Consider the following 288,358-nt stretch of genomic DNA (forward strand, 5'->3'; position numbering starts at 1 on the left):
ATGTGGCTATAAAAGGGCAACAGGAGGGATCTTTGTGGTGATGGAAATGGTCTCCATCTTGACCGAATCAGTGTCAATATCCTAGATGTGATACTGTACTATCGTTTTGCAAGATGTTACCACTGAGAGAAACTGGGTAAAGGATACTGAATTATTTCATAGAATCGCGTGTGAATCTACAGTGATCACAAAATACAAAGATTAAAATTAAAAAATTACATTGATGGTGGTTATTAGTATTCACTATTCTGTTCTGTAATATGGGATAAAGCACGAGTTATTAATTATAGGATCTTCTAACTCTATGCCCCCTGTATCCTTGAGAGCCATGATTCTCCAAGTGACAAAGATTGTAACACAGGAAATGTTACAAAAACCCTGTAATCCTGAATTTGAGTATGAACTTATGAGCTACTTTTTTTCCTCCGCTCTCCCTAGAAACCAGGACCAACCCAATAAGTAGCAACAAGGATTCCTAGCACACAAATTATGGTTTTGGAATACTATTTTCCACTAAAATAAACCAGGGAATCTTAGAGGAACTTGATCGCAGGTCTCGGGGAAAGAAATGCACTGGATGAGCCTGGGACATCTATTCGTGCCAGATAAGGAGGAAGTTACCAAATTATTACCAGGGTTGCAGCAAAAGGACTCGGAAGCCAACTTCAAAGCACTTCCACCAGACAAATGATGGGACAGTTTTAAGTTTCAAAAAATGATAATTTCATTGATGGTTTTTAGTGTTGGAAAATGGAAGTGAAAGATTTCACCATGACTTTCAATGGTGAAATAAATCCTCAGCTTTGATGGACACAAGTTTTACCTTCTCCTTTTATGGCTTTCAGGGTTAAGGGTCACCATTAGAAAAGTCAGTTCAAATAATGGGAAGACTCAAGCATTTATTCTCCCTTTCCTCTATGAATTCTACTGCTAGATGAAAGGAAATAAGTATTCCAACTAACAAGTTAAAACAATGTATCCAGAGGGAAATATCATAGGACCCTCATATACAACCAAATCTAAAGTGCTGAAAACTTGGTGACAAGATAACAATGTATCCATCACCCAGTCTGATACTCAACTTGGTCAACTGTAGATGCCATGGGTTGTAAGACACATCCTCACTCTAAGTACCCCCAAGAAAACACAACACTGAGGTGCCACCAATTGAAGATGCATTCCAACTTCAGATGTTCAGCTGTGATGCAAGTGGCCTTTAATCAAGAATGCCCATTTCATATCCTGACAGTCTTACTTCACTGCTTCTCACTTTTCAGATGTATAGAGGCCAGTATTATCACCCACCCTGTATCACTCAAAATTAAAGGAAAATAGCACATCATAGCAGTAAATGAGCACAATCCTCAAATAGTGTAGGATTTTAAAAAATCCATTATTTGCCTGACAGGACTAACGCTCGTGATCCTCTATGGCCTGTAACTTCTGCAAGTGCAAAAGTCTCGTTTAGGGTTTTCTAACCCCGTCTGCTGCCATTGGGTCCTGGTGACCCCCACAAACCAGCCTTCTGCTGCTTTCCCTCCTACTGCCCATCATCTTCTACCTCAGGCCTCAGTGGATCCTCAGCACGCACACCAAACCCAGGCTTCACAGTCTGGGGTTGGTGACTCTCCGGACTTCTGGGCAAAATGCCCCGGGAATGTATGTTTTATGGGATTTTGGCATTGCTGGTTATTTGAGCGTGGCCTGCCTGGCTTTGTCAAAAGCAGGGCGTAATCAATGATTATTTCCCAAGATGCTTTTTTTTTTTTTTTTTTTTTTTAACATTTTGGTCACAGGTTCATGTGCTGAGAATTGAACAAGTTGATTCCAATCCTGAGTAAAGGGCAAGGGAGTGTCACGGTGAGATAAATAACCTTGGGTACATGTGCAAGGCGGGGGAGGAGATGGTGAGGTCTCAGATCACTAAGAGGCCACAGAAAGCTCCAGTGCCAGTCAGCTGTGGAGCCCAGGACTCACGTCACATTAGGCAGAGCCTCTGCAGATGATTTACTGAAAATCGGTAACATTAGCATCCCTTGCTGCTTCACATAAGAAAATATGCAGGCGATACGGAGTCAACAGGACAGATAAAATGGGACAAGAATAGCACCCCTATGCAGCATGACCCTATGCAGCATGAACCAACTTGGCTCATGGGCCAAATCTGGCCTGTCGTTTGTTTTTGTATGATCTGTGTGGAACAGATTTCACATTTTGAAGTTTAAAAAAAAAAATCAAAAGCACAATATTGTGTGGCATGTAAAAATTTTACTAAATCCAAGTTTGTGTCCACAAAGTTTTACTGGCACACAGCCACACCTAGTCACACCTATTGTCAATGGCTGCCTCTGTATTACACAACAGCAGAGTTTCAACAGAATATGGCCCGCAAAACCTAAAATACTTAACTCTCTCTGGCTTTTTACTTTACAGAAAAAAATTTGCCAACCCCTGCCTCAGAAGCTTTCTGATAACTTCTTTATAAATAAAAGCTAAAACCTGGATGTGTAGCTGTGAAACATTCTATACACATTATTCTGGTCACTGCAGTTTTCAAGGCTGGTACACCATTCATGCACAAGAGCACAAAACAGGAACCCAGAGAGACTCACGTTTCCCATTGCTATTTCTTGCTTTGCAATTTCTCTACACAGCGTGCACGCAGGAGAGGAAAAACAACAATTACCCACCGTGCTAGATTTAAAAGCATTTAATGACATAGCATATATTTAACAGATAGGGCAAAAGGTGAGAGGTACAGGTCCTACGACTGAGCACCAGGCCGGAGTGACCACGTCCTGCTCAGGCCCAGCCTCTGGAGTTCATTCCTATCAATGCCATTGTGATTGTGCAGTAAGATGAAAATTTGTCATTACAATTCGTTACAGTGACAGAGAAAATGCACACTATGTATCAAATAGCAAGGTAATGAAGCAAATTATAACACAGTGTGGCAACGCAAGAGCGAGTAACCATTAGAGTAACATTACTTTGTCCAGTAAATGCTTCAGTTCCACTTGTACACTTACCAATGATTTAAAGGGTTTATTATACATCTAGTTTTATTATACTTTGTACTAGAATTATCTCAAACATACAATATAATGTATTTCAGCAAAAAAAAAAAATTGAAATTACAGATTTAAAACAGTATCAGTTTTCTATTCTTTCTTGTATACTGACATTCTTGACCATCGTCGCAGTTGATGCAGAAAAGCCGCATGTTGTGTGTTAGTAAGTGCTGCCAGATACAAACGGTTTGGTCTGTAGAGTTAACATGGGGCTGCGCTATGGCTGCAGCAAGATCCTAATACAAGATCTGTTTAATCAGGGTTAGTCCCATCGTGGGCACTTCTGATACTCAAGACTCAAGGTAACCACTGGAAGTAAATGGAAGAGAATGGTGTCTGGAAATTGGTACATTTTGTCTCAGGGGAGCACAGGAAGTATTGTTTAAGCACCGCTGCCTTGCATTACCAACAGCACTAGAGGCGAGTTATTTCCAACACAGCCTCACAAAATTGAGGAACAGTTTAAATATTGAGATCTAATCTATATAACTTCATTTAAAAAAAAATCTGGTCTTCCCTCTGCACCTCAAACTTTTGTAGCTTGGAGATAAAGTGTTTAGGTGTATTTTCCCCACCCTACCCCCAGAAATGCTCTATAAATTAAAAAAAAAAAAAACCACATTGAGGAACATTAGGCACAGAGAGTAATGTGTTGGTTCTGAGCTTGCATGCTGGAATTTCACTGTAAAGGTAAGAGAAGGACAGGAGGTGAAGGAAAAGGAGTCACTTCTTTTTGCCAAAAAGGCTAAACCGCTTCTCTTTGTCTTTCTCTTTGTCCTTCTCCCGCTTGCCGGGACTGGACTCGCTGGTGATGGTGACGACGCTGGTGGGCAAGGTCTGTGCCCGACTGGACGCTGGGGTGCTCTGCGTGCTGGCGGACACCTCGTGTTTATCAGAGATGGCAGAGGAGATGGCCTGGATCCACGTGTTCATTTCATCCTGGACAAAGGAGGAGGCACGACTGAGACTCAGCTAAGAGGACGGGCACGAAATGCGCTCACTGCAACTGCACGACCACCTGAGCCTCTGTCGGTCGGAAGGCTTGGGAACAGTGCTAACTCAGGTACACAGTTCCTAGACAAACCTCTGCTTTATCAGGATCGGGAACATATTTCAACTCTCATGAGAATTCAGTTTTACGGCACCTGAAGGTCATCACTTTAGTATATAGTCCTACAAACTTAGAAGTGCTGGAGGACTGGTCTCCATCTGTGGGGTATCAGGTCCGACCCTAGAAGCTGCTTTTTCCTTTTCCTTTTTAGATTGAAATAGACTTGCCATATAACACTGTAAAATTTAACAGAAGTCTTTTCGAATATAAAGCACTACACGTGCTGTTCCCTCCAGGTGCAGCACAACCAGGAAATGGGAGGTTACAGGCAGTGGGGTGCAGCGGGGAGGCTCCTGACTGGGCACATCAAGATCCACGTCCAGTCCTGGGACCACCTCACTGTGCCTTATCCACTGCGAGGGGTGGGCAGGTTCTCCTCCCTGGACTTCAGAGGACTCTGTGCTAGCTCTCCTGCCATGGCAAGGTGACAGCGAGATGACACTCACTGCCCCCTACAGACAGAAGGAAAACCGAACACCTGCTAGTGTCAGTGATGGAGCCCAGGTGACAGAAGCCATCACTGATTATCAGTTATATGAAGTACATTACATGAAAAGCTTATCACGCACAGACACTTGCAAACTCTTAAGGATTTGAGAAAAAAAAAATCTTAGAAACTTACATCGTCTTTGGCTTGGAAGAGGTACTCATTTCCATCATTTAGTCTGTAATGTGAAGGAAGACGTCAGTCACAAAATAAGAAAGAAAAAACAAAATCCCCCAACTCCCGTATTCTACGTGGGATACAAGTGGGCCATGGGAATCACACCAGAAACGCCCATCAGAGCTCTGCATACGTCCCGTGTCTGGGACCTGCACAGGACTGGCTGGCAGTGGGCCCCTGGACATCGAAAAGCTACGTAGCTGGATCAATATACACAGGCAACCTGTTATTTTAAGCCATTGGAAGGATAAAATAAAATCCCAAATGAAGCAATATACGGCTTTGTTGTTGCAAAGACCACTTGGATGCCTGACCACTGCTCTACATTGAATTCAAGAGAAAGCTCTTTAAAATTTATGAGCCCTTTTGAAATTGTTACTGAGCTTGCAATCCCCCACATTTACAAACACCACTTTCTGAACAGACATGCAGGAACGGTCTCTTAGATTTTCTCTTCTTATGTATGTCTTGGAACGAAAGAAACTGACACCGAGAGCCCCTGGCTTGGAGGACTCACTCATTCACTCCGCTGCTGTCAGGAGGAAGGGGACGCTGCCGGTGGGGAGGAGGGCAGGCGCCTTCGGCCAGTACCTTGACCCTCTGAAGCTGCATCGGGAGTACAAAGAGGGAGGGAGCCAGGGAGCCACGCTGTCTGCACCTTGTCTGACAATGACCGTGTTCCCAGTCCCGAAAGGCCCTCCGTGCTCGACAAAGCTCGACACCATTTGAAACTCGTGCATGTGCATTCCTTGGCCTCGTCCAACCGGCGCGCAACACGTAACCGAAGACCGATGCTTTTCGGATCCCAGAGCAACGGATCAAAGCATCATTAAACTGAGTAACGTCCTACCCACCAGCACATACATTTTAAAAAGTTGATATGGTTATTCTGACCATTTCCAAGCATAAGCAGAAATCCTGAGCTTGGCTCCACTCTGTGGGGAGGTGTCCGTGTTCTACAGGGTGGAGACATTTGGTACTGGATGGTTCTAGAGGCGGCTGGGCGAGTCAGAGGAGCACAGGGCTCCAGGACCCACACACGCCCTCCCTACTGGTCTCCATCCAGCTCCAGGGTAACTCCCTTGACCCATCACCAGATAGCTCACGAGCAATGAACAGCATCTCCTGAGTCCGGATAAGCTGAAAAGACGGGGAAACTATTTTTCTAAACTTACCCTTAAATTGTGAAATGTAAATAGCTCACCTTCTCTTAGGGAACAGTAAGCGCCAGCTTATAAAAAATGGAAGCTCCTTTTCTTCAGTGTTCAGCTGCTCCCTTAACCACAGGGAAGCTGGGGACTGGCCAGTTCTCAAAGACCCTAACCAAGAGGTGTGCCAAACCGGCCAGTCACTTTCTTGGTGATTTGTTTTTTAAATGGCAGAGGCGTAGAACCAACTGATGACAGTACCTAAGAAAACCAACCTTCCGGGCGACGATAAACACACACCCACTCTGCCACAAACACGAAGCACCGGCCCCTCTCACCTTAGCTTGAACACGTGTTTCTTCTTTTTGTAATCAAGGGCCACTTCGCAGATGGCTTCTTTCAAACTCACAGGGACCTCGCTGTGGTAGGGAATTCCGGAAGCAGCGGTCTTTGCATCTTTGTAGAAACCCATTTCTTGGTTATTTATGACACAGTAAACATTGTGCCAGGACCTGAGCAGTAAAGACAGGGAACGTCAAGCTTCTATACCACACTCCCTGAGAGAATCAAGACTTTATTCAAGACAGAAGTGATCCGCACACAAAGCGCTGTGACTTATTAAAAGCCCTTCCTAAAAATCTGCTACAACTAAATGAACGGAACAAAACGCCTCTGTGGACTCCTGGGTTACGGCACAGGGTGCTGCAGTGGCAGGTTTCTGAGGGTGATTTCTTTCTCTGGATTTGGGGGAAAACACGGTGCCCTCTGGTAGTCAATAAAGTAACTCTTGGCTCTGATGGGAAAAGGTTTCTGGGTATTCCTTGCTATAGTACTCTCCTGTGGCAAGGGGGCACAGCCCAGGCTCATCTGAAACATGCCCGGCCTTGAGCAGCTCTTCCACCTCAGCTTCATTCTTTACATGGTTGGCAGATCCAGGGACGTTACTACTTATGGTACCTTTGGATGAACTAGACAAAGGTAGCCTTTCCCCCATAAGGCAAACTGTCCTAATACAGTGATTTTATTAGAAGATACGTTACAGCCATCTGCGTGTATTAAATAAATCTACTATGTTGTCCTCAATGAGGATGGCAGCTCAGACTGGATTTCCTTGTTTAAAGCACAATCTGTACAAATGTACATGGGGGTCCCGGGCAGTCTGGTTTACTGGTTAAGCACACAGGCTGTTGAGTGAGCCCTGAGTTTCACCCCAGCTATGCCATTTACTAGGTGTCTACAGAGAGTGAGCTTTACTCTCTCAGGGCCTCAGTTTTCTCGTCTCTAAAACAGAGATGATAGGAGTAGAGCTATGGGGAGATAGTGAATATAAAGACTGATATGGAAACAAGGCAGGAGAAATGGTGAATGTCTTACAAAAATCCCACAAAGAGGAAAACTACCATGAAATCATTTCACTGTAGGGAAGAGGCAACCTCAATCTAGCAGCACCCCTTTTTGCTGTTTCTATCCACACTTAACTCTTCCTCCTCTCAGTGAGAAAGCAGCACACGACTCCCACTTTCCAAGGTCAGTCCTAAGAATGTAATGCCCAGGAAGCTATGAACAAATCCACTAACTACATAGATGCACTATACTACTGTACATACTACGCTCCCCTTCCAACTCAAGATCGGCTTGCCTTGACCTTGAACGGGTGGATTTCCCATCTCACTGCCTCAGCCTTTGCTGCTGTTACCTGCTCGAGGCTTTCTTATTGTGGGCCTCCCACTCGTGCTTCCGATTCAGGAAGCCTTCCATCTGGGCCGAAGGCGTCTCCTGGGTTCTGGCCGGCAAGGTGGCGGCACTCTGGGCTGGGAGGGCAGTCTTGGCTTTGCGATCAGAGGTAGGGGAGGGGATGGGACTGGACTCTTTTGAACTTGTCCTCTGTTCTGCGGCACCGTTGACCATTTCGCCTGTGTCCACTGTTTCTGCCATCTAGGGACAGCGGAGAGGCTAGTCAGCTAACCCCGTGGTTCAGGGAGTGACCACATACGCTCTGACTCGCACACGTGGCTGTGTATAAATGCCTGGCACCGATCGAGGCAGTACAGTAAAACCATCACACACCCCACAAAGCCAGCTGGACACCAAGGACATTAGAAGGTGGGAAGGGATTAATGCCCGCCCGTTTACGGGGAAATGAGAAAAGCGAAATGCCAGTATGAGTTTTACTGCACTCTGCTCCTCTGATCAATCCATTTTCTCTAATGTAACTCAGATCATTTCCTCATGGTTACTTTAAAACAAAAGGACAACGGTAACAATCACACATATTAAATATGAGAGAGTGGACGTTATACAGCAGCCACCTTACAATCAAGGACACCACCAGAAGGGCTAGAAGTGTAAGCGAAAGGGCATTCACAAACAGATGGATAGACAATTCTATCAGAACTACACAGCATTCCCCCAAAGTAAGACAAGGAAAGACCTTTGGTTTCTGAAAATGCTCTCTGGCTTTCCCCCCCTCCCCTCAACATATCGTCATAAACACATGCAAAAATTAGGACGACAATCATGCATTTCACATCTACCATCCCAGTTAGACTTTGGAACTTAAGAGCTGGAAGGAAATGAGGCAAGTCAACAAACATCAATTTAACCACATCTGCCGAAGTTGTATCGTGAGTGGGTTGTAGTTTGTGTTAAAGGAGCTGGAAAAGCCAATCACAGTCACTCAACACCACACAGCTATTTACCCCCAAACAAAGACAGAACCAGGGCCTTCCCCATCACGTGTTGTTGATCACGGTGCCTTGCTGCACTGAGACGAGAAAGCCCAGAGACAGCCAGGCTTCCAGTGGCTCTGACCCTTCAGGCTGGAGACGTCTTCGGGAGCTGTTCCTTCCCCAGCTCATTTATATTGTAACCCTCATGGCTTTGCGGCTTGGGAAATGCAGTAGGGTCTCCATTCATTATCGTTTTCAGCCTGTGTACCATCAACTGTGTACCATTAACTGTAGCAGCCGCTGGCTGATACACCCAGGGTGTGGGATTAGCGAGTTACTAAAGCTGGGGGTGGCTGACGCTTTAGTGGATTACAGACAACCTGCTCCCCTCATACACGGACAAACATGGAGGTGTCAATGGCAACGCTCATTAGATATGTCCCCCACCACTGCTGCCCAGAACCAAAATGACACCAAATTAGCAGCAACAACCTCAACAGGATAAACGGCAGACTGGCCACCACTACGTGAACACTCAGATATGTCAACTCTCAGGAACTGGATCTCTCATTCATTTCGCTCTTATCTAAGTGGCTGGGCAGGAGTCCAAAGTTCATAGTCCGTCTATACAAACTATCACCATTGGCATCCAGGTTTAGGATGAGACTAGAGGTTATTCGCTTTAAGGGTATTTTTGATTAGAACCCTTTATCTGCAGAGCAATGTGGAAAATGGATTCTTAGGGCTGAAAGGCATGGGGGAGGGGAAATGCATGGTGATTATCCTGGCCTTGCAAGGGACAGCCTGTAGGAGCAATAGGCTATGTGAATATTTCTCTTTTTCCTTTTTAAAGGAGAAATGCAGGAGGGAAAATAACAAAAAACAAAAACCCCGAGTCAAAAGAGATTGAATGGATTTTAAAGTTGACAAATCTGTTCTAGTGTAAAGATTTCAGGAAACTTCTGGTGGGGAGGAAGTATGAGTTTGGTCTGGAAGGCCTGTGCCAGGCGTGAGTCCAGGGAGACATGGGGTTAGTGTGTACAGAAGTCAGGTTAAAAAAAATTAGTGCTGCAGGTGTGACTCGAAAACTTCTAGTGACAGCAATGACCTGGATAGAGGGCTGTTTACTTAAAAAAGGCTAAAATTTATCGTACTTGGTCAGACTTCAAGGCAGGTGAAGGCCGGGGAAGCCTCTTCTGGGGTAAATTCTGCAGCAAAAATTTTTTTCTTTGGAGTTAGAAGGAAAGAGAAAACCCCAAACCAGTATGCAGAGACAATTAATGTTTATGCAAATGAACCACTAACCAAGAAAACAAGGAAAATAAAAGGAACAAAATGAATTTTAATGGACATGTGCTTAAGCATGCCAACAGACAACACACCACTAGAGACAAACATCAAAAGCAAATCATAGCTATGACCAAACAGTGGGTACACATGAATACACCCCTTTCCCCCCACCCCATGTTGCTTCTCTTTAGCGATTAGTTCAGAGTGCTTTAGTGGCTGGGTACACCTGAGATATTTAAATCAAGAGGTGAACACAAATGCAACGTGACAACTAGTAGCACAAGAAACACCTGATTGGTTTTCTAAGTGCATGAAGCAACACTATTTTCAAGTTCATTAACTTGAGTCTCTGCACCATAAGTCAAAAGAATAAAAAGGCTTTTCTTCTTCCAATACAATCCAATTGTAATTAAAAATTTGTTCTGGCAAGCTACAATTAAAAAATCTAGATAAAAATAAGCATGAGAACAAATGCCAAAAACATCAGAGCACTCCTTGTGTGCTTTTTTTTTTGATCTTCTGAATACAAAAAGCATAAAACTGGGTATTAATCCTGATGATACAAAATATTTAAACATATATATGGAAACATCACATATACATATAGATCAATGACACATGTAATTTGAAGCCAGAAACACGTCAGGGCTCCTTAAGGACCGAAGATATAGCAGTGTTTTGTTTTCTAAAATGGAATTTAGTGTGTTTTAAGGCAGAGACCCAATAATGGTGCACACTACCCCCAGAATTTAAGAAGCTTGGCATCTATCTATATACCCATCTACAATCACAAGTAGATAGATATGTACATAGAAATAAGGAAACACAAACAAGATGCTATATGATGTTATCCTGACAAAAGGAAAAAAAAAAAAAGACATGCATCATGAAATGAAAAGACAAATTGGACTTAACTCATGGAGAACACATATCAAAACAGGTTTCTGATTCCACGAACATCTAAATATGGCAAATGAGCAAGTGAATGTCTCACAGGCTTTGATGTAATATGGATTTGGTTTTGTCTTTATCAGTACCAGGAAATCACCTCCTTCATTAGCTTTTATTCCTGAGGAACAGAATTCCTATTAAAATATTTTCAATCCCTGCCTGGTGGTCTGATAAATGCCATCCTAAAAGATTCCTTAGTAGAGAATTCTGCAAAAGAACTTCATTTTCACAAGAAAATGAAAAACGAATCAGAAGATCCGTATGAGACATACAACGGAGTTTCTGTCTACAGAGACACTGAAAGTCCTTCTGAAGCCAGGAGGCCGGGAAGCGTCCAACTGCTCCTAGGGATGGTCCACCACGTGCATCCTTCACGTAACCAGGGTGAACCGAAATGGCTTCTGCTCCATTTGTTTGAAAAACTTAAAACAGTTTGACACCCTGAAGTCATCGACTGAATGGACAGGCCTGGAAGTCCGGGAGGCAGGCTTCCGAAACATGCTGAGAATCGCTGTCACCTGCCGCAGGCACCCCGGCAGTGCCGGCAGTGACCAAGGCACAGGTGGCAGCAGCAGTCAGAGGGCATTTTACTCCCGAGGCTGGCTGCATTCTCTGAGGCAAGTAAGCCTAGAATTCTCCATTCAGGACTTGGCAGAAAAAAATGAGAGAGGAACTGGTTTGTCAAAAGTAACCAATGATCGGAGCGTCTCAAAACGTTTGAGATTCTGCACCTAAAAGTTAAATTAGCTTCCCAGGTAGATCCAACATCCTTTTTTGTCCTTGTTGTTCTCAATAAATGAATACATATCCTTCATAGAATGTCACACAGCTGACTTTAGGTACTCAGTACTGAAAACCTCCTTCCTCACACATCCGTCTTCCTAGTTACTAGTAAACTATTGTAGGTTAATAACATCTGTAAAGGGGGCTACACGTAGCGCAGTAGTGCACCCTGTTAGTATAACTGGATACGTCATACCTGTCAGATTCTAGTTTTCTTCATTTTGCTGTAATCTCATTAAATTTCAATTACTCATGTAAGGCTTTTGCTGCAAAATCTCAATAAAGTAAAAAGCTCACATAAATAAACAAAAGATAAGTATGCTGCTATAAGGCAACTGAGCATCCATCAGTTAAAAGACTCAAATAAACATGAATTAAACGCAAACAAATATGAAACCAAGGAAGGCTATGAATTAAGTAAAATTGTAACACTGTGGGTGAAATGGAAGCCAAAAGGTCAAACCAACAGGATTTGGAAAGAGTGGTTCTTGACAAATGGTAGTGAACTTCACAGTCCGGACCATGGCTGGTCACTGGCTGTCCGTCTGCTATTAAAGTTTTTGTAGTTTTGGTAGGTTTGAGAGCGGTAACTAACCCGTGGAGATCCCTGTTCGGCCGGCAAACCATTCTGGGAAACTTGCTCTCCTTTTGAAGTATCCCTGTTAGGTAAAGGGGGAAAAGAGGACAGCGGAGGGAAAGGGAAGGAAGGGAGGGGAGCGAAGAAAAGGAAGAGAAAGAGAAGGAGTGAAGAAAAACAATAAGAGAGGATGGGAAGAACAACATCAGTCAATCTTATTATAGGCTTTTCTCTCAGAGAAACACATGCAACCCTCTTTTATATAATACAATCTAATTTTTTAAAAGAAAACCTTTCCAAATGTTTCAAACCGACTCTAGACAGAGCACAAGACTGCAGGCACACCCCCTCACTCTGAAGGCAGCATTAGGCATTGTCACGTCATGGAGCTCTTACAAGAGCAAAGCATGCAGCCTTTCAGAAATAGAGAATAATTTCTGTCCCTCATGTGAAGTCACCCAGAACTTTCAAAAGCATCACCACAAAAATCAATGACCTGAACTTAGGTAGTTCACTGCATCCATTTAATCACATGGACAGTCTGAGTGTGTGTGCACACGTGTGTGTGTGTGTGTGTGTGTGTGTGTGTGTGTATACACACACGTGTGCAGCAGAGAGGGTGCCATCTACATCCCACTTCTGCAATGTGACTGTGGACAAGTCAGCGTTCTCAAATGTTATTCAGAAGCTGACTATACAGATTCTAAAAATTCTACAGAAGTAATCGATAGGAAGGATATGTGGTTAGGCCTAGCATAGCACAGGTTTGGAAAACCTGCTCCCTACACCTCACTGGCCACTAAAGCTAAGACGCTGGTGGCAGTACCGTGACTCACCACTGCTGCTGGGACTCAGTCTCCTCAGAAACCTTCGTGCTCGGCTCGGGCGAAGGCGGCCGCCTCTTCCTCTCCTCTTCCTCTTGCTGTCTGCGCACTTCCAGTAACTCCAACTGAAGGAGGACATGGTGACATTCAGCAGAGCCCCAAACTCTGCCTCTTTTAAGGAAAGCATTCTAGATGAACCCAGGAAGTCCTGCAGCCTGAGGTTTCTACACTGGCCAACAGAAGCGCTAACATCCTACACAAAACAGTTTTAGGGTCAGAAGAACTGCAGCAACGACTCAAAACTACAGGAAACAGAGGTCTGAGTGACGAAACAGGTCTGTTTTATGGGCTGGCAGAATTCTTGTGACTTGTCTGTGTGCCTCCTGGGAGACGCGGGGTTTAATTTTCTAAATGAAATATGCAGCTCTCAACTTTGCTTAGGAAGAAAGTTACCTGAGCATGCTGGACTTCCCATCGGAGCTCAGACACACACCACTGAGACAGAGCTGCAATAATTCTCAAGAGGCTTCTTGTGTTGTGGTAGGGATTTGTGTTCAGCCAAGCCCAAACACCACATTAAAAGGCCACAGAATAGTCTAATTGAAACTAAGCCATTTCTTGAGCAAAATGCGTGCACGAAAAGTATTCCATTTTAGCACAAGAGTACTCAGGTACATTTTAAGTCCCCAGAACTGCAGAAATCAGAAAGAACACCATTATATAAACTACAAAGAATCAGCTTTCTACCAGGAGTGCAAGTGTCTGAGAAGAGGAAACACCAGTGAACAAATCCCTATTCTGAGGCCTTGTGTTGGCAGAAGAGATTATCAGGAATGGTGAGATTTTCGGTGGTCTAGGATTAAGCTAGGATGATGGGAATTCTAATTCTGAAGTTCTGAAAAAAAATTATAAGGCTATGTTCCCTAGAAACCAAAGCTTCTATGCGATACAGGAGGAAAAACAGATCAAAGGAGAAAAGCAAACCCCAATCAATCAACTCCCAGGCAGCTACTATAAATCTAGGTGCCCAGGAAACGACTGGGGATGGGTGGGGGGGTGGGGGTAGCCATGGATTGTCTCCCCAGGCCCAGTACCAGGAAAGCCAGCAGTTTCAGTAAGCTTTTAAAAACAGTAATTACATGAATTCCCCAGTCTAGCAGGTAGGGAGGAAGAAGAGACTTCCCATGAAAACCAAAAGACCAAGGACCTCAGCATCCAGCAGCCTCTTACCGTAGTCAGCCTTTCCAGGGCGGAGAACCTCTCGTCCCAGGTTGCTGCAGACTTTTCAAAAGCCTCATGGCGTTTGATGAGCTTCTCCACCTCGTCCACGCTCTGGCCTATTTCTCGGCTGGATAGATATGGCTCCTGTCCGAGCAGCCAGGCCTCGGCCACACTGGCGTCCCTTGAGAACTGATGGACCTCCAAAACTGCGCGGGGTACCAAGAGTGAGCGCTGGTGAGCAGGGTGACTTGGGAGTCAGAGATGGCATTGCCCCCTGGTGGCAGCTGCCTGCACAACCAGTTTATAGTCTAGATCAGCGCTACAAGTGTAACGTGAACTTCATATGCGACCCTAACTTTTCTAGCAGCCACATTGAAAAGAAAAAGGTAAAATTAATTTCGAAAGCATATTTTAGACAAGCTGATATATCAAACCGCTATCATTTCCAACATGTAACCAGTATGAAAAATGGGGGAGATGCGTTTCACTTTTGTTCTTCTGTCTTTGAAATCTGATGTGTATTTTTAGAGTACATCCAGGGACCAGTCACGTTTCAGGTTCTCAAGGGCCACACTGGACAGCGCAGGCCCAGAGGGTATATACTCTGCTCCCTCAGCCGTACTTGAGTGAGATAAGCCTCAGGGCCCGGCAAGAATTCACAATCTACACACAACCAACCAGATTATGCTGATGGAGCAGGCATTCATAAATCATCCTTTTTGGGGTTGCTCTGTTTTTTTGGGGGGAGAGTAAGAGGGAGAGAAGGTTATGGGGAGCACTATATAAAGTGGGGATGATATGGGCTAAGGCTTTCGTTGTATTCATTCTGTTCCTTCACGTGTGAGGAAACAGAGCCCGACTTCCACTGCAGCTACGAGAAGGCAGGTTAGAACTCGGGGCGTTATGCTGTGGCTAACATTCATTCTCCTACATCTCCAGCAGCAAAGCTTGGGACCATTCGGGTAAGAAATGGACTGTCCCCAGAAGCTGCCGGCTGTTTCCTTTCGGCACCCTGTTAGTCCCCAACACAGCCACAAGGAGAAGATGCCACGCCACTAGGGACTTGTCACCTCACCATGTATGCCCAGCATACAAGCTGGTGACAAGTTCACAGTGGGGTGAACAGGCATTTTGTTGAACTGAAGTGAACCTACCCTGGGAATTCTCAAAATTTACAGACCAAATCCTTATCCAAAGAATGGTCAAAAGTGGGATTTCTTTTTCAAAAGAGGGTTTTGGGCCCAACAGGGTGAAGTGCCTTCACTAGATCTTTTATACACCTTTTAGAAAAAGTCTCTTGGATTCTGTTTCTAGTAAGCACCCTTGGTGTCTGCGAATGGACAGAGCCCAGAGCCCCAAATGCAGAATGGCAAAGGAGGGCAAATAATGCTTGAGTTGGGCTAGTTTCAGTGTTCATACCAATTTTTAAACGTTATTCCCAATATTATAAACTCTGTGTTAGCTCATCTATTCCTTTATAACAGGAGATTAAAAGTAGAATCTACCCCAGAGTAGGAGTAAATACAGAAACATATATATAAAACACTTAGAATAATGCCCAGTTCACTGCAAAACCTTCATAGTTATTAGCTTTTACTTTCTATTCATCCTTCTGCTGAAAACCAAATGTAAGACCTAATCAGGCCAACTTCCCACGTTCTCAGCTCTGCGGTACTAATTCTTGTTTAAGATAGAGTAGGAGGGTGCTTCTGTGCTCTCCCCGAGGGATACCAAGTTCTGTCACCCCAATGCTGTTCCTAAAGAACACTCAAACCCCATTTACAACACTGACATGACTTTAAGATGAAAAATAAAAAACAATAAACATGCCACAGGGAACTACTTAAAAATACTTAGCATGGAATGGTGAAATGGGGCATTGAAAAAAAGAAGCATTTAGAACTCCAAACATCATTAGGTGATAACACCACATCAAATCAACTAAAGCAGGAAAATTAACTTGTATGCTTTCAACGGACACCCAGAAGAAGCAGAGAGAAAAACCAAATATGTCCTTACTCAGTCTTAACCACTCCCATCGGTCTTCCCACTTGTCAATCATTTCTTTTCTCTTTTCCGTCAACTGAAGTAACTTTTCCTTGATCTGTGAGAAAAGAAGGATCCCAGGGACATCTTAATAGAATGTAGCACCTCCTCCTAGTTTTCCCCTTGATAGGCCACTCATATAAGAAAATTACATTTTCTGTAGAGACCACCACTAAGCCAGGCAGTATCTAAGGACTGCTGAGTGTGCCTGCGTCCTGGGAGAGGAGAGAAATGCAGGGGAAGCTGGGAGGAAGACGGGGCTCCACCCAAAGCTGCTTGGTTATAAGGAGACTAACAATGCACTGAGCCCCCTCCAAACCTAGGGGCTCCCTATGGCAAACCCTCAGGCAGAGGGACAGTGAGAGGGGCAAAGCCCTGACCTCTGAGAGAACGTCCAATCCTTTGAAGGGGGCCACACACTGACTAACCATTACCACTTTATCACCATCGTACTAAGTGGAGGTAGCAACACCCGCTAAAGAACAAACAGATCCAGGGCACATGTGACAGAGAAGAGGGTGTATCACCCAGGAAGAGTACTGATGAAGGCGACAGAGGACGAAACCTCAGCTCAGGGTCTTCAAAAATTGTCTGCTGTACCACACATTTACTGGCTCTGTGCCCAGAGTCTAAGAACTTATCTTTTCTTATACACACAGGAAAAAAAGCAAGAAGTTTTGAAATATATATGTAAGTATGTGCATAGGTATATATGAATGCAAATATATATTTCTGTGTATGTGTGTGTCTACATACACACACACATATATATACCCACAACATATAGTCATTTAACATCTTAACACAGCTACCTTCACCCCGTGGCCCCAAAGCCAAGTGGCATCCTACCTCCTCAGATGCATAGTGCTTTCTCGCCAACAGGGATTTCCCAAGTTCAATGCAGGTTGTGAAACTGTCGTTACGAGCATCAATTTCTGCTTTGATACCTTGATGATTATTCATTAGAAGTTCAACAGATGATACATCTCTAAAATGAGACAAATGATATCACCTTTAGGAGCGCAAGCTTTTCAAATAAATGTGTAGGTTTCAAAACACGTCATTTATTTGAAGGAAACCATTTGCCTTTAAATTCTGATTCACAGTCTGAGCTCAGGCTGAGTCACTGGAGCTAGAGCATGACGACAGTATAATTCAGGACCAGCTATGCAACCTAATGTACAGAATAAGGCTATTCTCGTGTGTGTGCACACACAAGCATGCACCATAATAATTCAAAGTACAGATGCTGGAAAAACCACTGGATTTCTGTCCAGACTTTTACTTTGAAATGCAGTTCAGATTCTCTTTAAGAAGGTTCAGAGGCAACAACAGGCACCCCTAATCATACCCCAGTTAGCTGCCAAAGGTTCAAGACACATGTGTTCAAAACAGCAGCTGATAACCCCTCCTTATTCAGACATGAAGAGAGAGAACAGGAACCAGCTTAGGAACCAATGACTGCTAATGCCGAGAGAGCTTCTCGTGAATCACAACCTACGACTGGAAAATCCTGATCTAGGAAAGAGTTGCTTTATAAATTATATATATATTTTCTCTTGGGACACAGTTCACTTCTCCATTACAGTGGGCGCTGGGCTGGCAGGGATGAACTGGAAATTGTGCATGAACCTGCTTGTTCATCCATTAGCTTCCCTTCACTTCTATGCATGAAACACAGCCAGAGGACACAGAACAAATATTAAGTAATCATCTTACAACACCACTAAAGCGGATGCTGAGGCTTAAGAGACACCTTTAGAAATGTCTGTGAAAAGGGACACAGTGGTCTTTAATCAAACATAGAAAAAGAACTCAGCAAAGCCATCTCATCCAGATGATGAGGTAGAGCTAGTCACGCCCAAGAAATTGGCTGCATGAGGTCCGCAGACGAGGGCAGGGGGGCCTGGGGGAGTGTGGAACACAGGGCGGGGTGGGGGAGAAACAGGGAGGGCCCGACAACACGGGACCCCTCATTCCCTGGCAAGTGCATGCAGGAGACAACTGAAGTGGCTCCCTGCAAACTCCTCCCTATTCTGCTCTGGCCTCCAAGCTCTCAGGGATGACCCACGGTTCTCCCTGGAAGATCCCATCTGTGAATCACCCGGGGTCAGTCAGCTGGATTTCCTCCTGCCCAGGATGCCGGGAGGATTACCTTGGCTTCTCCTGGGCTTCGATCTGCCGGATGACATCCTCCATCCACAGCATGAGGTCACGCACCATGCTGAAGAAGCGGAACTTGTCCCCCGTGTCCACCAGCCTCACCCTGCGGCCCTCGCAGGCATCCAGCAGGGCCTTCCAGGCTTCCAGTACCTCGTTCTCCCGCTTCTGGATGTCGTCAGCCTTGTCACCTGCATAGGCTGCCTGGAGGCGGGCCGCATCCTCCTGTAGCTGCCTCACCTGCAAAGCCCGGGGGAGACAGCCAGGTCAGACAGGTGGGCCTTCCCTCTATATTCCCCCCACTGCCTTCACACATGTCATATACTGTTCTGCTTACACATTAAAGGGGAGCACCGTGACCCCTGGGCAGCTCACAATTTCATCAGGGAGATCCAAGTCACAAAATCCCAACGCTACTATAAACGTCTTGAACTACATTATTAAGTTCTGCATGGACAGTAACAGATGAAACGCTGTGAGAAGGCAGACAGGAAACTGGTCGGGAAAGCTACCCTGGAGGTGGCTAGGGGTATGAGGATAATAGCGAAAACACATGGTACATAGCCAGATATAGTAAAAAACTAAACACAGAATCTGCTCCTTCAGGGTAAAGACGATGTTCTTATCATGAATGAGAAACTGCCATGAGGAACACATTCTGAAAACACCTTTGCCATTGCTATGTGATGTTGTTGCTGCAAACAACATACCTACCACCTGTAAGAGCTCTCACAGTGGGACGTTCCAACTTGAAACACATAACAATGCAGCGTTTAATAGAGTTGGGGGAAAAAAAAATGGAATGAAGTCAAAGAAGGTAAAATTTTAACTAGGCAAATTTCAAAATTTAAATTTCAAAAACTGTGGAATAGGAAATGCAAATGGATCTCATGAAAAGATGCTACACAGAGATACTGCAATTTGTCATCTACTAGATAGCAACAATTCAAGTTGGATGCTTTATGTGCTGGTGGGATGATTCACTGTTGATAGGACAACAGACCACACAGCTCCTACAGAAGGCAGATGGGTAGCATCCATCAGAATTCCACATGTACGTGCTTTTGGTTTTATGATCTCACTTCGGAGAACTTATCCTACATATATTCTTATACATTCAGGAAATGAAATGCACATAAGGCTATTTCTTACAGCATTGTCTAAAAGCACAAAGGGTGAAACTAAACTAAATGTCCCCTCTGAGGGACTGGTTAAATTAACGAAGGCACATCCATACAAGAGGCACCTATGCAGTTATGAGAAAGAAAGGGGTGGGATCACTTCGTGAGTTACGTAACTGTCTAATCACAATGTGCTGTATTCCTGAAACTAACATAATAGTCAGTGTCAACTATAATTGAAAAATAATTTTAATTTAAAAATTTTTAAGAGAGAAAATGAGGGAGGGCTCTCTATGCTCATGTACAAAGTGGTCTAAGATAATGGCAAAGTGAAAAAAAGCAAAGTGCAGACAGTGTGCATAATACATACTTTCGGTGTAAAAAGGGGGAAAAAATCAAGAATAGGCTTTACTTTTTTTTGAGAGATAGAAGAGAGACATGTCTTTACAAGAGAAACTATTAGGTTGGTGCAAAAGTATTGCGGTTTAAAAGGTTAAAAATAATTGCAAAAACTGCAATTACTTTTGCAACAACCTAAGAATAACTGTGGCTATTTTATATTTTAAAATTTTCTCCTGCCTTATGTAAAGTACATATTACCAGTGCCCTGTATAAAATGTCTAATTAAAAATGTACACATATGGGGGAATCTTCATTTACTGATAAGCTGTATGATCCAAGTCCACAGACAATACTCGTTGGGGATGACAGGAGCCTTTAGCTGTCTGTGAGGGAACATCTGGGAAGATACCATATGGGGGGTGCAGGTGGGGTGAAAGGGGATGAGGGAAGATGCCACTGCGGCCTGAGGGAGGTGGATTACTGACCACGAATACACAGAAGGATTTTAGGTAGTGGTAGGTATGGAAAAGAAGTTTCTGCAAAAGACGCAAAGAAGAATCAAAGGGGTTTGTTTCCCATGGTAACTGAATTTCCACATTCTAAGCGACTTTTGGAAATATTCTTTAATTATGACTCAGGTATGACTCAAATTACAAAGAGCAAGTTCCTAGGGAATTATTTAAAAAGCTAATTTCCTATACAACCAACCAAACAAGTAAAAGAAAAAAACCCTTGTCTGTGCCTCTGGTTGTTTTTAATTTGCTCTTACAACAAAAAGCAAGGTGGAGAAGGATAGCAAAAGTGAAAATTCCCACAAGAGTTAACTACTGATCTGGGAAGTTACTGAAGACCATCACTGGGTGCAAATATTGTATTGTGTCCTCATGTTCCACTGCCCCCATACAGAATGGAGAACGACGGGGGCAGGTCAGGATGGCACCACGCATAAACCAGCCAAGGAGGAAACGCCACCGGCTTCTGGGAACCTGCCCCTGAGGCTTCCCTTGTGCTCTAATTCTGTTATAATAAACCTGGACTGGGTCAATAATTGCAAAGTGGCAGGGGAGGCACGCACTTTCATAGCTCTAAGGCCTAGCCCAGCAGGTACAGTGAGATGGATGGAGACTGTCAGGCTTGAGGGAATAGATTCCTGCCGTGGATGCTACTGGACCGTAGATGGGCTCCCTCATCTCTGCAGTCTCTTGAAGTTCTAGAACTAAATAATTTGACAGGTGTAGAGGAAAGACCTGCTGACGGTAAGGTGTGTTCTAGCTCAGTCTCTAGACATTCCGAAAGTTCCCCTAAGCTTTTGTTACATCACAATGGTTAGAGAACATCAGTAGAGCTCCTGCTGTGGCAAATGTGTTGCAAGCATCACCTCAATCCTCAATCCACTAGGGGACTAAAGCTGAGAGAGGTGAATTTAAGTCACAGCAACAACACACAGCGGCAGGCCCTAATCCACAGCAGGTCTGCCCTTGCTCTCACCACACATCAGACTGCATCGTCTGGAGCCGCACGCACTCGTACGGTGCTCCAGGACCTTATGTGCAATGAAAACCTCTGAACGGGAAGCTGACAAGCTTTTCAATGGCAAGTCTTCACAGAGCTGGTCTGAAGGAAAGACTGGAAACCCTTACAATGCATGGTGGGCTCTATTACAATACATTCTGGGTACTGCAGCCCTCAGCCGCTCCACGTAGCTCTTTCAAACAATCTCTCGACACCTTCTGCCTCCTTGGTGGAAGAGCTGCAGCACTCAATCTGAACGGAGCCCCAACTGTGATCTCCCTCTGCTTCTGGAAGGGGCAAATCGAGGGGAACTGAGAAGACAATGGTAGTGATGGTGGTCCCTCCACAAAACAAAATCGAAGCACACCGAAGAATGGAAAGGCAGATGCGGCAGATCAGGGGTCAGCCCCTAGCTGCTGAATCTGGGTGCCTGTTTTTATAAAGAAGTATTTACTGGTATACAGCCATGCACCCGTATTTTCATATTGTCTGTGGCTGCTTTATGCTACAATGGCGCAGATGAGTAGTTGCAACAGGGCCTACTATGCCCCACGATGCTGAAAATAGTTATCTGGGATTCTACAGAAGACCCCTGCACTAGATTATCAATGTGCTCTTACCAGACAAGAACAAAACCCCCGATATACGAAGGGCTGTTATCTTCAATAAACTGACTTCTCCTCTAGAACCATGAAATTTAGAGGGAAAGAGAGTCAATTTGGTTTTCCCCCAAAAAACATAAAACTAAACAAGAACAGTGCAGAGATTAGAGAGCAAACTAGAGAGTGATTACACTACAGGTTCTTACTGTTACATTGTCATCACTTTGTCAAACATCTTTTAAACAAAGTTTGAATGTTAGCTGTTTCACACTGGTGGAAAACAGGCCAGGCGTATTAAAATCTCAGAATCTCGTTTTCCCTCTGGCCGGATATGTAACTCAGACCCTGGTTGATGGGAAATAATAAGGCCTTATTTTGCAAGTTATTCTAGATGCTGGGTCTTACACCATGTTTTCCTCAAAACAAGACCTGGTCTTATATTAATTTTTGCTCCAAAAGACCCATGAGGATGCATTTTCAGGGGATGTCTTATTTGTTCATGTACAACAATCTATATTTATTCAAACACAGTCATGTCATCTTCTTCTGGAACATCGTCATAACGTACTAAATGCGTCCGTCTGGCTGGCGATCTTAACTGGGGCTTATTTTCGGGGTAGGTCTTATTTTCGGGGAAACATGGTAACATAATACAAATTCTTGTTTGTTTGTTGTTTGTTGTTTTAAGTCTATAACTTACAAGTTCTTGTTGATGAGTTGATGAGAAGGCCTATAACTTACAAATTTTGTGTGCGTGTGCATTTGGTTTCTTTATGTGAATCACGAGGACGTTCATCTAACAAGGTCTGCAAAGGAGGCAAACTTAGAACTTTATGGACTGATACGTTCTCTCAAATGGAGCCTTTTAAACGTGTACATGTACACACATGCACTTAATTTAGGCCATTCACTGAGACCTGTTTTGAGGAGCCAAGGGACGGAGAGAGATGCTCAGAGATGCACAAAGACTGTATGGAATGAAAACCTCCCACCACCCCCGGGCAGCTCCCCCACCCACCTGAGTGCCCAGAGCCTGGATGTCGTGCTCGAACGTGGTATGCATTCTCTGTAAGGTCTCCACGGTGTTCTGATCTCTCCCCAGCTCCTCAGGGAGTTTCTTGTGTTTGTCCTGTATGCGCCCAAAGATCTCCTTGGCATCGTGGTAAAACTTATGCAGTTCGTAGGAGGCGGCGAGAATCTGTGTTCTCGTGTCAATGAGCTCGAGCAGGTCAGCCCAGGCTTCGTTGAGCCCATCCTTCCACTCAGCGATGGTGGCGGCATCTGAATGTCCAGAGTTGATGAGTTCATCTGCCATGTGATTGACCGTGTCCACGCGCTCCTGCCCAATGTTCCCTGTGTCTCGAGCAAACTCTCGGAATCGTTCTTGCAACATCTGAAACGGAGATGAGTGCAAAGAAATCAGTGAGACTATTATGAATGTTTTATTTCTTGATCACATGAACCTCTCTGAAAACAAATGCGTGGTATGCATGACTTAACAACAGATCTCAGCTCTAAAACCTCCTATCCGTCAGGCTTCCTTCTTCTTCACTGCAGCTGAGTAAGGCACTCATCTCTTTTTACTACCGAAGAAGGGAGTGTAGAGGGATTAAACTACCTAAGTCAATGTCGCTCACTGATAAACAGAGTTGAAACTACATCCCGTGACCTTTGGTTTGAGTTCAAGGTGTTTTATCTGCTCACAAAGAATGCAAACAGCTTACCAGGCCCATCACTCACTGCACCACTACTCACGCCCTCCCCAGAGTACTTGCCGTGACATGCTCGTAGTCCTGCCCCAATTCGTGCGACCCCGCGACCACCTCCCTCTCAGCGATCCACTGCTCCAGGTCGTCCACCTCCCGGTTGAGCTGGAACAGCCTGTGCCTCTCATCCAGTTTGCCTCTCCTCTCTTCGGCAAGGTCTTTCAGACCTGCGTACAGCTTATCCACTTTGGACTGCCGCATGCTAATGCGCTCACTGAAAGGAGGGGAGGGCAGTGGGGGGGAAAAGGACCTTAAATGTCAAATTTCCTTCAGGGAGGAAACAAAACGAGGTGGAAATGCCAAGAGAGCATATTATATAAAATTTCAGGAAGGAAACTTCCGGTTAACTTATTTAGCCTAAAAAATAAAACTCAAAAGTTTGACTTCAAGTGATGATGAGCCAACATGTAAACAAAACACAGTAATCATGGCCGAAGGCCATCCTGAGTAATGATGGAGGGAGGGGAGAGAAATGTACTCTGCACTGCTGGCTCTGTAAGTCAGGGTTTCCTCTGACGTTAAACGTGAATGCCAAACCCAGGAGCCGCCTTCCCTTCTCAGGTACCATGCTGCCAAGGGACACAGGTATGCCCGTCTGGCACACACCTCTACCTGCTGCGGGCTGTATGCTCTTGCCCGCCAGGAGGGCAGGCCCTGCTGTTCCCATGTGGTGGGTCCTGGGTGTGTTGCATCCCCTTCCCTGCCTCCAACTTCTCCCCAAGATGACTGTCTTGTAGCAGGAAAGCAGAGACAGGACTTGTTGGAGCCTGTCCCTGTCGACAAGGAAAGCCACCTTCCTGGGAATCCTAATCACAGACACCTGAAGGGGCCTCCCACACCAACACAGCCATTATCCCATCTCCAATGTGCCTGGATAACACATCGAGTCGATTCCTTTCCTTTCTGAGTCATAGAAGGCAGTTACATACACAGAGAGGCTAAAATGACTGCCACTGAAGTGTATCCAGGAACCTGGTACACTGGACTACCACACACTCACCTTTTCTTTTTTAATTCCGAAGGCGTTCTAAGGACTTGATGTATAAAATTAGGAGGGGGGATCCTTTTGTTCTCCCTGGCGGTCCTTGTATTTAGGTCTATGTATTCTTGTCTCCCGTTCCTCTTAAAACTAGTAATTACTTTCCTAAACTGGATGACTTTTTCGACCGACAGGTAGGTGCTTTAATAACCCATATCTGTGCGAATCAATCTGTACTTCTGACTAATGACACCAATAATCTTTCAACAGGGCCTTGACCAGAGGAGACATTTCACTGACAAGAGCAATTTCCTATATAGTGGTTCTCCCTACCCATTCAGCATAGGCCTACTGGGTTTATTTTAAACGTGTTTCCCAAAGATCTGTTACCAGTTACTCAAGATGAATGCTACCATTTCTTTTTGCACAGGTTGAAGTAAGAGGCCCTTACTGGGAGGAACTGATAGCCTGGCCTCATCTTTACAAAACAGCAGTCACCTCTCCGGATGGCTGTCGGCCACCAGGGCCCGGCTGGTCTTGGAGAGCTGATGCACCGTCTCTGCATAGTCTTCCACGGCTTGTTCCAAAATCTGGTGCTTCTTCAACATGGAGACGGCACTCTGCTCATCCTGCAAAGAGGGGGGACTGTCACAACCACAGCCCTCCCCTCTGGCCTGATGTCACCTTAAAGGGAGACAGGTTAAGTGCATGCGGGGACAGAGGGACGGTGGGGTGGGGGGTGGGGGGCGGGAAGGGGCAGGAGGCAGGACCATCAGAAAGAAAAAAGCCAGAAGTGTGACATGGGTGCTGGAACACAGAAGCATTTCAAAAGCATCAGTGTGGCCTGGATTGTGGAAGGACTCTGTGAAAGGCAACACGAAGATAACGCAGCATGACTAAGACCCCTGAGGCAAGCCCAGGCACACCAAGTGTATGCTGGCTGGCTAGACTCCTCGTCCACTAACAGGTACGCAGATGACAGCATTCTGGAACCTGAAAATACTTGCAAACGGTCTCTGAAGCATCTTGTATGCTGTAAGTAAAATTTAGGTAACCCCATCACTAGAGATAGCAAGAAGGACTCTGGCAAATTTCCATTAAAAAAAAAAAAAGCCAGGAAGACCCACTGTCAATGGCATATCAGGATTCAGACAAGAAAATTCTGCCCAGGGGAAAGAGCAGGCAGAGTTGTTCACCTTTATGCACCCTGGTGCAGCGCCATGCTACGCGAAGGAAATAATGAAATGGTTCACAAAGACCCAGCGGCCAGCAGCAAACGAGCGCGGGGCTCTTCCCGTCCGGGGCTCTCTCACCTTGGCCTTCTCCTCGGACATCATGTACAGCTCCTGTTCGCTCATCCAGGCCTCGGCCTCGGCGGCATCGAAGTAGTACTGCTGGGCCCTGTGCGCCTCCTCCAGCCGCCTGTGGCGCTTCTCCGTCTCCTCAATGAGGAGGCCCCACAGCTGCTTCAGATCGGCCAGCCTCTGCCGGATCGCCTCGGCGTTCAGGCTACTGCCGTCGGCGATGATGTTTTGGCTCCTCTCAAAGATGTCATCGATGCGAGGCTGGTGCCCCTGGATCTCTTTCTGGAGGGTCTGTGGGAGCAGGGAACACACATAGAACGTTTGCTAAACCACAGCAGCACATGGTGAGGGCCAGGGAGAAACCGTGAGCCTCCAGGGCTCCCTCATGTGCTCTACCTTGGAAATCAGAGCAGTTACCTGTCAGACGGAGCCCCCCCGAGCAGAAATGCTTACCTGATTTTTCTTTATTAACAGCTGCACAGTCTGCAGGTTGTGGCCATGATCCGTGGAAGTCGCCAAAGGCATCCTCTCTCCAACCCAAAGCTGGAGAGAATTGTAAGTAAATGGTCAGGAACGTTCAGAAGGAAGAAGCATCTGACGCAAACAAGTACAGCAGGGAGGCCAGCTCATTCTGTCTCCCCGGGAGGGGCTGCCAAGGACCCAGCCCTTCTCCGACCCAGGGCAACAGCTCCTCTCCTAGACCTTACCCCATCCTCGATGTAGGACTCACTGCGAGTCCTCGTTTTTTATTTATTTTTGAAATTAGTGTTCTAGGGGGATTAAAACACCAGAACATCTTTAGAAAACCAGAGAGAAAAGCGGAGTTGCGTTTTGTGTAAGAGAGGAAAGAACCCCCAGCATCCACACAGCATGGGCTTGGACAGCTCAGCTCACCAACGTGGCCTACGGTGAGTCTGGCAGAGCAGTGAGAACATGGCTCCAGGAGAGGAGGTTTACGGAAAAGCCACTCGTGCCGAGAGGGTCTACTCACAATCTCGTCCTCCACATCCCTGTTGAACTGATGGATCTCTTTGGAGGCCAGCAGGTTGTGCTTCCTTTCATTCAGGGGCTCCAGCAGCTCCATGAACTTGGTCTGCACGGTGAGGCGCTTGCTGTCCACCTCGTCGGTGCTTTTCCCCTCCTGACTCAGGGCCTGGGCCTGGCTCTGGAGCTCTTCGATCTCCTTCTTCCGTACCTCCATCTGATTCTCCAGCATCTGAGGGCAGAAAACAGACCAACCTTCACACCAGAGACAAAGGGAAACACAGACAGTCCTATAAAATGTTTGTTTTTTTGGCATTGGCAAAAATGGAAGATTCAAGAATACAAATTTATCCAGTGGAGAGCCTTAAGAAATGGTTCCTAACACCTATCAAACTATCAATTAGCATCCCACTCCATCAGCTGATTTTTTTTTTAAACTTTTGTTTATTTAGGTGTGTTTTTCCAGAACCCATCAGCTCCAAGTCAAGTAGTTGTTTCAACCTAGTTGTGGAGGGTGCAGCTCAGTGGCCCATGTGGGATCGAACTAGCAACCTTGTTGTTAAGAGCACTGCGCTCTAACCGAGCTAACCGGCCACCCCCTCGGCTGAGTTTTTAAAAATCCCTTTCTAGGATTTTTAAATTTGGGGATAACACTCAAGTTTACCCAGGAACGTAGGAGGGAAAGAACAGGGGAAACAAGACTTAACCATGGGGAAAGGAGTCTCTATCTGCCTGCTCAGAAGCCCTAACAATGCTGGGAACCAGGTCAGCGATCAGGAAGCAGTCAAGTCTTGAGGTTCTAGTTCTTTTAGGCAAGAAGGACATCTTTCCTCAATTTCTTCAGTCAGAAAGCTGATTCTTCTTTGTCTACATACTTGGATAATCAGCTGAAAACATGTTCATTGTTTATTTACATGAGGAAAAGGGCCAAAAGCAAAAGCGGAGGTGTCTCCCTTAGCACACATCACACCGGGAAGACCGTATACTCTGACAGCTTAGAGACAAGGGGACCACATCTGGAAACAAACTGACTCCCTTTGTAGGTAGGGGAGGTAAACAGCTATGACGAAAAACGACCCATGAAAAAAACTCCTTAATACCTAATGACTTAAAGAGCAGAGTAATCAAAGCATCTAGCAAAGTAAGGGTAGGTGTCACTCTGGATGAAGAAACAAGCCTCGGCCTCAGCAACGGCGCTTTTGTTGGTTCTAAGCAGAACTGCCGGGCCTGGGACTCAGCCAGACACACCTGCAAACCCAGCCAAGGGAGCCACCAGAAGTTTCTGCCACCGAGTTGCTTTCTCAAACTCACTGGAGCTACTTTCTTATAAATAGGAAGTAACTTATAAACTACAATTTCTCATAAATTCATTTGCCCTCAGAGTGCTGTATCATGATATAAAAAATAAAATTTCTTTCATTACTTACAAAAATGCACCATGAACAACTCTAATAACTCACATATCTAGATGTTATATAGCAAAGTATGTGAACATGATTACTTTCCTTCATGTAAGTTACAGAACTGAATGAATGAACATTTACTCAACTGTTAGATGATGGTACTATCCATAAATTAAAATGATGATAATAAAAAGCACCCAATACTCCTAATAGTTTCTTTCCAGTTGATTCTGGGAATGTCCCATGATGCTATTGGAGCAAACACTTTGCTGGGCTAAATCCCTTTGTAGAGAAGGTGGATGGTTAAGAACACAGTGGATGAGTTAAGACTATGGCAGTAAAACAGAAGCAGGCTGGAGGTGGTGGTCACCTCTCCCACTTGCCTGTTGCTTTTTCAGCAGGATGTTGACGCTGGTAAGGTCTTTGCCGTAGTCATCAGATTGAATCTGACTCTCCAGGCCGTGCAGCCATTTGTCCAGATCCGCACAGCTCTGGGTGAAGAGTTCAGCCTTGTTTGCATCAAAGAGCCGCTGGGCCTTGGTCTGGGTGGTGGATTCAAGGACTTCCCACATTTTATGTAAACCAGTGAGTTTCTCCTTTACCACTGCTTCTGTCTCAGGCTTTTCTGAAATGAGCTGCATTCCTTCCTAGAAAATACAAACCACTGTGGTTATAGTTTGCTAGAGAACAAATGTCATTGTGAACAACAAACCTAAGATTATTTGATCTGCAATTTACCCATTCATTCAAAACTAACTCTCTCTCTCTCTCTTTCTCTCTCTCTCTCTCTCTGCACATGAAGTTACTGCTCAATAAAATTGACAATGGCCTAGTCTATACACGCTATACGGCTTTCATGGGAGTCAAGCAAGGAGTGATTTCTGCACACTGAAATAGTTTCAACTGGGTCAACAGGGCATTTAATGCTAATAACCGAACACTTTATCCCCTCAACTCCACCCTTAAAAAACCACAACACATTATTCTAAGGATAAACAATATAAAAAGCATCACATTCACATCAGTTATGCTGCATAGAATCTTCCCTATGCTGCGATACATTTTAAATTATTGTAGTGCCTATTATACAGCAGTCCCACAAGAAAAATAAGGAAATCTAAAAATACATAGTATTTTCTAAATTCTGTAGATTTTAGATCTACAGCTGGATCTGAACAGTGTCTGTCACAGTCCTACACACGTACCATGATCAAGATAGTGGGGACCCTGCCCAGGGGCTCACGGTCCATTCAGGTGCAGCAGGTGGGATGAACAACAGAAAGTGAACACCTAGTACTCATGAAAAGATAAATCAAGTGCTTTGTACCAACGGTTGGTTTTCTGCTTTTCTCTTTTGCTAGGCTGAAGTCAGAAATTGGTTAAGTGGAAGTGGGACTGCTACTGACTATGTAACTTTTGTACATTATCAGAGATGACTGAAATGTGTTGGAAAGTGTGCTAAATAAAAAGGAGCTCATTCCCACCCAGTTCGTTTTCTTACCAAGGCCACACTGCAGAAGTGGGAGACTCAGCACACATTTTAACTCACCTTCTCAATTTTGTCAAGCCATTCTTTGTTGGATGCAAGTTCTGCCATAAATGCTTGATGTTTTAACCATTTACTGTGCAGATTTCTGGCTTCATCGTATGACATGTCCTGGGCTGTAAGCATCTTTTCGTTGATCCACAGAGACAGCTAGGAAGGAAAAAAACGGGGGGAAAAAAAACAACCCAGGAAGGTTTCAGAGATTGTGATCAGAGACATCAGCCCTTTTTCTGCCTGGAAAGAGTTGCGTTATGTCATACTCTGCATACTGCACAGGTTTCTATGTCAACAGACAACCAAATATTTACTTTACAACCCTGACCCGTCACGACAGGTATCTCCACTGCAGGGAGGCTGGCCTCAGCCTTGCTCCAAACCAGATACCTAACATTAAATCCAGAAGCACAAAAGCTCTCGGAGCCAGCTTTCAAACTGTTTGGCACACACTTAACCAGCTTTCCCCCACAAAGCCTTGTGTTTAAAATTCTGCCCTAACCCGTCCAAGTAACATTCTTTCTCTTCTAAATACCTGTGCCAGCTATACTATGTTAATCATGATTAACTGGCTTTCACTCCACTCAGTAATCTTTTTACTTTTAGTTATATCATAAAACCACCCAAATTCCTACTCTTCCATCCCTCCCTCCCCTTCGCAGGTGTATCTGCAGGAATGCCAAAAAGCATAAAAATAACTCCCTCACGGCAGGGATAAGACAGCAATGAGGCCTTCTCAATGTTTCCTTCATGTTGGAATCACCTTCACCCATTTTTCTAGAGCCACTATTTCTCTACAGGGCCTTCTATTCAGACCAAGAACACTCCACAGGACTTGATTCTGAGATCCAACATGTCTACTTGGATCTGAACTCTGGAAAGCCTCACCAGGCCTGCCAGCCGCTGACAGGTCTGAGAAGGGAGTTCTCTCGTGAGGCTCAGGCTGGGAGCCGGCCCAAACCCGGGCCCTGGACACACTTCTCAAGCTGGCTCTCATCCCGATTCACCCGGCTCCTTACTGCCTGCCTATAGTTGGCCAGGCCAGGTCCTAATTCCTACCCCATTCACAGAGCTAACCCAGAAAAAGTGTTTTGTTTGCCCAGGAGGAAGACACAAAATGGAACAGAGCTGGCCTGGAGCCAAAAGGAAACATCTTCAGTGACCATGTCCCTTCTGCGTTACCACTTTTACACAAGTCGCCGCCACAACAAATCTGTATCTGAACTCCTTTACGGTGCTATCTCCAAAGATTTAGAAATGGCAGATAAAGCCAGTAGAAACCCTTCACAGAGTATTTCCAAGGCCATTCACTTGGACTCTGGGCTGCTGGCGGGAAAGGTTTCCCCATAAATTTGCTTAAACAATAGAAAGCGCGTTCTTTGCAAATGATGTCAAGGAGGGTGATATGTGTCACGGGAAGGCCCCTGGCTCTGAACGTGGGTGAACTCCCGGCACCGTCTTCACCTGTCTCAGGCTATTCACTCACCATGTGGGAGGGGGTGGGGGTGGAAAGCAAAAGGTAGCAAGATCTTTGAGGTCACTCTTTATTGAGGGGAAAACCCAGTAAATCTCATAAAGCCCTTTGTAAGCAAGGACCATAGATTTGTTACACAACAGCAGAGGCACTAAATTTTCTACTTTAAAACAATTACCGATTTCCCAGTTATCTGAGTAGCCAAAATCTGAAATACTATGGCCATTCATTCAATCAAAGGGGAAAAGAGATTAAAAGGAAACCAAATGGTAAAAATTTCCCGTATTTTACACATGCACACACACACACACAAAAGGCGTTTATCCAAAGTGCCAAGTACATTCACATATTTTCACTATTCATAATCACCTACCCAAGAGATTTAAAAATAAACAAAAAGCTACATACGAATCAGAGGCTTATAAACAAATCTGCTCTCTGCTGAACACATCATCCTTCAGACAAAGCATCATGCGATGCAGGACAATGAAACTGATGTATGGAACTCACTAGTTCATCAGCCCTTCATGAGCATTCTGGAATCAGAGCTATAGTTATTACCTGTGGGCATTTACAAAGGTCATTTAAGAATATACTCATACTCTGCAGAAAAGAACACTGTGCAGGTTGGGAAAGGACAGGAAAAATGCTTTGATCACTGAATTAAGCTAAAAGCAAAGCACTGAACTCGCTACCCTGACCCACACATGTCCAGTTACACTGCCCTCCTTAAAAAAAAAAAAAAAGCATCCGTTTCAGAAACAGGAATAAAAGAGAAAAGCGTAAGTACCTTTTAAATCATTCATTTTTCAGGATATCAGATTAAAACAACACCACTAAAATGACACTCTTTGTACCCACCATCTGTAACAGGGACTAGGTGGACCCCAGCTCATTCCCACCATGTTGCTGCTGCAATCACTTCCCCATCTAGGCAGTATTTATGTGGGGGCGGAGGGTGGCAACAACGGCAGATTTCACAACCCATGCCTCCTCCAGCTAAGGCCCCCGCGAGAAAGGGAGTGCGACAGAGAGAAAATTTGGAGTCCGTAGACCTTAAACAATACTGACAGCCAGCAATGGTATTAAGTCTGACGTCTGGGTGCTCTGTAAACATCTACCAGCATCATAGGTAGATTTTCAAATGTAGGTCTGGTATATACACAAACTCCATTCTCAGAATATCTGGCTTTGTTAAAAGAGGAGTATTTTAATAAGGATGAATGATAGAAAGTTTATATCCAAAAAATAATACATATCACCCCTTTGCTTATACTTTTACTCCAAGGGTTTTGAAACCCCCAAACCTGACCTAAATTCCATCACTTTGAGGAAACCGGATATGCTGTGACACCCTCCACCTCTCTGCGCCCTGCCCCCAGCCGATACTATGGTTGTACTAACTTCATGAGGCTCAAGGAAAAGAAAAAAGAAAAAACAAAACCAGGAGACGTGGCAGAGCAGTCACAGGAGACCAACAAATCATCTCCAGGACATAAAAGCCCAGCCGAAACCTGTCTGCATGCTTTCAGGGGAAATCGTGCAGGACTGAGCCCCGCGGGCAAGCCTAACAGTCACTGGGGTGCAAGAGGTGCACTCCTCGTAACCACGGATGCCAATCTGGAACAAGTGTTAATAAAGATCTAAAGGCTTAACTGAGACTATGTGCTGTGATTCCACTGGGAAGGACTATCATTTTATCGAATCCACACTTACGTAAATGGAAAATAGGGGCAGGAAATTTCAGCTAGGTTTCTCCCAAGGGTTCTTTTTGGCCCCTCAACCTCCTGCTCATTTCCCTGCATTTTTTTTCTCAAATTTAGCCCAGGTTTCACCATGGTCAGGTCAATGCATTTCTTTTCATTAACTTGCCCTTTAGGCAAGAGCATGTAATTCCACTGATCCCCCACCCTCCCCAAGTACAGCCTGAGGTTAAAACAAGTCATCATGTGTTTCAGGGGAACCTTCAAGGTAATACAGGGCCCTCCAATCTGTGGAGCGCATGGCCCTGACCCCTTTCCGCCTCCAATGCTCCAGGGCCACTTGGTATTCACTACAACACAACACGCAACGCCATACAGCTATGTTACATCCCATGACTCTCCTCTGTGCCCTGACTTGGGACAGGGATACCTCGTTAAGTGAGCATCCTATTCAAATGGATTATTAATGCTTGGATGTCACTTGAAGAGGCAGGCACTCCTGTCTTCAACCTGTCTGGCTCCAGGCAAATTCCCCAGAGACCTAGATTCATCTCTGTGGTGCTGAAAACTGAGAGACAATAAACTACAGAGCTTAGGGGCTTTCCTTCTTTTCTTAAGGTTTAGTTGCTGGAGCATATTATAAGATTCACAGTTAAGACAGCAGTTTAATGGACATGAAAGATTGCTTCTGTTTCTGTCACAGATGATCTAACGTGACAACTGTTATTAGAGCTGTATTTCTTTTAACACACAGCCACACGTTTGCATGCAAGGTGTTTTGTGCTGATATGAGTCACTTTCTCAGCACACAACCTGATCCCTTCTCCACACCCGCTACCCTCCTCTGCACCCACGGTCCCCTGCAGCTTCACTTGGATATTCTTCATCCCATGTTTGCCTCTGAGGGAATTTAAGGTAAAAAACTAGAGAGGACTGAGTCGCAATGTGCTCATGAACTCACACCTGTGAAGTCAGCTACAGGCTTTTCTCCAACTAGCTCGCAGAGAACCGCATTTGCTGGCTAACTTTACTTTTCCAAGTTTGTTTATGCAGGTATCAGGGGCACATGAAGTAGTATGAAAACCATCAGATCAACAGCACACGTTAACACTCAGAGCTTGAAATCAGGATTACTGCTCTTGGCATATTAGACACAAATCTAAAGAGCCTGAAAGATGGGCACTTTAAGGTCTTCGGTTAAGAAACTCCGTACGCATTATTTAAATCTCTGCTTCCTCTCTGGGTGGTCAGTTCCAGTTCCTTTTAGTTGTTTCTTTCCATTCCACTGGAAAGAATGTACGTGGCTTTAAACAGTTAAAATATTAAATGCTCTTAGGGTACAGAACATTCTAGGATATCAGTGTATAACTTCCTTGGATGATGGTAACATATGACGTCTGGATGTCCGATATGGCAGCCGCGAATCCCAGTGGGCTACTGGGCACTTCAAATACAGCTAGTAAGAGGGAAGAACTACCCTCTTCATTTTATTTCCTTTTAAAATGAAATAGCCACATGTGGCTAATGTCTACTATAATGGATAGTCTAGTTCTAAACTGTAATATTCCAGATTACAATAACCCAGCTCCTCTAGGCGTTAATCAGTAGTTTGGAGAACTGACAAAGCACCACACTGCCTCACCTGAAACTTATGTGGTATGAATTTCTGCCCTCAGTTAATTTTGTAATTCCAGGGGCTCTTCTGCCAAATGCTGGCTCTTGCTGGAAATCGGGAAGGGAGAGGTTAAAGGGAGACATACCTCCTGACAATCTTGCAGGAATTTCTGAAGATCCCTGTTGTCCTTCAGTCTCATCAGCAGCTCACTGGCTGCCTCACGATTCTTCCTATGTCTGTGATAATAACAAGAATCATTTTTTAAAAAGGAAGTAGAGAATCCTGAACCACACATTTCACAGCTGAGTCTCTTTCCTGGGTTTCTAATATATGCTGAAAACAGTTTGCTTACAGTTCTCAATTATGTCAAGGAGGTAAGATAAACAAGAGTTCAGCATTCTCCCAATGAGTAAGCCATGGTACAAAGGAGAGCGAAACACCTGTCCAAGCCACACAACATGCCAAGGATGCAGTCAAATGAGCCATATAAATTCCGGTGCTCCCTAATCTGGCGCTAGGAAAAAGAAAATCTCAGCTCACACTGTGTACCAGCCCCCATTTTAGGCTCTGGGGGAGAAGCTGAAATATATTTTCAAGAAACTCATAACTGGGTGACAAGACATGTATATATATGGCTAAGAAAAAAATAAAATCATGTAAATGGCTTTAAATGAACATTTCCTGATAAACAGATCCCCATCCTGAGAAAAACTCACCAAAAATAATAAACCAGGAATGAAAATTTTTAGCCCTGTAAGATTAGCTACTAAATCAATTCCTCTCTTTGTTAATGGATAAGGGTAACCAAGGTTTAAAGAAGTTAAAGCACAACACCTTAAAACATTGTGAGAATTGGAAGGAGCTGCTGGACTTGGTGAACAAAGGAAATGGGGTGCTTGCTCCCCAGCTGGAACACTGTACATAGGGCTTCCTCGCACACATCATGGAGGCACCAGAACTCACCGGCAGACTTCCTCCATGCACACAGGGGCTTCGGTTCTCCCCCGAGACTGAACAGCTGTGAGAATGCCGTGGGCACTGTGAAAAGGACTGCCTTTACACAGTTCCCCTGCGACAGGGAGAGCTACCCCACGCTGAGCACCACACAGCGCTGCCGTAACACAGCTCCCCGGATATTCTGGGGTGACCTGAACAAACCAGCCTAAGTGCAGGGTATTGAGAGAGGCAAAGGAAGAATGCTCATGAGGAGTCTGAGTTTTTCATTCTGGTTCTCAAAGCAGTTTCTTCCTCAGGAGCCTGGGCAAGGTCTCTCATCCGACGCCCCCAGGCCGCACAGCGGAGATGAGAACATAAACTCGGGTTCTCCCGAGTGTAAGAAAGAGCAGCTCAATGAGCACTTGGCTCCTAACTGACTTTCAAAGGCCCTCAGGAGCATGAAAGATCTGGCAGCAACACGCAGTGTCACCCGGGTCCTCAGTGAGCGCGGGCAGAACAAGGGGCAGCACTGGGGGTGTCCTGTGCCTGGGCCAAAGGGAAACGCCCTCCGCTCCTACGGGCACCGGTGCTCACGGAACAGGACTGACATGAGTGGAAATAATACTGTCACGCTAGATACATAAGATGCCTTTTACTTTTTTTTTTTTTTAAGTTGAAAGGGGTTCCATAGCTTCAGAAAAAGGAACCTTAATATACTTATACCACGTAGGCGAAATGAGAAAATAGAAAAATACTTTTTATATAATGCTAAATGAAAAGAGTTTATGCATAATTCAAGGATATAAAACTCTAAGGCACAGATTAGAAAGGAAAAACTAAAATGGCATGTGCTAGGAATGAAATTAAAGGTTGTAGTCGCCCCCCCCAAATTCAGGTATTCTATTGCTTTTATAACAACAATAAATAAAAGTCAGAACCCTTTAATTTACTGTTATCCTTTCTCAGAGACCAAAAATTAAAAATTTTTAAAAATTGCTAGCAAATTTGGGCTAAAGGAATGAGTCATCTAAAAAGGTGGGTGGGGAAGGAATGTCAAAAAAAGTTCCTCAGTGCCCTACACCCTACCCTCAAATTCCAGTCACTATATTTGTAGGAGGTTTTATAACAATAAAGCAAATCTTCTGGAGGGAGGTCATTTGAGTTGGAGTGAGTGACAAAATGCAAGAGTCCTGCCTTCAGTCAAAGGCCTTGAATAAAAGATCCCATTTCCTTTCCATAGAATCCCAGGAAAGCACTACGACAAACAAGGAAAACTCACAGATACTGGCAGTTACAATAGGACATGGAAATAACAGAAATCAAAACAGTTTCAGACACTGAGATGCTTCACTAAGGAAGAAATACAACCAGACAGAAATTTGAATGCATTTCTTAGATAATCGAGCCTCACATGTGCTCAACAGATACCTGCCCGGGCAATTTTTCTCTTATAGTGAAACCATGAAAAAGGAAAAAGCCAAATGGTGACTTAGGGCCCCATGTCCAAATGACACACATCTATACGGAAGGCATAATGATGGTCGTTGAGTGATATGCTCTGTGGAGTGAGAAACAGCTATGCAGGCAGCAGAGCCTGATGCTGACTCAGAAAACCCTCGAGAGAAGCGAGTGTGGCTTAACTGTTTACTAGCAGCAACCGAAATGGTTCATGGGAAGTGAAACTCAGGAGAGTCTTTCAAAGCTGGCTCGTGGATTTAATTATAGGGAAGGACCGTCTATAAAACTTGGCCATAGTTTCCCACAGTCCTAAGAGAGCTCTTTGTGTGGGGCAAGGTTAAATCCCTGGCTTTATTTCCACCTCTCACCTCCTATCCCTATCACAAGACTCAAAAGCTCCCTCATCACATGAGGCAGATGCTGGGTTTAACTCTAGTTCTTGTGAAAAGTACAGAACCACAGGTACCTGAGTAACATGGGCTGGTAATTTGTAAGCTTTTTTCCCCATGTGACACTTCCTTGCTCTCGCAGGATTTCCCCATGGCTGGAATTTTCCTGAGCCAGGAAGCTCAGCTGGGGACAGACTTGGACAGCAGGCTCCTTGCTACCCAGTCACAAGCACGTTCAAGGCCCCTCACGACCCACCCACATCTGCTAAGAGTCAGTGTCTTTGTTCTAGTACTTTTTCATTTCAACAAACTGCGGTAATCGACAAGATTTCCGGAACGTAAGCACATTATAATGATTTTGCATTCTATGAGAACAGCTTCACAAGAGCGTCAGAATGTGCACAAAGGGATTAAGATCTGAAGGCTGAGATATTTACTTAGCTTGTGTCCCTACAACACCTGGAACTCAGAGATTTGTATATTTTTACAACAGAAAGTATCCTCTGGGGTCAGTTTCAGATCTTAAGGCCTCGGGGGAAATTAAAGTGAAACCAGAATTCAGTTAATACCCACTGAGGAAAATAAGAAAAAGTAGCCCTCCTTCGAGAAGACCAATGGAAAGCCCCCTCCTCCTCCATTTTTGGTATGTTTATGGATAGTACAGGATCCTCTTTCCAGTTCTTTTTAAAATCAGAAATCCTAAGGAAGCTCTGGAACTCCAGGAGCCCCGGCTCTCTCAGTCAAGGGCAAAAGGAAGGTCAAGCCACAACTGAGGGCTGCTGAAGTGCTTTCTCATATCCAGAAGTCTCCAGTCTTGACAACATCACCTGCTTCCAACAACCCCTCACAGCTGCGGCACCAGGGGACGTATAAATACACCGAGGAAGCTGCAAGGCAGCCGCACGCAGGGTGAACACGTGTGTCCCTAATGGCCAAGCCCACCTTCAGTAAACCAGCTGTGTGCATCGAACACGGAGGGACATGGGGTATCACATGTACAACGCAATGAGAGATTTAACATCAGGAAAAAAGGAAATTCTTTTTCTCCAGGTTAAGAATGCCTTGTCCAATCCTTGTTTCTCACACTCATTTAAGAAGGCTCTGGTGGAGGGAATTTTTTTTTTCCTTTTTTTGTAGCTGTTATAAAAGCAACAGACACAAACTGTAATTAATCTGTTATACCCTATTCCATCAAATCACCCTTAGAACATACATTTTAGGCTCAGAAGCAGTGCAAAAGACAGCCTGGAAGGGCTAAAGCCAGGAAAGCTCAATCTTTATGGGGGAAGAGTCATTAATTCCCCTTTCTACACCGTATCATAAAAAGTTAATCTGGCCCAGGACCCTAAGGACCCAGGAGACCCTCTCAGATATGGTAAGCAAGGAACCACTCTCAGCAATAAGTTCTTCCTGTTCACTGCACTTGGGAGACAGAGAAGCCTTGTGGAAGAGCTTCATTCTCGATGACATCAATCTCATCATAATAAGCCCTTAAAATCCAGCCGAAACTGGGACCAGAGAAAATCGGTTGGAATAGAGGTTAGTGACTGACCCGGAGGGGCCAGACCAGGACAGGTGGGGCCAGTCCAGAGCCAGCCCCCACCAGTGCACCCAAAGCTTGATCTGTCCAGACTTCCCACTTGAGTAAAAACAAGGGCAAGGAGAAACTTAGGGGGGGAAGGTCAAACAAAGTACACTGGCCTTCAGTCACAGAAAGAACCTTTTAGAACTGCAAATAAATAAATAAATAAAAATAAAACAAAAGCATCCAATCTTAGAGACACCTTGGCAAAAGAGGAAAAGGGCCTTTTCCCTCATCATGAAAAAGATCTTATTACAGCATTATCCAAGCCAATTTTCTAAGAAAGGCCTGATAATGTTCCTTTGTGGCTTTGCCAGGTACTCAGGACAAGCAAACCTCGCCCGCCCTCCCTACTCCCTCCTGATGGGCTTCGGCAGATCTTGTGTGGATGAAGGTGAACATGGGCTCAGCTGGGGAAGTATCTGGCTCTCACGGTCCCATCGGGTGACAGGCTTGTGTCAATTCTGGAAGGGCATGGCTTATACCCAAATGCTATTCAGCATTACCGCTCTCAAGTCTTTGGTTAAGGATTAACTTGGCATTTCAGGCTTTCTTTACTTTTGTGGACACTTGTGCATGTCTTGCAATGAGAACCACAGTCTCAGGCTGCCATTGGCTGCTCACTGATGTTCTCTGACAGGCAGATTAAATTTTGCTAGGTGTCCATCCTGCCCATTTGGAAATTTATACCCAGAGTCCCTAGGACTTCCAGCCACTGATTCAGATGCCTGCGCGTCTCACGGTGCAGGACTCCCTTTAGGAACCTCAAAACACTGTACCTGTCATCGATCGAGTCCACCTTCTCCTGGATGCGATCCGAGTTGATGTTGCCGTCGCTCACCAGCCTCCGGCCGGTCTCCACAACAGCATTGATCTTCTCCTCATTGGCGTCCATGGTGGTCATGAAGTCCTCTTGTTTTTTAATGGCCGCTTCTGCTCCTTCCAGGGTGGTGGGCATTTCAGTATGGGCCAAAACATATTCCTTATTTAAAAAGAGGGGAAGAAAAGAAAATCACAGCAGAATGAGACATCGTGAAACGTGGCTAACTTTCCGCATAACGAAAGCACTCTCTACCATATTTGTTTCATTACTCGTTACACGGAAAGGAAATAATCTATTGAACGTGGTAAAATAAAAAGGTGGGAGGGGGAAGACACCCAGAGGGACACCACAAGTGACTACATTTTCTTCAGCGGTTAATTCTAAGTTTTCTCCCACAGTGAGTGAGGAAAGCAAGCACAGCTCTGCGCATCAGCCTCAAGAGTCCTCTTGTGTGTCCACGAAGGCAACAGCGACGTACCCTCCAAAACTCTTTTAAGAGAAACTACCAACCAGTGTCAGCTGTTTTTCTTTTTCTAATCTCTGCCTTGTGTCATCAGGTGAAGTTCCTGACTCTTCTAGAACAAGAGAGCTGTTCAGTAAAAAAAAAAAAATCCTCACTGTACCTTTTAAATTGGATTTCTAGCCCACTGAATATGGCCAATTTCATGAGCTACTATGAGGACATACTATGAACATAAAGGGTCCTCAGTCATAGTTGACACAGAATCACACTTTGCAAGGCGAGACAGCTCCCATGGAAATCCTCAATTCTTGTCCTCTATATCGTGATGGGTTTCAATGCCTTAGGAGCCAGGAGAGGGAAAAAGTCGCTAGGTCATCCCTCCGCCTTCACACAGGTGTGGGTTAAAGCAGCAGCCCTGGCCAAAAATGTTTCAGGAGGCAACCAGGACCTGCCCGAAGAGGCAGGAAGCAAAGTCAACGGCAAACGCTCTCACCTGGTTGTTAAGGAAGGCTTCGGCTTGCTTCGTGTCCCTGAGGAACTGCTGGTAGGCATGGGACTGGGACAGGAGGTTTTGCCTGTTCTCCCACATTTTGTGGAGCTCGTTCCACCCAGTGTCCAAAGCCTGCAGCCGCTGCCGCAGAAACATGTACTGGGCATCGGTCTGCCCCTGGGTGACCATCTCGCCCATGTCCCTCATCTTCTGGTAGTCCTCCTCGTAGTTGTCAATCTCGTTTTTGATGTTCTCATGCTGCGTGAGAAGCTTCTCTGCCTCAGTCAGGGTGTTGGGCATGTCTTCCGACGCGATAGCCGTCTGGGTCCTGGAGAGCCAGGACTGGAAGTCGTCCAGGTCCCGCAGGAACTGCTGCAGCTTGCTGGCCTCGCCCAGGGAGGCCTCGCGGTTTCTCAGCGTGGTCTTCATCTCCTCCCACACGTCGCTGATCTCGGCCAGCCGAGACAGGATGGCCTGAGCTTGGTCGGGGTGCTCCGACTCCAGCTTCTCCGCCTCCTTCTGCAGGTCACTCAGCTTCGCCTCGATGGCCACCAAGTCCCGCTCCATGCCGGTCAGCTTGCGCTGCAGGGCCATGACGCCTGCCAGGTCGTTGCCCAGGTCCTGGGTGGATTCGATAACCTTGGTCTTTTCCCGAATCCAGGATTTGGTTTCATTGCACTCGAGGTGGTAGTTCTGTATGCTCAGGGCAGAGAGAAGTGCGTCCTTCTTCCTGTCAACCAGCTCTCGGAACTGACTCCACCTGTGGGGACAGGGGCGGTAGAGAGAGCAGTGTGAAGAGAGGCTGACAGTTCACGGCTCGATAATGAAATTAACAGTGATGAGTGATGATCAAAGCTGCAATTTCCTCCCCCTCCACCTTTGCTCTGACTACATGTTTTTTGGAAAATCATCTCACTTCGTATGTGGACATCAAATATTATTGAAACAGCTCAGGGATGCAATGTAATTGGAAAAAGCCTGACATGAAGAGACTTCTTCAAGAGCTCCAACATGAGCCGTGACAAGACAATGTGTCCCTCAAAGAATCAACTGATCCATGTGTGCCACACACATCTTACTCATCTCTGAGCTGTACCTAATGATCATTTTCCAAACGTAATACCTGACAGTTACCTTCCACACCGAGGCCATCGTGTTACCACAACCTATTCAAATGTGGTTTACTCAAGAGAAAGATTAGACCTGGACAAAGGTCTACCTTGATAATCAGGACTTTCGCTGGCCACTTAGCATCTCAAACGTCGAAATCCTGCTCCAGCAATCACCTTAAAAAGGACAGCACAGGAGCCACCCTAATGCCGTGATATCTCCCCACGGCCCTAACTTCTGATGTGGGGAGGGGGCAGATGCTGGCCTGCCCTGAATGACGTCGTCCCGAAAGATAGTTCTTGCAAAATTAGGCTATGTCGAAGGGCAGATGCCAATGCCATGACATCAGTGTCACAGTGCCAGTGACCCCGTGCAGGAAATTCCTGACAGCAGGGCTCAACAAGTGACCTCACCGTCCCCACACACGGCTGGCCTCGCGCTCACCTCGTGTTGAGTTTGTCCTGCTGGGCTTTGATTTCCTTCTCACTCGGGTGGCCGCTGTGCATCAGCTGTCGTGCAATCTGGTTCACTACTGCGACCCGGGAAGCCTGGTTATTCATTTCCGGTTCCAGGCTCTCAAATCTGAAAAGGCAGTTCAACAGGGGAGTCGCCTCCTTGGTCACTGGCAGCGACGAGGGGCCGGCCGGAGCCCCACCCCCCCAGCAGCACCCTCCCCCACGCTCACCTGTGCTGGATGACCTCCAGGTCCTCCAGCTTCTCTGGGATCTGCATGTTGTTGAGCCACTGCTCCTTCTCGTCGATCCAGAGCTCACAGGCGTCAGCCTCGCTGAACATCTTGTACAGGGCCAGGGTGTCCTGCAGCGCCTGCTTCCTCAGCCGCGTCAGCTCAGCCACCTCCTTGTACCGCTCCTCGATGCCCGACAGCCGGCCCCTGACCTCCGGGGACTCTGCGTGCTCCCGCGGAAGGGCGCCAGCCTGCTCGTGCAGCGTGTCGATGGTGGGCCTGTAGTTGGCGATCTCCTCCGCCACATCCTTGTGTTTCTTGACCAGGGACTGGGTGGAGTACTCGTCGTGGCCCACGTCGCTGCTGGACACGATCTTCAGGAGGTCCAGCATCCAGGCATCGATATCATCGGCATCCGCCTGGAACTGGTGCAGCAGCGAGGCCTCCTCCAGGCGCGCCTTCCGAATGGCCGAGAGCTGCTCCAGGTTGGCCCACTGCTCCCGGATGTACACGATCCTCTCTCGGATCTTCTCTGATCCGAAGTGCTCCTCCGCGATCATGTCTTCACCTTCTTTGATGGCCTGCTCGAAGTGGCCGCTGCGGCCGCTCATCTCATCCTCGAAGGCCCGGTGCTTGCTGAGCAGGCGCATGACACTGGTCAGGTCCTTCCCGTAATCATCGGAGGACAGGATCTTTTCCTTCTCCCGTATCCAGCCTTCCTCCTCTGCCATCTCCCAGAAGAACTTCCAGAGGCGACGGGACTCTTCCAGGCGGGCCCGGCGCTCAGCTGCCAGCTGGCAAAGCTCTTGATAACAGAACTCCATGTGGGCCACGCGGTCTCGGATCACCTGGGGGTCGCAGGGCTTGTAACCTGTTTAACGCCAAAGAAGGAAGGTGGGTGTGTGACGGGGTTTAGCATAGACGCCTGCTCGTTTGGGGGCAGTAAACGACACCTCACGTTCTTACTATCAGTCCAATTCTAAGTGCAGGGCCATCTTGTGAGGCAATAGAGCACCTTCTAGGAGCTTGATTGAAAGAGGAGAGAGGGGCAATGATGAGCATTTTTTGTTGTTGTGCCTCCAGGGCTACTGTTTTGTATCACTTATAAATCAAAAAAGCACACACATCTAAGAAAGAAGGCAGCTGCATTTCACTGTTTCTAAAATATAAGAAACAAAACCCAATCCTTGCAAACATCCTTTAAATACAGATATGCACAGCCAGCTGGGAGAGCCATGAGACGCCTCAGCAGGCACATCAGGTTGTTGGTATGCACCGGGTATGGAATGGCAAAGTCTCACTGCCCAACACCAAGCCACTCAAACCCAGGCAGCACTTGAGTACTTAAAGAAAAGGCAGGTCCATGTCAGAAAAGCTGGAAAGAGCTGAAGTGTCTGGAAGGCGACCCCATCGCATCTCATGTACCCACCACATGGAGTCAGATAAACCTGCTGGGAACTTCCAACGACACAGTAACTTCAAAGGCCCCATTGCCACACACAATTTAGTTACTTCTATAAAGATGGATCTCTGGTAACCAGGAAGTAATATCTGGAATGGTCCATCCTTACCTTCCCCATCCATTGCAAACTTCTGGGCGGAGGCATTGACACCTCTCACCCGCTCTGCCTGGATGCTAATGTCCGCTTCAACCAGGGCGTGCTTCTGTAACAGGTCTTCCACACCAAGCAAGTGTTTGCCATAGTCTTGAGATAGTAATAGCACCTGTGCGTAACAAGAGGCAACAGAAAGGGACCTATGAATACAATGCTGACTTCAGCATCTTATAATCTTTGGATAAGCTGAGAGTCAACAACCAAGCTACACCCTCCCTCTAGCCAGCCATCCTCCCCGTATCTTTAAGGGAAGAGGATGACAAGTGAACCAGAGCAAAGCAATGCAAACCTGCATCGGGAGAGACACAATAAACTAAGTATCACCTCCCTTAGAATAAGCAAGTCAAATATCCACTAAAAAGTACAGAATAGGAAAAGAGGGAGAGGAGAACCAGTATGAAATATAAATTGGGGCTCCAAGAGGACATTGCTGCAGCAACAACTATTCGTGAAGATAAAGATAACAGAACTGTTATACTTCAAAGTTTAAAGAAATCTCTTAGAAGTTGCTCACCCCTTAAATGGAAACTTTCCTCAGTTAAGAGCTTATTGGTATGCCTCTGAGATATGTGTACAGTCAATGGGAGAAGAATCTAGTTGAAAAGCTTATTGGCCATAATTTAACCAAACAAGAACAGGGGCGGGTAGCTGTGCAGACCCTGACCAGCTTCGTTGGTTTAAGTCTGAATTCACTAACACAGTGTGCAGTTTTCCTGGTATGACCTGAAAACCGCCCTGGTCTGTCCCAGCTAAGTGACTTCCAGCTGGGGAACTGCTTGACATGGGTGAGCTTTCCATGGCTTGCAGGAGAGGACACAAACAGGCACGGGCTTTGGAAGGACAGGTCTCTTTCTGGATGTCCTTCCAGGGGAAAGCCTAGCACTCTATGCTCGGGGCTGCCAGTAATGGAAGGGGAAGCACACACTGGCATTGGCAGCCATTTCTAAGCAGCCCCATCCCAGGATCTGGGCACCGCAGCACCACATGAATCCTCTCTGCTCTAACAGGGTGAAGTAGACAGTGAATACAATTTCCACTTAAAGGTGAAGAAAGGAGGCTCAAGGAGAGTAGGCAGCTCTGGGACTCCATCTGAGCCCTGGCTGCCTGAATCCCATCTGGCACTGTGTCCACACCACCTACTTGGAACCCCTCCCCAGACCAGAACCACTCAACATAGATCAACGAGATGGAAAGCTAGTTCAACTCTAAACAATTAAAAACACAGAAAACCCCCCATTCAATGGATTCCCTACCGTGGAATGTATCTAAAATTAGATCTAAATCACAGTAGCAGACCTCAAGGTATGGAAGTGGTCTTACAACTTCTTCATACTTCACATCTCGTTGCACTCACAAGCTAACCTAACAATCTTCCCATGGGTAACATGGCCCTTTTCTGGCTTTGCAGAGCGGGCCGTCAGACAAGGTATTTTGGGGAGTTAGTGGGTAGGTCCCAGAAAACAGAGGCCTCATTGGATCCACTCTGGCCTTTCAGTGCAGTTTTACCTTCATTTCGTCCATCCAGTCCATAATGTAGAGCATTTCCTGGAATATCTTCTGCAGGCCTAGGTTCATCTCGAGACGCTGCCTCCGGGCCCTGAGCAGCTCCAGCAGGTATTCCCAGAGCCGGATGACATTGTCTTTCCTCGCCGTGATGCGCTTGATGTCATGGTAGTTCTCCGCCTCGAGTTCCCTGGCCACGGCTACCACAGCCTGCACACGTTCCTCGTACGCGGCAATGTCTGTCTCAATGGCCTCATGCTTTTTTGTGGCAGCCTCTACTGCAGGAAGGTCAAATCCAAAGTTGTCCTACAGAGAAACAGAATGAAAACAAAAAGCCATCCAATTGGAACAAAGAAACAGAACGGAGGTAGAATCCTGAGCACACCTTAGTATTTGGTGGTCCTAAAGCCAAACACCGCCCCTGATCACTAACCCCCCACCTGCACCTTCGTCCCCAGGACCCTTAAAACACCATGCTTGAGTTCAGAGGCCTACCCACAGCCAAAGCAAATCAGCAACTTCTCACTTTACAGAAGGGTCCAACTCATATCTAGCACCTGACCTGTGAGACTGGAGCAGGTGACCTCTTATGCCAAGCCAAGGAGAAAAGAAAGCCATTTTTATTTATTTCGTGGCCAGTCTAACTGCCTCAAAAGATTGGTTCGTCAAAGATTGAAAGAGGAAATTTTTAAAAATTATGTAAATGTGAATGGTTCACACACATTCACTGGATCTAAACAAAACTCTGCTTGAGCTGCTTCCAAGTCTATAAAACATTAGATAAACAGAAAAGTATATTAGAAATTATAAACATCCTCTTCATGGGAAGTGGGCAAGATGACTTGACAGTCACTTCAGAATACAGGATGTAGCTGTCCTGTGGCCCTTTGGGTAAGGTCTTCATTTCTAGAGTATCCCGGCAACAGTTTCTGGAGTAATGCACAGAGCAGAACCTGAGACACCAGACGCTGGTTTTCGCTCAGCCACGTCTCTCTCATAGCTGCCTTGCGATCGAATCTGCGGGCGAGCTGTTCCAGTTTCTCCTGTCTTATGAGTTCATTCCTCAGAGCCAGTTCTCTCTCGTGTTCCGCTTTTTCCAGTCTTTCCCAGGCCTACAGAAGTGAAAAAGAACAGTTTCCTGCAATGTTCAAGGAACTTTCCTTGGCTACAGTCAACAGCTAGTATTTCTCAAAAAGACCTGAGAACTTACAAGGGAAAGTACTATTCCCACCCTCACTGACTCGTAAGCCTTGAGTTAAAAAATATTTTTCTCAGGTTTTAGCCTCATGGTAACACCCTCCCCTACCTAAACCTAAAGATCCTGTGTTGTACTTGGAAAACAAAACAGTGAAGATAAGGAGCAACATAACTAAATTATAAATCTTTTACTTTAACACAGAGGAAACAAAGTAATTATCTCCAACAGCTCTGATCACATAAAAAAATTATTTTTCATGGAAAAAAATTTTATTATGAATCTCTCATTCACCCCACCCACAGCCACTTGTTTTTTATTCACACAGATCTGAGTTATTTTCCCCCCAAATCCTTACTGATTGTCCAAATTAAATTCATGTCTATAAAATACGTCTCACTTCACATTAAAAAAAAAATTCCACTTAAAAGAATCTTACTGGGAACAACTAATCACAGTTCTAGATTTTTCAAATTTCTACTTGGAAATAATGCCCACTGTGAAATTCTATAACTGCAGACAGACATAACAGGCATGATAATGAAAATTATTTGACAGCGTCTCTGATGAAAGGAGCCAAAATCCCAAACCGCAACCCCTAGAGATTCCAGACACATGAAATAAAGTTTTGCGTTCTCCCTTCTGCAATTTAAAGGTATTTGAGTCATCTGCCTTGGACAGATGAGAGTAAAAAGGTAAACAGACGGAACCCAGGCTGGTCTGGTAAAATCTAACATGCTCCCCCAAACCTCCAACAGACCAGCCTACCACTATTCACTTGAGCCTCTGCAGTACCCAAGCAACAGGTGCCTGTTATCAAGTCAGCAGGCAGCAAGGATGCTTTCAGTCGCCTGCCGTCTTAGCAGTCGGGACCCAATGACAGAACCAGAAGCCTGCAGGAAGTCGGGGCCCAGGCAGGACCGGACGGGTCGATTTTACCTTGTTAATATCAGAGATGAGCTTCCCCTCCCGGGGCATGTAGACCTTCTGGTTGTTGGCCCTCATCTTGCTCTGAATAGTGAAAAGCAGCACTTCCAGGTTCCCCTTCTCAGTAAATCTATGCACAGAAAAAACAGCCATAAACATTATTTATTATATTTTGTTCCTTCAAGAAGAAATATTAATTTGCCTCTGGGGGAAAAAAATTTTACACAGCCACACAATTTTAAAAGCCATTTATCTCTGGTCTGACTTGTGTGAAATGCATGTTAGAGAAATCACAGTGGGTTAGTTTTGGGTTATTAGACCTCAAAATGTGCCCAACTGTGAAATTTTTTGTGGTTGGTTGGTTGTTGTTACTGAGATTTGTATTTGGGGGCATACCATTCTTTTATTAATCACCTCATTCAAGGTTTAGACCATAAGTCCTGGGTGATGGGCTTACTTCATTCAGAGAGCATAACTGAATGTGTTCAGTAAGAATTATTTCCAATGACGACTTAATGTCACTTTCAATGGGTATCAGAGACCTTAGGAAGGAATTCAACACTGAGTGGAATTTCTGAAAGAGGACTGACTTTTGAACTATAATAAGAGAGAAGGTCCACAAACCTTATTCCATATTATGAATTTTAAAACGATATGAGGGGGCAAAACGTGACCTGAATTGATATAAACTATTTGTTGTCTGTTTCTCTCCAACACAATGTGAATATTTACACGTTTTGCTACAGGTATATTAGTGGGCCTGATTATGGCTTACTGCCCCAAACCTACCCAGACTCTTCTAATATACAACATGCTACTTCTCTAAAATCCAAACAATAGGGCATTCTGAAACACATTAGGGACAAGAGTTTTGGATGAGGGATTAGGGACCGGCACCATTACTTTGGATTCTCGTGTATCAGTGGCACAATCAACTGGAAAGGGCTCACAGAGAGCATGATTTGTAATAAATCCCAGCGACCCAGGATCAGGTAACTAGCAGTGAGATAGGCCACTGGTGAGAGGCATTCATGAAGACATGAGATCACACAGGTCAGAAACAGGGGTCTGTGACTACAGTGACTCTCTTCCCACATTAATGGTAATGCATCCAATGTGCCTCTTACTTGGGTGGCTTCTCCACAGTGCGGTAAGTGTTGAATGCCTGGAGCTGTTGCTGAACCCCAACCAGTGAATTGGCAAATTTGCGATTGTTCAAAATAATGATGGTTTGTTCAATCCACTCCAGAAGGTCGGAGGCAAGTGATTCATACTTTTCAATCATTTTTTCTGTTTCAATAGCATTGTCAAGCACCTGTAAACCAGAGTTAGAATAATGGAAAAGTAAGATCATATCACGATGCAAAGAAAACATGACCGCAACCCACGAGCACATGCACACTAAGTGATGGTTCTATGCTCCTTGGGCACGAGCGTTTTCAACTTGAGGAGCCCTTTGTTAATAGGTACTCAGACTGTGGCCATTATTTGTGAGCAATGACAGCTTAACGTAACTATAATTGGTTCTGTAACCTCCCAACCCCCAGGCAAAGGTTTAAAGAGTCTGAAGGACTCCTACTGCACAAGCTCCAAAATTCCTAGAGAAACGAAAAGGGCTCTATTTTGCTTGGTCCTGTCCCATGAATGCCCAGGAACTTTCCGTTCCTATTGCATTGAGAAGACGATGTCATCTGGTCTGAGGTGTTCTGAAATATACAGCAGGTGAACATGAGCCCAGTGAGAAACAGAGAGCGTGATACTGAGGCCTTTCCAGCTGTGGGAAGTAGGATTTGAGGCCCATGACATTAGGAAGCTCAATCAGATTTCCAGTACCCAATTTTCTGGTAAGGTTGAGGGGAGGGGTGTTTCAGGCTCTGAGATCCCCCTCAAATCCCTTCCTAAGTATTTCAGCCACCACTCCTACCTCCCATCACTCCTTGGGATGAAGAGGCTTCTGCCTGCTTCGCTGTCATTTGCAGACCCCACTCCAAACTGGTACTGGCTAAATGTAGGACTGCATGGGACAGCACGGTGCTCAGTGGCCGTGCCTCAAGATGTGAACTTCAATTATGTCTCAACTTACAAAATTAGTGTGAGCCTACCTTTCCAATTCGTTTTCCTTCAACAGCCAAGGCCTTCATCTTAGAGAAGTAATGGTAGTATGTTACCACGTAAGTGATAATGGACTTCTCATCAGGATGGTCCACACTGATATCTGTAACCCAGACAAGATGTCCTTCAGTACTCTGCTCACGGTGCTGCCACCCAGGCAGCAGGAACAACCCGGAACCAGTGTTCAGCACTGAACAGGTCAGTGTCTTCATTTTCTGTACCCGAGTTATGCCATCAGGGCATCAATTATAAGGCTACCCAGGACGAAACCATCTTCCCAACTCTTTCATTATATACTTATTCATAAATGCCTCCTACAATGAGGACATGAAGTCTTAAGAGACATGAACCTTTCTCTAGAGGATCCCAGACCATCGAGAAGACAAAATATATGCAAAACCACTACAGAGAAATGAAAAGCACAGTAAGAATTCAGTCAGAATTGTCACTAATGTGGCTACCACCTCAACACACTATGTTCCTCTCACTCCACCCCCAAACTGGGTTTGTGCTTCTTAGGTCCTCACTTCTGCCAACGGCAGAAGTTCTCCCAGTCACTGTCTTTGGACAGACATCTTTATCACCTTATTTCCCATATGCAGCTAGTCACTGAGTCTGAGTGCGGATGATTCCATTTATGGAATTCTTATTGTCACTGTGGTTCAGACTCTTGTGGTCACATAACGAGACGTGGGGCGACGTTTTCCTCACTGGGTTTCCCTACTACCCAGTTCACTTGATACAGAAGCACAGCTGTGAACGTACTTCCTCCTAGCTCAAAATTACTTGAAAGTACCCTGCAGTCTCAAAAATAAAGTATAAGTCCCTTAGTCCTCTAGAATTTGACATAACATTCCTTCCCTTCATTCCGTTCATCCATCTACTGAATATTTATCAGGCTTCCTCTAACTGCCAAGCACTGTTCTAGACATTTCTAATTCTATAGAGCCTACTAATTCTCAGGCACTATATACGTACCTAAACCAAACTGGACAATTTATGACACACAGCCCCAAATTCCTCCCCTTTACACAACTTCCCTTCGCGTGAACTAGCTGCCACTTCAATGTTTTTCATCTCTACCGCGGGAATTACTGTCTCTCCCCTGTTCCCTTAAGGACTTCATTCGTATGGACATACAGTCTACTCTCTGCCAGATACTATAACTATGCACATTTTATGTGTCTTGCAAGACTAGGTCCCCGTGGAACCTTGCCTTGGTAATAAGCCCTGTGCTGCTCCACCTCCCACATTTCTACTGTGTTGTCTTAAACAGAGTGGGTAGTCAATAAGCATTTATTGCAGGAGGGAGCAAATAGGTGAACATGGCAATGAGTGAAGAAGTCTTCAAGGTTTGGCATTATTAAGTGAAGTACTCAACTCAGGACGGATCAAGAAGAGAATACACAGGACGACTCCTAATTATCGGGCTCTCTTGCATTATGCATTCACACATGCGCCATCACTTCTAACCTCCTGGCAGCCCTGTGTGACGCAGGATTGTTTCTCTTATTTTAAGGATGAGAACGCTGGGTCCCATGGCCGGAAAGTCCCTGCTCAGTCTCACTGAGGCAGCCAATGGCATGGAGGCCAGAATCTTAGCTACTGTACCCACCCCAAAGCCCCCATGGCCAACTCCTACATCTGCTCAGCCTGGTCAAAGTGTGCCCCAAAGAGAGAGAACTGAAAGAAGGCCACAAAAAAATGCTGGGCTCGTACACAATTCAATAAACACAAAATGTCAACTGGGAAGGAGTGAGCAGGGAAAACTTTTTCTTTAAACGTGTCTACAACTGTATTGTAACTAATGGCTGGCTCTGTGGGGCCACTGGACAACTAATAATAGCAAGGACAACTAATAATCAAGATGAAACCCATAGGGTGAGTGACATCAACTGCCTTTTTTAGCTCCTTGTCTTGTGATCTGGGGAAAATCAATCCCCTTTTCATACTGGGTAGTGATTAGAAAGATTAACGAATGAGCAAGTTAAAAACTTTTTTATCAGTGATTGAAAAAATAAAAAGTTCCTTATCAAAGCACAAAGAGCTAGGGCTAAGGAAGAATGCCTTCCCATAATAAGGTAGGGGTTAAGTACGAAGATTTATCACAGCCCAAGGAATTTTAGTTTTCTGTTTATACTGAGAAATCATTTAATGGGTTAGCACAGGATAATTTTATCTCAGCTTCCTGTAGTGAACATATCAGTGACTCTGATGCACTGGAAAACAGTAAGAAGCCTGCTTGGCAGCCTCATGACCTCAATCTGCCCTTGGGGAGTTAAACTTCCTGTTCTATATTTATAAGAACTTTAAACTTTCACTCACATACAGTTTTCTCTGATATTTGCTCGCAGTTGGGAGTATCTAAAAAGAGCAGTACAAAAACATCCTCTTATGTTTAAATGTTTCTCAAAATTAGAAAAAGTGTCCACGTTTTTCAGCTCACGCTAAAAAGAAGCTTAGAATTAGGATTTTTGTTAAGTAAGAGAGCTACAAGCTGGAGGGACAGGACTGCCGCCACACAGGTAAACGCCATGTCACCTGAGTTAGTCTTTGGGGCCCTGCTGCAGGGACTCAGAGCAGAGACAACAATTCCATGCAGAGAACGTGATTCTGTGCCTCCCAGCAGCCAGCCATAAGGGACTGTGTTATTCCTTCTCCCACCCACACGCTCCCCTTTCCCGATGCACCTTCCTCATTTTGGCGCTTCTTGCTCATAAGCAAACACTGCACAGCCTCCTGTAACACGGCCCCTGCCCCAGTCTCCACCCACTCCAACAAGCCATGCTGCGTGCCTCCTTGGGGTGAAAGCCAGTCGCCAACAAGCATTCACCGAGAGCCTACGGCAGGTGCTCTTCCTCGAGCGCAGCTGCTACGAACTTTCAGTGACTCCCCAGTGCCTGAATAACCTCTAAAAACGTGAACCTGTTGGGTCCCTACCCACTTTCCCCTGACACATCCTATTAACACTCTAAACACCATTCCCAGTGAACTGCGGGTCCCCAAAAGCACCTTCCTCACCTATGCTCGCACAAGCCCCTCTGCCTAACACGCCCTCTCCTTCAGCACATGTTTCAATCATACTCATCTTTCAAAGCCTTTTGAAATAGAATCCTTTGCACAAATCCTCAAGTAATTCCCACACCAAAATTAAGGTCGTCCTCCCCTGCAAAATTCCCAAAGCACATTGTACAAAAAAAAACAAACGGATACAAAGCAGATCTTTTATTAACCCCTCAGTGCTAGAGATGCTCAAGGTCCCACCTTTCACCCTTGAGTCCTTACCTTCGGGGTCCAACAGCTTGGTGAGGCCAAGGTGCTGCTCTGCCAGGTTAAACGCATTCTGCAGATTGTAGTGTGCATTGGATTTCTTTAGTTTGTCAAAATCTATCAGGTCGGGCCTATGGAGAACAATGGAAAACAACGAAAACCATAGCTTGAAAATGTATGTGACCAACGAGACATGATTATGACTCTAAAAGTGTTAAAGTCAACACTTTAGCGGAGTAAAACTCTACACTATTATTTAATTATCAAAGAATGAAACCTGTGAATAAACACTTGAAAGTTTATTAAGAGAACGGAAGATCATGGGAGAACTTGTGGAGTTTGACTGGGAGAATTTACGTATGCGCTCATGTTCTCCTCACATGCAATGCAGGAATTTGCACAGTGGTACAACATCTAAGGCGATGGGTCTGGGGACCAAAAGTTGCTCCCATCTGCTACAGAGGAATAAGAACATTTAGCCCAGAGCTGCTGCTTACCGGTGTTTGTGTATCAGTGCATTGAAGGCCATGCCGTCCCTCCAGCTAGTGGTGAAGTTGTGAATGTTGACGTTGGGGTAACTGGCAAAGAAAAAGCGCAAGGGGAGAAAAGCAACAACAGAATTACCACATGTAGGTTTACACTTTTGCCAAATGCAGTGTTTAAAACAGACGTAAACTATGCCCCGAACACCAACTTTCCGAGGAAAAAGTGCCTACAACCTAGAAACCTCTGAGGCCTGCCTCCACTGGCTTCCTACTGTCAGCCACACAGGTATCAGGATCCTGCAGTCACCGAGAGCCGAACTCACGGGTTACTTGTGACACTCCGCTAGTTTTCTTACTTATGTCACTGAACTGGATGAAGTTCTGTAAATCAAGTACCTCCCTGAAAAACATCCCTATGTTTGAAACTTACCCCTGATCAATCAGGTATTCTACAGCATATTGATTATCAATGACTTTGTGTTTGTGGTGAATGCAAGGTTCCTACCTAACTTGATCCCGTTTTTGTTTTCCATATTTATCACCGACTGATCATGTCCATTACAGTCACACCTATCCTCCAAGTAGTTCTCACAGAACCTCTCCAACTAACCTGGTACAAAATCAGTTCTCAGTTAAGTACCTTAAGCCCCGGCAATTTCAGTGAGCAACAAAAAAGATGCATTTCTCTAAAAAATATCTCCACCGAAATTTCAATGAAAGAACTAAAAGGAAAACTGAGACAGATAATATATAAAGATTACTTTCATGTTTACTGCACAAAGCTCCCCCAAAGCAGCAGAAATCAAAGGGAGGAGAAAACCCAGAACTGTTTTTTAAAACGTTATGGGTATGATTCCTAAACATGGTCTCAGGGTATTAAAATCCAAGATATATTGCTCTCTGGAGCTTCCTTAATAAAGACAGGGAAACCGACTGTGGCGATGAGAGGTCCGGAATATAAATCAGAACTCCTTCTATTCTGAGAGCGAGCTGAAAGGTCAGCGTATCAAATGCTTACGAGTGAACAAGACTTCTCAATGGAAGCAGTGGAAGAGACACTTGTCAACACCTTGGAAGTGATGACTACACTGGAACTTGGCCTTGGGGGAAGCGGCCCCTGATCCTCTCTGAGTTCATACTCACCCAGCTGTCTTCATCTGGCACCACAGCAGCAATGCATCCTTAGCAGATTTCTTCTCTTTGTTGTCTTCAGTTTCCACACTGATGTCCTGGATCTAAGATTTACAAAGACATGTTAGACGAACAGATGGGTCAGCTGCTTAACGACAACCACAGAACAGCTCAGATCTGCAGACTTTCCTCCAAGTGTGTCAACGAAACCTGCTTTCTGAAGCCAGGCTTTGCCTCAAAGAAACACCGGCCAGAACCTCGGCAAGTTTTCCACTTTACAGAGATAAGATGGAAGCGAAGACGAGTTACCTGCATGACTTCCCAGAACTTACTAGGTGTCATTTCTGCCCTCAGGCTAGCCCATCTTTCCAAGTACAAGCTAGCACGGTGGTCCACATGGTACACCCTGAACCTCATCAGACTCCAGAAAAACATTCAGTTCAGTTTTTCAAAACCAAACATTTTTCACACCAGGGTGTGTCCTTCATAGAGGAGGACAGTGTGTACACCACGGCCTGCGGGCTGATCCCAAGGCTCAGAGAAAGAGTGCACTTAAATGCTGTGCTTCTTCCATGATCTGCGCTAGGTATGGTCTGAATGTCTGTATCCCCTCCAAATTCTTATGTTGAAATCCTCATCCTGAAAGGGGATGGTGTTATTAGTAGGTAGGGCCTTCGGGAGGTGCCTAAGTCATGAGGGTAGAACCCTCTCGGGCAGGATTAGTGCCCTATGAAAAAGAGGCTCCAGAGAGCCTTAGCACCTTCAACCATGTGCAGACACAGCAAATAGTTTGCAATCTGGAATGGGGCCCTCATCCAACCGGGCTGGCACTTTGATCTCAGACTTACAGTCTCCAGAACTGTGAGAAATAAATCTATATTGTTTGTAATCTGCCCAGTCGATGGTGTTGTTACAGAAGCCCCAATGGCCTAAGACAGTCTGCATTCGTAAGCCACTCACAGGCAGCACACTTTGAACATAATATTACACATAGAGCTGGTCTACTGGCACCGAAGTCAGATTGTCTGGGTCTGGATCCAGGCTCCACCACCTACTGTGTGTCCTTGGGTGAGTTCCTCAGCTTCCTGTCTGAAGAACGGCAACAATGACACTGCCTATCTCACAGCGCTGCTGTGCACTCACGTGCTGCGCTCATCACAAGGAGCCGGTCAACGTTAGCTCTTTGGATTCAGGGCTGCCTACCAATTATGTCATTTTAGACAAATGCTCTTAATACCCTTTCGTCTTTAGTTTCTTACCTGTAATAATAAAATGTGGGGCGGGGGATGAGGGGGAATGGTGCTTGGCCTAGGAGGCAATCCAGTATCTCTGAGCTCTAACCATTCCAAGGAGGATAAAATACTGTATAAATGCGAGATTAAAAGGAAACTTTCCACACGAAAAACAAGTAAAAATTGAAATAATTATATTTCTAAAAACATTCTCCAGTTTTAATTGTGGTTAAGTATGTGAAGTCTGAGTTTGCATAAACTCCCAACTCTATTATTAGGATCACGTGCATAAAGTAAATGTGAAAGAGCAGCCCACACAAAGGGTAACACACAGACTCACCAGGAAAAGCAGGTGGAATTCTACACATTAACGCCTGTCAACCGTGTTATGCTTCTGTGTGAAGAGGATCTATCTCTAGCCTTGTTCGTTTAGAAACACAGTCTATCCTTCTGAAATGAAGGCAGCTCCCTATTTAGACTAGGCAAACAAAAGACTTTCATTCCAGTTTCCCAGACCATCTTTTATTCTCTTTAAAGGGACATCAGCATTACACCTATGTGTCAATCATCAGTATTTAATGGATACCTGCTACGTACAGAGATGGCAGGGCACATCTGGGAGCTCTGGGGATGGAAGCATGGACATGCATATACACGCATGCCGGGAACCTTAAGACAAGGCTGTATATTCAGGAGCTGAGGGGAAAGAGAGATTTTTGCAGATCCATGGGGAAGCTACACAGAGGAGGCAGAATGTGAGCTGATGCAGAATCAATTCACATTTGTGGAACGGGTGACGGTTTAATAAAGCTGCTGGGCCATGTGAGACACCAACAGTGCAGGCCATGCAGTGATAGCAGCAGCCTGTGTTTCATGCTTCACAGGAAAAAGAGAAAGTATATATCAGCATTTACAAGTTCAAGTACAGAAAAAGGCAAGCTGTCAGGAAGCTAATTAGTGAATGACTCAACCCAGTTCATGCTGAGAATCCTGGAAAGGGCTGTGCTTGCCAGCTCACCAACGTGGGCCCTGACCAGATGTGCGAAGAGGCCACATCACGATGCCCCTCCACACTCTGTTACTACCGGTCAAAAGCAACATAAACAGAACTTTTTACTCTTACAAAATTGAGGTGAGTGTCCTGCTCATTTCACCTCTGTTGGCCTAAAACTGTGCAATAATTACTGAACTTAATAACATTCACTGCTTTTTAAAATCATTCAGGAACTAAATGACTGAAATCTACGTAAGAGTTCTGCTTGCAAATAAAGTCGCTGATTGTTGTAATTAACTCCATTAATGATGTCATCTTCAACAGGGGCTCCCTCCGTAGACCAGGGCTGGGACAGGGAATCTGAATTAGTAAGAAGCTTCCTCCTAGGGACTCAGATGATCAGCGGGCTGGGGAACCACCCCTGCAGGGAGTTTCTTTGTAGCTGTTTCAGCCCCTACCCCCGCCTCCCTGCCCCCACCACCCTCCAACACACCCTGATCACTGTTAACTCAAACCAAATCCCAGGAGAAACATGAAGGAAAAGGACTGGTTACAGGCTGATCTCAGAGTTTTAATAAGAATACAAAGAGAGCTATAATTTGGTTTCTGTTTTTGCCCTTTTTGGTGAGATTTTCATTTACCCAGAAAAATCAATCAGACTTTATCAAAGGGGCAGAGCAGGAAGGAAAGGCACAAACAACAGCCACTGAGGACACAGGCCTCTTAGGACATCTGTTTGCAGAGTAACCTGACGCTATGGTAAGAAGCGTTTCCTGCATTTCAGTTTTTAACTGAAAAGCATGAGCATGAAGTATTCGCCTGGAGAAAGAACCAGTAGTAATCAGGCTGGAGGTGCTTCCCAGTCCTGAAATGCTGAGCTCTCTGCTAAGGGGTCAGAAGCGTGCCCTGCAGTCCTGCCTGAATGGCTGGGCGATCCTGGGCAAGGCCCCTCCCTTTCCTCATAGAGTGAAGGCAATGGACAAGATGACCTTGAGAGGACCTTCTGGCTTAGAGTACTATACTTAGAGACCCCCCCCCCCCCCCCCGCGACTGTAACAAATCCTCCGTAGCATCCGTCATCAATTCAAACAACGTAAGGCTTTTTTGCACATGCCCCTGAGGACTGCTTCCTCACATCCAAAGGAGAATGAGCAGGTGTCATAATCCTAAACGACTTCTCCTAAAAACAGTCTCTGACACATGCTGCAAGCTGGTGACGTTCAGACTGCCTAGTGCTATACCTGAGTATCAACCACATCCTATAGCTTTGCTCCTGAAAGCTGAGCAGCTGACACCTGACATTTCGAGTAGGTACCAGTGGAGTGGTGGGCTGGGATGCAGCCTAGAAACCTCCTCGTCTAGCAGGAGAGCCAAGACTTTCAGGGGCCAGCACATCTGAGGGAGGATGTAGTCACTGTGCCTACAGGGCAACTAGGCGTGACACACAGCCGCACACCTGACTGAGATGCCGTTTCAACCTGGTCTTCCTGGTCCCTCTGCAATGGGGAGGCCAGCTTCACAAGGATTCTCAGACCTGGGAGGAAGGTGGAATACCCGGGTCGAGTCCCTCACCTGGAAGCGCAGGATGATGGTCCAGATGAGACCGAGGGTCAGCCGGTGGTTCCCGTCCACGATGTCATGGGACCCCATGTTCTCAAGATGGACTCTCTGCTCCTTTAGGAACTGGAGGGCCTTGTCCACGTTCTCCAGACAGTGGATACGCATCCGTCCCTTGGTGGGTTTAGGCTAGAAATGGGTGAGCAGAAGGTGGAAATAAATCATCTACTGAGGCAGAAACAGGCCCAGAGCTACTGCCCAGAGAATTCACACGTGCCCGTGCATGCAGCACGCTCCTACCCAAACTGAAACGTTAAAAACCATGTGTGCTCATTCAGTCCAGGGACAGTATATATCTAACGGTCTTAGAAAAGTTTACTTAAGGGATGGTGACCAATCACTTTTTAGAGGGTTGTTTTTGCTTTGTTTTTCAAATCATAGAAGCTACACAATTTACAAATGCACATAGAAACTGGAAGTTTAGAGAAAAGGGACCCAACTGTCACAAAGAATTTCAGAGCTACTGCTGCCATCCATACAATCTTTTGCAGACGCACGGCAAAACACTTCTGAGGAGGTGTTTTCTGGCTGCTTTACACTAAAAATAGGTTTGCCACCTGCTGGGTTGTTTCCTAAGGGCAGCTCAAACAAAATGAAAAGGGGGGACACACCACCAAATCAGGTGGTTCTGTGAAGTGATGGGAGGCAATTGAGTAAAGGGGTGTGACTTACTCAAAAGAAAGGATAAAGGGAAAAAATATGAGAGGAGGCTTATTTGAATACCACAAATATCTCTTCCTTTTATCCAGTTATATCAAAATCCAAAAGTGGTCGTTTGAATGTGAACATTTTAAATAAAGCAAAACGTAAAGATACATACACACACACGGAATTTTCAGTGGGTCTCTTCCACTTACTGCGTTCACAGCAAGCTCATGCCCTCCCTGCCTGTCTCCATCCTCCCCACCTCCCCACCTCCCGACTTCCCACCACTCCCCCTGAGCGGAGGCTGCACCTCAGGCTGATGTCACCATTTCACGAAGACAACGCGAGGTTGTGCACACGCCCCTAGCCAGAAGAGTGTACTTGGCCTGGCTGACTCGGCGGCTGCCATCCTACCTCCCCAGTGACTTCTCAGCCATCTCACCATACCCCACCCACCTTTCAAGGCTCAGGTCAAGGCACATCTTCCTTCTAGGAGACATTTCCAACCATTCCAGTTCTTACAGGTCACCCTTTTCGCACAACTCTATACACTGATGGTCTGGACCACAGAGTTCAGGAAATAATTATAATGTATCTTATATTTTTGCCGTTTCATGTATTGCTCTTCCTATTCCGAACTAGACCACTGGCTTCTTGAGAGCAGGAATGATGCTTTACAATATTCGGCTATATACTCAGTGGCCTCTAGTTTGGTTCAGAGCACAAGGCCCACGTGTGGTGAAGTGAATGAAGATGGACTGGGCACGGTGTGGGCTATATGAGCTGGCTTCACAGGAAAGGTGGCCAAGTGTGCAACAACCTGGCACACCAAGGACAGTGCACCAGCCAGTCGTCTGGTAATTATGTCTTGCCTGTTCCCACTTTGTCTCTGTAGTTTGAGATCTTAGTTATTAGCTACATGGAAGACATCCGAAGACAAGCCGACTCGTGTTAACAAGTGTCCACTTTAAGTACCCAGTCTCAGATTATGTCATTTTTCTCTTGACTTTCTCTTCCACAAAAGAGAACTAGTGAGCACAGACAGAAGACCGTGCTTTGCCCCTGAGGAAATAAGATTACAAGCGCAGGCCTTACCACAAGTGGCAGATTCTATTTTCAACTAACAGCAACAGGAAAAGAAATTCTCTACAAGTCAGGCTTTTCACACTATTTTGATAGCTTTCCTTACAAACCACCCATTCCCCCCAAAAGGTGTTTCTCTGAAACTTCACAACTAATTTATTGCAGGCATGTGGTTGAAATGCTAGGATTTGCTACTATGTTAGGTCAAGTGATAACATTACAACAAAATCAAGCACTCTAACCAGGTAGGAAAAAGGTTAGATTTCCAAGGGAAAGGGGTGGGCTCACTCTCAAATCCTGTGACCAGGTCTGCAGCTGACATTGGCACCCTCTCTTTCCGAGGATGACCCACGACCTCTCCATGTCAGCCACGTGACCAGGCATTGTCATGCTCCTCTCCAAAGATGGACAGACGTGCGTGGAGTCAGTGATGTCCCTGATGAGGTGGGCGGCCCTATTGGCCCTGGGGTAAGAAGTCGCCCAACTCTGCATGTGGTTGTCCTGTGTGTACTTTAGTTCCTCTGATCTTCTCTGATCAGTGCTGATTTCTCATGGCTGACGAAGAAACTGTTGACGCAGCCGCTTGGTAAAACACTGTTCTAAGCTGAGGGATCGGGGATTAACTGCCTCTAAGACTGTGTGTGAGTTCTGACACAGGGGCTCTGACATTTTCTGTTTGCTGTCCTGAAGCCTTTTTCCTCTCATCTCTTTTGCACACCTGACTAGTGTCTACCGTCCATGTGCTGTTTCAGTGCCAAAGAAAGTTTCTTCGCACTAATCTTATTTCCAGAGCAATGAAGACAGAGGCATTCTCCTAACTACAACAGACATTCTCCCAAGTCTACCTCTATGAGGCCAGAAAAGGATATTTCCCAACTGAGGGTAGGAGGAATCGTGTGGATGGAACTATAGAAGGAGCTTGGGAGGAGGAGAACAAAGAATACATGGGGGGCTGTCAGCATCTTCTCAGGCTCCCTCCCTCACGCATAACCCCTGCTCCTGCAGACTTTTTCTTGAAACGCTCAATCTCAAACGCACATGAGACGATCAAGCCTCTACTCTCTCTCCAAAATCTCAGTGGAAAGTGTGTATGTTCCCACATGAATACGGGTGCTGGGGTGCGGTGGGGGTGTGTGATGGGGTCTGAACACTTTCCTGCGGGTTGGGGAAGTCTAATGCCACATCACAGGGACCTCAGACTGACGTTGACTGGCCATGCCAGGTGAGCTAAGGGTGCTTCACTCCAGACCTAGACACAACCCCAAGTTCCCAGCAAGCCCCAGCCATCAGAATCACTAGCATGAGACAATGCACGGAACTGACACACACACGGCAGACAAACCTCTGCGGTCAATTATCAGATTCCTTCAGTTGGTAAAAAAACAAACAAAACTCACCAATTTCCAAAAGTCAGAGGAAATTGAAAACTTTCAGGAGACTCGTCCTCCTTTTGGGGGCAACTGGCCCCAAATCAAACCCCAAGATTTGGGGGGAAAAAGAGGATAATGCTCTGCCTTTCACTCCCAACATTTGTTTTTTAATTTTCCTACTGCTCCTGGCCTTTACATCTTGTAAAACATAGAACATGAATAAACCAGATCTACTCAATATGCTTTTGTCGAGCAATTTGGTGTCAAGGATAATGATTCTGATGTTAAAATGCCCATGTTCAAGTTATAACTTCCCCACTTTCTAGCAAATCAGTGCCTTACTTCTCAACTGTTTAGCCATAAAATGGGGGTATACAAATAATTATCTCAAAGGTCTGCTATACAAGTGAAATAGTAAACTAACCATTATGGTGTTCTAAAACCCACTGAGTATTGACCAACAAAGGGCACCTCAAGTATTTTCCTCTCAACAATTAATTCTACTTAAAAGAGGGGATTCGCCCCTCTCCCTATGCCACCGGGGCTTCAAAGTGTTTGGGAATAGCACACTTTTTGATGGAAAATGTTTAGGGTCTAGGAAGAATTCTCCCACAAAGAGCCAGAAAAGTTGACATACATCAACTGAAAGACAGATCGAAAACCTGAAGCCAATGTGCTCCCAAATAGTAAGGATACTATTACTCTTCTAATCCTGACACCCCCAAATTCAATTCTGTACCGGAACGAAAAGAAAAGGTGGTAGAGAAGAGTAAGGCTGGTTGGTGTCCTGAGGGAAGACGAGGGGATGAGGGAAGGGAGAGGATGTGAAAATACCTAAACCTCGATATTTGTGGCTTCTATTCATAGTAAGAACTCTATACATTCACAGCTGATTAGGAAACAAGTCTGAAAAGAATGATTTACAGAGAAATTTCAAATATTATTACTGTTCTGTAGCTAGTAACTCAAACTAGGCGAACCACTGTGCAGTAAAAGTTATTAGATTTGCTGTATCACCCCACTCTACCACCTTTATGTTTTTCAAGCACTCTACCCACATTTCATCTCAATTGAAGCTCACTCATCCTCAGCGGTATCTTAACTCCTTTTAAACCAAAATAATAAGCTAGACATGGTGAGGTTAGACGGTGTACTGGCAGCACGGTATGAGAATAAAAATCAACAGTACAACTTAAGTGTAACAACTCCCCAGTCCTGTGTTCTAGTTGCTTCGGAGAGGGCTTCTAGAACATTTTAAGGCACAGTACCTGGGTAAGTCTAGGGAACAATAATTATAGGAAATTAATTTTAGGCAGGATTAATGATCTCGCAGAGGGATACACTGAAACACACTGGTCACGCAGGCTGCATAACTCACAAGATCTAAAAATTCTTAGCTGCCGTTTACTGAGCAACTAACTGTTAACCTCTGTTAAGTGGTTTATATCTGTTATCACGTTTAATCCTCTTAATAACACCATATAATAATAATATATAATTAATAATAATAATTATTATTATTACTATTATCATTTTACAGATGAGACTACACTGGTTCAGAGAGATGACACAATCCGTGCAGCCAGTTAGTATGTGGTGGGCCAGGATTCCAAAGCTCGTTCTCTTTATGCTACACCCAGAACCAAGAGTGGTACACACTTCCCCATGAAAGGAAATAAAGAGACTCAGTTCCCATCTGGCAGGTAGTTTTCATTTTTTTTAAAGAGCTATTTTTATATCACTAAACTTTTATCTTCTCAAAAGGAAAGAGTGTTAACAATGGAGAAAACTCAACACAATGGAACTAGGGGGAGAGGTTCATCTCTCCGTAATAAACACTTTTCTTAAGCCTTTCCCCAACCAAGAGTGACTAATTCTGCCAAGAAAAGAAGGGTTCCCTGTCTTTCCTCCATTAATTATTACCAAATTCCCAGTGTGCCACAGGTTCATTCTCACGGCAGCATGTGCACTTCTGTGTTGTGTGTCCTTTCTGATGGGGCATTTTGAAATGCCATTAATGTGGGGACCAGGATCAATACTAGACTCATACGTGACTCAGGAACAAGGGGGGCTCTCTCTGCAGGCAGGGAGGTGGTTCCTCTGAGGAAATGCCTATTTTTACTGATCTTTCTTTAAATAATTTTAACAAGCTTCCCTGCTCTTCCCACACCATGGCCCATGGCCCTGCGTTCTGTGGGAGCTCTTCCTGTATCCCCTCCCCAAGGTACCTTTTAGTTCCAAATCTTTACCAACCACACGTCCGCCACGGCCTTGATCCAGACCCATCTTCTTTCTGACCCCTCTATAGGACTAAACCACCTCTAGCATCTGCCAACGTCATCCTAATTGCTCATTAGAGCACTTCGTCCAAGCCCTACCTCCGAAAAGTGGTACGCCCTGGTCAAATTCACCCAAGTGGACCCAATGCCCTTAGGAAGGCACGAGGGAACCAGAGGGCCCCTTGCTGGTCCACGGGTCTGTCACCGCTGCCCATCCAGCCTTGAGTTTGAGTCAGTTATACCCTGTGGGGTGTCAGGATTTGCAGAACTATAGTATAATCACAATGCAGGGTTTTTGTCAGAGCCCAGTGATGGAAAAGAAAAAACAAATGTTTCCTGGAGCCAATCTGGCTCCCTGAATAGAACAGGAAGACAAAAGGGAGGATTCCTGGCAGGTTGTTTTGGGAGGCCGCTGGCGAGCTGGGCCACACTGTTTTACCCTGGTAACCCCCGCTCTCTCAGGATTTTCTCCATGGGTGTCCAAGGCCACCTTGAAGCCACCTGAAGCAACAAGGGGTGCAGGGTGAACAGGGCACCAGCCTGGGAACTGGGAGAGGCCGGTCCTAGGCCTAGACGTGCCACACACCAGTTGAATGGCCCTGCATGCTGCTTACTCTCTGAGTTCCAGTACCTATGAAACGAAGAGATCTAATCTACTTAGTGGCCACTAAAGTCACTTCCAGCTATAAAATACAATCTGTGTACTGGATGGTGGACGACTTACTAGCATGGAAGGTGAATTCTGAAGTGCCTGCTGACCTTATTTTTCAGGTAAAGAGGAAACAGAGAAAAGAAACTATTTGGTCTCAGTATACCAGGTGTGACAGACACTTGTTTATGCTTTTGTCTTTTAATCAAAAATAGACTTTCACAACACACACCCATACACAAAGGCCTCTACGTAATACAGAAGGTAGGATGGGAAACACTAATTTCCAGACTCACTACTAATACAACATACAGCCGAACTCATTTCATATTACATCGCCAAACGCCTCCCGACACATCAGACTTTGAGCTTTAAGAAGAATGCAAACGATTCTTGCCCTATGAAATTAATCAGGGAACAACAAACTGTGCCGTTAATTCCTGCCTGTCTTCTCACTGGTTGGGACCCACTCCTGAGAGGCATTTTCTCCTTCAGCAGGGCTCAGTGGGAAAGGAGGGGACCAACAGACAAGAGACGGGGCTGGAGCCCAAGTGACACATTCACTAGTGAAACTGGCCTTGGGCAAGACCCTGGTCACTCTGCCTGTTTCTTCTACAAAGCATCAATCGTCCACTTCATTAGACTGTGAACCAAATGAGATATACGAATGTGTGACAGCAAATACTAAAAGCGACACATACTCCAGTCTGTCCGGCTGCTCTCCCTACACCAGTTCCTCCCTGGTGTCCGTCCTCTAACACTCTCTTCACTCGGCCTCACAGATGCCACTCGACCCCTCTACGCTGTCTAGCCACACCTGCACCTCTCCTCCCAGATCCAGCTGGAACCCCGCACACTTACTGAGGTTTCCTGACACCCCTTCCAGAAGGCCTGTTTCCCCTTCTGAAATTCTAGGGCTCTGGAACCATTAATTCAGTACTTTACCATACGGTACCCATTGCTACTAATTCACTTTTTGCATTTGTGCAATTAATTGGGCTGCAATTTAACAGGGGCATTTTTTTCTGCGGCTGTTGTTTAGAACAAAAGGAAATTCTCCCACACAAATGATACTATAAACAGGTAGGATCTGTGGCCAGTCCACAAAACCCTGTTTCAACAACAACAGCCAGTATGGTTCTCCTAACAAAGGCTTTATGAAAAACTCAGAGCAGTTCAACATGGGATTTAAGGCTTAACAACTCTCATGGTAAATCTATCTTTTCCACCTAGCTCAGCCTGTTTTGGAATTAACGGTGTTTTTCTCTCCTTTGAGACTGACGAACAGAGTAACAAGACAGAATATCAGGAAAACAAAAACCAGTGCCACCTGTAACTTGGAAATGGCAAGGGGCTGAGAAGAGGGCAGAGGTGTTCAGAAAAACCCTGTCCACTTTCTGTCAGCAGCCAGGACCCAGTCAGGCAGGAGAGAGGCAACAACTGGCATCTTATAACCATCCTTCACTGCCGAGGCCCCTGGAAGGAAGAGGCAGGCACAGGCAAGCTTCAAGCCTGGCTTATGACCTGGCGGCTCCACTTCGCCACCCAAGTCAGGCCTGACAGGTATTACGCCCGAGGCCCTACTCCCTCTAAATGTCAATACTGCCATGGGACAAACCTTCCCCCCTCAAGTCCTGCTCTCATCTGGCCCTGGGAACCTGGGACCAATGACAAAGTGAGCGGCACAGGTTCTGTGCTTTCCACTTTTACCTGCTCAGCCCAGTGAGTGCTAAAAATTAAGGGCATTTGGGGGAATTTTAAAGTGAGGTCTTGATGAAGAGATACAGCCCATAGTAACTTCAATGTAAGATATTGGAATGGGATGGTTTTCTTTGTCATCAACCCAATCCCAATTAGCAGCAGCTTCCTGGCTCAGCCTCAGTTTCCTCACTGCTTCATAAACTGACATACCTGAGGCCAAGAGGACATTTCTGGACACGGATCCTGCCCAAGCCAGGACCAGAGACGGGGATCTCAGCCCTCTAATGTTCCCCAGCAAATGCTCTGATAACCCAAAGGCCTCCCCAAAGCCTGTTCACATTTAACTCAAATGATTTTAAGCCAAAACGCAGGGTGGGGTTAGGGTGGAACTGTCTGGATTATTAAGCTAATGTTTCTGTAAATTTCACTCAGTAAAAATCAGACAAATTTCCTCCTCTGTAAAGAAGGATGAACTGGCTCCAAGAATCTATTAATAAAGTAAATTCAGATACTCTAGGCCCTCAAACATTTATCTACTACCTACTGCCAAGCTGGTGGTAAGTGCTGGGGCCAAAACTGACTGACACAGCTCCAGATGGAGTGCAAATGTTTGTGTTACCCAGGGTTTTGGATCACCGGTGCAGAAAGCCCAGTGCTGACTGAATGTTATCTGATCATACACGCTGAGCTGTGGACATTAATTTACCCAGGCCTGGAAGCTGTAACCACCTCATTGGTTTTGGAATCCGAATATGCAAGGAACCTTTGGAGCAAGCCCTCGTGGAGGTCCTCTCCTACAGGGAGGGTCTCTAACTTAGGTTCCTGGCAGCCTCTGTAGCCAACAGCAGAGAGTGGTTTGTGTCCCTTCCAGAAAGTTCCATAAACCATATGAACCATGGAGCCAAACCAGCTGAAAATCTCCAGTCCCAATGAACCAGAGCTTTAGCTCACTCTTTCTATGATATCCGTATTTTTAGAATAAGAAGATTATCAGACTGCCCAACCTATAATCAGGGTTGGCTGTGAGAAAAGGGTAATAAAAGAAGTCAAGACACGGGGTTTTTACCAAGTAGTATGTCTTTGCTAAACACAATTTCTGGCACTGACTACACGAGAGGTTGGAGATGGGGGCCAGCTCATGTTCTTCCCCATCCCTAATCTCCTAAGTCTCTGGATGATCCAAAAAAAAAAAAATCATTGCCAGCAGCAAATAAAGAGAGAGTGGGCAGTATCCACACACAAATAAGAATTATGCTTTGCTGGTTGCTTTTTCTCTCCCTATGAATATTTTTGGTGCCTTGTTCAGAAGAAAAGGGCAATGGGCCTGATCCCATTTATTAAGTCGCCGTTATCAAGGACACAATCTTCTTGGTACAAGAGAATTATGGACCTTCAGAAGTGAACAATTTACTCCTACAGCTAGGAAGACTGGACCCTGTCAGAACAAAAATGAATGTTCAAACTAATTTCTATTCACATGACATTTAGTGATTTTTGGTGCTATTTTCACGTTTCTTTGAAACATCATTCAAAAAAAAAAATCAATAAACAATCACACTAGGTCAAACATTAAGAGGTGGGGGAAAGGTTAAGAGATGGAGGGCCAGTCCAGTTACAAAAATTATATTTAAAGATGCATATCACAATAATTCTAGCCTAGGCTCTCAAACAAGACTCACTTCAAGAAACAAATCAAAATACAATCAATAACCAGCCTCCACCCTCCGAGTGTGGGGACCTGCTCTCCCCACAGTCTCCCTACAAACCACTTTCGAGGCAGCCATTATGGTCACAGGTAGAAGCCTCCTTTATTTATCTAGTTGGTATAGCCTGACCCACAAACTCCCAAAGAAAATGAAGCAACACCTGCATGCACAGGGAACAAAAAGCACGGACAAAACTTGCTACAGATGAGATGGGGCTTCACTATCTTTTAGAGGACCCTATTCTGGAACGAAGGGGCAGGGAGAAAGCTCTGACTCTGTTTTTACCCAGGCAATTCTGTCTGTGGGCTAATAATAGGGCCGGGTACAACCTTTGGCTCTTGCCTGTGGTCAGAGGTGTGTGGGTTGGTCTGCACACAGAGCCATGTGGCTGTCAAGTTACAGGGTGGAGATCAAGTTAAAAATAAGGCTTTCTGGCAGTCCTGCCAACCACCAGCATACTTTCCTGGTGATGTCACTACAGATGTGGGGCTCTATCCCTGGGCGTCAGCTCTTGGCTCAGTCCCACCACCACCTATGGAACTGCATGTGGTCTGGTAGAATATAGCATCCATTTTCAAACCAAGGCGAGACAAAACCTGTTGGGCCAGTTAGAGACTGGTTTAAGCTTTCTTGGCTTATGGTTTATAAAAATCACATCAGAGATAGCCTCAGTAGCTCTGGGAAACAAAATGGGGATAAAATTTTCACTGTAGGCTAAAAACTCTCCTGTACCAAAGGGCAGGAGAATTCATCAGAAGCTCTGAGTTTCCAAGGAGATGACAAAACACCAGCCTCTCCCTCCACCCCAGAAATAAAAAGTGTGCAGGGAAGAAAGCAAACAATGTCAGAAACCACTGAATTCAATTCTTGCCACTTTAAAACAGCAGGTCAGATTTTCCAGAGAATTAATAAGACACAAATTTAAAATTATTCCATGATCTCGTGGAATACAGATGCACCTTGGAGCCGGCGTCCCAGACTGACCCTTCAGTTACCAGCACTGTGCCCTGATCTGACCCAAGGCAGTAAGTAACCTCGCATCAAAAAAAGAAAAAAGGAAAAAGAAAAATAGAATGTGGTCGATTTATTACCAGTTCAAGAACACCACCCAGACTCAGAATGTTACGTGGGAGCTGTCCCCAACGTGCTCATCGTCCTTATCGAGGTTCTCCTCCTCGAAAATATCAACCATTAATTGCAGAATTCAGCAGGAGGCCAGTGCACACTAGATTTTCAAAACCATTTTCCCACCCACGGTGCAACAACCCTTCACAACATTCCCACTTACCAGCCTCTCTCCGGAGAGAACCTCCAGCAGCTTGATGAGCATCCGTCCATCTCGAAGGTCAGCGTACAGGTCTGTGATCCGGCAGGACACACGAGCGAGGTGGGAATTGACCCACTTGGTGAAGGTCTTCTTTTGCACAGCTTCACGCTCATCTGCAAGCAGAGGAGAACTCGCTTTACCACCAACCACAGCTTGGGCAGCAGAGCCTCTGTGCCAGCAGTCATGGGACTCCAGCCAAAGGAAGAACAGCAAAACTAGACTCTAATGAAACCTCTACTTCACTTCTCTCAAGCATGATCAACTCCTTAGGAACACAGGAGTCACTCAGTCCTTGAATGTTTGCACCCCTAAGCATGCCACCAGCAGAGTATCCTTAGCTCGCAGTCATTTATTTCACTTCTCCCATGTTTGCTGAAGAGGCATCAGGGTATAGATTTCAGTGGGGTCCTTTGCAGTCCTGCCCAACACTGTAACATTTGACTGCTCAAGTTTCTCACGCATGTCATAGCTGTCGTTCCTCCAAAAGGTGAAAGTGGGAAGCACACAGTGCATGGAAGGATGTGGGGTAGAAAAGCTCAGAAGACAAAGAAACCGCTTCCCTGTACAAAGGAGCAGGCATCACCTAGTAAGATACATTCACTCGTGACCTGGATCTGTGATGACCCTTTTAACCTGCTGCGTACTAAGTCCTGTGAACAACACAGAAAACAGCAGGCAACGTGGTAGAGTACAGAGGGATCTGGCTGGGCATTGGGAGATGACGGCCTGGGCACAAGGCTTCACTGAAAACGCGCTGAGACGCTAGATTCAGTGTCCCCTTCGGTAAGATGAGTGGACAACTATCATCTCCAAACTTCGACCATTCACGTAAAAGGCAATTGCCAGTTTATGCTCTCAAGTGTGGTAGCTGCTCATCTACGTCACCCAGGAAACAGCAAGCTTTTCAAGCCTCAGTGGTCAAGCTCTGCCCAATTCAAAGCATGAAACTCGCGACATGTGTGGCCAGAACTGGCCCTTCGTCCACACAAACAGGCGTCCAACCTTCTCGCCGCTGCACAATGTTCTAAACGCAGGCTGCTGAAGACTTTCAATGGGATCCATAGACTGTGCCCTGAACCTACCCACTTGGACTTCCTCTTTTCTAGTTACCCTTCTATCAGTTAGTCGCCCTACTTCTGGTTTCACCAGCATGAATTTGCACCCAAAGGACCCAAGAGCTACCCCTTCCAGTGCAAGCCCGAACACACCAAGATGTTTATGCATTAATCTACAAAAAAGTGAGCAGACCCTAACAATTTTTTATGGCTTTCAACACCATTGGGTGACAACTAAAAAGCCCCCTTTGCTGATGGGGCGCGTGTACCAGGTGGCCCGGGGAGACTGGGTTTCCAGGCTGCTCACTGCATCCTGGGAGGGTCTGCCTGGAAGGCTTTGCTGAGGCCTCCATCCTCCCCACCACAGGCAGGGAGGAAGGCACAGACAACGTGGGATGAGCCTTGACTGCTGCCAACCTGGCAGGTGAAGCAGCCAGGGGCCCCTGCCAAGCCAGCCAGCCAGCCACCTGCTGCAGCCAGCAGCCAGCAGCTCCTCCTGGGTCCAGCCTTTCCCTAAACGAACAGCCCTTCCAGAGGTAAAGGGGGCCTTTCCCCAGGAACACAGGCCGACCAAAAATAGACAAAGGATTGGAAAGGGCAGGATTGGGGGGGCGGGGGGGAGGACGAGAGAAAGGCAGTGAGGGGCACGCTACAGACTGAAAACGGAGCTGCACCAGTAACATCAGGGGAGGCCACACAGAAAAGATCACATCCATTATTCATCCTGCAATCATCCTGATGGATGGTAACTCTATGACAGTGACAAGAGGAGCTGTTTTTTCTGTTTTGTTTTGTTTTTTTTGCTTTAGGTTGGCTGTTCTGAAAGAGCAGGTCAAGAGCGGACGCTCCTAGGTACAGTTCAGATGTATTTAGGGTCAACTAATTTTTTTATAGTATCTTTTATGTGCTACACTGGAGTTGGAAATGTCTTTCATAAAGCCCTTGATAGTTATCCTAGGCTATTATTAAAGGGTTTGGGGTTCAAAGTCACTACCACACCCAGCCTATCAAGGGAACAAGATCAAAATGAAAACCTGCTTGGATTAAGGTATTACTAAATAAACAAGCACACAATGTGTTCCCTCAGCCAATTGTCACTCCTCTGGGTGAATCTCACATTACAGAAACACCGCAGGCTTCTTTCAGGTTCTGAATTAACAGATTCCTTTAGGAGAGTCAGGATTTGCTTCAAAAGACAGTAAATACGCTCCCACAGCACCGTCCTGAAGAGTTATAGCCCTGCCCCACCCCTCCTCCCCGTGAGGAGACACACACAGAGGTCATGAGTGAACAGACCGAACTGAGCAGAAACACAACAGGCTGAGGATCTGTGCAAGGAGCGCTCCCCAGGGCTGCTGAGGTCCCTAAGAACTCCAGGAAGAAAGGAAGAAAGAGGAGGAAGAGAAGTTTAAAAATGAAAATAAGAACGAGGGCTTGCTTTCTTGCCCTCTCTCCTGCTCCCCACTTCTCTACTCTCCTCGCTTCAGTAACAGGCTCCAGGTAGCATAAGCATGCTAGAAAAATCACACTGGGTCCAAGTTCCTCGGGCTCACGCCACCACACTGGAAAGGCATGGAAGATTCCATCCAGGGACTGGACCAGAACCAACACCCTATGACTGGGGCGGGGCGGGGGGCAGTGGGGGGGGGCAGGAAGCGGGCCCCACTGGAGACACAAAGCCCGGCCAGCTTGATGTGACCTTACAATGGATCATTGGGTGAGCAGCAAACACTTCTTAGGCAGGAAGGAGAGAAAGGAAGGGGAAAAAATCTACCCAGCGGCTTAGATGAGGATGAGGCTGCGTGCCCTTGGGGACTCCATCCTTTGTTCCACCCTTCCTGGGAAGGCACAATGACATCACCCCTGCAATCCCAACCCAGCGAGACCAGGGCAAATCAGGCCAGACGCCTGCCTGAGGAGGAGCAGGAGGCCCTTGGCACAGACAATGGAAGACAGTCCAGTCCAGAGGCACGTTTCCAAGCTCAAGCTGCTGTCACTGTGCCTGAGCTGTGTTGAGGAGGTGGAGGGGGTAGCAGAGGGAAGAGAAACCCGTGCTAGCCCTACAAATATGAGTTCATCTGCTGATGTGAAAAGGTAGCCTTTACAAGCTCCATGTTCATTTGGTTATTTACATCAGTGGTTCTCAATGGAGGAAAATTTTGTTCCCCAGGGGACATCTGGCAATGACTGGAGCCATTTTTGATTGTCCCGACCAGGGGGTAGGTGTTACTGACACATAATAGGTAGAAGCTAGGGATGCTGTGAAACACATCCTACAGCACCCCCACAACAAAGGATTATCCAGCCCCAAATGTCAGCAGTGCAGAGTTGGGTTAAGAAACCCTGGTCTAAGAACTGCTGCCCTTACACCGAGTGGAGCTGGCATTCAGTGTCTCAGACAGGACTCTGCAGAGAGGGGCAGCTGAGCTGGGGTGCTGCTCGTTCATTATTCTCTTTACCCCCATCAAAGGCTTTCGGGTCCTGATGGTTTGCTTGTGGGCTGATGGCAGCAGAAACACGCTGCCCTCAGGCCCATCCATTGCACAAAGGGCTTGTGGCTTCCCTGCAAGGCAGAGGACCAGCAGCAGCGAGAGCAGACTGGGTTGGCATTTCTGGCCCCCATGCCATTTCCATTCTCCTTTTCCCTTTTCAGGCTCTCGTATTGCTGTTAATCAAGCCAAACCATGCCTACATCTCCTCCTAAAAAGATGACATGGCTGAGCCTGACATGAGCAGGTTCCCACCCAGCCCTGCCCCAAACTTGGTAGGGGTGCCTCCAAGGAACAGGCACCTGTTAGGCCTGCTCCCTGTGAGTCTCTCTCCGCTGTGGCGGCCTCCCATCCCCACCCCATCCCACACACACTGTACTAATGGAGAGGGACTCACCTCAAGGTTGCGCTAGCATTAAGTGGGAGGAGGTGAAGTGTACATCAAAGTGCCCGGCTTGTTGTAAATGCTCATTCAATTAGTTCCTTCTCCTTTACCCAGCAAGGTAGCTCTCTCATCAGTTCAAACCACTTGTGAAATTTATCAGGGATCATGGAATCACAAAATCTCAGAGTGGAACAAGCCTTTAGATGGCCTCTGAATCAAACTTCTTTCAAAAGCAAAACCTAAATCCCTTCCTCAGCACCTGGGCGGCCAGCTATTTAAACATCGCAGAGCTGGGGGTGGGGGTGGGGGTGGGGGCCAGGAGGCTGTTAACAGTGGCAGGAAAGAAACAACCTGTTCTTTATTTTATTAAAATAACACTAGCATTCACTGAGCACTTACTATGTCCCAGGTACTGATCTATGTGTTTCACAATCCTCATAACTACTCCATGAGGCAGGAACTAGTAACTCTTCAGGGAGACTGGCTCCAAAGCCTGGTTCTCAATATCACTATGCAATAATGTGTCTAGCACACCATTAAGAAAAAAAAAGGTTTCAATGATACAAGATATAGACTCGCCCATAATCTCACCATCCTAACCCAAGTCCTTATTTTGCCAAGTGTCTGCTCCAGCACCGGGTAACTCGGTTGCTGGGATGGTGTCTCCATCAAGACTAGATCTGAGTCTGTGGGCCCAGAGGCTCCCTCTACCTTTGAAGGTACAGAGAGCAGATCTCCTCACTCCTCCATAGGAAGGCCTTCAGGGTGAAACATGGCTCACCAACCCCTCTTTGCCATGACTGTCACGGTGTGTTGGGCCCGTGGAACCTCCACAGTACCTGAGGACACTGCTGCCTCCCGCAGCCTGGATATCATCGCATACCTGCCCATTCACGCCGGACCTGAGGTGGCTGCAGTACCAGTAGTCCAGAGATGGAAAAGTGGTCATCCAAGAGAAGGGGCAAAAAGAGCCAGCAGCCCTTCACAGGAGGGAGCCCGGTGAGGCAGTCTAATGCAGGAGTGGGAATCAGGAAGGACCCCTAAAGTTCTCTCAAGACCACTTTCCCACAACCACAAATCCTACCAACATGTCCTTGGCACCGTGAGAGTATGGGAACCAGAAGTGGTTCTAAGTGTGAAGATTCAGCCAGCTAAGTCTTTAGCTCCACAAACTCAGAGATGATTTAGCCACCTGGAAAATGAGGACTGTGGAGAAGCAGGTGAGAAAACCCAACCTCAAGGGAGTGGCAACATCTACTCCGCCAGCTCTGATCCCTGGAAGGAGTGAATTAGAAGTGAAATTCTATTATGGTGGTTTTTGTCCTGAAAACAGAATTTTTTATAACGTGGTATGCCTACAATAACACCATCACACACCTGAAGAGCAATTTATACTTCCTCAAAGCTCACTAGATTCTCACAGCAACTCTGTCAGGGAGGTGAACACAAGAGCTCCCTCCACCAAAGCCCAAAGCTCGGGGAGGTTAAGGGCCACTCAGCGTCACCAGGCAGTAGTGGCAGAGCTGCATATGCTGGGTGTCCTTGGGTGTTGCTCTGTCTCTTCCACTGTTCAGTCAGGATAAGAGGGATTTGGATGCATGGCTGCGTCTTCTCCTCTAAGATCTAGATTCGCTGTCTTTTGTTTCTGATAAATAACATGAAATTTCCAGAGGGCATCTTAGAGAAAGAGGATGAGATATTTAGAACAGAGAAACATATTTGCTTCATTTTAACCAAAGGGCTCTGAATATCCTCTCCACCACCATTCCCTTTTAGAAGTACACAATCGATTCCTTCTCTTTTTAGGGAATGACTGTTATCAATATTGGAAGACTGGGATGCTTTAATATTTATTTACTCTGCAGAATTTGCTGTGATTGGGAAAATGAATACTGCATTAGCATGAGCTAAGCTACAGGATATAGAAACGGCTTTGATGAACAGGAGGACACTGAGTTATGAAAATGACTGTACAGCATCTTTCTGCAACACTCTCCACAGAGTGCTAAACACAACCACATTCACGTGCGCCACGCTTCTGGCTATGGAAAGGATGGGTGCCAGGGACAAAAGGAGGTCTGAAGGTATGGAACGTGTCTGGATGGAAAATAAGGGAAATACGGAAATATTCATTACTCCCCCCAAAACTGAATTTATACCTTGCTTGAGAGAGCAAATCTTTTTTCTACTTTTCAAATAGTCTGAACCTATTCGTGTAACCCAGGAATATTTTCTATCAGAATCTTCTTCTTTTTTCCTTTTTTTAAAGTTTCTTTTATTGGAGGGCAGTGTGTTTCTCCAGGGCCCATCAGCTCCAAGTCGTGTGTGTTTCTCCAGCTCCCATCAGCTTCAATCTAGTTGTGGAGGGCGCAGCTCAGCTCCAAGTCTAGGTGCCGTTTTCAATCTTTAGTTGCAAAGGGCACAGCCTACCATCCCATGCGGGAATTGAACCGGCAACCTTGTTGTTAAGAGCTCGCGCTCTAACCAACTGAACCATCTGGCTACTCCTCTGGAAGCTCAGCAGCAGCTTGTTGTCTTCAATCTAGTTGCAGAGGGCGCAGCTCACTGGCCCATGTGGGAATCGAACCGGCAACCCTGTTGTTCAGAGCTCATGCGCTAACCAACTGAGCCATCTGGCTACCCCTATCAGGATCTTCTTTACTTGTGCTAAGATAATGGCCTACTTTAAGTAAGAGTTGGTAACCGTGTGCAATTTTTCTTTGTAAAAATACAGCTACGGTAGTTACAGACTTGGGTTCATAGTAGGAAAGGAGGTATAAGGATGGAAGCAGAGAAGAAATCAAAAGGAGACAAAGCAATCATCCCATGAATACATCCCACGGCTGGCTATTTAAACTGACAATACTATGTGGCTAGCTGAGTAAGGGTTTGAGCGTATGCATAAGCTCCAATATTTACAAAGTGCATACTGTACGCAGAATTATGTCTAAGACAGGGTCTCTTGCCCAGAATGAACCAGAAGTCTAGCTGGGAAAACAAAATGGAAAATTAAAAAAATAACAAAACACATTACAAAGTAGTACAGGATCAGTTGCCAAGAGAATGATTTCAACAGTGTATTTTTGGGTATTTAGAAGAGAAAGCTCACTACAATAGGATGGTTTTGGGCCCCACCCTCCAACAATTACTGGAGTCTGCTGCCTTGTGCTTTTCCCTTTCTTACGCACCTTAAACATCACTGCCATACTCATCTTCCCCAAAGAGGGTTTTTTAAGAGTTACACCACTGTACCAGAACCTTCAACAGCCGCCATCCAGTCCAACAGACAGTCCAAATCTCTGAGCCTGGCATTCAAGGGTCTCGAGAAGCCTTTCCTGGAGCACCTGCTTCCTCTGGAATCTTCCCTGACACACCATTTTTGTGTTCCAACCCAACAGGTCTTCTTAGTCATAATGTTCTGAACTCTCACCTTACACGTTCCTTTTTCTTTCCCACATTTGCTTACACCAACACCTAATCTGGAAGGTACTTTCTCCTCTCTTACCCTTCCTTGAAGACACAGGCCAAGATTAGCACTGCCAACAGGCTTTCAGTTGATGGGATGTGGTCTCTTACCTTTTTATTATGTATCCTGTGTCCTATCTCCTCAACTAGCCTGTACCTGCCTCCAAGACAAGGATCCAACTCTGTTTAGAGCCCTAGCATATGCCTGGCAGAGTAGGCGCACAATAAACATTTGTTGAATCAATCAGCAAACCTCCAGTGTCCCCAAAAAATACGCTTTCGATTAATCCTGCTGCTGCTGGTTGTCATACTGAAATTGAGGAGGAAGGAAATTCCAAATCACATAGACAGGCCCTAAGTAGTTAAATGTTATCAGTGTGAGGCTCTAAAAATCTTTCACAATTAAATTGTTTCTTGCAACTGTTCCTCAATGTCTGATAAATGATAAAACTGAAATTTTATGGTAGTGGCTTTCAGATTCAAGGGGCCCAAAGCGAACCTAAAAGTAAGAAAATTGTGTTTTTTTGTTTTGTTTCTGGGTAATTGCCACCTTACCCGTACAGTAAGGTGAGTGAAGCTGTGCAACACATAACGGTGTAATTATAACATTATTTTAACATGACCCAAACAGGCCAATAGTCAAAAGACTTAATTTATACTAATTTTAACAATGTATGCATTAAAGCTCAATGATTGAGTTGTTTAAAAGAAAGAATAGTTTAAAATAAAAGAACACAGTAGGGTGGAGTCCTATATGCCTTTGCTTGAAAAAAATAATAAATCATTTCCCATGAGCAACATGTAAAATACACAGAGCAGGAAACCGGAAACAGGCAACTGGCTGCATTGATAATGGAGAACCAAACTTATCTCAAGGCAGCAAAAGGAAGGAAGCTAATCTTTTGACTGAAGGCCTCCCTGTGACGGATTAGTCTGGGGGCCTTTAATTCATGTTTGCGGATTTGTATATAAATAGAACTTGAGTTAAAATGTTTTTCCTAATAGTTTAACCCATTTCATGGACAAAACACATGTAAACATCTGTGCTAAATTCGTGTAGCAGCAAATATCCAACTCCCTGCTAATATTCAACAGTCTGATATGCAAACTAGAGAACTATAATGAGCTATACAACCTTGCACCTATGCTGTACATCAGCAGAACATGCCCTGCTTGCAGTTCATAGAAGGGCTTTCTTTTGAGCAGCACACTGTTCTGCCAACGTGGAAACCAGAGCACTACAGGGAGAACCTCTGAGAGGAGCCCTACAACAGTAAACTGAGAAGTCAGGCCAATTTCCAGGGGTCCTGCCTGCCTGTCATGGTTAGCACTTCAAGGTGAGTGAGCCCCTTACAATCATAACTCACAAAACAGCCAAGACTGGAGGAGGCTGAGGTTATGGTTAGAGATGACCTCCGAAAGCAAACAGGCACAGTAACACCACTAACTCTTCTGAGATGAGAGCTAAGGTGAGAACTGGGCGAATTAACAGTAAAGTGCCAGCACCAGGAAGGGAAAGTAAGTGCCTTCAAAAAACAGAAAAGGGACCTTATGCAGAAACAGTCAGAAACTGTTCACAAAATCTGTCTGAAAATGCGTGGCACACTTCAAACCTGCCTTCATCTACAGGAAGCCGTACCATGAGTCTGCTAATCTGCCACTCTCTGTCTTTACGGGCTGGTCCAGCAGGAAACAGCGTGACAGCACTACCAGGGAGAATCAAATGAGTAGGACGAAGGATGAAGTACGCCCTACTCTGCTCCTACACACCGGTGATGTTGTTAGATCTTTGCTGACCTGCCCTGTTATTGCTAACTAGAGAAGGCACACACAGGTTTTGGTGATCTGCCTGAGGGTACACTAGGGCTGGCAAAGGCTACCACTCACTCATCCCACCATCCCACGCTGCCTGAGGAACACGAGATATTACCTCCTCCAAACAACAGGGGGAAAAATCACAGCCATCCATTTCAGGTCAGTCCCTTCCTAACTGAAAAGATCAACTTAAAATAGGCAACAGCAATCTTCATGTGTAGCCTGCTTGGGTACAGCCTAGGAGCTGTGGGTGGGGCGGGGGGACATTGGAGGAAGATGAGGAGATATAACTGAGCCCCTATGTGGCCTGTGAAGCCTAATGTAGTTACTATCTGGCCCTTCACAGAAAAAGTTTGTCAATTCCTGGATTAAACATTTTTATAATGTCACTGGTCCCGCATCTCATTTGTTAGGTTCCATTTTCAAATCAAAATCAGCTTATCAAACATGCACTGAGTGGTTGCTATGAACAAAGTACCATACTGGGGGCCTCTTTAAATTTCATTATTAAACATGCAGCCAGGCAGATGTGCAGTAGCCATAGGCATTACTTTTTTTTTTTTTCAGTTATGTTATAGGACTGCCCACATGCCAGGTCACTCAGAGGGTAAACTCAGGGCCCTCTTCCCCACCCCCAGTTAAGGGGTATTTATCTGGTTACCCGACATAACAGGATTACCAGTGCACTACCCCAGCTGTCAGGAGGGACAAAGCATGGCTGGAAATCAAGGCTACACCCTGATGGTCAAAGAATGAGGAAGAGCCTGGTGGCTGAGGCCTGGTTTCCCAATTTCACACCACCGCTCTTCCCAAGCTGCGGGTCCTCAGTTCTCACTCTGATGGACACTTCATTCACTGTCGTTTCTCCTCCCCCAATCCTCTCTGGAAGGAGGCAAAAAAACAGGAACTCAACAGTGGACTGAGGGGTAACTTGTAATATCCCCAAAAGATAGAAGAAGCCTGGAACTAAACAGGTAACATATCCTTACTTATTAAACTTATATGGTAGAATTCATACAGACTAACTAGAAGAACCTCTTTTAAAGGGCAACAACCATACTGGGTACACTAGAGATAAAACTTTATAAACGTAATTTAATTGCAATATACTGCGGTTGTGTCTGTAAACTACTTTTTCTAAGAGACAACTAAAGCAGCGGTGCGTATTATATTCTAAGCCAATCTATCATGTGGCACACAAATTCACTCATAACAATAAAATCCTGTACTTCATTCTCAAGGGCTAAAGGTAGGTTTCTGTTACAGGAGCCTTGGGATGCAGTGGAGGTGGTGTGAGCAAATTTAAATTTACTACATTTGTTTTTTCATGTAGCGCACATAAAAAAGGTAGCTGTTCTGTCCTGTGGACCATGCAGCTGGTCTAAGCTGGCATACTAAAAATCAAAGAGTGTGCACGCTGGCCCTTGCTTATCGTATTTCTATCTTCTCCAGTTTTCCAGAATTCTTAGGGTCAACAGTGCAGGTTGGAAAACAGAACTCTTTCACATACTAGAGTCACATTATTGTCAGACACTCAAGACACAAGAGGATATACTCCTGAATGTTTTCAGAGAGGCTGATGCTGTCACAAGACAACTGCACCAATCCGGCCATTCGGCACAGTTCCTGACAGCTTTCCTATGAAATGAGGATGTCCAAATTCACTGCATGCATTCACGGAGTCCAAAAAGCCAAGATCCAAAGGCCTCCTTTTTTAAACCACAGACACACAGAGACAAGAAAGAGGGAGCAAAGACTTAAACGTCACCATAAAGCTGTATGCTTTTCATGGATAGCACAGCGTTTACTCAAGTTATCATTTCCTGAATGAATTATGGAAGTGAGCATGTAAGATAACATATAACATAAGGTATCATGGAAGTTGTCTAAATAGGGTTACACATGCAAATTTAATCTGCAAAGGACTAGCATTTTGGAACAAAGAAAGCCACAGTGATGCCAAGGGATCTCTTGGAACTACAGAATTATGATAAGGTTCCACTTAATGAGAAGAGCAATTATGTTTAAAAACAAATGAAACAAAAGGATTTAAAAACTGGCTTCTGTCCTAAAAAACATTACCAATTAGTCACCTAAACCCCTTCTGGCCAGTGACCATGACCCACTGTAAAAACTATCAGGGCTGAATTGGCAGATTGATAAATTAAACTGTCTCCACTTCAATGGCAAAACTCCCAAATTACAGTTGTACGTATATGTAACCAAGCCCAAGCCTTCATGTGTGTTTGGGGAGAAAGCGTCCAAACTACATTAGGATTTCAGAAATAATGGCTGTGACAAGAATCAAAAATAAAATGCATGTTATAAAGATGACCTTCTCCCTGAAATGAATTAAGGATTATAGAGTTTAGCATTATTTTCTAAATGATATCCCAGTGCATCAAACCAAAATTTCACTTCTCATGGGGCTTTCTTCATTCAGGAAGTAATTTATTGAATAAGCTCTGACCCAATCCTCAATTCTATTTTTAACTTAGCTAACCATTTCATTGCCTGAAAAATTATCCCACGTAGAACAGCAAACGTTATACACACTAGTACCCAACAGTCAGCCATACAGGCCTGCGATCCTTTTCTTCATCTTGGGTCAATCAATCAAGGAGCCACCATTTACCGAGTAACTAAGAATGAAGGTGCTGGGAAGAGCAGCTGCAAGTGTCAAGAGTGCTCTCCTTTTCAAAAGTCAGCACACAATTTTCAATCCCTTGATAATTCACACTAGATAAATGAAACCCATATTCAACTACCATTTGGTTATCTTAAAACTAAAAAGAGAAAGTTATCACTCACAGAGGTCAAGCACTAAAAAACAATTCTGCTGACTTCCTTTGTGGCTTTCTTCAACCTCACCCTTACGATAGACGGTTACATAAGATTTCTTTCATAGCCAAACAGCACAGAGTTTTGGCGGGCATTTCCCATAAGTACACAATGAACATCGCCTTGTGTTAGGAAAGGAGGACAGAAGAACTGGAGGAGGAAATGACCTCACATTCAACCCCTATGAAGACCCACTCGATGGGTTGGGTGGCACCAAAGGATCCTCACACTGATCAAAGGTGAGCAGGACAGTTTATACTAGTTTTATTTTTTTAATAAAAACCGATTTTTCATTAATAGGTTCACTAACCAAACCTTTGAGTGCAGTTTTATAGAAGAAAATGCACAAGGTGTGACCTGGATCGTAACAAATCCTCTTATCTACTTTAAAGTACAATTAAAATTATCTACTTTAATTTTTTCAAGTGAAAAAAGGGAGCAACAAAAGGGGGACATAAAGAGGGAGATCGGTTTTTCTGTTGTTCTATTTGTTTTGGAAACTTAAATCTGTTGTCTGGCGTAACCGACATGCAAATTTCTTCCCACAAAACAGAATGCTGATCTTTATATAAGATCCCAGAATATGAACGCACAGGTAGGCCCCCCACCCCAATTCCCTACCATCCCCAACAAGCAAGGCTTTATCTCCCACCCTACAAAGTGAGGTACTCACAACAGGTGTGGGGACCTGGCTGTTTGTAGTTTTGCCAGTTTGTCGGGGAGCAGGGAGAGAATAAACCAAGCTGGTCATAGAAGTATTACTGCTAGCTACCTCGATGAGCGTGGAAGCGTACCGCTACAGCTAATTTGTTCTTCAGGGGTGTTTTATTGCATTGATGTCAACTGTGGCTGTTTTTCCTCACAAGCCTCTATAAAGATGATAATCTCGGAACTGGGTGGGAAGGGCTGGAGGCCCACAGGGGTTCTGCTGGGGTGGCAGAGAGAAGTTCCTCTTTCAGGACTACGTCAAAGTAAGTGAAAATAAACTAACACTATTCCTTCCTTGGACTTGAAAAAAACCGAATCCTTTCCCTTACTGAAGACATGGAGAAATGGGCACTTGTATGCGGTTGCTGGGAGGGTAAATGGGCAATATGGAAGTGGAAAGACGCATTACCTCCATCTACCATCACACCTGTCCGTATTCACTTTCTAGGAATACCTGTGCAAGAGTACAAAGCTGTGCCGGATATGGGCTGCAGATTTTTAAAATAATGTAAAAAATGGACAGCAACAATGTTAACAGGAGACCAGAAACAACAGATCCGAACAGGTTGATAAATTAAAATGTGATGCATCCATATAAAAGAATAGTGTGAATGCACTAAAAAGAGTAAGGGAAATCTGCAGTATACAGGCTTAGGAAGATGGTCATGAATGAACAGCCACTTATAGAACAGCGTGTAATATGTACTTTGATCCTATTTCTGAAATATTTAAAGGGCATTTCCATTTGAGGGGAAAACACACAATTCATTTTTACTTGGTGAAAGAACTGAGGCTCACCTATGGGTCTGAAATGGATGGGTAGGAAATAAAGGGGCCCTTGCTGGAGGAAAAAGAATTCTCCCAGGGCACCACCAAAGGTCATATGTGAAATGCCATCTTTAATGAGTATTCTAAAATAAAATGCCACCCTGTATTTTCTCTTTCTTCTGGGGAATACTCTATCAGTATTTAACCTTACACAACATTTATAAACAAAACAGGGTAAACAAATATTAATACTTCCTTTTAATAGCTGGGGATATTGAGGATATTAATACAAAAATAGGTGCCACTCACTGAAGGAACACTGAGGTCTATAGGATGGTAGGGGAGCACGTTTTCAAACCAAGTTCCCAGCAAGGGATGCCAAAGGAATAAATGAGAAGCCTAGCGGTCAGGCCTCAAGCACCTTCTCACACTTTGGTCAGAAGAGCTCTGGTTTTTTATACCCTTCATTTACTAGGGTTCCGCCACAGATCTCATTTACAGGAAAAAAAAAATTCCAGTGTTTAAAATTTTGTAAATTGCTTGACTAAGCAATGGAAAGTAAGGCTAGATGCTGGAGGGGTTTCCAGTTTAATGACACACCAGCCTGGCTGACCGGTAATTACACTGCCCAGTAACAGGTGACAAGAGAGGAACAAGCAAAGCACTGTGGGAGCCACTGACCAGAGGTGAGTCCAGGGGTCAAAGCTCCAGCCTTGAGATTTGAGTCCAGATGACATCTCCCATGAGCAGCAGGGGGATAGGATCAGAGCCCCTACCACACGCAGGTGATCTAGCAGTGCTTTAGCTACACAAGTGGGAAGCTCCATGGACACGATCCGAAACGCTGAGGGAATTCAATTGTCAGCTCCCACATCCACCCCCATACTTAGGTTTACCACGTACTGTGAGGGCTAGGCACTCCTCTAAGCACGTCACCAAAACCCGTTTCATTCTCAAAACCACCACGTGACATACTCTTATCATCAAATTTTGCGTAAGAGCAAACTACGGCTCACGGAGGTTCCATGACTTGCCCACAGTCACAAATCAAGTAGAGCCCCAGGAGTTTAAAGCAAAGTCTGCCTCCACAGCTCTCATTGCTCGAAACAGAATTCTACACTAGCAAGGACCTTACGCTGCAACTGAGATAAAACAGGGTTCAAGCCTGATGCTGAATAAGGATTTTCCCCACCTAAAGGGAGCACACAGGAGTGAATCTTGTAAGGTCACCTTAATCCCTGACACTGCTCACACCAGGAGTTTTGCTTACACAGAAGCCGTCATCAGAACGAATCCTCCATATTTTCAATTTCGATCTCTCTTCCAAGTCCTATCAAGGGAAGTGTGCTCCTCTCCCTTGCCCGCCACCTTGCACCACCCAGGAGTCCTCGCTTTCCATCACCACCAACCCACCACAAATCCAAAGATCAACACTTTCCCTTTCAAAGGTTGCCTCGAGCCACTGCACAGGAACTTCCATCACTATCCCAGCCCAACCCCCACTGCAATTCCTCCTTTGGAACTAGGGAGTCAAGAAAACTAGCTTAGTAGTTGTTTTGCCATTATGTATGTTAACAAACAGATGAGGTAATTTGAGATTGCATGTTTTTTATAAAAGCATCGGTATCAATTGAAGGCTGTGAGCAAGCCAAGGTTACATACAACCAGACATCCAGGAGTTTTTCCTTTACCGGTTTCCAGAGCCCCCCTATTCTTGGCACTGATAATTACAGATATCCCATGCACCAAACCACAGAACAGAGAATCTGCAGCCAAGAGAGTGAAACACCCGCTGCCTGGCATGGGGTAAGGTCCTCATTCAGATTTGGAAGGAAGCAGAACAATTAATTAATCAAAAGTAGAGCTTGGGGTAATTAGCAGCAGCAACAAAAATGTTTAGCTAAGTTTCCTCTTTTTGTCTTGAGGCAGTTCCTATAGACAGATGCTCAGGATTAATGAGGTTTAATGAGACCTGCAGCAGCTGGCTAATGAATGAGTACGGAGGAAGCAGTACTGAGAAGGGAAAAGGGGTTTTACTCGTGGTACGAGCTCAGGGCCTTAGACAGATTATTATTTTTTTTAATTGTGGGGGATGGACATCCACCCTCCAACCCCCAGGAAAATCCCTGGAAAGACTTCGAAATGGTCCCAGGGCAAATAAAGGGTTTTAAACAAAAGGCAAAGAAACCAAAACGTGAATGCTAGTGAATACTGGGCTTCCCGGGGGTTGGCTCGCCCGCCCCCCGAGGAGGAGGGGGACCCTCAGAGCCCAGAGGCGGTGGCCGCTCTGTGCCAGCCATGCACGATTCCCTGGAAAGCGAGACCAACTTCTGTCAACACCGAAGGATGCCCGTGTCCTGAGCAAGCTGGACAGTCACCAGCTGGTGTCTCACTGGAGCCCTTACTGGGAATTCTCAATTCAGAGCATCCCTTCCTCCCCAACACTAAAAATATTAGAAGGTTTATTAATCACGAAGAAGCAGCATTTAATGATGATGGACAACTTCTTTGCTCTCAATGCTACACGTGTATTATCATTAAATTTGCTACACATTTATCTCATCTTGGCTACTTCCAGGCCTGAAAGTGCATGATAGGAACCCAGACCTTTTCAGAATTAACTAGTTACTGGCAAGAAGCTATGACAGAAAGAAGTATTTTGTTGTTGTTAAAAGAGTGACAATCTGACGATACTGTAATTATAATCCCCCTCCCCCCCCACACACACAAATAAACAGATGATGATAAAACTATTATTGATCCTTCCAATTCACAAGGCCTGTGCTTCAAACTACTTTCCAAATAATGCAGGTAAATCTGCCTTTTATGTAGTCAAGAAATAGGCTCTGAAGAGCCAGTGTGGGTATTAAAATGAAAAGTGCCCAGTAAGTGGGCCAAAAGCGTCTAAATGTTGCTGGTTTCCCAAAAGTTTCAGATGCTTTTTAGTTCCACATATTTTTACTGCATTTCACTTTGTTTTGCTTCACAGAAGTTGGGTCTTTTACAGATCGAAGCCAAGGCCCTCCACCAGCAAAAAGATGACGACTCACTTTGTGATACTCGCTTTATTGTGGTGGTCTCGAACCGAACCCACGTTATCTCCACGATATGCCCGTGTAGTTCTACCTTTAAACCCCACGGCCCAGCGCACAGCAAGCAACAAAACTCTACTCCTTACATAACAATAAAAACCCCACAGCAACCTTCACAGGGGGGTTTACTTCAAAGAAAAACAGGCCTGCAGCCATGGCTGTCATGAAGAGGATATTCTGGGGTTCCACCTGCCCATTTGGAAGCTTGAATTTTTTTCAGTATTAGCTTCCTTCCCCACAGGGGCCAGAGGTTGTCAGAACCAGCCCAGAAACCTCTTTCATATATGGCTTTGACGTAAATGAAAATATTCTCCTGTTAATTATTTACATAACGAAGGTCGTACGTGTTCATCCCAGCACCACCAGAGAGCAGTTCTCATCAGCAGCTTTTACCCCAGAAAGAAACATTCAAGTTCAGCAAGACAGATATAGGTTTACAACCTGTTTCCAAAGTAAATATCGCTAACCGCTGTAGGCTATTTACTTTTACAGTTTTTAGGATCTGTCACTTTGTACTTTCTTGCAAGACCTGACAAACAATACAGCCATTGTGGTCTTAATGCATTGGCTGGTTCCGGTTCCTACATTCTCATCAATTCTCTAAGACTTACTTTATACCTGAACCCAAACGTCGACAGTCAGGAGTTACTGGGACTCACAAAGGTACTTTTCAAAACTCCACACAGCAGATGTGTTTTCCAATTCAAAAGCAGACCGAACAGCAACGCTCAACGGCCCAATCTTCAGCTAAGGGAGGCTCCGGTCTGCCCACGGTGTTGGTAGTAACAGCCTGGGAGACTCCTGCTGACTGTAACGTTCCTCCTACAAAGAGTTCATGAAGCGAGCCTCGCTGGGTGCTATGGTCCCTACATGCCAATGTGAACGATGGGGAGTTGAGGGGTTTTCAGAAACGTCTGGTTTGTGGTATTACCTGGTTTCCCCAGGTAATGGCCATGCACTGGCTATTAGCGCCACAGCATCAATCTCAAAATGTTCACCTCGTGGTACTGTATTCTCTCTCACTGGGTGACACTCTTACACCTGGAGGGTACCCCATGATGAATGCAAACGGTTATAATTAATTCTGACTGCATGCTTGTCATAGCTCCTTGTAAGTATAGTGCATTTCAAAGAAAAAAGAGATCACTTGATGTATATAAACCCATAAGATAAACTTTATTCTCAAGAGATTGAAACGGGAGTTTACAACGTACGCACTCATGTAAGAGGGTCGTTCTACAGCACTTTCAAAAGAAAAATTTGGGGGGAAAACAGACATATAGCAGTGATGTGGCACCCTTCAGTCCAGCCTTCCTAAGAAAGATATTCACATTTTTCTGGATAGAGAGGCCAAAAAAGGGAACAAAGCTGGTGTTCACCAACCAGCAATCCTATGATGAGTCTTGTGATTCCAGAGTTTCCAGGCAGCAGAACGATCATCACACACACATAAAAAAATGATCATCAGGAGACACTTACCAAGGCCAAATTAAATCATTTCTGGAACGATCAGAAATCGTGGGGTATAAACAATAAATACAAATTACTTGCTTCTCTTATGCCAAATTTACAACACAATGGACGGCAAACAAAACCAAGTCTGTGGTTTTAGGGTATGACAAGTAAGGTGCCTCTCTTAAACACTACTTTTATATCCGCTGCAGGGAAACTCAAGAGGTGGCCTGAGAACAAAACGCGAAGAGCAGCTGGGAGTCTTCACTTATGCTTGGCAGCAGCAGTGGAACCAGAAACAGGGATTAATCTCCTTTATTCACACACGGTCATCATAGAACAAAAAGGCAACTCAGCCTAAATACACTAACAAATGTTCCAGCAGCTGAAAATGTTTAAAGTCAAGAAAGGTCAGCAAACTGTTAAGAATCTGAACTTAAAACGTGGGTTTTGGGCCCAACTACTCCGTGTTCCTAGGTAAGGCGGCCACCACTGCCAACACCGTCTGTGTAGCCCAGGCCTCGCGGGTGAACCTCATACTTTTAACGCCAAAGTTCTATTTCAGTACTAGAGTCCTTCATTCCAGGTTGTTCAAGTTTCTTTACAAATAATCTTACCTATTGGCAAAATACCAGGCAAAAACAAAAAAACAAAAAACACAATTACCAAAACCAAACACAACTAAAACCAATACTGCTAGAATAGAAATGGTGAGTTTGTGATATGGTGACAAGTAACTCATAACATTGGGGGTGGGGAGTGGGGGAAATGGCGTCTGCACTCTCAGCTGAGTCCCTCTCATTCTGCCAGTATCACCAAAGCAATCTACCACCCCAAAAGGAATAGTCCTCTGAGAATAGGCAAGGCGTGAATGTTACACTGCATTTACCATGATTAAGAGTGAAAGTCTCAGCAAATCCTCTACAGTTGGAATGGGATCAGGAATTTCTGCTTCTCAGTAATTGCTCTCATCAAATCCAGGTTGCCAAGTCCTAACAAAATGCTAATCTGAGAATTACAAAAGCACAGGCCTCGTGCATCATAGGGGCAATAGTCCTGAGAGATTCAGAAGCCAGAAAACAGACTGCTTACTGCTGGGTTGGCATCCCGACTCTACCACTTACTAGCTAAATGTCCTTGGGCAAAGCTTTCTTTGCACCTCCATTTCCTCACCTCCAAATCGGAGATAATTCTTACCTCTCACGGATGCTGTGAGGAGCACAGGAATCAACACACGCAGAGCACTTACAACCGTGCTTGCAAGTATCAGGAGGTCTCAGCTGTATTACTATCACCACTGCTGGGACCCACTGCCTTCCTTCTCTGTGCGTGAGGCTATACCTCTTGCTTTTGCTTCCCCTCTCCTCAGTATCCATCCTATTAGTTTCCCTCCAAGACTGATTCTGTGAGCCCAGAGAACACAGCAGCCTACATTTTTCTTAGCAGTGAGCATCTACCCAGCAGAGCCTTGGAGAGAAGCATTCAGTGAAATGAAAGTTACCACTGGTTACTGGTACTACCAGTAGTACCACTAATTTATTTGCAGGGGCCTTCAAACCTGTATCAGATGGTGATTTAACAACCCTTTCTAACATGTGAGAGAAATCAGATGCCAGTCACTTGTGCAAGGTCATTTCATCGACACCACCCACTGGGCACCTGATTCCCTGTACTGGTGCCAGTATGAGCTGGATGCTGGCTAACAAAAGGAGGCAAAAATCCCAACTAACAATAACAAACATTAATAACTGAAATGGAAGGAACACATATATATCATATCCTAAGCAGATGTCTAGCCAGTCCCCCAACATGCCTCACGGTTTCCCGGCTCCCTCGGTCATATCCCATCCCCAGCCCCAAAAAGAAATAGAAGCAACTAGAGCCAACAGCTCTCTTCCTGGGCCTAGGCACACCTCCCATCAATGTTCTAGCTTAAAGTCATTAATGGAGCAAGGCGGCAGCAGAAGAAAGAGCAGCATGTCTAGGTAACAGGAATAAAACACAGACCCTCACCCACCTTTCCCTCTAACTCTGCTGCCATAACCTAAACTGAACCAGATTCTGGAAGCTGCTCTATATGTACACCCACCCAAACATGTTTCTTTTGTGCTACAGGTTAATTCCTGTCTCACCCAGGAGAAAGGAAGAAAGACAAGGTTTTCATGACTGCCTAGGCAGAGGCATGTTGGGACCCAGCTGTCCAAATGTATGTAAACACATTTTCCCTCTCCTTTTGTTTGAGAGGTTTGCGCACAGATTCACAGGAATCCTTGATATCTCTAGGGGGAGTCGTCAAGCAGTCTGGGTGCCACTAAGTCACCATCTTTGCATCATGAGAGATCTCTGGCTGCAGGTGTTTCATCTCTAACAACTCAAAATCCAGTGCTCTCCCAGTACCAGCTGTGGGTCTACCTATTTGCATGTCTACAGGTACAGTAGTACCTCGGTTTTCCAACGTCTCCGTTGACGAACATTTTGGTTTACGAACGCCGTAAACCTGGCAGTAAATGCTTCGGTTTTCGAACACGCCTCAGAAGTCGGACATGTCACATGGCTTCCACTGAGTGCAAGATCCTGAGGCCTAGCTGTTGGCTGTTTCCGAACATTTCAGAACTCGAATGGTCCTTCCAAAACGGATTACGTTTGAAAACCGAGGTACCACTGTATATTCAAAGGGATCCTGATACACCAACACTCAGTATCACCTGAATTTAGACCATTACCAGTTCACCGTCCCCCTACCCAATACCCTAACTGCATTTACCAAACACTGTATCCACGTGCAGATGGATGTCAGCTCTGTCCGACAAGAAATGTAGAAGCATTACTCACCCCAGAGATGGTACACCCCCTACAGTACCAATGATAAGCACATTTGTAGACTATTGTTTATAATGGAATGATTTACTCATCAACAGCAAGTTTAATCACAAGGGGATATCTGAGAAACCTGACAGGTGAGCCTTCCGTTTTTAAGCTGTGCATTCAATTTGTTGCTAGGTTAAGTGCAACACTTAAACACCTGTGAATTTGGCTGAATTCCCTCATAAGAATGATTAAATATGTGTTTTAAGCAAAATTTAAAATGAAATTAAAATCCATACAATCTACCCATGTGCAGATAGACAAGTATACTATGCCTTGCTATTTGCTTCTACTTATATAGAAAAAGCACACACTTTTAAGTTCAAACAAATGATGACAACGGCCCCCTTGGTGCAGAATTTCTCAGTCACCCAGTTTGTCACTTGCTGTCTAAAGCCACCTCAGTTCACCTTTCTGATCCTCAGGTTCTTCGATCCACAGAGCAGGTATGACACCACCTACCTCACAGAGCTACTGAAAGGATAAATAATATGTTTGTGAAGGCACCTGATGCATACCTGCTTCCTGCCAGAAGGCCCACAAAAACTTTTTTTTAAGTCACATTCAGTGCAGGAGAAAGCAGCTTGTGCTTGAACTTCTACATCACAGGCAACAGCGGACTCATGAGCAGTGTGTGCAAAGGGCACGAACTCCGATTCCAAACCAGACCGCACAGATCAGGCCTTCTCAGCACCACTGGTTCACCTTGGGCGACATAAGCATGCCCCATCCTGGACACAGGGAGAGTACCAGGTGACTCCAGCACACAGATTCCCAACCACCAATGGGCTTTCTGACCCTGGGGGAGAAGAGCTGACCTCCAGAGGCAGGAGGAAGGAAATCACATCATAAATCCTAAGCCCAGAGGGGAGGATGCTTTCTGAGAAGCTAGGGCTGAGGAAGCTACTTCAAAGCAGACTCAAGAAACTGCGTAGGGTGCTGTTAGTACATGGTCCAACCGCTCCCTCCACACCCATCCCCACCTAGGTCCTCCCGGGAAGATAACCGTCTCTGATAAAGACAGCCTGGAGTAGGGCTGTGTGAACACACAGCTGGGCGTGACTGCCAGCCCACCACTTACTAGCTGTATATTGAGCAAGTCACTTACTTCATCTCTCCAAGCCTTGGTTTCCTCATCTGTAAACAGAGATAATGTCTGTGCCTATCTCTAGCCTTCTGAGCAGGCAATGAGGTAATGCATAGAATGAATGGCACAGAGCCCAGTACACAAGCATTCAATAAATGTCGGCCATTGTTACTGAAAAAGGTCTACGTTCCCTTTACAGTGTGGACACCAGACTAGCCGAGGGGACCTGAGAATAAAGACAGCCTCACCATTTATTTTCCCCCACAAAAATTTCTTAGATTTGATTATGAATTTGTATTTTTCATAGGAGAAATTCACACACATTGTAACTGATTCTCACAGCAACACCTGAAGAGTAGGGAAGGCAGGTATATAAAGCACCCCCCTTTCTTAAGAGTCACCCATTCAAATTTTATTACAGAAACCGTGTGCGTTTTCCTGTCTCTTGACTTGTTTGTGAGCTTCTTCAGGACAGGGATAAACTGTACTCCAGTGCTTGGAAAGGCGCTGTACACAGAGGCACCCTTAAGGCAGAACACTCAACGGGAGTTCACTAATTCCACGCACTACTCTAACGATCAGGTCTCCAGCTCCAACCGAAATTGTTTGTTGGTTTTCAATGCAGGTTGGAATCTTAGCAAACAGACTGCACTGTGAATTCCCAACGGGGAAGGAGGAACAAAGAGAGAAGACCCCAAGTCAAGGGCTGAATCACTGAGTGACCTGTGCCTCACTTTCCTCTTCTAAAAACCACGGAGCAGAAGAGCTGCTCCTTATCAAACAAAGAGGGAGCAAGGAGCCGTGACAAAATTTATGTCTGCAGATGAACTCAGAGGAAAATGAGGTACGAAAGGCCATTCAGAATCGCCGATGACAACAATGGCTGAACTGTGAATCTGGGCCCACGCCCCCATCCGACTCCCAGCCCACTGGTGGCACAGACACACACAGGCAGCTGGCTCCAGAGCCCCTGCCCAGCAGGTCACTGCTCTCGTGCCCCTGCCTCCCTCCAGCCCTCTCTACCTTCCCAAAAAGCCATCTGAATTTACAACCCTGATAAAGATAGTAGCCTGTGGTTCTACGGCCAGGAACTCCCAGCCAAGCTGGGCTACAGTAAAACCCACTATTCAACGAGTATCCCTTTTAAAAATTGCTTCCTTGTGTTTCAAGTAAAAAATAACCTCCCATCTGAAAATTGAAGTCACATATATTTACAGAGGAAAAAGATTTGTCTTTTCTTTTTATTTAAGGTGGGTTGGGGATTGGGAAGCACTGAGAGCTGGGAAGTAGTTCTTGGACCAAAATTACTTTTCGCGTAAAATTTCTTCAGTTTAGAAGGCCAAGCTTGCACATTAATCTGGTATGTAAATTTCTGAGGCCCTGCCTCTATTTGCTCAGAGAATTATTAACTGCCTGGCTTCTAGAAAAGCATTACTCACATGGTATCACTGTGAGCAAAGGCCTACTCGCAGTTAAAAAGTCACATTCATTTTACAGCCACACAGGATAAACTTTGGCTACCACACCTGGAAGAATGGACCTGTTTCATGGGGTTGCTATGTAGCTAGATTACATTAGTGTAACCCTTAAACTTTGTCCTGGTCCAAGTACTCTTTGCCTTACCCCACTCAAAGGAAAAAGAGAAAACCCAAAAAAACAGAAGAGACAACCTGATGCCTAATTAATTTCCAGGGAAATGTTTCTGTCGCTCCAAGTACTTTAGTCCCCTGTAGGCTTCCCTCTCCCCGCTTCCCCACCGAAAAGTCAATTCCCCAGCACCCTGCAGAGTACAGGGGCTATATAAGGGAGGTCAGTCCCTAGTGTCCTATTCAAATTTCATTTTATCAAAAAAGTAGACACACCCAGTTAAGCCCTTCCTGAAGTTACAGTTTAGCCACATCATACAGCCAAATTCATTACCATGTGATTCATTCTTTCAGTCAACACATCATTTATTATGTGGCTGCTGAGGCCACCTCTTTTCTCAGGAGAGAAGAGGCAACAGGGAGGAAGATCAACTAACTCACTTTAAAACAAATACATATGCGTTACTGCCTACATTATTTTACTCATTCGTTCATTCCTTTATTTATGAAACATTTATTTATGCACCAAGCACTCGGAAGGAATACAGGGATGAACAAACACACACATACTGTCCTCCATACACAGTAATAGTAATAGGCATTTGCATATATAACTAGGGTGACCCACCGTCCAGCCTGTCTGGGACCCAGGGAGATTCCCCGGACATGGACCATCCAATGCTAAAACTGGGAAAGTCTCTGGCAAACCAGGATTAGCTGGTCACCCTAGTAAAACAATATACTAAATTATACTACTCGACCACCCCAAGGACTACTAATTCTTCCCAGTTTTAAACAGATGAAGACATGGGGCTTATGTGAATCCACCGCCCATGCATTTCTGAAGTCAGATAAAAATGTCCCAGCACTGAACATGCTCTCCAACAGCCCTCAGCAGCCCTCCTCACCACCATCACCACTGCTGCCACCAGGTTCTGAGCACTTCCCCCCACGGCTCCCCACCCACCTGGCTCCGGCTACCCCACCCACTTGCTACCACAGACTGTGCAGCTGGGATTTCATCTGCTTGACAGTTGTTAGCAGATAATGCGTATCTCCCTCTACCACTGCAAGGCTGAATTTTTTTATAGCAAGTCGTTTAAACCTCTGTAGGAATAAATGTCTCCTTCAATAGAAATCAGAGCACTGTTTTCAAGCACCAGAAACCCACTTTGCACTAGACTTGTATTCACTTCTCAACTACTACACATTCAAGCTAACCATCTATAGAAACTTACTGGCATTTAACGGTTCAAAAAGACAAAGCTGACTTTCAAAGACTCCATATAGCTTTACACTTTAAAATAAACTTCCACAGTTTCCCTTAAAGAAAAAAAAACTAATACAAAATGCTAACGCCACGTTCCAAGATATAACCACCATTTGCATGTCAGTATTACCAAAATAATATCTATGGTTTATATAAGGATTTCATCTCTCTCTCTCTCTCTCTCTCTCTCTCTCTCTCTCTCTCCCCCCCCCTCCCTCCCCCCCCCCCTCGTGCAGCTAGTCAGTGTTTAAAGAGATATCTCTCACTCCAAAATTCCATCACAACTGCACTCTCAGTGGAGGGGTGGGGGGTAAAATTCACCCAAATAATGACACAGTCGGGTCATTTCCTTGCCACCAGAGAAGAACAGAGCCTCCAAACTTTCTGTTTTGTTCATTCCTCATGAATAAAGTATGCCTCAGTGATCCTCAAATTAACTTTCTACTTACATCATTTCAGCGTTAAAAAGGGACTTTAAGGCCAGATCTTTCACAAGGCCTTTGTGAAACCAAATATACGCCAGCCTGTGTCTCCGTTCCACTGTGATTACTGGATTTGCTACTTAGATGTCCTGTGCCTCTCCAAAACAAGGTTGGGAGAGAGAGCAAGGCTAAGAAAGGCCTTTCAAAAGCAAACACAGTAGAGGCATTCAACAATCCATGGGGGCGCCGTTAATATTAGTTTGCCTGCATAGTTCTGACCAAGTGCTGGGTGCTCTGGCTTCAGCAGTCACTGCTCCAGAGGCTTTTTATGAACTTGGGAGAGGCACCACCGTTGTGACCTTCAGTCTACATCAAACACCACCCTACTCAAGTGACTGCAGTCAACCTGGTATACTTTCTAAAAGAGAACACAAAAGGGGGTGTGTTTCAGTTGGGTGCATTTTCAGGCAAACTAACCACACTTCTAACATACTGAAGGAAACCACACCCAGACAGGTTTCAGGGGTGGAGGTGGGGGTTGAGACACTCAACTCAAGTTCAAAAGACTCACCCCTGCTGGGCCTTGCTTTGTCATTTAACCAAGACCTGTAATGTACCAGGTACCGTGTACCACTATGTACCAGGTACCATGCCAAACACAGTTTACATGAAGAGTCTCACTTATTCATACAACAATCTTACTGCATAGAACTTGTATTCCCCTCATCCCATAGATGAGGAAAAACGTTCCGATGAGTAATAAATTGCCCTGATTTTGAAAGCAATTTGGCAATACCATGTTTCTCCCCCACCCCTTTTCTTTCTTCTTCTAAGGGGCAAAAACTTTCAGCCAGTAAGTTTCAGCAGGTGCTTTCCCCCTACCTCATCAATACCCAGTAATTTTAAAGCTTCACCTGCAGACTCACAGGATATGAGCACTTACTAAATAACAGATATGTAATGTATTTCAAATCCACCTTTAACATCAAAGCTTGAAGGCGCTGCTCGCTGAATTTGATATATGTGAAACTGAAGTCTAACCCACTGCAAGAACAGCAACATTCATTTAACACAGCATCATTTTACTAAGATGGAAAGGGGGGGGGGTACTTTTGCTTTAAAAAAAATAGCTTAAATGTATGTAAAAGGTTGAAATCATAAAGGAGGTACGGACTTAACAATCCTCTACTTCCCAGGACACCATGGTGAAATTCTGAAACAATTTAGAAAAAAATTGGTTCAGAGTATTCCTGTAATTCTCCATTAATGCCAAATAGGCAAAAGAAAAGAAACTGTGTTTTTTTAACCTCACAAATTTCTAGAACTGCAGGATTAGCAAGTAGGAAAATCCCAGCCAAATTCTACAAAGACTTACAAAGCTAGGAATTAACCAACCATGATTTAAAGCCTTGTAATCTCCAAGGGCAATACTAAACTTTCTTTAATTAACTACTATACATTTGGACACAAGATTATTTTTATAGTTAGTTAAAATGACCCAGTTTACTTAAAAGAAAATAAAAACCCACAAAACTCCTACCTTTAATACAGACTTTAGATAAAACATAAATTTAAACCTCAGAAAGGTCGTAACCTTTCTGGGACTATTTCCCTCTCTCTGCTCACAGGGGTAGGGGAGGCAAGTAGAGATAGTTTCCAAGGCAGCACTTCTTAAACTTGAATGTGCATACAAACCACTTGGGGATCTGGTGGAAATGAGGTTCTGACTCAGTAGGTCTGGAGTGGACCTGAGATTCTGCATATCTAACAAACTCCCAGGTCGTCTACAAACCGCACTGAGGAACAAGCTTCTGCGGTAAGTACCTTGCAGTTAGTTCAAAATTCCAGGACGCTGCCTCGTTGTTTCTAAGTGTCTCACTCTGCAAATGCAACAAGCCTCCTAATTGGTCTCCTGCCTCCTCTCTTGGTCACTACTCTCCAAAACAAGCATCCAACTCAGGAGTCAGACCACCTATTCTTTTTTTAAAAAAACAGTCAGAACAAGGCACTCTCCTATATAAAATCCTTCAGTAGCTTCCCACTACCTGACTTACTTCCAAATTCCTAAACCTGATTATTCTTCAGCACTTGTCAGTTATCCTCCTACCAGCCCTTGCTTGCTCTGCATTCTAAACTCAGGCCACCCCGAATATGCTCGATTTCCCAAATCCCTCGCCTCCTGGTCGCCTAGCTTGAGTCCCTCACAGGGAACAAGTTTATTTCTGTACTTTCTTCTCATCATCAGTCAACTCAGCCAAAATCTCCAACATAGATGAAACACATTTCCTAGCCAGAAGACAGTTGCTCATCAAAAAGCAGGTAATCAATACATAGCTGTTAATAAACAAATAGAATAAACATTTAAAAAGCAAGCCCCCCCCCTCTCTTCTTCTTCTTTTTTTAACCCAACACACACACCAGAAGTTCACAGCATGGTGTAAGCAGTGTCTTGAGCCCCACGCAATCAGTCACCAAACAAGATGAGGAGACATGGCGGTGGGGCCTTGCCCTGAAGCCCTAGAGGAGTGGGATCAGTGAAGCTAGGGCAGTGCCAAGAGGGCAAGCCCTCTCTTTTTAAAAATCAGTTTTATTATTTTATTTCTTAGGATTCTTCTTGCTCTAAAGCAGCCTAGATTAGTGACCAACTACTGAGCTTTAAATGGCAAGCCCTTTGCACCCATGAAATGGTTTAACTGTCAAATTTGTAATTAAGTCAATCCAGCAAAGAATACTAAAGTTAAAAAAAAAAAAAGTTTGCAATGTCCCTAACATTTATTGCCCATCATTAGTTTTTCACAGCTACGACCTGAGAGTTAATAACTTGTCAGGCTAGAGGGGAAAATGGCACTGAGATCTAAAAATGGCTGTGATCTACCTGGCTTATTCTGATAACGAGCACAAGAGTCATTCCCGTACAAACAAGCGTATGGCTGGTGCACCTGTCATCAAATTGAACACCTGAAGCACTGTCACTATTCATGTCATTTGCCAAGAGAGGGAAACAAACCCTGAAGTCCATATTTGAACTGTTGTGCAAATACTGGAGTTCTCAAAGTTCATCTATAGGTTGAAGTTTTCTTTAAAAGAAATGATTATGGAAACAATAACCATACTTTATATTTTTAATAGCACGTGGACATTTTCAAGGAAACTTCACATAGATTCTGGCATTTGCTGTTCCATACAACCCTAGAAGGTAAATCTGACAGGTATTCAGATAAGGAAAGCAGCCCAGAGCTTCAGATATCCAGGAGAGGGCCAAAGCCAGGCGCCACCTGCCTCCCTTCCAGAGGCCAAGTGGCTGGGATTTTTGTTTTTAAGGTTAAATCCAACAGAATTTGTATTAAGAATCGAAATGGAATTAAACCAGCGCCTTGCTGAACTGTCCTCTGAACATATACATACTATTATCTTTATCTTTCCAAAACTTACACCTCTTTCTAGATCGGTCTTCACACCAACTCGGTGGGGGAACTGGGACACATAACTGACCCCATCTGGCAGACGAGAGCTTCCCTGCTTTAGCAAGATGGAGTCCATTCCTGACTGCTTCCATGCCTTTTCCACTATTAGACAGTTTTGTTCTAAAATACCCTTTTTTACAACTCTTCATTCCTCAGTAAGAAATCAGATATAGTGCTTGCTCCTACGTGGGAGCAATTCAGGCATTCTGTTCCTCCCCAGCCCCCCGCCACAACCATCAATTGCAAAGACTGTACAAATGATCCAATTAGGGAATAATTCTCAAACTTTAGTGTGTATCAGAGACACCAGGCAGGCTAGTTAGAAACACCTATTGCTGGGCCCTCCCTACCCCCCGTTTCTGATTCAGTAGGTCGGAAGTAGGGCCTGAGAATCTAGATTTCTAGCAAGTTCCCAGGCCATGCTGATACGGCTGGTCTGGAGACCTCATCTGGAGAACCACTGCAGTCAAGCAGTCCATAATATTCGCTTTGTTTATTTACTCTTTAACAAAGACTTAGTGACTGCTATGCTATCCGTAAGATCAGTTATGTCATACTTTTGTCTTTATGCTCCCAGACTTTGTTGAATGTAGGGAAACAGAGGCAAAAACTCCAACTATCACCAAAACCAGTTAGTGAAAATCACAGAATGACCAAGTGCTTAAATCTTAAAGGAAGGGAATCCACGCAGGGCTTCGGACCTCCCCTCCTTCTGGGAATACTCAGAATGAAATGGCATCTGAACTAAACCTCAAAAGAATGATCCTGACACAAGAAATAGTTCCTGGTGGAAGAAACCAGAACAGTGTCTCAAGGCCGGAAAAAGGCAGGTAGGTTTAGGGAATCACAAGTACTGTCAATTAGGGAGTAGCAGCAGCTGGAGATGGGAAGGCTGGCTGGAGTCAAATCCCAAAACTTTTGGCAGGGAGGAGAGCTCTTATCAGGGCCTGGCTTTGGGGAGGCTGGGCAGCTGGCATGGGGAGGCTTTAGAAAATCACGGAACGAGACTGAAACAAGGAACAGACCCCTTCCCAGGCCCAAGGCAGGGAACACAGTTATCCAGAAAGCTTCCTCAGCAGTCAGCAAGTTTATAGCCCCAGTATTTCACGACCCTCTAAAATGTGCTATCTTTTCCTCAGAGGGAGTTACTGATCACCCTCCTCTTCTTCCTAGCTGGTCTCCAAGAGTCCTTCTAACAATTAATTGTCCCAGTCAAACACTGGATTTAAGCTGAAAGAATCGGTGTTCCGTGGCTGTCAGTGGTCCTAGCCCACCAAAAACTGAGAGCACCACATGTGCGGAAATCTGAGCGGTTCTGAGTTCATTAATTTTCCATGCCACCAGAATGAACTCATGATCTAGGTAAGGGGTGTCGTGGCTCATATTTAACTCACGCTCTGTGGTCCTACAGGAAGATCATCAACTTTAGAGTCAGAAAACGTAGATTCTGCAGAAGTAGCTTCATACTGGTAGCTCATAATCCAATGATCTCTTTATCTATAAAAAGTTTAAGAGAATATCTACCCAACAGGATTATTATTAGTGCTAAGGAAATGTACATTTATTTAGAACCTACTAAGTACTATTAGGTTGGTTGGTGCAAAAGTAATTGCAGTTTTTGCAATTATCAACCTTTTAAACCCCAATTACTTTTGCACCAACCTAATAGATCCCATGGCTGGGCACTTTAAATAATCTTATTTAGTTAATTAAGCAAAATGATACATACTAAATGCTATACACATTAATAATAATTACTATTATTACCTCATTCAAAAAGGATTCTGTTCACAAATCTGTTAGGAATTTCTAAATTTTGAGCTGAAACTCTGGTAAAGTGGTAAAAGGAGGGTTTGGTTTTTTGTTTTTAAATTGGTGACTTCGCCTTATCTCATAAGGTTATCTGGGCTTAGAAAAACTATGGTACCACAGGACTGGCAGGTATCCAGACCAAAAAGCCAACCTTTAATGCTTTCATTAAACCCAAAAATGTTCTTATAAATCTTGTTCCCTCCAAACAAAAACAGGAATATCACTTGTCACCAACAATTTTCACTGTCTTAACTGGAAAAATCTGAAGGATATTACTTTATATTTAAGAACTTAAGTTTTCTTCATGACAAACAGAAGTAAACCCAGGTTTCAGAAATGAAGCAAGACAAACATGTAGGTGACTTAACTGGAAAGTTCTTAAAAACGGAAGAATAAATGTTCTTCATGATCTGCAGGTATAGTATAAACCCAGCAATATTCTTTCCCTAACAGTTAAGAAATAGGGTGAGGAGGAGGAGGGAGAGGAGGAGAGGAGAAACTCAACAAGGCAACTCTGAGATGGCACGTCACAAATTTGAGAGCGCTTACACATTCCCATGACCCAAAACCCTTCAGTTTCCCTGTGTCCCAATGAAGACAGACTATTCCATAACTCTTCCTGGATAGTGGGATAAATTCATTGAGTCAGAACAAAGATAAAGCACATTCTCCATAAATACCAGGTTCTGGATGTCGGTGTTAGGCTGCAAAGAAGGCAGTACAAGTTCATTTTGATGCTTTTCAACTAACTCAATTAGTTCCTGTCTTCATTACAACCCCACTGCCAGAGCCAATAGAATCAGTGCTGGGGCAGAGGGTGGGGGTGAGGGGGGAAGCAGGTAGGCAGGAAAAGCAAATCAGGTTAACCTGAGCATTTCACAATGTTACCCTGTCGTTTTCTTTTTTTTTGCAGAAATATTAGTATTAATATCTAGAAGTCGGGGTAGAGAAAGTTATAGAACAACAATGTGCAGCCTGAGCCCATCAATGCCTGTGACCCTGCACAAGTTACTTGATTCTGTCTTCTCATCTTTAAAATCTCAGAGGTATGTTCTGAAAACCGGGTAAGATACCATACATAAAGCTCCTACTAACACGTCTGGTACGTGGTAAGCACTCAGTGAGATCTTTTTTCCCCACCAACCCCAACGGAAGAGACAAGGAGATTTATGGAGTAAGTAGAATGTGAACATAGTCTTAAAAAGTCGTAGGAAGGATTTCTATATGTGAAATGGAATGGTGGGACATTTGAGGCAGGAGGTAGATTATCCAGGGCTGGGTTTTATGAAGAGCTGCAGGCCTGCCTACCTGGACGATTTGATCGGAATGTAAGAGCTGGAATAGGAAGTATGTGGGGTGGGACCATTTGGGGGAGGGTCCTGAATGTCAAGCTAAGGAGTCTGGAATTTAATTTACACAACAGGCACAAGTAATCGTTTCTCAGTAGCAGAGTGGCAGGAATATTTTCTTATAAGGAGTGAAACTGGAGAACAGGTATTATGAACCTCTCTGTTTCTACAAACACATTCTTCTAAATATGTGAGGCAGAGTTTTGCTGTGTTTCACTATTCCTCTTTTACTTAAAAAAGAAAAACAAAACAACTACTCCAACCCTTTAAGATACGTGAACAGGATGAGGAAGGTGGTAACTTAATTTTGCAGGTGAAATTTTTCAGAGAGAGAGAGCAAGCACTGGGTGTGTCTGCGAGGTGTGTGTGCTGGGTGTTGGTGGTTCATGTTTGAAGCCATCAAAAGTAGAAGGTCCTGTCTCTTCTCTTAGGCTTGGAGCATTAGTGCGATAAACATCACTCTACATCTCAGTCCCTTAAATCACCAATGTTTTGTTTCTAATCACACTTACTTACCCATAAATCTCTAGAAACTACTTCATCTAAAGAGACGCGACTCATTTTAGTATCTTAGTTTAGTTCCCTTAGCTAGAACATCAAATCTCATCCCATGGTCCCGCCTGAAATTTTTAGGATCCAGTGTGAAAATATTTGAAACCAGCAAAAATGCAGAAATATCTCCCACGAAATCACAGTACTCTCAGACATAGGGTAGATAGATGCTAAATAAGTTCATATAAGAGGTATTTTAAAAAATTAATAGACTCAGAGAAGCAGTTTGCCAATATTGGGTTACAAGTGCTAGGAAGGAGAATACCTGGAAGAGAAAAAAGGCAGCTTTGTAGGCATGTACAAAATTAAATCAGCAGATAAGACTTTGTATGTTATCAAAGATGTGGATGATTGGAAGAAGTACAAATACTAAACAAAATACCAAAGCGGGAATGGAAAGTGGGGAAGGGAAACGGTTTTATCAAAAATTCTCCTAAAATTGCTTAAAATGCAATCAGCTCCATTTGTTACTAAGGTCGAACCCAAATGTTTGTAATTCTCCTGGGATTCACCCTACTTTGAAAGTTAATCCACTCTTTCTCAGTTCCTCAACATGGGTGGTTTTCTGTTATAGAAATACCAACACGAAACTTGTGCAACTTCTAAACCACAATATTTAGAAATAAGAAAGTTATTTGGAACTAAATTAGAAGACACACCAAAAAAAAGGTCACCACACAAAAATGTGAAGCCCACCCCTTTTGAAGGGATTTCCTTGAGAAACAGTTATGAGGTAAAAATATCAGGAGCACATGGTGATTTTTTTTTTTAATTTAAATTTTACTTTGTCCAGGGAGGACAGTTTAAGACATTTCCTGTGTGTAAGCTCCACCCTTTTCAGTGAGCAGTTTTACAACCATCCTCAAACCTTTCAGAATAACAGCCTTTTGTTATGGATGGGCCTATGGGTACACTCCTCCCCACACCTTCTTATATTTTCTCCCTGGTTTTCCATTTCTTCTGACTCCCCCATGGGTGCTTTCTCCTTGGTATATGACACAATGAAATAGGGAGCCTGGGCCATGCGAAGAAGAGGTGCATCCTGAATTCTCAGAACCTGAAACTGTGGGGCTTTTAACATAAGACCCAAAAGATAAGGAACACGCTCCCCTTCCTCTATTTCTCACTTGCATATTTCCCCCACCAGCTCTGGCCGGTCAAGTTTCCAAAGAAGCAAATTCCACCTTCGTAGAACTCAAGAGGAATGAACCAAAGACACAAAATCATTCCCTGGAGGGGATGGAGCTTCCTCTTAGCTAACTGCCCAAGGAATGCAGCTCAGCCTAGCAAATGTTTAAAATCACGTCCTGGTCTGTCTCTTGTTTTCCAGAAAAGTGTCATTACTGTCAGCTATTTCACAAGATAAATAAACCTATGAATGAAAAATATCCTCCCCCCTTCCCAATGAAAACATTCTAGGACTGAGCTGCTTCCTTCCTTCCTCCTCCTCCACGCAGGAACCACATTTGTGGCACCAAGAAGAGTTAAAATAAGAAACATACACAGTCTGAGAAGGCTACTTTTTCACAGCACTAGAGTCATTCCCAGCCTACTACTTGATTCTACGGGCTTTTAATCGGAAGTTCTGTTTTCAGTTATGAGTCCTTTTTCATATAGCTCTGAGACACCGCGGGCCAGGCCTGCTGGCTGGGCAGGGGCAGCCAAGGGCTTCAGGGGCCAACCCAGCTGCAGGCTTCAGGCCCATCACCTCACACACTGCTGTGCACAGCACCCTGCTCTTCATAAAATATGTGCACTAAAATACTGCATTCATTCAATTATTTGAGACTAATATAGACTCCAAGAGACCTGTAATTGATCCAACTAATCCAACCCACATTATTGAAATGACAATAACTGGTTTTCATTATAAATTACATAGCCCACTAAAATGCTGCGGAGGCTCTCCCCCAACACAATACATCAAAAGAGTTAAAATTAACCTTTAGAATCAAAACTGTAATTTACTCAAGGCTTAGGAACAAAAAGACCACTCCCTCCTCCCCTCTGCCATTGTTCCACAGAACTGGGTGTAGAGCAGTGCACTTTACACCTTTAGGCTTCCCCAGGAGGTGAGAGGCTGGGGGCGGGGAGGCACAGGTCACGGGGAATCAAACACTCGCATACTAATAGGTCCACGAACATTGATCTACTGAGATGCAAAGATACCTAAAAGGACAGAAAATGTGTATGTGGTGGGTAGCAGCAGACAACCAAAAGAGCCAAAAGGATACTGGAGAGCCAGAGGGACTCCAAATGGTGGCTTTTCTTAAGTAGAGTAACAAACTGTCTCTAAGCAGTGAATGGGGTGCTCCCAGCCAACCAGAGGCTGTGAGGCCAGGCTTGCGGCCGCCCGTCTTTATTAGGGTCACCTACCGTATGGCCCGAATAGAGCCTCAGAACCCCCGTTGGGACTGCCCCAGGGCAGGCCTAGCCTTTAGGAGAGGGACTTACCTTGTAGCTGCTTGAATCTCCCTTCCAGCTGGTTGTAGTTGTAAGGCACCTGCCCCGTGTAAGCCGGCGACAGCGGCCCGGAGATGCTAGACGTCCTCTGCAATTCCATTATGCCCGGCGTAACGCCCTGGCGGGCTGCACGGTGGAAATCCCGCTCCGGCCCCCTCCTACCCCCATCCAACACGCAGCAGCTTCCGCACGGCTTGGCTCCCGGCCCCTGAGAGAAGGGCTGGACCTTAGGCGAGCCCCATTCCGGTCTGAAAGTCCAGCAGGGTGATCAGATAGGAAGTTGGCTGCAGGACAGTCCACCTCAGCCCGGCCAGGAGTTACCACTTAAGCACCTAATTCCTTGTTGCTTTCCTTCCTTTTGTGGCCCTTGGCTAGAAGCTTGAAATAAATTACCAAGGAAGGGCGCGGGAGGATCGAGGGAAGGAGGCGCAATTCCAACTTAAAATTTTTTTTAAATATAGCCAATCTTAAGCATGGCAGGGTCGCCGAGCCTGGGAGCTCGCGGGAGCAGCGCACACACCTCCTCCCGGCCGCCGGTTTGTAATTTAATCAGGAGCCACTCGCCGTGAGCTGGGCGGTGATGTCACCTGATTAGCATAACAGCATTGTAGAGGAAACGCAGGCTGTACCACAAGGAGGGGCGCGGGGGAGGCCGCAGGCCAGCGGCCCCCCACCCACCAGCCGCCCCTCCGCCCGGAGCCTCCGACCTGGCCGGGCCCAGGACACGCCCGCCGCTGCGGTGGTACCTTCCCAAACAAAGCTGCTGGAATTACAATCTTTTGTTAAGAGCCTCACGTAACGGAAAAGTCTCCGATTACTATCACTTGAAAAGGAGGCGGCCGGGAGGGTAAGGAGTCCCGCAGGTCCCAGGCCCGGGGCGGCTCATCCACTATTTAGCGTCTGCGGAGATAATGCGACCACGCGGACCACGCACCTGGACGCGCAGGGCGTCCCTACTGCGCGGGCGCCAACCACCACGCGGCGGCAGCCCGAGCAGGCCACCGAGTAAAAGTAAAACAAAGTCACTCTGGACACTGCAGGGCCACAACGAGGGGAGGTGTGAGTTCAGGATCATGGAAGACTCTTCTCAACAGACTCCTGCTGCCATCACAAGATATTAAACTAGAGATTTTTCTGGGACAGCACTGGCTGGCCCTATGGTAGTAATTCGATGCAAGATTTATGGGAGCACCGATTGTGGAAGAAAAGTACACAGGTAAATACCTCAAGGATCCCTTACATGCGGGACTTTATGAACCAATGAGGAGATAAGAGGACAGAAATTACCCTCAAATATTACTTTGATTTGTAAAAAGAGACCTCTAAGCTTTTGGCTTCTTCAAATTTTTAAAACTCTCCTTCCTAGCTGCTTCTCCCACCAAGCTCAACCAAAAATAAAATCCTCTACACAGAAAATAAGAGTGATCAAATGTGTTCTTGGAAAATAATCGACCCTAGTTTATCCCCCACCCCCTTCCTCACTAACTACAGGCAGACAACTAATTACTAATTTGGTGTTTCCAGCATGGAGCCCTGCAGCTATACTCACTGAAGAAGGCAGTCGTTTCTGAGGGATTCCAATCTGCACGAAAAAGGTGGGCCTCCACCCCAGCTTTACTTTAGTCCTGGGGGCACTGGTAATTCAAGCAACTGCATCCTGTCCAGGGCTAGAGATAAAACAAACCTAGAGTCTAGCTAACTGCTCAACTCTGAACCCCCACTCCTTCTATCCACACCACTGGGTTTTTAATACATCCAAGTGTCAACCATTTAACTTTCTAAAGCCAGGCCCAGAATTCTAAGACATTTTTCATCACCCAAGATGTACAGCATTTTCTAAAGTCCTTTAATCACTGGTGCAATTCAGGAGGGCAGCAAAATGTGGGGTACTGGAAGAAAGCACTTAACTTGGATTCCCAAGACCTGAGTTTCTAGTGCTGGCCAAGCCCCTTAATCACCTACGACCTTAGAAGAAACCCTGGATTCTTTCTCAACCTCCACTGTCAGACAGGGATAATTAATACCTACCTCCTCAAGGTCACTGAGGGAATGATGTGAAAATGCCTTAATAATGCCTTACTATTCAAAATTAGTATATTTTTCAAAATGCACCCCTTCTTGCATTCTTTCCCCCTCACATATCACATCAAGGCTACAAAGACTAGAATGGAGAATTTTCTCAGTTACGATCTTCTTACCAGGCCCCCCTTCACTCTTAAATATACTGGTGAAGTGATAAGTCTCCGTATGTCCAGCTGTACGCACAGACAATGAGATCGCAAAGTGCTTGCTAATTTACCACGCTTTATTTCTAATCTTTAAGCCACTTAGTGAATAGAGGAGGGGTCGCCACTCTTAGAGGCTCCCTTTCAGCTTCCTCTGGTATGGAGAAGTAGGTGAAATAAGCTTTCTTATTAGCCAGGTTATATACAGTGTGATGGAGGTAGAGGCTGGGACTACTGTAGCCAAACTCAATCCTAAAGAGCATTCTCAGAACAAGCCAGGCGGAGTGAACACTTGCAAGTATTGGAAAGATAGGTTCTGAGGCTGTGTAAGGGTTTATAACCCTGCAGGAGCAGAAGGTGAGAAGAGGGAATCCATTTGGTGTGACAACACCAGGAAGAAAAGGACACAAGCCTCATGGGTCATGTGACCACCTCCCACTCAGCAGGGGAGAGGTGGTGAAGGAAGACTAGAGGCACTCGTTCTTTTATTCCATTCACTATTTACTGGACACCCACTGTGTGCAAGGCACACTGCCCAGTCCTTTGGAGGATTCCAAGATGATTGGAAGAGTTGCTGGCCAAAGGAAATGGGGCAAATATGCAAACAGTCCAATCCTAAAAGAGAATAAGGACTGGGGTGGGGGGGGGGAGTTCAGAGGACAAGGAGGTCACCTCTGCCTAGGAAGGCAGGCAGGATCAGCTCCAAGAGGGATGGCATTGGGCCAGACCTGAGATTCAGGTAGACTATCAACAGGCTGGAAGGAGGCAAAGTCGCCTCTCTGTGGGGGGCAAGCCGCACAGTAAAGGCACCAACCGGTCTGTCCCAGGAACAGCTCCAGCGAGTGCCACTGCTTGTCTGCAGCTTAAGGGACTGTCAGCCCTGAGAGGCAGGCTTGCAACTAAGCCTGCGGGAGCTGGGGACCTTCGCAGACTTTTGAGCCAGAGGAGGATGAGGGATGGGCTGGGCTCTAGGGATGATTAGCCTAGCAGTGGTAGGTTAGAATGGGTAGAAAGGAAAGAGCCTGAAGGCAGTAAGGTCACTTAGGGAGTTACTGCAATTGTCTAGTTCAAAAGGATGGGTCAGGGTGTGACAATATGAACAAAAAGGAATGGACTGTTGCAAGAGTTAATCCACAGGACTTTGGCAATAGACTATACGTGGGAGGTTCAAAGGCGAGGGCTAAAGATGACTGTTGGGCTTTTGGAGTGGCTGCGGGGGTGCAGAGGAGGATGGAACATTTTCTTCTTCAGATGTGCTGAATCTGAGTTACCTGCAACACCGTGGGGTGATGTATCCAGCAGCAGTCAAGGATGTGGCACTAGACTCAAGGCTCAAGACAGAGTCCTGTGCAAAGTGAGTGAGGGTTGTGACTGTAGTGGGCTTACCTCTAGGGAGGGAGGCAAGAGGCTAAGCACAGAGCTCTGGGGAAGGCCAGAGTCTGGGAGGAAGAAGAAACAGCAGTGGAGACACCAAAGGAGGTACAGAATGAAACCCAAGAGAGGAGAGAGCTACTCCAGCAATGCAAAAAGAACAAGGAACTGGAAGTCGGAGAAAAGAGAATCCAACGTGTGAAACAGGAGGTCAACAGCGTAATAAAAGCTGAAGCAAGGTTACAGGCAGTTAGAAGAACAAGAAGGTAAGAGGTGTGAAGAGGAAACCACTGGTTAGGAGCTATGGGATCAGCGGAAGGGGTTCTGGGGCACGGTCCAGGGGAGCACGTCTGTGCACAGGTTTCCGCCCTAAGGTGGCAAAAATAGGAAAAGGCCAGTGGGAAAATGGCTCAAAGGTATGGGTGGAGCACTTAGCAGTATACTTACCTTCAGAGGCAGGAGGGAAAGGACGGAGACTCCCTGGTGGGAAGAAAGCATTCAAAGGTGCTTGCCCAGCTCTAACTCAACAAACGAGAGGCCAGGGGTCCTACGCCCAGTTTTAGCTATAGTGATCTAAAAAGACTCCTAAATATACTGGTGCTTATGGCAGAAACATGTAGCATGTGATGTGAATAGGATGATTAAGGGGCCTGAGGCCGTTTTCAGAATGCTTAATAGTCAACCAAGCTTTCTGTAGAAATAGACCTGCAATTTTGGCCTATCCCCTCAATCTTTTCTAAGCTAAAAAAACCTACTCTCCCTCACCCACGCCAAGGATACTGACACATGTGACCAACTCTGATAAGTTGTCGTGCCTGCCTTCAAGTTGCATCGAGATTCCACGTTGTAATGAAAGACAGCCATAACTGACTGGCAGTCAGCAATGGGATGGAAGCAACTGCAGCCTGAGTTAACATGCATCTGCCATCCATGGGATGCCAGAAAGGTGCAACCACGTCCCTGCGGTTATGTGTGGACAGCACAAATTAGAAGTGCTGTGGTGTGGTGGCAACACCCAAGTCCAGAGCCAGGTACTCAGGCTCGCCCCAACTCGTGAGTGCCACCAAGAAGCTAAGTACATGCATTCATGGCTGACCTTGCCAAGGCCTGGCAATCCTCACCCATAAATCAAACAGATTGGGCTCTACTGTCATAAAAAATTCCTTCTGGTTCTAAATGTATTTATTAGTAATTTGGGTTCCCCCCTCTTGAAGACTACTTTAGTCCCAATTATCATCAGTGCCTACATAAACTGAATGGCCATAACAACACCACCACCACATTATTACAGCACGTTGTGGCTTACGATATGCTCTCACATCCGTTTTCTCAAGTGACTAACCCTGTAAGGTAGGTATTGTGTCCACTTTGCAGATAAGGAAACTGAGGTTCAGAGATACAGTGCTTTGCCCAGGGTCCTACAGCTGGTGAGTGGCAGAGTCCCACCTGGACCTCAGACAGACCAAGCCTAGTGCTATTTCTCCTGGGTACTCAGAGTATAATATCAGTTCACTCATGGTTTCTAAGCTTCTCAGAAACACCCTGAAACCTGGTAAGTGGTATGAAGATAAACCTAAAACCCAAGCAAGCCTCTGCACAAACCTCTACAACACTTAGTTTGGGTCAGGGTCAAGCACATTCTCTTCTATGTTCACACCCAAGTTCCTGCATTGAGGGCTCTCTCTTGTTGTGAATGGGCTTGGTTTGGTTTGATTTCTTTTCTCATACTTGGTGGACCAGTACACTAAGATTCTGTATGATTTAGCATGTAACATGTGAATGGGAACACTTAACGGGGTGAGATTAAGCCTCTGTTTCAAGAGGCTTCACGTAGTGTGGGAAGTGGGAGAAAAAAAAAGAGTGAAAGAATGCTTTCCTTGCATTACTGCAAACTTGAAAGGGTAAACTACAGGGTGTTCATTTCCTGAACATCTAAACATTAGCAAGATTGAAAATGTCTGGGAGAGGATGGCCTCATGCTAAAATATGATGGGATTTGTACACATTCAAGGACTTGAAAAACCAACCCGAGAGCTGGGAAAGAAGTGGTGGGAACAGGGAGGGACAGGAAACCAACAAGGTTTGACATATAAACTGTTTTGCCATATTCTCTGCCGCTCTCTACTGCCATTTCCAGATCCTGGCACTATCCTAGCAGCTATGATCAGTAGTCCTTAAACTCCTCATAGAAGAAATTTCAAAAACGAATTCTACCCCACCGTGGACCATCTCCTCACCAAGGAGGCTACCAGCTGGAGGGTGCTGCAGGTCTCACGTGGAATCACTGACCTCAGGCTGGGAACCAGAATGCAGTTTATTGCATCTTCTACCCCAGGCAAACCATATCCCTTTGGATTTCTGGGCAAGGACAGTTTGGAATGGCAGGACCAGTCCTGCACCTGGGAAGTACTCCCGAGCCCCATTCCCTTCTCTTTATGTCACCCCATTATGCACTGGGAAAGGCATATTCAAAATCATATTTTATGGACATAAAAGAAGTAACACCTCAGAGATAGCAACATAATACTCACTATAAAACAAGATATAAAGGGCGCATGTTTCTAGAAAGGCCAATGTTTGTTTGAGGTGGGGCTATCAGATTTGATTCTTCAGAACTTAAAATAACGAGAAGAAAAATTAAAAGGAAAGCTAAAGGTATGTTTCCATCTGCAGCAATTGCTATCTCTGTCCTTTGGAAGACATTATTTTTCTCTTTCTCTTTAAACACACAACATGTCATCTAGCTATATGGCTGAATCCGAAATACCAGGGGCAAATCTAGTTTCCATTCATATTCTTTTCCTGTTTCTTGTCTCAAATGGTCACAGCAGAACCAAATACAAAGCACCTGACATCTATGCTGAGGAGGAAAACGTCAAGTTATACTCAGTAACCAGCACCCAAGGTTCAGGGGAAGGAATGTATTTATTGAGACTTCTACCCCAGGCAAACCTTATCCCTGCATTCTTATTTGTCTGTTATCTACACATGCAAAGCTTCCCTGTGTGGGCAAAAGTATGCCCTAGTCCGGAGGCCCCACCTTTGGCAAACAGGTGTTGCTATGCCTGTGAATGTAACACTAGTCAGAGCCAAGACGGCTCCTCTGCTACAGGTAGAGTGGTTCAAAGGAAAAGAGCATCCGAGGAATGCAGCTGGGGCCAGGCCTGCTCTTGCCTGGATTTCTGGTTCTGCTTCCCACCTCTAACATGGAGGGAAAAGGCCAACGCACATAAGTGTTCAGAGCCATGGGGCCAGAGTTTTACAAGGGGGCAGGTGGGACAGTGAGAAGACATGGCTTCCTGGTAGCACAGCTCATGGGGAAAAAATAGGAAAAGAGGAAATATAAATCAATTCTTTATGAAAATAGGCCTTTGGACCCTGCCCTCGGGTATTCCATCCGTGTTACCTTTTCCAGGAACTTAACATAGACTGGTTGTAATGAGAAAGGTGAAAAGAGCAGGTTGCACAGGCACATGGAGAGGGAAGCAGACACAGGAAGGGAGTGTCATTATCCAGACACAGGCCCCACACCTCTCCATCCACAGAGAAGAAAAGTCAATCCATCCAACATGTTCTCAGCCCCACCAAGAGCACAGGCCATTGGAGAGACCCACGAGGTTGTAAGAAGTGATTTCTTCTCTACAGGCACTTTCGACCTAGTTGAGAAAATAGGACACACACCCATGCACGCACACACGCATGAACACAAAATCCCAAGATGTGGTAGCATGTAGCAAATGAGGTTAGTGCTAGAAACAGTTAGTTATAGTTTCAGTAAGTACCCTTCTGACTGGATCAACAGCAGCATTTCTCTACGTGGCTGAGAAAATGTTCTCTGTTGCTATGCCACACTAAAATCCTAATGAAATCCCTGCCAACATGTGCCACACTAACACGAGAGTATGGGTTATTCTACTTATTGACTGGCGGGAAGGGCTGTTATGTCTTGCTCTTTAAAACACAGGTCCCGATTACCTAGTTGCAATGCTACGGAACTACGTGTGCGGCCCTGGCATGTTAACACGCGAAATATTTTAAGAGTGCAGTCATTTTTTCCTCCTCAGCACCTGAGCTTCTGCCGATCTCTCGGTGAGATAGCACAGCCTCCTTCCCATAGGACTTTGCTAGGCAGCCACTCACTGGGCACAGGCCCTGAATAATTCATGGTCAGCCCGGTCACTCAGGAGCGCCAAGGCCCGCCAGCTGCCATTAAGTGGGAGGCAGGCTCCAGGCTTACTGTAAAAGAATTAAATACTATCTACTATGTCTCAGACCTTCCTTACAGAAACAGACACTCCTTCCCTCCGTTCCTTTTCTCCCAACTTGAAACCAGGAACTTTCCCTCTAGATCAGAGGAGGAGGGCAGGTCTCGAGCACACAGATGAGTGGGGAGAAGTGATGTCCTCATACAAGGGGACGGTTAGGACGTCATTCCCCCACTCAGGAAGAGCTGGCACTGTGCCTAACACAAGATAGATGTGTAGGACTGACTCAATAACTGTCAGTCCTTGTCCCCTCTTCCTACCTGTCCCTCTGCTCCAGCCAAACGGATCCGTGCTCCGCCACCTGTCATGGCCGTTTCCATCTCCCTGCCTCTGCTCTTGGTCTATCTAAAGTCCACCCACCTTTCAAGCCCTTTCAAAACTTCCCTGTTCCAGGAAGGCTTCCCAGATAATCCCAGCCAGGATGATGGCTCCTTCGCAGAAACCCTATATCATTCACCGTCAGCCCCCCTTGTCTGGCACTTCTCATGCCCTGCCTTAGAGTATTGCTTATCTCTTCCTCTGTACCAGTCTTATCTACCTAATTAAAATAATGGAAAGTGCACCAGTTACAGACTCAGGAGAAGTAAAAAAAATGGACTCCAGTCTCAGCTTTGGACACCGACTGGCCTTGTGACCCTGAGCCGGTCCTTTGGCCTCTCCAATGCTCTCCCTAAAAATCAACAGGGCTGAAATAGAGTCTCTACATCCTCTGGATATAATGTTCTTAGAAATATATCATTATCTGTTTTAGGGCAGAGGCCAGCCTTATATAACCCTCACTCCACACCACCTAACCCAGTATCTTCTAAGAAACAGTTATTCCAAAGCAAATTCGCCATTTCAGAAGCCTGAACAGAGCAAAAGCGCTGTGAGGGAGCTGGCACCACACGGTGAACTGCAGAGCCTAGCCTACTCCACTCCCCTTATGTAACACCCCCAGTCCATACCTTAGTCCTTCACAATGAGAAGATGACTTAGAACTCCTAGCAGGTATCAAGAAGGTCCTTTCACAATTCACCTACCTAAGCCAACCATCTCATTTATAGACAAGGAAAGAGGCACAGAGCAACGTGCCCAGTGACACAGAGTTAGTTACTGCATACCAGAAACTAGAAAGCAGGCTTTCTGAATTCCTGCTGCCTCTCTCGTTCCTAGGACAAATCTAAGGTCGAGGAAGCTGAGCACAAAGGAAGTGGCATGTATTTCTCCTGCTTCTCTGTCAGTGAAGTGGGCTCAGGGCTCAAAGTCCAAGAAAGCTCATCCTCACCTCCTCGTCCCCCTCACCTTCCAGCGTCCAATACCACGCTGGCGCAGACAGGCTTGTACTAAGTAGAAGATGACCCATATCTTTCCTTGTTCTTTGATGTCCCAACTTGTAGCACAGCAGAGAGAATGAGGACCCAGACTGTGGTACCCTGTTTCCCCAAAAATAAGACCCAGCCAGACAATCATTTCTAATGCATCTTTTGGAACAAAAATTAAAATAAGACCCGGTCTAATTTACTCTAATAAGACCAGGTCTTAGAATAGAATAGAATAGGTTTTTATATTAATTTTTGGGTTTTATATTAATTTTTGCTCCAAAAGACCATTAGGGTTGATTGTCCAGCTTTTGGGGAAACACGATATGTACTAGTAGTAGCTCAATCTCATCCTCCCAGCCTAGCGCAGAACCAAACACACAGTCAGCCCCAATAAACTCTGTTGTTCAAAGACACTTTCTCTCAGTTTTCTGCACTGGACTTTTCTTCACTATTCTTATGATGTTCTGAGGGAACAGTTTACTCAGGAGTCATTTTTTAAAAAACGTCTGACAAATGGGTTTATTCATTGTAACTGGAATTTTAATGACAGGTAAAGAATGAAGTGAGATCAGAGAAAGACTAATAAGCTTTTTTATAAAACCCGCCATGCTCACTTATAACCACCTCTCCACTCACCTTTTTATTACCATTTCTATCACCCTCTTAATTACCATCTACCAGGAAAAACATGCATTGTGAGTACGATGGTGATTTCTCTCCACTATCCCTTGTTTTAATGACATCATAAAAGCTGCAATAAAGGAAGGGGAGAAATTGGAACCCTTGTGCATTGTTGGTGGGGATGTAGAATGGTGCCACTGCTGTGAAAAACTGCTGTGATGGCTTTTCAAAAAATTAAAAATAGAATTACATTATGATCCAGCAATCCCACTTCTGGGTATATATCAGAAAGAACTGAAAGTAGAATCTCTAAGAGATATTTGCATACCCATGTTCACTGAAGTATTCTTCACAAGAGCCAAGAGGTAGCAGCAACCTCAATGTCCATTGATGAATGAACAGATAAAGAAAATGTGGTGTGTACACACAATGGAATATTATTCAGCCTTAGAAAAGGAGCAAATCCTTGGGGCGGCCGGTTAGCTCAGTTGGTTAGAGCGTGGTGCTCTTAACAACAAGGTTGCTGGTTCGATCCCCACATGGGCCACTATGAGCTGCACCCTCCACAACTATGTAGATTGAAACAATTAAGAATTAGAGCTGATGGGTCCTGGAAAAACACACTTAAAATAAATAAAAGTTAAAACAAAAAAGGGCAGGAAATCCTATCACATGCTGTAACATGGATGAAACTTGAAGACACTGTGCTAAGTCATTACGAGGACATTATGAAATAAGTCAGTCCCAAAAAGATGGGTACTGTATGTTTCTACGTATATGAGGTATTCAGCATAGTCAAACTCATAGAAACAGAAAGTAGAAGAGTGGATGCCAGGAGCTGAGGGAGGGGGAATTGGAGAGTTATTCAATGGATATAGTTTCAGTTTTGAAAGAAGAAAATGTTCCAGAGATCTGCTACACAACAATGTGAATATAGCTAACACTACTGATCTGTACACTTAACAATGGTTAAGATGGTATGTTTCATGCTATTTTTTTTTCACCATAATTAAACATTAAAAAAAAGAGAAAAGCTTCAGTAAAGATTCAAGCAGAATTCACTACTGAAGAAGGGCATGGGAAGAAACAGCAAACCCAAAGCCATGTGTTACATGTCTGTGACTCTGAAGTTCAAACTAAATGTTCTTAAATGCTACCAATCAAACACACTCAATCCTCCAAGTCCTCTCTTCAATCTCCAAGAAAAAAAGAAAAAAGAAAAAACTTTATGGGATTCCTGCCAACTCTCATCTTTACAACAAAAGGCCTGATAAATTGGTTGTTGACTCCAAACGGCCTCCAAGCCTCACATCTGTGTACAGCGCTACAAAGAAACCTCCCTTTACCACCGATTACCACTGGTGTCAGGCCTGATGATCTCTATGAGGCCAATCTTTACAAAATTGTTCAAGAACTTTATTTTTCAGTCACCATCTTTGAGATCGAGTCCCTGAAACACAAAAGTAATCAATTGGTAGCTTAGGACTCGTCAGTGGCAACACATCACAGTTAAGCAGACATGTACGCATTTACACAATTTGTGTGTGTGTGTGTGTGTGTGTGTGCATACGTGTGCATGTACAGGCCCACATCCACACAGGATCACCTTGGCTGATATTAAATAGACAAGTTTACCTTATTCCTAAGGTTTTGTGATACTCCATCATCAACTGTCCTGAAATATTTAGACTTGCCCACCCAGGTAAGAACACTGATATCCTGTCAACGTGGGCACATGCATAGTTTTCTATTACAGATAATTTTAGGGCAATGAGGGCTCATGAAACAACGGACTAAGTAAGGTTCTTACTGATTAAAACACTGTCCTTCTATTCTGCCGATTAAAGATTATGGCAAAAATCATTACACAGGAAAGGGGCCTGTAATTTGGAGTGGTTATAATCAAAGTCTTTTTAATACTCTCCTATAGCCTGCATTTCTGACTCATCAAACATAAAACGTTAACATGAAAAAAATCAACAAGAGACTGGGACTTGAGTTAGTCACAAGGCACACATTATTTCCTGGACAAGGACAAAGGTTGCTCTCTTCACTATCCCCACACACTGCTCGCGTCTCCCTGTGTACACAGAAACCACCAGGAAAAGAGGCCAAACTCACCCTGGTAACCACAGGAAGTCAGCCTACTAACTCCCCAGGAGCCCACACACAATTAGAGGCCTTAAGGCACCTTACTATCTAACCAGGCCACCCCCTTGTTTCTCAAGTGAGGAAACTGAGGCTGAGAGAGAGGAGGTGATTTCTCTCGTCTCAACTAGCCAAGCCCCCTGGCACCTAGATCTCTAGACAGCAGTAACAGTACGGACAACGGCCCCCTCTCTGAAGCCACTTTTGTAAACGCCATAAAAAAAGCTTTGTGACCTGAAAACCGTTTTCCCTAGATTTTAATGTCCACCTGCTGGCTCTTCTCTAACGGAAGAATAGTAGGCATGTGAAATGGAGTATCCAGCTCCTACTGTCATTGCATGGGGTCTGAGGACACCTTCACTCATTTGACTTCATTCTTCCGTAAATAAAACGGGCCCCTTTTCAAAATTCAAGTTGTTTGTACAACATACCTAGTCATAACCAGGTATATTTTATATCTCCGTATCTTATAATATCACCATATCTTTTTAGTGTACTATTTAACACAAATAAATGTTTGACCCTTTTTTTAACACATATAGGTCAATAGGCCTCCCTTTTTCAACTGGTCACACTTCTCTTGTGCTTGACCGTCAGAAACAAAAAGACAGAATACTATAAAATATCTGATTCTTACTCTCAGCTTTCCTATTACATACAGGTAGTGTTTGGCTCTAGAGGGAAATGTTTTAATACGCTCAATCACCACTGATGTCATCAAATGAGTATTCAGTCCTTAAAACAAATAAACAAACAAAAAGCTTTGCTCTGATTTCTGTTTCTCCAATAGTTATAATCTTCTAAGTTTACTCAAGGTATCTCAAAGTCGTTTAATTTTTTTATTAGTTTCAGGTGTACAAAGCAACGTAATAGTTAGATGTTTAAACCTCTCATAAAGTGATAAGCCCCCTCCCTCAACCTCTGACATCGTATATAGCTGTTACAATACCACTGACTATCTTCCCCATGCTCTACTCCACATCCCGTGACTATACACACCTATATATTTAGTTACAGTTGACATTCAGTATTATTCTACTTCAGCTTCAGGTGTCTAGCACATTGGTCAGGCATCTACACAGTCTATGAAGTGATCCACCTGATAAGTCCAGTGCCCATCTGGCACATTACATGACGGTATCTCTAAGACTTATTCATAATTCTCTAATATAGAGTAATTGTAGGGAGAGATACAAAATTTTTTTCTTTCATGAATTAAAGGGCATTCAGAGACCTACAAATACCTATGCAAAGGACAGCAATTTCCCAAAGAGTTAGGAAAGGCAGGTCAAAGACAGGCATTGGAGGCTTTCAATTACCACCCTGGAATGCAGGGGCCTCTGATTTATACTACTAGTAAGGCAGGCAGGCTGGAGAAAACCACCACCCAATGCGGAAAATCTCAGGTTGAAATCTGTAAAATATGGCTAATGCCCCCTACCAAAGACTGCTCTTAATATGATAGTAATATTTTATAATCTTCTCCAAGGTGAAAGTGATCACAAATTTTAAGTATCATAAATAATCCCCCTGAAAACCTAGCACTATTTCTTTATTATCCCCTGATATCAAACTACAGCTTTCTCAACAAAGGGGCAGAGAGCACTAAAGCTAAATAACCCCCACGAAGGACCAACCTCTTTTAGTACAGCCAGTCTATTTGACTTGGGATTTTCTATGCAGAGCACGTCCCTCTCCCACTAAGGATTATAGGTCTCCCACTCCTATCTCCATGTCTCTCTCCCTCCAATCTTGGCCATTTGCAGAGGAAACAAACCTAATTTCTCAACCTCCACTCCAAGAAAAGTTTTAAAATATTCTTATTGCATTGCCCCCTAAATCAGCCTCTCAATAAATGTTGGAGGATGTAATCATTTTAATGTGCACTGAGTACAAACCTAAAACAGGTAAATGCAGTTAAGAGAAGATGAAAATGTGGAGAACCTATCATATTTTTTAAATTAAAAAAAAAAGTAAGGTTGTTTTCATTGTGTTTCCAGCCTCCCAGATGAAGGTACTAGTCACAAATGCCGTCTAAAAGCCACAGCAAACAAAGCCCCAGGTCACCACTCTTTAGACCACTGAACATGTTCTTTTGGATGATCCTGCTTTTCCACCTTGACTTCTAATCTTCCCACCTCGCGTCAGCGTAATATTTCTCAGTACTGAAGGCCTCCTTGCAAGAGAGGAGAGGAGCCCTCTCTTCAGAAGATTGATTTTCATTATGAAATGCTGCAATTAACATCTCACAACAGGCCTACTGTGTGCACACCCTGAGCTAGGTAACTTGCCCGTTCTTTCAAGCTCTCATAACAATCCCACACGGTAGATATTGTCATTCTCAGCCTTCAGAAGTAACTTGCCCATTAACTTACAGCTAGTTAGGTAGCAGAGCAGGGATCTGTTTTGGACCCCAGGTAGCTAAAGTCATTCTTCCTATCTCAGCATCAGCTGGATGCCTAAACTCAAACCTGGAACGCCCAGGTGCTCGGGTCCTAACATGCACGTGCACAGGCAAACAGAGAGCCTCAGGGACCATACAGTTTCCAAAGGCTGCAGAGAATATAGATAAATATGAACTAAGGAAAATGTGATATAATCCCGAAAACTGGAGGCCACGTCATAGAGCGCCCCCGCTTCCAAAAGTCTAAACGGTGGTCTGCTGTGCAGATTCACGACCACAATACCAGACACGACCTTCACCTACCCCAGTTACATGGCGCCCAGAAGAAAAACTTGACCTGTGGCTTCCTATAACCCACACGAAATTCCTCCCTCCTGCCTTTCCCGTACGCGTCACAGACCACTGGAGAGCACGTCCTGAGGATTCAAGTTCCTTGCCCTCTCAAGCCCGTTGCCACCTCCTCAGTTTCAGGGCCTCCTCCTCGTCTCTTCCCTGGAAAAACATGTCAGTCTTCTAAAATGGCTTCCCTTCTCCTAGCCATTCTCCTCTCTCGGGCACCCTCCACAGTGTTTCCAGTGGGTTCCTACCAAGCTTGACACAAGTCCAATCCTACTATTCCCTGCACCTTTACCAGTGGTTCTCAGGAACCTCAGGATTCCCGGGGATAGAAACCTCGAGGAGGCCACGCTTTCAGCCAAGGTGATTCTGAGTTTGCCATTTTATATATGGAGGTAACAAATCAAATTCTATTTGAAAAGCAAAATTCTCCTGTGCTAAATGTTGAAAATCACTGGCCAAAAAAATAAAGGCTAAAGTCTTCGGCGTGGCATTCAAGGCCCTACCCGTGTCTGCTCCTATGGTTCTAGCGTGAGCCCCTTCTGCTCCGGCACGTGGCTCCCTGAGGAAGCCAGGCACTGCTGTGCCATTCTGGGCACCGTTTTCGGCCTAAAATCCCATTCCATCCACTGACACTGTCTCTCTTCTGTGAGAACTATAAATCTTTCCTGCTGACCACAGACTCGTTTTCACCTAATCGGCTATCTTTGTATTTCTAACACTCATCACAGAGCCTAACAAATAGTAGGTGCTCAGTAAATATGTCCCTCATTCATTCACTAATAAATGGATGAAACAAAAACAATCGAATACCACTCCACTCTAATAATCATGATTCACAAAGTTTAAAAGGAGAGACTATTCAGATGTCTTTTTAAACATACCTGCTACCACAGGGTTTTCCAACACCATTAGTTACAAAATCTAATCCGTGGATCAATACTAGCATTAAAAAAAAAAAAAGGAACAGAATAGAAAAAAATATCAGGGCATCTCACATACTACAAGTGAACACTACTTTGTGAAACTTAAATGCCAGTGGATACACACACACAAATATCCGACATACGTAAATGTACATATGTACTAGGTTGCCATGTAAACTGTATCTCTTACTGATACCGTGCTCACATTTTTTTCTTTCAAAATCTCAAGTCAGTTATAGAATATATCAACATGGTTACTCTGAAATCCTCCATTCAGTTTTTAAAACAGTTTTTAAAACTTCATCCCATGATAAAATTCAGTTCAGACAATAATGGTGTTGGGTGTGCCAATTGAAATGGCTCCCTAAATGTGAGGGAGTTTAAAAAAAAGGATGTACATGTGGGCATGCCTGAAGATCATGGCTGATTAAATAAAGGCACAAAGAAAGCCGCACGAGCACACCTGTTAATTCAGTGCTGGGGTTTTGGGTTTCGAATTAGTATCAAGTGTGTCCTCCAACCTTGCCTCCCTTCCATCCTGTATTTCTCAAGGCAGTTTTGAATACCTCTACATTATTTACAAGCATCCCTACTAATACTGGCCTTCCTTCAAATACCGGGAGACAATTCCATGGATGGTGTGCTCACAGCAGAAGCTGGAAATGCACACTAATCCTCTGTAGAGCGACAAGTTCCAGGTATAAAAATTTGTGTTTTCACAGTAGAAGACATATAAAGGGCTAACAGATTTGGTGTGTAAACTTCTCTCTCCAAAATCAGTATATAAAACAGCTTTGGGACTACCAATCCATGGAACTGCCAAAGCCACATCCCTGGCTCCAGAGAAAGGCAAAAACAGACCATAGGGCCAAGCTGGCTAGGAAGTTGGATCGGTTTGTTTCTGACAACCACAGAAGAAAAGACTTAAATTACATATCAGTTAAAACAACAACAACGCCAACAGCACCTGCCTGAGGGGCACAGGAATGACCTTTCGCTGTCAGAGATATATAAAATAGAAGTATTCTAGGCACCACACACTTCAATTACAGCACTCCATTCCTGGTCATTGTTGGCCATCGCATTCCCTATCCTTAAGGTCACAAAACTGGATTCCAGGAGGAAAACTGTGGCCAGCATTTATAAATATGTAATGAACCATTAAATTATCTAACGCCAACCGCTGGCATCCACTCGAGGCTGAAGATGACACAGAGGAAAACAGGCAACCAGCAGGCTGACCTAGGAGTGAGAGTGCCCCTTTAGAGATGCCCTCTTTCCCCAAAAGCACCACGAATCATGGGATCCAGGAAACATGGAAGGTAAGGAGGGAAAAGGTCCAGAAGGTAGTGACCTGAAGAAGAAGCAGGCAAATAAATAAATCTTACGCTTTCGCTCTTTTGACCAAAAAAAGGTAAAACCTTAGGGGCAGACACCTGAAGCACAAAAGGAGGCAGGGGCCAAACTGAGAGCCTTGTGTGAAGGGTGTTCCCTTCGCTGTGTAATGGTTTGTACTGGCTTGCAAACAATGTCTTCCCAAACTTACAGAAGCATCTCTGTAAGTGAACATTGCAGTAGGGAAATCTGGTGCTTCAGGAATGCAAACCTAAGATGACAAATACATACTCTTTGGAGGGACAAAGATTAAACGCCAGATTCTAACCATCAACTGGTCTTTCGTAAGTTAATTACAAGAGAGAAGAAAAGAAGTGTTTTCAGTAACGTACACAGAAAATATCTCAAAAGATATGCATTGAACTTTTAAAAGGAATTATCTTTAGGGATGGGGATGGGCTTAGGGAAGGGTAAATGTTCACTGTCCACTTCTGTAGTGTTTGGATATTTTCTTTTTCACAATGTCTTGCACTGTAATATAGAAGGTGAAAGCACCTAATTGCATTCAGGCTTACCTGAGGTGCTGAAAGCAACAGTACTCATCGTCACTGTCCTCGAGTTTAGTAATCAGCTCCAAAGAATATGGATACACCCACCATGAATACACACAGGAAACTCAAAAGACTCGGGGAGTAGGGCACAGAATAACAAAAGCCAAACAAATGTCTTGGAAAAGTCAGTGTGGACCACCCAGGCGAGAGGGCTCCGTGGGACAGCTGAGGGCTCAGGCTGGAGACAGTGGAGAGGGCCTGGGTCTCCTGAAGACTTACAAGGTGATCCAGTAGGTACCATAACGCAGGGAGGGCCTGGGGACCTGACAAACGGCACAGTGTCTCCCTGACTCCAGTCCACCTGCTTCTTAAGATGCCTACAGACACAATCACGTGGCTAATAAAGCACTTTCACATACATGTTCAGGAAATCTGAGGAGTCTGAAGACATTTAAACCTGTGTGGCAAAATGTTTATCAGCCTCACCCAGTAACACGGGCCCATCACCCAATTATGTTATTACCTTAGGGCTCTGAAAATTCACAAGATTGCAGAAAAGAGGTCAAAACTCTGAGCTCAGCAAATTTCTTTGAAGATTACCTAATTGTGGAAAATGGACATGTTTATCAACCAGAGAAGGAAAAGGCTAACATTCAGGTTTGGGGGAAGTATCACCACACTTTTATGTAATACTGTCACATTCACTGCTTGTTGTATACACACAGGAATGTGTTAATATGGTACTCATGTCATTGTACTGCTAATACATTTGGAATGACACTCCATTGCCGGGCACCTGTCATACTCTAGGGACGGTGCTGGCCCTTGAGGTCTCAAGAAGGAGGAATGAGGTAGACTGTTTCCAAGTCACAAAATCTCAAGAAAATTCCTAAGTTAGTAACTTAGGTGTAAACTAAGCACCTTACTAGACACAACTTCTAAAGATTGAAGTGCTGTTTGTTTCTCTGTTAACTTTGTTTGAAGATCTTAAAGGAAGCCGTACAGTATTGCTTGCTTTTTTTTAAAGGAAGCAATCAGTCAATGGTGACCATCACCTTGCCATTTTATAAAATAGTTTTATGTCTGAATCAGGAACATCAATATCTGAAAACATGTTGTGAACATTTATTGTTCTTTATTGTCATCTGCCCAGTACCCACCACACCCAAATTCGAGAACAGCTCCATGTGGTTCCAGGAAGATCTGCCATGTTTTTACATCCCTCCATACCCCACAGCGCAGTTCACTGGTTCAGCAGTAGCCCCGAACCAAAGCCTAGTAAACTGTAGTCTCCCTATCAAACATGCCCAATGTTTCCAAATGGAACTAGAAAAATGGGGCAAGTGGTGGGTAGCAAAGTCCAGGAGGCAGATGGCAACCATATTTCCTATCACCTGGAAGACCACCTACAAAAGCAGAAGCAAAAGCAAAAAATTGAGACGGAAAGCCTTAATTTTTGTTATTCCAAGGCTTCTTTGCACTTACCCTCTCCTCAGATTGGCTGTTTAGCTCTTCCCTTGATCACGCAAGATACCCCAGTATCTTTCCCCTAAAGTCCCAATATAAAGTACTTTTCTCCATCATGTCAGAATTCTGGATTAGAAATGCCACCCGTAGCCTCCAACTGTCAGCCAAATGCCCTCTAAGCTGTGGATGAATGGGGCTGGTACATTCATACAAATGGCTTCCTGCTCTTCACCCATGTTGTGAATACCTCTTTTCTAAGTAATCATTTGTGAGTATCCAGTGGTTTGTAACCTGGTATAAAAAGACTATCTGAGCAAATCACAGCCCCATCTCCATGTTCAACCTCACAGAAATTTGAACTAGAGAAAACCAGGATGAGTCATTTAGCAACGAGCTCAAAAGAGCAAAAGTTGGCCGGACATAGAGTTCAAACTACTGTATATCAAAGCCATGTGAGCTGAGTTATGAGACAGCAGACACTATGACTCTGCAGAGGCCCCAATGAATGAGGCCCACGGTCCATCTGCAAGATGGAGAATGCCTCTAGGCCTATAGCAGCCTCAGTCACTAATGGATTTCTGCGTTCCGTGTGCCTGAAACTCTACAACAACCCTCCTCCTTTCCTCCCCTACTCCACCACACACACACATACCTTTTTTGTACTCATATAACTCCAGTGAATCTCTGCCCCTGACAACCAAAAAGGACTAACCCCAAATAATTTTGAATGCAGGATGTTTTCAGAGAAGCCAATCAGCAGACAGAGACCAAATGCTTGTTACTACGTAAGATCCCTTCCACTGGATTACTATTTAATGTGATCATGTCAAAACAACTGACGAATATACAGATTAACAATCAAAACCATCTTCTTTAATCAATTGATGTCAAAAATCAAAATGTATTTTAAGAAACTACTTAACATCTACCCAGCATCAATTTTCTCCACAAATTAGAAAATTAAATTGAATGGTATCACTGAATATGGTGATTAAATAAAACCTCAGATATCTGAATCGCACTGTTAATATAAAAGCTACTTTGCGACATTTTCAGTTTGTTCTAATCCTAGGGCATGTTTCATTTTTAAAGTGTACAGGACTTTAAAAATGCCTTGCATATAAATTACATTTTTTCTTTTTGTATTCCTACGATGGTACCTGCTCACAGGTCCACTTTGGTAGAAAACTGGCAAAAGGGTTAAACGGTGTAAGTGAACTTAATAAAGGCAACAAATATGACCATATGAGCTACGAAACACCCACCAGGAGGCTTTTCTGATGACTACATCTGGGTAAATGAAAAGTTCCTACGTTTACAGTACTTTCAGATGCCTACAATAGATCTGCCATCTGTTCCCAGGCAACTGCCAAGTAAAAATCACAGTATTATGATGTTGGTAGCTTTCATAGAATTTTTTCTGTTCTTTCTCACTAATCTACCACTGTTACTTATATAACAGAGCAGAGGGAGAAATGAGGTACTGATGCTACACCATGGATGAACCTGAAAACATTTGGTAAGTGAAAGAAACCAGTCACAAAAGGCATTACATTGTGTGATTCCATTTACATGAAATGACCAGAATAGGGAAATCCAGAGTCAGAACGTTGAAATGATGGCTAATGGGCATGGGATTTCTTTTTGAAGGTGATAAAAATGTTCTGGAATTAGTGGTGTTTGCACAACTTTCTGAGTATATTAAAAACTGCTGAATTATATACTTTACAGGGTAAATTTTATGGTATGTAAATTACATCTCAATAAAGCTGATATTTAAGAGACAGATGGGGGTGAGGACACACACAGACAAGCGCAGAGAGAGCCAGGAAAAGTGTCAATGAGGAGAAAAATCGTAAGTTTTTCCTCTTTTGCTTACCCAGGCAGTCCCCAACGAGAGAGAGGTTATATTCCCTAAATTCAATCATAAATTACCCATAACATTTCTGAGATTTTCTCATAGAAATGGTAACTGGAGTTCCTCAAAAAGAGACTGATTTAAGGAAACTAGTCTAGTAGGATGGGAAGAGGTGTTAAGACAAAGGCCTAGGGTGAATGAAGACATAAATAAGGGAATGAGAATCAAGAGAAGCTCCCTGAGGTGACTGAGGAATGAGAATTTGGGCTGTAGAAGATGGAGGGGAAGGAATGGGGTGGGTTAGGAAAAGGGAATGGGGTGTGGTTAAGAGATTTAATGAAGGAGAGGAATAGCAGGCTGCTTCTCCCAGCCAGAATCATTCGCCTCATGGACTACGGGACTTCAGCCATTGCTGAGGTGAGGACAGAATCTGAGGAACATAACGAACAGTAGCAGGCACCCACACTGATTCCAAAAGGGGGGAGAGGGTCATGGACAGGAGTCAGGGGAAAGACAGGAGAAGGAAACCTGAGGAAACTGTACCCAAAAAAGAAAGATCGCCGCATTCCTACGGTCAGAGAGCTACTGAAGCCATATGTTTATAGAAAATAAATTGAGGGTATCATCTGGGACTATACTGAGTGACCTAAACCGCTTCCATGAGCCTCTTTCAAATGAAATGCTCTTTCAGATTCAGATTTCACAAATGATGGGTGGTGTATTTACTATCCACTAGGGACCATGCCCCTGTCTCACAAATAATACCAAATAATGCATAATTTAAGGAACCGGTCTCAAGAGTGGATGAAGAAAAGAATGGGTAGCTATTAAATCCTGTTAATCCTGACTATAAAAATCTATTCCACCATGCAAGAAGCTTTCCCCCTGGGGCTTAAAAGTGTTCCATCTGAGCTGGGCTGTGGGTGTGTGAATAAGAAAAGCTCTAGCTTAATTTTCGAGGAATGAGTCCAAGCTTCAGGTGATGTACCACCTTTAGAAGCTGAAAGCAGACTTTCTGTTTTAATGAGAGGAGTCCTCAGAGATATGCAGTCTGGCCTCTTCTGTTTTGCTGCAGAGGAAACTGAAGCAGCCCTGAAAGGTTCAAGTCCCAGTTGTTCTCTCTCCAAGTTCCAATGGTCGTTACATTACTCAATCCATCCTCTTAAAGTGACTGGTTTTTTTTCCTCCTGTGAGCAATCCTTTTCTCCAAATTACTAGAGCACTAATTGCCTATACTACTTTCTTGGCACTTGCATACATGTTTAATTAAGGTTTCATGTAAATAGGTTTTATCTTCCTATTTAGACAATTCCAGACCATGTTTTATAGAACTCTTTACATAGTCAATAGCAAGCTGGTTCTGTACCTTTATTAGAAAAGAGTAAAATAGAAGTATATATATTCATTTTGACAGGGGGTGGTTTATTGTAAATTAACAGTCTTACTCTGGAAACTTTCTAAGTAAAACCACCATGTTATAGGAGACCATGTCTAAACCACCTAATTAAAAACTGATGATTGTAGGAAGTAAGACACTAAGACTTCTCTCAGAAAATAGAAGTACACAAAAATCTTTTACAGTTTTGCAATAAGTTTTCCTCCATTTGTGTGCAGGTCTATTTTTGGATGAAGCAAATAATTTAAGCACATAACTTCAACAATAGCTTGAAATTTGCAGTCAACTGGGAGACAGTGATGGCAAGTTCTGTTCTAATTCTCAATGCATAAAATCCAGCTCTTCTGCTCTGAGAAAACTCTGTGCCTGAATATTTTTATCCACAGCTGCAGATTTTGTTAGGATATACTTTTCAAGTGTCTCCACTAATTTTAATTAAAACTAGAGAGCGAATTTAGGCCCAGAGAAATGTTCTACCCTCCTGGAGATTAGAAACTAAAAGGCCCAAACAGGGATAGGGGCCAGAAGGTGGGAGAGGGGGCACCACTTCACTCACTTCCGCCTTGAGGAGGATCCTCCCAGACAGGCTGTTGTGAGGCCAGGGATTACAGGAAGAACGTGTTCCCCCTGCCAGGAGACAGCGTTATACTCCCTACGAGCAGAACAGTCAGCCATCTTAAAGGGTGTCAATATATCAATACATAAACTGTGACCTACTGACTGAGGGAAAGGAAAGACTAATATTTTAAAGGAGAGCTAGAGTTGGTTTTCACTTTGGTGGGAATACTCAAGGAAACAGGATTTGAATATTAAGTGAGAACACTTAGGCCAGGTCCCAGGAAAGTGTTTCTCCAAGTGCATTGCATGCATTAAAAATGCAGATTCCTGTGCTCCCACCCATAGTACAGAATCTCAATGTATGGGGGCTGAGGGACCTAGGAATATGCATTTTTTATACAAGTGTGATACTGAGTCTTCTGCATCCAAAAGCAGTGCTTGAGAAGATTGCGTTAGTGTGCAGCTGAAAGAGCAATGTATAAATGATGTGGAAGATCTGTCTTTCTTGCTACCTTGCATCCAATTGATAAAACTTTAATATTGGAAAGCACAAAAGGGAGAAGTGTTTGTTTTTAAAATAACAATTCAATTGATACATTACTCTTCATCAAAATTTAAATTCACATTTAGCCAAGTGGCCAACTATTCACTGCTTCAAAAATATGCCCAAAACCAAATACTCGACGGGTATTTCGAGGCCCACATTTGTTCAGCAGGATCTATAGTTTTAGCCAATAAAAGTGTCTATGTGAAGGCACTAGACTTGCACTGTCCAAATTGGTAGCTACTGGCCACATGTGACTACTCACTACGTGCAATGTGGGCAGTAAAATACATACTGGAGTTCAAAGACTTAGTGTAGACGTAAAGTATCTCATTAATAATTTTTTTATACTGATGAGTATAGGATATATGTTGGATAATTTGATTAACTGAAATATCTTCAAAAACACATGTAACTAGTATTATGGTTCTTTTGGAAATCACTGATCTGGATATTTAAGGTAAATCACTGCTTTAACTGATTTAAATGTTCCACCAAAATTCTTGGTCACTCAAATAAATGCCTATATTTAAAGGGAGTCCAGCATATAAATATGGCCAATAATAATTATTTACTCTACATATGTAATGTGAAAGATACAATTAGGTGCTTTCACCTCATCTTCTTACGGCTATCAGCTGTCCCTGATTTTCCCCTAACCATGTACACTCAAGGTCAATTTCTTTTGCCATGTCCATAGCTTAGCAGAAAGGCTCTTATGCAAAATTTTAGCTCATAAATGTTGATGAGTGACAACTCCCAAAGTCATCTGGTTTTTAATTTCTGTCTTTTTTTTTTTTTTTCAAATGCTCATTCATATGCAAGCTTTCTCCTGCCACCTCTCTCTATATGCCTTTATTTTTGGGGGAAAAAATTAATCTAAATTTTTCAATGTGGTAAGATGATTTTTCATCATGTTAAGATGTTTTCCTGCTTTTTTCCCTAATTACAAAATAGTTCAGATTTTATTTCAGGAAAAAAATTCAGATACAGGTAAGAAAAGGAAAGTCACTAGAAATAAACACTGAATATTTTGGCATATGTACTCCCAATTTTTTAAATTCACTGTTTATGAGTGCTGAAAGGTATCAATTCTAATTTATCGATATTTAAAAGCTAAATGTTGGGCCAGCCTGGTGGCTCAGGCGGTTAGAGCTCCATGCTCCTAACTCCGAAGCCTGCCGGTTCGATTCCCACATAAGCCAGTGGGCTCTCAACCACAAGGTTGCCAGTTCAATTCCTCGAGTCTCCCAAGTGATGTTGGGCTCCGCCCCCTGCAACTAGCAACGGCAACTGGACCTGGAGCTGAGCTGCGCCCTCCACAACTAAGACCGAAAGACAACAACTTGACTTGGAATAAAGTCCTGGAAGTACACACTGTTCCCCAATCAAGTCCTGTTCCCCTTCCCCAATAAAATCTTTAAAAAAAATAAAAAAATAAAAATAAAAGCTAAATGTTGCACTTTTTAAAGGCCTACTTTTCCTACTTCCCCTAATTTATGTTGATTCCACAAAATAAAACTGTAAACACCCATCACTTGTAAAAAGAAAACAATTACCTTTTACATTTCTCGAAAAGGTTCAAGTTTTATGTTTTATTTTCGTTTCAAATAAAATGCTGGTTTCCCAAAAGTCCAGCTTATTTGGAATCACTTTCTTCATCACCACATGTCCCACACTACTGAGGCAATTTGGTCAGAGGTCAGGAATGTTGGTATGCCACCATGGGATGTGGGAAATCATTTACAGAATGCATAAAAATCACTTCACAGCTCTCTGTCTCAAGGCCGAATCGGCATGCCATGATCTCTTTGCTACATAACCTGATGGACCAAGGCTCTTCTCACCTTCCTTCTGAACTGTAAATGGTAGCGCATTCAATTTTAGGCATTAAATATACGTCTCACCAGTCTCATACATATACAAATTTTGAACATGTGGCTATTGTCAATATTAATTCTAATTATTTTCTAAAAACTGTCTAAGTCTTGAACTTGTACAAGCTGGAGATTTGAGAGACTCCCTCTCTTCACCCAACTTGTGTGAAGGGAACGTTTTCAGATGCAACTTTTCTCTATTTTGACAAAATGTTGCTGCAGTCCAATTCTACCAGGAAAGGCTCTCAGTAGACTATGAAGACTGGATAGTTCAGTTCCCTGTGCTTCCACTTGGTATTTCCCTCTGATGTTTCTAACTACTAAGGAGCAGGAGGGGTGATGAGTGACTGAGATATGAATCAGACTTCCAAGCAAAAAAGTTTAAGGAAAATGGAAAGATTCAAAGCTCACTGGGCAACGGACGTGAACCAACTCCACTCTTTCATCTTTGTGATGATAAACTGGCATTTGACAAGTGATTGCAGGCCTGATTTCTACTTTTTTTTTTTTTAATGGACATGTTGCATACTATATCTGAGAAGCCATCTTCCCTGTGAAATATCTTACTGAATCTGATACTCGGACTCCAAATGGGTATCCTAGAAATCAATTCAGTTCTGACACTATCTGGAGTTAGCACAGGCCCCACAGGTTAAGGGCTCAGTCCCACAAGACTGCTTCCCCTTCAGATACCAGCTGCCAGTCCCAGGCCACTGTGCTTCCATGTGGCTATAAATTCAGGGGTTCTCATGACTACCCCCACCCCCTCGGGTTCAAGAATCTGCTAGAACAACTCACAAAACTCAGGAAAGCACTTTGCTTAGGTTTGCCAGTTTATTATAAAGACTGTAACTCAGGCACAGCCAAATGGAAGAGGTACATAGGGCAAGGGATGGTAGGGGGCAGAACTTCCACGCCCTTTCAGGGCTCACCACCCTCCCAGCACATTGACGTGCTCCCCAACCCAGAAGCTCTTTAAACACTGACACATTTGGGGAGTTTTATGGAGGTTTCACTGCATAGGCATGATTGATTCAATCACTGGCCACTGGTGGTTAAAGTCAATCTCCAGCCCAGCCTTCCCTGGAGATTGGGGAGGTAGGGCTGAAAGTTCCCACCTTCTCATCACTCGGTGTGTACAGTGACCAGTTCGTAGGTAAGGCTATCCAGGGGACAGACCCTAAGTCACCTCATTAGCATAAATCCAGGTGTGATGAAAGAGCCTCTTCAGAACAACAAAGGACACTCAGGAAATTCCAAAGGTTTTAGGAGCTCTGTGTGAGGCACTGGGGACAAAGAAAACATGTATTTCTTATACCAGAGTCAAAAGCAAAGATGAAGCAGCAAGCAGTTTTCTTCACCTTACTTCCTTAGAGATGTAGATATTGAAAGTCATTCAGTAAAGGAAAAACACAAGGCGGTGGTTACATTACCAATATGAGATGTGCTGCACTGTAAAACGATAAATTCCTGTTAATGTTTTCTGAAATCACCTCAGAAAATTCAGATGAAAGTCTAGGAAGACTCAACATGTCAAGCGCCATAGGGCAACAGGAAACTTGGTATGAACATTTCGACTGCTATAACCAAAGACTTCTGACTTCAGAAGATGCATCTGTACCAGAAACTACAACAGCACTCCCTCAGCTAAGCCTCTCACGGTACCACTTCCCTGTAGGGGACAAGAAGATATTTCCTTTTCTTAAAAGCAAGTGCCAGTCCTACATTGAAGTGTCTCTTTAAGAAGTAGACACCCAAGGAAGTAGACCAGACAACAAAATGTGATTTCCCCCTCACTACCAGCAGCATGAGCACCACCTGAGAACCCATTAAAAAGTGCACATTGTTAAGCCCCGCCCTAGACTTACTGAATCAGAAACGCTGGGGGTGGGCCCAGGAATCTGTACTTTAACAAGAGCTCCGGATGGTTCTGATGCCCGCTCAAATTCTAGAACCACTGTTGTAGACACTGCTGGACTATTATGTTACTCTTGCTGTCAGTATAAGATTCTTAGAGAGCTCGGAGATTTTTCTGTTTCACAGAATTAGGAAGGCTGAGAGTAAGATAATTTCCTCCAATAAACACATGCTTTTCCTGATACCTTTTGGATTCACCGAAAGTTGTTTTGTTTTTTTTTTAAACATTACTTAACCTGGAGGCAGCATGTTTTCTTTTCACTAACATGTCATGGTTACTCATGGCTTCTTCTAGATCACAGGATGCATACCTGAGCCTTCTAGAAAATTTTTAACATGTTTGAATTACTCATTATCAATACTCTACACCAAAGAGCTATGAGTCATTTTGTATTTTACTGAATACAGAAAAATAGTAGAGTATCCACTTTAGAGCCACTCTGCCTTCAGCCATTTAATGTCTCTGTGCCTCAGTTTCACCATTTACACATTGTACATAATAATAATGCCCCTCATATGGCTGTTATGGGATTACTGTTAATATATACAATATATTTAGAACAGTGCCTGACACAAAGCAAGTACCGTAACTACAATAGTTCAGAGACCTAGTAACACAGATGGAAAGACATCCTAGGAAGTGCAAGGACAACTGATCAATACTAAGGCCAGCTAGGCATCTCCTCGGGAACTGCAGAAAAGAACAGATACAAAGAGTAAGACACTGCTCTGCAGTTTGTAGGTAAAACATTCCTTAAAAGGGAGATAATACATAGTAGTCTAGCAGCAGGACGTAAATGACTTATGATCAAAGGTAACTGACCACCAAGATCATCTGGGTCTAAAGGCTCAAATGAAGATTCGAGGAGAAAAAAGAGGTAAGAGACTGAAGTACAAGTCAATCCACGAGCACAAGTCAGCATCATGGTTTCCATAACGTTCCAGGTTAATGAATAAGCTAGAAAATCAAGTTCCAATTCTAGAGTGACTACCTGGTTAATCATTCATTTACGCCCTCAAATCAGGCAAGCTCAAGAAAGATCGTGAAATCACCACCACTCAAGATACAAATTATTCTACAGCAGCTGAATAATTTTCCTATAGCATTTTGTTGGCTGTATCCCTAACATCCATTCCCCTCTTCCTCCTTCCTGTTATATTCCAAATTTTCTAGCCAAGCTGTTTGGGTGGGACTGACCCCTTCCCCCATGCCCCAAAACCTCCTCATTCCAGGAGTGTGTCAGTCAGCATATCCTCTTCTCTGATTCCAACTGAAGGAAGGTTCTGAGAGAGGCACATGACCCAAACGAGTGATCAATCAAGCCAGTGAGATTGACCCCAGGACCATGGTGTGTGTACTAGGGAAGCAGAGGTGCTCTCTCTTCTGCCAAAGATCCTTACAGACAGATCTGGGATCTGTAGCAGCTATCTCGGGACTACAGGGTCCCAAGAGCCTGCCTGAGGCTTCGTTCACACTAGCAAGTAAAGCTAAAAAGTGCAGAGAAAGAAACGGGTCCTGGTCCCACCACTGAACCGCAGGAGTCTTGCTTAAAAGCCACTTTGTTTACTATTTGATCAATAAATTCTTTTTGTCATTTAAACCACTTTGGGTTAGGTTTCCTTTTCCTTTAAAAATCAAGAGAACTCTAAATCATACATGCCTCATAGTCAAATTACACTGTAAAAGTATAACAAAAAAAGTGAGCTATATCCACAATTAACAATAAACTTACCTGTTTAAGTCATGACTACGACTTACCTGTCATAATTAAAAACACTAAAAAAAAATCGTATAAACCCACTTTTCTCACTTGGAAACCATTTTATTTGAAATCTCCAAGTACAGATGCAAGACCTTGCATAAACACGTTCACCCTTGGTTTATATATATTCAATACTGCTGAGTTTTCATCATGACAGAACCCTTTCCTGATTTTCAGGACAATTTCAGGGCAAAACACTCCCCACCCCAAGGAGAAAGTGTGTTCTAGGTATTCAACAAGGGAGTGAGAAATCACCAAGTAAGGATGCATTACTGCTAATTTTAATGATTCAATGGCAAACTTACCTGTTGTAGTACTAAATGCGTCCTTCCCAGATTAAACTACTGCTTTTTAGATCTAAAACCCTTGCATGTGGCACTAACTAATGTTGGTCCCTCAAAGTACTCTTCTGTAACAGGTCAGGTCAACTAATATATCACAGGCTCTAACTCCACAGGTTAATTTGTATGTTTACGCTTTGTTATTTTGAAATGTAAGACGCATCAAACAAAATGTAAGAGGATTCTTAACAGTCCTAGGGCAGCTCTTTCTGAACTGCTATAAAAATCACTCTGCTCTGAATCATTCTGACCTTAGAATTGCCAGTTCTCCCAATATGGAACTGGGCGCCTTATGAATTGGTCAGCTAGCTCTCCTGGAGGATGGGTAAGTAGAGGTGAGCCAGTCTCGTTCAGGGTGGGTGATTCCGAGGGAACGCTAAGGCACCCTGGGCCTGTGTGAGCGGGCGGGCAGGAGACGTACCTGCTAGCGCCTTGATGCGGGACCGCTCAAAGAGCCTGGCAGAGCTGTTCTCGTTGTCCCAGTCATCCACGTCCCAACGGTTGTTGACGTCGCTGTACTGCTGCTGGATCTCAATGTTGTCGTAGTCTGTGGCTACTGTGGTCGTCATCTTGAACTGTCTCAGCGGCTCCTCCACATGAGCTCCTTCTTAGAGTTCTGTGAGAAGGAAAAGCAAAAACCTGTTTAGTCACCTGCAGTGCGTAGCGTCCCCACAAAACCTCCTGGAATAAAGGTGAGTAGAAGGTAACACAATTCACACATATCAAGAACAAGTCTCTGGAGTCAATCCCGGCTGGTTTTGAACCTGAGCACTGCCTCAGAACACGTGTGTTCTGAACTTGGCCACGGTACTTCACATCTCTGAGCCTCGGTTTCCCCAACCATCAAAGAGGGTTGTTGAGAGAACTATAAGTTGTTGAGAGAACCGAATGACATGATGGATGCCCAACAAAGGATGAGTTTCTTCCTTCTCTCTAAAGTTTAAACTTTGCAATTTTAAAGTTTCATCGGAGCTGGATGAACAGCTAGCTGGGGCTTCTGAATGAACTCGTTTATTTCTATAGGGTACCACCCTAAACTAACCTTGAAGCTTCTCCTGGAAATTTATAAAGTGGTATATAAAAGAATAGATCGTGTCATCTGAACATCTCATTTACATATTAGAAAAATGATGCCTGAGATTGAACGTGAGAGTTAATGTATGGCATCAAGGACAGTACTGATGCATAGATGCTCAATAAATAATGGCTGCAATATTCATATTGCTGTGTTGTTATAAAGTCTTACTACTAACACCACTCCCCACACCCCAGGAATCCATCCACAGTCACAGTGTTTTACAGAGATAAAGGGGAAACAAGAACCTAGGCCTCAACTTTTGGCCCACTGCTATCTTCACTCTATGACAGTACCATCCCTCAGAGAATGAAGAGAAATGCAATTGACTTTAAATAGAGCTTCTCCTTCAATAGAGCCATGAGAAAACTGATCGAACCAGAGTGTGCTGAGGACTTACTATATGTTCAGCCTGTTCCAGATGGTGGGGATAACAGTAAACAAGATAAGGACCAGGCTCCGGTGAACCTTACATCCCAGTAGGGAGAGCCAGATTAAAAGCACACAAGAAAAGGCAAGACAGCTGAAAGAAAATACAAGTGGAGTGATATGCTAGAGAGTGAGTGAGAACATATTTTAGATCTGGTGGTCAGGGCATGCCTCTCTGAGTCAGTGTTTATTTAAACTGAGATCTCAGTGTCAGAAAGGAACAGGTCATACCCTGATCAAAAGGAATAGCATTCCAGGTAAAGGAAACAGCTTGTGTAAAGGCCCTGCGGTGAGAAAACGCACAGATTCTCGGAGGAGTGAAAAAGGTCAGCATAGCTGGAGTCTGTCTGGTGGGCAGGGGGAGACATGTGGAGATGAGGTTGGAATGGTAGGTGGCACCAGGCCACAAAGGGCTCTGTGAACCTAAATGTGATGGAAGGCTCTGCAGGATGTTAAGCTAATAACTGACACCACTGGATGTATGTTTTTAAAAGATCCATCCTGGTGCTGCATGGAATACACATTTTAGGCAAGGATGAGCTCCTAATTCCTACTGGTGTGGCTAAATTCCTACATGTTTTATGTACCAAGCTATCTAGTGAAGAAGAGCAAGATGTACGAAGGAAAAAGCTGTTTGTTCTCTCCCCGCCCATCCTGTCCCACTACTCTATCTTAAGATTCAACAATTTCTTGTAAGATTTTTATCCCTGGATGCTCATTGAATGAAAACCCCATTCACTGTGCACCAAGAATATGCTCATGGACCAGAGCAAACAGGCCTAATCACTAGTTTGCATATTAATGAAACCAGACCACCACCCAGCGGTCACAAAAAACGATCACCCAGCTGATTCTCCCCCTCACATATGCCACCTTACAAAGAAAACAGTCACATATGCAGCAAAAGAAACATTTCTCTTATTGTGTTTCAAATGTAGCGTTTCTCAAGTCCTAGTACAGAACCACACGTCCGTCACATGCAACCAGGTTTCCATGATAAATAAACTAGACTGAAACAAAGGAACTGTACCTTAAACAGTATAATTATTGGTGACACAAGGATAGAACTGCCTCCCCTTTCCTCATTAGCAGTTTTCTCCCAAGCTACCCAAGAATATCACCAACACTCCCTCCATATTCCTAAGGAAAAAGCACTTACAACTGAGCCACACATCTGTACCTCAAATAGTCACCCATCTTTGCTCATCCTGAAACATCCTGGATGGGAGTAAATCCTAGATTCCCATCAGGCAGACATAATCAATCCCAACAACCTAAGTTCATCAGCAGACTAATTTTAACAACTACACAGCAATTCATTTATAAGACTTCATAAAAACACAAAAAAAATTTCAGAAACCTAAGCCAGTAAATATATTCTATTGAGTGATCTTAACAGTTGCTCTTAACATTCAGCGTCATAAAATGTGATCCTGTCATGTGAATTTGGAGATGGTTAACTTGCTTGACTAGGTCAATGCGAAGACTTTCATACAATTCAGCCTCGGAGGAGGCCCTGTCTAGGAGGGAAATGTGAATGTGCTATTAATTCCAAATTTCTGAAAGCAAAGTAAGTACCATTTCACCCAACCCCAGGTGAAATCTAACCACCACGCACCTCTCTCGATTCGTTTTGGGTATTTGGTGCCACCTGCTGACCACTGAGAACAAGCCCCACCGCAGCCTCCAGGGCGGCTACCACCCTGTGCCGGGACTTCCCCACACCTGGCTCGTGAGCAAACCCAACCACAACCCTTTCCCCCCAACGAATCTTTTCCTACCACTGACTTATCCCCCACATCACTGACTACTTTCCACACATTTCTCAACAAGCAAGTGTTAATTTTAATCCTCTCCTTAAGCTTAAAATAAGGCCTTCAGGGAACATAAGCACATTTTCCCCCTAAGAGTTCTTAAATGGTGTTCTTCACTTAACACCACTGTCCCTTAAAACAAAGAGGAAAGTGGGAAGCTCAAGTGCCTACCAGTCTGTGTACAAAGATACATTAATGTAATAAGGTTTCACTAGAGTTTCTAAGAACTTGGGTATCAGGGACATTTTTTAAATTTCAGGGCAATGTCAAAGCAAAACATCCCACATCCCCACCAGGGCCCCAGTGGAAGGCTGTTCTAGGTAATCAACAGAAACAATGGAGTAAGGTGAGGGTAACGAACATTCAGAATGAAGGAAAGCACGGATGAGTGTGCCCATAGCACGGGGAGTCCAGGAAACCCAGCACACAGCAAACATCTTTATTCTCTAACCCACTTCAGTAAGGGACTGTGACAGCTGTGAAAGCAGTTTATATCACACACATAGGTGTCCCCAGGAGGTTATCTATAAAGGGCTACATTTTCCCAAGGTGCTATCAGCCATGTGTCCCAGGGCCTGTGAAGTAATCTGTACTTCTTAAATGGCTGTGGGAAGATTAGGAGGAGAGAAGAGAGGAGAGCTGGCCATCTTGGAATTCTGCCTGCTGGGTCCGCCATTAGGAAAACTTGAGAGGACTATGTAATGTTGGCACGAGACAAGACAATTTCCTCTCCCAGAGAAGGGTTCTCATTGCCTCTACTGGCTCAGTGATGGCCCAGATTCTATCTAACTTGATCACCACAGCAGGAACTCATTAATTAATCCTTGAATGAATAAAAATCAATAATATCCTGGGTGTGATATGGGCAATACCCATTTTTTTGTGGCTAGGTTTTGGGAAAATGGTTAAAAGTACATTCCTACCATCCCTGCTCTTCTTCATCCTAAGAAAAAGGGGGTAAGGGAGGCAGAGAGGGAGAGAGGGAGAAAGGAAAATGTAAAAAAGCTAAGCCTCCTCTACCAAATTTCTCTTTTCTACTCCTATGTCCTATGAACTGAAATTTTCCAAAGAATACAAAGAAATTCCAAAAGCTGTATCATTTCTACTTCATTAAGACAATAATTTTATTTCTTCAAACTGGCAGACCCCGACAGACATGGATGAGAAAACAATTATCCTAGATCTATGAGGCAAAAGGTTCCTAAGCTCTGGCAGGTCATAACCACCAGGAAAGCAACTGGAGCATTACCTTTCTAAGTTTTAGGAGTATTCCATCAGTTCTCCTCTTTATTGATGAAAATTCTGAAAGTCAATACTGGGCAAAGCCCAGACAGAGAACACTTTATCAGTCCTGTTACTTTCCAAGATCCCCAATCTATTTTCCATGTTACACACGTATTAATAGGTATTAGACCAATGCACAGTTTTTTTTTGTTCTTTATAACAGTTTATCTCCAAGCTTCCCCCTCCTGCCCTCTTCTGTTTCTCTACAAAATCCCTCGGTGACAGACGTTACCCACTCCCATCTTTGGGTCCTACCCTTTGCTGGCAACTACTCCCTGGACGGCTAAGTGCAGTCGTCTCCTATGGATCACCAAGTCAGCGTCTAAAACTAAACTCCTAATTCCTCCCTCGAAGCCCTGTTTTTCTCCTGTCACTCCCTCAAGGAACAGCAATCTCATTTCCTCCAGTTTCCTCAGCTGGAAACCTTTTAGACATCCTTCATTTCTCTCTCCTCCCATATTCAGGCCCAACGGTTGTTTGTACCTCCGTGACAACCTCCTGACTTAGCTCAAGCAATATAGTTGCTTACTCAAGGCCTCTCCTGTAATTTTAACCCCTAAATCTATTCCCCAACATTGCCACCAGAGGGACCTTTCTCAAATGTAATTTAATCATTACATTCCTGTGACTAAAACCCACCAACGTCCATGCCTTCAGAATAATGTCAGAATCCTTTGAAGAGAGATATGAGACCCTTCATGGGGAGGTCTGCCCAGCTCTCCAGCCTGGTCTCAATATTCTTGTCCGAGGCTCACTATTTCTGTCCTAAGCTCTTGTAGTTCCTGAGGGAAAGGTCATGCTCGTCTCACCTCCAAAACTATTACCTGGAATAGCTCTCTACTCATCCCACAAATCCTAGTGGAGGTATCACCTCATCCAGGAAGCCATCCCCAATCCCTCCCCACCACCATCTGGTCTAAATTAGACAACCTTAGATAGCCGGATACGTACTCCCTCCCAGACACCTTATGTACTTCTAACCCATCACTTATTATTATCAGACTGTTTTATAATTACAAAACTGCTATATATTTATGGTCAATAGGTCACGTCCCCATCATACTGTCTTTTTATCTTTCAGCTCCTAGCTGGGTGCCTAGAAACATTAAGTATTTGTTAATTATTTATCTGTGGGCTGACTGGCTGGGTGAAAGACTGGTAGACAAAGCACTGGAAGGTGAAGCCACCGGAGCAATGTCACTCCAAGCGCCACTCTGGAACTCTCTCCATCAGTCACGGAGCCCACAACACATTCCTCTGAGCTACGGAGACCTGGCGAGCACCGTGCTTTCAAGAAGTCACATTTTTAGACAAGGCTGCCAATGAACATGAACACACATTTAATAAGGTGCTTCTCCACGTGCACATTAAAATTTAAATTTCCCTTTTTGGTCTTTATTCATGAAAATAATTTATTTTTTGTCTGAACTAGTCGGATTTCAGAGAGTAAAGCAACAAATCCAGAGAACACACACACCCACCCACCCGCCCACATACACACACACACTTGCACAAACACACATTTTGTTAATACCCCATTTTAATTAAAGGCTCAAATAAATTAAATAAAAATTTAAAAGGTGACTAACATTTGCCAATCCTTTCTGAGGAGGAAAACCATATGCGAACAATTACTTTGGCAGAATACACAGACCCAAATGTTCTGCAAACACTTAAAATCCTCCCACCTTACTCATAAAAGACTTGAAAAAGCATACAGTGGACTGCTGGTGTGTTATCTTCAAAGGAAAAAAAAAAAGTCCTGCTCAGGGACTTTAAGGGACCAAACTATGTGCCTGAGAATTTCCAGAAAGAGACCTATTAGTGTTTTCAACCCTCTTGACTATTTCAGTCACCAGAAAGCAAGAGATGCACACCCTCTTTGCAATTTGCCCACCAAGGCATCCTGCAGCATACCTACCAACAGCCCGCCAATAGAGAGGCCCATCTGCAAGAAACCCCATCTAGAACCAAGGGGATGCATAAACTCGGCTAAGTGACTTGACTCAGGTTCATGGAGCTTGCTCCACAAGAAGGTCCAAGGTACCACTGTAAGCATTTCAAGTTCTCTGCTCACCAAGACATGGCTATTTCAGCTCTCATCCAGAGAACAGCCAATCACCAGATGCCGCCGCATCCTGCCAATCCATGAACTTTCCTAACCGATACCCACAGCCAACCCAAGAGCAGCAAAACCTTCTCCCTTATAAATTATACACCAATGCCAGAACTGGCCGCATTTTTCCCCCCACCTCCATCCATAGCCAAGATAAACTCTTCCAAAACAACTTGTATCTTTCTTCCCAAGCTCACTGTACAAAAGAGCCCTGTCGATCCCAGGATGGTAGACATGTTTGTCTTCTCCATCTAGGAGCCGTAGCCCTGGTGGTTTAGGCTGCATGCCCCCAGACCTCGCCCTTTTTCTGGTTCAGTAAACCCTTTCTTTCAGAAAAACTTTTGGCCTTGAAGGTTATTGTTTAACAGTATCATTTAGTTTTTAAATTATTCAGTTTACTTGCAGGTTTACAGGAACACATCAACTGCACAAAAAGCATGACACAGCTGTACAAACTCACCAAAATTCGTAGAACCAGACCATTTTGAGAGGGAAGGGATCTCAGAGACCTGTTTAATAATTAAACCTCACTAACAAAGATGCTCTTCAAATACTCTATACGAACTTTTGTCTGTTTTATTTAGCATGTTAAAATCTCATACTGTAATCATGGATTTATCAGGTTTTCCTTATAATTCCCTGAATACATACAAAATCATAATTATTTTATCTTCTTGGTAGGTTAACATAATAAAATATTGTATTTTCTCCTCATTCACACATTATTTCTACTTTTATTGATAGTAATATTTTCCTGGCATGTTTTTTTTTTTTCCCCATTCTATTTCATCTTCTCGAGTCTTTTTGTTTTAGGTATGTCTTATTTTTAAAATCCAATCCAAGAGTCTAGGTCATTTAGTGGGCAAATATCCATTTATATTTATTAGGATTACTGCCATATTTAAAGTTTCAACCAACTTACTTTGTTTTCTATCTTAATAAAATGTGAAAACTGGGGCCTACTAAAGAGTTAAACAACTGGACCAAGTCACACAGCTATGAGCCCAACATACATAATATCTTTGTCACCACTGAATCCAGAACCATAAGAACTCAATCTAATCTTCAAAATGCAGAAAACTGATGAGTCTAACAACCCAAGAAAACTAATACTAATATAAATAACTTAATTTTCTTGCTGGTTTACTTTCTGTGGAAATGGTGCTTTGTTTTTTTATTCAGTCCTACTCAGCAACCTTTTGAGGGAGATATTATTAGCCCTATTTTACAGATGAATAAACTAAGGTTTTGCCTGTCGTGGCACAGCTCGGAAATGAAGAAGCCAAGAGGTTTTGAACCAAGTGTGTATGGCTCCAAAGCCCATGCTTTAAACGAATAACTTAACCTGCAATTTGAGGCACAAAATAGTGGCCCATATCAGAAAAATATCTAATGGACTCAAGGTTCCTAAATAAATGAGTAAACAGATTAGCCCTGTTCAAATTTCCCCCCCCCACCCCGCCCCATTCAAATTCTAATTACTGCATAGGGCAGCAACCCACCTAACCAAGTCTCCTCACTTGTGGATTCTCAACGGGAGTGATGCTGCTCCAAAGAATGAAAATTCATTTTGCGGATGGAGTGAAAAAACTCATTTTCATGTAAGCACGGAGATATAGTACTCTGCGGTATTAAAATTTCATAGGTGGGAGATTAAGAAAGAAATGTCTATAAGATTCCTGGTGGAGAAAAGGAAGAATGAAAAACAGTTTAAAAAACACTGTCCAACTTAAGAGAAAAGCTGTATCACCTTTAAGTAAATGAAGACTTGAAGCTGGGCCTGGAAGACAGGAAGATGAAAAGCACATTTCTTTGTATAAAAGAATCAGAACTGCATATACAATGGGTCCCATTCATCATGTCTCTGATATAGAAATTCACAGTGGGCTACTCTCCCCTAACACTAACATATGCATTTTAGGGAAATAGCGATGACTTAGCCATCTTCTGCCTACAACACTCAAAGACTAAAGCACCCATTATACACCTTCTGCTATCGACTAAATGTTTGTGCCCCCCCCAAATTCACATGTTGAATCCTAACACCCAATGTGATGCTATTTTGGAAGTGGGGCTTCTGAGAGGTGATTCGGTCATGAGGGCAGAGCATTCATGAATGGGATTAGTGCCCTTATAAAAGATACTGGCAGTGTAACTTCACTTCTTCTGCCATGTGAGGTTACAGCAAGATGACAGCAGTCTATGAACCAGGAGGCAGGTTCGCACCAGACACCCAAACTGCCAGAGCCTGGATCTTGGACTTTCTAGCCGCCAGAACTGAGAGAAATAAATGTTTGTTTGTAAGGTACCCCATCTGCGAAATTTTGTTATAGCAGCTCAAACGGACTAAGACACCTTCATTCCCTACATTCAGAAATGACCTCTTTCCTACACAGATGAAAGACACCACAGGAAGTCTAATTTCAGTTTTATGTACAAAGCTTTAGGGACAAACTTTAGTTTTTAACATGGGCAGATTATACCAGGCTCTATTGTTTGGAGGAGCAAAATTAATCCTTACTATAAATAAAATTATTTATTTTTAAAGATTTCACTAGAGAAAAATACACGGACCATAATTCATTACTTTAAAACAATCCATTAAAAGGAACCGTCACTACGGTTTAAGAACTTTTATTATACAGTATAAGCAAGAGTACATTTCTACGAAAAAGGAAGAATATAATAAAAGGGGAAAAACAGGACATCTCCATGACCTTCCTCCATTTTACAGAGTAAACGGGACAAAGAACAGTGAAATTATAAACAGATTTATTATTCAAGTACCTTAAATGAAAGGAAAATTCTTAATATATTGCATAGAAATTTACCTTAATTTACTATTTTTACATCAAACTTTTAAACAAAGTACCTTATTTCTTTTCTCTGCCTACAAATGATACCATCTAGATTCTAAATATAAATCTACAAGCCCTACATTTTTTTAAAAAACTAGCTTTATTTTGAAAACAGAGCTAGAGAGAAAGGTTAGCTTTTCCAATGTCTATCTGTAAGTCTCAAAATCACCTACCTTAAATCAAACAAAAAATGTTTAAAATAATCTATACTAAATACTACCCTCATAAACTTGGCAGCTAAAGACCATCCTTATTTTTGTTCTCCTTACAGAGAGGAGCGATTGAAGTTGAAATCATTAAATCCATGCAGACCTAACCCCATAATCTTATGGCCCATGTGTGGTTTCCGAGCCACTACAAAGAACCATTTGGGTCTTACCCTTACTTCCAGATAGTTTTGAATTACCTTACAATACAGGTCAGTCTAATGGCCCTGCTGCCAAAATGCTGATCCTGAACTTTCAATGAGTTTCACATTTCACTGCCTTATTTTTTGTAAAATTTCATTAAGTCAGTATTGTGTGTGTCCGAACAACGGAGCAGTAATAATGTGCTTTCTATTTGGCTGGCTTTCACTCCTAGAGCAGCCCAGCGCCTAAATTCTCTGCTTATCTATCAAGTAAAAATGTGTATCCCAAATACCTGGAATAATGATCAAATGAAAGAAATATGTAAAACTGTAACGAAAAGCAACACTGTATGAAATGATGAATCTCTCTCACACACACACACACACACACACACTAAGCTCCATGAGGACCAGGATCCTCCCTGTTCTGTTCCTCTTTATACCACCACCAACATGCTTAAGCCATAGCAGGTGTTCAAAAACAACTGAAATAAAGACAACGAGGCATGATCGGAGCGGCGTGACTCCAGAGCACTCTAACTCTAAACCACAATGCTTCTTTCTGCCTAAATGATAATGTAGCCTGGGCCCCCGTAAAATTCTCATTGTTATATAAGGAGCAACCTTCTCTTCACTCAGTTTCATTTAGCAAAGGATGCATTTTGATAAGGAATTTATTTTCGACTTTGCACAATAAGATAGGTCATTATTTGGATAGGAAGGGAGTAATCACTAATTTCACACAATCTCACTGAGGATAAAGAAACATTTGCAAAATGGCCTAAATGCAGGCTTGTCTAATAATACCCAAATTTCCAAAGGTTTAAATACTATTAAATTTTCTCAGAAAGCAGTTCAAACTTGCATGAGTTGACACTTCAGCAGCAAGCCTTTTCACTTTGTATGCTTGGTAAATGTTTCCCAAACTTACTTAGAAATCTGTAACCTTTCAAATAAACAAAATGAGTCAAGGTTGGCCTATGATACTTGAAAAGAATAAGTGACATCAATCCCAGAAAAACCATTCAAATAATTACCATTTTAACACGATCAAACCTCTATTACTAAAATTTGTTTAAACCTGGTCGATTTGGAAAAAAAACTTTAAACCTTCTTTAACAATGTGGACAGGCTGGAATCCACTGGAATGTTGCACTTTACTTTTTAAAAGCTTGATTCCTAAAGTGCTCAATATCAAGCTTGGGAAACAAAGGCCAGTTACAGTAAGTGGATGGTTTCACTTTGGCTTTTCGTAATATTTAAACACAATTATACAAAAAAAAAAAAAAAAAATGAGCCACAGTGTTTTATCACCCTAAGTTTAGAATCACAGAGGAGCTCTCTGATATATAATTAAAAGCATGCATTCATCGTAGGTGACCAGACACACAAGTAAGTACATCTACCACAGGGCCAGACCACAATCCAAGCGAGCCAACATGCCAACACTTCACCAGCGTCTCAGAAAGGCACAAGGTAAACAAAGCACAGCCCATTCAAAGCTGTAGGGCCTTGGGCCTGCAACTCAAATTTGCTTGGCTCACACTCACTCTATTGCTCAAATGACTTCAAAATGAAAATAAGGTCTTAGCTGGTGAAGTCCTCAATCGGGTCAAGAGCAAAGGAAACCAGCAACTTCCCTTGTTCTCCCAAGAGGGGAAAAGAGACTTAAAAGAACAAGAACTAGAACACCTCGATCACTCTGACTTCTTTAAAAGCTCCCTGGTGATGGGACTTTGGAAGCTGCATCTTTGAACTCCTTGCTTGACCAAAATCAAGCCTGTACTTGCATCTCCTTGAACTATGTTATTAATAAACCTGTTTCCTCCTTCCCCAAATATCTACAACATAACATACACTTTGTTTTTCCTGCCTCCAAGTGCTTTCAAAGAAGTCAGTTGCTTCTTTTTCTTCCCCCCATCACCAGAATGAAGAATGAAACGGACGGTAGGGAGAAATTCAGAGAATGGTGAGAAACAAATTCTGTTAGACTTCTACGATTCTGTACTGAAAGAAAATCAGGGGCTGGACACCACAGTGGTAGCCAGATTCCTTAGTCGTGTCAGAGTGAACTCTAATGCTGTCTTTTGTGCCATTCAATGCCAATCCCAACCCAAAAAGGACCCAGTGATCGAGGGAGGCCTTTGAATCTCATTAGCAATGGAGCTGCTCTCTCTCAGTAACTTGTGATTTTAAAGATTGGGACAACAAATGAACGAGAACCAGGTCAGCCTTTCTCTAGGAAGGTTCTTCTGAAGCCCCGCCCCAGCCCAGGGCCTCCTGTTATATGTTCTTGTTGGTATCTTTTCATCAAGGCCTATACCCATAGTGTGTAAATAATTACCTGCGTGCTTATTTGTTAAATGACTATCTCACCTTATACACCATCCCTTCCATGAATTATTAGGCATCTCTCTCTTTTTTTAAATCAATGTATCCCTCGATACAATGCCCAGCACATAGTAAACATTTGAATAAACTTTATACTTAAAATTTTCTCATCTCTCAAGAGTATTATAAGCACTTTCCCTACCAAATCTGCTGTATCAAGAAGAAAAAATGCTCCAGTTTATCCATTGGTATATTTGTTCAAAGGAAATAGTTAAAAAACAAACCAAGAAAAACTGAAATAAACACCTAAATGATCGAGAATCATCTACATTTTACTTTTTTTTCATCACACTAGAATTTTTAAGTTCACTCCCTGAGCAAAGGAAAAAAATTTTGTGCAATGGCAATTTCAAATTTCTGTCTAAATTCGAGGCTGATTTCTTAAGTCAAATTTTCACTGCTAGCTGAGCAGCCATACTCAACGGGGGCTAAAGCTAAGATTCAAGGGTGGCGGGGCAGCCTCATAATGCAGGCCTGGGTGTGGTCTGCACTTCCCTCACTACCTCAGAAAAGTACACTTCACAGTGGAGGACTCTGAACCGAGAAGATTCAAAATTGTTCAAGAACACGTAGAATCCTACATTTAGATTTTTAAAGTTACCCAAGGTCAGAAAAGGTGAAAAGTCACAGCTTACAGAAAATGTGGCAAGCTCAATATAGAAGCGCAGTTCTAGACAGCTTCATTTTTAGAAAACCCCAGGGTACTGATCAACCCAAGAGTGTCCAGAAGGGGTCAGCCAGTCTGTAACACACCTGGGATTTCCAGTACAAGAGCTTGGACCCCACACAGGAGAAAGTCTTCGAGAGACACTCGGCAACAATATTTAAATAGCTTCAGTAGCTCTCATGTGAGCCCTGGCACAGCCTCCTTGGCAGGCAAGGAGCAACAAATGTGTGGAGACTCAGGGTTAGAAGGAGCTTTCTAACAACGAGAACTCTCCACAAATGCAGAGGGCTGGCCGAAGAGCAGGGAGTTCACCATATCACCAGCGGTCCCTGCAGGGTGGGGAAGTACCATCTGACAGGGCAGCCACAAAGAGGACCAAGTACTGTGTGGGAAGTCGGGTTTCATGAATTCTAAGATCCCTTCTGACAAACAGGCCTCTGTGATCTGGTTAACCACAAAGTATTTACCACTCTTGTGTATCAGTACACGGTCCTAATATTACTGTAGTAATTACTGTAGTATTACTATAGTAATATTACAGTACTCAAAACTTGGTTCCCTAGATATGCAGAATATTCTCTCTTTGCTGGGGCTCAGAGCATATTTTACAACAATGGCTTTTTCAATCCTATAATATTTTAAACTGAATCTCTATTATTTTAATTATAATCTTTCTTTGTTAAGGTATTTTCATATTAAGAAAATATGTTCATTCTCTTTAAAAATTAGTCTTCTGCAAACATTTATAAACGTTTTCGTTAGGTTTCACAGCCCCACTAAAAAAAATGGGCAAAAAGTTTTGAAAAAGGTTTTTATATTTTGATGGAAACATTAATTTTAAGTGCACCATTGGAAATATTTATCAAAACAATTGTTTTTTTAGGCAACCGTCCAAGTAAAACATCTATTCATTAAAAAAACTTTTAATTAGAAAATACTGCCTATGCTGGTATGATACTGTCACCCAGGGCATACGCGTATATTACTGAGTCTACGTAGGATTTTGTCCTTTGCAAAAGGTGCTCAGTATCAAGCTTTTTAGGTAGCCAGACATTCCTGCCACCTAAATAGGTATGAAACTGTAAGAAGTTTTTATTTAAGGAAATCAGAATATCAGGATATAAAACAGCTTGTACTTTACAAGTCCTTTGTTTATACTGCTTAAATGAAAACCTCTCTTTGCTTCTTCACTTTGGGGGATTGCGTTCTAAGCAGTTTCCCTAAGAAATTACTCTCTGATCTTCCTGATGAGATTTTTGCTCTCATGGAGGGGAATCTGAACTCATCAGTCCCACCTAGTGTACTTAAAGGTCAACGCACACATATACACACGTCCAGCATCAGTCATGTCGCAGCCACGACCTCACATAATGAGGGGGACATACTCAGAAGAGGAACAGGTGACAAACCAATTCAAATAACCAAGGTACCAGACCAGCTGTAGAATTTGTTTCAGTTATGGCTGGTTTAAATGCAGTTCCCAGAAGTACTGATCAAAATGTTGACCTACAAAGATGATCATTTTCATGCTTACGAAGATTTCTTGCCTCAAAGCCTTGGATACTTATAAATTATGCTAAATCCCTCAGATCCTTCAGGAGAAGGAGCATACCGCCAGTGTCGAACAGATTTCTCCAAAACACATTTCGCCCCACACTAGGCCTGCAGGAGGATGAAGAGAAGGGTGCTGGTCTCCGTAGTTTGCTCTGACAGCTGGTGCTTCCGAGAACAGGAAGAGCAGCCATTGGCTTACACAGGGTTCCATGAGATCATTCTCACATCTCCAAATAGAACATGCCAAGAAACGGAGTATAATACATCAGAGTGGAGACTCCAGTCTTGGGGGCAGGTGAGACTGGATGACCAGAGTCCATTTTGTGGGTTTTTTTTTTTTTTGAATTAATAACCTCAATAGAGTAAGCTCCAAATGGCAAAAGGATTTTTTTTTAAACTTAGGGATCACTGACCAGAAGACTACAAATGTACCCAGTTGTTAAAACCTCTTAGTGTAAAATCCAGAGTGAGTGCTGTACCAGGAAAGATGCCAGCTACACAGGCAGGGACTGTCAGCTCTCTTCCTTCCTCATGACTACAGAAGGGAACGTGGCAGTGATGTCAAGTGCATTCTCCTCTGAGGTGAGCAGGCTGATGTGTTAGCCCAGGGGTCTGTACAGAGCTCCCCCTTAACTCTTAACGAGGGCAAAGCCAACAAGCGCTAGCCTGCAACCAGACTGCTCACCACTCACACACTCTCCAGGAACCTCCTCTAGGAGTTCCAGAAAGGTCCTGCTAACCACCCAAATAGGCTTTATAAATAAGGGCTGAGGAGCCCTCTCCTTCCTGTTTTTAATGTACATTCCAAAAAGGGAGAGAGAAAAAACAAAAACAACAGTCAAGCCAGAGTTTGCCCTTGGTTTTGCATTGAGATAGGTTTTTCATTAACACAACTCTGTCTGACTTCAGGCTAAGTCTGTTAATCTTTCTCTCTGTGCAGAACCTTACAGGAAAAGCAGGCAAGGAGCTGTCACCCATGCATACACATCCTGGCCTCAAAATGTATTCTCTGAAGTGAGTATTTATTTCACTTCCTCTAAAAGGCAGGAGGTAGCTTCCATCTCTGCCAGAAATACACTGCAACGTCAGGAGCAGGCTTCTCTGATGTAAACCAACGCCTCAAGGAGGACGGGGCGGGCAGGTAAAGTCAGACCAGTGTGTCTGCCTGATCATCCCACAGCGCTAAACTGATGCCGGCTAACCAATTCAGTCCACATTCCTTAGGTCCTTGTAATCGCCTCCTGACAAGAGTAACAAACCTTCACCAGCAGCTTCCAGATGATAGCCAGGGTGAGGCCTTCTGGGCCAGCAAGAAGAAAGTCAGTTTCCCATCCCAGCCACAGCCTCACACTCGGGGAAGGCGGGGGAGGGGGGGGTCATTTCAGAGGCCAGAGAGTGCTGCAGATAAGGGATGAATGAATTGACCGACATCCTGAAAAGAAAAATAAATTTCTCCAAGTTTTACATTGGGAAACGGATGCTGTCATATTACAATAAACAGCCGGTTTGGAAATGAAACAAAGCCCTTGAATCCAGTCTTGCTTTACAATGCAAATGTGTTTTTCCATCAAATGTTCCAAAATATGCTAATGATCACCTGCAGTACAAAATTTCAGGGAGCTGTAAATACTTAGCAAAAATGTAATCAAACTTTTCTCAAGGCAAGTATCTGTGCACACAAACCGCTCCATATCCTGGCTTCCTCTTCTCTCACAGCTCCCCAGGCCCCCTCCTTTGTGCTCTCGGTTTCCCGGAGGTTTCATCCCCCAGGTAGGGTGCCCCAAAGGTGCCCAGGGCATGGCAAGGCAGCCAGCCACATTCCTGTCCTCAGGACACCACCCTCCAGTGCACAGCTGCAGCACTGAGGAGCGGCCAGAGGAAGCACGCAGGGCAGGAGGGCACCTGAGACAAAGCCTCTGACACAGACAGGCTGGGAACAGACCAACCCAGAGTCCATGTGGCCCAAGGCCTCCTTTTGGATACCGCAGACCTACACCTTGCTGTCCAGCCAGGTCAGCACTTCATTGGTGTCAGTGATCCTTCATGGATACACAAAGCATTAGGAATTGTCAGTTATGCCAAACCCTGTGCCTACATTAGTATGTACTGTTCCCTAAAAAAGGGAGAAAGAGGCTTCGAAGATATGCAGAAAGACCAACTATTCAAAAGGCTCTTTTGTGATAAACAGCAACTGGGCTGGATGCTACCATTTCATTTAGCTAATTAGAAACCTGTTTGTTTCTGGGAAAGAAAAAATAGGAGCACCTGAGGCAGTTTACCATGCCTCTCACTGAGGAATGCAGTAAGCTCCTGCAGGAAAACCAAGAGCAGGTTCCACTTGGGTGAAAGGGGCAGAGACATCAATGCTCCATTTTGTCACTGGGGTCCTGCTCTCTGGGCCTCCTGACTCGACTCTCCACAGGGCAGTTCACAGCCTTTTGGGAGAAGATCACCAGAGATCCAGAATCAGAGACGGACATCCCTTCCAGAAACCAGTTAGTTATCCCACATTCAGGTCAGTGCCAGTGGAGAACTTGGGACAAGTCGCCTACAGGCTCAGGGCCTCAGTTTCCTCATCTGTACAGTGAGAGGACTGGACTAGGACAGCAGGTCCCAGCCCTGGCCGCACATCATAGTCACTTCTGGTGATTCTGTGATTTGATTAAGCTGAGGGGCGGTTGGAGGGGGGCATTGGGGCCTTGAAAAGTAAGGGCTGAGAACTACTGATTAACTAGAGCCCCTTCTAATTTAAAACAAAAAACTTCCTAAGCCCTAAATACCAATGAAATAATCTGCACACATATACCACAATTAGAGTGGAGGACGGGATGAAAAAGGTGAGTTCTTCACTGAATAGGGCAAGTGTCTCAAAGGAAGAGGCATCTCCAGCCAGCCTGGCGCTGAGGACACTTGAACACTCAGGCTGCAGCCTACCTGAAGGATCTAGAAGTTTCTAGTCAGCTCTAAAACTTTCACACTGTATTTGGGATTTACATTTTCTTCTCTCTGTTGCCTGAAACATGAGTCTCACAATAAAATACCTTAAACAAAAATTATGTGGTTATTTTAAAATAAGTCTCCAGCTAACAAGTGAGACTACTTGCCATTGTTTTTGTTTTCAATGATTAAAAAAATTGCATGAAACATTTTCATTCCCTCTCTTTTAGTTGATTATAGGCTTCAAAAAAAAGCACAAAACAAATCCTGAGAAATGAACAATTAATATAACGAAAAGTGAAAGGAATTATTATACCAAAATGCCAAAAATACTGATTACACTTCAATTACTATTTGTGCTTTCATCTGGAAAACATATCTTCCATTGGAAAGTACCCAGTATAACAGCTGCATTGCTTTTTCAACTTTTGCAAACACTCTAAAAGTTAGCCAAAACTGTTTTGGCTGATATCCAAGGTTTTATTATTATGTACTATTAGTTCATAGTGAGAAATGTGGGCTAAGGAAGGGAGAAAGCAAAGTAACAACAGGGGCTTCATAATCATGTGCAGATGTGAACATTTCTAAAGTTTTATCTGCCAGAAAATGCCTCCCATATTATTTCTATTACCTGTAGCCTTTATTAATTTAATTAGATAATTACAAATGTGTTTTTAAGGCATCATTTAGAGATTAAACTTTAAACAAGTTTTCTTATGTCAGTGGCTGGGCCATGCTGACATTTTAATATTTTTCATATGTAAAGCAAACTGGTGGATTCTTTCCCCATCCCAGCAAGTGCTGAAAGCAAATCAACAGACAACCAACCAGTCATCTTCCTGCATTATGTGTATTTCTTGTCAAATCAATTATGGTTCAAAAGCTTCTCACTTTTAGTACGTCATAAATGTTGGGGCTTATATTATTATTTTAAAAAGGTTTATACCAACCAAATGGAGTATAGTACAGCACAGACTTTTCAATCTCATAAGCCTGTAAAGTTAAACAAAAATATGGAGGAACCAACAGAGGTTCCCAAATTTTACTTAGTTGCGTAAGGAGTAAAAATTAAAACTAAAAACTACTAATATTGCCACTATTTTGTAAAGAAGACCCCAAACAGGAGAACAATCATCATCAGCATCTGAGAATTGACAGATCGATCCTTTGCGGTAAAGGACAAATGGTAATCTTACATCAAGGCTTTCTGAAGTGGGCAGTGATCTCCTCAGGATATACCTGGCCCCACGGGTGTAAAGGGAAGGGTGGGCTAACAGTCAGGAGATGAAAGCTGAAGTCCCAGCTAGCTGACCAGGAGCAGGCACAAAGTTTCTCCAGGTTTCTAAGTCTACACCTAAACATGTACCCTACTTGTAGAGTCCCTTCCTGTTCTAAAGTTCCATAAACATTAAATGAGAAAACGCTGCTGGATTTTATCTATTAGGATGGGGGATGAGAACCAAATCTCTATGCCCCCCGATGTGTTATCTCCAGCACCCAGCACCCAGCTCTCGCCACAGTCAGCGCTCAGTAAGTATTTATTTTTCTGATCACCACAGCGCTTACAGAGTTGAAGGGAAAATGCATTGATGATTAATGTGTGGGAGCTTCTTGAAAGAAAATAGAACATGGATCTGACTTGAATTTTATGGATATATGTATATTTACATTATTTAGCAAACACATAGCTCTATGTGCCAGGCCTAAGCCCTTTACAAATATTAACTCATTTAATCTTCAAGATAACCTTTCTGAGGTTGGCATTATTAACTTTTGTACTTCACAGATGAGAAAACTGTGGCACAGAGTGGTTAAGGGCCTTGCCTAAGGTCAAAGAAGTTAGTGGAATACGGATTTAAACCCAAGTGGTCTCGTTTCTGAGTCTATCCTATGCTGTCCAATATGGGTGCCATGAGCCACATGTGTTCATTTAAGTTAAATAAATTAAAATTCAATAAAATGGAAAATCCACCTCCTCAGTGCACTAGCCATATGCACTCATCAGTCATGCGGCTCATGAAGACTGAATTACGCAGCATGGATGATAACACTTCCATCATCACAGGAAGCCTACGCCTTATTGCTGCCTCTCAAATTGAGTTTAGCTCCAAACCCATGAAGTCCTATCTCTACGCCATCCATACCCTCAGTCTAACAAAACATAACACAAAGGGTCTTTTTTCCACCTGGGACTTTCTAATACCCACTTTTTAAGCAAGAATATAGAAAGGCAAGTCAAGGGCAGCTTGATTCTTAATGGTCATCCTCAACAGGAAAGCCAACTAGAAACTTTGTTTTTTTCCTTTGTTATTCTCTTCTCTTGACCGGATGTTCACAGAAATGGTCTCTGGCTGTTAGGTCACACTTGCACCTGTCCTGATATGAAGAGCAGAAATCATGTATTCATGGATTTTACAAGCAGAGTTCAGCCAGAGGGTAGCCCTTCCCAAAAATCCAGTTCCGAAAATACATGCAGACATTTTTCAAAATGTAGAAAGCACACCATACAAGGTTCTTTCTGTGACACAGGAAACAAAGTTTTTGGTATTAAGGCAGCCTTTAAATTCTATGTCCTGGAGACGGATTCAAGGAGAGCTGCCATTGTGAGGTGGGGTGGTGGGCGGTGGAGGGTGGGTGGGTGGTTATGACTCCTGCAATTCCCCAAATAATTATACCTTTGGAAAAAAGCCGTTGTGAAAGGTCAATTACCTAAGAAGGGTGACACACCGAGTCATTGTTCAATATAACATCTGAATCCAAAAGGACTTGGGAAATGAGACCTTCATTTGGACTGGTCAATTTTGGTAGGAAAAAAAGTCCTAGCACTGAGGGGCGGGACATTATAAAAGTAAAGAGGGAAACTCACTGGGTGCAGCGAGTCTCAAAGGAAGAAAAGAGAGGTACTCAAGTGGGCTTAGAGGAAGACTGGAAAAACAAAACTACTTCATAGTTCTGCTGTGGCGGGACTTCCCAGGTGTAAAATTCTGTTTCTGCATTTGTGAAAATACGTTAATGTAAGATCTGTAACAAAATATATTCATTCCTTCCCTCCCTCTTCTAAGCCAAACATTTTTTATGATGCTTATTTTCAAAGAACCCCAGAGGGTTCCCCATGGAAACCCCAGGGGTTCCTTGAATGGACATGCATGCTATGGGTCAAGAGATGACAAGTTTCTTTGGCACCGCAGTAAACACGGGGCTGGGTATACTCCCTGGTGGGGCAGGCTACACACCCACAACTGGGAGCACAGAGTTTGCACAGACACGGGATCCCCATGTCCCACACTGTATGTTTACCCTCATTTACTATTTCCTGAACAACTATTTCCATAAACATATGCCAAATCATCATTTCTGGTAGCAGAGCAGTGTTCTACATATGGTATACCATAATTTATTTAACCAAGTCCCTTCTAGAAAGCACATAATTGTTCACTTCTCAATAAGATTTTCATGAATGTGGTAATATCATTGTAACTTTGCCCATTGTTTTCTTTGGATACATTTCTAGAAGAGAAACCTATTGCCCTACAGAAATGAATCCTCCACCAGCACTGTGTGAGAGTGCCTGTTTTCCCTCTACCCTGAGCAATCCAAGTTATTATGGTTAAGATCACCAATGGTCTCTAAAGTAACATCTCACTGTTATTTTAATTTGTAGGTCTTTGCTTACTAGTGAGGTGATGTTGAGTATGTTATCATAATCTAAATTGATCACTTGATTAAATTACTAGCCTACCTCTGCTTCAGTTTATCTATAAAACAGGAATAATAATTGAACCTATATCTCATAGAGTTGTTTTGAGAATTAAATGAGTTAATGCACATAAAATGCTTAAAATACATGGAATATTCAAAAAACATTACTGCTATTTATATTTTTTAAACTTATTTCTGACATTTACACTTTTTCACTTAATACTTTTTAACTTATTTCTGATAAGGAAGAAATCTTCCTTTGAAACAACAGAGTTTACATTGGTGGTTACTTTTTGTGAATAGCGCAGATGAAATGATTATCACTGGGTAACAAAAAAACCACCATTATGTACCCATGTGTAATTCTAGAAGTGGACATCCCTCCCCTTCATTTAGTTATAATATCCACTCGATCAAGGCTATTTTTCTGTAATATATACAAAAACAAACAAACAAACATGTGACTAAATTGTACATCTTTTGATTTACCTTTTAAAAAATAAAATTCTGACTTTCCCACGATTTAAAATATGTTGTAAAATTTTATAACAAAAAAAGAATTCCAAAAAGGAGCTTGGTTAAATAAGTCATGCATATGTGTAAATATATAGACTCTGATGCCTCAAGTAAAACTAATATTTTACATGTATATGTAAACACAGTAAGAAGCTCAGATGAAATAGCAGATCACAAAATATGCATATAATTCTATTTTTGTTTGAAAACACATACATTTATCTGAAATTATATATACCAAAACGTTAAAAGTGGTTAGCTCTGGGTGGTGGTACCACAGGCAATTTAAATATTTTTATTTTTCTTAAGAAAACTATTTCTTTCTGTGTCTACAAAGAACACTTTATTTTTGAAATGAGAAATTTTAAGTATTTGTACAGGTGGGATTCCGATGAGGTGTGCAGTTTCTTGGACAGAGCAGAGACGTCTGGCAAGGCAGATCCCTCTTAGCTAACAAGGTTCTCCCCGGCAGGAACATTCTTTGGACAGACTGGGGAGCAGTCTGTCCTTTGGACAGACAAGGAGCCTTGCAAGGGCTCCTTGAGCTCTGCACCTGAGATTCCTGCCTCCTCATCCTCCCCGATATGGGTAAGGGCCCTGAGCTGAGTTTGTCTTTCCCTGACTTACCAGCCATCAATGATGCCCCAAGCTTTCAAAACAAAGCTTCAAACTATATAAGAAGCATGTAGGGCCCCTGCTTTACCCCGGACTCATCCTTCACCACAAACCCACACACACCCTCATTCCAGACAGCTCAATCCACCAGAAGTTCCCCGACTAGCACACTCACCGAAATACCCCGTACTCAGCTCAAGCTCACCTCCTGCAGGGGGTCTTCACTGTACCCCGTGTCCTTAGCTAGCACAGCGTTCTGCACACTGGACTACCACTGTGGGTTCATTCCTGCCCATGTTCTTGACAGTGAGTTGGTTGGGTGGGACACAACAGAGTGGTAGAGTCAACAGACAGGTGGAAAGTAGACTTAACTGAGGTATAGTTGATGTGTAATAATATAATGACCTGCACATATATAAATTACACAATTTTATAAGTTTTGCAATATGTATATACTGTGAAACCATCAGCACAACCAAGAAAATGAGCATACCCATCACTCCAAAAAGTTTCCTCAAGCCCACCCCCACATATCCCCACCCCCGCCCCAACAACCACAGACCTGTTTTCTGTCACTGTAGATTAACTTGTATCTTCTATATAAATGGACTCATACAGAATGAACTATTCTTCTATCTTGTTTCTTAATTCACTGTAATTATTTTGAGATTCACCCATGTTGTTGCATATAGCAATAATTCATCCTTTTTTATTGCTGGGTAGTATTCCATTGCATGGCTACAATACAGTTTATCCATTCACCTGGGATGGACGCCTGAGTTGTTTCCAGTTAGGGCTACTACAAATAAAGCTGCTATGAACATTTGTATACAAGCTTTTGTGGGGACATGTGCTTTCATTTTTCTTGGGTAAATGCCTAGGAGTAGAACACCTGGGTCATATTATAGGTCATATCTTAATTTTTTAAAAAACTGCATCATAGGGCATTCTAATTCAACTGAAGAAAAAAAAAAAACAACCCCCCCAAAAAAAGCAATGAGCAAACAAGTACCCAAATGCACCAAGGGAATATCCTCTTAAAAGAAAGTTAAGTCCTTTTTATAAGGGATGAGTCATTTTATAATGTGAATAATCATTCTGTGTAACTTTTAAAATCCAATCTTCACATCTGAAGTTAACGTCAAATGAGTCATGCCTATATTAATTACAGTTACATAAAAATTTGTGCTTTGTCCACTGCCCGATTCCCCTACATTGCACCTCATTCTTTTCAGGACTTGCATGGCACTATTTAATGGCTTCTTTCTCTTTAATTCTCTACAGTGGTGTTGTGAGAAGAGTGTGACATGATTGTATCAGTCTTGAAGAAGGACCCTTTCTTTGTATGTGTTCCAAGAAAAGACAGTAACCCACTCATGTGACTCATGTGACTCTGGGGAAGTTATATTAACTTTCTGTGTCTTTTATAAGCACCCTATCGGCACCCAAAAAAGATGTAAGATTTAAAGGGCTTCCTGCTGAAGAGGCTATTCAGAAGTGAATACAACATGAGCTGAAAATAGAAAAACAATTCTACATGGAAATATTCTATCTTGGCACTTAGTCTGGGAGCCTCTCCCCCGACTTTCATCTATTTAAATTCAGAACACATCAACACATATGAGTTACAGAATATATAAGTAAGAGCAATTCAGACCATGGAGGAAACGATAAGAAAACGGAAAACACTGAAATATGCTCCTTCATTTTAACTACATTTCAAAGGATGGGATTTTGGGGTAAATACTATATTCACTATTATGTCGACACATTAAACTGCACAATTTTCTAAACAGTTTTAAAAGAATCTGGCTTTAAAAGCATAATAGAACTAAACAATCTGACAGTTTTTATTATTTCTATTAACTTTTCTGCTGTAGTCTATACAAGCCAATAAATCTCATTCTTATTCCACATTTAAAAAAAGGAAATCCACCCAGTAGTCAATTACATTTCTACTGTAGGCTGGGAGGATCTTTGCTGGAGACGTAAGACACATGTCCATGTGTCCTCAGCATGAAGACTACTGTGATTTACATAAATGTTCTGGAAGGCAACCTTTTAAGTAACAAAACCCAAATCCCATATAAAATGCTACCAGCTTGCGTGTGAAGGCATCTGCCACAGGAATGAGTCGGCCAACACAAGGGTAGTACGTACGACACTTGCAAGGAGGTCGTGGAAACACACAGCCTTAGAAACAGGTGTTAGTTAAATAAAACTCCTTAGATCCAGCAAGTCCCCTCTTAGGAATCTATGGGAAAAGGTGAATTTGGATAAAAATTTGAATGCAACGATACTCATCACTGTGCTTTGTAGAGTAGCAAAAAAATAAAAGCAAAAGAAAAACCCTGAAGACAACCTAAATGTCCAGGAATAGGGGACTGTATGGGTACTTTAAAGTCATGCAAACTGTTTTCAAAGAAATGTTTTCAAAATAAATACAATTCATGATGTAACAAAGTGAGCGCAATTATAGAAAACTAAAGGTGTGATGTAAATATGTGAGTATATGCATGTGAGCAAGTTTGAATAAAAAAGACCAAGAAATATACCAAAATGTTAACAAGGGTTAAGTCTGGAATGACAGGAAAATATGTTAATCTATTACTTTCGCAATTAGAAGTTATTTTAAAAATGACAATGTATCCTCAAAACAAATATTTTACAGGGTTTATTTTGGGGGGGGGGTTGTTTGTTTGTTTGTTTTAAAACAAACTCTTAAAGTACATTATTTCTCTGGAAACATGTAAAGAATTATGTTCACCAGCATTGTTGAATGTTTGTTTCTTTAAGAGCCTATATGCAAAGCCCAATAAGAAAATCTGGATTTAGGAGAGAGAGAATGAAATACTTAAAAATGACTCTTCAACCCCCAGACGTTTCAAGAGGACAAATTTAAATGGTGCATGGCTATAAAGCACTTAAAATATGATGTTCAAAATTTTACTTTGCATGCAACTCTTCAGAACATTATTACTCAAAAAAATTACTCTTACATAATATGAACAATTACCAACATGTTCTTCACCACGAATATTGACCACAACAGTTCAAATCAGTTATCTAGTTGGCAATGAGAATTTTTTTCTACAAAATTGTAGAATAATTGAAAAAAGAACATATTTGAAAATTATAAAGTGCTGTTAATGATGTGGGCAACCTTCGAAAACCTTGACCATGGCTTTGGAGGCTCTTCACAATATACTGTGTGGGAGAGTTAGGTAAACCCTCACAGTGACAGATTATAATGCCCTGGCAGTTCAGCTTTTTCTGTCAGTCAGGCTTATTAACAATTTCTCTGGAGCCAAAAAAATTTATGAACTATATAGCCCTGACCTAAATGAAGTCCCTCAGTGTTTTTTGACTGAATGGCAGCCTTATACTGCCATTTTGCCTTACTGAAAATTCCTTCCCTTCCATACTGGAGCTCTAGTGAGCTTTGAAAAATGCACAAACTTATCTAAAATCTTTCAACACCCTCCCCCTTCATCTTTTAGGTAAAACGTCCTCTCAAGGCATGCAAGCCCTTTCACCCTGCCTCAGCTCCCTTCACTTCTCACCATGCTCCCCCTGCTCTAGCCATAATAGAACACTTCCCAAACCCCACTATTTTCTCCTCTCTCCATGGCTCCGTGCATGCTGTTCCCTCAGCCTGAGACTCTTGCACAGCCTACTCTTTCCAGCTAACAATGTTCATTCAAGAGTCGTCTCAGGCTGCATCCTTCTTCAGAAAGCGGTCCCTATCCTGTCTGGCACCTACCTGAATGAGACCAATTCTGTGCCTGCCGTTTATACTAATCGTGAGGAGAACTTGTCACTGGTTCCCCATTTCCTCCGCTGAACTCTTGCCCTGTGAGGGCAGAACTTTTCCCTGGAGCCAGCACAGAGGCCAGCAATGGGATGCTCCATATCCATCTACGCTGCTGAGGCAGTTATCCCACTTGGTCCTATAAAACACATCCAGTACTGAGGGAAAATTCAGACATGGTAGATTAATTAAAGTACCAGTTATTTTAAAGTGCTTATTCTCAATCAGAAATTTCTAGAGAAACTGCCTTGCAAAAGAACTCCCTCATCACCATTTCAGTGGTTTCAAGATGGTTCAAATGTCCTATTCTCTCTTTTTTACTGTGTGCCTCTACCTGAATTAAAGCACTAGCAGAGCAGACCCCTTAAATATTTTCTGAATTAAATGATCTGTTTACAAAATGTACAAAAATGGTTTCTCTCCTCTGCATCAACCCAGCAAAATTAAACAGATTCTTGGGCGGGCTCTGTGAGATGAGCATGAATGATTAACCTTACGTACACTCCTATTTTTATGGAAACACAGCTGGATTCGAAATATTTTAGGCTCAAAGGTCATAGGTCCTCTTTCCTTGATCCAGAAAAATCCAACAAATAAAAAACCACACTGAAAAGATCATTTCAAAGTAAAGAACATTTTCTAGAAATAACCCATACTGAGTAATATTATGCAAAACATTCCCAATTAGGGATTTCTGTATGCATGTTCCTTGTGAAAGCTCTTAATCATGTAAAACCACATCAGCATCCAAGTAAGAATTATGATTTTAAAAAATCAGTAATATATCTGTATATTGCCATGCATTTTTCAAAGTACTTTCAATTACATCATTTTATCTGATCCTATTTTTGGCACTCGTTTCTCAGTGTCAAACCCATGTATTAAAAGTTCTTTTCCTTAATTTTCTATTTCTAGAAAATTGGATTATTTTAGCATGTGATGCTAACTATGTAAGACAGTAACAAATGATGTAACGATGTAAGAATAACAATACCCTTAATTTTTGCCAAAAGAATTAAAGATTGTATATAAGTGTGTTTGTTCAGTGATTAGTCTCTTTACAGAATGAGTCCTTTGTAAGATTAATAACTTCATTAAAATTCAAAGTAGGAAAACAATTCAAGGAAAAGTGTGAAAAATTCTGGTGTTTTTCCCCCCTATAGAAAATGCGCCATCTGGAGTTATTCTGCAGCCAAAAATATATTGAGATAGGACTTTTGTTTGTTTGTTTGTTTTTTAATGGTGAGGAGAGAGAGGAACTGTAAATCACAAAGAAGCCACCAGGATGATAGTATTGCCAAACTCTGAAATCTGAGGAAAAGGGTCCCAGAGATTAACCCTCCCAGTTCATACCTCGCTTGTGTGAACATGTAGGACCCGTGACATGCCACCCTTTTAATGAAGCAAGAAACAGCAATCTGGAAATGAAAAAGGAGAATTCAACACACTGCCAAAAATAAAATGAAAAGACGCCGATTTCAGAAAGACTACAGTATGAGTCAGATATCACAGCAGTCGACAGTGAAACCAGAGAGTCACAAATTCTCAGCAGTGAAAGGGAACTTAGAAAGGTCCCTGGCCTAATCACCCCTCTCTAAATCTCTTTAACTGAAAGGAAATCAGTTCACCTCCTAGTCCTCAGTTTCCTCATCTGAAAATTGAGGCAAGGAAGGAAGACCAGTAGTCCTTACACTTGGCTGCTGACCAAAATCACCCAGGAATTTTAAATACAGGTTTCTGACCCAGTCCGGGCCTGGAAATTCTATTCAACAGGGATGTGATGTGTCCAGAACCTGTAATTTTTAGAAAGCCCCATCAGGTGGTTCTGATGCTCATGTCTGGAAACTACCAAACAGCCTTTTAATTACAACTTAAATATTTGTTGAGAACACAAATCTACTTACTTCTACATTTCTCTGTGTACTATATTCAGCACTGAAAGGTTATAGTACTTCAGAATGCAGATTTTCAAGGGCTTGGACGTAAGAGTTCTAGTTGCCCTTTAAAAGTCAATTCCATAAAGATGTCCAAAATCCACAAACAACAGAGGACCACCCTCGAGAGTTACCAGTACGGCTTCCTATACGACCCAAGGTATTAATTAATCAAGGCTGGATTTCCTATTCTTCTTCTTTTTGGTCTTTCCAATATTTCATTTTCTTCTTTTTAAAAGAAGTTAACATATCCTATCCAGCTTATCTTGAGGAAAGAGAATATAAAAAGCCAGGCACAATAAAAGTGCTGAAGATAATTCAAAACAAAAGCTGGGTGTTAACAAAATGGATAAAAATGATTGACAATGGGACGGGAAGGAAACATGCCTCTTCTCCAGCACTCGAAAGCAGAGTGGACGTAACTGGGGAGAGGTCCGGTCACTCCTTCTTCAGGGGGATGCAGGTAGTGCTATGTGGTTATCACCTCCCAATACAGACACTTAGATACAACCCTGTCACTAACACTTAACTGGCAAGTGCAACAAGGCGAGGAAATGACACGTGCTACAGGCACTTAAACTTCACCCCAGATTAACAGCAGACAATGACAAACAGGAAAAACTCAAGTGACTCAGGCCCTATTAAACCACGGTTAACTCATATCCCTGGACCAGGTGCATTCTTTTGATTCATGGATTGTCAGAGCTCTTCCTACCTACCCGCATGCCCGTGCACACTTGGCATGTTGGGTGGTCTCAGGGAAAAGCAACAAAATCTGTCCCTGGGGAGGTGCTAATGTCCAGCAAGAGAGGAGGTTCAGCAAAGAGCCTGGAGGGTACAGACAGACTGGATTGCTGGCCTCCTGACAGCCTCGCCCACCTGAGGGTTTCTCACTCCTGTAGGAGGCAGATTCTTCAAAGACAACTTGTTGGAAGAAAGCATCTTTAGAAAATCCACGTCCTCTGGCAAACTTCATTTTCCTTCTTTCTCTTTTCCATGACCCTACCTCCCTTGGATTTTTATGAGATCTGTCTGAATAAAAATGATTTATTCTACTTGGATCCCATTCTCTCAACTCCCCCCCACCCTACCCTGCAAGAACATGGGGGCCCACACGGAACTTTACTTCGCTGGAATTACGTGCTGGCACTGTCCTTCTCTCCTGCACACTAGAGATGAGCCAGGAGAGGGAAACAACAGGAGCAGGTGTTCCTTCAAAAGAAGGGATAAAATCCCCTCTTCCAGTTTCACTACAAATATCCATGCTTCAGGTCTGCAGGAATAAAGCTTAATTCTCTCCTCCCTGGCCCTGGACTCCTCAGGGTTCCCATTTTCCTGCCCTGGGTCCTTACCACACCCCTTCAGACCAGCCTGTTTTAAATGGAGCCTTTCAGCACCATGCGACACATGATCCATCGCACCAACTGCGGCAGGGCTTCTGGTGCCAAAAGACCATTGAGAAAAAAGGCTGCTAAAAATGTGTGCAGTAACTCAGTACCGGCAGATCCTATTGGATTAGCCCTATTCCCAGCCTGTCCCTTCCTGTGTCAGACTTCTCAAATGTTCACTGCCCCTGCCCTGTTTTGTTGGTATCTCACGGACAGCCTAAATCTAGGCTTTCCAACAGACCCTTCTGCCATGTTGGAAACATTCTATATGTGCCGTCCAGGACAGCTGCCGTGGGCCTTACGTGGCTACTGAGCATTTGAAATGTGGCTAGTGCGACTGAGGAACTGAATTTTTAGTTTTCGTAAGCTTTAATTAATTTAAATGTGAGGAGTCACCTGGGGCTCAGGGCTACGCCACCAGACAGCTCAGGCTAGAGCCCTAACTCTGAGAGTTTACCAAAGGACAACATGCAAACTTGGCTATGCACTAGAATCACTTGGGGAGCTCTCAAAAGGCCTGGTGTCCAGTTAATACCCACAGATAATTACATCGAATTTTCTGGGGATGGAACCCAGACCTCTGCATTTTCAAAGGCTTCCCAGGTGAGGCCAATGTGCTGCCAAGAGGGAGAATCACTGCTCTAAAATGTAAAATTTCTACCACTAACAGCTAATCCTCATCCAACCAGACACATACATACACATAGTAAGCCGTGGGAAAATTAGGCTCAATATTCCACCTATCACGCAATCAATCCTATGACAAGATGACAAACTTCAGGTTTTGCTTTACGTCCAAAAGGAATGGGCCATTAAAGGAAGCATAAGCAGAAGAGGAGACAGCTCAGAAAAGGAGGAGGGAAAAAGAGCTTTTCAAAATAGCTATCAGCATCCATAGCCTGGCTAGCATGAGTCTATGCAAACAGTTTTCTGGAATGCCACCAGTTAACAAAATACACCTCCAAATCTGGGACTCTGAGCAAACAGCTCTAATTAGCTTTTCCCCCCTTGGCTAATCCACCCACACACTATCTGTGCCTGATAGTAAACGCTTACCACTGTGCATTTTTCTTCAAAGGATAATCTGAAACCTGTGCCTTTTCACTGGGTACATTAAACTTTTTAAATGGCAGCAATTACAAAGCAGTACTGGCCAAAACCCATTTGCCCTGGCTCCTTCTTCCCCAGTAGGCACAGTCTCAACCTTCACTTGCCATTACTAATTTCACCGAGTGTATCATGAACCTGAAGATTTTTCTGAGACTCGACTCAACAGAGGCATCATATTCCAAGCTCAAAAAATACGAATTGACACCGGGGTTTCCACAGGCCCTGATCTTCCCGTCATCAGTTCCCAAAGGCATGCAGGGCCCTTCAGGATGAATGCTGACCGAGTTCCAAGGCTGATGCAAAAAATTCAACAGAATTTTCTAGGCAGTACTACTGAAAGTCAGAAACAGGAAGAAGAGATTTTGAATGAGAAGAGTATTTGAAGGTCACCCTTCCTGACAATAAAAGTTGTTCCCTCCACATTCACAAGTGAAATATAAAGGATCCAAAATTGAACTTCCTCTCCCTGGATTATTACTACAGTAATTCAATCTCAAAACCAAGAACTCCAAGTTGGCCAAGGCTTCAGTAAGTCACCTTAACCAATGGACTCCCCTCCAAGGAGAAAGAGCTGGCTTACATCCACCCATACTCACAGCCAAGAAGTTCTCACAGAGCAAATGTAATCCCTGCTGCTGTGGCAAACCAGACTGAATTCCTTTTTATCTTGGCATTGGTGGATACCCAGCAGCAGCTACTCAGTAACAACTTCTCAAATGTCCATTCGAATGAAAGGTAAAAAACATGGACTTTTAAAAAGTTGACTCAATACTTACAATAGAACTGGACTATACTTTTGTAGACACGTCGGAATGCGGGTTATACTGAATAGGGTAAAAAGTTCCTTTAGACTATATAACTTAATTACCAGATAAATACAGAATGCCAAGTTAAAGCTGCATTTCAGATAAAAAACGAATTTTTAATATACATGTGCCCCCAGTACTGCCCGAGATATACTTTCACTAAAGACGATGTGCTGTTTATCTGAAATTAATATCTAAGTAGGAATTCTGGTTTCTTTGTTTTTCCCAAATCTGGCAACCCTATATATCACTATGCTGGGAAAACCCAACTTGAGCCAGGCAAGGAGGAGATCTAGTTTTGGCACTCCTCATTCTCTCAACCATCCAACAATTCCTATATCTCAAGGTCAACTGTAAAAACTGTGCGCTCTAGTGTGGGTACTAATTAGCCACCACCTGATACACAAGTGCCCCAATGCCCAGCCTTCTCTGGACCACAGGTGTTAATTATATAACTAAGTGCCAGATACAAGAGGAACTGACAAAATAGAAGTCAATTTTACTTTCAGGGCCTTCATCTGCATAAAGGGCCCAGCTAAAGCAAGTAATTAAGTTTGAGTAGGTATCATAAAAGGAAGAAGTCATTAGTAAATGTAACTATTCTTTCAATAAAATTAAAAGCAAAATTTGCCAAGAGAAATCATATGAAGACAACAGAAGTAAACTGAGTACGTAAGTGCTTATTATGTCTGAATTAAGCATCCTAAATAATAGTTTTGTTTAAATAGCTAACGGTACTACACAGTTATGCGCCAAACAACATTCTAAACACTTTACATGTTTTATTGGCACTGAGTCCTAATCCCCTAAAAAATGAATACTAGCATCCTGCACATTTCATAACATGAAGAACCTGAGACAGAGAGATTAGGTAACGTGGTAAGACTAGGGCAGCCATATTGCCTGAGACAGTCCCAGTTCGGATGATAAATTCTATGGTCATCTACCAAGGATGCACAGTAATTAGCAGAGGTAGGGTTCCATCCAGGTAGTGTTGACTCCAGAACCCATGCACCGAAAGAGACTCCCTGCCAAGTCTTACCTTCCACAGAAGAGGATTCCAAGGGAAGATGGGACTAACTTTACTTTTTTACCCATCATCCCCTAGATTTCCTAAAGGTTTCAATTCATGTGGGGTGGAGGGCGTGGGGGTAGGTGAGGGTCATGTTTTTCAGAACTGTCCTTTATCCCCTTTTAAATCACTGATAAGACACAGCACAAGTCATCTGCTCAGAGAGAATTGCTCGGTCAGCCTGTAGCCACATCTCTGGGTCTGAAAAATTTTAAACATATTCAACTTAAAGTAATATTTAACCAGATCCTTTTCTATTTTGGAATGACCTTCATCTTCCTTCAGCCTGGCCTAGGCAGCCAGGGCACAGTTGTTTGCTACGTATTTTTATTAAGACAAAGGTGGACATGCTGTATGTGATGACTTTTAGTTCCACATGTCTTTCCCTAAGGAAAAAAATTGTTTTTTCTCTTTCTTTTTCATCTTTGAGAAAATGCAATCTATGTTTTCATAAATGATTAATGCTAGTTTGACAGCATAAAAACAGTGAACAAAAGCATTAACTTATAGGCTCACAAACTCTTATATGTAATGTTTAAATGCATCACCAGTGGTCCACATAAGCAGAGGTAAGATGCCTTGCAAGGTTCAGCACTTTGAAAATGGTCACGAGGAGACTGAGTGTTCCTATATATCTGCAAATGGCTCTGAACAACACTCCCGGACACTGTGTGAGGCTGTGTGACTTCATCTGGCCTTGTCTCTGGGCTTGTGTCCTCCTCTATTCAATGACCAATGACATTGATGTACTGAGATCTACCAGGTCCCACCCAGCTCTAAAACTTCTAATGCTATGTATCCTCTACAATCTTTCTAACCATGAGCTATATCTAGCAAAGTGAAAACGGTGCTCGACCACAAACCTTCCTAACAGCTGGCTTCCTAGCTGGTCTGCAAGGGTGGTCCATGAGGGGATCACACTACAAGCCCCCAAAGGTGAGAAAATAAACTATCCTCTCTCAAAAACAGACCTACACCCGAGGCTACCATTGCTGAAACCCAATACGAGCACGTGAGGTCATCAAACACCCAGGAGGCCTGCTACAGGCAAGGGTCCTGGGAGCAGCCGAGCGGGGAACAGGGATGGTTCCCATGTTTGTAATACTCTTTGATATATTAACTTTGACTCCTGTCAGCCCCAGGCCATGTGAAAAGCATTTTTTAATGTTTGTTTTTGTGGTGGGTCATGAATGCTTTTCCTACGATAATACTACAATCAACAAAAAGGATAAGACTGGGAACCATGCTCTCATGGTTTTTCTTCGTTCACATCTTGAGAAGGCACCTTCAAGAGGGCAAGTTCGCTAAGGTGGGATCCGGACTAACAATGACAGCGGGAAAGGGAGGCATGGGGGGGCTGCTGAGTTACTGACAGATTTAAAAGTGTATTTTCTGTCAAGAAACAGCAACTGCCCTTCACACCTTTTCATTCACAAAGGAAAAAAAAACAAAACAGAAAATGAAAACTGAATCCTCGGCCTGGAGTTCCCATGATTTCTAATAGAAATGGAATTCACTAAAAAAAAAGAAATAAATAAAGCTACAAACTCAAAGGTCTGGGGAGTTAATTTTTATAAAGTTTTACTCATGCATTATTATGAAACAGGAGATCCTTCCTACCTAAAACTTTATTACAAGAAGTTTCTAGCCACACTTACGCAAAAACTTCCCTATTGAGATTTGTTACATAAGCATGCATCAAAATCCCTGCCAACAAAGACCATGTTTTAAACCCAAAACCTTCTGGTAGAGAAATAAGTACTACCTCTTGATAAAAGTTGTCTCCCTGCTTCTTATCACAGCCCTCATTTCAGTAGTGTCAAAACTGCCAGGAAATTTGTTATGAAAAGTCAGAGAGAACCAAGAAAAAATGTTGAAGCCAATAAAAAATTTTATGATTTTGGGCCATCTGTTCAAACCAATTTAATCCTTTATAACCACTAAGATGTGTGGTCATGGCTTGTTTAACCTTCCTCTTTTCAAGGATAAATTAATTTAGGACAGAAAACAACCAAATGAAGGAAAACACCCTATGGATTCAACACAGGCATGTAACCAATAATGACTAAATTAAAAAAAAAAAAAAGCACTGCCTACAATTTGATTCATAAGAGTAGAAATCAGACTCTTCAAATAACCAACTCTTCTAACGAACAATAAAAACAAAGCTCCTTCCCAAAGTATGTAATAATTATTAATAAAATGTAACTAACATTTTTGCTTTGTGTAAGAACAGATCAGACTAGTGTGTCCCAAAGCATATTCTATGAAACCCTGGGCCTAAGAGAGGTTATAAAAAACAAGAAAAGAATTTGAAGGTCAGGTAAGTTTGGGAAACACCATACATTACTCTCCCTTTTAGACTGCCTATAAAGCTTATAAAAGCCCTGAGAAATCGTTAAGGAAAAAGAAACACCATTTATATAATCATGTCATTTTTTTCCCTTAAATTAAAAACTTTCAAAAAAAAAAAAAACTTCCCTATGTCATTAGGTTTTCAGTAATATTTTTATCAATACAGTAATAACCAATATTTAAATAGTTATGTATCTGCCACACATTAATCACTTTACTTGTATTACCTTATTTAATCCTCACAATAATCCTCTAAGGTATGTATTATGATTGTCCCCACCTTACAGATGAGGAAACTGAGGCAGAGTAGGGTTAATGATCTGCCCAAGGTCACAGTGAGAGTCAGTCCATGGTGGGTTCAGGATTCAGACCCAGGCAGCACCTGGCTTAGCACTCGTGACCACTACATTGTACCGCCTCCATAATATTCCTTCCTCTAACTTGCCAATGATGGACATTTGGGCTATTACCAATTTTTTTCCTATTACAGTGTTACATATCCATCTTCAGAGGCATCTGAAGCACTGCTTTACCTAAGCTATTCAACAGCAAAACTCTTACCATTCCAACAAGTTCAATTTATTTTCAGCTAGCTGACAACAGCTGTAGAAACATCTAAAAGGGCATTTCATAAACTCATTTCTCCACCTATCCCTGGTATGAACATCCATGGGGTCCTCACCTGTCCAGTCCGTTTGCCATCTGCAGATTTCTGTAATGTTTCCATCTGCCTTCATACTGCACAAAAAGTTAAAACACTAGGTCTGTTCTGTGCATCCCCCAACACATATAAGCAAATTGCATCAATTTTTTGCCTGGAACATTTTAAATGTTAAGGTTAATATGTTCCTAGTTGCATGAGCTTGTGCCAATCCAAGGCATACACAGAGATAACATCCAATATGCATGTATAAAATAAAAATGAATGATTTCTCTAATTCAGACAATAATCCAGAAAAGGGATATTTAAATATTTTATTTTTTGCCTGCTTATCATATAGTGAATGATTGAACACTCTTGCAAGATTAAAGGAAGGCATACTCTAAATCAATGGATGGTCTGAGGTGAAAGTTACCCAAAAGCAAGGTCACACAAGCAGATAAGATAATGGTATGCTAAGTAAAAGGGTAACCAATGGCTCTGGCTCATCATTCACATCTTCTGAACTCAACAACCTGACTATCCAAGACTATGTTTAAAAAACAGGGAATGTATACAAGAAGGCCAAGGCAAAAACATAATTTAGAAAATTTTGAAATCATACGCTCAATAAAGAAATTTTCCAACATGTCAACAATACCAGAGAATTCATCTGCCATCTACTTAGAAGATCAACACATCTAAAGAAGTTTTCCACAAAATGTTTTCTCATGTTTTAAAAACAAAATGTATTTTACATATTACAAAAAATACCGAAAAAATAACCTCACCTTTATTGACCATAGGGCTAATAATTATACACTATAAATCTCTGTATAAGGCGCTTACATAAAGCCAGAAATAATGTTTCTATTCAAGGAGACACCCTCTGATATATATGTTAAGACACCAAGTGACAAAGCAAAATTCAGACTTATTATAAATCTGAAGACAGCAATATAAGAAACACATTTGTGGGTACTCTAAAAAGCTATAAAATTATTGCAGTGTCTAAGTCCAAATTTCTAAAGGATTTTGTTATAGGATAATTAAGATATCTGTTAATATCACCTTTTAAGAAATTCTTAATTGGAACTTGGTTTGTATTTTATGCCTCTCAAGATAAAAGTTCACTCACTGTTTTCATATTGTATTTAACATCTAAGTCATCTCTGTTCTTACTTCCACTAATGCAAATACTACATTTTTAAAAATTTCATCTTCACAGCACCCAACTAATAGGCTGTCTGGATTATCCCCACAGGCAACCCCCACCTCACCTAGCCCCTCGACTGTGGGTCGGCCCTGACTGATCCTGTCACCCTCAGGTTAAAACCTGTACAGGACCCCTCCTAAAGACTATACCTGCTCCCACTTTGTTTTTACCATCCTGACTTAAAAAAATAAAGCCCATCTATTTTTTAAAAATTGAGAGACCAGTTAGAAAATAAATCAATTACAAACAAAAATCAAGTAGTGCAGACAAACTGCCAACGAACCTAATAATAAATAGCAAGTCAAAAAGTGAAGGAAAAAACTAAGATTCTGCAAGACAGTAACAAATGCCTTTTACTTCGCTTCTACAATGTGTTAGTGTTCAAATGTCAGTAACTCATATCCAACTGACTATCAGGCAGATAATACAAAATATAGGTCGTTTTTAAAAACCTTCAGGGCCCCAACTTTTATTCAAACCACAAAGACTGCGTATTTTGCAGTGAGTGGGGTGGGGTATGGGAACTTCAATGTAAAGTTTGGGATAATGCATTACTAGTTAGTCCAGGTAAAGCCATGCAAAGTAAGAGGCTGCACAGAAGTATTTTCCTATGTAGAGTCACAAGATTTTTTTAAGACTGTTGGAACAAAAAGATAAATAAACCTGAAACAAGTTAAAAGAAACCTTGCTGAGCTAAAGAGGAAAGCAACAATCTCTGTTGCTTGGTCATACCTGTAGAGGAGCAACTTTGCTCAAGTGAAATGACAAGTTTCAAGATATTTTGTTAAACTACAGCTATTTAAAGGCAGGCCAAGGCTGCATTAGTGCTTGTCACACTGCTTGCTCCCAATCTTTTGGCAGTTCTCCAACACATTCCAACTTTTTATGCACAGCCTTGCTGGAATCACATTCTACTTATCTCTGAAGACACACTAGTAAGATGTTGCCATTATATAACCAGCCTGTCATTTATTCCCATCAGGTCACTTCACACAGTGCCTGGCTTAAAAAAAAGAAAAAGAAAACAAACCAACATCTGTGTGAATGCAGTTTAGCCCAAATGATCCACATCAGTCCCCCAAACAAGTATCAGAATACTGCTCAAACTGGGGTGAAACGCTTTGCCTCACTGTCCTAAGAAAGGTGGAATGTTCCCCAACTACGGAAGGTTAACTGATATGGAGGGGGAAAAAAGCAAGATCAAATCTTTAAAAAGGGACACCTTGACTATAGATGCCAAACTCTAGTCATGCCCCCCACTGCCTACACTTTGAAGCAGATTAGTAACTTTAAAAGATCTTAGTATTTAATGAATCCCATTACCTCCGTGAAAGGAACAATTTAACATAGCGACACATCCTCTAAGCCAATGTTCTAACTGTTAATATTTGGCAAAAAAAAAAAAAAAAGTACTGTTCAAAAACAAACTGGAATGGGTAACCACATGCTGCTACATTCCATTCTTGCTAAAAAAAAAAATATTTAATTAGTACATTTGATCCTCAGGCTCTGCACAGCTGCACAACATTCCAGTGATAGCCTGGCTATCGATACACTCTTTACATTAAATATCTACTTACTTTAAAAGTTGAGAGGACTAAGAAGCAGTTCTCAAGTATGACCCACTAAAGATATATAATTTTTAATTCATGTGAACAAGTTTTCTTGAACAAGGGTGTAACCCAATAGAAATAATACTATAATTAAGAATAAGATATTCATGCAAACATAACGCTGACAAAATAATTCTTCAGAGGTGGAAAAATATATACCGGGAGTGCCAAAAAAAGTGTATACAAGTGGACACTTTGGTCAACGTTGCTCAAGCAGTAGTTCGCCATAATCAGAAGTGTCTGGACGCTGATGGTAACCACTTTGGTTATTCATCTTTTGTTATTGGTATATATTGAGTATTACAACTTCCCTTTCTTAAAATGTGTATACATTTCTGTATATACATGTATATAAAAATTCAACTGACAGGCAAGAATAGTCTTCCTCGGGAAAAGACAAAAAATTAGTCTGCTCTCTAAATTATCACCCTTTATACTCAAATGAGATTTTTAGAACTAGTATGAAAGCTGGTGTTAATGTCAGCTGCAAATGTCAACTGCAAAAGCAAAATAAGCCTTTCAAGATGACAAATCATCCTTATTCTCCGGGAAACTCAGGAATTCCTTTAGCAGTGGGTGTTGATTTAAAAACAAGCAAACAAAACAGAAAAACCTACCTTTAAAACCAAGGATAAAACACAAGGTGTGCGCTGGTTTCTTTCCTTCTCAAATGGCACACCAATGTGTCTGCTCCCGGACTGTGGTGCGACCTCGACGCCACCCCAGGAGATAAGCTGGGTATTTAAGGACAGCTGGCAGCACAGAGTTGTCAACCTTGCTGTGAGAAGAACCAGGCCCCTCTCAGAAGTCACCCGACTGATACTTCTGACCACCACTCACCTCCTAAAATAGTGACAGGTGTGCTCATCGAGTCAGAGGTCCGGATAAGGCCACATTCCAGCCCCCTGCTCTCCCCTAACCTGAGGCACCGGGGACCAGTCTGGGCGCTGTCTCAGCTCCATGCCTCCGCAAGGGCTTGGCCCAACCTCTGCAGCTGCCTGGAGGTTAAGCTGAGAGCCCTACTCCAGGCTTCAAACAGCCCAGTCACATTACCCATCAAGCATTTCCCTTGATGGGTTTTAGCCACCCTCAAAGAGAATGATTCCCATGAGGTTGGGAGTTTCTGAAGAATCCCTTGTTTGGAGAAAGGAAGTGCAGCTGAGCTCCATTACCCAACACTGCTCCACCCATCACCCAGCCCAGCTCAGATTTTCCCACTAAACTATGAAAGGAGCTACCACTGGCCTTCAACCTGGGAAGATCATTTGCCACGTTTCCTCAGCGCCCACCACGCCAAACAAGACTAATAACAACCACAAAGTACCCTCTGGAGATTGCTGGAAAGGGCTTTCTTTCTCTTCCAAAGAAAGGATATTTCTCCCCTCTTCCTACTCCCTCTTCCCCTCAGCACATGAAGAAACCACTTTAGTACCTTCTGCAGGAAGCAGGCAAATACTAAAATTAAGACAACAAAGAAGTGCCATCAAGTCACCTCCATCCATCTGATGTCTCAGGGCTTAAAGAACTGATTTGCATAATCAAATATGTATATTGCTTTTTCCCCCTTGAAACAGATCCCTAGATCCAAAGACAGAATTTTAAAGAAGTCAGTTAATACAAAGACCCTAAGAAAGCTGAGCCCTGGTGTATGCTTTCAACAGTTATAACCAAACCCAGCCTACTAAAATTTATTACATTTAAAACCAAGATTGTAATAACCATATCCATTCCATTTGCGACATGTTATGGGGTAGCTGTTTCAAAGACTCTCTGAAATCTGAAGACAAAAGTAAAATCAGATGTTGTCCGAGCATATGGAGATGTCTCTCAAGAGAATTAAGACAACTCTGATGGGGAATTCCTTTCAAAACAAAACAGAAAACACACATTATCTAATGAGAACTTAAATTCTGGTATTTTTCCACTGTAAAAACTTTTTTTCAAAGGAGAGAAATATTTATAATATGCAAATTTTGGACTCTCTGTTTCTTCACTATTTTTCTTTAACACCCCACCACTAAAAACAATTCAGGGCAATAGACAGTATTTGTGCCACAGCTTTAAATACAACCAGTAGTTAAGATTTTGTTTTGCCATGATACATGTATAAACTGGAAGAGTGATAAACATCAAGTGATTATTTAGACTGTCAAAACTTTACATCTTCAACCTAAGATTTGAGAATTGGCCTTTATTTGTAAGATGAACAAAGATGTAGAGGAAAAAAGGTTTAAAGGATAAACACCAAAATTGTTAACTGCAAGTTAATAGGGTTACTGGATTCACCTAGTGATTTTAATTTTCTTCTTTGTGTTCATTTTTATTTTCCATATGATCTACAATAAATATTTATTATTTTGGTAATAAAAAAGAAAACATTATTCAGAAATTAAAATTTTTTAATGTTATGATGATTTATGCTAATGTATACCTTTGTGAAAGTATATATTCTTCAGAAACCATTCAGAATAAAACTATACACTGTGTATATATTAGCAGATTATCAAATATTCTAAAAAGGTAAAAAAATAATATATTCTTTTTTTTTTTTAAGACTATTGTTCTCACTATAAAAGCACTCCTACACTACCGGCTAAAAAATACAATGGAAAATGTTTAAACATCACAGAATAAAATAAATAAGCATTGTTTTAGGGAAAACATCTAGGTTTTCCTTCCCCTTTAGATAAATAAGATGCAAAAGGTCCCCCCTCCAGCAGCCTAAACCGCGATAAGAACATGAATTATCCTACACCAAAGACATGGTACAGCTGGTGAAGAACATTCCAAAAAAATATGCATCTCTTGACAGGTTAGATTTGTCCTTGAGGCAAACATGCTAGGACAAAAACTATCCCTGAAACAGCCACCCAAGAGGCTTCGGTGGGAACAAGAACATCATGTAGAGCCAAAAGCAGCAGCCAGCCATAGACTCTGAGCTCCTGGAAAATGTTTCTGAGGCTCCCTTGGGGCCCGGCTCCTACATCTTTTCTCACACTCCACGGAAGTAATGAAATGGCAAGGCCCTAACACAATGCACATTTAAATGAGGCATGGAAAACTTTTTTTAAAATTTTAGGGTTCTCTACACCTGCAGTGTTAACACTGCTTTTCTGAAAGTTATGGTAGAAAAAAATTTGAACAGCAGAAGGTCTATTCATCTGATTAATCATTTTATTTCATTCTTAGCCCGCTAAAATGAGGTGCATTATGGGAAATGTTAGAATATTTTTGATAAAAAGCATGACTATTCATTAGCAAGCATTTACACAAATTTGGAAAATATGAAGAAATGAAATTAGAACTTTTCCACAATCCCCATCACCCCGAGATAACCTCCTCTGTTAGGCTAATGAACGTCCTAACCACAGACATATTTAATGACACAAATTAAACACTGAACATATACATTTAAAAGAATAAATACTATTATATTTATGTGTCATTCTACATGTCACCCTAGTTCATCTGTTGGGTAAAAATCTATAGTTATGTTCTAATACAGATTTTACTGCCTAACTAATGGCTTAGAATTTTAGGTTCAAAATCAGAACAAGCAGGGAACTCTACATTCTAGAGCAGAGATGTTAAACAGTTCTAAAAATCATTCAGGTGATTTTTAGGAAAAAAATACAGTTTAGAGTATCCTAAGAATAGAATGATGACATCTATAAACAAGGGTCAATTTTAAAGTGACTTGGAACGTAACATACTACTTTCATATCTCAAAGCACACTTCATCCTGAAACCCTCTTCAATCAACCATTTAAAGTTCATGGCAGAAAACATGCGAAATGCCTAGAAATAAATTAGTTCATTTTTATAAGCTAAATTTTACAAAGTGCTAATACCATAAAACAGAAAGTTTTATGGTATTTTCTCCCAAACATTTCTGCCACCAGCTAAGGATGTGACTCATTCCTGGGATTCACCTTCAAAATATTATCTCTATAATATTCCCCACTTAAAAAGCCTTAAAATAGCCCTTTGCCTCCTCATGGTGGAAACTAATCACACACATCTCTCTTTCTCACCTATGTGAATGATAGAGATATATAGATAAGGTAGAATAGATATATGCATCACATATGTACATATAAATATCATATATAACATTACATAATTTCCTTTCATACAAAAAAGGAAGGACATCATTAAAATTTGTTTAGCCTACAATATTCTCAAATGCTGAGAAACCATTAATCAGAAGTAATCTAAATCTGGGGTCGTTTTTATTTTAAAATTTTCACTTGGAATTTTGTCTACATTTCTGACCAATTCCAATGAAACATGATGGCCTTATGGTTACAAAATTACCTCCAGCAGCAGTCTGGGTTTCTACAAGTGAGAACAAGTATGTCACAGAATTCCTTCCACTCCTCTCTCCCAGCAAGTCAGAAGTTTGGAAATACTGAAGAGTCCTGGCCTTCCCCACTTTTTAAGCTGGCCTAGGTGAGTGTCGAGAGACAAGTTAGCATCCCATTACATCAGAATGCTGTACTTTCTCTCTCAGACCTACACCCTTAAGATGCTGTGACTCATTTTCCCGCTGCTCTTACATAAGTTCAGACAAGGACAGATGTGACAATCCTTTGGAATTTCAAACTATTCTTTAACAATGACCTAATACTGGCCAGATTTGCGTTTTTCTTTCATTTTTAATATTAAAATAAAGTGTTGATTGCTTTTTGATTATTAAAAATGTTTCTCGTGATAGTCTATTGTATTATTTACTGTGCTCATCCCTATGTGTGAAATATTTCAAAACTCAAAATGAGAAACATTAAGTCATAGGAATTTCCTTTCGTACAAGAAAGGAAATCACCCATCAACCCCACCATCCACGGCAAACTATTAACATTTTAATGTATTTCCTTCCAGTCTTTTATTTAATGTAACAAAACTGGAGTTATACCCTATTATGCAGATTATTTCCACTGAATATTATATTGTTAGCATTTTCCCATTTCAGTAATATTCTGCCAAACCATTATTTTAAGCACCACATTGAATTCCATCCTATGCCTGTACCATAATTTATCTGATTATGCCCCTTTTGCTTTTCCACTATTATCATTGCTAAGAAAATCCTTGTTGAAGAACTATTGCCATTGTTTTTAATTCTTTCTTTAGGTTATAGAGCCACAAGTGGGAATTTCAGTCCAAAAGGTATAAACACTAAAGATTTATCTTATATATGTAACCTAACCGAGCTAAGTTTGTATTTAATCCCAATATTCTCCCAACAGGTGCTGCAGAGCTCCCATCTCATGGCATCTCCCAGAGCATGATCTACTACCAATTAAGCGGGAAAATAATCTAATTGTGTTGTGTTTCATATTACTGGTGAGTTTGGACAATTTAATATAGTTACTGGCTTCCCTGATTTTTTCTTTTATAAACTACCTGTTCCTAGCCTTTCCCCACCTACTAGGTTTTAGCGTTTTCTTGTTTGTTAAAAATAAATATTAATCAGGGTTGCCTTTCCTATTACTGTATTTTGACATAACAAGTAGGGACAATTTTAACATAGACTGAAATCAGCATTATTTATCTGACTGATTGGTATTATTTACTGGATCGTCTCTTTTCTGAAAAAATCAAATTACTTAATTGAAAGAAAGCATAAAATTTAGACAAAGCAAAAATTCCACATTTTATGGTAATTAAAATATACTCTGATGGACACCGGATTATCTCCCTTAGCTTTAATAATCCTTTTTGATAGGTTCTGTCATAAGCACTATTTTACAGATGAAGAGACTGAGGCACACAGAGAAGTCAATGCAGTTTGCCCAAGGTCACTTAGCCAGTGCCTAGAGTGACCCAGCTGTGCAACTCCAGGGCCTAAAGTCAGGACCCCTGCATCCAGTAGCCTCCCATCAGCCACACTAGCCCTGGCCTCTTGTACTTCAACGTCTCAAACCATCTCCACCAAGGGTTCTGCTGGAACCTCAAACAACATGTTTAAAGACAAACTGATTCTCTTCTCAACCAAACATGTTTTAACCTCCACTATAATTATTTCATCTAAGTTTTTCATTTAATAAATTTAGGTCTGAGACCAGAAGGGTTAATGGCTTGCAGAAGTCACACCGGTAGTCAGTAAAAGGTCTTCTGTGTTCATGTATAATCTATATAGTAGAGTATATAGTCCTTGGGTTCAGGAACTAATTCTTCCTCAACTTGAAGCAAGCCCCCACCGTCATCACCCTAACCCAACTTCATGTCCTGGCAAGAGAAGGTATCCAGTCATTATTTACTAAATCACAACAAACAAACAAAAGATACTGCAAAGTAATCTTAAGAGTAGCAGAAAGGGGAAAACAGTATAAATGCTTCTTGTAAAAAGAACTATTATACTAACTTTCAGGAAAAGAAACTTGAACTGACAAATAGTCTCCAGTAAGTGGTCTTATAGCCTATGTTAATCAATATGTAAATATATAAATTCCATATATTCCATACATGTAAAATCAATATATAAATTCTATTGGTAAAGCAGCCTTTTAAAAAATAAAATAAGCTGTTTAATAGCTCTTTAGACATAAAAATGTTAGTTTTTGTAAAGAATTTCAAAAGGGGTCAGTAGCTCACATGGCTTAGGCAGTCTGAAGAGACAGTAATGGAATTGTTATCAGCTGAACACGATGTGCCTAGCACTGCACACTGCTGTCTCACAACTGTATAAGTAGCAGTATTTCGATTTTACTCATGAGGAAACTGTGGTTCCAAAAGTAATGAACTTGCCCAAGCCTAGACCCTAGCTATGACCACATAACTAGTAAACACTAACTTTAGGATCTGAGCCCAGATTTGTTTGACTTCAAAATCCATCCTCTTTCCAAACTTAGGAAAAATTTTCTGCAATGACAAAATCATCCTCATAAACCTGAAAAGACAAAAACTGACTGACTCTACTGAAATTATGAATGACTAGTCATCAAAAGAAACCACAAAAGTGTTTCTTAAAAACCAATAACAAAAAAAAAAACCACACACAAACTGGGAGGTAATTTTTGCGACATTTGTAATCTACAAAGGATTAATAAGCAATCCACATATATAACTCCTACAAATAAATAAGGAAAAACATCTAAAAGATAAAAGACAACGGACGGAACAGGAACTTCACAAAGAAGGAACCCAAATGGCCAATAATATAGGTACTTAACCTCAATAATCAAGGAAATTGAAAATAAAAAGCAGCATGAGATAACACTTCACAAATATCACCTGGACATTTTCAAATCTTGTACTGGCAAGGTTGTGGAACAACAGTAACACTTATGTACAGTACTACTAGTGGGGCTATAATCTGTATAATCCCTTTGGAATAAGTCTGGTATTATCTAGACAGGTTGATGATGCACATATCCTATGATCCAGCAAATTTCATTCCAGAGAAAGAGAAACAGACTCTGTGTGTGTGTGTGTGTGTGTGTGTGTGTGTGTGTGTGTGTTGTCTATCTCCATATATGTACTAAGTTACATAGAGAAGAACCATTCATAGCAGCCCTTTTATTTGGAGCAAATAAATAGCAGCAAATAATTGGAATCAAACTAAATCACTATGGACAGAAGGAATAAATAAGTCATGGTAGAATACTATACATCAGTGAAAATGAATGAACAGCAGCAACAAAATGAATCTCAGGAATATAATGTTAATCTAAAAGTGTAAGTCACAGAGAAATACATAAAGCATAATTTCACTTACATAAAGTTCACAAACATACAAAATTAACTAAGAAGTCTAAAAAGGATAACCCATAAAGAAGAGCAGGGAATGAGAAGCACAAAATTCAGGACAGCAGTTGCTTCAGATGACAGAGGGGCACACAGGGAACTCTGAACAGATGATAAGGTTTTTCTTCCTGAACTAGGTAATGGCTGGCTTCACGTCTGCTGGTTTGTGATTCTGGGACATATCTTTTATGGGCATTATTTTATATGTACAGATCACTTGATTAAAAAAAAAAAACTTTAACAATAGACCAGAAGAGCAGGATGTTGAATATACTAGGGGAAACAGCTGATAACAGAGAACAAGATGCCAGAGGAGAACCAAGGGAGCAAAAGATGCCTGATAACCAGAACAAGGTGCGTTTCTGGGACTCCAGCTCTGCAGTCTCAAAGCCAACGCCTTTTGGGGAAGGAGAGGGGAATTATTTATTTGCTTATTTATTTATTTATTTATTTATAAATGTAAGTGTGTTTTTCCAGGACCCATCAGCTCCAAGTCAAGTAGTTGTTTCAACCCAGTTGTGGAGGGTGCAGCTCACAGTGGCCCATGTGGGGACTGAACTGACAACCTTGTTGTCAAGAGGACCGCGCTCTAACCAACTGAGCTAACTGGGCCACCTCCGGGGAATTAGTTATTTTTAACTTTAGAAAAGAACTGAAAAAAATTAATTAATCTGCATAAGCTATAATGAATAGGACTATTCCACCAAAATATTAAAGAACTTCATGAAGTTTTTCTGTATTAAATAATTTACAGAATGCATCCCTTTCTTGAACACCACTTAGTGACACAAGGGGAAAAAAATGTGTTGATACTTGTTCAAAAGATAAGAAAGTAAGACACAAGAAGGAACTTTCTGATAGGGAGGCCCCTTAGCTGAAGGAGTAGAGCAGTTTCTCAATTTAATGTGCATACAAATCACTTAGGGGTTTTGTTAAAATGCAAATTAGGATTGGGCAGGTCTGGGTTGGGGCCTCTAAGAATCTGAGTTAGAACAAACTCCCAGGAAATCCAGATGTTCGTTGTCCATGAACCTCATTACGACAGCAAGGCACATTATGAAAATGCCTTCTTCAGTGATGTTTAAAAGTAGAAGTTTGGGTGTATCCAGTTGGGACAGTTTAATTTTACTCACCAAGGTAAAGACACTGATGTTATTCCTACACTACATAACCTGGATACAGGGCAACTGTTATCAGAAAAATCAAGAGTACTAAACCAGGTCTTTTGCAAAGAAAAGGTGCTTTGAGAAACAGCAAAGATTGAAAACTTACAAGAGAAATCCATTAAGATGTTTTCCTCACCTCCACAGGTCTACAAAAGTAACTTTTCCAGCCATGGTATTAGCCTTCTCCTTAGGGAAGAATGGTTTACATTCCCAATAGCCGCCCAGGAAAAAACCAGGACTACCACAAGGAAATCCACAGGACATTAATTAAAGCCTGATTATAATGCAGATGTTGGTCAATCCCCAACGTAATTAAAGGAGCATCACATCACCACATGTAAAAAATATATATTGGCCTTTAAAATTCTCTCTAAGAATATGCTCTTAAAATGAAAAGCATATTTCAACAAAAACCACATCAAATAATTTCCACTCATCATGTCTATGTTTGTTTACTAGTAATAAAATCCTTCCATCTCAAAATAGTACTTCCACATGTAAAGTCATACTTTCATATACGTAGTAGCAAGACAAAATAACTACTCCAACAAACTCTTCCAACGAAACTGCCAATGTCAAGTCTCTGCTAAGGATGTGTCACAAGTAGAGAGTGAGATCTTCTCACTTGCTCCTGCAACATCACAGACATTTGTTACTAGGTATTCTCGCCCAAGAGACCGCTTCAGAAACCCTGCACAACAGAGAAGACCTAGTGACCACAGTTTCTTCAGTGCCCCAATACTTCTCCTACTTTCAGATGAAGGTTTAGGTCAGTCCAGAGAGAACAGTTACAAAGAGCTTACTTAACCTAACAGAATTCTGCACCTGGTGTGTAAGTCAGAACAGCTAAACCTCCTGTGACATCAACACAGGATATTTTCTTACAACACAGTAAATCCAAAATGTCTGAATAATCATGGGAACAATACTCCCAAACATCTTTATGCAACACGATTTTATACAAGCAGACACCGATGAAGCCAAAATCCAAAAAGTTCTGTATTTTTAATGGCCTTCTTTTAAGAGAAACTCAAAATAATGCACATAAACCACACAATCTGCATTCAGTTCTACTCTGCAGAGCCACGTGAAATCAAATGCCACCAACTTGAATTCATGAGAGATTTAAAAAATAAAAGTAGACACACCCTTGCTTTGAAATACTGACCTTCTCTTCCGGTTAGTTAGCATACTGAAATTCCCTTTTTCCCTTAAACATTTTAGAAGAATCTGGGTGACATTTGAAATGTATTCCATTTGCCATCCCACAATGAATAAATGAATTGTAGAAGTGGCATTTAGATGGGAAATTCCCTGTGTATTAGCCCAGACTAAACAGATGAGAACACTGGCAACCGTCTCCTTCTGACCAGATACCAGCCACACAGGCCTCGGTGGTCTGCACTTCTCAACTCCCTCCCCAACGACATCTGCAAAAAATATGTATAAAAATACATATAAACAAACACAAATGAAGTCAGTTACCATCACAATCCCATTAGTCACAACGAACTTGGCTATCTAAATCGATAAAAATCTGAGTAACAATTCACTCATTTATCTAATAATCCCTAATAAAGCATCCAAATGTGTAATTTGATTTACAGAAAACGCAAACGATGAAAGCAATGCCAATACAGGTTAATCATTTACTACACATCAAAAAATATATTAAGTTCCTTTTAAAAACCTATTCAATGTGAGTATTTTTAGAAATGTCTCAGGGAGACATGAACTAAAACAGTAACCGTTTTATTTCAAAAAATAGTTTTCTCTAGGAAAAATTCATATTCTTATTATTGACCAAAGACAGAGGTACTGCAATGTAATAGTTACGATGCTCCAATAAACACAAACTTTTCATACAGGAAGAAATCGATGGATAATTGGGTTGTAGTCACAAATTATGAGTGATCCACAAAAAACCGCTGCGACTCCCAATGCTGACTGCACCAGCGCCTCCGCACACCGCTGGGCCGCGCGTCCTCCCTGCAGCCCCTCCCTACAGCTCAGGTCCCTTAGTCCGAGATCAGATTCCGATCCGCAGCCGCAGGCCAGCTCCCTCTACCCGCATTAGCGCCGCAGGAAGCCCCTTCATCGGATACAGCCCAAAAGGCGGGGCGGGAGGGGGTCACCCCAAAAAGAAGAGTCCACCCTCACAGCTAGGTGACCTGGTCCTCCTGACACCACATCCCGCTGAAACAGCAAGACAAGGTAGATGCTGTTCCCAGCCTCTGCCAAGGGCAACCCCGGGCCTGGGTGGGGCCGGGTGGGGGCCGCAGGCGCCCAGTGGCCGTGCCAAGCCCCGCCAGCGAGAACCCGGGGAGGCTGCGATACTGCTGCATTGTGCTGCATCACGGCGAGGGCACCGTGAGCCATCCATCTTGCCAAAAAAGCACATCCCCACCCAAACAAACCCACCGAATCCATTTTCTCCTCCTCGGCAGCGCCCTACACTTGCCTTCTCCTCACTTACTATGTGGCCTGGCTTTTGATTGGAAAAATAATGGACACGGTTTGTGTACCGATCCCTGCAACACTTCCCCACCCCATCTGATAGCATTTGGCATCTTTCCTATCACAAAAACAAAGGGAAGGCTCCCCTCAAAAAGAGGGCCGCGGGCGTGGTGTAAGGGGTGATAAGGAGAGGGGCTTCCAACCCACCACCCCAAAGGCAGGCCGGGAGGGTCTCCGCGCTGGTACAAACCTGTTGAAGAAAGGGTGGCAGGAGCTGAAGGGCGGGCGCAGCGGCGGCTCCGCGCCCGCAGGCGGCTCACGCCCAGCCCTGGGAGAGTGGGTACAGCAGGAGGGCGGGGGGGGGGGAGCGGGCGCGGATCCGCGAGCGGACACTAGGATGGGTGGGAGGGGGCACCGGGCCGCCGCCTCCCGCTCAGCTGCAGCGCGGCGCAGCCGGGACCACGCCTGGCCGCATCTTCCGTACCGTTAAGCGCAGAGCCGGGCCCTGTCAATGCCGCCCCGGCTCCCCCACCAGCCTGACTAGCAGGAGGGCACCCGAAAATATACCCTCGCTGCTGCCCACTGTGCACCCACCCCCGCGCCAGAGGCCGCTGCGCCCAGATGAAGGGACACGGCGGCGAAGATAGGGAGGAGAAATAGGCGCCACTGCGCCGGGGATGGGGCTGGGCGGCCGCGGTGCGCACCGAGGATCTGCGGCCGCCTCACTGCGGCCGCTTCACTGCGGGGCCTGCCGTCCCTGCCCCGCAAAACTCGAGCACTAATAAGCACTGGAGACCCAGGCTCCTGGTGCCGCCCCCGCCCTGGCTCTGCAGCCTCCCCGCCCCCACGCCGCTCCGTGGGGAGCCGGGCAGCGGCGTCCGCCGGACTGGGCCCGCGCCCCTCCTCCCGCCCGCCTGCCGCCCAGGAGCCCGTCCGGGTGGCAGCCCCAGTGAGTTGGCATGTTCCAGCCTCAGGCCCCTCACCTACCTCCCGCGGATAAGGGGTGGGGGCGTCGGGGTCCCGTCCTCCTCCCGCTCCTCGGCGGCCGGGCGGGTGGGCCGGGAGGCGACTCCGCGGGGCTGTCTGCGGCTGGGGCCGGGGCTCACAGGACGGGACCGGTGGGCGCTGCTGCGCGGGGCTGCGCGCTCGCTCCGGGTGGAGAGGCGGCCGAGGGAGGGACTGGAGGAATCCGCAGCCTGCACGGTAACAGCTGCACTGATTCCGGGGGCTGGGCTGGAGCGCGGGGCGGGGGAAGGAGGGGAGGGAGCAGGCAAGGAGGGGGCGAGGGGCGGGGAGAGGGAGCGCGCCGGCGCCGGGAGCGTGCACACGCGCGCGCACAGCTCTCTCCCGCACACCCTCCTTCCTTCCTCGGTTCCTCCCTCTCCCGGGCCCTCAGTGCCTGTCCGGAGCCCCGCAGCCGCCCATCCGGCGCCTGCTCCACGCGCGAGCCGAACCTCGGGCGCGTTCACGCTCTCCCCAGCTGAAGCTCTGCCGGGGCCCAGCGCCGACCTCGTTCCTTGTAGCCGAGACTGGCCAGGGAGAGCCTGGTCACAGTGGGCATCGCCGCTGCCACTACCCAGGCAAAGGGACAATAGGGACTTTGTCCCCACAGCTGGCGAGGGCCAATTTCACGTTTAATTTGAGGCTAATTCGATTATCGCCATGGAAAGGGGCAGCCTAATTATCTACGTGACTTGTGCAGCCGCTTTTCACCCGCGACGTTGCGTTTGGAACGCTACGGAGAGGGTTGAGGGAGGTTTTAGAACGTCGTTTGGTTGGTTTGGTTTCAGATCTAGGTGGTGGTGCCTTGTAGGTTCCACCCAGCCTAATAAAGAGCGATGGTGACCTCTCCGTGGGAAACCTTGGACGATGGGGGGAGGAGGGTTGTTCCTCGGCAAAGTCAAGCTCTTTCTCCTTTGTGAGCTTTTCCACCCTTTCCCTCTGGGTAGCTGGGAACATACACTACAAGTGGTTCGTCCAACTCCTGCCTCTGACCCAAACGCTGGCTCACTTTCACCTGAAGTGGGTGCTCTTCCCGAGACACTGCTCGAGAGTAAGGACGTCCCGGCTGCAGTGAAGGCCCCGCGATGGCTTGAGGACTTGAGTTCTCCCCCTCTCCACATATCCTGAGATGGACACCGGACGTTCGCCCCTTCTCAACCAGCTGGCCAACCCTGTCAATCCCCCAGGCTATGTAGAAATTATGGAACCAGCACTTTTGAGAGGAAAAAACGGTGCATCACTATGACCAAGACTAGAAACTCTAGAAAGCAATCTGGAGAAACTGATTTTCTGCCTGCTCTGTAGGTGCCCAACGGTGCCCACTGTAAGCTTCTGTGGAAGAGGCCCTTCTTGGTTGCAAAAGCCCCAAGGCTTTTCCCCTAAAGACCTAACCCTCAACCCCTGAATAAAAAAGAGAAATAAAAGACAGACAAATAGTTTGGATCATGCTTATATCTCGCATCAATAGAACTGAAGCTTGATGCGTTTATATTTTTGTATGTATTTTTAAATTAATATTTTTAAATAAAACTAAATGAAATTGTCCCCAGCAATTCATGAAGATGATTCTTCCTTTTAGGCCTTCACCATCAGTTTGAATGTTTGTACAATGTTTACATTTGAGATATAGATATATAAATAATTGAGGAAGGCAAATAATTTAACATTTTTCTCAGAAGGTTATTAACACAGCTGAAAGGTGAGCTCTCCAAGAGCAGGGTTCTGTGTTCACTGTACATAGCAGGCACTTCAGAGGTGCTCAAAAATTTTTTGTTGAATTGAACAGAATCAACAGGTAAGCGCTGCCCATATTAGGCAACACTGGAAATCCACTAGGAATGAAAGTTGTTTCCCTTTCACTTATTTTGGGCATAGCCCCCAGCACGTCCCCACCCACAATGTTAATGAAATAGCAAAGAGAACAATGGCAGTACTGGGAAATGCCTCAGTTTAAATTCTTCCAATACTATTCTGAAATGGTGACTCTTAACTGCTTCCTTTATCACAGATAACAGTACTTGAATAAATCTCAATTTGGTGGATGAGTCATCTCCCCTCATTCCACTACCACTTACTTTTTAAAAATTTCCTTCAAAAAGTGAGACCACATACAACCTTAGCTAGGTACTCTAGTAAAGAGGCAGTAAGTATTCCAAAAATGTAAAAAACAAGGATTCAGAGTTTCACTATAAGTACCTGCTCACGGTTTCAAATTCTTACCTTTCGGTGGAAAAAAATCATCACCCAGGAAAGCACAGTGTACACTGAACAAAAAGAAAGTAGCAGATCAAAGAAAAGACAGTCTAAATCTGGAGAGATTATTGGAGAAGACATATGCTTCTGTGGAAGAGCAGAATCTAGAAAAGACAAAAAGCCTCAGTCGGTAATGATGGTAACAAAAAGGAGTGTTCTCAAATATCTCCAAAGCAGCTTTGCTGAAGTTTATTATCGTCACAATAGAATTAAGGTTGATTTAAAGGAACCTAGAACTCATCGTTAAGAGAGAACTCATTGATAGCATGTCTGTAACACTCTAGTCTCCATTTTTAAAACCATGTGATTGTATATGGCTTTGTCTCCCATAGAAATAGTACTTATTACAACATTTTTGTGGTTATAAAGGACCTTCAAAATTTGTGAACAATAATAATAATCATAAGTAGCAACTATAAAATTCTTTCTAGTTTTTAAAGTCTTTTAGCACATATATCATTTTGTCCTTTTGTCAGTTCTTTGGGGTACATACTAACTCCATTTTATAGATGAGAAAACTGAGACACCAGTACTAAGTGTCTTTACATAGCTACTAAATGTCTGAGATATCTGCATAGAAGCTAGCATATAAGAGCTGTGTGTCTGGACATTGTATGTTAATAATTAAAAAGTAATTCTGTTTACAAGATGAGAAAAGTTCTGGAGGTGGATGGTGGGGATGGTTGCACAACAATGTGAATGTACTTAATGCTATTAAACTGTACACTTAAAATAATTAAAATGGTGAATTTTATGCTATGTATATATCACGACGTTTAAAAAAATTCTTTTCAAGTAATTCTGAATTTAGACTCCTAGAATAGTAGAGCAGATGCACTCTTAATGCTCCTTCATTTAACCCATTTGTTGGATTACACTGTTCACTCTGTGTGGTAAGCATATTGACCAATGTCCATGGACACAAAACACACTCTGCTAGTCGGCTGCAACTGTATATTTCAGCTCCCTCCAGTTGTGCTGTGTATTTACCAAGTCAGTTTTGTTTGTTCCCAAATTTGTTTATGCTAGTTATGCTTATTATACTTAATAAGTACACTTATTATAATTAAATATTACATGAACCAATTAAATATGAGTGTGAAAAGAGAGCTCTTTAGTGAAAACTAAGTTGCTTATTTTTGAATTGTCTGATAAAGGCTAAAAATACTGCCATCAAAATATATGTGGTCAAGATAACAATAAAAAAGTAGGGAGGGATAGATATCATAAAAACCTTAAAATATTCAGTTCAGGATGCTTTGCAAGTGTCCCTAAGTTCTAAATCAACTTAAAAGAAAACAAAAATGTGTATCAGCTTTGGCTTATGCAAAAAAGAAGTGGACTTTCAGTAAACATATATAAACACTTTATCAACCAATTAGCAGGTGAATGTAAATTTCAAGTAAAATAAAACATCTAAGTATGTCTTTTTCCAGATATAAACCTATCATTTTGTTTTCTTTTGAAATGTGCTTCAAAAGTTAGGCAATGAATTGATAGATATGACACCAAAAGCATGACAACAACAACAACAACAAAAATAGACAAACTGGACGCCATCAAAATTTAAAACTTTTGTGTATCAAAGGACATTATCAAGAAAGTGAAAAGACAACAGAATAGGAGAAAATATTTGCAAATCATACATCTAATAAGGGTCTAATATTCAGAATACATAAAGAACTCTTACAACTCAACAAAAATGGAGTTGAATAGAATTTTCTCCAAAGAGGATATACAAATGGACAACAAGCCCATAAAAATATGTTCAATATCACTAGTCTTTAGGGAAATGCAAATCAAAACCACTGTGAGATACCACTTTATACCCACTAGGATAGGTTCAATTTTTTTTTTAAATGGAAGAGATCAGATGGGCGGTGGGGTAGGGATTTGGATAAAGGTGGTCAAAAGGTACAGATTTCCAGTTACAAGATACATAAATCCTAGGGATGTAATGTACAACATGATGACAATAGTTAGCACTTCTGTAAGATATATATGAAAGATGTTAAGAGTAAATCCCGAGTTCTCATCACAAGGAAAAAAAAGCTTTTTTCTTTTTCTTTTGTATTTATATGCTATGATGGGTATTGATTAAACTTACTGCATTAATCATTTCACAATATACACAAGTCAAATAATTATGCTGTACACCTTACATTTATACACTGCTCTATGTCAATTATAGCTCAGTAAACCTAGGGAGAATACAGAAAATAACAAGTATCGGGTAGAATGTGGAGGAATTTGAAGGCTCATACTTGCTGGTGGGAATGTAAAGTGGTGCAGCTGCTATGGAAAATAGTTTGGCAGTTCCTCAAAAAGTTAAACATAGAATTATCATATGAGCCAGCAATTCCACTCATAGCTATATGCCCAAAGGAATTGATACAGGTACTCAAACACTTGTACATGAATGTTCGTAGTAGGACAATTCACAATAGCCAAAAGGTGGAAACAACTCAGATATCCATCAATGGATAAATTGATAACCAAAATGTGGTATATCCATATAATGGAACACTATTCAGCCATAAAAGGAATTAAGCACTGATACATACTGTAGTATATCAGTTCATTGTATACTTATTGTAGTATACTTAGCGTATGTACACTTAACATAATGAAAAAAGCCAGACACAAAAGGTCACATATTGTAAAATTCTGTTTAAATGAAATATCCAGAATAGGTAAATCCATAGAGATAGAAAACATATTGGTGGTTCCCAGGGGTTGAAGGAAGGGGCAGGAAAGAGGATTAATTTTACCTAATTTTAATTAATTTAAATTTAAATTAAAAATTTGATTCTATGTTCAGTTATTAGAAAACTTTTAAGTATGTTTGGAACAACTTGGGTATTTGAATCTACTTATTTTAACTGTGAATTTTATTAAATCTACATACATCGAATTCAAAGAGTTAAAAAAAGAATATAAAATAACTCAGTTTTTAAAAAATACCAATTATAGGTCGGCCCAGTGGCTCAGGCGGTTGGAGCTCCGTGCTCCTAACTCCAAAGGCTGCCGGTTCGATTCCCACATGGGCCAGTGGGCTCTCAACCACAAGGCTGCCAGTTCGATTCCTGGACTCCCACAAAGGATGGTGGGCTGTGCCCCCTGCAACTAGAAAGCGGCAACTGGACCTGGGGCGGGGCTGCACCCTCCCAAGCTAAGACTGAAAGGACAATAACTTGAAGCTGAACGGCACCCTCCACAACTAAGATTGAAAGGACAACCAACTTGACTTGGAAAAAAGTCCTGGAAGTACACACTGTTCCCCAATAAAGTCCTGTTCCCTTTCTCCAATAAAAAATCGTTAAAAAAAAATCAATTATATGTGGCAATGATACTATTTTGGAGATAATGGATTAAATATAACCTATTTTTAAAGTTAATTTCACCATATATTTTTATATTTTCAAATATGACTATTGCAAAATTTTTAAATTACATATGTGGCTCACATTATATTTCTATTGGACAACGCTGCTCCAGACATTGTCAATGGGGACCTCAGTAATTGGCATCCTCATTATTTAGGCTTGGGAAAACTGAAGAAAAGCAACTAGAATTTGGAATATGCCACAAACCAAGAACTCTAAAGTGGGGTCGTTTCCAACTTCCAGGCTTCCCAGAGTGCCTCCATCACAGTGGCCTTGGTATCTGTGGCTGGCAAGCCATGATGGTTTTCTGTGAGCAGAAGGCAGGTATGGCTAACATTTTTATGACTGATGTCACTCTATTGGAAGTCCAAAGACAACCTTGGCAATGCCAGAGTGCCATTGGCTCAAGAAACCACCTGCCACCCCCCACCCCCCAATTTGACATAGTTTGCCAGCCTATGTAAAGGATTCCAGAAGTAGGCTAGATTCATGCCTAGAATTCATTCAAGAAATTGCAGAAATTCATAGGCTGATGGTTGCGGAACAAAGAGAAACAGAAGAATCACTTCCCCACAGAGATCAGAGAAGTTTAACAAGTAGCTGGTTTGAGGAGAAACTCTTCTGTCTGAATTGAGTGATTAGATCTTGCCCACTAATCATATTTCCAATGTTGGGGTATCCTCATTTCTCATCCTATGCCCTCAGATGCTGTGAGAGTGGGCATGTAGGGTTGCAGCACAAATGTTATGTCTCATTCTCAGAAGATGACCGAACACTATCTGAACATTTGCCATGGAGGCAATGAAATTCTTTCCCCACTTTCTTCTCATGGTTGGCAAGCTGGTTTCTTCTCTTGGGTTCTTTCTATTACACATGGGTTAGAGTAAGCAAGAGTTCGATTTTAATGATAAGCCTTTATTTTAGACTGAAATTGGAGTGCTTAAAAAATTACAAATGAGGCAATATTTGCTAAACTTTGGTTACTAAGCATTTCTTCCAAATGAGATATGAGGTATAATAATTTTTTTGTTATTGTTTTAACATTATTATTTTTGCTACTCATATATTTCCAGGTACTCTGCTAAGCACTTTACACAATGCAGTTTTGTTCAACATCATTTTGTTGTAATGTCAATGAACTCTTATTTTTATATCAATTAGCCTATGATAAAATTGGTTGCATACTATGTCATTTTGCTGTAGTTCCAAGAATGCCTTAATGTTGTTAAGTGAGCACTTAGTATACTCATACTCATTTAGTCCTCACAACTGATCTATGTGGTGCATACTGTTATTATTTCCATTTTACCTATGAGGAAACTGAAGCACAAAGAAGTTGAGTCAATTGCCTGAAGTACTATAGCTAATAAGTGATGAAAACCGGATTCAAACCCAGATGGTGTCCATCTGACACCAAACGGTTTCCAAAGTTTGAAAAGTGAAATAGGATCTTAGACATTTTATTACTAGCTTTAAAAGTAAACATAATGACTCAAGATATGTATTCAAAGGCTTCCTTTTTTTTTTCATTTTAAATTTTATTTTTTTTAAATCTTAAAGCACTTTTTAAAAATTTCTTTTTATTGGGGAATATTGGGGAACAGTATATTTCTCCGGGTCTCATCAGCTCCAAGTTGTTATCCTTCAATCTAGTTGTGGAGGGTGCAGCTCAGCTCCAAGTCCAGTCGCAGTTTTCAATCTTTAGTTGCAGGGGGGCAGCCCACCATCCCATGCGGGAATAGAACCGGCAACCTTGTGGTTGAGAGCTTGCGCTCTAACCAACTGAGCCATCCAGCCGCCCAAAGGCATCCTTTTTTAAAATTGACATAATTTTAATAAAACTTTAAAAATACGTTTGTTTAGATGAAGGCTGTAAGGCTGTAGCTAAGTCTGAAAGTTTGAAGCACCTGGATTCTGAGGGGCTTATGTTTCAAAGTTTTCCCAACTTGAAAGTCATCCGCTCCGTAATAAGTGCTGCCAATATGGAGTAAGAAAAAAAATACTTTAAACAGAAAATCCCCCTGTGTTTGGTGAACAGAGCAGTATTGTTGTTTGTTTTTTGAAGGGGACAGGAGATGGGGGTAGAGGTGGGGTATTTGTTTTTATGAGGTCCACTTTGAAAAGCTCTTCTGAGGCCTTCCCAGGAGCAGGCAAGCAGGAGTGCTGGTGTTTGATACAATCCATGCTGGGTAAGTATGGGCCTGTCTCAGCTGCAAGTAATTTACACTCAGGATTCTCTCCACGGAGGACCTTGGACCAAAGCAAGCTGAGAAAATCATGCACTGGATTTCTAATTGCCATGGGATTGTGTGGTAGGAACAAAAAATATTTATAGATCTAAGTTGCTTAAGGCAGTGGGCTAACAATTTGAGAAGAAGTTGGGATTTCACCCACTTAGTGGGAAGGTTTATGCCATCTGTGGGGTAGATTCTATGGGAAGGCTAGGAAAGTTATCTGAAAGATTGCTCTGAATTGTCTTAGCTACTGTAATGTAGGCACTATTATCTTTGCCCATCTTTAAGAGACGATCAGAGCCTTCTCTAATCACTTCTCTGTTAATTTGCCCTCCTGGAGGATTTGAGAATTTGCTAGGCTTCACTCTGCCTCAACTGAATTCTCCCAGATCCTCCTGAAAGAACTGGTGTGCCGATTCTGCGACCCTTCACCTTTCACACAACCACCAGCTACATCCCAGATGGATGGAGGTCTCTGGTTTCTGAGCCACCAGCATTAAGTGGTATGAACTTAATGCTTAATGTGGCTGGCCTCACAAGAAAACTCCAGGGATACCTTAACTGCCAAGTTTTACCTTTCCAATGACAAGTTTGCCACAAGTTTGTACCCCAGTACAGAGCTGCAGCAATAAATTAATAAATCTTTCCTTAGTTCTTCCCTAGCCCCACAGAAAACGGAAAATAAACAAATAAGATAAACATCTGTTTTTGTTTAAAATACTCATTGTCACAATCAGCGGTTTCACTTTTAATTTTAGCCTTTTCTTTGCGTAGGCAACATATTTACATTACATACCTTCCCAGTACTAAAAGGTATGCGTTGAAATTCTCACTCTTATCCCGTGCTCATTCACTCCATACTGCACCCCTATAGGTAACCACTTTTTAAAATTTCTTATATATTCTTCCAGGGTACCTGCCAGGTGTCTTCTTGGGCATACTCATATATAAACAAAATCAAATAAATATTACTTATCTTCCTTTGTTATAAAACATGTAGTATACTACAAATAGTTCTAAGCCTTGCTTTTTTTTTCAGTTAATACATCCTAAAGATCTTTCCTTATCACACAAAGTAAGCTTCCTTCTTCCTTTCCTCCTCCTCCTTCTTTTGTTCCAGCTGCATTGTATTCTATTATTTGCCACACTTTATTTACATGGGTTATTTCAGTCTTCTGCTTTCACAAACAGTGCAATCAAGGGTTTCTGATTGGACATTTCTGACTCAAACTTTGTTCGTTCTATTCACTTGAATTTCCAGACACGCGTATGGCTGCCCAAGAAAGGTATACTAGATTTACAGAAAGGTAGAGATAAAAGAGGCTTTAGAGCTGGTCAGATCCAACCCACTATTTTAAGAAAGGAAACCAAAGCTCATATGACACCACTTGTCCAAGGTTACAGAGTAGTTGGCTTGGGACCAGAACCCAGGTCTCCTGGTTCCCAGTCTGAAATTGTCCCTGCTAGATCACACTGCTGGGGACTGAACGTGTGGTGGTGGTGGTGGCGGTGGCGGTGGTGTGAGTGTGTGTGTGTGTGTGTGTGTGTGTGTGTGTGTGTTTGTGTTGTTCCCCCAGGAAACACAAAGTAGAACCTGATAAAAGCCAGGAGAGAGCTGTAAAGCCCTGAAGGGCTTCCTCTGAGGAGGAAGAAAACCAGGGGAATGTCAATAGGCTTCACCAAGATGGTAGCATTTACCATGGGCCTGAAAGGATGGAAATGATTTCACCAGGTAGCAAAAGTGAAGAAGGGCATTCCAGGTGAAGAGATCCACAAGAGCAAAGACATGGACATGGGAAAACATCAGGTATCTTTGGATAGCAAGGAGCTGAGTGTGGCTAGAGCACAGTGTATGGTCATAAGAATAACGGTAGCTTTCTTGAGCACTTACCTTATGCCGGGTATTATTGTGAATGCTTTACCAACATTAAACTTTAATCTTCAAAACCCTCTGAGGCATTATTATCTCCATTTTACAGATAGGGACACTGAGACACAGAAAGAATGTGTAACTTGCCCCAAGTCAAAAGTTAGCTAGTAAGGTTACGTCTCCATGTTACTGGAAGATGAAACTGGAAAGTGCTCATATTAGAGAGGATATAGGAATGCATGTTGAGACACACAAAGATTTATACTTTGTAAATGGAAGGAGAGAAATATCTATTGAGCATATACTGTGTCTTCAGAATATCGTGAGAGATAGATATTATTTTTCCATTTAATTCAGATGAGGAAGCTAGGGTTCTGAGAAGGTAAATAACTTGCTCAAGGTCTCCAAGCTATCAAATGACAGAGAGCCTTTGAGGACCTTGTGTCTGAGTGACAGCCAATGCTCGTGCCCAGGCCAACGATTATTCAAAGGTAACTCACAGAATACTAGTGCACGGCCTAGAAGGGAATGGGATTCTGTAGTCAAGTAAGCTTGGGAAATGCTAAAATAACCAAAAATAGACGTTGATTTAACTGCAGATTTTCTCTGAGACTTTAATACACTACCATGCTTCATAAATCAACCAAGAGGTCGATGTTGCATCTCACGTTTTCAAAACAATTTTACCATGATACCCTTCTCCGCCACTACTCTCAAGTCCTTTGTTCGAGTCACATTCAGTGGAAATAGTGCTGGGAGGATACCAGCTTGGGAAAGCCTAAATAGACCATCATGGAAAAAGGAAGAAAAGGTGTGTTTCCTGATCACCCAGGTATGTAGCTACTCTTTACAGATTATATAATGCTAAAATATGGAGAGCACTTGAATCTTACTTCCTGAGGACCGCACAGAAAAAAAGTTATCCTAACTTCTACATCTAAGAAAACTGGTATGTTTTGTTTTTGTCTTTATTTATTTTAGGGATCAAAATGGAGAAACCTGATTTTATTTCTAAAGAATAAATTACCCAATTTCTATTCTAGTTGTTTCATACCCCAAAGTAAAGTTGTGGGGATGTTGGGAACCAAAAAATATATGTAAACCATGCTTGTTATACCTCTGAACTTCATTGGTAATTAGCTGGTGGTTTAATATATAATCCAATATTGCTATCGTAACATGATAAAAGAGAGTGTATCCAAAAAGAATACCTCCACCCTCTCCCTCCAAAAATCCTCATTAAAATCTAAAACTTACACACATTACATGGCTAACAAGTAAAACTTTGTTATTAAGAAAAGATCCCGCAAATCTTGGACACTGTGTGAAAATAATCCTGTTTGACTAACTACAAATTCTGCCTGTCAAAGGACATTTTTGTAGTCAGTTGTTATTACATTTGATAAGTTGGGTGGAGCTTCCTTTTGAATTTTAGCAGTATTTTAAGAATTTTTGAGAGGATTATTGGAATAACCAGAAATGCTATTGGTGGTGTTTTTATTACCGCATAAGATGACCAATTTTAAGAATGAGAGGACTACTTAATAATGCTCATTCTTATTTAGAGAGCTGGGGTAAATACAACTTCAAATTTTTGTGAAAACTTGTACAGTCACTCGTAATAAAGTTATTTCATAGTTTTGGAGATGTTTGATAGTAATCTCTTCAGATATGAGACAGGATTGACTGTTGGATGTTTTTCCTAATAAATTTTTTTGTAATAGTTTGTTGCTGCTGTTACTGTTATTAAAATTCAATTTTAATCCAAGCTGTGAATGAAGTCCAGGGTCCTTCTTTGACCAACAGCGTTATGACTGGAAAGTAGAATATTTAGGATAATCATCATTTTATTTTTGTTCTAAGTCTATATAGTAAGAGGAAAACAAAGGAAAAATACAAGTGAAACAGATATATCCATTTAAATCTTTCTTAGGCCAAAATGAACACTATATAGTGATGCAAATGCTAGTGAAACAGACTGGAAAATAGAACAGTACAGGAAAATTGAGGATGATGCTAATTGCAAAAAAATACAGATCTACGTTTAACCTAATTAACTATCAGTATAAATATTTTCTTTCTTGTGGATACCATTTAACATGTACATATGTATTGGAATGTTTTTCAAGTATAGACGATTGGGATCCCCTATCTACCTATGAAACAGTGGAAAAGTTTTTATCTTAGGATCACAGGGATCGGAATTCTGTACAATTTGGTAGCTTCTTGGTTACAGAGATTGGTAGAAATTCTGTATTCAAGATTTTGGGTAAAAGGAAACCTAAGATGGGCGTCCTGAATTGTAACCTTGGCACCACCCTCCCTGTGAGCTCAGATAAATGACTTCATCTCTTGTGCCTGTTTTTTTTTTTTTTTTTTAATCTCCCAATTTCTATTCTTGGTCTTTTATTTCCAGAGGTACATGTCATCTGAAGCCTTAGGCATTTTGCACAGTAAGTCAGGAGCAAAGTCAGGAGGGAGAATGAGACAGAGAGACAAGTACCTGGATAGGAACACTAAGTTGCTGCATAAACTTTGTATTAGGTTTTATTAATGGTGTTTAATGTGCTAGATCATATCTTAGACATTCACACATTTTCTCCTGGTCCTTGGAAAACTGAAGTTTCTGTAAAACTGAATGATCATCAGTGTTATATTCTACAAAAACAAGTGGGACCTATTTATAAACCACAGGACATTGTTCTTGCTCAGGATTCAATCTGAATAAGTAATCAGAAGAATGGAAAACACTGCCAGTCATCCATATGTTTTCTCTATTTACTATGTTCCAAACTGGCCGTGAGAGTTCCTATCTCTATGCTTTTGTTCATGCTGCTCCCTCAGCTTGGAATAACCTCCCCCCTTATTCAAATCCTCTCCTCCTTTAAGGTTCAGCTCAAATACCAACTTTTTTTTTTTTTTTGGTAGAATTTTCTGTACTTTTTGACATGGTCCCTCACCCCCACATCCCAGGGACCATTGTTTTTTCTTGTGGTTATGAGTCACTTGTAGTCCCTAAGACATCACTTGGTCCTTAAGTCCTACCCTATACTGTTCTCTCCTTTTTGCCATTACATAAAACTGCACTTCTGGAGAGGCTATAAACTCCTTGAGGAGAGGATCCGACGTGAAAAATCAAGGTATCATCCAATACAGAGCTGAGAACATGGACAGCACTGAGTGTTGTTGCTATAGGATGGTGGTTTCAAATGACCTAAAGCCAAATGAAAGAAAATCACAGAAATCCAACGTGCATAATAGATGGAAGTCGACCTACTGTGGCAGAAGTTGCAGTAAAGGTAGGTAAACTGGCATCCTGTCAGCTGAACCCCATCTCTCTGAGCAGGTTGTGGAGCACCCTTAGGCCTTACCCTCCCTCTCTCCCCTGTCCTTTTGGTACCTAGTGTTCTCAGGCTTCCTTGCTAGGAACCCAGCCTTCCCCAGCACCCCGCCTCCTCATTCTATTCCCTCTGGGCATAAGCATAAATGTATCTGAGCTGAGTTGTTAGGGCTCTCGAGTGTAAATGTTACCCACCCTCTCCAAAATGTGTGCATTCTCACAGAGTTTTTCTAGAGTGCACATTGACCTGGCCCATCGATCTCCATCCACTCAGTTGGAGAACTCAGTGTGGCTGATCGTGGAGCAGTCCTTTTGGCCATGCTCCCCCATTCCTACGGCGCCAGCATGTTCCACTGGGAATGCCTGCATGTTTGAAATTCTTGTGTTCCTATCAACTCAAACTTTCAATCAACACAGACATACTCTTCCCCATAAACACACTTCTCCTTTCACCTCATACTCCCAGTTAATTGCAAGGAAACAGAATAAACAAAGTTTCTGGTGGTACTTCTAATGGCATAAGACACATCCCATTCAGAGCAGCAGAACAGAAGGAAGAGTGGCTGTACCATCTTCTCTTTGGCCCTGGCATCGCTCCAGCCCATCCCACCTCCAGCACTGTATAGCTCTCCTCCGGCACTGACCACCTTGGCTGTCTGTTCTCCCTGGCTTCATGCTTGCATTCTTGCTCTTCCCTTATCAAATTTGATTATTGGGCCAACAATGGGTTTGTCCTTGACTTCAACCCCCGCTGATCTCCTTGGATGTGGGGATCCAGTTTTCACTCCAGACTCTAACTCAAGCCTTGGTTCTCTTCTCTGTTGTTCACTGACCGGTGGGTCTTTTAGGTCCACTGATCCTGGCCACATCAGCCAATTCAAGACACCAGGCCCTACCAGCCACAAATGATGAGCCACACTTGCCAGCTAGAATCTGGGGCTGTTTTCCTCTTGCCTGGCCCTGACCTGTCTGTACTGTAAGCCCATTTCCATTAAGTTCCAAACCTTTAACTTAGCAACCCGAATCTCAGTAGCCTCCCAACTTGGCATTTTATGTGTTCTTCCAGCTGTTTACACTTGGGCTTACCTCTACAGTGGCTACAGTGCTGTCTAGAGCCCTTTGCCTACCTTACCCCCCAGTACCTGCCCCACCACAAGAGGAAGTCACACTCTTACCATCGCCAATTTGGGACAGTCCACTGACCCGTGAGGAGTGGGCATCTGGAAATCATTTTAGGGAGACGGGCTTTTGGATTTCCTTAAATCCACCGTGTGGGTCAGGAGATTATTCTCAAAGGGAGATATGAAATAGGGGATGTAAATCTGGAGTCCTAGTCCAGTTAAGAAGGAGGTACACATATTTTATTAAGGAAAAATAATTCAATCTCCCTCCCATCATTCTACCAGATGGGATGAGGCCTGCTGGGAACATGTTACAAGGGAAATGTTTTTCAGGAGGATAAGTAAAGGATTTAGGACTCTTTTGTAATCCATCTTCCATAAGCATCAGTTCTTTTCTCTTTTGTATTTTTTTTTTAGGTAGAAAAATGTGTTGGCTTGATCTCCTAGTGCTTTCTTATGTAATAAAAAAGTCAAGCAAAGGGCATGTCTTGGTTCGGCCTGGACTCGGCAGACTGCCTACATCATTACACGTGCTAGGAGTTGGAGGCTCTTTGCTCCTTGAGGATTAGCATGCAATCCGTCCTCAAGTGTTAAGCCTTTTCCATGCAGGCTGCAAGGGGACCTTCTCAGGGCAGGCCATGGTGATGCCCAGCCCAATGTTGAGGTTCAGCAACGGTTAAATCTATCTTTATGGCTTTATTGTAAGGGCACTCAATTTGAAGGCAAGATTTCCAAAACTGGTTTTCCTTCTCACTGACTATAGATACATCACCTAGCCCATCTGGGTTCCTTTTGCTCATCTGGAAAATGATGAAGATTGATCCCAAGTAACCTGAAAGATACCCTCCAGCTTTAAAATTCCCCAACTTGATGATAAATCCTATTTGACATCTAGGCACTCATTGGGAATCTTTAAACCAGATAAGATATTCTAGAATTAAATATATGGGATCCCTTAGCAATCATAATAACAGTGAGTTTTGCTTCAGTAGGAAATCATCTTCCTCTCCTATAAATAACCACCATTAAATGTGATAATATATCCATGGGAACATTTAGCAAGGAGGGGCACAACACATTTCAGTCAAATGGGTATTTCCTATACTCATATTTCTCAAAATATAATTCTAGAATCTTATTCTTTCACCTAGATTTACCAAGGCGATTGTGTCCTAAAAAGTCCTTTATAGTGATTTTTTTTATGCATTCAGGCTCCAATCAAGGATCGCACATTGCTTTTAGTTATCAGTTCTCTTTAGTTATTATTTATTGTCATCTCACAAAGGCTTTATTTAAATGTAGCAGAAAAAGATGGAATGTCACCTAGCCTCAGCAGCTTTAAAGCTAGTGACCTGGTCACGGGGTTTTAAGAATTACAGAAACATTTTGCTGATTATTGTGGAAGCTTCTCCCTTCCTGGTGCAGCACAGATAATTTTGGCAGGATCAGCCCTGGGGTGCCAACTCTCTTCTAACATATGAGGAGGCTATGCCCCTTACCAGCTGGGGTAGTCTCTTCCCTGATTTGTGCCCTAGGCTTCTCATCTAGAAAAAGAATAATCTCTCTTTTAGAGAGGAACTGTGTGGCTTAGCTGAGGTGGTGTGGGGACCTGACTGGCCCACAGGAGGAGATCAGAGGATACCAGAGCCCCCTCTACAGGGGGCCCCTAAGTACCCTGTCTGGGCAAACTTCTTAAAATATAAATTTTAGTAAGTGACTCTTTTCGTCAAGATCTCGTGACTTTAAGAATAAAGTAAATAGTCTTCTGCCTGGCATTCAAGCCCCTCTAGGATCTAACCCCTGCTGTGTCTTTGCACTGTGACCGCCAGTGCTCCCACCCAAGAGGGGGTGGGTAACTCTTGGAGCTCCAGTCTCTGCCCTGCCTTCTCTCTCAAGTCCATCTCCAAATATATTCCTTGTTCCCGTCTCGGCACCTTTGTTAGCAGATAGCCCTGAGTTCAGACTCTCCTCTGTATTATCAGGATTCTAAGCAGCAAGTAACCGAAATCAGTTCTGGCTGATGTAAGCAGAAAAAGGATTTGCTAAAAAGGAGAGTGAGTCACCATGGAATTGCTGGAGAACTAGGCTGGGAGGCAGTTCAAAGTAACAGCTGAAAGTAATAGCAAACATGAAAGTAATAGCAAACATGAAAGTAACAGTGAACCCAACTCAGAATGACTAAAACAGCAAGGAAATTCAGTTCCCCGTAACAAGTTTAAATCCAAAGGCAGGGCAGCCTCAGGGGTGGTTAATTCAGGGACACTGTTATGGATGCCTAGGACCCAGGTCTCTCCATCGCTTTGCTCCTTCCGGGTCTCCTGGTGGGAGCATCACGTCTAGATGCAGAAGAGAGCACCTCTATCCCAGTGAGTCAGAATTAGGATTAAATGAATTTCCCAGCATACCTTGGGCAGCCCTCTCCTCATTCTCATCGGTCAGTTGGACATCACATGCCTAGGCATTGACCAATCATTGACAGGGATGTGGATCCATCCGATGGTTTGTCTATACAGTAGTAGGTGGGAGAGCAGATTGGTGCCAGCCATCTGGGACAAGATTAGAATTGCCTCCTAAAGGTGGACATTCACGTGCCTTGTGACTAAACACATCCACCGTGCAGCAGGAGCCACGTGGCAGAGACTTCTGAGCGGCTCTGGGCTCACTCACAAAGTCAGCGATGGAATATTCACCTAGTGGAGTGCTATGCAGCAGGCAAAATGAATAACTGCAACAAAGTGGATGAGCTTAACAATATCATATTAAGAGAGAAGGTATGTTTAAAAGCTTATGAATTGTATAAGCGTGTTTAGTTATTACAAATCTAAAAAAAAAATCGTACCTTTTAGCAATCATGCCGATGACAATAAGCTACCTATGAAGGAAAGCTAGGAAATGATGCAGCCCAGATCCAGACAGAGGCCCTTGAGTTAGGGGCGGGGCAAGCCGGTTCCCCGGCTGGGCTCCATTGTCAACTGCATGGGGTCTTCGTGAGGATGCAGTGAGGCAATTAGGCTGAACCATCGCTTTAGTTATTTTTAATCTAGAACAGTCTCATGTTTAATCTAGAACAGTCTCTTCTCATTTTTCATAATATTGATGAATTTAAGGAGTCTGGGCTGGTTATCATAGAATATCACACAATCTGAATTTATCTGATTGTTTCCTCATGTTGAGACTCATATTTAACATATTTGGCAAGAAAACTACTTATGTGATGTTCACACTGTTATTTTTTTAACTACTTTTATTTTACCTGTAACATATGATCAAATAGTACAGAAATACATAAGGTAGAAATGGAAAGTGTTCCAAAATGCCACCTCCAGAAATAACCAGTGTTTACATTTTAGTATATATGTCATTATATTTTTTCCTTTGCATATAACAAAATGAAACCATTTTCTACATCATTTTTGTAACTTGCTGTTTTTACTTATTGCCATACCTTGGAATACTTTCTATGTGAGTATATATAGATCTGCCTCATTCTTTTTAGTGGTTTGTTTCCAGTTTTTAGCTGTTGGGAACTATGCTGCAACCATCATCCATGTATATTTGTCTCTGTGTTCTTCTGTGAATGTTTCTATGGGTTACATTTCTAGGATTAAAATTTGGGGGTCAACCTTGATATTGTAAAATTGCCACCACGAATCACTATATCAATTAACACACTCACCAACAATGTATGAGAGTGACACTTTACTCATATCTTGGTATTACCCTCTATTTAATCTTTACCAGTTGGAAGTGAAAATTGCTATCTCATCATCATTTGAATTTCTAAACTACCGGTATGAGCGAAGTTGAGTATATTTTTATATGTCTGTTTCCTGCTTTTGTTCCTTTTTGTGAACTATCTCTATATATCGTTTGCCTATAAGATTGTTTGTCTTTTTCTTATTGATTTGTAAGACTCATTTTTATGTTAAAGAAATTGGCCATTTGTTTTCTGTATATGTAATAATTATTTTGTCCAGCTAATTGGACCACCAAGAAATATCCTATAAAGCATGTTCCAAAGAATATACCTAACTTAGTGTCATGCGGGGCGGCCTGCGGAGTCTCTAGTCCAGCTCCCCACATAAGAACGCAGGATATGGTGAGGCCAAAAAGGAACACCCACGGAGCCATGGATAGGGGAATCATACCACTATAGTCTCGCTGGCGGCTGCGTTGGAGACACAGGAAGCAGGAGCCACACGATCTGCAACCTGCCGTCCGCTTTTCTACCAGCCAACCAACCCCACTTGCTAACTGCAATCCACACTTGCCAGCTCAGCCACCATCTTCTTGCTAGCCCCCATTTTCTTCTAGCGAAGCCATGGCAGTTATATTAGTGGCCAATGGCTCACTGGTTACAGCTAACGGCCAACTAGCCACAGCTGATGGCCATCCAATCACAATTGATGGCCATTTACTACCTGAGCCAGCACCTTTCCATGTGAGGACGAGAACCTGGAAACTGCTAAACTGCTCTCTGGGGCTCTGTCCCCACACTTAGGAAAAAGGCATCTTTAGATCCTTCTGCTTGAACTTTACATATAGGGAATAAAGCCAGGGCACCTACTTGACTTAAATCTCTATGTGTGAATAAAATATGTTATGTATCCATACACATACATTGTACACTGTATATGTAATTGGAAAGTGGTTTTTAAAAAGTGTTTTCTCTGTGGCAATTTTCTTTTAAAAAATATACTGTTAAGATACTTTAAAGTAAAATTCTTAAACTTCTGGGCTGTGGTGGGTTATAAGATAGAAGCAGAAATTGTTTGAAGCTATTATAGAAATAGGCTGTAGATAATTAAATCCCGTATCCACAGCTGGCCAAATTCCCCCACTATCCACCCCCGCACCCCAGCCATGGCTGTACATAATTTGGAACTCATCACTCTAGAAGGTGTCAGGAAGCTCTGATAAGAAGAGCATCTTCAGAATATAGACTCTGTCCACTTAATTTTCTCCCACCTTGAACTGCTGGTTTCAGTTCCGTGATTGCTCATTGGCAGGCTGTAGATTGCACCATTAAGTGCACTATGGGCCTAAATTCAATCTTTAGAAATCTTTCCAAACAAAAATGACAAGTGGGCCAAAGTTTCTTTGTTTTGTCTTTTCTATCCCAACCAAGTTGGATTCCTTTCCTCACAATTTGGATCATCTTATTGCATTTCACATGAGCAAGACTGTCAGCTTCAGAAATGCCTAATTTGGTGATAGTGAATTATGTTCAGCATTTTTACAGTGTTCTCCTTAATCATCTCTCCCAATTCACTGGCCGTGCTGGCTCTGTGCCTGGTACAAAAATTAAAGATTAGTTAACAGAATGCACTACTTACATTGCCGCCAGCTCAATTCAGGGTATATGATTAACTCTCTTACCTCCCATAAGTACTACCTTCACTCCTCTGGCCTAAAAGTAACACAGTTCCTTCTTATTCAACACTATTGACGTCTCTGTAGAAAGAAACAGGAAAAAAAGTCTCCAACTTTTGATGCTCCAGAGCTGGATTTGTCAGCATACTGGAATATATTCAGTCTCCAGTAATAAAACATTTTCATATGTTGCTAGAGGGAGTTAGAATACATTTCCTCTGAATTTGCTTTCACACGTGTAGGTGGTCCATGAGGGCAAAAGTAAGACATCCACCCTCATCCAACAACACAACCAAGAAATAGGAAATAGGGAAACAAATACATTTTCTGAGTGTTAAACTCTGAAATCAACACATAGCGGCACTGGACAGAGATATTTAAAGTTTCCTTAAAAGGGCAGAAATCAATGATCTATCCTATGCCTTTAAGGCTGCCAAGCATAAAAGAATATTCAAAGAAAAAAAGAATATGCACATTATTTGAAAGGAAACATAGAAATGTGACATGGCACCTTTTTCGGTTGGTATATAATATAGATATATTCATTTTGTTTCATCATTGCTATTCCTTCCATCTGTATTTTTTCCCATAAGAGATACTCACTAGAATAAAAATGTTTTTTTCTTTTTTTTTTAAGTGCTTCAGTTGCTAACATTGTGGATCTGCTTCAGAGCTGTGATTAAATACACTCATCTGACTTGGTTGGCACAGAAGCTCCTATGCCTACTCAATTTGTTAAGCTACAGCTGAAATATTTTGATAAGAAAAAACAGGAAACAGCTCTACAAATAAGCAAAGGTACATTCAGGGTGGAATCAAAACTTCTCCTTTATGGGAAATAAACTAGACATATCTGTTTTCTTTTGAGCAGGGAAGAGCTAGCATAGAATATGGCTTATTGCACCACTGATAAATTCATTTAAATTAGGTCTTATGGATGAAAATAGTGACTATCATATCCTTTGGTTTGACTCCTCAGCAGCTGTCCAGCAAACTAAGCCTCATAAACAGAATGTTGAGAAAAATATTTCTGCAACTTCATGGACACACCCATAACACACAATGGTCTCCTCACGCCCTGGACTGACTTACACATTCATTCTGTAGCACACAGCAAACAGTCAGTAATCAAAATACATGTTGATTTGATTGTACCACAAGAATATTTGTCCTAGCTAACCATCTGTAAAGCATTTCATTTATCTCTTAAAAACTGCTATTGGCTAGAGGTTTTGACTGAATTTTGACAATCAGATTAGATGTTCCCCTACCACCCTACCAGTTATAAGAAAAAAACAAAACAAAAAACCCCGACTGCACTCCTCATTCTTCTAATTTGAGTGATTGTGGCATGATTGCTTTATTTGCTTTTCATACTTTGCAGAGGAATTTAAATAGCTCAGATGTTTAACTCTTGAAAAAGTATTTGCTAGCCATACACAGAAACTACTTCCTTTCAGAAGTGTCACAGGGATGCTGATAATTTATGCGTATTGCTGGGCTTGTTCAGCATAGCATGCAAACTGACTTACATATTTTCACCATGCCTCAAATATTATCTTAAAAACAAAGGCGTCACTCATGCCAGTCAAAGAAGGTACCCTTGTTGGCAACACCGTGGTGCTGCTTTTCCTTGCTAACTTTTTTTTATATGTTAAAACAGTCCCATTGCTATAATGTAGCAGTGGTGTATATGGTCAGAACCACCAAACACAAATAAAAGATGGTCAGGGCACCACTCCCTGGCTGTCCATACAACTCAGAAATGTTGACCATAAGGAGAAGGGACTCCAAAGCAAAGGCCTTGACAGAAACCATGGCCACAGGGATTTAGGGATTTAGGGATCACTGCTTTATAGGCCCTGGGGAATAGCTGTGTGACCAGCCTCAAACCACAGTGATGCCAATGAACTCGTGGAGTCAATTACTGATATCATACCTGAGCACAGGTAGGAAAACATTTAGGCTGAATTCAGGTAAATGGATTTTTAGGCGAGGACTTTGGAATAGGCCTGCCATTGCCCAGGATCACAACCCTGACAAAAACCCTCTCCAGCTGTTTCCTGCTGTTGGAAATTGCCTTATTTCTTTGGCTTAGGACTTCCTTAAGTCTTTTTAAAACGAAAATATTTGAGAGGGGTATAATACTGTGTGCTGTCCTTAGTGACTTGTGCCTTAATGCAAATAAAGCATAGACTGTTTCTAAGATAAAATATGTCTATAGAGCATGGGGATGTAGGAAGAACCTGCCCCCAATGGGTCCTTGGGGAGAAGATGATACTGAAGTGAAGAGCTAGGGACTGATGCTTTGCTAATGTCCTCCCTGGTACCCTCCTTAAGTTTCACTCTGGAGAGCTTTGGTATCTAAGCTGCCTGCTGGTGATCCCTTACAAAGTTGAAGCAAACTTTGGAGTGAGTGGCTTGTGTGCTGAGCAAAAGAAAGAGTTGCTGATCCATTGAGGCAGTGTTGTGTAGCAGAAAGCAATGGGGCTTGAGGTTTGGAAACCCCTTTGTAGTTTTCTGTGGCTTATAGGTCCCGTGCAATCAAACATCCTTTTATGGAGGTTCAGTCCTCTCTCAATATTTGCAAAATTAGCGTTTCAAGTTAATTCCCAAACCCAGCCCAGCCCGGAGAGCCTGCCAATGTACAGGGCTGCAGAAACTCTTCCATAGCAAGGAATGGCAATCGGTGCATCTCAGGAGAAGGGCCAACCTCCCTCCCCCATGCTTCCCTTGCTGCCACTACTGTGTCTCTGCCCAGAGATTTAAGATTTGTTTTGCACCTTTCTGAGTGGATCTCAAAGCCCTTTACAGACAAGAATGAGGGTTATCCCAGGACAGTACTCTTAGTTTGTATTCATCAGATTACACTTGGCCAAAGCAACAGTCGCAGTTGGAAGCAGGAACAGGCTTCATACTTCCTAAGAAGTCTGGTAGGGATTTTGAAATCACAGGATGAATCTGGAGTATGAAGCAAGTCTCAAAGTAACTAAACAATGTGGCAGAGGTGTGTCTCACTGTGACCTACACACTGCACGTGATGTTTCCTTTAATCTAATTGGCCAGATGGTGGTATTGGGCGGTGGATAATACTACCAACAGTAACAACCACAACTAACGTTTACATGCTCCAGATACTGTTCCTAAAGCTTTTACATACATTAAATGATAATAACCCATAAGACAGATACTATTAGTATCCTCCCATTTGACAGATGAGAAAACTGAGGCACAGAGAGATTAAGTAACTTGCCAAAGGGCACATAACAATAATACAACTAAATACATTTTAAATTCTCAAAATAACTGCTACTGTTTTTGCCTTCATTTTGCAACTAAAGAAATTGGGGCTCAGAGACCTAAAGTAACTTATTTGAGGTCACACAGTGTTGAAGTGGTCGTATGGGCCACCCCTAACATTTGGGAGGTCTGGAGCAAGACTACAACAGGAACCCATATTCCATGTCAAAAGTTATACACGAAGTTAACAGGTAAATAAAATATGTTCTCTCCTCCTGCTTTGAAAAACAAACCTTCATAACAACTTGGAAGGCCAGATTCAAATTTAGGATTCTCAGACTCCTTGGTCTGAGCCAGTAAGAGGTGGTGCACAGATTGCCATGCCCCGATCCTGGGCCTGGTGCCCTTTTCTTCCCACCCCTGAAACTTATTTATCAATACTCCAGCAGGCATCATCCAACTCTTGTCCATATTCTCAAGAAACAGCTGTCCCTCAGCCAGCCTGAAATCTAAGGAATAGACACCCTTGGGAGGATACGCCTAGGAAGAGGTGTGCACAGGTCCTGGAAGCAGGCTCAAGGCCGTCACAGGGAATTCTGGTGTCCCAGTACCTGGAGCAAGGTCTAGAGGGGGGAGATGGGCTGGGTGGGCATGTTCCCTTGACCTGGTGGCCTCTTCACTCCATGGGATGGAGCATGCCTGAGCAGGACCACAGTCAGGCCCTGTCGACCCTCAGGGCCCAGGGCAGAGACACCTCTTGCCTGGGTCTGAGGGGAGCCCTGGTGGTAGTACCAGGGCTATAAACATGTCTGCCCAACTCCAACGTCCTTGCCCTACTGAACCACCATTAATATCATCTCTGCTTCCGCACCCAGTTTTCATGTCACTGGGACTCGAAGTGGTAGAGGAACACCATTGGAAGGAGGGCACTCTGAGAGTGGGGGGCACAGTGGGTGAGGGGAAAGAGCGGGAGGGATTTCCCCTCAGCACTCCTACACTTCCCCTTTTCCACTGGGCCCTGCCTCCGGCAGCTGGCCAGGGCTGCAGAAACACTGCCCAGAGCCCAGCCAAGTGGTGACCACACCCTTTCCTTGTTTATGGACACAAAGCAGGGAGAAACTAGGAACCGCCTTGGAAATGATTCTTTCGGAAACTGTTAATTCTCTCTTAACCTGGAAGATAAGACTGCTGAAAAAATAAATTGCCTAGAGTAAAGACCTTTTTCTTCCTTCAGACTTTAGGACAACCATGGGGCCTGCCCGCCTAGCCAGTCCTTGCTACTGCAGTTACTTCCTGGCACCTGGCATGGGCTATGTACATGGATTTAGGAGGGATCCTGTCAACCTGTCCAGGCTTCTAAATTTAGTTTCCATACATAAATGCAACTTCCTGTGTTAACTATCAAAATTTTCCACAGGCTTAATTTTGTATTGTTGATGCTCAAATGTCATCGTTCACGGTGTCCTGCTTCCTTTTTTAAAGAGCTACATAACACCCCCACTAACCCACAGCTTGCAAGCCCCTGGTGTTCAGGGCTAACATTCCAGCTGGCTATGGCTGTGAGGACTGGACTCAGGTGTACCTTTGCTTCTTTTCCAAGGCCCTACGGGAGTAAAGACAGACCTCCGGCCTGCATACCAGAGCACTCACGTCATATTCCTGGGGCTTCAGAAACCCACCCGAACCAGCATGAACAAAACGTGGTGTTTTGTCATAAAGAGCAGGTTAGACTTGGGCAGAGAATATAACAGATCTTTCCAGAAAACTGGAGATGATTTATTGTATCTCTTCTTTATCCCTGCCGTCCACTTTTCTATGCTTTCCCACCCCTTCCACCCTAAATGGCCAGGCTGTAGCCCTACACTTCCTCTCATTTGGAATACTAGCTTCACTGCAGCCCAATAACAAACAGAGCATCTGATTGGCCCAGCTTAAGTCACGTATCTATGTCTGGTCCAATCGGCGGTGGCTCAAGAGAATGGATGGTATCAGAGACTGTACAAATAAGCCTGTAGGTTGGATTCTTGGGGTGGAGTAGGTGAGAGGTTCTCATCGAAGAGGGGGTGGGCAAATGCCCTAAAGGCAGGCCTAGATTCACTATCTAGATTGTACACATATTTAAAATGGACTACTACCTCTTTACTTGCCTTAACTTTTTTTGCGGGGGGCGGTGGTGAGCAGGGTAATATTGGAAAACTGTGTTTCTCCAGGACCCATCAGCTCCAAGTTATTTTCCTTTAATCCAGTTGTGGAGGGTGCAGCTCAGCTCCAAGTCCAGTCACCATTTTCAATCTTTAGTTATAGGGGGCGCAGCCCACCATCCCATGCAGGAATTGAACTGGCAACCTTGTTGTTGAGAGCTGGTGCTCTAACCAACCGAGCCATCTGGAAGCTCAGTGGCAGCTCGTTGTCTTCAATCTAGTTGTGGAGGGCGCAGCTCACTGGCCCATGTGGGAATCGAACCGGCAACTCTGCTGTTCTAACCAACTGAGCCATCGGTCGCCCCTGCCTTAACTTTTTTGAATGATAAGCATTTTGAGGTCATGTTTCACATCTGTGCTTGTTCTGTTGCAAATAGTTCAACCTTATTTACCAGGAGTCATCATCATGGCAATATCTTTATCATCCTACCTCTCATCATTAATACCTTTTCTGGCTTTCTATTCTGGAGTGATACCTGATGCCCAAACTCAGAAATAGGAAGAAACATTGTTCAGAATCTAATATGATCACTACTTAGCCTTTCGCCTGGTTGAAGCCTGTTTGGAACTTGTATAGAAAATGACTATTGTCAACTTGGTTCACTTTTTAGGCCCTCAGCCCAATCACAGCTTTCACTGCACTTACTTGACTTGCCTAATATGTAAAACAATAGTCTATTCTACACTCTGAAATATCATAAACCTCTCAGTTCATAAATCCCTGACCGGGATATCTGAGGAATTTTTGGCAGATCCACCAAGAAACATGGCCAATCTAGATGTTAGAGGAATTTCTTGAGTTTCAAGCCAACCAAGAACATTAACACTTCACCCATATTCCAGAGGAATGCAATCATTTTGTAAAGTTGGACAGTCTTTAGGGAATGGGCAATATGACTATTATATATTTTAAAAAACGTGTATTTGGTTTCCCTGACATTTATGTTCATGGGGAACAAAGCACTCATTTCAAACTGAATTTGGGGCATGGTATATAGTCTGTGCTGCCAGAGTAGTTTCATTTGGAAAAAAGAAATTCTTGCTAGCATGACTAGAGAAAAATTCTGTACCCAAATCAGGATGTAAGCTAGATTTCGTTCATCCCTTTATTAGTTCATTTCTGTTCACCGGACACTAGATGCTGCATATGCTGCAAATGCTGCGATAAAGGACACAATCTTTGTCTTTATCACATCACAATCCAGCAGCGAAGACAGATTTATAAACCACAAATGACAGTGCGATGTACTATGGGTGATAAGTACATAGAACGTTGAGGGAGGAAAGAGCAGGGACTCCTAACTTAGCCTGGGTGGGGTGGGGTGAGTGAAAACTTCCTGGTGGGGAATGAAGCCTGAGCTGATTTCTAAACTTTAAAAGGAGTCAACCAACTGGATGAAATGGGTGAAATGGGAAGGGTATGCAGGCAGGGGGAAGAACGTGAACAAGCATGATACAGTGGGGGTACTGACAATGGCTGGTTTAGGCTGGTTTAGGCCAGGAGTATTATAGACAGGGCTGGAAAAGTTGGCCTGTGACTTTTTGGCCAGGTCACAAAGGGCTTTAGATCAGGCTGAAGTATTGGGACTTTATTCTGGGGTAATACAGAGTCTTCAGAGCATTTCTGTTTTAAGAAAATTTTTTATTGAAGTGTAAAATATATGCAGAAACATGCACGTGTGATAAATATCCAGCTTAATGAATTTTCATGAACTGAATACAGCTGTGCAGCCTGAAACTATATCATAATGTAACCAGAACCCTGGAAGCCCTGTTTGGTTCCTTTCCAGTCACTACTTCCTTCTCCAAGAGGGACCACCAGCCAAAGAAAATGATAGATTTTCTTTGCCTTTTTTGGAACATGATTTAAGCGGATTTTTAAAGCATGTGCTTTCTTGTGTCTGGCTCTTATCAGCCAGCCTTATGTTTCTGAGCATCATCCATTCTGTCATGTGATGTAGTTCATTCAATCTCATGGTTGTATAATATTCCATGTATGAATTTGCCATAATTCATTTATCCTTTCTATTATGTATCAACATCTGAGTTCTTTCCAGCTTGAGGTTATTATGAATAGTGCTGCTGTGCCTGTTCTTGTACATGTCTTTTGGTGAGTATATGTACGCGTTTCCACTGGCTAAAATACCTAGGAGTGGAATCTCTGGGTCATAAGCTACGTATGTATTCAGATTGTTTGGATTCTGCCAGTTTTACAAAGTGATTGGACTAATTTAAAGTCTCCGCAGTAGTATATGAGAGTTCCAGTTTCCAACAATTGATATTGTTTGTCTTTTCCATTTTAACCATTTTGGTGTGAGTGTGTGAACTGAATTGTGGACTGAATTGTGCCCCCCACCCCAAACTCATATGCTGAAGCCCTAACCTCAAATTGACTGTATTTGGAATTAGAACCTGTATGGAGATAATTAAGGTTAAATGAGGTCATAAAAGTGGGGCTCTACTCTGATAGGACTGGTGTCCATATAAGAAGAGGAAGAGACTCCAGATATCTATCTATTTATCTCTCTGTCTGTCTATCTCCCCCCGCCCCCTCTCCACACGTACAGAGGAAAGGCCATGTGAAGGCACACTGAGAAGGCAGCTATTTGCAGGTCCGAAAGAGAGTCCTCTCCAGAAACCAACCCTGCTGACACCTTGATCGTGAACTTCTAGCCTACAGAACTGTGATAAAATAAATGTCTGTCGTTTAAGCCATCCAGTCTGTGGTATCTTGTTATGGCAGCCCAAGCAGACTAATAGAGTAGTGGGGGGGAAATAGAGTAGTGGAATCACATTGTAGCTTTAATTTGTATGTTATTTCTCAAGGTGTTTTAAGTAAAGAGAGAAGTTGTCAGATTTGTGCTTTAGCTGCAGGACTAGAAACAATGAGAAGACTGAAGGAATAATCTAGGCAAGACTTTATGAGAGCCTGAACAAACTCAGGCCATTTGGGTTGGATAGAAAGGGTTAGGTTAATAAATAGGAAACAGAATTGGCATATCAATTAGAAATGGGGAGTAAAGGAGAGGGAGGTGCCAATATAGCAATTTTGTCTAAGAATGGACCTAGAGTCAGCCTACGTAAATTCAAACCTGGGCTTCATCACTTACTATCTGTGTAATCTTGAGCTACATATTTTACCATATTAAACTTCTATTGCTTCACCTACACATTAATTAATGAAAACAACAACTTCCTTCTAGAGTTACTATGAAGACTGAGGTAATATAAAGTACCTATTTGGAAAATAAACTATTATAAACCCCAAATATATTTGATTCAGCCTTGATTAAAATTAAAGTTAAAACCAGGGGCTACAATTTATTTATCAAAATGTATTATTTATTACTATTAAACTTGCATGAATGAGAAAAATTTGTTTAAGTTTGACAAACACTTGTTTTCTATTATTTCTTTGTGAATACATATAATTGTGGAATACATGTGAATATTGTATCTTATTCTAAATGCAATATCTTAGTGAATATGACAATGTACTTTATTGAGGATGACGACAAGATTACATCTTTTAGTTTTCTTCACTCATATTTAGCTGATGGAAAGCATAGGAAAAAATATTCAGAAAGTCCTTAAAGACATCGTTGGCCCAGTCCAGGGCAAGGGATTAGTAAATCAAAGCTGCATTTACATGACTTGTGACTGATTGTACGTGGTAGGTCAAAGAATAGAGAACGACTCCCAGTTTTCAGGCTTAGGTGTCAGGGTAGATGGTCTGACATAGATGGAAATAAATGTAATCCAAGGAAATACCCTGACCCCACTAGCCTGTGACTACAACACGGTTATTCTTCCTTGCTATACTAAATTCTTGCCGCATACAGCCTGCATGGAACTACTTCCTGGGAACCAGCGGCTGTCAGTGTCCTATCAGTTATTTCTGAGAGTGTCTTGGAGTGCCTCTCAGTTGAACTACAGAGCAAGTCCCTTGGGTTCTTCCCCTCTAACCTTCTAATCTTGCTGCTTGGCTGCTGCTGCTGCTACTGTTGATGCCCTTCTGAGATCCCCACTCTGTGGGATTAGCTGACTTATGAGTGATGCTGTCTATGGATCTCCATTCCAGCCTTGGAAATGGGATGTCCCCTCTCGAAACCAACCAGGTCCACAATTGCTGCCTCAGTCTGGTATCTCTAGAAATTGGCCCTTTTCTGCCTTGCCTTTTCAGCCTCCATGTTGCTGCTAGATCAGAAACTTGGCGTTACCATTCACTGCCTCCATGTAATAGCAGCAGTTCCTTTGCTAGCAGAACCATTCTAGGTTTCTTTCTACCTCAGCTTCAGATTTAATTGGTTTTAGGCCCTAACTCTTTCTCTCCTCTAGTTCAAAGAATTCCCCACCCCTCATTTCTTTTCCCAATAGAAACCACTTCACAAGATGATTGAGCAGAAACATCCATTTCTGCCAGGAAAAACTGCGTCCACAAGCATGTGGTCTTGTTCCATTGCTCAAAAGATGCATTCACACAGTAATTTAAGGTTAGCACATTTCTCATAGGCAGGGTCACTCACTCTTATCCATAGTTACCTTGATATACTGCGAATTAGGGAAAGATTTATAGGAAGATTGTTTATTCATTTTGCCCTTGATAATGTTGAGAAGATGTGACATTCAAGTGGATTTGACTCTGGAACAACGGCATGTGTGTGCAAGGGAGTGGGGAGAGAGACTTCAGCACGTAGGTAAGGTGGTGATAGAAGGGATGGGTGTGATGGTGCACTAGAACTGGCTCATGTAGCTGGTAATCGCCAACCTCGTGCATCAATTCCCAGCTCCACAGTGATTGGTAGCTTGAAATCAGCAGTGGTCAGAGTATTACACCACAGAAATCAGCAAACACTAAAAGCTGAACTTTTTTAATCCCTTCATTTGTTGATATTTACTGCACAATATTGTGGGCTGAAGGTGAAATCATCAAAGAAGAGCAAATACAGTGAGAGGGGAAAAGGTCTGAGAAGGAGTGCTAACGAAGTAAAATGTAGGGAGTGGACAGAGAAAGAAGAGTTGTAAAATTGAGCAAGAAGAAGCACTCAGGATGCAGCAAAAAGTTGTGCTATAGACACTGAGGGAGGAGAGTTTACAAAGTAACTCTGGGATATGTGTCTCAAGCTATCCATAAATAAGGTCAGATTATGTGATGGAGACCAATTGATTAAAGATGGTTATTCTTATTTTTAAGCTATTTTAACTGTTCTGAAAAGCTATTTAAAGCAATCAAAAGGACTGCTTCATGGTCAAGCCAGTAAGTGGTTAAGGTTAGTGAAATAACCAGCCAAGGGTTTTTAAATCTAGTTATCATGATCATTTCAACAACGGAAAGATATAGCCATTTTATTCTTGGGCAAGAGACCTATTCAAACTTTCTGCCCAGTCACACAGATTATTATTTTGAAACTAGAAAAGACCCTTATTATCTAGCTAAGGAAATTAAAGTTCAGAGAAGGTAAGTGAAATCGCATGACCACGATCAACACACAGCTGGCTGCTGTAACAGGCAGAGTGAAGCCACATCTCCCAACTCCTCTCTCTTGCTGTCCCCACCTCTTCTCAGAGACTATCCCTATAAGTGAAAGACTAACATGAGTTCAGCTGAAGTGTATCTTGAAGCAAAAATGTCAGGAGTATTTGCAACCTTTTAATTAAAATTCAAATAAATCAGGGTCATTGGGTATTTCCTTCTACTTGGGGACATATCTCCAACAGTGCACAGGATTTTAGACCATGATGGGCTCTGACTGCCATAATCAAGGGAAATTGTTTTCAAGATGTTTCCAAGAGGAGCGTGTTGGGTGGACGTTCTCTTGTCCAGGAAGCTTGGTACCAACTTCCTTTGCTTGTCCTGAGTACCAGGAAAAGCTTGACTGTTGCATCAAAAGATAAGATTTTCAATCCGCCCGAGTACCAGAAAAGACTGCTTGTTGCATCAAAAGATAAGATTTTGAATCTTATTCTAAATCCCAAATATTATATAGTATTTATTTAAAATATGGCAATTTCTACTAGCACTAAGTCGGAAGAGTAACTTTGGTTTTATTGAGAATTCAAATCTAGCCACTAGTATTATTTTCCACTTAAGCTCTTCATGGGACCTGTGTGGCTCACAATATCAGCTTACTGAACAGCCTTATTTCCTGACTGCTGTTCAAAAGCTCAAAGGACACCCCCATGGCTTAAGGAGTGTGTGGGAGAAAATTCTGCTTCTTTTCCTCATCAGAGGAGGTAGTGGGGAGGACAGCTGTTAACTGAGTTTTCTTATTTTTTGACTCGAGTGGATTATGTGGCTGCCCCCTGCAGAGCTAGAGTTCCAAATTGGAACCATAATGATTCCTCTTACATTGTTGTTGTTTATCCAGTGAGTCAAGCACTGAGTCCCTGTTTACTGTCCTCCAGGAACCTGGAGGTCAATTAAATGACAGAACACTTAGTCCTTATTGTTATTCGCTTATATGTATGACTCCAGTCACCCAATGCTTCCCCTGGGCCCTAAATTATTAATTTCTTACAATGGTATCCAGTGGCCTATGACATATGTCCCAGTCACCCCCGCTTCTTTCAGTTGCTGGCTGGCTAATGCCCCCTTGGCACAGAATATTTCTCTCCTCCCTTAACAAGTTTGTTTCCAATCACTGTCCGTATTCTCTGTGAGCAGATTTTCCTCTTCATGTGAATTAAGCCATCTAAGGAAATTATTCACATTTCCATTTTCAAAATATATTCTCCTTCTCGTGGGTGTTATTCCTGAATAAATTGGTTCAGCAGTAAATGTGAATAATGCTTGATATCATCTGCCTTGCTTGATTTTGTTTTCGGTAGACTAAATGTTTTTTTTCAATTGTCTCTGTTATTTGTGCCTTATAATCTTAATTCTTTAAAAAATACCTATTTTAAAAACAATTTACAGTAAAATGTAAGGAAATTCTACTTTGTGTTCTATGTAATGTAACCATGATACTAGATGTCTTAGTCACTGGTTTCAGTAGGTACTATATACTAATTTACATATGAAAATTATTTTGATCCACTAATTTCTTCCTTATGCATTATATACACACATGCGCACACACACACACACACACACACGTTCATTTATTTATTATTTTCAGGTATCTTACCTTTTTTTTTTTTTTTTTTTGGTATGCCTAGTCTTATAACTGGTTAATGAGTGGGAAAAATTCTAGGTAAATTTTAATGCCAGGTATCTCAGGTCACGTATTCACCTACACGTTTCAATATCCTTGTAGAGAATAGTTATTATAGTTATTGGAGAGCTTTACTTGGTCATAGACATGTAGAGAAGTACAGGCTTGGGAAACTTGTCAGTGATTGCTCATTGACCTTGAACCTCACTTAAGTCAGTGGTTCCCCATCATGTCAGTGGTGACATTTCTAAAGGACCATGGTGCAATGGGAGAAATAAAGTCAATAGAGGAAGTTTTCATAAAACCAAATTTATTCAATTTTTAAAAACTGTGAAATTTACATCTTTTCTGTTTTTTCAGAAATTAAATGTCCATTATTTTATGATGTGTTGGTGACAGTAGATGATAACTTTCCCCCTAATATCTTTACTCGGCAAAATAAAATGATTATATTTTCACTTAAAGTTTTTTCTGGCCATTTAAGGATTATTTGGAATCTCAGTGTCTGGAAAGTGAACAATTTACTTCCTTGTGTTCTTCTTTTTGCTTACCTCTCCCCGCACCACCCCCCAATCCTCTGTTCTCCTCACCATCCCGATGGCGATTTACTATCCCCAAATCAATTTAGAAATTCAAGGTCATGCCTGAACTGGTATCCCCATCCAGAGCATAACAATGAATTCAACCCACGGACACAGGGTTTCCTCTCGATTACCCTTCTAATTCTGAAGGCTTATGTTCCTCTTGGGCCCAGAAAAGAGAATATAAAGTTTTCAGAGATGCTGAGTCTCCCTCAAATTCCAAGATAGATTCAACCCAATCTCCCTCTATCTAATCAATATAGATCACATTTATTTTGCACAGAATAGTTTTGATTTCCCATTAACCAGGTTAGTGAACTATTGGATTCCTCACCCCATCTCTTTACACATTTGCTGTCTTTAAAGAGTGTCCCTTTTTCCTCTTTGGGTCTGCACATCATTTAGAGAAGGAGAACATTTAGAAAGCAGCTTCACAAGGTGTTTCTCACATTCCTCTTCGAGTGAGTGATGCTGTGAAGATAGTCTGGAAACTGCTGAAGCCAGCCGGAAGAGTATGGCCTTCCATTCTTTTGTGTTCTATTCTTTATTGTTATTTTTCTATATTTGTGTATCATTTGGGCAAAGGCATAAGACAGAACCAAAAAATGTATTGGACTGGAATTTGAGAAAACCAAATTCTGTTCCAAACTCTGGGTGAGTCCACATCTCTTTGAGTTTCAGAGTCCTTCAAGTAAATTGAGCAGGCCTATCTGTATTAGCTTCTAATACATTCAAGTATAATTTTCTAAAGGGTAAAATCATATCTCTCATGCAAATATAATATGAATGCATGCCAAAGATTTTGTTTATTTAGGGGAGTATTAGGATGTTAAAACTGGTCCATAGAGTATTAGAGATTGTGTATGTGTGTGTGTATTAAGTGTGTACAACTTAATTTTTGAAAAGTATAAGATGTCAAGTTAGATACAGAACTGGTTAATGCTCAACAGGACAGTAAACTGCAATGTTTGTGCTTATCTGCTCTATTGGACAGAAATTATTTGCTTCTTCACCAAACACAAACTTTCAATTGAGCCTCTGCACCTACAGAGCTGTCAAGTCAATAGAAAAATCAAGCCCAGAATTGCACTGAAAGAAGATCCATAATCTTTCTGCCTATTTTCAAATGTCAGATAATTTTTCTGAAAAATGAAAAATAATACTGGTTAACATTTCTTGAGCACTTACGATGTGCTAGGCCATAGTCAACAGGTGTTTGTTATCTTTTTGGATGCTCACCACAGCCCTGAGGTAGGCGCTTTAATTGTCCCCATCTTCAAGGACAGAGATGAAATCGCAGCATGGTTAATTAACCAGCCTAAGGTCATACGGCTCATAAGGGCAGGGCCAATCAAACTGAGGTCTTATTCAAAAACCTTTATTTGAACTCCTACCTATTATTATTATTATTATTATTATTATTATTATTATTATTATTATTATTTTAAGAGTCAAAAGAAATATGATGAATGTGAAAGTGATATCAAGATTGTGAACGTGCTATGAAATAAAAAGCATAATTGTTAAATATAGATCCCTATTAAAGGATAAGCAGTAAGAGTTATTGCTAGCCCAGTGCAGAGGGAGACGTGGTAGCTATGGAAAAGGTCTATTGTACCTAGAATGCCTTTGAGATTTTATCTTAAATATGTTCCTTGAATTGAATAGATTTTACGTAACTCAGCCCACTTTTTCCTTCCTCCTTTTTTTTTTTTTTTTTTTTGACAGTGGATTTCATTGAGAGGGTTTCATAGCCCATTTTTTTTATTACATTCATGGAGATGTAGCCACTCTGAAATCTTTCTTCACTTCTCTTTGTGCTTTCTTCTCTCAGCATAGTAGAGTGGAAGCAACACAGTTCTCAGAACTGGATAGGCCTGGGTATGAATTTCAGCACCATAATTAACTCAGTGAAACTTGGAACAAATTACTTGGAGCAGCTTGTCTCAAAGCCTGTCCAACTGCATCAGAATCCCATGGGGGACGTGGGGTTGCTTATTCCTCATACAGGAGAGGGTCCCAAAGAATCTAAAACTTCAGGTCCTCACGGGCGAAAGAGCATTATCAGTACCTACCTTGAAGATGGTTTGGAGAATTGATATCTGGTAGGACACTGGAAATGTTAGTTTCATTCTTCCCATCTTCTTTCCGTCTTCTTCTTGATAATTTGCCATTCTTCCCCCTCCTGCCCCCTCCATTCCCCTCTTCTCTCCTCCTCTGTATGCATCCCCTCCTCTCCAGTCCCCTTCCCTCTTTTCCCTTCTCCTCTCATCCCCATCGGTTCCCTTGCCTCCCTCCATTTGTCCCCACCTCTCCCCTCTTGTACCTTCCCTCCGCTTCCCTTCCATCACCTCCTGAACCTTCTCTTCCTTTCTCCTATGTTCCCTCCTTTCTTGTCCCTCCCTCAAATCTCCTTCCTCTCCCTTCCTCTTCTCTCTCACAAGGATCCTGAGACAAACATCTGCTAAACAATGAGACCTGGTCCTCACCTTAATTTAGAAAAACTATGGAATTTCAATCTAGCAGGAACTGCTGAGGCCTTTTTCTATTCCAACTCTCACTCAACCAACGAGGGAAGTGAGCACGGAGAGGTTACACCCAAACCCACTTATCCTGACTCCTGGTCAGTGCTCTTCCTAATACACCACCGACTGCCTCTGCGTCTGCACTTTCAACACGATATTATGGTTCACCACTGTCTTCACGGTGTATCAGAAGACTGGGAGAAACAGGGTGATGAATCGCTGCTACAGTTTGTTTGTGAAGAGTGAAGTAAAGTTTTCTAAACACTGAGACTGCCAAAGAGAATGTGCTGTGGTGACAAAAAGGTCAAATATGCAGTGTCCTCCTTAGATAGTCAGGAAAGCACAGCAAACACAACTTGCAGGGAAACTCATCTGTGGTCATTTCCAGAGAGAACTGCAGCTTTTACACTCAATGTCCCTGGGAAAGGAACAAAACAGTGTCCTGCAGGAGATAAGGCTGGAGAGGAAGAGAGATAATGAACTTAGTGAAGGTGGCCAGAGACCAAGCCACCACACAAACCACACTCTGCAAGTGCCAGAGTGGAAACTGAAAATGCACCACCAGATTTCCTTTGCGTGTGTTACTCCAGGAAGGTGTTCTTCCTACTGCGTCCTTGTGCTCCCCTCACACTGTTTTTTTCACTGGCCCTGCTCTCTTGCCTTTAGATATCAAGGAGGGAAGCTGGAAAGTGGGAGCTAAGATGGTGCTCACCTCAGGGAGGAGGAGTTCAGGTTCGGATGGTGACCTTGAAAACCCCACAGAGCAAGCTACCTGTTCTTTTAACAGATATTTTAGTTTTGCGTGAGTCTATATTTAATTTCCTGTGTTATGTTTGAGCCTCTAAAAGAGTGGTGCTTGCTTGTGTTCAAACAGCTGCACTCTGGGGAGGGCCAGTATCCGCACTGGGGCCAGAGCATTGAATAGGTGTTGCCCGTGCTTCTCCGGGCCTGGGGAGAACAGCAAGGGGTTTGGGAGCCTTCCGAAGGGCAAGGTGAAGAACAGGTAAGTATTACAGATGCAAGAGGTAGAGTAGCGGTTGCCATAGGCTGGAAGGAATGGGCAGTGACTGTCAATGTGTTCCTTTTTCAGGTGATGAAAATATTCTGGAATTAGATAGTGGTGATTGTTGCACAACCTTGTGAATATATTAAAAGCATTGACTTGTATACTTTAAGTGGGTGGACTTTATAGTATGTGAATTATATTTCAATAGCAAAATGTTGAGGGAAAAAAGAAGCAAAGGTGAATTTTGGAGCAATGCTTAGGGTTGTCAAGGCCAGAACTGCTTTCCCCCAAGTTATCCTGCCTGCATATCGTAAATGTCTTCAAGTATCATATGCTTTTCATCATTTTCATTCTTCTGGTGGAATAAAGGTCACTGTGTATCACAATTCATAGAGAGATATTTCCAATGTTGGTGATTTAAGAATCGTCCATTTCTTGCTATTATACATGTCAAACAAGGGCAATAAAGCTCTCTTTTCACTCTGCCACAGAGCTTGATTTTCCACAAACTTTCTCCTGGAATCTCTGTTCCCACAGAGATTCCCACAGGTGCTGGACTACTCACTGTCCCTATTTTAACTCTACCTTTTTACCTGTAGGTTCACCCTTTCCCCATAATAAGCTTTCTCTCGATCTTGACTGCTCTCTGCTCACCTACCCCACCCATCCCCATCATCAAAATCTAGCCCATCTGACTTTATCTGTGTTTTTATTGCTGGACTTACTGCACTATTTTGTAATGTATTTGTTTACATTACAAAATAGTGCAGTAAGTGACTACCTGACTCCGCTGCCAGTCTGTGAGCCCCCTGAGGTCAGATGAAGTGTCTTACTAATTTCTGATTCCCTGTTGTTGCCTCTACTTGGCAGGTGTAAGGTGTAAAATATATGTTAATTGAATTTAATAGAATTGCTAAGACTCTGAGGAACAGTGCTGAGTCTCTTTGCTTCTACTGAATTCTTCTCCTTAGTGCTAACTGCAAAAACTACAATTACTGGGTCAAAAGGCAAGAATGTTTCTCTGTGCTTGTCATAGTGCTTTCTCAAAGGTAGTACTAATTTGTAGCACCACTTGAAATGAATGAGTGTGCCAGTATCAGTGTCACCTTGCCAGCCTATCATTTTTAAAAATGCTAATTTAGTAGGTGTCAAATGATATTTCAAGTTTGCTTTAATTTGCATTTCTTTGATCACTACCAGGACTGAACATTTTCTCAGGTGTTTATTTACTGTTTCTATTTCTCCTTGGGGGAATTGCTTGTTCATATTCTTGGCCCATTTATCTATCAGAGTAAAGAAATATAGCTAATACATTTGAGTAAGATCCTTTTATGTTTTATTTATGACCCTACAGTCTGTCATATTTAATATATACTTTTCTATATTCTGTAGAATATAGAATATTTGATAGACTTTTTCTATATTTTTTCTTATGTTTTGCTGTTTTTTATTGTTCAGAATTTTAAAATTTATATATGCCTATCACTTTCTTCTTTATGATTCCTTGTAAAGTTTTAAGAAAAAAAACTTCTTCCTATCTGATCTGCTAAATCTTATTCAACGTTCTGTTCTTTTCTCACAAAAAATAACTCATTAGTCCATCTGGAGTATATAAAATATTTAGCTACTTTAAAATTGCTATCACTAATTCCAATACCTCTTATCAAATATTTCTTGTATCAGTTACGATTATGTGACTGCAAGTAACAAAAATCCAAATAATAGCAGCTTAAACAAAGAGGGGTTTATTCTTCTCACTTTACAAGATGCCCAGGTTGCTAGTTGTCCTGAAATGTACATGTGGCTTTTTAGTTTACAGAGGTGACTAAATGACAATATGGAGAGATCAATACCATTGCAAAAAGAATTTATTACTCACATTGCCTGATTGAAGAGGGCATGTCATGCCACACAGGACCACAGGAGAAGCATAAGGTTTTGGTCCAAAGCAAGAGCTAGGGAAAGCTGAGGACAGAGCCTTTATTGGGTTTCCATAGGAAAGGAAAAGCAGAGCAGAGTAAACCACTCGGGGTTGGCTAGTTTGAATAATTCTGGTGGTCTTTGGGCTATAAAGGTGGTTTCTAGTTGCCTGGTACCTGGCCCTAGATGATTTAGGGTTAGGGACATGTTGGTTTGTGTGAGTTAAATAAAGTGGATGGTTGGCTTCCATATGAGAAGTCTGCTTCCCAAGTAAGTTATTTATTATTGTTAGGTATTAACTATCTCTAGGAGGGCAGTCTCTACCTGGCCAGCAAGATTTTCAAGATATAAAAACATCATAAGATGCAAAAAAAATTTAAAAGCAAATTAATGATCAATATAGTATTAATATATTAGCCTCTGGCATCATTTCAGTGTCTCAGTGATGCTAGGGCTCTGACGTTCTCTTGGCCTTTCCCTTATGCATATCATCTGGTTCCAAGACGGCTGCTGAACCTCAAGTTATCACATCTGTATTGAAAGCAGGAAGAGTGCTATATTCAAAGCAGGAAGGAAGGGCAATGAGAATCACACCAGTTCCTTTTATTAGGGAAAAAATTTTTTTTCTCAGAAACCCACCAGGTTTTCACTTATATCTCAGCCAGAACTGCCTCATAGGGTCACCTCTACCTGTAATGGTGGCTGGGAAAGTATTTCATTTTTCTGCTTCTATTTAATTCTTCTGCTGTAGAAAACAGCAAGGGAGAAGGATATTGAGAAAGACCAATTAGAAGTGTCTGCCACACACCTTCCTTCTTATATTTTAATAAACTATTTTGTACTAGATACATATATTTTAAAATGTATGTGTGTGTATTTAATATATATATATTATAGTTCAATTTGTTCCACACAAATGCTTCTGTAAGTAGCGAGGCCTTTGTAAGTCTCTTTCTTTAGTTCTATTAACCTATTTTCATCCTTATTCTATTATTATTATTATTATTATTATTATTATTATTATTATTATTTGGTGGGAGGAGGACATACTTATACTAAAAAATTTATTTGTTGTTTATCTGAAATTCAAATTTAACTAGATGTCTTATATTTTATCTGGCAAGCTTACTTTCAAAGAACAGAGATTCTCATTTCAGTTGTCTAACCCAGGAGAGGCACTTTCTCTTAGACAGGAACATACTAAGTCATAAAAATAAGGACAAGCTTATCTGCACACAGCTGCACTAATAAAATAGCCACCAGCCACACATCTGAATTCGGTGAATACACACCCGATTTAGAAGGGTTAGTATGAAAAAGAGACTATAAAATATCTCAGTAATATTTTACATATTGATTTATGTAGTAGGTTTTAATGGCTGATATTGGTAGAACATTTTCATTGCTTTTCTATACTCCCTGTTGATGGTACTCTTATAATTTTTATACATATATTTTAGAATAATTTTGTGGATTGAAAATAATTAATGGGCTTCAAGATCAGAATAGAATTAAATCTATACATTCAATTACACTCAAATTCAATTGTTTGGTACATTGTAATGTTATTAAGTCTTTTCACCTTGGAATTGTCTCTATTTCTCCACCTATTTGAATCATCTTATCATCTTTAAAATGTTCTCACAAAGGTACCAAGTTTTCTTTTTAAAAGTCACATTAAATAGTCCCTAATCATTTTAACTTTTGGAAATTGGTGAGTATGGGGTGTGTGTGTGTGCACGTGCGCAGGCGTTGATTATAAAGCAGATCTCTTCATGTTGTTATCTGGCTAGTAAGAGTATGTAGGAGTCATCCTGTTTTTGTATTTGTCTTGAAAATCAAACTGAGTCATTTAATGAATGAACTTGCCTACCCCCTTCTCTAGGCTATTGGCTACTCATTGTTCTGATCTCATCTGCATCAGTTAGATTGGATTTGATTGTGAATAACTAAGCCAAACTGCCTTAGACAAGAGAGGCTCACATCACTGAGGCTGTATTTCAGCAGCTCTACTAAGTAACGAAAGGTTCAGTTTCTTTTTAGCTCTTTAGTGTGTGGGGCAACGTATCCTTCCTGGTGAGGCATGTGGTCCAACGGTAGGGATGAAGCCTTATTCTTGTCCATTAAAGACGACAAGTGTTTCTTTTCCAGACCTCTCTGCCTCCTGAAAACCACATTTTTTTCATTCTTACTGGCTCAGCGTAAGCTCAGCTTGCTAACCCTTGAACCAATAACTGTGGCTGGGGGGATGAAATTATGCTATTTACCTTATACTTGATTTCAGGAGTTGGGGCTGGAATTGTTTCCCACAAAGTATTTGGGCTTCATATAGAAGTGAGTAACCCCCCACTCCAACCTCCACCACCAAAGTAGGATAGTTACCAAGAGCTGAACAATGGATATTGAGGAGGCAACCATATCATTCCCCACACTTTAGATGTTCCTTTTTCCAGGACACCTGCCCTGCTGCCCTAAGTCTGTTCTAAGTCCCTCCTATGTGCTCCTCTATCACGGGATCATACCCAGTAGATCTGCCTGTTTACTTATGGGACCAGAAGAAAAAAATATGTATTCGTAATCTCCTGGCCATCTTTCAGGAGGGGGTATCTTGCTAATAGGAGGACCTTTGTTTGACACCTGTTATAAGACTTAAATGGTATGTATAAGGAAAGAAGAGCCATAGAGAGCCATTTGACAGGGCAGACCCTGAGCCGGTCGCCTCTCCCTGCACTGGGAGACTGGGGGTACAGTGGAGTGGGTTGACTAGCTTAAGGACTGATGTGGTGGGGAGGACACAGATGTTTATGGGGGAATTTTGGAGAGGAATTCTGTGTATGGTGAAGTATAAACTCCTTCTCCTATACCTTCTTCAATAAAATATCCTTTTCTTCCTGGTGTGGATTCATATTAGGAGGATAAAGAGAAGAGCAGAGGTTTGCATTCAAGGTGGCAGGGCAAGAATGAGGGCAGGCTTTGGGACATCATGACATTTGGGTTTCACCTGTTTAGAAACCTCCCTGGACTCAAAGACATATGAGAGCAGGGACCAGGTCTGTCTTGTTCACCTCTTTGCCTAGCTCAGTGCCTAGTGCTTAATAAGTATTTGTGAATGAATGAGTGAATGAATGAATGAACAAACGAACGAGCTTGCTAAAATTAGAGAAACCATTGTCAAATTCTAAGTCTGCCTTTTTCTCACCGGTGGAATGGGGAAAATGATAATCTTCTTGTAACCTTATTGTGAGATTTAAGTCTTATAAACAGTATTCATGCTTACAATTAATAGCTCTTCCCAAATTCTACCAGCTAACTTACGAATAAACAACCAGTAACATTTATTGAATATTTTCTTTGTGCAAGACCCTTTGGTAAGCACTTCACACGTATTACTTCCTTTCATTTTAATCCTCCCATCTACCCTATAATTACATCTGTATAAATCTGTATAAATACAGATTAAAATCTGTATAAATTGAATAAATACAGATGTTAGCTTTTCCTCTAGAACATCCTACATGCCCAACATCCAATAATGTCTCTCGTCACTCACAGGCACCAAAATCTAGATAGGGCAAGAAGGAATCCTTTGCTACTCCACTTCCTAGACATGCACAGCTCAGTTGTTCTCACAATATTGAACAAAATGTAAGTGACTGGCATTTTACATTTAATAGTGAAAGGTGACAGATTCATGGTTGTTGTAGCAACAGAGACCACATGACCTTAGAGGCAGGCAGAGGCTAAACCTGTGGTCACTAGTGATGGGAAAAGTCGAGGGTGGATTTGTGTGCATCAGGAATCAGTGGGCTTTATTTTCTGGCAGTCTCTATTCCTGAAACAGCTGAAAATACTGAGGGCTAGATTCAGACTCTTGGATGAGTCTAAAAGATTGCCTAGTGAGAAGGAGAAGGGAGAAAAGGACTTTGTTCCTGTTCATATATGTCCTCTTGGTATATTAACATTTGTGGATGTTAGTTTTCTGATTTATAGAAGAGGAATAATAGTATCTGATTTTTCATCTCTCATAGGAGTGTTTCGGTATCTAATGAAGTGATGTTCAGAATTTCTCTATGAAAAGATGCTACAGAGATACAATTATTTTAGTAACTAAATATATATGAGCTCCACTCTGAACTGCTGAAGGAAAGATGACACTCATTTAAGATTGCTTTCTCCATGAGTTTCAGATCTGTGTTGTGCACTGACAGTTCCGTAGTAATACATTTACAATTCTACATGTATGTGTAATGTATAATAACTGCACTCTTGTAATCATGGATGCTCTTAGATGCAGAATTATGTGCTTGTTGCTGTTCTTAACTCCTTACATTTCTGACTTTTCAGGAAATATCAAGTGATCAATTTAACAATATTGTAACACTATCAGAGGAAGTTGTCACTTGTATTACAAGTCAAAGGGACTGCTCAAAGCTTAAAGCCGCTGGTAAAGAAATAAGGTAACATGAAAAGCTGACTTTAAGGATTTCAAATCTTCTAGACTAAAATAACTCCATTGTGCAGAAGTGTTTTAATTAGCAGAAGATTTTAATGAAGAGTGGTAATGATGATGATAATGATTGTTACTAAGTTTGGGTTGTTAAAAGGAACAAGCTTCAGTTATCTCAAATAGATCCCCTGACGTGGAATGCTCAATGCCCTAACCATGAGCTTTAACATAACTGCTTCGAAAGGACTCAGCACTGGAAGACCTGTATTCTGGTCTGAGTCCTGTCACTAATCTGGTGGGGGACCTTGAGAAAGTTACCTAATCCTACTGGATCTCTGCTTTCTTATCTATCAAGTGAAGAGGAAGGAGTAATTAATCTCGATAGTCCTTTTAGTTCTAATATGTTGTGATTACTTTCAGTCATTTCCAAAAAATTTAATGCTTATCTTTGAAACACTGCTAAGCAACAGCCTGAAATGAGAGCTGAAAATTAAATGAGACTTACTGGGGGTACAATCATTGCTAAGGCTGACATTATGGGTGACACTGCTTCAGATCCTGGGCCTCATATTTTGCATGTATTAACCATACCATTTAATCCTTAGAACAATCTCAGGAATACCTGACCATACAAGGAATTATGACAACCTGTGGAACCTCCAGCTACCATCCGACTAGTCCTTACTCACTTAAAGACAGATCTCAACCCTGTCAATGTCACGGAGGAATAGTCCAGGGAGAGATGGTGCTGGGATTGCTTTCAGTGGCTTTTTATGCACCTTCGGCACTTGGGAGTTTACCAAGTGCCAGAACATAACTGCAGATCAATTCTTAGTCTTCATTTTACTAGACTTTTTAGGAGCATTTGACATAGTTAATGGAAACAGCTCTTGAACAATTTCTTCGTCTGGCTTCCAGAACCCTGAACCCATCTGGTTCTCTTCCCCCATTCTCTGGCCACTCCTTCTCATCTTCCCAGTTTCCCCTTGTGAAAGAGCCTCTTTTTTCTCCACCTGCAGTCACTCCCTCAGTGATTTCATCCAGGCTGTGGCTATAAATACTAAATCTATATGCTGGTGATTCTAAAATAAAATCTCCAATCTGGTTCTCTGCCCTGAACTCCAAACTAATATATTCAACTTCCAACTCAACATCTTTGCTTGGACACCTAATGTCAGACTTAAGAAATCTGAGCTTCTAATTTTCTTTTCCAAGCCTGCCCTTCCCCCAGTCCCAAAATGCAGTAAAAGGCACTAGCCAAGAACCTAAGAGTCATCCTGGATTCCTCCTCTTTTCTCCCTGACATGCCACAATTAATACATCAGATAATTCTGTCAGCTCTAGCCTAAAAAATTATTTAGAAACTGACAGCTGTTCACCAACTCCATTACCTCTATCTTAGAACCCCTAGCACCTCTCACCTAGACTATTGCAATAACCTCCAACCGGTCTCAGCTTTCACTCTTGCTTCCAACATCCCTAGCCAATCTATTCTCCGAACAACAAGTTGTGATTCCTTTAAAATATAAGTCATAGCAAACCCAGCTACTTTTCCTCATACCGGTAACACAATCCTAAATTCTTACTTTGGCCTATGAGAGCCAGCTTCTAGGTTTCTCTCCAGTCATATCTCTTACCATCTCTCCCTCACTCCAGCCACACTGGATTTGTTCTTTTTTCAACACATCCAGTATGCTCAGATCTTAGCACCTCTTTACTTTCTCTTCACTCAGTCTAGAAAAACCATTCCCCCAGATATTTGCATGTCTCATTTCATCCAGGTTCCGTCCCAATGTCACCTCATCAGAGAAGTCTTCTCTGACCTGCTATATGTGAGAGAGGTTCCCTCTGCTCCCACACATCCCGTCTGTCTTTACCCTTCGTTTCATTTCTTCATAACAGTTAAACTGCGTCTGTCGTGTTTAATACTGTATCCTGGTGCTTACAACAATGCTTGGTACATAGAAAGTGCTCAATAAATATTTATGGAACAAATGAATAAAGTAATATTATAATTACAAAGGCACATTTTAGGATGTGAATAAATAATTCAGTCAAGAAGAAAAAATAACAGTAAGGAAACACCTTGGCAGTAGTAAAAAAAAAAAAATCTGTTCATCCTTCTGCCTTGAGAAAGCCTGCCTTGCCTCAGGAGCTCATGAGAACCAGCGGCCTGCAAGCCCTTCTTTCTAGGGTCTTGTCTGCTCCATTGGCATGCTGCTCTGTGCTCTGGTCTCCGTGGAATCCCCAAGCCTTGGCTGTATATCCTTCTCTGTATTCCTGTCTTAGGCTCTCCATGTTCAGGTCCAAGGACCTGTTTGGACCCTTTTCTCTACTTACACACCTGTGCCAGTACTATCAAAGATCAACTCATTAAAAGTAAAAAAAATAGTTTGTAATTGCTTTATACTCATTATCAAAGGAATACATTTTCAATGAATAGCTAGAAAAAAACAAGGTAGAAAATAGAAAATAAGGTAGAAAATAAAAATTTCTCGCACATACTCTTCAGAGATACCTTTCAAATAATATTAACATTTGAGTTTACCTGAGTTCTGAGCGAAAAACAATCTTGCCCCTTGTATCTTATGGTCATATAAGATACACCCTGGCTGGTTTAGTTTCCTGGTCTCCCAGGCAGGAAGAAGGAAAATAATGGAAATAAAATATAACGCAATATTTTACAGCTGGTGAATCAGAAAAAAGAAGCATTTAAATAATGATCAGGGCCATGGTAGTGAGTTTGTGCTTAAATTTTCATATTTATATATCTCAGTAGTAGAATTTTAAACTATAACATATAAGTCATTCTGGTTGCATAAGAACATGACAATATTTTATATTATAAAAATATTCATGGCTTGTTTGCACTTAAAATAATCTACAAGCAGAAGAAACTTACATTCAAAAAGATGTTATTGTAGTATAATCTCTTAAAGCCAAAATATGGAAAATCATCTTTGAGTTCAATAATGGAGAAATAGTTAAGTAAATTGTAACATATAAATCTTAATGAAAATTATTTTTCCATGAAAAATTATAATTATGCACAATATGTAGAAAAATGGTTATGATGTAATAATAAATGAAAAAATACAAAATTAGATTGTAAATAGGTAAAAATATTTATCAATATGGGCTATGAAAAGTAAGTAGAAGACAATACACAGCAAAAAAATCTTTGTAATGAAGATGGAGTTATAGGTGATGGTTTTTCTTTTTTTCAAAGTACTATTTGAATATATTTACTGCTATTTTTTTTTGATAAATGTTTTTGTTTTATTACAAAAGGACACACAGAACAAATAAAACTATGCAATTACTGATTTCGAAAAGTGTATACTCTATGGCACATGGTCATGGCCTCCTCAGAACTGTTCCCAGTGCACTTCCTTTTTGCCTGTCTCTTACTCAAAGTGTTGAAAATGCCATATTGGATGTCCTAGCTCCGCTGCACCAGTGTTTGCCATGTGACCCATTCCTGGCCAGTGAAATCCAAAGGGAAGCCTGTTAGAGTGCTACTGCTGCAAAAAATTTCCTCCCTGATAAAGAAGTGAGACCCGTGAACAAAATCCTTTTTGTGTTTGTCATATTGCTCTAATTTTTTGCTTATGTGGACTGATTCTGGAAGCTATGGCAGCCATCTTGCAACATCACAACTCTTTGAGGAGGGTAGGGTGGAATTATCGAAAGACCCTTAGTACTGGACAACGTCACTGAGTCACTGAACAAACTCAAGGACAAGCTGCCTCAAAACTTCTTGATAACAAAACAATAAATATCCTTGTGGTTTGAACCACTATTAAATTTTCTGTTACTTGCAGCTTAGTGCATTCTAATTGATCCACATTCTAATTGATACAGGCAGACAAACAATATGACTCATTGGCACCCAGAGCTGTTCAAGTGTATAGAAACCACAAAGTGACAGGAAACAGCACAACAGATATACAGATTAATTTAGAAGAATATTATATTCTTATAGAAGGAAGTGAAAAACCAATAACCCATTAAGTACTTATTTGTTGCAAGGTTCCCTTGATCTGTTAATATTTTTGGTATAAAAAAGTATTATTTAATATTTCAGATTAAAATAAGATAAGGATCTAGATATCTTTTTTTTAAATTAAAGTTTATTGGGGCGACAATTGTTAGTAAAGTTACATAGATTTCAGGTGTACAATTCTGTGTTACATCATCTATAAATCCCATTGTGTGTTCACCACTCAGAGTCAGTTCTCCTTCTATCACCAATATCAAACTTTCTTTTACATAAACTTAATGGTAACCACTCAAAAAAAATCCAGAACTGAAATATATACTGTAATAAAAGGAGAAACAGAGGGAAACATCATAGAATACTACCACACAGAAATAATAGACAACAACAAAAAGGCAAAGAAACCATGGAGACAGACATCGTTTTTGGCTTGTAAACTTTTTCAAATTTGTATGTCCTAGGGAGCAGCCCATTAGGATATGATATGGTGGTATTTTTCTTCCTTTTGCCATCCTCTGACTTCTTTCAATACCATAGAATAGTACTAATTTATGTAAGGTGGAGCTCCCTGGGTTATGAGGATGCACTACCTAGGGGGTGAGCATGTGATTATTGATCTAGTATCAGGAATCTCTTCAATCTGCCTCTGTCTCTACTCAATACAAATCTGGTTTTGAAGATGATAATGAATTATTGAGTTTGCTGAGAAGAGAATTGATTGCCTAAAAGCTGGAGAGTTGGTAACAAAATACCTTGTTATAAAGGGACTCTTTATTAGAAACACAGTTCTCACTTACCCTCTTTTTTCTAAATGGTAAATGACGTAGAAAGTTAGCTGATACTTAGATTACACAAGAAAGCCAGGAGAATGAACTTGGCGGTTATTGTCAATGAGGAGGTGAATCCTTGGCTTGACATAGGCAGTGAGAGTGGAATTTAAATAGCACGTAAGTGATAAGAGTGAAGAAATTGACTCTGCCCCATGGTTTTATTAAATGATGATGGGCTAGGAGTGTAATGGCCACAAGATGTTTCATCCCTCTGGTCACCTGTGTTGGTTTGGATGCTTTGGCTGGCTGGGGGGTTGGGGGAGAGAAAGAGTGAGGAGCCTCCTTCATCCTTTACTGCTTCATGAAGTTCTCTTCTGAAGCTGCTTGGGGAAACAGGGATGCTATCAGTTCAGATCCCAATTATCTCAAGTAACAGCAAACCCATTTTAAAGTGTCTTATACAAATGTCTTTGTATTTTGTTTTTGTTTTCCCATATAACAAGAAACCCAGAAATAGGCTGATGCTTGGTTAGCTTAGCTGGTCAACAGTAACTCCAGGCACCTAGCATCTTCCTATATATCTGCTGCACCATCATTAATGAGCCAGATTTCATCTTCATCCTTGACTCCTCATGGTTGCAAGATGGCTATAATTCTATCATTTCTAGTCCAAGGAAGGGAGCCATATAAATAAATAAATACACACACACACACACACACACACACACACACACACACACACACACGTATATATTTAAAATCTGGAAAGCGGAAAAATTCAAGAGACTTCTGTTTATGTGTCATTGATCCAAATTGTGTCACATGGCCATCTCTTCATGCAAAGGGGCTAGGGAAGAAAATGGTTAGCTTATTTTATATTGAAAGCCTGAGCATAATTGGAATTCTGTTAGCAAGATGCTATGGTAAAAATATAAAAGGAATAGAGACACGCTCTCCTGCTTTGCTAAATAGTGGGCCACTTCAGGTTTCTTGACGGCTCTGCAAGCCGTGGTGGAACATGGTAGGAGACAGCAGCATTGCTCAGGAAGGGCACCAGCATCCCTGGGGAGGAACGTCCCTAGAACAGCATCCTGGCCTCTGTCCCCAGACCTACTCTCCTCTCCCCCTCTGAGGAGTAATGACTTCTCTGATGGCTATTTTGGAGGAAGGAACTGGGCAGGCTAAGCTCATTCTTTTTCTGTCTCCACTCCTTTGGGATCTTCTGACTCATCTTCTTCATCATGCAGGAAGCTTAGTGGAGTGTCTCTGACCCCATGGGTGAGGACTGAGGTGGTCCAGCTGTGCCTGTGACTGGGGACAGTATGGAATACATCTAGTTTTTTAGAAAGTTTATTACAATAATATCTGTTTTATTATTAGTTTCAAGTGTACAAAACAACATAGTGATTAAACATTTATACACTTCACAAAGTGATCACCCCAAGAAATCTATTACCCATCTGATACTATACATAGTTATTAAAATGTTATTCACTGTTTTCCTCTATGCTGTACTTTGTATCTTGTGACTATTTTTTTAAAATTATAGTTGACATTCAATATTATTTTATATTAGTTTCAGGTGTACAGCATAGTGGTTAGACATTTATATAATGTATGAAGTGATCCCAATAAGTCTATTACCCACCTGGCACTATACATAGTTTTTACAATATTTTTTATTGTACTTTACATCAATGTGACTCTTCTGTAACTACCAATTTGTACTTCTTAATCCCTTCATCTTTCTTACCCAGTCCTCCAACCCCCCTCCCATCTACTAACCATGAGTTTGTTCTCTGCATCTATGAGTCTTTCTGTTTTGTTTGTTCATTTACTCTGTTCTTTAGGTTCCACATATAAGTGATATCATATGGTATTTATCTTTCCATTCTGACTTATTTCACTTAGCATAATGTCCTCTAGGTCTATCCATGTTGTAGCAAATGGTAAGATTTCATTCTTTTTATGGCACAGTAATACTCCATTTTATATAATTTCTTTATCCAATTGTCTATTGATGGACATTTTGGTTGTTTCCATATCTTGGCTATTGTAAATAGTGCTGCAGTAAACATAGGGGTGCATATATCTTTCTGAATTAGTGTTTTGGATTTCTTGGATAAGTACCCAGGAGTGGAACTGCTGGGTCATAAGGTAGTTCTATTTTTAATTTTTTGAGGAACCTCCATACTGTTTTCCATAGTGGCTGAACCAATTTGCAATCCCACCAAGAGTTATGAGTGCAGTCTCACCAACAGTTCACAAGGGTTTCCTTTTCTCCACCTCCTCACCAATATTTGTTGTTTGTTGATTTATTGACAGTAGCCATTCTGACAGGTGTGAAACAGTATCTCATTGGGGTTTTATTAGGTTGGTGCAAAAGTAATTGTGATTTTTGCAATTATTTTTAACCTTTTAAGCCACAGTTACTTTTGCACCAACCTAATAATTTGCATTCCCCTAATGATTAGTGATGTTGAGTGTCTTTTCATATGTCTATTGGTCATCTGTATGTCCTCTTTTGGAGAAATGTCTAGTCAGGTCCTTTGCCCATTTGTAAACTGAAGCGTTTGGGTATTTTTGGTGTTGAGTTGTATCAAGTTTTCAAAAATTTTGGATATTAAACCCCTTCTAGGAATTTATCCATTTCTTCCTGATTGTCCAATTTGTTGGCATATAGTTGCTCTGGAATAAGCCTATTATTGTACAACTAAGCTACGTCCTCTAACTTAGCCTTTCTCAGTGAGAAAACCAAAAATTTTGGTCTTCATTTACCTGACACCTGGTCTAGTTATTATTATTGAACTCAGATGAGTAAAAAATAGGTGATATGTATGAACCCCTTCATGCATGAGCCCTACATGCGTGAGCCCCTGTGTATCCTTAGACAGCTATGGCCTGGGGACACTCAAGGCTGTATTGATTTATACTGATAAACTTGAATATGGAAGACAGTACTAAAAGATGCAATCTCCTTTGTTTGGGTAATGTTTGGCTTCCTTTTCTGTGACTTTTTCCTGCCAGAATCATGTGGTTGAATACTTGTAGGCCCAGCTGGACTGATACTAGTTTATTTGCTTAAACTTATGCAAAGTGAATCCAGCATAATTTAGCTAAAGTATAAAGATGATTAAGGTAGTAAGACCACCTCAAAATTACTTCAAGAATGGATATTTGGAGTTAACAATAAATAAGTCTTCGTTCTTGGATTGAGTGAAAAACAAACTGCAGAGGAAAGAAAACAGATATCTGAAAATATCCTTTCCTTCCCCTCATAAAAAGAACATTGGCAATCTCCATTGTCAAGCAGCTGTGTTTGGAAACTGCTCGTATTCATCTCGGTTTGGGGTTATTTAAGATCTTGTACAAGTCATGACCCCTATACCTAAGTCTAATCCAAAAGAAACTCTCATGTTAAAAAAAAAAAAAGGCGTTATATTCAGGAAAGTTCAGCCACGGCAACAATATTGAGATTTCCTAAAGTGTTTTCCAGATCTCACCAACTCTCTGTGCATAAACATGCATGTAACCAAAATGAAATTTTGTGGCTTCTGGGCTGTTCTCATAATTTAAAGCATATCCTTTAAAATCAACAGACCCACCCATGTAGAAGAGTCAAATGAATTCTCACCGCTTGGCTACTCAACGAGATTACTATTTTTCCTAAGAAGGCCTCTTCTTAACATGTCCTGTAGTATGGGGAGGCTGATTGAGTAGATCAGAGGGTCTTGATGTACCAACTCCAATGTACGAATGGCAGGAGGGCACTCCCAAAGGTGAAGGTTGTACCCTGGCCATTCAATGCTCCTTAATCCATCTGAGGGTTGTCTGAGTCAGAAAACCTAAAGCACAGTGGCTGAGAAACCTTACATTGCTCTGAGCACTAGAAGGGAAGCTGATGACACTATTGGTTCCAATTCCAGGCGTTTGTCCCAAATAGAAATGTTTTAAGTGTGATTGGGGATTTCCTATCCCGGTGAGGCTAAGGGACAGGTAACCTTGACTTTAACAGTGGTAGCTCAAATCCTTTTTTCTTTATTCGTCAAAATGCACCCAACCAAGTAAAGTTAGTATATCCATCAAGATTTTACCAGAGAAGCACAATCACTGGGGGTGACATCATAAGGAATTTCTTTTGGCGATTTGACTTTATTCGACTATGGGAGCTGATTAAACAGTCTCTGTGAGGCTTTGCTTCTGCTTCTGGTACTGGACTTGAAGTTTGCAGGCAGGCAGGCAGTCAGGAAGGAAAGATGGGTGTGAAGTGGGGGAAGCATAGAAGCATGTGAGGATGAGGCAGAAACTGCAAGATGGCTGGGCCTCGAATTGGACTCTCAGTTACCTACAAGCCTCCAAGACTGTGATGCAGGGGACCTGCAGGATGAGCTGGTGACTTTCTCCCACAGATAAGAGTACACCTGGCCCTGGAGTCAGAGAAGCTGACACAGGAGACCTGGAGTTGCTGTGGTCCAGGCCGCTGCCCCACACCAAGTGGAGCCACAAGATCTGCAATGACATGTGTGAGTAGCAACAGCGCCGCATGCCAGTGTCAACTTTTGAGCACAAAAAGAACATGGCTGCTTCATTTCTACCTTATGAATTTCAAACAAAATTTCTCTGCTGACCCAAGCCCACTGTGCAAGGAAGAGAATTCTGGGAAATGTAGTCCCACCTTAGCTAAACTGGCATAATCCGCATCCACCACTGAGAGGAAAAAGGCACCTGGGTAGACTGCGGAAATATTAGTATCTCGCTTGTGTTTCTGAATGAAAAACTGAATGTGCTTTACAGTTAAGTAGCCAGATCAATGAATTAAGGGTGGGAAAACATGAGCATTTCACTTTACATGACAAAAAGAATTGAGACAGAGCATATAAAAGCTAAAAGACCAACATGAATTATTCAAAACATGAAAAAGATACAGAGAAAATTAATAGACACCTTGAGTAGAATAAAAGTGCTAAAGGCATACGAGCAGTCCCGAGGAAGGAAGAAGTTTCCTTGAGGGTCTCTAGTAGCAACACTAGCAACACCTCCAGCAGAGAGGACATTTATTTAGCGTTTCACTGACATCCCTTGTGTGAGGAGCAGGGATGTACAGGAGAGGAAACCAAGGGAGTTTCTGTGCTTTAAAACTTTCTATGAACGAAAGAGATGCAGCACTCCTAGTCAACTCGAGAGCAGGTGCCTCTGCTAAATCTTCCAAAAGTGTAAGCTGAGGTAATGCGCCATGATGCATGATCTGCCAATATCGTCACATCGTTAGCAGCTTGGGGGTCCCAGTGGTGGATTTCTGATTGGGTTCCTGGAATTCTTAACACATACTCTCTTGGTCTCTCTCCCTCCCCCCACCCTCACATTTTTCAATCTCCATAATTTTCTCTAATGGGAAACTAGGGCCTTGAGTCACATTCAGATGTGCAGAATGAACCAGCCACTCACTTATACGAAGGGATATGACAGTTCTATAAAGCCATAACTGTGATAACTGTTAATGACAGACATTCTGAAATCTTTCATAGACATTTGGAAGATGCATATTTAATTAGAGAGGCTCATGTTATTTGCAACTGTCACTTTTTAAAATATATCATTAAGCTGGGCATCCTGCTAATTGCATACATGCAATCACCCTCAAGTGCACTTACCCTTGACCTGCCCATTATAAATATTTCAGATCCGTGTGCTTCTTGTCTGAGAAGATGACTATGATTCATTCTTTCCTGTCTGGATTGCAAACCAGGTTGCTCCTAACAACTTGAATAGAAAGCCAGGAATCATTATATTTTGGTTTTTATAATAGTATTTTAAGGGGAGAGTAATTTTAATTAATTTTAATGAATGACATAAATGTAAATAATGAGTGCACATTTGTAAGGGAAATGAATGCCATGAAAATTTTAACTAAGAGGAAACAAATAAAGAAATACATGATTTAATTGGTAAAATTAAATATAAGTTTAATTTTATTAAACTATAAATTTAATTATATATTATAATTTATAATATAAATTATAATATATATAATTATATATTAATTTATAAAAATTAAATTAAATATAAATAAAATTAGATATAAGGCATCTTGATGACCCTATAAAGAAACAAAAATCTCTTCCTGGATATCCTGTAATACCCTCAGAATGTTATCTTCCATGTTTGACAGAAGCTAGCACTCCACATTTACAAGGTGTAAATGCGATTTATAGTGACTGTATGTCAGTTCTATAATGTGACCGATGCCAGCTGGAAACATCTTCAGAGCACAGAACATGTATCGATTATTGGACATCTCAGCAACATACAAATATTGAAATAACAGTAACACAAGGATTATAGTGCTTCACCAAAGTATTCCATGGATTATTTCAAGATTTATATAATTTAAATCAACTTCTATCCATATATCCATATCCATACACACACACACACACACACACACAGAGTGCCCCCCAAAATTATACACATTTTAAGAAAGGAAAACTATATTAACATTGTAATACTCAATATATACCAGTAACAAAAGATGAATACAAGTCACGTTTGACTTCTGCAATTACAAGAGGTGCTCAAAATGGTTACCATCAGCGTCCAGACACTTCGGATTACGGCGAACTACTGCGAACTACTGCTTGAGCAACGTTGACCAAAGTGTCCAGTTGCATACATTCTTTTGACACCCCTGGTATAGATGGCGACTCTTCCTAGGTTTGAAAGTTTTGACACTAAAACCAGAATTTTAAATAAGAGATTATAAGAAATGGAGCCTTAACTGCTTAAGATCTCTAAATTGAAAGGGATTAAGATATATCAAGTTTCATTTGAAATGGAAGGTTTCTGACAAGGTCCAAGGAGCCACACACACCTGCCGTTTGGTGTGAATGGCACTCTTTAAGGACAGCTTCCTTTCAGGGTAGAGTGCTCACAGTTCCCTTGTCATGGGGGAAGCTAAAACACAGGTCAGCCTCAGACAGAATTACTACCCAAAGCCTTTGTCACAATGAGTCGGGGGGGACAGGTAAAGGCTATAGGGAGTGGACATAATCAGATGAGGGGACCACCCTGTCTCCAGAGGTAACTTCCTGGTGACCTTCCTTAAAAGAAAAGTTCTTTGATTAAAACAGGCATGTCTTCCTTCCCTTCCATTCTTTCCCTACAACCAAACAAAAGAGCTATTTAAATGAGTATTTTGAATGCTTCCTCTCACCTTTAGACACTGCCACCTGGATAGGTGAGGCCCTTTGTTTCTTTTCTTTCTTTCCCTAACTCTCCACTGAAAAAACACTGATACAATTACTGATAAATTATTCATTGGGATTCAGTGGCCAGTCTTAGTCTCATAAAATAGAACAAATTTCTCTCAGGGTAAAAGCAAGGCCTTAACCGAGTTTGTGAGCGACTCAACCTCTTTCCAGCAGCTACACTGAACCAGGGAAGGCGTCCTGGTGCCTCTGTATGCTCAGATGGAAATGGAGCCAGGAAAACTCATGCTGTGTAGCTGGTGTTCTCCAACAGTCTGCTCTCTGAGGTAATCTTGGCTTTGAGGGGCTTGACGGGAGAGCCTGGGTTATTCCTGTGGATGGCTTAGGGGAGAGCAGGGGAAGGTATAAAACATTCCCATCACCCCAGAAGGTTCTCTGGGGGAACCTGTTTTCAATCGGCCCAGGCATCATATGGGCTCCGAGTGGCTCTGAAATGAATGGAGGTCTCCCGTTTCAGAGAGAATCACAAACCAGTGTGATACCAGCGACTCGCCATCCCTAACCGAGGCTCACTAGCCACAGACGCAGATTTAAGTCTCCTCTGTCTCTCTGGAAGCCTCTAACAATTTCCTGAGAATCAAAGGCTGGCAGTGTCAAGGCCAGGTCCCATTCCCCACACCGAATACACACACACACACACACTCACCCTGCAGAGATACCCTGAAGAAGGAGAGAAGAACTTTGACTCTCTTATGAGATTAGTTTGAACAAATTTTATTAACTGAAAGTGACCCGAGAGATATCCAATATGCCTATAATGACACTAAGGGATGGAAATATATATAAAGCCATTTTCTTATACTTCTTTCTTCAAGTTGAGGCTCAACAAATAAACTGGTTACCAAAATGTATAATAGCTTAGTTTCTGTAAATTTTAAATGTAGCGATAAAACAACCCCACAGAGAGAAAAGGAAGTGGGCAAAAAGCTTACACTTTCGAAAGTTTTCTCCCTGAGGATGTTTCACCTGTCCATGAAAAGGAACACCTTGGCAGCCTGGGGTTCCTGAGCACTGGGCAGGGAGTCAAGAGAGCAGGGCCCTGGCTCCAGCAACGAGAAAGCTTCAGGCTCTCACGAGCCCCACTACCTACATCTGTCCTCTCGGTTTCCTCGTCTATCAGATGCCCCACAGCCCTGGTTCCCCAGCTGCTTCCCATTTCCCCATGACTTGCTCATGAATGACTCATAACCTGGTCTTTTACAGGGGCCAGAGCATTTGAACACATCAAATATAGGTTAAATGTAACTCAAATAGTTATTCCACATAAAACACCAATTAAGTAAAGGCATTCCTGCACTCCAGGGTTTGTGCCTTACTCTGGAAGTCAGATGAAACCTCCCACATTCCAAAGTGGAGTTATGGAATACACATTGATGATGCAACATGAGCCTGATGGGGTTGATGGCCACGGGATGGACCACCTGGGACCAATGACGTCGTCGCCCCATCAGCAAGTGGATCCTGGCAGCCAGCAGCAGGCTTCCCCACCACAGCTGTTCGCCACATCAGCCTTAAGGCAAGAGAGAGGAAAGAGACCAAAGCAGCTCCTAAAGGGGATGCTCATGGCTTCTTTTTTCCCTCTTAAAAAGTTTTTAAAAAGTTAATTAGTAAGTTTTTTAAATGTATGATAAGATAGAGATAAAAATAACAGTACACAGTTACCTATGCCCAGTTTTTAAAATTATTAACATTTGGCCACATTTGCTTCAGATTAAAAAACAACAGAAAGGAAGGAAAGAAGGAAAGAAGAAAGGAAAACATTTTAGTTGTGGTTGAAATGCCTTCCCAATCTCAAATGAGAAGATAGTACCTGTTCCCAAAGGTAACGCCACATTTTCTTACTGTTCATATGCATTTTTCCTGCTCGTGTTTTTGTACTTTTTCTACATATTTGTTCATCAGTATGCGTATATCTACATATATTGTTTGTGTGTTTTAATATTTTACATAAATGCAACATGAGCATGCTGAAAATTACGTTTTATAATTTGCATTTTTCATTCAAATTATGTTTTATTAATGTTTATTGAAATAAGTAGATGTTGTTTTTTACTCATTTTAACATTGTATAATAGTATAGAATGAGTATACTATTTCATTGTGTGATGAAACCACAATTATCTGTTCCACTGTTGGAGGGTATTAACCCTTCCAACCTGTTCACATTACAAACAGTGCTGCCATGGACACCCTGGTATACATCTAAGTCCATACCTGTCTGGGTGGCAAGTACCTGAAGTTGAAATCGATTCCTTGAAGGGTATGCACACCTTCCACATTAGCAGAGACCGCAAAATTGCTTTTCGAAGTGGTGGTTGTGCAAATTCATACCCCATATGTCAGAGTTCTTGTTGCTCAACATGCTTGCTAATATTTGCTATTACCAAACTTTTGGATTTTCATCATTCTGGTAAGTGTGAAATAGTATCTGTCTCATTTGTGATTATAATTGGTGTTTCCCTGATTGCTGGAGAAATTGGGGATCTTTTCATATGTTTATTGGTCTCTAGAGGCCTGTCTTTTATTAACTGACAGCTTATATCCTTTGTTCATTTTTCCATTGGGTTGTTGCGTTTTTTCTTCTTGATTTGCATTTCCTTCTATTTTGGGATACTCATTCTTTCTTGGTTGAAAATATGAGCTGCAAATATGTTGATGTGGCTGTCCATGTTGGAGTGGTAACAACTGAGGCTTGGGTTTATAGTTGGAGATGGAGAGGGAGAGTTAGCTTTCCATGTGGCTTTGGTTTTGGCTATTCAGGTGCATGCAAAAGCTTTCTTCATTTTGTCCAGCCTAACTTCCTACAGTGCTGCAGTGAGATTGGGGGTCGAAGCTCCTGAGAAAGGGTTACTCGTTTTGTTTTTTTCTCTGTGCACACCCCTTAGGAAGGGGTGGTTATTAAGGAAGGAATTGGGATCCCAATGATCAGAGGCCTGTGTTTCTCGCTGATTCCTGCACATTCAAATCACCTGGGGAACTTCTAAAAATAATGTGGATAAACTGGCCTTACCCCAGAACAATTAAATCAGAATTTCTGAGGATGGATTCCAGGCATCAATATTTTAAAATTCTCCAGGTGATTCTGATGTGCACCCAAGGTGCCGAACCACTGCTTTAGACAAACACCCTTCTTAATCACGTCCCATGATTATTTCCAACACTTTGAACTTTAAGACAAGGCACCTGAGTATTAAGAATTATTAATTAGTGGGGTGGCCAGTTAGCTCAGTTGGTTAGAGCATGGTGCTAATAACACCAAGGGTTCAATCCCAGCATGGGTCACTGTGAGCTACACCCTCCTTTAAAAAAATAAAAAAGATTAATTAGCTATGGGGGAGTTTAAACATTCTTTATGAAGATATGAAATAACAATTAACACATGTATTTTTTAAAAGGCCAAGAACTGATTCCTATGTGGTACAACAAAGCTTTCAAATCACATGCAATGTTAAGGGCAGTTAACTAGGAAGTTCTATATTCCCACTTTCCACCTCCTCCATGATTTGATCTTTGTTTTGGTCTCCTTGGAAGACAAATATGCTCAGTCCGTAACATTTTTGTAGGTGGAAGGATCCCTGGAGCCTGAAGCCTTCCTTTTACTGAGAGTTGCAATGGTGATCCTGGAGGATTTACAGTATTTTTCTGTCCTGATTACTCCCTTCTCTCTTTTCCAGTTAATCCCCAATTTCCCTTTTCCCTACCCCCCTAACTTCCTCTCTTCCCCCCCTTTCCCCTTCCCCCACCCCCCACCCCAACTCAGAATCTTCTCTGCTACGTTTGGCTGCATCTTAGTTCCACAAAGGACCCCTTTGGCACTGACCATCCCAGGTCCCATTCTCCAGGGTATCTGTGAGCTTCCCTTGACTTCAAAGCCTCCTTGGCGGTGGGACCACAGTCTCCTGCACACATCACAGGGGAGAACAGAACTTCTTGGAAGATGCTAGGTTTCAGCAGACAAACTGTTTCCAGATTTGTCTTTTAGGCTGCTGTTTTCATCTCTCCAGGGAAGAGGAACAAAATTTCCCTTTTGCACTGGCAAACTGTTCAGATGCAATCTCGGGGAACCTTGGGGTATATGAATGGAAGCTAACTGGACAATTTTCAAAAGGACATGTGACTAAACTCTTGAAAGGAAATGTCTGCTAAGAGTAATTGCTAGTTGCTCTCCATCTCTATTTAATGTTTAGAAACTCACTGACCAATTACGTAAGGCCTGAAATTTCACACTGTCCCCTCCACCCATCCTTCCCAGGTCTACACTGACTTATGGTTCATTCTTTACCATTCCCACCAAACAACAAAAAATTCAATGACAGCTGTGCTATTTAGCTTCTTTCCATGCTGAGGCCATGAGTCTTTTCCTTTATCTTGTGTTCTACCTCATCTCTTAATTTTTCCTTTTCTTGAAAAATGTTGTTGTTTATCTCATGCTACTTGTTTGCTTTAAGATTTGGGTTTCTTTAAAAACCTTTTTTTAGTACTCCCTTCAGAAGGCTTACCCTACACTGTAAACAGCAGTGTTCCCTCAGAAGGATGGATCTGGAAGGGAACAAGAATATTCACTTTTCTTTATAAAACCTTCTTTCCTTTCTTAAAATGGGCACATGTTACTTTAGCAATTAAAAATATTAACAATACAGTCACAAATGAATCATTAAAAAGTGTAGCAACCCCAAAATATGTACATTTTGTGATAAGTGTACATACATATGTATGTACAAATACATTCATGTTTATAAAGCACTTAGGACACTGCCCAGCACATAGGAAGCCCAGCATATAGTAAATAAACAAAAAGACATGGGTGCCATCATTCAACAAAAACAAAGGATTTGCATTAAATCTGTAAGTGGACGAAAATTCTGAGTTAAGTGTGAAAATACCGGGCTTAGCCCAGTATGAAACATATTGCACTGCTGATGGATAACTTCTGTTTTCTTTGTTCTCATTTGAAAAACTGGAATGAGTTAAAGTCAGGAGCATGCTGAGGTTTAACTCGTTCCATGGTTCCAGAGTGACACAAGGCATGATTTAAAGCCAGACAGCCTGGCCAGCTTTTAGTTCTTAGTGGAAGTTGTCTGTCTTTGATGGATTGCATAGGACCAGGGGTTCTGAACACCTACTGGGACTGACCCAGGGCTGAATGCAGCCAGGCAGATGGCTTGCTGCATTCCCATAATTTTTCTGGTTCCAGTCAAAGCCCTTGGAGTTGAGTAGCTGTGGGATTGATCTGGGACTCCATGGCTGGTCCTGGACCTAGCACCCACTGCTATGGCCCCCAGTCGTCGGGGGTATTTCTAGGCCAGATCAGGGCACCCTGAAGCTTGAGGCTGACAGTAGGCTGTGGGCCCTGCCCAGTGCTTTGGTCACCTATAGAACTGGAGTTGGGCTGTAAGCTAAACACCACTGAGGGTGGGAGGCATGGTCAATCAAGAGCAGTCCCAGCTGGGATGGCCTGAGACAGACTCCTACACAGATTCCTGCCCAGCAGGGAGGCCAGGCGGGGCCTGCTCTAACCTCAGTTCACTGGGTCCTGCCAACCCTGGGTCAGCTTTGGTTTGGGCCCAGTTGAGTTGGTGTTAGTGCTGCTCTTCCAACTTAGTTTTCCTTGAAGGCAATAAAAACTTGGAGAGAATATTTGCAATATAATTTTTGCACATATAGCTGATCTTAGTACTTTGTAGCTGCCTTTCTTTTATTAGAAATTTGTTTTTTCTGAATCATAAATCAACAAAAAAAACTTATCAAGTGGTTACATTAGTGGTTGGAAATGGTACTCTTGCTGAATAAAAAAGAAAAGAAAACACTATAGCTTGCTTTCATTGGAATGGGAAATTCCACAGGGACTTGTGAAAAAGTACAAGAGTTTCTTCTGTGTTCTTAGGCACTAATTCAAAGAATCCAATTGTTCATGGATCAATAATGCTACAACTATTATAACTTCTGAGAGAATTCATCCTGCTGGGGTATCTCTAAGTTTAAGAGAGAATATTTTTGTGAGGCTTAATTTAATGGGGGAGAACTAAGTGTGGATTCATGATTGCTCAGGGAGGGATAGTTCACGAACTTCCCTAATGACTCCATTTAGAGAGAGGAGCCAAGTCCAGCCCCTGGGACTACACACGCATGTCCTTCCGGCTATTCTAGCTGCAGAGGGAAGTCCAGGAGCACCTCCTGTCCTGAGTCAACTGGTTAGGGCGGGGACTAGTCAGAAATATAAAGTGAAAGTACCAGGAGAAGCTCTTGCCATCCATGTCTCAGGCGTAAATTCTTACTTGGTTTGTTTAGCCTTCTTTAGCCCCCTGAATTGCTGCCCTGTGAGGACCTGGCTTTCCCAAAGGGATAGGAGTTTGTTATAATGACTGTACAACAAAATTGGCCATACTGGAAATTAACTGTATGCACATTTAATATTAATATATAAGATATCTAAACATTTCAGTTTCATTCTCATTTCATTTCTGTGCTCCAAAGACATATCCTGGCCCAAATATTGATTGTAACATCAAGACATGGCCTGAGTACTTCTCTTTTTTATTAAGAACAGATGTGCTCATAGTAGTTAAAGAGTGATTTCTCTTACAAGCTGTGTTCACCTGATAGTATAGCAGAGATTCAACATATGTTTGTTAAATAAATGAGCAAAGAATGAAGGATAGATTCACTTCTATTTCGAAGCATTTATCGAGTACCTTGTATGTCCAGGAAGAACGGATGCAAACAGCTGCCCCCAAATCTGGCCAGTCACAACCTTACACTTGGTGTGTCCTTCAAACAATTAAGATATGATTCCCCCTAGGCCCCCCACCTTATCAGCTATTCTGTGAGTATAGGGTGAATTTCTGCGTATTACACAATGAAGTCATATCTGTATCAGGGTTTCTCAACGTGGGCACTATTGGCATTTTGGATCAGATTAATTCTTTGTTGTGGGAACTGTCCTGTACACTGTGGAATATTTAGCAGCCTCCCTGGCCTGTATCCTCAAGGTGCAGTAGGACCTCCCCCACAAGTCACGACAATCAAAAATGTTTCTAGACATTACCATGTCCTCTGGGGGCAAAATCACCCTGAGTTGGAGACCGTGAATCTATATAAGAGAGTAATATATGGTTATACCATGTTGAGCAATACTAACATTACAAAAAACAAACAAACAAACAACCTCCAATAACCCCCTTTTTTTCCTGTTCAGTGAAGGTCTCCTGTAGGATTGTGTTCCAAGGAACACACATTGAATGCACTTTTCTCTGATAAACAGGGCTTTTGTTTATGGGAACAATAAGTGTTGTTTTAGGGCAGAGATTCGTCGTTATAAAACTTATAAAAATAATAATTGGTTTCTTTTGAAACAGAATAATAGAACAATGGAGACCCAAATGGTCATAATGCTCGCTCTGATGAACTCTAACATTATAAAAGAAAAATGAATAAGCACGCACGGTAAATGACACAAGAAGATAAAAATGGACAACCCCAAATGTCTCCCTCCTTCTGTTCCAGTCCCTCTTTCTCTCCCCAAGTCTAACTACTTTCAACATTTTTCACTTCAGAAAAAAAAGTTTACAGTAAGGAAAGTTTAAGCTCTTCTTTGGGAGAATTGGAATAGACATAGGTGTGAACTTGGGTTGGAAACAGGGTGGTAATTTAAAGCTAATGCCAATTCTGAACAAATCAGAAAGGACGACCTGGGCTTTGCTTTCAGTAAAAGAGCTTGAGACTATTCATTACTTATCTACTCTTCCTAGGAAGGGATAGTCTTTTTCCCATGGTGCCGTGGCTGCATATTTTGGAAATTTATCTGTTTTTAGCTTAAATCTGATAGAGTTTTCACTCATAGAGCAAGCTTGCTGAGACCGGTTTTTTGGCAGAGAGTTCTGTCCCCATCTTTGTTAAGGCTGACCTGTTGTGGTGGTGCCAGGGCCTCATTTACTGCCTTTTTGCCTGAGCACACAGGGCACCCACTCTTTCCCTGCATTATCGAGTTGTTCTGGAGTGAACAATTCGGCCTTTGTCATGCTGCTGAGGTTCCCGGCCAGGCCCTGTGAAAGGACGCAGGTTTGTAGCAAAATGGGCATCCATTGGTACAGTAGTTACTGTCCTCTCCTTAAAAGGTGCCAGTGGATTTCAGCAGCTTCCTTTTAATGAGTCGGCTCCTCAGAAAAGTCCTGAATTTGTTTGATGTCCTGAAGCACTTGCAGCTCTTTATCTGAAAATGTAGACATTATGAATTCTCTGAGCATGCTTTTCATTCAGTGAATGAATCTCTTTATGTGTCTTAGCCATTAATACCCTAAAGTTCAGATGCTAGTAAAAAGGGGCATTTGTATGAGGAGAAAAATATTTCAGGACAACAGAGTATTTTGATTATTTGCGGACTTTCATGACATTTCCCCTTCTCAACATACTACCATTTGTTCATTCACTTATTCATGCAGCCACAGACATTAATTAAACAACAACTGTATGCAGAAGACTTTGTTGTGTGCTATGTGGGATATAGGGGTTGTGGGGAAGAAGCAGATCAAATTGGTTAAAGCTCAAATTGGGGGATCAGAACACTTGTCAGCTTTGCCTCCTCTGGGCTATGTGTTCTTGAGCAAGTCACTCTCTCAGTCTCAGATTCCACATCTGAAAAATGAGAAAAATAATAGAATTGATTTTGTAGGGTTATTGTGAGAATTAACTGAGATATTGCAAAATACATAGTGCCAAGCAGCTTCTGAGCACTCATTTGACGTTTACTTAAAAAAGAAAGCAACCTGTAGGCTAGATTGGGGAAAAAAAAGACTTGTATGTAAATGATTGTATCTCATATGGTAAAGAATAATACATGCCATGAGAAGTAGAAGGAGGGTAAGTAGCACTAGCTCTTGTAACAAGCTCCAAGCGTGGAGTTGAACACAATAGGGATGGCTTCCTAGCGTCCCGTTGGGCATCTGAGTGACGCAGGGATCGCAGCTCCTTCCATCTGTGGCCTTCAAGAGCTTCAAGATCATTCACTTCAAGGTACATGAGGAGGGAAAAAAATAGTATATGTGAAATAGTGCTTGGGATGTTTTATAGCTAAGGCCGTATGTTAGTTCTCTATTGTTCTGTAACCAATTGCCCAAACTTAGCAGCCCGCTTCAAATAACTCAGTTTCTGCAGGTCAGGAATTCTAGAGCAGCTTACCTGGGTGGTTCTAGCTTTGGGTCTCTCATGAGGCTGCAATCAAGATGTGGCTGGATTGCAGGTATCTGAAGACTTGAATGAGGTTGGAGGATCCTTTTTCCAGACAGCTTATTCACATGGCTTTGGGCAGAGAGTCTCAGAGTTTTTGCTGGCTGTTGGCAGACAGCCTCAGTTCCTTGCCAGTGGACCTTTCCATTGGGCTGTTGAGTGTCCCCACAGTATGGCAGCTGGCTGCCCCAGAGCCAGTGGTCAGATAGAGAGGAAGAGCAAGGAGGAAGCTCTCGTGCTTGTTATGATCTAGTCTCAGAAGTCACATGCTGCCACTCCCGCTATAGTCGTTCATTAAGAGAAAAATCACAGTGTCCAGTCCTCACTCAAGGGGAGGGAATTAAGCTCCAATTCTTGAAAGGAAGAGTATTGAAGAATTTGTGGACGAAATATATATTGAGCACAGTGTTCCTGAAACCCTTGGAATTTCCTAAGAAATAAGCAGATAAAGGTAAAGGGAATGAATGTCTTTCATTATTTATAAGAAGCCCCTATCAACTACAGCTGAGTTTATTTTCGTGAGGTAACTTTTGGAAAGCCCCTCACAATGGGAGGCTGGTTGCCAAGGGGAACCAATCATATGATTAAAGGGTTGGAACTTTCAGCCTCATTCCTTGCAGCCTCCAGTGAGGGAAGAAGAGGGCTAGAGGTTGAGCTAATCACCAATCATGCCTGCATGATGAAGCCTCCTTAAATATCCCAAAGGGATGGCGTTCCGAGAGCTTCCTGGTTAATGAACACATCCATACACTAAGAGGGCAGTATACCCAAACTTCATGGGGACAGGAGCTCTTGTGCTTGGGACCTTTCTGACCTTGCCCTATGAATCTTCATCTGGCTGTTCATCTATAACTTTTGTTATATCTTTTATGACATAATGAACTGGTAAATGTAATTTACCAGTAATTTAACTGGAGTTCATGAGCCATTCTAGCAAATTATTGAACCCAAGGAAGGGGTCATGAGAATCCCAATTTATAACCAGTCAGTCAGAAGTACGGGTGACAATCTGGGATGTGTAATTGGCATCTGAAATGAGGGGGCAGTCTTGTGGAATCGAGCCCTTAACTTGTGGGATCTGAAGGCTGACTCCAGGTAGAAAGTGTCAGAATTGAATCCAATTGCAAGATGCAAAACTAGTGTCAGAGAATTAATTGGTCACTGTGGGAAAAACCCATACATCTGGTCACAGAAGTAAGTAAACAAGTAGAGGAAAATAAAGAGTTTTCCTCTCACAGATTCTAATTCCTTCTTTGCCCTTCACTAGCTGTGTACTTTTGGGCAATTTACTTAGGCTCTCTCAGTCTCAGTTTCCTCATCTGTACAATGGGAACAGTAATATCCCTTTTACTAGGTGTTTGGGGGATTTGAGAAATCATGCATCAAATACTTAGGGCAGTAAATGGTAGCCCCAGTGATCGGTGGAAGCTCTTCATGGTGAATGAAGAAACAGGCTTAGAGAGTTTTAACACCTTGCTCAGAATTATATAGGGAGTTAGTTAGGAACTGGATTAGAACCTCACATTAGAACTAGCATGAACAAAGGCGTATAGGTAAGAAATAACATGTGGGTTTGGAACAGAGGTGGCAGAGGAAGATTTGGGCAAAGAGGAAGATTTGGGCAGAGAGGGGTGGGGCAACATCAGCCCTGGAAAGCAGGAGAGGAGCTTGAGCTTGACCTAATAAAGACGAGGACAGGATCCTAAATTCTAGGGCAGGGTAGATGTTTTATGCAAACATATTCTGAGATTCAGTTGCAAACAGATGAATGATATAATTAGTACAGTAGACTTTGAATCAGGACTAGGAATATAGTCATTCAGCCATCAAGCTCAGTGGAGAAAGATCTACTAAAAAGCACCCAGAGGCTTTTCATGATTCTCAACCTGTAGTCAGGGAAACAAGGAGACTAAAAAAGATATCACCAAAGAAACACTGTTTTGACAATATCTATAAAAGGAAAGGGGGGAACCAGCTACGTTTTCTGTGCCCATGTTCCCATGGCAGCATGTGTCTATATGGGTGATTATACCCATACGGCACCAGTGTAATTGTGTGTGTGTGTGTGTGTGCGCACAATTGGATGAGAAATTCCCAGCTTTTTTTTTCTTCTGAAAACTCCCCAATTTATACTCAAGCCCAAACTTCTTTTCTGGGCTCCAAACCTAAATCCGAACTGCTTAGCAGACATTATCTCAAACTTCACATCCAAATCCAAAATCACGATTAAGAATACTTTCCTTCTTAAACTATTTTTAATCTAATCTTCAGCATTGTAGTAAATGACACCACATCCATCCAGGTGTTCAATCTAAAAATCTGGACATCATTTTTGTTCCTCCTTCTGCCTCACCGCGTCTTATTGTTTTAATATGCCCAATGGAAGCAGCAGTCTTTTTATAACCCAATCTCAGAAGTGACATAGCATCACTTCTGCAGTGTTGTTTTCATTGGAAGTAAGTCATTAAATCCAGACCACACTCAAGGAAAGGGGATTCCATGTTTGGGGACCATCTTAGAGGGAGGTACAACACCCCATTCAGTGATAGGGCAGGCTTGGCGTGATTGCTCTGATGCCCCTGCCATGCTCCAAGCCTTGCCAAAAGTTCTCTCCTTCCGTTGCCACATGGCCTAGTGGAAGCAGTTGTCAGTGTTTCTTTTGGATTCCAGTTCTTGGCTTAGGGCCTAGCAATGACCTGCTGAATTGAATTGAGTTGAATTGTATGTCTCTAAGCCATGGCCAAAATATATAAACAGTGCTGATGGTTGGGACTAAACTGAGTTGCTTTTTGAGATTTCAGCTCTTGAGGCAAATGAGCTGTGGAGTAGCATCTCAGTGGTCCTTTTGGGTCAATTGTAGAAAGTATCAGCTGGAACCTGGGGTCTCGACCGCATGCAAATGAAAGGTGCTGTGGGGTAAACTGTGTTGTCATGGAAAGAACTGAGGACATAGGGTCAAATTGACTTGCTTTGGAAGCCCGCCTTAGTACTAATTCACCACGGGGGCCTTTGGCAATTTGTCTCATCAATATATTATTGTTGAGACTCATCACTGAAAGAAAACAATAAAATCTATCTTTAGTCGTGTTGTGAGAATCAAAGGAGGCGTCTTAAGCAGAAGTACCTGGCATGTAGGAGTCACACAACACATTTATGTCCCTTCTCTCTCTTCTAAGTAAGAGATGCTCAAACTTTCGAGCACAAAAGAATCACCTGGGAGATGCAGCCCTGCCTCACCTCCAAGAATCTGCTCCAATAGCCTGCAAATACGGCCCAGGAATCTGCATATTTAATTAGAACCACCTGTGATCCGATGAGGTGCTCGTACAACCACACATTGGAAAACACTATCCTAGAGGGATTAGGAACTTGAGAAAAAAATAGAAATCAAAGGATAAGATCTCAAATGAATACCAAGGGTCCTTTCCTGGCTATTTGATTTTCCAAGTGAATGAGGAGGGATTGTTAGGAGCAGCCAGATCACTTCCAGAGATGTCAGTCCCCATGGCCCGAGGCCAATAAACCACATTTATAGCAAAAAGTCTAGTAGTTAAGTTGAGTCAATGTAATCTTGTGTAAGGCCAGATGAGGAAACTGCAGGCCACAGTTCTGCTTTGTCCAAATCCATAGTTGTTCATTCATTGGTTGCTTCTTAGATTCATTTATTCATTCATGAATTGAATTGTCTGTTAGGTGAAGTTACACAAAAGTACAGTAATGTTCTCTGCCCTCAAAAACATGTTAAACGTGACTATTTGAATCTGTACAAAGGGCAACAGTACAGAATGAGAGGAAAGGACAAATTGAGCAGTAGCGGTAAGTTCTGTAGCTGAAGGAATTCAGGAGATGTGGGTCCATAAAAGTTTCCTGCAGCCTTTGGGAAACTGGGCTGGGACTTGAAAAGGGGGTTTGATTTGAAAACACAGAGCGAGGAGAGGGCATTCCAACTCCATCAATGAATACTTCCTTTTTATTTGTTTTGTGAACTGTTATATCCTTTAGTCTATTTTTAGATGTGTTACTAAGTTTTGTTGCTGTTCAAACCAGTACCTTGCACTTTATTTTTAATTATAATATGCTCCATTTCCTGGGAAAGCAAGGCATTCCTGTATTTCTTCTTCTCTAGACATTTTTTTGTTAATTTCACCTGTGTATTTTCCCAAATACATTTTACAATGGATTTCTAATGTTCTAAAAAAAAGCCATTCACATGTATAAAGCATGTGATTTGATTAAGTAATTAGGAAAGAATGCAAATTGCGCAATACATAGTTTTCCTGTTTAAAACTTTAAAAACACCTTCTAGGTTTGCTTAGGTGCAGGTGTAGCACCCTGGATAAGCTTGTGCAGTCTCAAAACTGTGTGAGGCTGAGATTTTTCCCAAGAAGGAGCAGTGCTGCCTATCCAACCTTGGTGACTCAGAGGGGTATTATTGCCACAAAACCAGGGCAGGTCTATCTCTAGAAACTTCTACCCCACAATGGCAACTCTAGTTGGCAGGATTAAACTACAGACCGTTGCCAGGCACCAGAATGATAAAGTCAGTGTTTCTCCCAGACTGATTTCTAAATCAGGTAAAAAGGAAAGGAGAGACAGGTTCAGCCTGCTGAGTTCTGACGCTGCCCAGATCTGCAGGTCTCTCTAAATAGCTCCAGTGAATTACCTAGGGTTCTGTGGAGATGCTTGTTAAAGAGAAAAGGTGCTAACATGTATTAAGCTCCTGTTATGTGCTGAGTGTTTTTACGTATGTACTCTTTAAACCTCACACCTGCTGTGTGTTTAAGTATATTCTCTGCCTGTTTTGTCTCTTTCTTTTTACAATAATCCCCTAGGTAATATATTATATAATGTATAATATAAAACATATTATTAAATTAAGAGCCAAAATTAATTAGATTGCATGCTGACACAGAGCAGTCACTGAATCTATTTGACTCCAGCGTCCATGTCTTTCCTTATCTACTACACTGTCCAGCACCCACACCAAACCCAACGAGGCGTGAATACAGACATACACACATCAATGTACAGACACCCCCTGTCTACATACACACCGACATATGTATTTTCCAAAACATAAGGAGATCTGGGTTTCCATTGGAAATGGAAGTATGACCGATGGAAAGGAAAAAGAATATCTGTAACATCTTGCAGTGTGGTAATCTCAGGGGAGTGCTGGAGTCGGCTTGTGTTGGCTTGCAGGAGCTAGTTGTTAAAATTTTCAGGAATTTTGTGAGCCAGTTGTTAAACCCAGCCATTATTAGAAATTAAATTACATAAACTTATGATTAAATAAATGATATTAAAAAGAAATGTCAAATATACAACTCATCATTTTCTAATTATTTTACTACACTTTTCTATTACCTCTGCTCTTAAAGTAGAAATACTATATAATGGTATGCTATTGTGTGTACCTCTTGCCAACAGACATTCAGTGACATTTTATTTTGTATCTTGAAATTAGCCAGGGGAGTTGTAGCTACACTATAGAAATTGGTAAATATTACAAGCCAGGGCATAGTTTCTCCAGGAGAGCTGTTTTTTTCAATCATAAAAGATTTTTTTTTTTTTGGTTTTGAAAAGATGTTTTTTTAATGGCGATAAATTCACCATTTTAACTATTTTAAAGTTTACAATTCTATGACCTCCAGTACATTCACAAGGTTGTACAACCATCACTACTATCTAATTTCAGAACATTTTCATCACCGCAAAAGAAACCCCGTACCCATTAGCAGTCATTCACCATTTCTCCCTTCTCTAGTCCCTGTCAACCACTAATCTGCTTTCTGTCTCTATAGATTTACCTATTCTGAACCTCTCATATAAATGGACTAATATATGTGGCCTTTGGTATCTGGCTTATTTCATTTAGCATAATGTTTTCAACTTCTATATTGCAGTATGTATCAGTATTTCATTCCTTTTTAAAAAAATTAAATTTATTAGGGTGACAATGGTTAGTAAAATTACATAGGTTTCAAGTGTACAATTCTAAAATACATCATCTATGTATTACATTGTGTGTTCACCATCCAGTCAGTTCTCCTTCCATCACCATATGTTTGACCCCCTTTCCATTCTTCTACCATCCTCCTCCCCGCTTACCCTCTGGTAACCACTAAACTGTTGTTTGTGTCTATGAGTTTTTGTTTCTTTGTCTCATTCCTTTGTTGCTTTCAGTTTTATATCCCACATATGAGTGAAGACATATGGTTCTCGATTTTTTCTGTCTGATTTATTTTGCTTAGCATGATAATCTCAAGATCCATCTATGTTGTCGTAAATGGCAGTATTTCATCTTTTCTTATGGCAGAATAGTATTCCAGTGTATATATACCACATCTTCTTTATCCAGTCATCTATTGAAGAACACTTTGGTTGTTTCCATGTCTTGGCCACTATAAATAAAGCTGCAACATATAATCGGAGTACATACATATTTACGGATAAATGTTTTCAGATTTTTGGGGTAGATACCCAGGAGAGGGATTGCTGGGTCATATGGTAATTTTATTCTTAATTTTTTGAGGAACCTCCATACCGTTTTCCATAGTGGCTACACCAATTTACAGCCGCTACAGTGAATGAGGGTTCCTTTTTCTCCACAGCCTCTCCAACACTCCTTTTGTTTATGATAGCCATTCTAACAGGTGTGAAGTGATACCTCATTGTGGTTTTGATTTGCATTTCCCTAATAGCTAGTGAAGTTAAGCATTTTTTTATATATCTTTTGGCCATTTGTATATCTTCTTGGAAGAAGTGTCTGTTCAGGTCTTCTGCCCATTTTTTAAATTGGATTGTTTGTCTTTTTGTTGTTGAGTTGTATGTGTTCTTGATATGTTTTGGATGTTAGCCTCTTGTTGGAGGCATTGTTTGTAAATATCATCTCCCATTCGGTTGGTTGCCTCTCATAAAAGCTATTTTTAATACAATAGAAAGTTGTAGAATTATGCCAACATAAGGTTGATTTCAAATCATTTTGTGACATACACATTTCTAAGTTAATAGGTACCAATTCCATCTTCAGATCTACTGAATCAAAATCTCTATGAGATTTTGGAATCTGCGTGTGGATAGCTTCTGTTCAGGAATCTGCATTTTATAAGCTTTCCAACTAATGTTTATACAGAGTAGTGTTGAGAATCATTGATTTAGATAACAGTAGTAACTGATTACAGTACTAATTGATTATTGGGCTAACCCAAGTGTTGAATTATCAAAACAGACTTACGTGAGGCAAAGATTTTACCCAGTATCTCCTTTACTAAATTATTACAAGGATACAGGCATTCAGAAAACTTAGAGCAGAGAGAGGTCTGGAACTTTGAGGACAGCTCCCCAGGTCCTTTCCCACTTTGGACATGACCCTCTGGCCCTGAATAAATGAGGTCTCTAACTGAGGTCCAGGGGATTGCTCACATAGTGGGAGCGTTTCAACTATAAAATATCCAGGAGAGCTGGTTTTCAAACATGTATCAACATACCACTGGGCAGTATCCATACAGGTGTTGTCCTGAATTCCCTATATAAGGAAATTCACAGTCCACAAGGACCAGTGGATATCTTCTGTCAATCCAAGAGTGCTAGCCACTCAACAGAGACTTGGCCAGGAGAGTAAAAGTTAGGAAAACAGAATGTCTGCTGGGGCATGGCTAAGGTTAGTAGGCAAGGCTGTTTACATCAGAAAGACACTGTCATTCACAAAACTGTGGCACACAGGCTTGTGTGAACTTGACGGTGATCCTGTAAAGCATGTCTTTTCCCTGAAGGAAAACCAAGCCTAATATTTTGTGCTTATAGTGCCCAGCTGACAGAAGCCCTGGAGTGGCTAATGTTTTCTTCCATGATACTTGGGTTTCCTGGGCCTCAGTGCTAATGCCTGTCCCCCTCCAACACAATGGCCGCCTGGCTGGTGAGGTGTGCGAACACACATTCACAGCAGGTCCTGGTGCATGGTATTTGGCTGGCTTTCCTTAACTCTCACTCTGTGTGACTCACTCCTGATTTGGGCACTGCCAGCCCATCACCCCAGTAAGTGTACACTGATTTATTCTGCATCACTGTCACCAAAGGTCAGATTTGCCTCCACGGGAATATGGCTTCTGAAAATGAGTAAGACAGAATAATTGGGAGAAGGGTCAGGAACAAAACTCAAAATCATATATTTCTATTCCTATGCCACGTGAATGGGCTATAAAGTGAACTTGAGATTTGAAGGTAAATATGATATTTTAGGGATCCTCAAAGCTTGGAGGGTTGACGCTCCTAACGGTAATACAGTTAAAATTTCTTTAGATATTATTTATCTTCTTCAATAGGTTTTGTTAAAAATTTAGAATGCAATTCATGTCACTGTAAAAAAAATTTATCCAGTATTCAAGAGTATAAAGCAAAAAAGGGAGTTGCCTCTTTATACCTGCTTTCTGCAATTAATCACACTGTGGTGTGCATCCTTCCAGGACACATGCACGCACACGTGCACACACATCCACATGATTTGAAAATATTTAGGTATAAAATTGGATCATGCTGTCTATACAAATCATTTTGTGACTTGCTCTGTTCACAATATATCTTGGAGAAGGTCTAGCCCAGTATACTTTGAATGTATAATAGAGAATTCCATTGTGCAGATGTACCATAATGGATTTAAAGACCTCCCTACTGAAGAACACTGAACTTTTCTGCAATTATTTGCAATTAAAAAAATATAGTAGATAAGCATCCATATAAATACGCTCTCGTATATAGTTATTTCTGATAGGATAGCTATCAAGGAATAAAATTATAGGGTAAAAATGTATGTGCATTTACAATTTTGATAACTTTGGTCAAATTGCCTTCAAAAGAGCTGTACCTATTTATGTTCCCACAACATTATAGGAAAGTACCTATTTCTCCCCTCCTCCTCACCAACATCTTATATGAACAGTCTTACACTTTGGGCCATCTCAGGTGTAAAATTGTATCTTGTTCTTATTTTGCAATTATTTGACCTTGTTTACTTCTTCTTTGTATTTTTTCTTTGACTTGCCTGTTCATGCCCTTTGCCCATTTTCCCATTAATTTGAGTTTATTTAACTGATTTGCATGAGGTCTTTATATAGAGCTTTTTATATCTTTATGTATTAGGGATATAACTATTTTATTATATGCTACAAATATTTTCTCTCCCTCTTCCATTTATCTTTTAACTTTGTTAAAGTTCTATTTTTGGCTATATTAATATTTTACATTTTCTTATGAATAAATCTGATCTGTTCCCTCATGGCCTCTGCGTTTCGGGTCTTGTCTGGATACTTTTAAATGTTGATAAGGTAATTGGCAAGCGTTAAGGGGGAAAAAAAGCCTTGAAAGTTTGATTGATTATTATCATAAAGAGATAGGCAGCATTTACTTAATACTTCACTAGGTATTCCATTATGTATGGAAGCAAAACAAAAAAATATTTTCCCAGCAAGATTGATAAATGCTTTTTACAGATCAGGGAAGAAAATGCAGGGTAGAATGCTGCCTTGTGCCTTGTGTGTGCTGCAAACATGCATGGGAGTGGAGTCAGGGAGCCAAACAGGAAACAAAAAGGGTGTCTTGACATGTATATTTTATTTGCTCTGGAGCCAAAATTTCGCACTGGCTTAATCTGTCTTTATTTGCCATGCAAAAAGAAAAGAAAGAAAATTAGAAATCTTTCAACGGCTCTGTGTTTGAAAAGTGACCACTACTTTCCAGCTCAGGCTTATCCCAGCTTTCTCTTTCTACATATGTTTTGGATAATGTGTATAACATTTCTCTAAAGGGACCAAAGTATAATCTGGTTGATGTTTAAGTTCTTTAAATGGAAATAAACTATGCTAGGTTTTTTGGGAAGGAATTAGCTATTCTCTGAGAAACTTAAGGTATATTCATTGGTCTCTAAGCATTATTTTGTCTCTACAATGTTTGGTCTTAAAAATATTAAAATCCTTGTGTTGCTTTTGCCCTGAGATAGTTTTTCTTCTTACTTTAAATGCCATCAATGACCAAAGGAACTGTGACTGTCCGAATAATTATTACATATCATTCTTTAGCCAGAGAACTCAATTGTAACTACTCAAAATACCTGTTTTAAATAGGACTCCCAGTACATGGGTATAATGAGTACTCGAAATATCTCATAATAGAATGAGAAAAAAGAAAAAAAAACTTCCAGTTTCAGCATTTTAGGATTCCATCCATAAGAATGATAGTGTACAGCAAAAAATGCTCAGATAAAACTGTGAAACCAGTTACTATGGAGAGTGTTGAGTATAAGAGAGACAGGAGAATGGCAGGAGGCATGTTGCATAGTAAATTACAGGCTAAGATAATTGGAAAGGAGGCAAGAAACAATACCTGCGACCGCAGATGTCTGTATGCCATTACCTAGGTAATGGGCAATAAAAAAGTAAACTTGCTGAGACTCAGAAATAAATACGGCCTCATAGGCGTTCCCGAGACTGGATGTAGAGACTTGATGACAGAATACAGGAATGGAAGAATCGACTTGGTCCAACAAAAAGAAACTAATTTGAAGACAAATATGAGTACATATTCAAAAACTGAGAACAGAGCCGTGCTGGAGAATATCTGGGTACAGACAAGAAGAGAGGGTCAGAAGCAGCACAGAGGTGGGCAACACACTAGCCTTCCAACTGATTGGGCAACTTCAACTGTTTGACCATTGCTCCAAGTCTCTGTCAACCCAAAGACAAAGGTGTAAGTCATGGATGCCGTGCTGTGGGGTTCTGTCTTTATTCAGTGGTGGAGAGCCACCTACATTTTTGATGGAGAGGTGACCTATTGGGGACTATTTCAAGAAGACAAATTGTATCAGGGTGAAAACTACTCTGTGAATTAGGGCAACAGCAGTGGGAATCTGAGAAACATTGATAGAGTATACAGTGTATGCCAGGCAGGCTACACAGTAGGCCCTGGAGATGCAGAGGGTAGAGACAAACAGCAAGTGAGTGCTACAAAAGTGACACACAAACTGGGAAACAATGGAATGTACAGGAAGGAACAGTTTGTTCTGCTTGGGGTTGATGGAAGGGGAGCTTCAGAGAGGATGATATCTGAGCTAGGCCTGAGTGGAATAAAGAAATGTTACAGATGTGAGGTGGGGGGTGGCGGGGGGGCGGAGTATGAAGGCATGGGTAGTCCAGGCAGAGGGAACAGCATGGGTAAAGGCACAGAAACATGAACATGCCTGGCATGTTCTGAAATGAGTAACTCCAGGTGTGAACGCAGCACATTGGGCTGGAGGCATGGCTGGCTGGAGAGAGGCCAACTGACTATCAAGGTCTTATGAGTCCTTCTGGTGGCAATGGAGAGCCTTTAGAGAGTTTTCAACAAGGCTGAAAACATTAGATTTAGGTGAATCTGCAAAGACCAGCAGTAGTGCAGAGAATGGACTGGGTGTGAGAAACTAACGGCACACAGGTCAGTTAGGAGACCATTGCCTGAGAGGAGTGGTTAAGCACTAGTAAGGCAGAGACAGTGGAAATAGGAAACAGGAAACAGATGGAAGAAATAAAAACTTGGTGACTAATTTGAGATGGAACTGAGAAGTTTCTGGCCCATTGGGTGACCTATGATATCATTAACTGAAAGGCAGAAATATAGGAGGGGGGACATAGGAGGCAGGGATAAGTCCCGTCTGGGACATAATGAATGTTCCAGTTACCTGTTGCAGTACAATAAATGGCTCCATATTTAGTGGTAAACAACCATAACCAATGGATTATGCTTGGGAGTGGCTCATCTCTGCTCCCCAGTCTGGAGCCTCCCTTGGAAAGACGAGAGAACTGGAAGAGCTGGAGCTGCAGGAGCCCCTTTTTTTTCACTCATGTATCTGGCACCTTGGTGGAGGAGACTGGAAGGCGGGGCTTAGCCAGGACTGTGGGTTGAAATGCCTGTGTGTGGCCTTCCCTGTCTGGCATCCTCGGAGAAGTCAAACTTCTCACATCGTAGCTTAGTGGTCCAGGGAATGTTAGGACCTCACCTTGGAAGTCTGATGTCATCACTTATGTCTTGGTCTATAGGTGTAAGCAGCCACAGCTCACCTAGGTTCAAGGGGCAGGAGACACAGACTCTCCTCTTGATAGGAAGAGTGTCAAAAAGCTTCGGGCCATGTTTCAAAACCACCACAATGAGTTTGAGGGAATAAAAACAAGAGGACAGATTTGAGACACTAATGGACTCTAAGATCTCAGCAACTGATTAACTATTAGGTTAAGGAGGCCTCAAAGACGAATATGCACATTTTACTATTATTGCAAGGATAAGAAGACAGACTTGGAATCAGACAACTTGGGTTTGAATACCACCTCCCCTGGGTATTGCCACTTTGACCATAGGCAAATTACTTAATATCTCTGTGCCCCATTTACCTTATCTGTTATCCCATTTAATAAGTGTAACAATAATAACCTACTTCAAAGAGTAGGTGAGGATTCTAGTTAAGACATGTGAAGTTCATGGAACAGTACCAGGCACATGGCACCCTCAATACATGTTACTAGCTATCGTTGTTTACAGAACATTCCACATGTATTATCGCATTTATTCCTCACGAACGCCATCTGATGTAGCTGCTCATATTACCATCATTTAACAGATGAAGGAACATGACCCCGAGAGGTTGGGCAACATCCTCAAGGTCACACAGCTGGAAAATGACAAAGCTGGAACTCAGAGACCTGCTTTCCTGCTTCCCTAGACTGGGCTCTTCCCACAGCAGTGCAGCTGTTCCCCAGGCAAGAGTCTGCTCGGGGCCCCTCCTGTGCCCACCCACACTGTGGGACTGGCTTCCTGGCAGAGCCACTGTGTTTCTGGCACTGATGCTGTCCTCCTGGGAGACGCTGCCTTGGCCCTCGCCCACCACCGGCATGTCTGAAATTTACTAGAAGCAAGAAGCAGACAACTGTGACAGCAGGTGTGACTGCTGCAGGCACTAGGCCTCCCTGCTTGAAATCTCCAGACTGTTGCATTTGCTCCGGAATGGGGGTAGTGTGGGTGTGGCCCTTTCCCCACACCCAATCAGAGGCCAGGACGGACACATCAATGCACAGTGCACTCCCTTGAGGTCCAGCACCAGAACAGATGCTAAGCCTACATGTTCCTGCCCTCTTTCCCTGCTGGAGGGAGAGGCCCAGCTGGCTGTGGGGGGAGGGCTGAATAATGACAGGCCTGCCGTTCACCCCGAAAATCCAACACAAGCCAGCACCCTGGTGAATATTTGTCAGCCCTCAGTGGTGGTACCTGCAGGGCTGGGCCTCTCACTCCCTGGGAGCTCTAGCCAAGCTCAGTACTTTCCCCCATCTCAACCCACTCCATCCTCCTCTTTTAGGGGCTCAAAATCAAGCCAGGAAATACTCAGAACAGTGATGGGTTTTCTCTTCTGACTTGAACAGCCTAAAACATTGACACGTCTGTGAGAAAATGAATCTGTCAACCCTTCAGAGACCCTGAAACTGCCTGGAAGGGAATAACAATGTCCGCTGCTTTCTGTTAAAGGTCATCCTCCAGGCTCTGAGGAATTTTTCCTGAATAACGAAGGAGGAACAGATCAAATGCCTGTCATAACACACTTCAGAAAACAAGGAGCAACCAGAAGTTCCCATTCATCTAAGGAATCTTGGAAAATCCTGTCTTGGGTGGAGTGACATTTGGTAACAATAAAAACAGTTCACTTGGCGGGTGCCTTGGATATGGCCAGAGCCCACGGTAGACTGTCCCCTCCAGGGACTGTGTCTCCCCTCTCAAGGCTCTCCGGAAGTCTTAAGAATGTCAGGAACCCTGTCTGGCCTTGGTGGGGCCCAGCCACCCCTCCCATCTGGGCTTCCTCTCCACCTACATCACAAGGGAAGGGCCCTCCGAAAAAGAACTTTAAAGACCTACTAAAGACCTTTCTTCTAAAGGGCTACTTCACCTTTTCCCACAGTTTGAGCTGACCCTCAGCTTCCGAAGAGTCGCCAGGCAGAACTACTCCCAGATTTAGGTTCCTGCCTAATTCACATTCTGAGGGGTGTAATCCTGCATGACAAAACCAAAGAACATCACATCAGCTATGCAGCAGGAGGTCCGAATGAACAAACCTGCTACTCTTTTTCACGTGTTTTTGGTTTTGTTTTAAGCACTAAAACAACAACGAATATTTGTAATGCACCTTTAAAGGAATATGCAAAGTACTTTTTTATTTAACATCTCACGATTTGTCCAACATTCTTGTAGAGGTGGTAGGGGATTTTACCTCCTTTCCCTCTTCCTCCCCTGAAAATGTAATTTTGACTTTTTTTTGGATAGCTGGCAGCATTGAAATATAGGACTAAAGTAGGATAGAATTATTATTTTTGTACAGTGTGAATTTACTGGCAATAATGTTAGAAGCAAGATGAAGAAAGAGACATCCCACTTGGCCACTGAGCAGTGCCACGCCCTTCATTGTTTTTGCTGAATTCTTTTCACAACCCTAACAGCTTTGCCGTGATTGGTGTGATGAGAAATGTCAGCGTAACATTGATTTACCAACTACTCTGTGGCCTGGGAAGGACATTTTATGTGTACATATGTGTATAAATATATTGTAATATATGTAATATATGATATATAAAATACAAATATACATACGGTATAAAACATGTTGTATTTACAATATAAATGTATACATAGTATAAAAATAAATGCATTTGGGAATACTCTTTTTCCTCTTTTCACTGTAACCAAGGAATTATCCTAGGTATTTAAAAAAAACATTTGTTTTTGCCTACTAAAATTTTCATAGGGTCACAACTTCAAAGATGAGATCATGAAACCCCACATCTGTCTGTTGCTTTATTAGTTTTAAAGCACTTTCAAATCAATTTTCTTTTCCAATTTGATTCTTAAGATCACCTGTGACTTAGGCAGAGCTGAATATAATTGTTCTTGCTTCATGGATTAGGAAACTGATATTTAGATAGATGAGATGACCAGCTCCAAGACCTGCCTTGGGGTTAGAAACCAGATTTTTCAGCATTTGGTTTAGTGTTTGGTCCAAGCTGCCTTCCCAGAGATGTTCAGCATTTTTTTTAGTCTCCTGAGAATGGATTACTGTTAGATGATATGAGTCAAAATGTCTGTAAGCCTAGGATCATTTCATTTCAGACAGACAGACAGACAGACACATACATGAGGTCAGACAAAGAAGTTCACGAACTCATCCTAAAAAACGTGCTGCATACCTCATTGCTGAATATCATTACGGTTATCTTCAAAGTACTCTCCTTGGGAAGCTGTGCACTGATGCCAGCACCTAGTCCACCCTTCAAAGCAATTTTGGAACTTTTTCTGGAATGGCCATGAGAGTTGTTGTATTATCCCTGATGTCCTGAATGTCATCAGAAGGTCTTACTTTCACTATTTCCTTTATCTTTGGGTAAAGAAAGAAGTCATTGGGGGCCAGATCAGGTGAGTAGGGAGGGTGGTTCCTATACAGTTATTTGTTTTCTGGCTAAAAATTCCCTCACAGACAGTGCCGTGTGAGCTGCTGCATTGTCATGATTCAAGAGCCATGAATTGTTGGCAAAAAGTTCAGGTCATCTAATTTTTTCATGCGGCCTTTTCAGCATTTCCAAATAGTGAACCTGGTTAACTGTCCAGTTGATACAAATTCATGACAAATAATCCCTCTGATATCAAAAAAGGTTAGTAACATGGTTGCAACAAGTTCGTGAACATAATTGTCGGACCTGGTACAAACGGCTCACCCTCCCCCACCCCCTCAGCCCTGACCCCACACACACATGAATTCTAGAAAGTTTTATCTATTTTGTTTTATTTTATTTTTTGGTAAGCTGAGTGTTTATTTAAGGGCTTACTATGAGAGGGATATTATTCTGTGACCTGGTGTGATGGTTGAAGTTTCCTGTGGCTGGGTGTGCTTCACGTGCATCAAGTATGCAGCACGCGGGTAAATAAGGAACATTCGCGTAATTGGACAGGTCCTGAGGAAGCTTGGTTTTCAGAGGACTCAAGATTTCCAAGAAGGTTGGAAGGACAGTTGGGCTAGACTTGATTGAGCCGCCCTGCTGGAGTAGAGTTGGAACCAGTATTCCCAGGTACGACAAGAGTGCGCCATAGAAGAAGGTCTGGATGGCTAGAGAAACATCCAGACCCACTCCTGGAGCTTTCCTGACCAGGTCCTACGTGTGGGAGACAAAGGGGCTGATAGCCAAGAGGTGATAATCCACTTCGGTGGGAAAGCCCCTCCCTCTGGTCCCCTTCCCGTCAGGAGGCCAGTGTGTGTTGGGAGGCAGGTGTGAAGAGACAAAGACCTTCTCAGAGCATGCATACTTGGTGCCTAAGGTCCGGGTCTGGCAGCAGTGGTATTTTACTTGATGAGCCCAGTGTGTAAAATGTTTCTGAACTACCATGTCTTCGCAAGGGGCCTGGACTCCACAGTTTGTTATAGGTTCAAGCACTGCCTATTGTCTTTTCCTTAATAACAACTTTATTGAGATATAATTCACATACAATAAAAATTCACCATTTTAAAGTATAAAATTTGGTAGTTTTTACTACAATGTTGTGCACTGATTCCCATAATTGTAGTACATTTTCATCACCTCAGAAAGAAACTGTGTACCCATTTGCGGTCAGTCACTCCCCATTTTCCATCTCCTGTCTCTAGGCCCTGGAAACCACTAACCTGCTTTCTGTCTCTATGGATTTGCCTATTTTGCACATTTCCTATTAATGGAATCATACAACTTCTGGCCTTTTGTGCTTGGCTTCTTTCATTTAGCATAATGTTTTCAGTGTTTGTGCATGTTGTAGCATGTGTCAGGGCTTCATTCCTTTTTATGGCTGAATAATACTCCATTGTGTGGCTATGCTGCATTTTGTTTTCATTCATAAACTGGTGGACATTTGAGTTGTTTCTACTTTCTATCTCTTATAAATATTGCTGCTATAAACATTTGTGTACAAGTTTTTGTTTGAACATATCTTTTCCATTTCTTGGTTATATATATCTTTGAGTGGGATTGCTGGGTCATATGGTAACTCTGTTTAACTTTTTGAACAAAGAACTGCCAGACTGTTTTAAAAGTGGCTGCACCATTTTATAATCCTACCAGCAATAAATGAGCATTCTTCTAGTTTCTCTACTTCTTTGACAACACTTCTTGTCTTCTTTTTGCTTTTGCCATCCTAGGAGGTATAAAGTGGTACCTCACTCTGGTTTGTTTTGTTTTGTTTTGTTTTTCTAGATCACTGTATTTATTTATTTATTTATTTTTAATCTTTTAATTTTATTATTTTTTTATTAGTTTCAGGTGCATAAAACAATATAATAGTTAGACGTTTATCATTTCTATCCCTCACACTGTGTCAATCCCCCTCCCCCCATCCACTACCCCTCTGACATCGCACACAGCCATTACATTTCCACTGTCTACATTCCTAATGCTGTACTCCGCTTCTTGTAACTATATACATAATATATAAACTTGTAGTTGACATTCATAATTGTTCAGCTTCAGCTTCAGGTGTACAGTGCAGTGATCAGGCATCTACATCTTCCCTGAGGTGGTCTCCCTAACGAGACAAGTGTCCATTGGATACCCTACAAAATCTTTACATTATTGATACATTCCCCAAATTGACTTTCGTATCCCCGTGGCCATCTTGTGGTTACTGACTGTTTTCTAATCCTCTCACCTTCCTCTTATCCCCACCCCCCCGCCCATCTAGCAACCCTCAGTTTTTCCTCTATGTCTCTGAAACTGTTTCTGATTAGTTCATTCATTTATTCTTTTCTTTAGATTCCACATATAAGTGAGATCATATGGTATTTGCCTTTCTCTGTCTGACTTATTTCACTTAACATAATGTTCTCTAGGTCCATCAATGTTGTTGCAAATGGTAAGATTTCTTTCTTCTTTATGGCTGCGTAATACTCCACTGTATAAATATACCACAGTTTCTTAATCCAGTCATCTACCTATGAGCATTTCGGTTGTTTCCATGTCTTGGCTATGGTGTATACCTCACTCTGGTTTTGATTTGCATGATGTTGAGAATATTTTCATGTGTTTATTGGCCATTTGTATAGTTTCTTTTGAGAAATGTTTATTCAAATACTTTGCTCATTTTTTTTATGTTTCATGTGTACAAAACAACAAAATGATTAGACATTTACATCCCTCACACAGTCATAACCCCAACATGTCTACTACCCCTCTGATATAGTACATATCTGTTACAATACCATGGACTATATTCCCTATGCTGTACTTCACATCCTGTGACTATTTATATATATATATATATATATATATATATATATATATGTATATATATGAATTATACTTGACCTTCAATATTATTGTATATTGGTTTCAGATATACAGCACGATGTTGTAGGCATTTAATACAATGTATGAAGTGATCCCCCCGATAAGTCCAGTACTCATATAACACCTTACATCTTTGCTTATTTTTAAATTGAGCATTTTAAAATTTGAGTTTATGAGTTGTTTATATGTTTTCGATACACGTCTCTTATATAATTTGCAAATATTTTCTCCAGTGGGTTGACTTTTCATTTTTTTATGGTGTTCTCTGAAGCACAAAAGTTTTTAATTTTGATGAAGTCCAACTTATCTGTGTTTTCTAATAATAAGCCCTAATGCGTCTTTTGGAGGAAAAATTAATATAAGACCCAGTCTTATTTTCAGGGAAATACAGTAGGGCTTGTTTTATATTATGAGCATCCTGAAAAATCATGCTACAGCTTATTTTCCAGTTAGCTTATTTTCAGAGAAGCACAGTAAGTATTTTATTCTTTTTGAGATGGAATGAGAATAGGGCAAGTTAACACACCACAAAGCTCGCTGTTCTTACAGAGATTCAGCCATTTTTCTTGAATAAATGCTGTTCCAATTGTTGTAACCCTTTGGTTAATTTCCAGAGTTCTGAAACAGTTGATTTTGACAAGTTTTGCCAGTGTTCTCATTTCTTTTATGGAGGAGTGGATTTTCCGAGGTCTTTATTCAAATATACCAGAATCAGAACTGCATGTTGTTTATACCACTGCCTTATTTATATCCATGGTCTTCACATATTTAGGTTACCTGCCTGGTCTCTAACAACACTTGAGTTTAGGGTAAGTTATAGAGGCAGGTGACTGGCAAACAAAGAGGTATGACACACAAGTTCATTGAATCATAGAACCTCTTGGTGGCTATCAAGGTTATATTAACAGACAGATATATTGGGCCAAAATCTCCATAACTGAGGCCACAAGTGGTATAACTGAGTGTTAGAAGAAAGAAAGTAATGAAGTGTCCAATAATAAGGCATATTTTTCATGTTTCTTGGTAGAGGCTCAGACCAAGAGGCTCAGATCATCATTCCTCAAATCTAGAAATGACAAATGCATTTCAAGTGTCAACTTTAATCAATTCATAGTTATAACCTGGAGCTCAGTGTTGAGAAGATTCTGTGATCATATGTGGCCTTAGTGCCAATTACTGTATTGGTCAGGTCCGGCCACTCAAATAGGGTGAATGAGGAGAATTCAATAAAGGGATTACTTAGGAAACAGTGGGCAGAGTTAAAGGAAGTCAGTAAGTCAAATATACTCTGTCCTGTAGGCCAGAAACACTGGTTACCACTCAGAATCCTAAAGGACCATCAGTAGGATTGATTAAAGAAGTGAGAGTTTTAGTGATTGATGAAGAGTTCTTCTCTTGGCTATTTCATAAATCCATAACTGAGATTAACTATAGTAGAATCAGTACTAAACAATTTAAGAATCAATCCTTCAAAATTTCAGAATTTCTTGATTGAAAATACTTGGGAACATTTTTAGAGCTAAACAAATACAATTTATTATTAGCCTCTTCTATCAAATATTTCAACTTCATCTAATATAGTGAGAGATTCCATATTACCAAGGAGTTTCACTATAGACTTCATTATCTTGCATAATTCTTACAACAAATAAATCAGCATTGCAAAGTTTGAGAGTCTCTAAGATCACCCTCACTTCTGACACCAGCTGCGAGTTTGAGGGTCCCCAAGAACACCCACAGGTTCTATAATTTGCTAGAAGGATTCACAGAATCCACCAAAAGCTCTTATACTCTGTTATGGTGTATTACAGCCAAAGGATACATGTTAAAATTCGCAGAAGAAAGAGGCACATAGGGCAGGGTCCAGGGGACCCCCACACCTGAGCTTTCAGTTGTCCTCTCCCAGGGGAGTTGTAGACAGTGCTAACATTTCTCAGTAACAGTATGTGACAATACACATGGAAGATCTCCAAGAAGGATGCTTCCCTGAGTTTTGGTATCCAGAGCTTTATGGAGCCTGGTCATGTAGTCAGAGTTGACTGCCCACATGGTTGACTTTTAGTCTCTATGCCTCCAGAGGCCAAGCTTAATAATCCTGTATGCCCAAGACCCCCACAATAAATCACATTTTAGCATAGACTATTTGGCATGGCATGGCATAAGGCTCCCAAGTAAACAAAGACACTCCTATTGGGCAGGATATGCCAAGGTCTTAGAAGTTACCTCACAGGAGCCAAAGGCAAAGGCCAGACATCTCTCTGAGCAAGGTTAATCCTTTACCATATAAGCATGTATTAGGGTTGTAGAAATCTAATACAAAAACGAGAACAGAGGAAATCCTGCAGGCAAGAAGACATCTCATAGGGATTTTCCTTTTGTTCTTGTGGCTCAGTGTCGTTTTTTTAGTGTATGTAAGAATTACTGTATACAGAATTGTGTATACTAGACATCATGGGCAATGTAAGGGATTTTTAAGGGAATTTTGACTTTATAGGCTGACTCTTAAAAATACCTTCTCACCATCCCCAATTCCTACCACAGTGAAAAACATGAGCTGCTGATGCTATAAACAACCAAAATGCAAAAGCAAATATACAAAAGCACCCTAAAACATGAAATTGTTTTTACAGAACTTAATCTGGAAACTTAATTTTTGTTAGAGCTACAATTAAGATTCTAGCCATGAAAATTGTATTAGTTCATAACATTTCTTCAACTCACTTGCTGACGATTGTGAAACAAAGAGCTAAGAACCCTAGGGAACATTTTTGGGATGTCTCCTTCTAGTGCAAAGTTGACTAAAGAATGAGGAAATCATGCGACCTATAAAGTTACTTAAGAGTAAAACATTAGGCATTCTCAATCTACAGAGTTAAAAAAGATAGTTTACAGAGTCACTTGAAGAAATTTTTATAACAAAGAAATTTACTCTTCTAGAGGTATTCGGTGTGATTATCCATCTTCCACTTTGGTGGGCATGTAACAACAGCACTGGGCTCTGCCTTCCTGGCTGACATATTGTAGATCATCTTGATACAATTTATCAAGCAAAAGCATTCTCTCCATAAATCTTAGTACGTTAGCAATGAATTTCTGTGATGGAACGTTTTTTTTTTTTTCTCTTTTTTTACATTTGATTTATAGCTTGCCCTTTGCTGGGGTCATATTTCTGGGAGAACAGTGATTCTCACTAATGGTTACACGCAAACCAGTCCTTACATCATGACTACAAATACCCAACAAAATATCCTATTATCAATAAATATATTTTTTGTTTGACATATTAGTAATTAGTCTTGTAATTTTGCTTTATCAAAAAACAAAAAAACAAAAACTTCTGTTGCACCATAGATTGAACCAGTAGTTTCCAGATTTTGTGACTTCATGTACCAGGAAAATCACCAAAACTTTTGAGGGAACTGATATAGAATTGTCAAATATTTTCTTTTGCCACATAAAGGGAAAAAAAATATCTCCTAGAATCCAAATTCAGAATCATTTCACAAAAGAACATTTTTCGTTTAATACTTAAGTTAATCAATATGATTTACTGATTTGTCTTATTTTCTGCTTACATCCTACAATTCCTGTCCAGGTCCAATATCAGTTTTTTAAATGACATGTTTAAGTAGTTATTTCAATGAAGATCTGTGAGTAACTACCTGTATTTGTCATGGAGACAGTGTAGCATAGTATTTAAAACCATGAAATCTGGAGCAGAATGCTGCCTCTTGAATCCCAATTTGGCCACTTTCTAGCTGTGTGTCCTTGGACAAGTTACTTAAACTCCCTGTCTCTTAGTTTCATCATCTTTAATATGGTAATGTTAATTGTATCTATCTCAGTGGGTTGTTGTGGGGATTACTGAATTAAAATATATAAAGCACTTAGAACAGTGCCTTGTAAAACTGTAGTATGTAAGCACTTGCTATTATTGTTAATCTGTGTATGTCTGGAAAAGGTCCATATTTTGTCCTCATTCTTGAATTATAGCGAAGTCTATGTTGACCATTTTTGCCTTCAGCATTTTCATGATATTTCTCCATTATCTTCTTGCATCTATTGTTGTGGATGAGAAGGCTGTTGCCACTATGATTGTCTTTCCTTTCTAAGAATCTCTTTTCTCTCTAATTTGTTTTTAAGGTTTATCTCTTTACAGTTGATGTTCCGTGGTTTTACTATTATGTACCCATGTGTGGGTTTCATTTCATTTTTTTTTCTAGCTCAAAATTCACTTTGTTCCTTCAAATTGAAGGTTTAATCCTAGAAAATTCTCCTTCAGTGTGTACTTTAGGATTCGATTCTGTGGTAAATGATAAAATACACACACACACACACACAAAAAAAAAAAAAAAAAAAAAAACAACTTCTAAATCAGAGTGGTTTATACGAGATAGAAGTTTATTTCTTTGTCACCTAAATTAGGCCATCCAGGTGGTGTTTCATGGTATCAGAGGCTCAGGAACACTTCTATTTTATTGCTCTACCATCCTCAGCAAGGAGATTCTCTACTGAAACTACAACCATAACATCTGTATTCCAGCTACTGCAGGAAAAAGGTACAGAGAAGGGCCTACCTCCCTGCTTTAAGGCTTTCTGGAAGTTGCACCAGCTGTTCTGGTTATATCTCAGGACATAATCACATAGTCTACCCAGCAGCAAGGGAAATGGGAAATAGTGTTATTATTCTGAACAGCCAAATTCAATTAAAAATGGGTGATTCTATTAATAAGGCAGTGAGGGAGATTGATCATTGGTAACAAGTAGTGGTCTCTATCATAGCCATTTATATTTCAAATGCCCTCTGTTAGGTCCTTCTGGAACTCAGTAACATTCTATTCTGTGTCTCTTCTTTTTAGTATTTCTTGTTATCTTTTGCTGTTTTATTCTGTGAGATTTCTTCAGCTCTCTCTTCCAATTTGCTGATTTTCTCTTAAGCTACAGTCTGAGTTAAGTTTTTAGAAAATTATATATTTTTATCTTTAGAATTTCTATAGCTTCACCCCCTCAAATTTTGGGGGGTATTCTGGCCTATTTTTGTGGTATTCTGGCCTATTTTTATGGTATTCTGGCCTATTTTTTATGGTGTTCTGGTTTTTCTATATACTTTTTATTCTTTTATGTCTTGAATCATTTTAACCATACTTGTTTGATAGTCTGGTTTGCTCTATTGTTTGTAATTCTTGGGGCATGAATTTTGCTCCCTTCCTCCCCTGGAAGTTTATATATATATATATCATTATATATATATATATATATATTGCATTATGATATATATATTGCATAATATATATATATATTGCATCTCATCATTGGTATTTCTTTCCATGGTGGCTCATATATCCAGGATTGTAAAGTATGGGGCAGTTTCAAAACCAGTGTCCTTCAGGTTTTCCTGTTTCAAACCAGTTTTTCTGTCACTTTCTTGGCTTGGGAACCGGCACTACTCATGAATGCACATTTGACTCCCACTTCTGTGTAGAGTTCAGTTTGGGACATGTGTCATCTGTGTGTAGACCTCTGCTTTCTTCCCTAATTCTCAGGCTAATGGGAGGAGATATTCTGGAATCCTTTTCACAGCAGCAAAGCTCTTCTAGTATCTTGGCTATATGCTCAGCTCCAACTCCACTGAAATTGGGGCCTCAACTCCCATTTCAGCTCAGGTATTAAAATCCCTGCCCCTAAGTTCAAGTTCTGATTCCATTTCTCCAGTTGCCTATTTAGCCTTACCTCTTGCCCACTACTTTAATGTTCTCTTTATTTCTGGCACCTGAGGATTTCAGTTTCTTGTTTTAGAGCTTTGTTATAGATTTCAAATGTTTTTGTTATATTTTATCAAACATTTATCAGTGCTAGGAATGATGGGTGCTTTCCACATCAACTTAGTCCATCACAGTGATAAGTCTAACATGAGCATTTTAAATCCCAAAAAGCAGTGAAGTGACAATCTCTCGATAAAAGTGTTAAAATTATTTGCTTTGGTATTTCTTATACGGCCTTGTTCATTTGTAGTGAGCCAGCATTGCCCTGTGGGTTGACATTTGGAAATTAATGGACGGCATTGAGAAACTAAGGTTCTGGTCCTGGCTTTATTGCTTGCTAACTGCAAACTTGGGGAAATCACTTAAGTTCTCTAAGCCTCTTATTAGCTGTAAAATTGGAATATTATTATTTGCTCTGTTTCATAGGGTTATTGTAAGGATCAAATGAGATAATGAATTTGAAAATGCTTTAAAACTTAAAACACATTATATAAATTTATTGTATTATTAATCGCCATGTTAAGTGTCAAAAACCATTAGCACATTCATTAAGGTAGCGTTAAAAAATTTAATTATATGAATGATCATGTTCTTTGTTTGGTAAGCTGAAAAAAAAATCCTGTATTCTGGTAAAGGCTATTCTATTAAAATACCTAATAAGGGAATTACTTGGAAACATTAACATATTTTTGTGAAATTTAAGAGAACTGTCTGTACTAACAGGCCCTTATAACTTTAGTAGACTATGAAAGTCACTGTGGAGACACACACCCTTAGCAATTAAAAAACAGAGAATTAAACCTTGAAATCATCATTGCATTTTGTTGCTATGTGTTTCTGCAAACAGTGGATACTGAAAGTTCTATTAGTATTTTGTGAGTGACCATAAATATTTTTTTAATGCAGAAAAGATGTTCTCATATTTGAAGACATTGAGAACCACCAACTTAGCCTACTAACTGGGCTATTTGGCCCCAGACCGTCTAACGCTCACTTAAACATATTCTCTAAATCAGAAGGACTGTGTCAATTTTCAATGATGTTTGTCAGTCAGCTGTGAGGTCTATTGCAGAGAATGTGCTATTTACTAATGGTTAAAACAATAACTTTGCAAATAATTTACTTACAGAAAATTAGTTATTGACTTAACCTGGCAGACAGATACGCAAATGTCCTGCTTGTTGCCCACTAAATCTCATAAAAATATATGTAGATAAAGATAATAAAATACACTTTAATAGCATTGGAAAACAGGGAAACTTCCTATCAGAATAAATACATTTTTCGTTAATTCTGAAAGATATTACCAGATTACCAGAGAACAAATGTATAGAGGAACAAAAGTAAATGAAACAAAAGCTCACGTACACGTAGAGATGACTGCTGTGGAGGTAGGTCTGAGAACTACAAGCTTAGAGTCAATGCATATAGAGAAGTGGAATGGGCCTTGGGGCTTTTACCAATTTGACAAATTAGGGAATTCTGTTATCTCCAGTTTTGTGGTTTGAATCATTCTCCTTTGTATTGCAAACTCTTGCTCAGTTTGACTTTCTTCTTTGTGTGTGATTTGTAATTTTTGTTCATAACCTTATCTTAATTAGGGACTGCTGTTTCTGTGGATTGTGGAAATCTCTCTCCAGGGGAGTTTTGCATTTGCTTTTGTCAGGTACCTCAAGGTGTTAGCACCAGCAGGATTAATTTTTATGTTAATTTTGTGTCCTATGAGATGTCCTGCATATAAATTCATATTCCAGACTGGAACGTGGCACAACCTTGAGCTTTTACTTTCTAACAAACATTTTTTTTTTCACTAACTATAGTTCTAGGCAGAGGCAGACTTTCTTCTGTCTGCCTTGTGGTATGCGTGGAGTTCTTTAGTCTGTCTTGTACTGACAGGCCAGCTATTAGAGGGTTCTAGCTTTACCCAGGTTTCAATTCCAGCTTTCTACTTTGGATGCCATAAGGTTCCATTGCTGTTCCAATGTGGATTAAAATTCAAGTCCCCAGCCTTTAAGACCTCTCTCCAAATCCACTACCCACTTCCCACAAACGTACCAAAGCTTGCATTCTTATTGCTCCAATTCTAGAGTATACCTATACTATGGAAGACTATGCAGCAATTAAAACAATGAGGTAGTCTACATGTGTAGACAAGGAAAGATCTTCAAGATATATATCGATACACAAGTAAGTTCCCTGTTTTGGAACATGACAGTTTCTCTGTTTGGTGAGCTTGGCTATGTTTATGTTTGTTATTCCATGTTATTCAGCATTTCAAGGTATTTGTAATGTAAGGGGTTCACTATTAGCCTTAATCTTCCATGTTGTAAGAACTGGAAGTCCCCAGTATACAACTATGTAATAATAGTATTCATTTATTTGCAGCCTGTTAAAATGTGTTTAGTAGAGGAGAAAGGGATAAAGACATATACCTGTAGTTTTATCAGTATTACAGACAATAGTGTGCAACTGGCATATTTTCCTGCAAATTTGTTGGGCATGTAAATACTCTTTTGGCCTCAGAAGGATACTCCACCTACTTCCACTTGTGTGCAACATGACATAGCTTCTAATAGGCCTTCTGGCACACCGAATATGTCAAATAGAACAGCTGGTAGAATTAACCACACCAAACCCATCCAAAAAGCAAAGGTTGAGTTAGTGCTAGAAATGATCTAAGTAAAATAGAACACAATTATTTAGATATTCTAAGTACCCATATATCTTCGAATTAAGCGTCTATGTGCGTGTGTGTGTATCTTATAATGGGAGAAACATTTTTAGATTTTCACACTCTTAGTTTTATATAGAGGGATTCAAAGTTTCAGAATAAGGAGGAAATTTTAAGTTAGCTGAAGAACATTATCCTTAAATTGAAATTTTAATTATAGCAAGAGTGACGAAATGATTACATTGATCACTGATGGATCAATATGCATAACCTCATGCTGAATAAACTTATGAAGTCGCTATTATCTTAGTTGTACAGATGAGAGCACTGAAGTCTTGAGAGGTTAAGTAATTTACCCAAAGTCACACAAATCATACATGGCAGGGCCAAAATTGCAACCCAGGTTTATTTGATTCCAGAGCCATAACTAAGGACTGTCTTATAGGGCCTGTCCTCCAAAAGTTTAATAATATTTGTTAATTACATTCAATTTTGTGCAAAACAAAGTCATTTATAAGTAATATGACATAGGAATATGTTTCATAATCCATTGCTCATTAGAGACCACTGATAAGATTTTGGTATATTTTATGAGTGGTTACCAATTTTCCCATTTATGTAAATTGTATGTTCTGAGATTATTGATAAGAGAAAAAGCCTATATGAGGGACTATACGATGACTCTGAAATTTCTCTACACTCCAAGGATTATGTTTTCAGTTGAAGAAGATAATTTATCCTGACTTTTTGTTGGTGGATTTACAGGGTCTTGCCTGGTGAGCAGAGCTTTTACTGCAGTTGTTTGAAAGATGGCTGCAATCTTCTTTCTTCTCTCAGGACTTCTGGGGCATGCCTTGGCTGCCTCTCTGACGTCTGTTTCTGATAAGTGAGTTTTAGTTTCTAACGGCTCTTGGGAATTTTGTTGGCAGGGACTGGGTGAGATCATTTGGCTTTCCGCTGAGTTTCCTTTCTCTGTTTTTTTGGACTGTTCTGATGAGCATGACCCTGGAGCATTCAGTAATACCTCTGCTCCCTGAGGAACTATGGGCCTACTCCCTGGTTTTATCTCTGTCTGCACAAAAACTCCATGTCGCTGGAAAGGAAAACAAAGTTGATGTTAACCAGGGAACAGAAGTTGCCAGAACTGGGAACTGAACTCATGTGTTAGATCAAGTCCTGGTGATGCAGCACTTGTTTCTCTGCCCCTTCATTTGCTGTCACTTTAGTCCAAAACTCAAGACAGCAACCTAATTTTGATTGGTGAACCGTTTTAAACCAATTATAAAACAGGGTGCACCAGAAAATGAACAGGTAGGGAAAAGCAGAAAGTCAGACAAGCAGCATCTCATTATCTCCCATTCTCAACTTGTCTATCCTTTGGATTGCATGACTATTCATATCAAATTTCATTTCTTGCTCTGTAGGTTCCTATAGATACAATAGAAACTACAGTTCATAAACCTGAGGATTTATGATTGCATCCCAAATGTCTATTAGCTCCAACAAAAGACTCAGTTATAGTTAAATATAAAAACAAACATTTATAGTTGGAAAAAATCAAGCAATTGACTATTACATTTTTGTTTGGCTTTATAAACTTCATATGCATCCCCTTGCGACACACATATAAGTATATCAAAAAGTGTATCAGACTGCTTTGTTATTACCTTAAGTGTGTAATTTTAATAATTTAAACCCAATTCCAAGACTTCATCCAAAATTATGACATCATTCCTTAGTTTTAACTATGACATGTGGTTGAGATTTTATCCTCCTAATAACTATGTTAGCTTGTTGAAATAGACCTTGAAAAAGAAGATTATGACTTGGAAAGGCATAAAGTTCTAGCATAAATCTATTCCATCCTAAAATATTAAATAATTGATTCTAAATACCGTCTTACCTTTCCCTTGATGGGCAAATTGGGAGTTTTCCTGGCATCATATTGATGTATAAAAGAGATGCGTTCTATAAAATTCTTTTGAAGTTCTCCTGATGCATCAGGAGAGGCAAGTGGAACTAAGAAAAAAAAAGATTTGTGAAGTTAGGACAAAAATTAAATTTGTATATGGAAATATCAATATTCATAATATTCATGCTTTATCAAAAATGTTAATGAAACTAAGTTCTTATACATATGCAAGGTAACTTACATATGAATAATAAACATAATGGATTCATCATTGTTTCTCCACAAAAGGAACCAAATGAAAACAATCAAATTAGTCCCATACATGGAATTACTAGTAATTTTAAAAACTAGTATTAATGCAATAATGACTGTAAAAATCTGTTAAATATACTTCTTGCACAGATACCAACCAAAGTTTTAGAAAAAGCATAAGTACAATTTATTTGTCAACTTATTTTTACTATTAGAGAGGCTATAAGAAGTTCATGCATAAGTTTCTCCCAGCTAGCACTATTAGAATGAACTGGAAAGCTCTTGGGTTGCTGCAGTTGTAGCTGAAAACATGGTTCTTTTCATTTCCGATTGACAGACATTCTAAAAATGTGCAAGAGTATTAAACCCTCTAAAAATCATTTTTAAATAATCTTTCAATCTGGGTGATGGGCATATAGAGGTTTGTTATATTGGTCCCTCTGGTCTATGTTTAATATTTTTAATAATTTTAAAACTATTTTTACTTTCAGTATGCAATGTTATGTAAGGAGTCCAATTAACTCCCAGTTTAGTGACATAAAATTCTGTTGCACCAGAAATAAAAAATTTCTCCCTTTTATAAAAAATATGTACATAAAACATTATATACACCTACCATATCTATGAAATGATAACAGGAAACTGGTAACAATGGTTGTTATGGGGGGAGAGAATTAGTTGACTGGAGGACAGAAGTGGATTCATTTTCCCTGTATATCCTATTGTACCATTTGAATTTTGTACTGTATGCATGCATTAACTATTAAAATATAAAACTTAGTTTTTTAAATAATGCCTTTAAAATTAGGGAAGAGATAAAAGAAGAAAAAATATTTTAGTAAATTCACATTTATTAAGCATTCATGAATTCAATTCAATATTCAGACATTGATATAAACGGTACTAGCAAGAATGATGAGAATGCAAATACTTACATATTAAATTGGCAATCTTTTCCCATTTAGCAGGTAAAAAATGATAATTGATAAAAATTTTCTTGATTTCTAACTGAGATCAGATAGTCAAAATTCATTTTCTACTTACTCATTATCTTTCTTTTAGGATTCATTAGCACACAAAAGAACAGCAGGTGCCAAAGACTTAATAAAAATTTGTGGGCACTTACCACGTTGAGAAAATTCTAACTATAACTTACATCTTTTTCCACTAATTGGGAAAAGACTACCAGTTTTGGGGTGAATGCCATGATTCAGCTCATAGAACATTAGTGTTTTCAGTAACATACCGGGGGTGCCAAAAAAAATGTGTACACATGACTTGTGTTCATTTTTTGTTATCAATATACGTTGAATATTACAATTTTAATACAGTTTTTTTCTTACTTAAAATGTGTATACATTTTTTGGCACCCTCTGTATTTTGATAGTTCTTTGAATAAAATGAAGCAGCTCTAAACTTAGGCATTAATCAAGAGGGGTTAATGAAGTATTCAAAGTATGGGCTTTGGGATAAGATAGAAACGTTTACAAATTCCAGGTCTACCACATTTCCTAGCTGTGTGACTTTGGACAAAATCACTTAACTTCGCTGAGATTCAATTCCTTCCTCTCTAAAAATAGAGATATTAATAATTTGCTTTCGGAATTGTGAGGATTAAACACAAAGTCTCTAAGATGCTGGGGTCAAATTAGAGAGGGTTTTCAAAGTTAAACAAGGGTACAACTCTTTTGTATCCTGACTAAAGGGCAAGCCATGGAAGGGAGGAGCATGAATCTGATGAACTATAAAAAACTTGTACACAACCCACACGCTTTAGTTAACTGGTATGTAGGGTTGATGGTAGGTTGGGCTGGAGAGTAAGGGGGTCAGATGCAGCCAGTAGAGAATAGATTGGGGAGAGCTTTTGAAATCTGCTCTTGCTTTCCCCCACATTGTCTTGGAAAGATCATTGCTTGTCTCATGGCCACAGAAACTGGCAGCAATTGTCTAACCATCTGTTGTCAACTTAGTAAATATCAGAACAACACAGAAATCCCCCTAAGGTAAGGAGATGATAAAAATGGGTGCATGCTGCCCCCTTGGGCATTTCTTCCTCCACCATTCCTCCAGCAACTGTCAATGCTGGGGAATTAAAAATATCAACAGATTACCTTCTCTCAGTGATGTCTCTTTTCAGAGCTAAAGGGAAAAGGAGTGGAGGCTTGACTAGAGGACTGGTCTAGAACAGTGACAACAAATGGAGATGGTCAAAACTGGTTTTGTGGGGCCTGAGGCATTCCAGTCTGACCCTCATTTTCTTTCCTTAAATTTCTTAAAGGAAATATTTCAAGAAATAGTTATGATAAATATCCAAGAATTAAAGTTAAGTTCAAAGACCTCAGATTGAAAAGGCTCATAGATTACCACACAGGTAGTAGGGCCAGGAGTTAGTGAGTCAAGTGAAACCCAAGGGATTCATAATTTAAGGAGGCATTTGCATGGGAGCGAGTGCCTCCTTAAATTTTGCACCTTAGGCCTGCTACTTGCCTCACTCTCCTCCCAACTCTGCAAGTAGACAAGGGAAAACTCACATCTAAGACATTTATACAGGAATTTAAGGTCATCTGAGACAAAGGACAAATTCTCAATGCTTTCAAATTGGAGAGTTAGATTATTTATAAAGGAGTAAGTAGCAGATTTATACCAAATTTCACAATAACATTGGATGCAGTGATAACTGATTTAATACTTTTTAAATATTAAAGGGAAAAGAACTTTAGGCTTAGAATTTTTATATCCAACTAAACTGTCATTTAACTCTGAAGCCAAAATAAAAATTATTGGGAGGCAAACAAGGCCTCAGAATATTACCCCACAAAACAGACTTACTTTGAAAAATTCCTCAACGAAGAACTCAGATAAGATTAGAAACAGATCAAGGAGGGTGCCTGATGTATATAGAAGAAAATAACAAAATTTTTTGTTTCCTTAAAAAGACAAAGACTAAAGAACAGAAAAATAAGTATTACACCTACACCCATAACAACTTAGAATTAAAACTACCATTTAACATATTAATGAAGATCCTGGTGAATATTATTTTTAAAAAAGAAAAAAGTAGTATGATGATTGAAAAGGAAAAGAAAATCTGTAATTATTTCTAGGTGATATAATTACCTGAAAAGAGAAAACATTAGAATTAATAAATTATGAGTATAAGGGTTTGGCAAGGTAAGCAGATAAGTGTATAAAAATCAGAAGCATTTCACTATAATAAACATAACCTACTAGAACACAAAGTGAAAACTAAGATACATTCTGTGTAGGAACAAAACCTATACAGTATAAAGTTTCTAGAAATTAACAAAGAATTCACAATGTCTCTATAGAGAAAAATTTTAAAGTCTCTTAAACAAAAAGTAGTAGAAAAGAATAGAATTTCCATACTCTTAGATAGAATGAGATAGTATGTTACCACAAAGGTGACAATTTTTCCTAAATACCCTGTTTCCCCGAAAATAAGACCTAGCCGGACAATCAGCTTTAATGCATCTTTTGGAGTAAAAATTAATATAAGACCAAGTCTTATATTATGTAAGATCCGGTCTTTTAGTAAAATAAGACTGGGTCTTATATTAATTTTTGCTCCAAAAGATGCACTAGAGATGATTGTCCAGCTAGGTCTTATTTTCCGGGAAACACAGTATATAATGTCAAGACAATCCAATCAGTATTCTAGCTGGATATTTTGAGGAATGTCATAAATTGCAATGGTTAAATGGAAAAATAAAGGTCCATAAGTACAGAGGTCAACTCTGAAAAGGAAGAACAAAGAATGGGAATTTCCCTATCAGATATCAAGACAAACTAAAAATCAATATGATTAAAATAGTTTAGTACTGACCTAGAACTGAAAATTAACTGAAGGAACATTAACAGAGCTCAGAGACAGTCCCATTTATATGGGGAACGCTAGCATCCAATGAAGGAGGCCCCACAGGTCAACAACAACAGTGTACATTGTTTAGTAGATGGTATCTAGAAAACTTCACTCCGTGGAGAAAAATGGAATAGATTCCCTATTTAACACCGCACATAAAGGTGGACTTTAAGATTAAAGACACAATTATGGAAGGTAAAATTATAAAATCAAGAGAAGAAAATATAGGAGAACATTTCTATGACCTAAAAGTAGGAAAACTCATCATAAACACTTAATGCACAACCTATACGTGAAAATTTGATAAACTGGATTACATCAAAATTTAGAATTCCTGTTCAAATAACAGCACACAGGCAAAGTAAACAGAGAAACAGTAGAATGGGAGGAAATATTTGTAACATGAAACCTAAAAGGGATAGGACATCATTGATTTCATTCATTAAAAGTGAGGGCACTTTAAAGACATTTTCAGAAAAGAAAGGTGAAGAGTTCGCCATTCCTAAACTCTTAGGGAAAGAACTATTTAAGGACATTGTAGCAATCTGTGACATTGGTGTCCCCAATCAGTCAGGCATCCCAGTATTCACATCCTTGAACTGTCCCCTACTTGTGAACGTGAACTGGCCTTGTGATTAGGTTTCACCAATAGGATGTGGCAGAAGTAACACCATGCTAGTTCCAGGCATAAGCCTTAAGAGAGCCTTGCAGTTTCTGCTTTTTCATTCTTGGGAGCCTGAGGTGCCATGTAAGAAGTCCAGCTACCCAGCTGAAGAAAACATGAAGAAACTACAGATGGAGAGGTCCAATCATTCCAGCATCCTAGCTGAGTCCAGTCCTCAGACAACCTGTCAACTAAATGTAGCCACATGAGCACCCACTATCAAGACCAGCCAAAGAACTACCCAGCTGGTCCCAGTTCACATTGCAGAATCATGAGCAAAGAAAATGATTGTTGTTTTAAGCAGCTAAATTTTGGAGTGCCTTGTTATACAGATAACAAACAGAAATACTTCAAAAGGAAGTCAATTAAATCATTTAAATGAATCAGTTTTATATAGTGATCCAGAACCTCTCAAAATTTCAAAAATAACAACTGAAAAAAATTTCTTGGGGCGGCCGAGTGGCTCAGTTGGTTAGACCGTGAGCTCTGAATGACAAGGTTGCCGGTTTGATTCCCACATGGGCCAGTGATCTGCACCCTCCACAACTAGATTGAAGACAACGAGCGGCCGCTGAGCTTCCAGAGGGGCAGCCTCATGGCTCAGTTGGTTAGAGCAGGAGCTCTCAACAACAAGGTTGCCCGTTCAATTTCCGCATGGGATAGTGGGCTGTGCCCCCTGAAACTAAAGATTGAAAATGGCAACTGAACTTGGAGCTGAGCTGTGCCCTCCACAACTAGAGTGAAGGACAATGACTTGGAGCTGATGGGTCCTGGAGAAACACACTGTTCCCCAATAAAATTTTTTTTGAAAATTTCTTTATGGAAACTAATAAAGGGAGAAGAAAGGTAATCTGAGCCATTACAGAAATTCCTTATCCAGACATTATACCTATTAGAATTAGACATAACTGCCATGTTCACTTATGCAAATATGTGAGATTTTCAAAGAAGCCCACAGTAGTGAAGAACACCTACCTGGGAAAACATCAGAGAAGATACTGTGTATCCCCCGGAAATAAGACCAGGTTTTATATTAAGGTCAGCTCCAAAAGACGCATTAGGGCTTATGTTCAGGGGATGTCATCCTGAAAAATCATGCTAGGGCTTATTTTCTGGTTAGGTCTTATTTTCGGGGAAACATGGTATTCAAGTTCTTAGTGTTTATTCCACTGAAGAATTCAAATTGGATCCAAATAAATTACTTAAAAGAAGCCTTGTTAGATGAGGCTTACAAAAAAAAAGGCCAAGTCTGTGAAGAATGTTTGAAATCCACTCTGTGTTTCTTAGAAACTTGATCTAATTGAAATAGAAATTTTCTGAACAAGAATACACCAAACAAGTTGGTATCTAGCCATCTATATTTTATCAAAAAAGCCAAGATTTATTCAAATACAAAACTTACATTGGTGAGAACTTAACAGCTTTTACTTTGAGAAATTTTCTTAACTTTTTTTTTTGTGTGTGTCTACTTTAAAAAGATTCATGAATGATATTTTTCTATTAGAAACCCCATTCTTCAAAATAGCATTTATTTTGGTTTTATATAAAAAAATTATTAATGTAAAAATAATAGTACAGATTTTCAAAATACAGTAAAAAACAGAAACTTGAACCTAACTGTAATAAGAATTCATCGTTATGTTACACCTTGGTGCAAAAAAAGCAACACAAACTAAAACCTAATTTAGAAAATCATTTTTACCACTCTATCTGAATTTGAAATTCAAAACTGTCAAAATATCAAGTACATGATAAACAGCCAAAGTTTCATTTAAATATGAAATACCTCTCTCACAAATTAGATCCGCCTTTCCAATTTATAAAGTTTTGTTCTATAAAACCAAAAGTGAATACTTATTCTTACAAGGACTCAGATATGACGGAGCACAGCTATTTGATGAACTGACTGTGGATGGCAGCCAGGAAATTGTGTGGTAGTACATGACATAAAGGGCACTTTCATTGTCAGCCCAAGATGACATTGCTGAAATGCCAAAGACTGGACGTAATTAAGTGGGCTGAGGGAACAGAATGACTGTGAGTTGACTTTTAATTGGTATTAATACACGTTTATGTCCACGTTTTCTATGTCTACATGCATATAATATAATCTGCATATACAGACTAGTTTATATACATCTTTTTAAACAGTAAAGTGTTTTCTTTTTAAATTATTTTCATCTAGAATCCAAATATCATCTAAAATATGAATAAATCGCAGGCTTATATTGTAGTGTGTATGTTAGTTTAAATTACATTATGATTATAATCTGTTGGATAATATGTATTTATCATTAAACTAAGCAATATTTGTTGAGTCTGGGCATTGTAATGGATATGAGGTACAGTAATGATCTTGGCAGTGAGAAATACGAGTAGAACAACAGAGAGAGAGAAGGAAAGGGAGAAGGAGGAGGAGAAGGAAGAAGGAGGAAGAAGAGGGAGGGGAGGCAAATGGAAGGAGAAAGGGAGATCTCAATGCCAGGGTTCCAAAGCTAGATTCCAACTTGACACCTAACTTAGTACGATATGATAATTAATAATAGAAATAGCTACCATTTGCTATCTACTATGTACCAAGCATGCTGGTATGCACTGTATTATAACAAACAATGAGAAGTAACTGGAGGACTTAGAGGAGGAGAAGGGTGTCATTTTTGCTTTTACAAGATCCTTCTGATCATGGTGTGGAAAACAAATTATGGAGGAGAAAGGAAGGAAGCAGGAGAGTAATGGCTGCACGAACTACATTGGTAAGATGATTTCAGATATATTTTGAAGCTAGAGGTGTCAAGATTTGCTGACGGATTGGATGCAGAGGGTAGGAAGTTTTAGAATGACTTGTAGGTGATCAAATCTTGAGCATCTGGGGGAATAGGAGTGGCATTTATTGAGATGGGAAAGGTGTAGGTGTTAGAAATGAAATGTTCAATTCTAGCCATGCTACGTTTGAAAGGAGATTCGCTAGTCAAGAAAAGATGTTAAGTAGGTGGGTGGATATGTAGTCTTGAAGCTCAGGAAGAGTCTAGGGCTAGAAAGACAAATTTGTTCTCATATTAGTTCCTTTGACTTCAACTTTAATCTTCTATTCCTTGTTTCATCTACTTTGGGTAGTATCTCTTGAGTACTCATATGTTAAATGATGATATTAGCACAATTCTATGTCCCATCGTCTGTCAACTGTATATTACTTTTCTTGTTAAGGCTGATTACATAATTCTGTTCTGTAACCATATTTACATTTTTGATATTTTGTCTATAGGTTGATGCTAAAACTTGAAACCTGATAAATAGTATTTACAATATAATTAACATGAATTTTGTTCACTTACGGGCCAAATATTGTGCTAGGACTGCATTTCTTTCTCAGTGGGTCCAATGCCTAGTGCCACTTGGAAAAAAAAAAAAAAGATTCTAGTGTCCATGTCAAATAAACCCTCTTTTCTAGGTTAAAATATTACTTTCCTTGGGAACTTTTAAGACATCAGCTGCATTGTGCTCTTGTGTCACTGCTGCTGGATTCCATATTGGTTTGTATTCCTTAGGTGGTGACTTACTTTTCTTTCTCTTTATAGAAACTTTTAGGATCTTCTCTTTATAATTGTTATTTTGCAATTTCATAATGACGTATAGGTGTGTATCTTTTTTCCCTTCATGATTCAAAAAACTCAGTAGACACTTTTAATGCCTCTCTTTTATATTGGGAAACGTTCTTATTATTCTAGAGGCTGTGTAGAGTCCTGGTTATTATTACAGGTACTGGAGTCAGACTGAGTTCAATACCAGTTATTTGCTGTGTAGCTTTGGGCAAGTTATTTAAACTCTGTGCTTGTTTTCTTATCTGAAAAATGCAAGTATTAATAATATCACTATACTATGATATTCTATAGGGTTGGTGTGAGAATTGAATGAGTAAATACTTAGAAATTTCCATAAAGTCACGGCAAATATTATGTTCTCAATAACTGTTACGTGTTCATGATTATCTCGCCTTCAATTTTACTCTTTTCTTTTCTGGAGCTCCAGAGAAATGGGACTTCCCATACTGATTCTCCATTTTGCTTTTATTCTCTCATATTTCCTAGGGTTTTTTTCGTTTGTTTGTTTTTTGTTTTATGCTCTGTGATATTTTTTTTATCCTCTAAACCTTTAAAAAATATAACTTGGCATGATTCTAATCTATGGTTATCCATTCATAAATTAAGAATAGGATAGGAGGAGACCAGCTTGAATTACTAAATTAACCGTGGTAGTTGACATCTAGCTAAGACACAGACACTAGTAGTCTTAATGGGATAGTGTAGAGTGCTTCTGACTGCAGCAGTTATTTAAGAGACAGACTTTCAAGTAACCCTGTGGTCCTCCCCACCCCATTTTCCTTCTGCTGTACCCAGAGACTGAGCCTGCGTCTCCTATATCTTCTAGACTATTGCTTCTTTGCTCTCTTTTATCCATCAATAAGCTTCCATTTCTTTCCACATTCCAGAAATTTCTTCATTCCATTCTCTTCACCTTCATGGCTCGATTACTTTGCTATCATTAAATAGGGTCTTGGGAGCCCAGGGATTTAGATGTTTGTACGTAGTCTATCATTCTGAATTAGAAGAAGAAACACTATTACCTTTCTAGACAAGATACCGTTGCTATAGATCATGTAACAGTGCTCTCCATTAACTATCATCTTGAGTAGTGAAAATCATACTGAATATGACAATTTTCTAATGTCCTGACCTTCAATCTAGTTGTCTTTTCTATCCTTTTCTAGACTGGCCAGATCACAGAGGCCGTAAGGCTAAAATTAAGTGAGGGATTTTTGACCACTAAAAGTAATCCGTTGTTATCTACCATTGTATTTAGAAAATTTGAAGTTTAGCTTAGGAACTTTTGTATGTGGTGAAGACCAATGGGTACTCAATAACTGCCTTTTTGTTTTGATTTAAACCTGCACTTCTTTAAGACTTACTATTAATAAATCCTAATCCAGCAGTTGAAATGACTAGGACATGGGTTAAGAAACAGATACAACTTGAATACGTGTGAAAAACTTAGTTTATTACAATGGCATTGTCAGGTAAAACAAATTTTAGATCTGAAAATATTTTAGTAGTCTATGTAACAGTATTTCCTAAATTATGTTTTGTGGGATACCACGCATATGAGATGATCTTAAAAAAGTGGTCTATAAGTGGGAAAACATAGCGTTCTTTATTTTTGGAAATTCACTATGCTTAGCGTAAGGGTTTTAAGAGTTCTGTAATAGACATAGTTCTGTATATAAGAGTTCTGTAATAAATACATATGAATATTTATATATTTGCAAAACTTATTTGACCACTTCCCATTTTTATTTTTGAGCATTTATAAACATCAAAACACAAGTGCCCCTCAGATTGCACTTTGAGAAAAACTGTAATATAGTGTTGCCTGCTATTTTAATAGCTACAATTTTTAAAATCTGGTAGCAATAAAGAGCAGAATGCTACTAAGTTGCTGACTTGGAGGCTGGTATGACTAACGATCAGTACAGTTTTTCTTATGCTATGGTTAAATGTGTTTGGAGATAAGCCGTCCACCCGGAAGTCATAAAGAACAAACTTGTCAAAGGCTATACTTACTGTACGAATATTTTCAACTCCCATAGAGAAGAAATTTTCTCAGGCGGTACCAGCACATGTAATACATCTTATTTTGCTAGGAGTAAGCTGAGATAACGGAGAAGAAGTTTTACCATTGCTAACATTACCTATTCCACAGGAAGGCTTTTGCAACTTGCTGTGTTTGACTGGCAAAATCAATGGGCATGTTGGTTTTTGAAAGTCACTCCTCTGGGTGCTCTTAGTGTCATAAGGTGGTTGGAAGGGATGTTCCAGTCCTTTACCATGTGACCACCAGCCACCCTTTATGGAAAAAAATTGGAAACACAAAATTGGACCCTGTAGGATATTTCCATGTGCTGCTTGATATTTTTGAATGTTCAGTAATTTGATTCAGCAAGTTACTGGATATTCTAGTACTAAAACAGTTCTGAAATCTAGGAATAAGTATATTTTCACAAAGACTGTATCATTTAAAATACACCTAAAATGAAATATCATATAGTTTTAGCTAAAATACAGCTGCTAAATTCTTAAACTACCTTCTATCAACAGATGGAATAGTGATAAATCAACAAAATGGTTATATTTCTGTTTTATACTACAATTTTATTATATATGTACACCTATGTGTATATATAAACATTGATTTAATCTAAAAATTATGTCCTGTAGTTTTCATTATGACAAATCAAATCATTTATTTTCATCTAAGGTGATGGTTTTAAAAGCTTTTAGTCCATTACCGACACCATGAAATACATTTTATGACATGTAAGAGCACACATACATAAAACTAAAATAGTTTCACTAGACAATAGTTATTTTTACATGCAATGCAGTTGTCTAGTTTTCTATTCTATTTTATTTCTTTTCAATTTTATGTCACAATTCTGGTTGCAACCCACAATGATTTATAACTCGCTAATGACTCAGTTTGAAAAA

The 288,358-nt window shown here is 41.9% G+C and overlaps 2 protein-coding genes and 1 non-coding gene across 7 annotated transcripts in view; 1 reads left to right on the forward strand and 2 right to left on the reverse strand.

The window, feature by feature from the left end:
• Positions 1-2,695: 2,695 nt before the first annotated feature.
• On the reverse strand, positions 2,696-184,592 carry SPTBN1 (spectrin beta, non-erythrocytic 1). Of its 5 annotated transcripts, none has more exons than XM_033124640.1 (36): positions 184,394-184,592; positions 134,207-134,401; positions 69,600-69,751; positions 58,834-59,007; positions 55,048-55,139; positions 53,917-53,997; positions 53,435-53,550; positions 50,140-50,252; positions 49,165-49,352; positions 48,050-48,167; positions 46,869-47,027; positions 45,919-46,221; positions 44,368-44,521; positions 42,797-43,667; positions 42,556-42,693; positions 41,005-41,761; positions 40,005-40,207; positions 35,006-35,096; positions 30,078-30,224; positions 28,912-29,175; positions 27,133-27,357; positions 26,595-26,684; positions 26,151-26,432; positions 25,336-25,466; positions 23,868-24,072; positions 23,111-23,485; positions 18,511-18,755; positions 17,205-17,343; positions 16,329-16,413; positions 14,319-14,515; positions 13,101-13,213; positions 12,283-12,346; positions 7,691-7,929; positions 6,333-6,506; positions 4,805-4,847; positions 2,696-4,010 (listed from the first exon to the last, which is right to left on the reverse strand). In XM_033124640.1, exons 2-36 carry the CDS (start codon positions 134,352-134,354, stop codon positions 3,795-3,797), a joined length of 7,092 nt encoding a protein of 2,363 aa, XP_032980531.1. In that variant the 5' UTR covers positions 134,355-134,401; positions 184,394-184,592; the 3' UTR covers positions 2,696-3,794. The 5 variants fall into 5 exon arrangements, with proteins under 5 accessions (XP_032980531.1, XP_032980534.1, XP_032980533.1 ...); XM_033124642.1 differs by lacking the exon at positions 184,394-184,592 and adding an exon at positions 183,657-183,676 and having other exon boundaries at positions 3,769-4,010; XM_033124641.1 differs by lacking the exon at positions 184,394-184,592 and adding an exon at positions 161,254-161,273 and having other exon boundaries at positions 3,769-4,010.
• On the forward strand, positions 114,838-114,911 carry TRNAK-CUU (transfer RNA lysine (anticodon CUU)). The gene has a single exon. It is a non-coding gene; the product is annotated as a tRNA-Lys (tRNA).
• Positions 184,593-273,429: 88,837 nt separating the features above from the next.
• The window catches only part of C13H2orf73 (chromosome 13 C2orf73 homolog), a 24,404-nt gene continuing 9,475 nt past the window's right edge, over positions 273,430-288,358 (reverse strand). Inside the window, exons 3-5 of the mRNA XM_033124309.1 lie at positions 287,563-287,716; positions 277,015-277,130; positions 273,430-276,204 (exon numbers count right to left, since the gene is read on the reverse strand). Coding sequence (XP_032980200.1) covers positions 275,806-276,204; positions 277,015-277,130; positions 287,563-287,716 — 669 coding nt within the window. The 3' untranslated portion in view covers positions 273,430-275,805. The remainder of the gene's footprint in view (positions 276,205-277,014; positions 277,131-287,562; positions 287,717-288,358) is intronic.

The sequence above is a fragment of the Rhinolophus ferrumequinum genome, chromosome 13 (assembly GCF_004115265.2).
Source record: "Rhinolophus ferrumequinum isolate MPI-CBG mRhiFer1 chromosome 13, mRhiFer1_v1.p, whole genome shotgun sequence".
Taxonomy (NCBI): domain Eukaryota; kingdom Metazoa; phylum Chordata; class Mammalia; order Chiroptera; family Rhinolophidae; genus Rhinolophus; species Rhinolophus ferrumequinum.

What these genes read in the sequence shown, in the direction of transcription:
- SPTBN1 (XM_033124640.1), bottom strand. Translation starts at nt 134,354, where the DNA reads ATGACGACCACAGTAGCCACAGACTACGACAACATTGAGATCCAGCAG. An exon ending in ACTGTGGAGAAGCCACCCAA is followed by an intron (nt 48,168 to 49,164) that starts GTAAGAGGCACA and finishes TTCTGTGCATAG; the next exon opens with ATTTACTGAGAAGGGGAACC. An exon ending in ACTGGATGGACGAAATGAAG is followed by an intron (nt 44,522 to 45,918) that starts GTAAAACTGCAC and finishes TGTTACGCACAG; the next exon opens with GTGCTATTACTATCTCAAGA.